Raw genomic sequence first — 283,744 nt, 5'->3', positions numbered from 1 at the left:
GGAGTAGTTGATGGCCAAGAGGTGAATATTCCTGTACTATTTAACTTGGATAAATTCCTTTGTTTGACTTAAAACTAGATAAACATATACTTCATTTGAGTTAGATTGCATTAGAACAAACGACGTATTAGCTCAATTAACTAATCAAGTGCTATATTAATCTCGAGTAATATAGGTAAATTATAATCATTTATGAGTACATACAATTTACTACTCACATCATAGATAAAATGTAGGTACTCGAAGGGGATATATACACAAAATGTTAAAATGTTGGTGAGTTCTAGAACAAACTCGAATTCGATTAGATGGCAAGTAAAAATCAACATGCACAAGTATGTTTAAATCAGATATGAATCCACTCCCTCAAAATGTCAAATTTGAATTAGGTGTTTTTGCAAATTATACACACTTGCAATAATTTTATTAAACCCTCAAGTTCAACCCCTTTCAATTTGTGTGTGTAATATATTTCATGGTCAAGATAATGTATTATAGAGAGCATCTCAGCAGATTCAACGCTGTTATGGCATTAAAGCTGCTTTGAACCGTTTGACCTTATTGGGATTTAGTTTGACCATAAAATCTATCAGCGGGGTCAAAGGGTTGTTTGGTTTTGACTTGCTAGCCTAATTATTCAATAAACTAGTTGGAAATATTTTATGTGAGATGATTATATAGGGATTATTCAAAGCGAGTTGCTAGCTAGTCTACTCAGTCTATGGACTATGATAGTCTAGCTCCCCCATTATAGATTTTAATATGCTTCCATTATGGGGTGAAGAATATATTTGTTTTATGATTCATCTACAATGTCACGTTATCTATATATTCGAATTTTTTTGTCAAGCTAAATACATTTTAAAACGGTCCAAAATAGATATAATTAATGATCAACTTTCCGTTTAAATATAGAATTCGAAATATAATTGTAAGTTATTACAGAAATAAAAATTCGGAACTAATCAGTTGACATGCTCATTCAAGATTTATCGGAGGTTTATCGAGAAATTCTTCGACGATTTTTAGTCAAATCGGAGTGTAGTAGATAAATCAGTGAAATATTTTAAAAAAATTAATCAGAAATAATCAAGAATTTTTAAAATAAATCAGAATTTTTAAATTACTATTTATGTAACTAAATTGTGTCAATATATTATCTTAATTGTTGTAAACTTATATACTTACGTTATTTTAAATGAATATAGTTGTGTCTGTATTTCAAACACTACCTAATGATAAGCTTGAATTGTTGACCAGTGATAAGCACACGGATGGGATGGTCAATGATGAAGTACGTGTTTCAGAATTTAATTTTCAGAGGGCCTCGCTAATGGATGCGTACAAAGTTGAAAGCTAATCAAGTCGCTGCAAAGCGAAGCAAATGACTTAAGTTCTAGTGGATTGTTTTGGTTTATACCAGGGGGAAAGAACAATTATGACTTAATTACTTTGATTAATTAACTAATCACAAGATATTTATCAGCATTAGTGGCTTCAGACCAATAACACGTACTAAACATTTCATCAAATGTGAACGACATTGATAGAGTATATATTATATCATCACACACTAGCTAGTGTGGTGTGTGGATGTAGCAAAACAAAAAATAATTAAGGGGATAATAGAATAATGAGTTAATAAAAGACATGTTGACATGCTAGGGCTTTTACCGACCTTATGTCTTTGCTAGTACAAAAAGGGTGTTATAAACTAGTCTGCATGTTTTCTTTTTTTGTGATGCATTGTTGAGTTCATACTTGACAATCTTGTTTCTCTTTCTATTACATGTCTTTAATTTTCAGTATTTTATCGGAATATTGTCTCAGACATCTTTTATGATTAGTCCAGATTAATGATACAGTATATATAATCAGTGAATGGCTATTTAAGTGAAATTATATTAGTAAACGGAAATGGTGTGCTTCAATTCATAACATGTTAGAGTTGGATAATGTGTATATTAGATTGTCCATCGTCAACAACATAGTTGTTTCTTATTTAGGACCACAAACGAATTAAAATTTATATAGAACCGTGAAAAGAGTTTATTCGGAATTTATCAGAGTTATATCAAATTTAAATTGTTTTAATTAAGAACGAGTCAAGTCGATTCGGATTTTTACTAGACGTGAAGTGATTTTTAAGACTAACTTGATGGTAAACGAGCTGAAAACAAGATTGCTAAAAAAAAATGATTCAAATTCCAGCAGAACTAAGTTGTCAACCGTCCTACTTCATAAAATATATTCTTCCCGTCCCATCAGATTGTATACCATCAGGCTGTATATACTGAGATATGAGAATTCGGTAGGCTCCGTTAGATTATAATTTCATAAATTATTTTTAACATTTCTTTTATTTAACTAAAAATTCAATATTTAAATTTTAATGCAAAAAAAGAAAAAAATTGTAAATATATATTTTATATTCATCTTAAAATACGTGTCAAATACTGAAAAAAAATTGCAGTACCATTGAATTGGAGAGGAGGAATAACTTTAGTATTTCATGTCAATTTTAAATCATATATATGTAAATTGGGGTTTATAAGTGAGTGAGCTCGAAGTTGGTAATCGAATTCAAAATGATCTCAAATCGGTGTTACAAGTATCTCTAAATATAAGTTAGAGGAGTAACAATATTATTTAGAAAGGTTTGCATGCCATAAGGTTATAACTTTTAGTATTAATGATATTATATTTAGATTTATCAAGTTTATTTATTGTTTATTTTTAATTTAAACAAAAAACTATATAATAAAAATTATTCATTTATCAAGTTTATTTATTAATTATGATAACATATCTAGATTTTATCAAGTTTAATGAATTAACAAATTAATTAAATCACTAACTTCGTATTATTAAATGTTAATATTGTTATACATATTATTTTTATTTTTTAGTAACTTGTGAATTACAAACCTAATCATAAAAGTACAGATTTTATCAAGTTTAAAGAATTAACAAATTAATTAAATCACTAACTTCGTATTATTAAATGTTAATATTTTTATACATATTATTTTTATTTTTTAATAACTTGTGAATTACAAACCTATTCATAAAAGTACAGATTTTATCAAGTTTAAAAAATTAACAAATTAATTAAATCACTAACCTCGGGCACATGTATAATTTATTAAATGTTAATATTATTATACATATTATGTTTATTTTTTAATAACTTGTGAATTACAAACCTATTCATATATAAAAGTACAGATTCTAAATTCATATTAACTTATAGGTGAATTTACTCTAACCCACGGGTCTACACCTGGATATCGAGCCCGTATGACTAAGATTAAAATTGTGATTGATAATTTAATTTTATGATTTAATATGATAATTTAAACTTATAAATTACGTTTAAATTATTGAAAATTTGATAATAAAATAAAAGTGATTTATGGATACGTTTCATCAAAAAAATTTAAAAAAATTGCATCTCTCATAAAATACTTCAAACTAACTTGTAACTTATTTTTGATTTTAGGTCTCAACTTGTTATATATACAAACAAACATTGTCCACATTAAACAGTGTCATTATCATCATCATAATCAAAATTAGTTGCAGAACAGTACAAAGTAACTAATAAGAAGTAACACTTGTTAGATTATAATTCCATAACAAATCAAAAACAAGAAACTCCAAATCACAAGTCGCTGTAGATATACATTTAAGGCGTGGACTCGAGTAATCTGGAAAGTTTGCAATGAATCTAGACCGGTGGTTCATTTTCAGGAACTATACAAAGTCATGATAGTTATGTTATCTTCCCAATCCATCACTAGTCGCTCTCTTTAATCTCCTTCTTTTAGTTGATGTAATTAAATTCGATATAATCCACCCTTAGTTACGTTATAATCACTAGCGTTATTTTCCAAATGTGGCTGCGTGTAAGATTCTGATGAAACATGCACACCACAATTACATTATACAGAAGCTATTTCAGGAGAGGTGTGCTGTATATTTGTTGTTTATTTGACTAGTGGGATAGGGATTTATCGAACATGATCTTTGTATTCGATCTTGTAAAACAACCTGATGTTTATGTTTATGCATGTGTGTGTGATTTTATATTTTATCGTTGGAAAATCTGAGTGCATCAATGGTCCCCTCCTCCCTGAGGAGTACAAATGTCATTGATCTTATCCCTGGAAAATTTACATTCTTGTATTGTATGCTGTTTTTGGCAACATGGATACGTAACTAGGTGTGGACGGCTGATTTTACTTATATTTATGCTTCATCTACCTAATAATCTCGCATGACTGGTTGACCCTAGGTTTTACTGTTTCCTTGTGAATGTAGGTAATTAATTCAACAAAATGTCACTATACAATGTGGTTTGGAAGGGAATTTGAGAAGGATTTTGTTGAAATGCAATTTACATGTGTATACAAGAATTAAGTTATATGGAGTCTACTATTGCATAGCAAAAGAACAATTGGAGTCTACATGTGTTTTGTAGCTGAAATATCGCTTAAACTATTAGAGGAAAATTTTATGGAGACCGTTATTTCATCGGAGACCTCGAACACCACGTATGTTCTGCAATCAAAACATTATAAAATACATTATTTTGTAACATATGTTCTACAAATATCATGTATTCATTAAAATTGTTGAAAATCATCTATATTTAATAAGTAGATGATATATGTTTTGCAAGTTGAACTGTTCCGCAAACTAAACATATTTCATAGAACAAAATATTTTCTAATGTTCCACATGTAAGATTTATATGATATTCAAGATTTTAAATGAAATAATGATTTCGTAGAACATGATTTGCAAAACTATACGTTTTGCAATGTTTTTGTGAAATATTTTACTTGCAGAACATAGGTGATCTCCGGGTCTCCAGAAAAAATGTGTTCTCCATTGAACTTAACTCTTTATATTATAAAACATATTATTTTTCGCATAATTAAACATAACCGTTAGGTTTTTTGTACCCAATTTTGTGAAAAATTTTATATTCGAATTCTGGGAAATGCTCCGCACAAAATTAGGAACGACATCATGTCATTTTGTGAAAGATTTTATACTCAATTTTGCGCATGAAGCATTTCTCAATTTTAATTTGTTTCATTCCTAACGTCGACAATGCAATAAGAAATATTATAAAATTCATAATGAAATCTATAATAGAATCATATATATACATATATTTTGCACGACTAGTATTACATAGAATCATGTTAGGTTTAATCCATACGTATTGTTAAACATATATGGTAAAAAAATTTATTATTATTCATAATAAAGATTAATTAGATTAAAATTAGATTTTAATTCAAGTTTTAGATGACAAACTTACAAACTTTTTTATTTGATTTTTTTTATTCTCCCAGCCTATTAATCCTTAGTTATGGAAAGCCTCAATGTTGAAAATTATTGAAAAAAAATCACAATTTTTAAAAATAACGCATAAATAAATCGTGAATTCAACACATTTGTAATTGGGGTTCAACATCGGGGTAGAACACTAATTATCATTGTGTTGAATATATTTACAGCATATAGTTAAACTATACATCTGGGATTTGGTTAGGGTCTAGAAAGAAAAATATTGGTTATATAATACGCTTAACTTAGTTCATGTAAAATTAGTTTATGTATTTCCCCAACACTATTTTAATCGATGTTCAACAAAATATATTAAAAAATGTTTAACTCTAGTTATATATGTGTTGAACACATAGTTTATTTATATGTTTTTTAATGTAGTAGCGATGTATTTTTAATTATTTTTAACATGGATACCTTATATAACTAATAATTAACACATACAAAAAATAAAAAAAATAAAGAAGAAATTTGTAAGTTTGTAAGTTTAATTGTACCAGAACCCTCCCCTATATATTTATATCAAAAACGCTTAGTGTTTTATTAAAGTTATAATCCTAACTATAATTAGATATTAATCTTTAGAGACTTATTGTTTTATTTTATTTATAAATCCTAACCATGATTTAATATTAATCTTTTTTGTACGTTATTATTACCAATTCATAACTAATGTTATTTTAAAAACTACGTGGCATAAAAGATGAACCAACATGAGCACGATTGCATAGGCCAAACTGAGTTTGTTTGTCCGGGGATATAGGGTTTGACTCGGTCTCATCCCTTGAAGTATTAAAACATAAGTCATTTGTAAGAAATATAAGTCTAAATTGTAAAAAATAAAAATGAACTAACCTGCACCGGATTTAAGATGATTTGATATAAGTCGAACGTCTAAATTTGACCAATTTATATTGCACAACCATGTTCTTAGTAATTCGGTGTAATTATACTCTACTATATTACTCAATTGTAATAATTCACCCGATTACAATAATACTATTATCTAGAAGATACTATTTGGAATGGATGCTCCTAATTTTCTAACATAAATATGGTGAAATGCACATGGCGGTGATTGTTGTTACGAAATTGTATTAAAGCACCAAGCAGCCTCTTGCAACCTTAATTCGTAAAACCTCAGCTTCTGGTATATGTCTCTAGCTCTCCCTCTTTTCACACATACATGCATGATGGATCTCCAGTGTGAAATCGAGTTAGGGATGCTAATGATTAATGATTATAGAAGTCAGGATCGGAACTACTCCTTCTGTCCCATTTTAACCGATGTTTGACTTTTTAACACGTATGTTGAGGTGTAAAAAGACAATGTCCACGCTTAATTAAAAAGTTCAATTCTTATATCAAATAAAGTTTAGATTCTAAACTTTTATTTGATATAAATTTTATAAAGTATAATTATATTTAGATGTGATTTTTTTAACATCTTAAAATACGTGTAAAAAAGTCAAAAGCAGTTAAAATGGGACGGAGGGAGTACTTAATTAACCTATCAAGTATCAGTTCAGAATTTTTTCCAGATATTTTCCAAAATCGAAAGTTTTTAAATTAAAATATAATTGATAACTTGATAAATTATTTTTAAAATTATTAGAGAATTTTTCGGAGGCAGAATAATACATGATCTCGTGCAAACATAACAGAAAATGCGTTTACATTTATAGCTAGCTAGGTAGCTAGGGTAGTTTCAGGTATGTACACAACAATCAAATCAAATCATATCATACACGAAGTAAACCCTATTTGGAATGCGCCTATAGCTGGTGGCGTATCAATGAAATATTAATTATTTAACTTAAATAAAAAATCTAAACATATTGTAGCTGATTACTAAATTAAAATATGAAGCACCATGTATTGTGAATCAGAAAATAAATCCAGTGAGAAAAGGATTACGGTTTCGCATAAAATATGTGTATATATTAAATGGTCATGAATGGAGGGAACACGAAAACCTAGTTTAATCATAATAATGGATTATAAAGCTAATTAAGTAGGCTTTTAACTGGGAAGCGTGCGTGCGAGAGATGAGACAATTGCAATTGGTGTGGTCATTTCTTTCTTTTTTGCCGATTTGTTTTACCTTTGGCGGCTCTAACTCATTTGTTTAATTTAAATATATGCTCATTTTTAAAACCAAAAGCTAATTGTTGTCAAATACACTGCATACACAGAAATGCCACGATATTCACGTGAGCAATGCAACATCTCTGTGTATTTTTACAATTATAGTTTACTTAATTAATGTAAAAATAATGATGTCATGTACTTTTTTGTTCGGTCCTAGTGGATTTATACAAAAAAAAAAAAGTGAATATTATAATTTATATAAGACACTAGGGATGAAAAACAGGTTGCGTGTTACAAAGATACTACATGGGAGCTAACACAATTAAGGAAATTCGAGATTGTGGAGGGTAGGAGTCGGTCATTTTCAGGATGAAATTCCCACCGAAGAGTTATATATATATTACGAGTAGATTCGTTATAGGTATGACCAGACCAAGTCAATGAAGCAAAGCCTGCGAGTCTCATTCTGTTGTCAAATCAACGAGCTAGCGAATTTAAACACCTTCTTCTTCTTCTTCTTCCGGAGTCATCATTGCTCAAATCTTGTACATTGCATTTATGGAGATGAGGTTATTTCTCCACGATTTGCTATTCATACTAGCTAGACTCCCTGCATGGGATGGGGTGTGTGCATGCGTAATACTCCCCACGTCTGTTTAACGTCAAGTTCGATGCATAACTATCATACTACTATTCCGTTTAATTAATTATCTTGACCCCGAGATCGAAACGTATTCTAAAACTCGTATAAAATATAATCTCAATCTCTACAACAAATTAAAATTAAAACAACGGTACCATATCGATGCTTCATGTTTCAACTAGAGTAATTTAGAGTGGGTCAAAATTAAACTATAATTTTTCTTTATTCGGCATTTTTCTCCGCTGATTATATTCATCCAGCTATTTTTTCGTTAAAAGAGTAACACTTTTTTTCTCCATCAAGCTAAAAGAACAGCTATACATTAAAAAGTTTTGATCAGTTTAGTGATTTTCTGCTTAACATAGTAATGACATTTTAATAATATTTTTGACAATTTAAAAAAGATTACTCATTCAGCTAAAAAATATACTAGCAGAATACCAATATTTAACTGTAAAAATCCCAGACGTGATGGAAAATTGTTTTAATCTTGCTCGTCCAATTTCTTGTCAAACGAGTAAAAAAGAGTAGGTTGTTTAAGAGGTCTATGACCTTAGGGCCCTTTAAATGTTTACTAATGCCTTTTTTTCTAATCATTTATGCTAGTGCATGATTAAGCACAACTGATCATGCATTACGGGAATCACGACGGGTCTGAATCGGCTCCTGTCTCCACCGACTTGCAATCAAATTCAAATTTGTATATATTGCTAACCAAATGGATCGAAATAATTAAGTGTTAGATCTGGTTGATTAATATATATATATAGCGACGGATGGAATGAAAAAGTACGTAATGTTACTGTGTAGATGACGGAAGAGAGACTTGCAACATAGTGACACAGTCTTGGGAAGGAGATGCATGATCATTAACACTCTCCATCAACTTTAATCTCAATTAGACGCCCTTAATTTCCGGGTTATCATTTGACAAATGACCAGAGTTCACCATTAATTACTAGGCTAAAATCTATGGATTTGGAAGCTTTTGATCCTCTAATAATGGTGGACCCCCCTGCATTTACAACAACCACATCAATGAAACATCTCCAAATCCATAGATTTTAGGACTTAGCATGTGCCCATAGGCACACACTAGACAAATCATTTTATAAATAGGAGTACAATTTACAATTTATGTCATACTGCACAATCTTAATCATCTACGTCGGGTTATATTCAAACGAACAGTATTATACGTATAATATTGATTATATTTATATAAAATGATATGATAATTGAGATTAAATATTTTTAGTTTATATTAGCTAAAATTTAACATATATCATTTTATGAGAGGCCTTGCAGCCAATTTTGTGCATAAACATTAAGTATATTCAACAGCAACACTTAAAAAAATCTTAAACAAGATAACATATTAAAAAGATTTTAGAAAAAATCATTAGACTTATTTATTCAATTCCTTGCAAATCAATAAACATTCTGCTAAAAAGGCTAATCAAAAATCTATTTTCAAGAAGTTAGAGTACTTAAAATTTTACTACAAAGCGTCAGCACAATTATAATATAATTTTCATATGTTTAAGATTGATAATGAATGATTAGCTACCCAGATTAAATTATAGCTCTGGATACATACAGCAAGTCGCAATATAAGCACAGAGGCCTCCAAAGACGTGGCCTAAGAAGAAGCAATTGGTCACTGTTTTCTTCAGTCTTCACAAGAGTTTTGGTCAGGCAAGAAAGAGTTTGATTGGAGAACACGTGTCAGCCACAGGAAGCTTGTAAACTTTGACAATTGCTTTCCTTTTCCCCGCGTGCAGTCTCCTTTTGGGGAGTAGAAAAACCATTTACACTTTAATAATAATAATAATATTCATCGAATAAACCTTTCTTTCTTTTCTCATTTGATCAGTATCTTCTGGTTCACTAGTTCTTTATGCTCACGCGTTCAGACAAAAGGGATTTTATTGGAGTGATATTTGATATTATTTCTCTCTTTTTTATAGTTTCGAAGTTCAACTTATACAAAAACACTGTATAAATTAATTTTATATAATTTATAAACATGTGGTTGTAGTCTTAAAAATATATAATAAATAGAATGGTTATTTTTGTGGAACATAAAGAAAAGATAATTCACTTCAATTACGGAAAAATGAGAGATGAAGTATATTCTTCCGACTGACTAATGACATGAAGCGCTGCACAACCTTAAAAAAGGTAACGAATCAATACCTACACGTTTGCAGAATAATGTAACATGTCAGTAGAAGTGAGTGTAAGGTTAATTATTGCGAATATTTTATTTTCTAACCATACAAACCTGGAAGTTTCTACAAAGAAAGTTAAGCACAATGCGCACTGCTGTTCCGCACCAATTGTCCAACGTCAAGTTCTTGATCTCTTTAATGGAAAAGGGCCTCTGGACGGTCGATTTCGAAGCAATCATAGTTTCCTCTTTAAATATATTTAGTATCTGTATTTCGATATATAATAACGGTTTTTCATTAATCTTCGAGAAAGGATCTTTATCCATTTGATTATAATTTGGTTTGTTTATTTACATCATCGGAGTTTCTCGTTTATCTTTTTCTTCGATTCGAGCATAACTTATCGAATTCGTAAGCTTATCTTTTGATTTTCACTATCAGATTTAAGTTTTTTATTTTTATTTGTTTTTAGTTTGTTTCTATTTCGGTTTTTGACTTATATTTTCAGATTACTTTCTCTTCTTGATGAGAGATTTGTTTTCACTTGCTTCTTCATTGTAAGCGGGGATATTGATTTAATGATGTAATTTTGTATGATATTCCAGTTCTAGTCGATAACTCAAACAATAGCTTCATCGGGACATTATGAAGATGATATTTGTAACTTAACAAGAATGCATGAAGTGGGTATTTATATTTGTATATAAATTATTTTCAAAATATCGTTTAACTGTATCTTCATAATTAGAACAAGAACAGGCGATTACAATTAATTATATTCGACTCAATCATTGATGTATATACTTTATGGTTTTTATTATTAGATTAACACCTTTTTAAAAAAAAAATATTTCATTCAAACAAAAAATAATTATTAATGTTCATCCATGAATACACACCCATAAAATCCTTCTTTTTAACGCTGCATGTGAACAAATTCTAGTCGAATTATATTGCAAATATTGTAGCCAAGAGAGTATATCACTGGTCTCAAATTTCCATAATATTTTAAAATTTGTGAATGAGGTTTACTAGTACCGTTATCATTAAAGTAATTTTAATCCACAGACTGATAAGTGGAATCAATCCATATTAACCAGAAGAGATATTCTTGTTTTAACATAACATAAGCAAGTTGTCGCAGACCTGCCTCGTGTCTCTTTCAATGGCGTTTTATAAGGTCAGACAAAGAGGTAATTGTAAATTATTTCCGGAGTGGATAAATAAAACTTCAAATAGCATACTGAAACGGCAGGCCATATAAAATACAATATACGCCAATACATTATCAGGCTTGCTGAAGCTCGTGATTTATTTTTCTGCAAGAATAACTAGTGTGACCATCTAGAAGAATTTCTTGTATGTTTGAACACACTCATATATTTTTGAATATATGTATAGTGTAGATCATCATAAAACGGCCTAAAATTATACGAGTCTTTACATGGGCAGAACGAGAAACCGGAATAAGTAGGCATTATTTATTTTTATTTTTAATAATTAATTTATTAATTACCTTTTCAAAATTATACCTCAGGTTATACAAATTTTTAATATCATAAATTTTTGTTTATATATATATATATATATATATATATATATATAAATTTAAGATATTATAATTAATATATTTTTTGTAATCAAAATAATTTAATTCTAATAAATTTTGTGTTAAAACAGGTCATTCAGGTTAATCGGGTCTAAACAGGTTGGGGTCGGGTTAAAATTTTAAAACCTATTTTAAGTTCGAGTTGACCTAGAAAATGAACCGGATATGATCACGTGACCCGAATCCAACCCAACCCACGAAATTATCACAGTTTTGTTTTATTCTTACATTTACGAAGCAACTTAATTAATTACTAAAAGAAATTGAAAATGAGATCAAAAGAGTGGAATTTATGGACTCATTTTGGGGCCACTAGTTGATTCTGCATGCAGCAGCCGCGCGTAGATATATGAAAAGGTAGCTTCGGAGTTGAGGTTCGGATAAGCTCAACTTTTTCTAATAAAATGAACATATCACATGGATCATACATTTCAATACATTTTAAATCAAAGCATTAGACTTCAATCCAATTATTTTATATTCAGGATCCAAATTTCACTTGAATAAAAAATCAAATTTCGCCTTCAAGATTTGTTGGATTCACATGAGTTATGCATTATGCATTAGGACTTTAAAAACATTACTCTAGAATACAACCAATTATTAGCACAAAATATTGAAAATCTTGAAGGGGAAATTAACTGAAATGGAATTTTACAAAAACATGAGGAGCATTTGTTCACTTAAAGCCTCCTGGTTTGAATGCGCATGTTTAAGGTCATACATATACTTCTCTAAACGGTAGCTGTCGCCGCAATACAACTCAGGACTTTAACTTGTCTGACTACATATCCCTCGTAGTGTTTTAAGCATGGAGTGTCCTAGGTTTTCTACATCTTTTTTGTTTTGGTTTGTTTGTCCAAACACAAAATATTATGTGAATTCTCAAATCCCAAGGACTTGACTTTAAGTTCGGTGCTCTGTTCCTTCCTGACCTGCTTCCGATCAGTGCTCATCCCCTTTGAGTGTGTGGTTGAGGTGTTTTTGTTCACATGACTTAGCTAGTGCCAGTGGCGTTCTTTTAATTTTATTTGGTCATTTCTCAAAACAATTATGCTGCATATTCCAAATATTTTTCCAGTTATATAATTCTCTGTCCTGTTTGAAGAATTAATTAATATAGATTACTCCCTCGTTTTGAAATATAACTTGTTTGATTTTTTGTCGTAAATTTCTAAATTTTCGATCACATAACTGAAGTTATTAATTTTACCCTTCTCCCTCAGATGCTGCTGCATCCATGCATAATTTTGATAAAAGCAGAGGGTTACATAAAAGATTTAAAAATTGAACCGATAAATTACAGGTAATCATCATATTTGTCCGGAATTGTTGCATACACAGGTAAAGCTGGGCGACACCAAAAGAGAGCATAAATTTAGATCATGACAAAGTTTATATGTGCATGCATGTGTGTGGCCGTGTGGGCGTGCGTGGGGGAGTTAGATTTTGATTTTTCACAGCCGTGTACCCTACTTTTGCAGACACACATTGTAGTTTAGGGGAGAATGTGGTGATCAATGAAGATTTAGAGCAATGAGAGTGTTCTGTATAGGCCAATTTAGCTAGCTACTCATGATGATAACTAGAATTTCAGATTTTACCTACCTTCTACCAAGGGTACAGACAAACTGCACTGTTAATGTTTGTGCTTTACCAGACATATATGTATATTATAATATTATTATAATGTAGTATTCATATCTCCTTACCAAAATACTCCATCCGTTTTGAAAATTTTGAAATACAGGTCGTTTGACTTTTTAGCACACATTTCTAAATCATTTTACCGCATAATTAAAATTATTATTTTTAACATTTTTTTTCTGAATTATAATATTAATCATATATTTTTTATTTTAAAAAAAATTCAAAAATAATAATTTTACCTATGCGGTCAAAAGATTTAAAATTGTGTGCCAAAAAATTAAACGACTTATATTTCAAAATATTGTGAGTATAAGTGTCCGTTCTTCTTAAATTTAAAAACGTGAGATTATACAGTAAATTATAAATGACCATTTTGGAATACAAGAAGTTGATCTCGGAGTTTTTTATCTGGTTAGTTATAATATCAGGTCAAGTAATCAAAATTTCAAGAATCTCAATTAGAGATAGATTTTTAACTAATATTCTGACATGAGGTACTTATTTATAGTGCTAATGTAATTGAGCCAAATTATTTCTCACACTGAACTAATTCAAATTCTTAGCTCATGATAGGTAGGCTTTTCATTTAAAATATGCAAAATATAAGAGAAATATATCTAGGTGCGAGGAAAAATAGATGAAACTAGATACTAGTAGTAAATTATGAAGTTTAGAAGGAAGAAAAAGATGACATATAATATATAATAGTCGAGAAAAAATTCAAGAAATAGGTGGAAAAGATGACTAGTGTGTTAGCCCAGTAGTCTTGTCAAATGACACGAAAGCTTTGCAATTGGCATGCATCAAAAAGTAGAAAAGGAAAAACAACAGTGTCTTCTTGGTGCCACATTGCAGATTAGGAATAACATACGGAGAATAAATAAGAAAAATGGTTCACACGAATATGACCATAGGGCAAACTACTAATTTAATATTTATGTCAACTTTGATGTAATTAAAAAAATATTTATTATTTATAAATAGAAATTTAATTATAAATGAAAAATAGTTTTTATTTTGTATATTTAGATTAAAAAAATTATGTTTATAAATTATTGGATATAAAATTATTAATATAATAACAAATTATTATAAATTATCTTTTAAGATGGTACTCTGCATATTTGTAAACTCAGATTTCAAAAATAAAAACAAGTTACTAAAAAATTAGAATTTTCTAATTATCAGATTCTGAAATTGATGACTTATAAATTGGTTATACAATATGAATAACATTGATTTTGACTTGTAAGTGGCTTATAAATCCGATCAAACACCTCAGATTGTTTATATTGATGATAGATGAATATCATATTAATCTTTTTATAATAATATGGCGGCATATATGCTCAAGCGGAGGTATCATATTTAAATTTAAATCTATTATGTTTTAGTATAAGTATATGCTCTGACAATTTAATCAATTCTAACAAGAATTTATATTCTAAAAATTTAAAACGGCAACATCAGATAATTTTTTAAATAATCCTGTTTGATTTATCTTCCTTTTTTTGAAATAAGCTATTTTTTTTAATAAAAAGTATAAGTATGTACTTTCAGGAAATATAAAAAAATTCAATCGGTCAAACATTCTCGATACATGTTTAGTGTTCCAATTCTGATACTATATCAAACATACCGTGGCCGGTTCATCATTCAAAACATGTAAACTTTTGAAGAGGAATCCCACCAAAATAAAAATTATATAATTAATTAATTTCCGGTAAGTATTATGTTCGAACTACCTTAGATGGAGGAGAGGTTACGATAATGAAGAAACACGGTGATGTCTCTATATTAAAATTTGTGCAGAGAGATGCGGGAGGAGAAAGATAAGAAACTATAGAGAGGCCATAAAGTCAAAAGTGTCAAACTTGAAAGCCACTTGGTGACTAAAATTACAAACAAGTGTTTAAGAAGTGATTAATAAATTAATTAATCCATTGAATAAAACCAACTCGTTACTATTGCGGCTTGTTTCTACTTCTCGCACATGCTCTTCCACCTGTTTTTTTCATTACCAATCCTTCTATATAAACCCCACCATTTCCCTGTCCTTTTGCATTAATCCAACTCTCCAAATATTTTCTTACCCTCTCTCTCTCTATACATTTCTCTCTGTAAATTAGAAATTAAAATAAATATTGCATCAATCTCTCGTCAATCAAGAACTGTTCTTGTCAAATCAATCAATCGGAGAGACTTGGAAATGGATGTTAAAGGTGAGAGGAACTCGGAGGAAATAGTTCCGATGATGATGAATAATAGCAGTGATGATCAAGAAGATGAAATGATGATGGAAGAAGATCTTCGAAGAGGCCCCTGGACTATCGAAGAAGACTTCGCTCTCATGAATTACATCTCTCAAAATGGTGAAGGCCGCTGGAATTCTCTTGCTCGCTCTGCAGGTAATTCACACAATCTCTCTCCCTCTCCCTCCCTCCCTCCCTCCCTCCCTCCCTCCCTCTCCGTCTCTCTCTCAATCTCTCTTTCTCTCTCTCTCTCAACATAAAAATTGATTTGAAAATGTAAACAAGCTTCAGCGAGCCAAAATCGAAGAAAAGTGATCAGGTTTCGATTTAAAGATTTCGTAAAAATAAAAGAAGCATACATATTTTTTAAAACAACTATTTGTTGAGCATATAATTTTCGGTTTGAGTAATTTATATGTAAGAAGAAACCCATGTACTGTATATGATATATTAGTAAAATATGATTTGCAACCTCGTGGCAGTGCCACCATCACAAAAGGTTGTGAATTAGAATAACTAAAGTTGTTTTAAGAAAAGGAATTTTCTGCATATATCCGAGAAAATATGATCATTTTAGTATTTTACTATTGCGTACACGTATAGTACTGTGTGTTATTGTATAGGATTTATTGTGAACTTTACCAAACGTGGATTTATGAAACTACAGGATTGAAGAGAACCGGAAAGAGCTGCAGATTAAGGTGGCTCAATTATTTACGTCCGGATGTCCGACGTGGAAACATCACTCTTGAAGAGCAACTCTTGATTCTCGAACTTCATTCTCGTTGGGGCAACCGGTACGTGTCTTTATAGTTCGATCTTTATTTATTCGATTTTTAATTCTTTCACTTATTTTTCTAATTTTCGCGTGCTTTATATGATAGATGGTCGAAAATTGCTCAACACTTGCCGGGGAGAACAGATAATGAGATCAAGAATTACTGGAGGACGAGAGTTCAGAAACATGCGAAACAGCTCAAATGTGACGTGAATAGCAAGCAATTTAAAGATACCATGCGTTATCTTTGGATGCCTAGATTAGTTGAAAGAATTCAAGCTGCTGGTGGCAATACCGGTGCTTGTAGTGCTGCTGCTCCCGGTGAATCGTCCTTAGCCATTGCCACCGGAGATTCTTCATTCACGACAGCCAACCCGACTTGCTACAATACCAACAACATTAGTAATTCTGGTTTTTCTAGCCAAGTGATGGTGCCACAGACTAATGGTATGATGTACAACAGTTATGAGGGGATGATCCAGTCGTCAATGAATAATTCGAGTAGCTTCACACCGGCAAATTCAGGCACCACTGGCTCGTCGGACTCGTTTGGGAGATCACAAGTATCTCCGGTCTCGGACATGACTGATTGCTACAATTATCCTCCGGTTAATCCTAAACCTAATCAAGATTATTACTTTCAAGATCAGCTTGGCTTCACAGATACCCTAGTCAGCCCTATGGGTTATTACAACTCCAATGCCGGATTTCAATGCATGGAGCCAAATACTAGTAATCCATGGATGGACGGTGGGGATTTATCGGATAACTTGTGGAGTGTTGAGGATATGTGCTTACTGAGCCAGCAATTCAACAACAACAACATCTAAATGATGAATATGAGCCTTCAATATGTACGAGGGTATATATATTTCATCAATCTCTAGTTGTAAAATTTTCCCTTTCACTTTCTTGTGTTCTTTTTCTATTTTGATTGCTGGGGGACTAATTAATTGCAAAATTGAGATTATATAATCTCATTCTTTGAGAACTATAACATAGACAAATTATGTTAATGTTTGTTTGTAGATGAATTGAAGTATTGAAAATATTGCAGAGATTTGCTTAATTGGTTCCACCATCTTTACTTACAAGTCATTATAGTGATACATCTTTTTTATATGATATACTCATGGAATTTTCTAAACCTAGTCTATGGGGCCTGAACCAAGGAGCTATAGTCTACATGCCTGTATAGAATATAATTATATGTAGATTATAATTATTTATGGACTCTTGTCCTTGGTTCTAGATTAAGTTAAATAAAGAAAAGTGGTGTGCCTTGGTGATGACTTGGACACGTGTCCTATTCACACTATTATGAAACAATATATAACATAGCCTTATTGGAGAAGTGATATATATAATTGGTACTCTCTCTTTCACTGCTTTTTTTATTAGTAAAAATGGCATGATTTTATTCTTATCATGTTCCATATCGAACGGCACGTGAGTGGCTTGTGATGTCATGTGTGAATGTGATCCAATTATATTAACCTCATCATTTTATTCTACTAAAATACATTAGAGTACATAGATTAATCAAGTTGATTGATTCCCACTGTACGGACGAGTGAGTTGGATGCCATTTTGGAAGACAAAGTGGATATGTATGCCGACATTCTAGTATTTCCTACGATTCATTTTATTATATATTCTCAAAGTTATTAGACATTACTCCCTCCGTCCCAGTCATTTGTATACAAATGGCTGGGACACGGAGACCAATAAATTGTGTAAGAAATGAGTAAAATTAGATGAAAAGTGGGTAGAGTGGTGGGATCCATTAATATTTAATGATAGATTTGAGAGAGAGGAGGAAAGTAGTGGGTGTAATAGTGTTTATATTATTATAGAATAGAGATAGTGGAGGAAAGTAGTTGGTGTAATGATATTTTATATTATAAAAGTTTACTACTTTTGAAATGTATACAATTGATGGGACGTCCCAAAAAGGAAACTGTATACAATTCACTGGGACGGAGGGAGTAATTATTAAGCATTTTGTATTAATCATCGAATCAAATCAATGTTCGTATGGTTAAGTCACATTCATGTTTACATTAGAAGTTACGATCATGCTTTTGTTGTTAATTGATGATCAATCTTTTTATCGTTTAAAGGATTCATAGCTCCCGGGGCTAATAGTTCTCTAACTAAATAATTTTCATGTCCTCAAACTTGGAATTTGGAAATATGACCCGGAGAAATGGACACCCATATTACCCCACATCAACAAAGGAGTACAAGACTCGGGTACAAAGGAAAATTACACATATTCTTTTAATAATATAAAAAAATATGAACTACTGACATAATAATATTGATTGATATCAAATATATATTATTAGTATATATCCAACAAGAAAAAGTGCTGTGAAATCGTTGGATGAGTATTTGTTGCACGATTCTACACTAGTTTTCCCGCATAATTATTAAAAATTTAAGACTAAAATCATTTAACGGAAATTGATGATAATATGCTCTAACCTCATCCGACATCTGTTTGTATGGACTAAATTATATCTTTCGTATGTTTCTTCCTGGTTATAACCCTATGCCCCGGGAAACCCCATTCGTCACAGTGTGGTTATTAAATGGAAATCGTGTTGACGAGGGGAAAGACGAAAAGAGTAGGGGAACGTAGGCGATGGAAATAGCTTAGGGATAGAGATGAATAAAGATGTTACGGCGGCGTAATTCTCAACATTACAATTAGAATAGAAAAGGTGGGTAACGCGTGCAAAGAAAGTACAGTAAATCGCTATATATCTTTTCAAATAAGAGATGCAAAGGAAAAAATTGTGTTTCGAGAGAAACCCTACCAATGAGAGTCGGCCTTTATTTATAATCTTTTTTTATCCGTCACGGTCTCATCTTTCTATCAACTCACGTCCGCCTCAACCATTCTCTCATCGTATTTCCTCAGTTTCTGAATCTTTATATTTTATCTATTAGTTTTTTAATAAAATCGAGATCTAATTCTTTCAGAGAGTGATCTTGTTGCCGTACCCATCATTTTGGGTTGTTGATTGTCCTCAATTTTTGGGTGTATGTTTGCTTTAAATTTGGAATGGTGGTGATTATTGCGAGAGGTCACCCCGCACAACAAAAGATTGTTCAACATATGAGACATCTGTATCCCCACCTCGCTTAGTGTAACTGATGGGCATGAACAATTGGGCTATCACCGGCTTCCTGTGTGCGCATGTCAATTGTGATTCAACTATTTTCAAGGATGTTGGTGTCGATCGGATTGTTCGAGAAACTATTGTAATTATTTTTATTATCAAGAATATTTATAATCCATCTATTAAGCAATCTGAAAACAAAACGGCTATTTGCTTAACTCGTTGTTTTGTTTCACAATCAGGTTGTAGTTGTCAGTTTGGGGATTTGTCTCTGATGTATTTCAGTATTTTATTTTCAATAAAATCTTATTGTTCGTCAAAAAAAAAAAGATGTGAGGCAACGTGAAACGGAGTTAAATAGATTCGGAAAGCGGTGTTGTCTGAACTTGGTTTAATTTATAAATTACTTAATTTTTGAACTTGGTTTAATTTTATAAATTACTTAATTTTTTTTAAATTGGGACTAAAATTATATAAATATATTCAAATTCATCTCAAATTTGAATATTGATATTCATATATGATTCGGCTCGATATCAACAGATATCAAATTACTCATTTTTATGTATTTGTATTCGAACTTATTCCAGATAATTAAAAAATTATGAATATCTTGTAGGTATAATTTTTTTTAATATTAAATTTGTTAATTAGTACTCCCTCCGTCCCGTTAGTAAGCTTACGTGCACTGTTTGCACGCATTTTGAGACTCTCATAAAATATAATTCTATAATGTATTTTAATTATTTTTTTAAAAAAAATAAAAGTTTAAATTTCAAACTTTTTTTCAGGATTTTTAAAAAAAAAATATATATAATGTAAGTATACAATAAATTCACAGTTATGACTGTCCAATTAACAAAACTATTTCAAAAACCAGCTCGCTTGTTTTTGGAGTGATAAATCAATATGTGTGTGTGGGAGAGATTATATCGATATTAGAATAATATTTTATGTGTATTTTACAATAAATTTTATGATGAAATTATGAGCATATAATATAATAAGACTCAAATTAGAACTAATTTTCTAAGAAACAAGATGTTATGTAGTCCGTTTCTCACAGTTAAATTTTATTGATGAATAATGTCATGAGTTTTATAGATTACAGATTACCGAATTTAGAATTTCTTATTCTCACCAGGTTCTTTACATAACATTTCGGTCAAACTTTTTAAAAAAATTTGAAAAAAATATTATGAAACTATATTTTATATAAGCCTCAAAATGCGTGCAATTAAACAGTAAACATAAACAATTTATTGGGACGGAGGGAGTACATGATATGTATGTGTTCAATAAATTATTGTTAATAAACATTATTATAAATACATGTGTTTTTCCACCTTTTTGAGTTTTTAATTTGCTGAATACATATATTATTTTGAATAAAAAATGTAATAAATTTTATGAAATTATAAGTTTTCTTCGGAAAAGTAGTCCCCCCCCAGAGAGAGAGCAAAGACATACAGTTTTTTTTATATAATTTTGATATTTTATTAATTTTGAAAACTTTTGATTTTGAATTGAGATATAATAATAATAAGGGAAATTCTCAATGGTACACTTATAGTTTTGACTTTTCCAAATGGTACGCAAAAAGTTTTTGGCTTCTCAATGGTACACGTACACTATTCAAACGTTCCGCGCCATACTCCTCCCGTTAACAGCTGTTAATAAAACGTTAACTTCTCCTCAATTAACCCTTAATTAAAATTAAAAAAAAAACTTAAAAACATAAGAAATTACAGCAGAGGCGGGTTAAAGTCGGGTTAGGTAAAAAAGAGGGCTTAGGTAAAAAAGAGGGCTTAACGATCGAGTGCAGCAGCAAGGGTTTGTACGAGAGAGAGCACACTCATTTCGTTTTCTTCTCAATCAGGAGTGCACACTCGATTCTCCATCTGTTCAATCTGCAATTCATCTTCAACTGAGGTATATTTCGTTTTCTCCGCCTTCTGCTTCACTTGTGTTTCGTTGTTCTTGTGTTTGTTGTTTATTGTGTGTATAAATATGTTGTGCCCATGCATATTCCACTGTATGTATACATTGTTGTACGTGTATAGCTGTTTGTGCTGCTATTTCTTTAAGTAATATATTGTTATGTGTAGTCTGGTATGTATGTTCTTGTTGAATGTTTGGGTTTGTTTTGTACTGTAGAATGGGGAGTTAAGTTCCATGTAGTCCACATATTTACTGTAGTACCGTAGACCACGTATGTTCTGCAATTATAGAATGACATAAAAACATTGCAAAATATATGAAACTTGTTATTTTGTGAAATACATTCTATAAATATCACTATTTCATGAAAAATATTGAAAATCGTTTATGTTCGACAAGTAGAACACCTATGTTCTGTAATATGTAAATATGTTCTGCAAATTTAACATGTTTTGCAGAATAATGTGTTTTTCACTATTTAATTTGTAGAATGTTTAGGATTGTCAAAATTTTTAACAAAATAATAATGTTTATAGAACATGATTTGCAAAATAACACATTTTGCAATGTTTTTATGCCATTCTATAGTCGTAGAACATATGTGGTCTACGGTACTACAGTAAATATGTGGACTACATAGAACTTTGTTCGTAGAATGGGTGATCATAAGGTTTTGACGTTTAATTAGAGGGATAGCAATATAGATATTAAGGTCGAAATAGATAAAATGTTTGGCCAACTACTAAAAGAAGGTACTGCTGTAGGCATTTAAGTAGGAACTACAAAAAGCAGTTCTCAGGCCCACTTATGTATATTCTATTCTGGAGGGCTTGCAATGCTACATCCCAATTTACTTTCAAAAAAGCTATGGAAAGACTCCAAAAAGCAGGGGGAGATGCAGTTATGACATGGTTTGCAAACTTAGGAGATGCATCCACTTGGAGCAAACATAAGTTTGATCCAAATGTCTGCAATGACTCAAACACAAGCAATTTTGTTGAGAGTTTTAACTCCACTTTAGGAGTCGATAGATGCAGACCAGTATTGACCTTGCTTGAAGGTACATTTATACTTGTTTTTTCATTCAGACTTGGTTTTCATTGCCTGCAAACATGTTCTAACTTTGTCTCTTTTTTTTGTTTAGGGATTAGGAGAGTTTGCATGGTGAGAATGGCAACTAGACAGCAAGCTACAAGTTCTTGGCATGATGATGACCTCTGTCCAAAGATTGTCAAGATTTTGAAAGTTATAAGCAAGGAGACAATCAGTTGCAAAGCTTACATGTCAAAACCTGGAGAATATGAGATCCATGAGGGTACATCTCAATTTCCTTTATCTTTGAACTCAAAAATTTGTTCTTGTGGTGCTTGGCAGTTGTCTGGAATACCATGTAGGCATGCCATTAGAGCAATGTTGCATGCTAAAATCGATCCCCACAAGGTAGTAAGCACATGGTATTCAGTGAAGACATATAAGCAGGCCTACAGTTTTGGCATCAATCCAATTCCTGACAGAGATCAGTGGCCATCATTTGAAGACATTCCTACTATTAAACCACCAACACTCAAAAGAGGTGTTGGCAGACCTTGCAGAAATAGAAAAAGAGAGGAAGGGGAAGATCAAAAAGGCAAGAGAGCCAAAACAGTAAAGTGCACTAAATGTGACTGTTATGGTCACAATTCAAGGATCTGTAGAGGAGGCCTTACTGCTAAACAAAGGAAGGAAGCACAAGAAAAGGGTGAACCTGTGGTGATAAGAAATCCAAGAGTGAGAGACCAATCCAATGCAGCAAAGGCAGCAGCTAAGGCAGCAAAGGAAGCATCTAAATCATCACAGGCTACTGAGATTAACATTTCTCAGCCTGCTTCATCTAATATTTAAGAACATTAATGCATTCTGTTTTTTGGTTGGTGTGTTTAGAAAGTTTATTATGATGTTGAGACATGAACTTCTGTTGCTTCTACTTGGATCATGTTGGAATTTTTAAATTAGTGTCTATGAATCTTTTTGGATCATTTTTACTGTTTTGTTGGCTGGTTTTTACATTTCTTATCATGTTTATACTGTTTTTATGGAAAAATTAACGTTTGGTTAACAGCTGTTGACGGGAGGTGTATAGCAAAGAAAGGTAGAATAATATGAGTGTACCATTGAGAAGCCAAAAACTTTTTGCGTACCATTTGGAAAAGCCAAAATTATAAGTGTACCATTGAGAAATTCTCTAATAATAATAATAATAATAATAATAATAATAATAATAATAATAATGAGTGTTTGTTAAATATATTATAATAAATATGATTTTGATGAACTTAATTATTGTAATAGTACTATTTCGCCCTTATGTTTTGATTGTTTTACTCATGATTAAGAAAAAGTGGTCCCAAAGAAAGACTTCGTTTAGAGGCACCACTTGGAGCTCTAGCTAACCTGTCACATTATTAATAAATCGAATTATTACTTTAAACGGAAGCACTAAAGGGCCTCAGCCATTGTCACTTTTCTATTTGTTTTCATTGATAACTGGTTATTATTCGGATTCCACCCTTTTCTATGTTTGTATTTTCCAAAGGAAATGGGAAGACGATATCTTTACGCATTCGAAAGTCCTGATATTCAATATATATAATATATCTCACAGCATTCCCACTAAAACTCGAAGTTTGAAAAACTAACAAGCATATCAAAAATTATAAAATATAAATAATTTATTCAAAATCTCATACTCCAACTATATTATAAATAAGTTCTGCCAAACTCTTGTGAGTACATTATCGAAGGGCCACATATATCTGACAAACGAATACCATGTCATCGATTTTTATAATAAAATAATGTATTTTATATAATAATAATTTAAAATAATAATAACTCAAATCAATATAATCAATATCTCCGAAAGCAAAATGTGTTACAAGTTCTAGTAAATTTTACATAATGTATTACACGTCTAATTTAGTCATAATTTTAGAGACCGTTTGGATAAACTTAAAAAAATGCTTCTTACTTAGAGATTTTAATTGGACCAGAAATGAAAAGTAAATTAAAATTTATAAGTGATTAAATTGTTTAGAAGAAAAGTGGATGTCTTGAAAGAAAAACTAGACTTCTCAATTTTTTATAACTGCTTCTGACTTGGTAAAGAAAAGTAGAAATCGGTTTGTTAAAAGAAAAAGCTAGAAGTCTCGACAAACAAACAGACACTTAATCAATCTCATTAAAAATGTTCTTAATATTGATTATTTTTAAACTTTAGTTAGAATCATAGACAGATTTCTAAGTCTTGCATGTATTCGTACTTGTGGGACGTGTGATTATACAAGATTATACAAATCTAATTACCAGGGCAGCATGAATTGTCGACATTAGAACTAGTGATTAGCCGATAATCCCCGCATTGATCACTTAAGCCTTGTGCACGAGCAGTTCTTTTGGCGAAAAGAGAACTTTTTCGCACCATGTTCTTTTAACTTTCATGGTAAGAAAATGAAAATTGTACTAGGTACGGTAGTGGTGTCCAATTTTTACTAAATATGGCAGACAAGTTTATTGTCATCACCTTTATTGCTGCATAAATCACAATCACCAACACAATAATGTTTGAATTTACTTTATTACATACTATTATTTTATGTTTTTCACATGATTTATTGTTGCGGCAAATTTTTAAGCATTTTACTAGCAGTAACCTAATAAAATAATAAAATAATGAATATATATAATCCCTTATATTACAAAAATATGGAATAACGAAATATACTAGAAAAAGTCATTACCATTTCGACTATTTCAACTATCCAGTTGGGGTTGGCGAATATATAATTTGCGACTATATACGCATATCCTTTACAATAAAAAATGGCTTTAAAATTATAATGTTGGAATCAAATAAAAATATTATTTTATATTGAAATTGAAAAAATATTATTTCAATCGAGGTTAATTGTATATAGCTCCTGAATAGTGTGGGTGAACTGAATGTCGTGCAGAATAGGATGCCACGAAAAATAAATTATTAATTCGAAAGAAACTTAGAACAAGAATGGTGAAAAGAAAAAGAAAGTGGTATTATAAAAAGAGAGAATGATGTTAGAGGGGCCAATTAAATACAATCAATCAATCGACTATCACATCATGAGTCCACATGGAGGACTCGAATTGCATTTAAACAAGATACTTCCTCCGTCCAATGAATAATATACATTGGGATCGTACACGGAGACCAAGAAAAAGTGTAAGAAATGAGTAAAGTTAGATGGAAAGTGGGTAAAGTGGTGGGACCCACATATTTTTTAATAATAGATTTGAAGTAGTGGAGTAAAGTAGTGGGTGTAATAGTGTTTTTATTATTATAGAATAGAGATAGTGGGAGAATGTAGTGGGTGGAGTAGTGTTTTATATTATAAAAAGTTGCTATTTTGGAAATGTATAGAAATGATGAGACATCCCAAAAAGGAAACGGTATAGAATTGATTGGGACAGAGGAGTACAGATTCACAACATTACAACTAAGATGGATCCATCACTCACATCACTCATATTTGGACGGTTTTGAACAGTAACGGCTAGGACAAGCTATCTGTAGTTTAGTCAGCGTGCATGTTTAAACTACTTCAATTATTTACACGTCAGTGTCTTGTTATTTTAATTATATAATTTTATATTTTTTAGCACATATTCGTGGAATTTTTTTGTGGCCACCAAATATTATTATAAAATGTTAATTATGTGAGTCCGTGTGTAATAAGCATAAAAATTTGTTATAAAAAGTTGAGCTTAGTCTTAGCAGGGATGTGTTTGGGAGTTAAATTTAACTTGTCATACAAAATTTTGATGGAATAAGTTCCATAATTCATTACTTCTAGTGACTATAAATTTAAATGAAATTCAATCAGAAAAAGACATTTTTTTGATTGGAAGTGAGAGAATTTGCGTTTTTATTACCTTTGAATAAATAAAAATAATCATAATTTTAGAAATGTAAGATACTTATTGAAAATCGAATATTTTTTCAAACAGTTTTCCTTCGTCTTTTATGAAAATTGTATTTACGTAAGTAAATAAATTATACGATTTGGCTCCATGTCGAAAATATAAGATGGATATGTGAATATAATTAATAAAAATAATTATTTAACAGAGATAGAATTACCTTCCATCCTTATCATTAAATAATTAGTTTCTGCTAATTAATAACTTAATAAGTACTCTCTCCGTTCTTTACGTTACATTTTGACACGCATTTTAAGAATCCTATAAAACATACTTACATTATATATTTATTTTTAAAAAAAATCCTGAAAAAAAGTTTGACGTTTAAACTTTTATTTAAAAAAAAATTTAAAAAAATATTGTTGAACTATATTTTACAAGAGCATGAAAATGCGTGAAAAAGTGAAGGTAAATAGAGCAGGAGGGAGTATAACCTAACTGCAATCATGAGCCAGCCGTAAGAAATTATTAATTAATTTCGCTCCTAACGTTATGTTGTATATCTACACATATTAATTCAGTAAACAAAAAGCTGGTTGTGAGTGAAGGCGGCATCTGCTTAGTCGTTTCGTGTCACCACTCACCACCATAATTCGGTGATTAAGCTCATTCAAAAGCTTAATAACAAGTGAAATTAAGATCAACATCTTGTCAAATGTCAATTACTTAGTAGTAATCACGAGCTACAATGGCGTGGTCCTTTCTAAAATCTTTGCGGTTGGGGAATATCTTCTACCCATATATGGTAATCGCAAGCCAAGGGAATATATGTATTAATATATGAGTGTTTTATACACACATATTGAAGAATAAATTGTCATTATTACTAGTATCATTAATTTACTTTCCGCCTTGCTGAGAGCATTAGCATTTGTATTGCATAATTAGCTAAACCTCTTCTTCATCAAATTAATTTGTGGCTACAAGAATCTGAAAAAACCACAACATGTGCCCGGATGGAAGGAGCCAAAAATTTAGTGGAGCTGTGATATGTCAAATTAATTAGCAGAACCGTTGCAATATTTAATAACTTTTAGTTATAGAAATTTAAGTATACCTACATACGGAGATATGTAGGTATATATTCGTATAAATGTATAGAATTTTCTGAAAATTTGAGAAAATTATATATTTGCAAGAATATTCTTTTTACTTTGCTACTAATTATATACAACGTTATGCAAGTATAACAGGGTTCTCGACTTGTAGAAATTGTTAAAAAAAAATTGGAGTTTTGGAGGATATAATTTATTATATTCTTCATGTAAATTTCAAAATCTAATGATTGGAAGTAGTTCCTTAATATGGGAACTTAAACTTTTATGTATGGAGTTAAGAATTTTTTTTAATAAAATCCATAAAGAATAGAGTTGAAATTAGTATCTTTAAAAAATTTGAAATTGAGAATGGATTATTTGTCCCACATAAAAGAGAACAAGATGGGTTGGTGGCTTGATGTAGTATTTCACACAAGGGTAGTGTACAACTACTAAGGTGTGAAATGGTGCATGGTGTTGATATGTGCTTTACGCGCGCACACATTCGCGCGCCGCCGCTTCGTCTCGCCACGCACCGGACCGTGACCGGGAACCAGGTCGAAGGGCGATTTCGGCGAATGTCTCGGCGTCTAGGTGACAGTGATATTCAAGGATGAACGTTTTGATTCTTTATTAATTAAAATTTGTCAGTTATTATTCTCTGTGTGTTTAATGTTGTGGCATCAGTTACAACTTGGATTCACTATAAATAGTGAGCCTGGCAGTAAAGTTGATACACTGAACACACAGAAAACACCTTTCTCTCTATACTCTCGGTCAACCCACATTATTTATATAGCCAGTTTGTTTTCTCCGGCGACTGAGGTACCGGTCGAAATTGAGTTTGTTGTTGCTGTGAACACCAAGTTCGGAGCTGTTTTATCGTGAAAGGGAAATTGCAGGCATCCCAACACAGTGTAAGTGGGGGCAATTATTTCTTCAAGAACAGTTAGGAATTCTAGCAAGGCCTGACGACTCAGCTGATTTATTCTTTTGTTCAGTACATGATTATAGCTATGGTGACAAGTATGTCTCTTCTGTCTTATCTTTGTCATTTAAATTACTGACATGCAAGCTATATACCTTCATGTTTTATTTCATTAATTTTGGGTTTGGCCTTGGCTTGTTAAATGTTCTATATAACTGCCTCATTGTTGTTGTAATAGTGATTATATCCAACAGAAATGAGGGCTCAAAAAAATTGAATATTGGTTTAATTCGATCAGTTCCCCCAACAGAATAGATGAGTACAAGAACTAAATTGGGGACCAGTCGATTCAAGAAATTTTAAATAAGTCGATTTAATAGAAGGAATAATTAACTCATCGTATTCATGAAACTTGAGACAGCCAAGCCGAATTAATGGGCATGTTGAAAGCAGCTTTTGTGAAGAAGTGATAGTTTTGTGAAGGAAGGATAGCTCATGAGATGTCAACCTTATATAGAAATTCAGCACAATCAAATATTAGTATAAAACTGGAAATTTGAAATGACACTTCAAAACATGTCATTTGATATCCAAAATTTGAAATTATCATCTTGCCAAATGCAATCTAATATTATTTGTTTCAAAAGAAAATTTATAATATTATCATGTCTCTTCCATTACTGTGATTGGCTCCTCAGAAATGAAAATGCATTCCTTCGACAAACAAAAATAAGAAGAGCTGGATAGATGGTATTTGAAAATGTATTTTTAATAATTTTGTAAAATCAATCGAATGAATGAAAACTTATTTAAAATTTAATAAGTATGTTGTTAAATAAAAAAATTATTTTAATTTTTTATATATCGTCGTGTGTGTTCAGTAATAATTTCAAAATATAATACATAAATTTTGAGGGATCACATGGGGTAAAGTGACTGTTAAAAAACTAAGACAACATAGTTACCTCTCAAACAATCAAACAATTAAAGTTAACGGCTGTTTTTAGCGGAGTGGTAGGCCAGGATTACAAATTGAAAGCTAATAAAAATTCGGAGGTACGAATTGTCACGTTTCAAAGCGTGGGTACTGATTTGCTAATGACCCAGAGTTTAGGAGTACAAAGTGCAATAATCTCTACTTTAGATTGTAAATAACATGTTTTAAATTTAGCTAAACGATCTCTTTATATATCAACTTAGTTTTACCTAATATTTCTTTCATTTGTATGTAAAAATATTGATAAGAAAATGATCTTAATGTATATTAGAAATTTTGTTTATTAGTTAAATTATGTATCTATTAAATATATTGAACGCTCCGGACAAAAATAGATATTAAATATTACATGTTGCAGTCATAAATAATATAATATTATATTATATTATATAATACATTTTTTTAATCATGATTCTATTCAAGCCGAGACCAATTAACTTAGAATTGTGTATGTTGAGAAATACTGATCACAAATTTTAATATGTTTGTGTAATAACAGAATTTCATTTTTCTTTAACCAAATTGTCAGGACACAAAATGTTGGACTTGATTACCGAAACGAAATCCAATCAACTCAATTATTTTTAGGAATATTTATTCCCAATAAGTCAATTTATCATTTGTACATCTATTTCAAAAGTTGAAAGTACTTTTCAGAATATTTTCTTTGTCAGGATATTTTTCAGAATATGATATAAATTCCAGCATAATTGGGCTATGAAAGAGTAACATCAACATAGAAGGCCCAGTTTACTACTCCACTACCACATGTCCACATTCTTCATGTAGGGACTAGGGTCATGTCCCATGAGTCCATGACCCTGACCGAAAGAGTTAAAAAAGAACAAACTAGATAAGGTGATATGAGTTCGATTTTCTTTTGGACTCCCGAACTTCTTTGAAATGTTCTATGTTAAGTAATTACTTAGATAGAAATCTTGGAAGCTAGGTAAAAATTTTGTTATTTTTAACTCCTAAACTTTCCTAAAAATGTTGTGTTCCAGAAAAATTCTTAAGTAAACAAACAAATACCTGATGTTTTATTAAATAAATTAAACAAAATTATTATGAAATCAAAAGAATTACTATATATTAGTTAAAGACTTATTGAATATATCTCTTTTAAATTTGTGAATACAATGTGGCATTAGAGCTGTAATTCGAGTCGAGCGGCTCGTGAGCTCGCCCGGCTCGAACTCGTTTAAATGGTCTCGACTCGACTCGTTAAACAAGCCGAGTTCAGGCAAAAGTTTCAGCTCGTTTAATTAAACGAGCCGAGTTCGGTTAGAATTTTGGGTTCGATAAAACTAGACGAGCCGGCTCGACTCGACTCGTGAAATTAACCGAGTCGAGTTCGGGCAAAGATTTAGGCTCGATTAATTAATCGAGCTGACTCGGCTCGACTCGATTCGATTAAACTTGGCTCGAATTAGATTCGGTTTGAAACTCGCCCGGCTCGGCTCGGCTCGAATTACAACTCTATGTGGCATTAATTATAAAATCAAGAATTTTTTGAAAGAAATTTATAATAAAAAAGTTTTTTATGTTACAAACTATCCTTATATTATTCCACATTAACTCGTTAATAATTTAAAACAAAAAAAATGCGAGTAAAATCAAAAGAAGACAACAATTTAATATGTACGGAGCATGTCATTTTCGGTGTTAATATGATTAGATTCAATTTGCACTGTCACTCCGTTGAACTAAACAGTTATTCGATCAAATGGTAATAAAATTCAACGGCCTAGTCTATAGCCTAGTGTTTTGACTAATATTCTGGTTTAAATATTAAATAACTAATAAACTATTGAACCTAGTACTAGCTTATTCAAATTCAAGCCGTAATTATTAAGTATCCAAGTGACTGCTTAACAGCTTAAGTAGTAGTATCAGTGATATTAGGTGAGGAAGATGTTGTATAAATGGAATCATTGCTTACGTCTCGTAGTTAGATGAACAATGTGTGTTCTAACTTATTCGTAAATTACTTCTAGAATTGTTACTGTTTGATATGTGGTTGACTCGATGAATAACCCATTAATTTGTCACTGGTTTGGGGAGATTATTAATAAGATTATCATCATTATCATTACAGCAAAACAGATGATCAAATATGAGAGGAGGATCAAAGAAAAGCACCATGTCTGTTTATAGGGTGTACGAGAATAATAAAATTTACCGCTTCTTGTTTTGAACAGAGAAAGTAGAGAGACAGATATATAGAAGCCTAGGATGAAGAATTGAAATCGTTAAACTAATGACATGCGTCTAACAGGAGATAAACCCTTAACTACTTGAGCTATTAATTATGTTTGAAATCGTTATTACTTGATTGCAAATTTAGAATAATATAAATTTGTTAGTCGGCTCAAGTACTGATTGATCCATCAGAATTTTTAATATTTTATCTTTACGATTTAGCATGAAATATCTTAAATAACTATTTAACATCTCTATTAAAATTATTATATTTTTTAAGAAAATCTCTATTAAAATTATTAAAATTATATTTAAAGGATATATCAGTTCTATGTTTGATTAAAATTGATCCAATTAAAGCAAATGTTAAGAAGGTAAATTCTCTCAAATTAACTTTATCCAACATCGTCGTTAGTTCCAAATCACTGTGCCAGCCCATTTTTTATTCAGGCCCAATTTTCAGCTCAATTCTTAAATAAAACATAAGCTGCCAAATCACAGATTATAACTGGTTAGTGGTTTTGGGCCGCTTTGTTACATATGGATTTTAGTAAAACGTGGAGGAGAGTATTTTCCTCCTAATGGGCTTTAAAGATTTTATTGGCAAGGGGTGTGCTCCCTCCCGATTCTTATGGAATGGGTGAGCTGCGTCCGTCCTTTTTATACGTAAGTTTTGATTTTTAAGGAGTTAAATTGAATCTTGTTTGACTTATAAATTTTTTTTTATTATTTTTAAAATTTTAAAATTGCATATTAAAATAGACCAAATATATTTTTTAATGATATAATTTATATTACTTTTTTCAATAATATGATACATGTAAATTTTAGTCAAAGCCACAGAGTGAGTACAAGGTAGTTGAAAAAAGATAAAAAGGTTGATGAATGATGAAATCCATTGATTTTTAATGTATAAAAAGAATATAATGAAATAAAAATACTGTGAAAATAAAAGAAAGCTAAAGCTGCGGGATCCGTTAATTATTTTTGATAAGTTTGAAATGTAAGAAATTAGATAAGAGACTTAAAAAAGAAACTGGTAAAGGAATGACAGGGACAAAAGAATATTTATTATATCTGTGGCGCTCGTATTAATTTGAAATAAAATATGAAAGATACTCCTTAGATATGTGCTTTTTCGATTTCCGCACCTTTTTTTTCAATTTTCTATCCATCGTGTCCGAAACCGACACCTATCTTATCCATTTAATATGAGGCCCGAAACTGATTTACCACTTTACCCTTCATTCTTCAATATAGTCAAACACACGTCTCCTGCTTGAAAGGGTGATAAAATATGAGACATTGGTTATGACAAAAAGAAAAATTGAGGCATTGGCACACATTTTTAATAATTCCATTCACATTTTGTTTGTGTTTTTTAATAAATAACAATATTGATTATGAAATCAAAATTCAAAACACCGAAAATGTGTGTCACTCGATTCTCCTCTGTATCAATTATTTTCACAACTTTATCATTACATAACATTAACACTATCATATTACTCATTTGTATTTTCTTAATTTACTTTATTTTCTAAAAATTAAAAACGGATGATAAAAGAAAAGAACCGAGACAAAAAAAATATAATTTAGTAGAATGTGATAATGATTTAGTTTATAAAAACCATTTACTTTAAACCGATTGAGTTCAACCTAAACTTTTAAGTTTACGGTTTCAAATAATTTTAAGATTATTTAATGTGGTTTAATTGAATCAATATAGGTAATACAAGTATTTTCTTATCGAATTCTAAAGATGATACAATTCTTTTCTTTTTTATTTAGTATTTTTTATTGAATTCTAAAGATGATACAATTTTTTTCCTTTTTATTTAGTATTTTTTATTGAATTCTTAAGATGATACAATTCTTTTCTTATTTAGTAATCCTAAAAAAAATAGGAGTATATTTGAAAAATCAGGCTCAAGGATTCCAAAAGTTAATACAATTCTTTTGTCTTTGAAAAGTTAATACAATTCTTTTGTCTTTGGATTCTAAAAAAGTTAATACAATTCTTTTGTCTTTGGATTGTAAAAGTAATACAATTCTTCACTTATTTAGAAATTCTGAAAGGAGTAGGATTATATTTATTTAAATAATCATAGATAAAATACAATTTATATTTAAGATTTGAAAGGTAATACGTACAATTTTTATTTTCGGTTTAGTCTTATAATTTTTTTTTAAATTTCGTATAGAAAATAAAAGATTGTAAAGTTAATAATCATTAAAGAAACTAATAGCAAAAAAATTAAAATTAGTTACCATCTTGAACGATCAGATAGTGATTATTACCAACTTAATGTATTGCTTGCAACAAAAAAAATAAGATGTGTTTTATTTTTTCAAAATAATAATTATTGAACAAATATAATTTAAGAATACAATTCTTATTATAAAAAATTGTAAAATTTATAATCTTATTATTTTAATTCTTTTTCAAATTATATATCTAAAAAATAAACACTAGCATCTTCCACAATCTCAAATTGTCTAAAGAGATTTGTAGCGCTAAACTCACGTCAATGATCAAGAAGATGGTATCCCTGTCATGAAAACATTTTTGAGATCTTTGCAACCTAATTCAAATAGTATGCATGAATTTAAAACCAATCTCGATAATAGTTCAATTTAGTCTTATAATTTTTTTGAATTTCGAATAGAAAATAAAATTATAATTTAAAAAATCAAGTTCAAGAATCTTAAAGGTAATGCAATTCTTTTTTTATTGGATTCTAATAATAATAAAATTCTTTTTCTTATAATTTTCTTAAACTTCAGATTGAAAATATAATTTAAAAAAATCAAGTTCAAGGATTCCAAAAGTTAATACAATTGTTTTTTTTTTGGATTCTAAAGGAAATACAATTTTTTTCTTATTTAGGAATCCTAAAAGTAATAGGATTATATTTATTTAAATTAACATCATAAACAAAATACAATTTATATTTAAGATTTGTAAGGTAATACATACAATTTTATTTTCGATTTAGTCTTATAATTTTTTAAAATTTGGAATAGAGAATAAAAGATTGTAAAGATAATAATCATTAAAAAAAACTAGGGAAATCTACAAAACTACCTACCTTTTCTTTTATTGTTTTCAAAAATACTACCTTCCAGAATTATTTTTAAAAATACCTTTTCATAAATATTTTTTTTCAAAAATACTGTTTGCAACCTCATTTGCAACTACAGGCGGCGCCAGCCGTGTTGCAACCTGATTTCAAGTTCCAGTTTTCAAATGTCATTTTCGACCTCATTTTCGGAATCGATATATATAGATTTGTAATTGCATATATGGTTGCATACGGTTGTATTCAGTTGCATATGGTTGCATTCAGTTGATTCTATTGTAATCTAATGGCCCCGCCAGGGGCACACCATACATCTGTTGTTACTTACAGTTTTCAGTTGCATTTAGTTGCAACTGAGGTTGCAAAAGTTGCAACTGCAGTTGCAACCTCATTTGCAACTTTTGCAACCTCATTTGCAACTATATATAGTTTTCAGTTGCATTTAGTTGCAACTGAGGTTGCAAATGAAGTTGCAACTGCAGTTGCAAAAGTTGCAACTTCATTTGCAACCTCATTTGCAACTTTTGCAACCTCATTTGCAACTTACAGTTTTCAGTTGAACTAGTTGCAATTGCAGTTGCAACAGTTGCAACTTTCCATTTTTATTTGCAACTTTTGCAACCTCATTTGCAACTTTTGCAAACTCATTTACAACTTTTGCAACCTCATTTGCAACTTTTACGGCTGCGCCGCCCAAGGTTGCAACAGTTGCAACAGTTGCAACTTTCCATTTTTATTTGCAACTTTTGCAACCTCATTTGCAACTTTTACGGCTGCGCCGCCCAAGGTTGCAAAGGTTGCAAATCGTATTTTTGAAAAAAAAATTTTATGAAAAGGTATTTTTAAAAACAATGAAAAAGATGGTAGCATTTTTAAAAAACTAATTTTACAGATGGGTATTTTTAAAAAGATCCCAAAAAACTAATGGCAAAAAAATTAGAACCATAAAATAATAATAATTTTTAACTAATAAATAGGAATCATAAAATAAAAATAATTAACAAATAAAATAGGAATCATATATTGATTTTATGATAATGTAAATTATTTAGTATTGTGTTTGACGGGCACGGGAGGCGGCCCAAAATAATTTTTATCTAAATAATAATAATTTTTCAATTAGTATTATATTTGATGGGAAAGTGGCTAAAATAATTTTTTTTATCTATGTTATAATATATTTTTTTGTTAAAATGGGACCACGGTTCAAATTTTTTTTTATCCAATTATAATCTTTAATTTTATCACAATTAGAATAATTTTTATTAGTATTGCGTTTGACAGTAAGACGACTCAAACTAATATCTAAATTATAGTGTTTTGTTATTAGTATTGTGTTTGACAAAAGAGCGGCTCAAACTAATATTGATCTGGATTATAATATTTAATTTTATCATAAAAATAATAATTATGGATTAATATTGTCTTTGACGGGTGGCGGTTCGAACTAATTTTATTATGAGAATTTGTCACCTGTACCCATTTTCAACAAACTAGTTGCATTAGTACGATTTTATTATAATAATTGCAGATATACGTTTTCGTCATAAAAATATATCAAAAATTTGCTATTTTACCGTTTCTCCCCAGCCTCTATCTATCTCCTCTCGCGCACCCTTCTTTCTCTCTTCCTCTCCTTTTCAAATTACAACATCTCCTTCTCATCTCGATCTACATCTTTTATCTTCTATACACATGTACCTACATAATCATAAGATATTTTGAGTGTGATTAGACTTGTGAATAAAATGGGAAATAGATCTGCGTAAGATGTTGGATCGACGCTTTGAGTGTGGTTGTTGGTTGGAGAAACAGGTTTGGGTGTTGAATCAGAGGTGTTGGTGATGTCTTTGTCGGAAGTGCGAGTGTGATGGCGTGGGTTGAAATAGGATGTGTAACGGAGTTTCGATGAAGATGAATTGCCGGAGTTTATGGTGGTTGAAGCTAGGTGGATTGGATTTTGTAGTGATTTTTGATTTGCTTTTAGTTGATTTGATGGTTGCTTTTGTGATATTAGTTTTAACCCCGTAGGGGCACTCATTTGTCTTCATTTGCAACATGTTATGTAACTGAATATAATTTTTAAAAGATTTTTTCAAAATTGCATTTGTGGTTGCATATGTGGTTGCTAGCGACTGCAGATATGGTTGCATATGCAACCACCGTATTTTTGCAAATAATTTTTGAACTATAGTATTTTTGCAATTTATTTAAAAAAATGATAGTATTTTTGTAAAAATTCTTTTAGACTTGGGTATTTATGAAAAAAGCCCTTTTATTATTAGTATTGTGTTTGACTGGATGACCACTTAAACTAATTTTTATACTAATTATAATATTTGTTTTATTAGTGATATGTTTAACAGAAAAATGACTCAAAATAATTTTATGCAATTATAATAATAATTCGTATCGGAATTTATAACGCCGCCGCGAAGCGCGGCTTTATTCACTAGTTTTACGATAAATTAGAAGCTAACATGTTATCAATCGTTATCTTAATTCTTAATCACAAAAATATAAACTACCTGTAATACTCTTTAATCATATTTTTGTGCCACTGATAAGAAGTAAATACTCCCTCCGTTTGAGATTAAATGTTCACTTTCAAAAAAATCACACAGTTTAAGAAAGTGAATATTCACAAATTAATCATATTAAATGACCATAATATATAGAATGAGATTGATCTAAGAAATATAAATAAGAGATATGTGGGATAGAATTAATTTTGAAAATATAATTTTACATTAAAAGTTGAAATAAAAAATTAATTTAAAATAATTTTTTAAAATGAAAATATAAATTGAAACGGAAAAAGTACATATTTACACCGTTACACGTGCAGTTCTCATCAATTTTCTTCACGTGAGATCGTGGGTGTTTGGGAATCGAAGAAGCCCAGCTTCTTGACTTGAGAAGTACTTCTAAAATTTTGCATACTGTTTGGGTAAATAAGTCAACCCACTTATTTGATGAGATTTTGTTCAGAAGTTGGAAGCCAAGAGTTGTAGCTTTTTTTTTCTTCTCAGCTTTTTTACTCTCCCTTCTGTTTACAACAGCAGAATAACTTATAAATGAGGTTAGCCAAACACTCCTATTAAATTATAAATTCAAACCAACTTCTCACTTATAATCCACTTCTTTATTTTAATCAATAAGTTACTTCTTTTAATCTTAGCCAAACGGTCTCATCATATGTTTTAACAAACAAAATGTAAACACCTGCCTAAATATATACTGTAAAAGAGAGTGACGTGTTCATCTTCAACAGCACAAACCATACGACTGTATGACTGAGAGGTCATCCAAATGTAACGCGGTGGTTCTTTCCATGTTTTATGAATTTGTACCACTCATATTCTCCGGCCAAACATCTGGCAGCTACAAAATGTAAGAGCAGTTCATTACAGGTTTGTTTACATCATTATTTTAGAATTATTCCATATATAGAGATGGAAAGAGTATAATTTATTTTTTGACATAAATAGCCCAAAAATAAAATTTATAACTCATTATAGTATGAAGCAATATCAAATAAGAAGCATTATTTCCTGGTAAAACTACTCAAAAAAGAGGAGTGCATAAATAAAATACTACAAAATCAAAATAAACAAGAGTCACATAAATTAAAAATCAAGCCAAAATATCCGGATGAAAAATTGAAAAGCACATGCAAGGACAAAATAGTCAATTCACTTCTAAAGCACGTTACACACACCCGGGGTCGAATTTGGAAATTTCACTTTTTGAAATGCCTATATATACCCACCCCTCTTACAGAACTCCTTCCTGTGTTTTTCTGTTCAAACTCATCAACGCTTTCTCTTCAACTGTAAGTTCAACTACATTCTCAATTCTCGGTCTTATATTTATTTTTATTTTCTTCACATATATAATTCCAATATACATACACAAACATATCTAATTTCATCTGTACATATATATCTAATATCATTTCAGTTAATTCATTTTTCAGAATTAACAGATCTGATCTTAATTTGAAGAATTTTTCTTCATTTTTAATATACACATATAGGTCTTAATTGATTTATCAGATTGTTATAGATATGAATACTACTTGTATTGCTGTATCGAATATGAGGCCCTGTTGTAGAATGTTACTTAGCTGTAAGAATTCATCGATTTTCGGATACTCGTTTCGAAAATGTGATCATAGAATCGGGACTAATTTGTCGAAAAAGCAATTTAAGGTGTACGGTTTGCGAGGGTATGTTAGTTGTAGGGGTGGTAAAGGTTTAGGTTATAGGTGTGGGATTGATCCGAATCGGAAGGGTTTTTTTGGTTCCGGTTCTGATTGGGGACAGCCTAGGGTTTTAACGGGTGGTTGTCGTCGTGTTGATAGTTGTGGTAGGAGTGTAGTTGTTAATGTGGCATCGGATTATAGGAATCATTCAACGTCGGTTGAAGGTCATGTTAATGATAAGAGTTTCGAGAGGATTTATGTTCGTGGAGGGTTGAATGTGAAGCCTTTGGTGATTGAAAGGGTGGAGAAAGAGGAGAAATTAAGGGAAGAGGAGGGTAGGGTAGGAGTTAATGGTTTGAATGTAAATATTGGTGATTCGAAAGGTTTGAATGGGAGTAAGGTTTTGTCTCCGAAGAGAGAGGTGTCTGAGGTCGAAAAAGAGGCTTGGGAATTACTTCGAGGTGCTGTTGTTGATTATTGTGGAAACCCTGTTGGGACTGTTGCAGCTAGTGATCCAGCTGATTCCACACCACTCAACTATGACCAGGTGTTTATTCGTGATTTTGTCCCCTCTGCTCTTGCATTCTTGCTTAATGGAGAAGGGGAGATTGTTAAGAATTTTCTGCTACATACACTGCAATTACAGGTGCTTGCCTTTCAAACTTCCTTGACTAAATGAAAATGCCTTTTCTTTTTCTTTCTTTTTTGTATCTTTATGCATCTTATGCTGTCATTTGTGCTTTCAATAACTTAGTCTACACAAATCTACAATTGATATTACTGATTCCGAGTCACGAAAACTTTCAAGTAATGTTACAATGTCAGTGGTGTGTATATTTTTATATGTCTAACGTTATGGGGCTGTAGCATCATGTGATGTCTAGCAGACTGAGAGCCCAATTATTGGTTTAAACAAGGTGCAAGTAGTGATATACTGGTCATAGATTGGGTACTATGTGCTGAAGTAGCTGCCCTGAAAAATTACTTGTAACTTAAAAGGAATAACATATTAACATTCACGATTGATAAGATGTGTTTGATATGCAGCACTTTTGGGAATATGTATGAGATGTGACAAGACTGTCAAATTTGCATCACCAAGGCCCAAGGGTGCTGGAGTAGCCCCTGTTGAAATGTAGCTAGCAAGAAACTTTGTTTTTTCTCAATCACCAATATTGTGCTCTTTTTTGTTTCTGTTGGATAGTTATATTAAGGCAGTGTAAGCGTATAATGGTTCACTTAGAATGGGATGCGTTTAATTGATCATTTTATCTGCAATTTGAGTTGTTTATTATCATTCCTTCTCAGAGTTGGGAAAAAACTGTAGACTGCCATAGCCCTGGGCAAGGGTTGATGCCCGCAAGTTTCAAAGTTAAAAATGTGGCTATTGATGGGAAAATTGGAGAATCAGAGGATATTTTAGATCCAGATTTTGGTGAATCAGCCATAGGTCGTGTTGCACCTGTTGATTCTGGTAAGCTAGGCCACTTTTAGATTCTAAGCACTTTTTGTGGTCTTGTATGCAACATGCATATTAAGCAGGATTTTTTTTTTCCATGGTTGTTCAGCTGATTAATAGTTGGTTATTACTGTGTTTCATTATGAATTTGTTTTCTCTTATTAATTTTGGGAATTCGGTTGCGTTAACTATTTTGTCATCACTTGTGTATTCTACAAAGATAGGCCGCATACTAAAAATCTATATTACTTGGTTGCTTTAATGGAAAATGAGTTCTAGACCTCATTACATTTTCGGTGTTCCATTCCTATTTTCTCCGCTACAAATATAACTTGCTAACTTTTACAGGGTTATGGTGGATCATTCTGTTAAGAGCTTATACTAAGCTCACAGGAGATTATGGGCTGCAAGCACGAGTGGATGTGCAGACAGGAATAAGGCTGATACTTAATCTTTGTTTAACAGATGGATTCGACATGTTTCCTACACTGTTAGTCACTGATGGTTCCTGTATGATTGACAGAAGGATGGGCATTCATGGTCACCCTCTCGAAATTCAAGTGAGGCTTTATTGAATTTGATATTTTGGTTTAAGCTGAGAATGTCTCTTTTTCTGCTTAGGTGCAACTTTTAAATGGTTTTGTATTTTTAAGGACATACTGGTAAACAAGTGGCCAAACTAAGGTTTCTTTCCTCATGGTTTAAGATGTATCTAATACAAACCCAGGGCAAAGCCATAGTTTATTATTAAGTGCGGTTAAAATTTGACTAATGTTTTGAAGTTTGCTTTTTCTAGATAAGAAGCTTTGTAATGCACCACACTTAGATTAGCTGGTGAAAATAAGTTAAATTGGTAGCACTGATTCTCCCCCCTTTTCTATCATTTATAAAGTCATTGACCCCTTTCAATTCTGACTGACCATATTTTAGCTTGTGATATCGTGTGTCTATGTTTTATATGCTCTAGGTTTATGAGAATATTAAGAATGCAATCTCTCTAAGATCAAGCAATGCACGTTGCCTAGAGAATATGCCTTGGAAAATGTTTATCATGAAAACCCAGAGGATCCAACTGAACTCCAGTAGGTTATTGTTGCTAAAGAAGATTAAACTTCTTGTTTTAAATTATTGTCTGACGAATGCAATAATCATTAAACTAAGACATGCATGATTTAGTAAAAATCATAGGTTTTAAGCACTTCTTTTTGTGCTTTACCAATAACACATCCCATATAAGCAGAGTCACTAGCTGTCAGTACCATGTATAGTTCACATATCAAAATTCATCAGATACTTAACATCTGATGTATTCCTGTAAAGCAAAACTAATCCTTAATTTCTTTAAGGAATATTGATATGTTTGATGCTTGCTGGTAATGCATAATTAGCGAGCTTGTGAGGGAAAACCTTTTATTCTTACAGATGGTTCTGTGAGGATATAAAGCAGCTGCCTTTGTTTAGAAGTAAACGGAAGAATATATAACAGCAACACTTTGGCGTTATATTTGGGACAAAACTAATCTTTTTATGAGTACAAATCTGCACAAGAAAGTCTGTAGAACAGTTGGAGTGTGTCCAGTAGGGACATAATATAGCTGTGATTTCCTTAACATCTTTAACCAAGTGCGTGTTTGAAGCAGAGAATAGTTTTAACCAATCGGATAAGGACACCATAACAGAGGATTGGCATATTAATTGCATAGGGACACCATATCAAACGGTTGGTATACTAATCAAGGACACCACATCAAACCGTTGGTATAATAATCGAGTAAGGACACCATAACAGAGTACCAGTATTAATTTAAAATGAAAAATGTTTACTCATAATACCCCTAAAATTTATAGGATTTTGACCTAGCTTGTGGCAGTGTGCTTTTCTTAATGGGGTTTATCTTTTTAACTGATGGATTCATTGTATTTCAGGCATTGTTTTATTCAGCTTTGCGTTGTTCTCGAGAGATGCTCATTGTCAATGATTCCACAAAGAATTTGGTTGCTGCTGTCAACAACCGGCTTAGTGCACTGTCCTTCCACATTAGGGAGTATTATTGGGTGGACATGAAGAAGATCAATGAAATATACCGATACAAAACTGAAGAATACTCAACGGATGCCATCAACAAGTTCAACATCTATCCGGATCAAATACCCTCTTGGCTGGTAGACTGGATACCTGAGTCGGGAGGATATCTCATTGGCAATCTGCAGCCAGCTCATATGGACTTTAGATTCTTTACCCTTGGAAATCTTTGGTCTATTGTCTCATCACTGGGTACACCAAAACAAAATGAGAGCATTTTAAATTTGATCGAAGATAAATGGGACGATCTTGTGGCACATATGCCCTTAAAAATATGTTACCCTGCTCTGGAGTATGAGGAATGGCGTGTCATAACAGGCAGTGACCCCAAGAATACGTAAGCGCTTAATATATTTCTGAAACGTTCTTTCATTTCTACTCTTATTGGTAGTATGTTAGTTCATGCAGGAAGCAGTCAGTTTTTAATGAAATGATTTACATGCTTATTCTCTCTGCAGGCCATGGTCATATCATAATGGAGGATCCTGGCCAACACTTCTCTGGCAGGTATGCTTGTTAGTACCTTAAAGATTAGTAATATATAATATGTTAAGCATTTTAGATTATAGGCCTCTAAATGAATTTTATTAGCTAATTAGAGTTCAAAATTGTAGAGGATGTGCACTCAAATATATTGTACTCTGTGTTTCAGTTTACACTAGCTTGCATGAAGATGAAGAAACCAGAGCTTGCAAGAAAGGCGGTGGCGTTGGCCGAGAAGAAGCTTTCGGAGGATCATTGGCCTGAATATTATGACACGCGGCGTGGAAGATTTATCGGGAAACAGTCCAGACTTTATCAGACATGGACAATTGCTGGCTTCTTAACATCTAAGTTGTTATTGGAAAATCCAGAGATGGCATCAAAGTTGTTTTGGGAGGAAGATTATGAACTGCTCGAGAGCTGTGTGTGTGCAATTGGCAAACCTGGTAGAAAGAAGTGCTCCCGGTATGCTGCCAAATCACAAGTGGTCTGATGGAGGCTCGGTTTAAGGACAAGTATCAATAACAGATGAGGCGTTCTTTCTAATCCACTACTCTTTAGATAGAGCTTCACAGTTTTAGACTGACAGTGATTGATTAAGAGGCTGCTGTGAATAGCCACATCTGGATTTAAAACTTCTAAGAATAAGTATCTAGCTGACTTGATTAGATTTACGAGTCTGAAGACAATAGCAGAGCAGTGTTGAACTTATTATAGTTTTCTTCTTGCTCTGTTTATGGTTAGAATCCGCATTTCCTTTCTAACCATAACAGCATGATTCTTTGTTTCTTTGGTGAGCGAACACTTTAGAACCTGGTTTGAGGAATGAAACAGGGTGACATTTTCTTACATTAGTATACATAAACTGCCTTCTTTGCTTTTCTCTTCAATTTTATCTTGTCTTTTCACCTTTACCAGATTTCTTTTATTTTTTTACCAGAATCAAAATACATCAAGTTCTATCTTCTACTTCAAAATTGAGGTTAATTTTTCAATGTGCACAGCTATGTTACCCTGACTCTTCATTTGTCGGACATGGATATGGACACTCCGACACTTAATTTAGACAAAAACATGTAAAATTTTCACAATATTGCAGAGTCCAACACTTGGACACGTGTTCAGTTTAGACACTTTCAGCTGAGTCCGGGTAACATAGCTTCACAGGTCGCAATTTAAAAAAACATTAAAATGAAACCAGAGTTTTTCATTACAACAAAAGAAACTCCGTACTGATGATGTTCAACACGCAAATCATACTCCTCCATAGCAGGGCCGTAAATATAACCAAAATTGCCCATCTCGTCTTACTTAAAAACATAGTTAACATCCTAAAAACTAGCTTACCCTTGCCCTAATCCCTGGTTTCATCATCGGACTGCAATTTAAAAAGCTTAAGACGGCTGTCTCCGAGGCGCAGAGAGTACACAACTTTCTTATATTCAGCCCAAGTGAAAGGCTTGTAGAGATTAGGCCTCTCCAGTGTGACCAGTTCTTTCGGACAAGCGATCTTTGCATGGAAGGGAGGAGCACAAAAATAGGCCATCGACATTCTTGCCTTGTCTGAATTGGCCATGGCTCTGTGTATCACACTAACAAACCTTCCATTTGTCATGGCCTTCATAAAAATTACAGAAACCTCATTATATTTTTGTTAGATACTTATTAAGCATATAAATATGAAACGTCTAAGTCACTTTTTCCTGGAACATGCAAGGAAATGTGTATTTTTTTTCATGAAAATAAGTACTTATTTCTATAAATCAAAATTGTTAATTTACTCCAAAAATTAGCATGCACTCATGCATTCAGAAATAGATGAATTAGTTGATTTTGAACCTGCAGTTTAAAATAAATTGATCGTCTATTTAATAATTATCTTTATAAATAGAAATTTAAGTATAAAATTTCTATTTAAAAGAAATAAGAGTCTAGAAATATATTATATAATTATATGATCATTTTAAATTTTATGTTCAAAGTCTAACAAATCGATTTAAGTTTGAGATGAAGGAGTACTTGTGAAACTTTTTCTGCATAAATGCGTTTAGCAGCATTATTAGTACCTTGCATGTGTAAATTGTACTCTTAAGTCTTAACATGCATGCATTCAGATTTAACATGTAAAATACCAGAAATTTACGAATGCAGAGATATAACCATGGTTATTTAGAAAACGAGTTACCTGCAAGACATCACCCACATTAACACAGAGCGCAGTGGGGTCAGGGGATATGGGGACCCACACCCCGTCACCTAGGGAGATTTGGAGGCCAGCCACGCCGTTGGATCTCAAGATGGTCAAGATCTGAGGGTCCGTATGCTCTCCAAACCCAATCCTATTGTTCTTACCGGCGTTGAGTTGTTGAGGAAATGAGGGGGCAGATGACGTGTCATAATGGGTGAGATTATTGGTATGAAAATGATGAGGAGGGAGAAGAGGGGGATAGTGATTGAGCCTGAGAAGAGAGTCGTTGTCAACGTGTGTGATTAGGCTGCTGAAAACTGAGGTGTCTGGGACCCCCAATCCTTCTGCCATCATTTCCAATACTTCACACCCCACCCTCCTAACAGCTTCCACATATACTCTTACAGCACAGCTGTCACAAATACACAATTATTACTGTATTCTTCCTCACATTCCAATAAACTTTATTTATACAAAAAGAATCCCGACCCTCCGATTCCCGACGGATAATTTGTATACAATGATATATTCTCTCGGTCCCATTTAACTGCTTGTTTAGAGAGATGTACACAAACTAATTTTTATATTAATTCATATGTTTGTTTGAATACTCTTACATAGTTACGTTTAATGAAATCAAACTAAACTACTTATACTGCGTAGAAAATATAAGCTGCATTAATGAGGGGTAAAATTCAAAATTTACTTATCAAATAGTGTAAGAAAACAAGAAAAAATCACTTATATTAGAGTAACAATCAAATTCTAAAAAGGCTGTTAAAATGGGACGAAGAAAGTAATATAATTGCGACTTGTTAATTGTTGTCGACAGTAAATCCATGTAATAACAATAATCTTCTTCCCAAGAGGAGTGTGTAATTGGAGATGCATCAGGAAGAAATAAAAAGTAATGATCCACAGGATTCCATTGCTCTATTACTCTATAGTAGTTACTCCCTCTGTCTCATTTTATGTGAACCTTATTCCTTTTTGGGACGTCCCAAAAAGAATGAACCTACTATACTTACTATTTTTGAACACTACTTTTCACTATTACACCTACTACTTTCTTCCACTATCTCCATTCTATAATAATATAAACACTATTACACTCACTATCTTTCTCCACTATCTCAAATCTATTATTAAATATTGGTAGGTCCCACCACTTTACACACTTTTCAACTAAACTTACTACATTTTTCTTAATCTCCGTGAAAGTCAAACCAGCTCACTCTTTTTGGGACGGAGGGAGTATGTGTTTACAGCTTGTTGATGATGACAATTCTCATTCACTATCTTTCCTGATGTAACTACTACACATTGCATGCATTTCTCATCATCCATATTCCATCCCCATTATATATGTGGTTCTCAAATAAATAATGCTCTAGAAAAATCCTCCGAGGCACATTAAACAATGCTACATTTTTCATATCAACAGGAGATAATAGAAATTATACTTAGTGCATTGATTTTATGTTGGTGTGTGAAGAATATGTAGGTGTTTGAATAGATTGTGACAGTCAGACGTTGGCCCCTTTCCGGGTTGCATGGTCCATGCAGGCACGTGTGTTTGCCTTCTTTCACCACAATATCTGATTAATTTCACACACTCCGGTATATCCTAAGTATAATATATGAATGGAGTATACGCTTATTTAGAAATGTGAATGAACATGATATAGTCTACCTGATGTGTTTATTTTATGTTGTCCCAGATATGCGGTTCGATTCATGTTGTATTTATTTTCCATTGTCTACATGTGTCCGGGTTCGATTCATGCATATAAACTTAAATTATATTAGTTGCTACTTATTTTCATTTCCGATTTCCATACTTATCAATATTTAAACATCCTTTGACGCTTTCTACACAGTACCTTCACATCAACTCATCAAGGCTATACAGATCCCTTTAAACTAATTTTATCTCACTTGAAAAGGCCAGATGCCCTGAAGTTCTATCGTTCACACGTACGTAACATCCCGTGTATGTATAAAAGCAGCTTATCTTTGTATTAAAATTTAAAATCTATCTTTGTCTATTCGGTGATTCGGGTCCAGGTGTGGTGAATCCTGAAAATGCATGTGAATATATGATGATGGTCCAATGCATGCAAGTGCTGAAACTTGAGACCGTACCTCCTTAAAGGTGCTCCTGGTACTACACTCTACAGGCTACAGCTAGCATAGATGCATTTATATGTATACTCCCTCCGTCCCAGTGAATTGTATACAGTTTCCTTTTTGGGACGTCCCATCAATTGTATACATTCCAAAAGTAGTAAACTTTTATAATATAAAATATCATTACACCAACTACTTTCATCCACTATCTTCATTCTATAATAATATAAACACTATTACACCCATTACTTTCCCCCACTATCTCAAATCTATTATTAAATATAAATGGGTCCCACCACTATACCCACTTTTCATCTAACTTTACTCATTTCTTACACAATTTCTTGGTCTCCGTGTCCCAGCCATTTGTATACAAATGACTGGGACGGAGGGAGTAATAAATTAATAATGGTGTCTCTAGAAGAGCATTTCTCAGATCATCAAGTACTCACATAACATCAAGTACCGCATTCATGACATTAACTCTGACCCCTCTCATTCTTACTCTCTAGACTCTCTGAAAAGCATTTCATTTCCAGCGTGACATGAACACACATTTATTTGTCATCAGAAAGGAAGCCAGTTGTTTATTTCATGGACACTTCTGGTATCAACTTATGTATTAACAAATCCTTAGACGCACCAAATCTAGCATATATATGTAGAACCTTGATCTTTGGGATATCTCAATTAAGCCATTTTAAGGTTGAACCATTTTCCATTGGGTAACCAATATATTCAGACATCGTATGACTAACAACACATACGTATATTTAGGTGTCTGTCTAGACATATATTCTTAGGAAGTCTAACAATCGTTTTTTGCCTCAATTTTTTGACCATATATGTCTAGACATGTTTGCTCGAGCGATTTGGACATCCATTTTAAAATTTGTGTCTTTCCGTTAAAAAAGCGCCGATTATTTATTTATAATATCTGTTCGGCTGTGACACTATGACAACATGGGAGTCGAGTATTGACACAGTTCTGTTTCTGAGGTTGAGTGTGTGAAAATGAGATATATGTATGTTTGACTCGGGAAAGAAACTCGGATTTCGAGAAAATAATTATTCCAAAATTTTGAAGGTCGGTGCAGACTTAAAATACTCATAAAATTGGTCAGAGTATATGGGCCTGTTTGGGAACCAGAAGCAACTTCTACTTCTGACTTGTGCTTTTCTCGATCCGTTTGTGTAAAGAAGTAGAAACATTTTTAAGAAGCTGAGAATGTTAGCTTCTCTGTCACAACTTTTGCTTTTTTTCCAAACACTTTATTAACTTATTTATTTCTCACTTCTACTCCGCTTCTTTACCTTAAGCAAGAAGTCATTTTCTTTAAAGTTTGGCCAAACGGCCCCTATATCTAATGAAGTTTTCCTAGTAGAGCAAAATCTATTACAACGCACACGAGGTGCACGTCAAGGGATCGAGTTCGAGGCTGAACAAAATAGTTTTTGTTAAACCTAAGAAGACAGTAGTAGCTTATAGAAGCAGAGTGGCAAAGTTTAACATATAAAAAAAGAGCACCGACCGGGGTAAGATCTGCCACATCCATCCCCAACTTTTGGTGGGTTGACAATTAGGATAAGGAGACTTCACCCACTTCGACAAATGCTTAGGTGGTGAACAATTAAGCCACCTTGATATGAGCTGGTTAAAGCATATACATCATGTTTTTCTACCAACAAGTCTACTAATCTATCCCACCTAAACGACATCTTTAACCTACATTACCACCTGCTTTATGTTTACTCACACTCACAGTCGCGCAAACACAAACCCGAACCTGCATATGCATGTCTTTAAAACGTACAATCAAGCATTTGATTGTCTCTGAAAACAATTGCGGAGAAGTGACTAATTCTCGCAAAATCAAAATATTGGAGAAGGTCTATCAAGATCATATTATAAAGTGTTTACTAAGATATTATATTCTAATATTTCATCACTCATTTTTGAGTTGAGAAAGAGAGTGGAACTCGAGTCTCCCACGAGACTGAGCTCTGATACCATATTGAGCTCTGATACCATATTAAATGACAATTTTCTCAAATCTCGAGATATTAAGAAGGGTGCTTACTAATATCATATTATTTTTAATTATCAACCCCAATGTCACATGTTTCAACAACTATTGATATATCTTTAATCTTTACTATGAAGGCGGAGATCGTCTACTCTTTAATCTTTACTATAAAGGCGGATATCGTCTCATATTCAATCTTTACTCCTGAACTCCGATATCATGTTAAGCTAACCGTTTTCCTCACATCTTAAGATACAGAGACGATACGATATCATGTTAAGCCAAAAGTTTTCTTGAAATCTTAAAAGTCCAGACTCTAGACTTTTGCATGAAACATAGAAATAGAAGCTTTCAAAATTTAGAAGAAGAATGCAAAGATTTGGTACCTGAATCTTGTTGGCTCAGCAGAAGCAATACTTAGAGGATTTTTAGTATCCATAATAAGATATTCAACCTCTCCACTGTCTCCATTAAACCCTATATTCTTGCTCCCATAACCATACGGATTCGCAGGACCAGCTTTCTGTTTTTCCGGTGCCGTCTTCCCGAAAAACTCGAAACACTCGACTTCCAAGTTCCTTATGATATCTTCAGACACGCCATGATTAATCACCTTAAAGAAACCGAATTCTTCACTAGCCTTCACAATCATCTTGGACACGTCTGATCTTTTGTCCGAAAAATTAATTATTGGAAGCTCCATGTCTCGAATCTTTTCGGCGCTACTAGGAGCTAGGCTTGCCAGGACCATATCGTAATTTGGGCCAAAATTTTGGAGCTGGAAATGTTTTGTAGGGGTGGTAGATGAAGAAGAGGAGTGACAAAAGAAACGGGTGCTTGTGTTTATATAAGAGATGGAAGAACTGCTATTGTGTGAATATATTTAGATGGGACCTAATTAACAATAAAATTAAATTGAACTACAACCATTAAAATAAAATTGAAATTATTATAGACTTTTGTGTGAAGTACAACGAGCAAAATTTATGTCAAACAGCTTCCAGAACGAACGTTTTTTCCTCTCTTTTTTTTAAGGCTATCAAAATGAACTTTTTTAAAACTACTAAAATGAACTTTTATTAAAAAAAATTCTCATTAGTTAACTGCATGTGGTTAATTCATGTATTATAATAAACCATATCATAAAATATATATACTAATTTAATATATATATAGATATAGATATATATATATATATATATATATATATATATATATATATATATATATATATATAATATTCTATAAATATTAAATTATTTTTTTGCCCCGGTGGATTCAGTTTTGGACCCTCCTTCCTTCCGTTTGCCTCTAGGTCCGTCACTCTAGCTAGCTACTCATCTGACATCTGGTCTCAATCTTACACCAATTAAGTCCATTGATTAAAATTCGGAATATCACACTGAAAAAGCCCAAAGATTGTTCAGGACGTATGACTCACATAAATATCATCCTGTTGATTATATGTGCGTATAGATGACAAACGGATTGATGAACTAAATATGTAATTAACAAACCCAAGCAAGAAACTAATTATATATTTACAAGTACTTAAACACTAAGTTACATTCATTCCATTCTAATGATCATGTTGATATATATTACACTTATTGAAAAATAATAAATGTGATATTTTGATTCATTTTCATCATTATATATTGATTATATAAGAATATAAATAAGTTTATCCATTTACAAAAAATTTATAGTCATTTGTATGATAGTTTTTTGAAGTTGAACGCGTTAATGTTAATGATAGTTAATATTGGACTAAAAAGAGGATAAATATAATACAAATTATTAAAATGTGATGAAGAAATTGTGTGTGAAATTTATAGAAAAATATTACTAAAACAGGATGAAAGGTAATGATTATAAATCATATAATTTGTTCGCTGGGGAGTAAGGCAAATGATACTTGGCAATTTTTGCCCGTAAAACTTGCATTCAAAACGAGGGTTGAAATATTGCATCGAGGCAATAATAAGTTTACCAATGAAAAGGTTTGAAACCAACGAAAAAGAAAATCTAGTGGTTTCTAATTTGAGTGATTATTTAAATTATGGGGTATCATCTTTGAGGTACAATCATAATTTTTGCATCAAGTAGATTTACTTTCAATCACTATCTGCATACGTTATCATCCTATGTCTCACTAAGAACGCCCAATAGAATCTTACCCTTACATATCAATGCTAATCTTCTCTTTTAATTATCGGATTCATTCATGCTCATCAGTAATAATTACGACCTCCATCCCATTTTATATGATTTATTATTTTTTGAACACTACTTTTCACTATTACACTCACTAACTCTATATTTTATACTCTCTTATTATTAAATAAACACAATTACACCCACTACTTTTCTCCACTATCTCAAATATATTATTAAATATTGATAGGTCCCACCACTTTACCCACTTTTCAACTACATTTACTATCTTTTTCTTAATCTCCGTGAAAGTCAAACCCGTTCACATAAAATGGGACGGAGTGAGTATGTGTTAGCGCATGGTTGATGCCGAGCGCAAGAAAGACATATAAACGTTTTAGAACACAATCGTCAAGCAAAGTAGTTATATTTATTAGTCTACAAACCGCTCAGTTAACACAAACTTTATTCTATTTTTCTTCTTATATTTCATGTTTAATTTATATAATTGACAAGATTTTTTTCTAGTTAAACTGCAGGTGGTGCTTGCATTAGCGCTTAGTTTAAGGTTAGTTAGACTTTTGCTTCTTGGTTTATAAGTTAAAGGTACTTATTCTTATTGTTTGTGTAAAAAGTCATCAAAAAATACTTATAAAAATTGTGAATACTAGTTTTTATTCCACGACTTCTACTTATTTTCCAAATATTTTAATCACTTATAAATCTTAACTTTCTAATTTCTGCTTCACTTCTTTACTTTTAACAAGAAGAATTTATTTTAAATTCACTTGTATGGCCCTTGATTAGCCAAACAGATTCAAAAATCCAGATATTACTTGTTGATCAATCAAGTATAGTTTTAACAAGGATCGATGTGAAAGCTCAACTTGTGGCTGTGGTTGTTTGTCACATCATTATTATTGATTTATTACCTCATCAGAGTATGTTCACTTAAGATATTATACGTCTGGTGTCTACAGCAACTTGCACTTGATTTTCTAAAGTTATTTTTAACATAATAAACCGTGAGTAAAAACTGTATATCAACTCAAACTCAATAACAGCCCTACATGGCACATGCGTTGGGCTGATATATCTCGGGGGGCGAATAAGAATCTGCCGTGCATGTTTTTCTATTTTCTTCATACTTTGACTGATTATATGCTTCAATCACATGCATATTTTTCGTAGGCCTGTACGCGGTTCGGATTGGTTCGGTTGGAGGGTAATAACCGAACCAAACCGCAACTTGCGGTTTTCTAAAATCTCAAACCGCGACCAAACCGTTGGTTAAAAAAAAACCAACCAAATCCACCCACGTAATTGCGGTTGGTTGCGGTTTGAGTTGCGGTTCAACCGCTAAAATAGTTAGACAAAGAAGTTCTATCATACACTCTGATATAAGTTTCCATTTGGAGCATGAAATAAATTACAGTTATGCACACATTGACTAATTTATATTGGGTCTTGCTCAAAGAGTCCAAATTTCATTAATTTAGTAACTTTTTATTTATTTATGTGAATATCTATATGTAAATATATAAACATATATAATAAAAATATTTAAATTTATATAATGTGCGGTTGGCGGTTGCGGTTGGTTTTTTGCGGTTTTAAAAAAAATGAATCCGCAACCAAACCGCAAATTAATGGTTATTAAAAAATCCATCCGCGACCGTCCACATTGTGCGGTTATCCATAATACACGGATCGATTGCGGGTGGTTGTTGAGGTTGATGCGGTTGAGCGGATTGAATGTACAGCCCTAATTTTTCGTATGCTTATAAAGCTTCAGTACTGAACGACTTTATTGTATCTAGGGTATAGGCAAACCGCATGTCTTTTCATGCTTTAAATAAACGGGCCAGCATTTAAATTTAATATCTCCTCGTGAGTGAGTGAGGATGTCAATAAACCTAGCACCTCGATTATTCAGATGCTGATTGCTAGGACGCAGGACCAGAACTAAACAAAATTACTCCAAACGAAATATAAGTTGTTTTAAGTCTTTTGATCACATGTTAAAAATGATTATTTTTGAAATTTTTTTTTTTCAAATAAAAATATATGATTGATATTATTATTCAAAAAAAATTTTTAAAAATAATTTTAAGTATGTGATCAAAAGACTTAAAAATACATGTAAAAAAGTCAAACGACCTATATTTGAAAACGCAGGGAGTAGAAGAAAATTCGCAGTAATAGAAAATGAAGTTCACCTCGTCGCGCACACAAATGTTAGGCGCAAGTAAATTTTCGGAAAACACCTACATATTTAATTTTGTAAGGGCATATTTATAATTTTGTAAAATTTAAAACGATAAAAAAATGTAAAAGAAAAAAAAGGGGACACGTGTCCCCCTGCCTCTTCCTAAATCCGCCCCTGCCGAGTTATATATATATATATAATTTTTAATTACAAAAACTGAATTGCACATAATTTATCGTCATATTAATATAATATATATTATCTTTATTAGTTAAAAAATATATTTCATAAATAACCCATCACTATAACTTATTTCATTACAACACTAACTGCTTACCAATTTATTAGATAATCATTATTTAATATTATTTAATTGAATCAATTTAAGTAATCACTAAAGATACTTCAAATTTTCTCCTCGACAATCCATGTACCATTTTCTCACAAAATTTCCCTGATCAATATGTTATATAAATATTCTATTATAAGATTCTATAATATATCACTCTCGAGAATATTGAAACACATATATATATTTAAGCTATTTACTTAATGTATATAAAACAATTCATTTTCTCCTATTTTGAATATTTCTCATAATAAACTACTCAAATCTTAGAAATTAAGAAGTGGTTGAGAGCAATTGTTGTAGAGCTTTCGAGACCACTTCAAGTTGATTGTCTGATCAAAGGATCAAATACCAGGACAGTCCTGATAGACAATTAATAGACATGGACCAGTACCCACCCGTATACGCCTTTCATTATTCTTATAAAAATCAATCACACTCATTTGTCTACGGGAGTTTTGATGAAGCTTGCTGTTGAAACCTTGACGGTATTTCAAATTTATTTTATTGTGACAATGCTGTTATTTATTGAATTTATAAGCATTAGATTATATCATATAATCTAATGATAAAATAATATTATCTAAATATCAAATTAGAGCAAGTGTAACATTGTTCAAACTAAACTTCTAAATCAAAATTTTAAAGTATTTCAAGCAAATGTGTGTTTCAACAATGTCCGGCATGCCTTAAAATGCCAGAACATCCACAAGTGTCGTATTTTTTAAGTATCATTATGCATGTCCTAAATCATTTTATCAATAAAAAATTAACTTCTTACCATTTATCAACACATCTCCCACTTCTCTTCTTTTCATTTCCTTCCAGTAATAATACAAATATATTTTATTTCAATAATAAAGCATGATAATAAGGTATGTTGTTGGAGTTAATGCAATAAGATGATGTCCTATATCACTAAAATATTATATTTTATTATATTTATGAAGTATATACTAATTAGGACATTATTGGACTTCCTCTTAAATCTTCATAAAAAGAGTTTCTGAAAATGAGCCATGAGGTAGTTGTTTTTTATTAGTGGTGGCGAGATATTTTTTTGTTTGATTTAATTTGGGCTAAGATTTAAAAGATTTTTATCATACTACTTAAAAATATTAATATGATTGTTGCGGAAAATTAGGAAAGTTGCTTTCAGTTAATAATTATATAATATCCTTTAGCATAGGGGGTTAATATGGTATAATTTTTATCTAAAAAAATTGAATTATAAATAATTATATGCGACTAAAAAGTAAGTATAAATAATCTGAATTATGATACAATAAATAATTAATAAGTATATTTGTGCATTGCCCTGTGTAAAACTAGCAGAAAGTACCGTTAGACATCGATTTTGAGCAGATACATTAGGAATACTTTTTTGAAGTTCTGTAAATCAATTGCCCCGAGTTTCTGTCCATTAGAGCAAGTATTAGTGTATAGCTTGATTTACCAGCAATTATTTTGGGCCTCATGTGGTGAGCTGTTGGACCTTAAAGCTCAAGACTAGCTTATGAACCAGAGTCGACTTTCCCGTAGGATCGAAGTCAATTGGGCTAATCTTCGCACTGTCCAGCACTCTGCTTCGAGAATCAAATATCTTAGCGGGCTAGCCTATGTTCATTCCGTTCTCAATTTTATAATATAAAATTAATTTTTGCCGATTCCACCCTTGACCTAGTACAGAGTGTTAATAAATCTACCCATATATCCATCTGAGAGTTGGTCTGGGTTAACTTAAAATTAATTATTTTTGTCAGTAAATTCAAATATTTAGATAATATGATAATAAAAAACCAGCTGATGTGAAATTAGTATTAGGAAAATTTTTAAAAGGTGGGGAAGGTTTTTGTGTGTATATTTGAAAAAAGTTGACGTACCTTGGAAAATCTGAGACATGTTATCTAAAAGTAAGAGGTGTGGTCGGAAGAAACCAACGGAGGGAGTGAATTCACATTCACATGCAACCTACTGTTTGTTTGCTGGAATGTCTTGTAATAAAAATGAGAATGATACAAGTAGAAAGTTATGATAGGGGGCCATGTTACTCTTTACCTAAATCATGAAATCTGGTTCCAATATATGGCCCATTATGCTCCCCACTCCATCTCGATTTTGCACCGCTTTTAATGTCGCCACTTGCACTTGCCAATTACTTTGAACAGAAACAAGATTTTAAATATTTTCATAAAATTTAAATATCCGTTTCATCTCGTAATATTAATTTTATTAATCAATTTTACACACACACATATATATAAATTATAATGTGTTTTTTTTTTCAAATTTGCTTATTTCAGTATATTAAATACATAAATAATTCAACTTTGTTTTCTGGGGATATTATTTATAAATTTAACTCTAGCTCAAAATTCATCATTTTATTTAGCGTCATTCTCCGTTTCTTGATATGAGTATTGATTGATAACGTGGATGAGTGTTGTTATATTGTAATAATAAAAATATATATAAATTGTATTGATTGAAAAATAATATAAAATAATTTCTTATCAAAATAATACTAATATTTTGAGATGGAGAGATCATGTATATCGGTTGGTGTATCTCCAAAGGTGATATCTAAATTCATTACTTATAATGTTTATTTAAATATACTATACAATTTTTTTGCTAACATAATTGATATACACTCTAATGATGTTAAGTATAATTATGTTACTAAAAGTTTTTTTTGTTCAACAAATCTATTGAATGATACCTAGTTATCTATAAATATTTTTGCTAAGAGTCGATGATAGGAGTGCAATTTTCTTACATATTATTTGAAAGACCATCTAAATGACACATGAGACTACGCATAAATTTTTAACAAGAGTAGTGCTACATGCACAAAATTGAGTACAGAATTTCGCATAAAATGATGTGGCAACTGAGGTGAGAAGTTTTAATTGGTACTATTAATGTATGGAAAATGCTTGTTGCACATAATTGTGTACAAAAACATGTACATAATGACATGTGGCGGATTTTAATTGGATGCCCCCCTGCATTTACACCAACCACCCCAATTAAAACCCACCACATCACTTGCCACATCATTGGGGTCGTTTGGATTAGCTTAAAAGAAGTGATTTTTTGCTTATACTACAGAAGTGGAGTAGAAGTGAGAAGTAAAAAAGTTAATAAAGTGTTTGGAAAAGAAGCAGAAGCTGTGAGAGAGAAGTTAGCATTCTCAGCTTTTTAAAAGTGCTTCTGCTTCTTTACACAAACGGGTCAAGAAAAGCAAAAGTCGACTTCTCGGGAAAAGAAGCACTTACAGTGCATTCCCAAACAGGCACATTATGTTTACCCAATCATGTGCTTCTAGCATTTTCTTTTTAACAAACAATTTGCAAGTCTTGGAGATAGTATGAACATGAATTATGTTGAAATCTCGGTTTGTAATAAAAATTTATACATAATTTTGAATTTAATTGCATATTTATTTGGATAAGAGGTTAGCCGTTCCAATCTTGTCAAATAGACGGGAGTATAAATAGAATTCTAAGGTGATGTATCGAACTTCGTGGTTCAATCTGATTTTCGGTCTATGCAATGGCATGTGCAAATTCGAAAACTGAGGAGTATTAATATTGATTGTTGTTTGTGCATTTGCGGTCTTTGACATGACATCTGTTATAAAATCAAAAACTAACGTCCGGGATTTATTTATTCTCCCTCCCTCTCCTGCTTGATTCTGTATGTTTACTTATTTGACACGTATTTTAATGTTTTTATAAAATATGATTTTAAATTTTTTTTTAATAAAAATTTAATAACTAAATTTTTATTCAGAATTTTTTTTTCTAAAAAATAAGTTATAAAACTATACTTTAACGAAACAATAAAGTGCATTCCGCTCCTCCTGCGTATACAACGGAGGGAGGACGTTAGACCAACTCCAACCATAGATTTAAATTTGGATCACCAGATGATCCAGATTCAGGATGGGGTCCAAATCTTATTCCAACCATGTGATCTTTATTTAGATTCAGATTCATTCGTCTTTATTATATTCATATACTTTCATTTATATATATTAAAAAAAACATCAACTAATATCATCATTAAATATAATAATAATATCGACAACTAGACAAAAATCAAATGTTACAAAATATTTTGGAAACGATAAAATGGAACATAAAAATAAATTAAAAGCATTAAAATATTACATAAAATATTTTGCTCGGAGGAGCAAGACCCCGATTTAACCGATGACTAAATCGATAATTTAGTTTTTATTTAAATTTGTATTATCGTTTAATTATTTATGTTGTATTATTTTATTTCGTGTTTTTAATTTTCATGTATTTTGGATACACCTAGTTGAGATTTGAAAGAAACAGACATCTAATTATTATCTCTCCGCTTTACTCTTTAATATTATTGGAATCCTCTGATCTATGTTTAGTCATGGAGAACAAAAAACTCACTCAAACGGGCAATAAACTTTTGGTATGAACAGTGACTTTTGTAGTACATTATACATGGAAGAAAACAAAACAAATTATACAAGTCTTCGTGGCTAGCTTTTCCAAAAAAGAAAAAGAAAGAAGACATCCACAGCCTCAATAATACAGTGCAATAGTGCATACAAAGGTAAACAAAACACATAAAGACATATACTTATAAGAGCATCTTCCGGCGGTGATGCTAACTAAACTTGCTTAAAATGACAAATCATCAAAAATATTATTATTTTATTTTCTCTGTTTTTTGGCACTTTTACATAAAAATTTGTTCCAATAGTTGACTCAAAGTTACCACATATTTGTACAAATATAAGTATACCAAGATAGGAAACTATCACTCCTTCTACTCCGATGAAGGGCCAATAAGAATGGCTTGCCACATCATTACACATGGCACGTTAGCATTCTATTTGACACCTCATTGGAGTTGCTCTAACTTCTATAGCAAGCCTAGGCTCCAGCACGATTATGCGATTAATAAACAAGTAGGCGTTTAGCACACCAACTTATCATTTCTAAGCTATTTCTTTATTTTAAATAATAACTTCTTTTAAAATCAGCCAAACGGCTTCTAAGATTTGTGTGTATTATCTATAAGCATGACATGAGTAATTTAATTAAGACTTTCATATATTTATCTCAAAATCTTTCACACATATAAGATACTTAATTTGTAGTTATGATAATAAAAAATCGTTTACCCGGTAATCATTTATTCTCACCTCTCAATTTTTTTTTCAATTTTTTTTTATATTATTTAACATGTATTTTAAAATATACATCAAAAATAATTTCATAAGTTATCGGATAATGATCATATGAGGGGAGGTTGGGGAGGAGCGTGTGCACACACTACTACATAGTTGTACATGGTGCAGTCACGAGGGGTTGAGAAAAGAAAAAGCTTTTTGCTGGTAAACCTGCAAGAATATTTAGTTGTTGCACAGCCAACAACATATAAAACAACCAAGTTACTGAAACTGATAATGATGAAGATACCCCACATTTACTGCCCAATATTCATTTTGATGGATGGACCCTAACAGAAAAAGGAATATATACTACTGTACAAACTGTACATTCACCCACCATTGCTAATAATTGTTACTATTCCTGTCAATTTTTAAAAGAAATTTAATTTATTAAAAGTTATTTATTAATTTCTTATTAATTTTTATAAAATATTTTATCAATTCATTATTTATTAATTTAACTGAAAATTATCTGATTTATGAAAATTTTCTGATTATTTATTATTAAATTCTAAATTAATATATTAATAACATAATTTTTATTCACTATTTTTACGACCATACTCTTGAACAAATTAAACAGTAACTTTTCTCTCAAAGTCAAAATGTAATTTTGCTATTCATATCTTCACTACTCATTACAGTACAGAGATTGAATGGTACATACACAACTAATGAAATTTGATATATTTCTGGATCAAAATTGTATCTTACATAAATAAGATTGTTACATGACAAGCCATTGATTTTTCAGGCTTCAGATGCTACATGTATTGTATCCTACTAAGTAAGATAATCTAACAGCTCAGGAGGGATAGACAAGGAAGGAGAAGACGAGTTGAGACGAAACGAAGAAGCACAAAGAACGAAAATATACGGCGAATCCGCGGTATATTTTGTGAAACACGATGAGAAGCAAGGACAGAAGACGAGAGTCGGGGTCTTACAAGGTCAAGAAAAGGTCTTACAAGGTCAAGAAAAATGACCGGAAAACACACACAAAAGGCAACAAGTCAAAAAATGAAAAGAAAAGAAGGAGAGATGGGAGGTAGGTATGGAAGAAAAGCTCAAGTAGGATAGCACCTAAATTCTAAGATGAACCGACCACCATTGCACTCATTGAGTCACTTTCATCATCATCGATGGGAGGAACTTGTCCATGTACATGACTTTTTGCTCCAAAGTGTCCTGAAAATTTAAATTGAAATTAGATACGGTTTCGAGTGAAAGCCGTCTCCTGATATCTCGAGATTTTAGGAGAACGGGTACAGTAACTGTGTGGACATAAGTACTTGTACATGAAATGATAAGAGAAGAATTAGTTAAACATAGCTTGGCAGCTAAACTTTCCTTACCTTGTAAAAATTTATGCCTAGCTTTCTGCTTTGATCTGTTGTCCCGCTCCCCCATGGAAATCTTAGACTCTGCCTCAAGTCTTTTGAGTTTGAGAGAGAGATGGAGAACAAAGAGAAAAGTATGAAGTACTAGTGGTGACTGGTGAATGAGAAAATGTCAGGATGGATGGGTTTATTATAAGGAGTGTCAGTGGGTTTCTCAAGTTATTTTACATCGGAAAGAAAATTGTAATAATAGGTGTAATTGTTCCTCGGTCAAAAAAAAACCGTGCAAAGAAATTTACAGATTTACAGATTTGTTGTAAGTTCAGAAATTTTTATATGATGCAAAGAAATTAGAGTTGTTGATTTAAATTTAGAAAATTATGAACATAAAAGATTGACCGCGGTAAACATGTGTATAATCTGTAAAATATATCCTTACGAATAAATTTGCAATTGGGGAAGTAGGAGAAACTATTTCATCGGCATTGGCCTCATTACCTTTGTAATTTATTTGTCCTCATTACTTTTGTAGATTTATTGCAAGAGTAATTTATAACATATATTATTACTACAACAAAGATTTTTATTATTATCTTTGAAAAAATAGCATCAAATTCAAAGCAATATTCACGTGGGTGAAATTGGAGTGAGCAGGAAATGCAATAAAAGTTATAAAATAATTACAAAAAAATAGCGACCAAATATGAGTTTACTAAATTTTTTATAATAGATATTGTGAAGAAAAATAATAAAGAAGTGAATTGACTTCTTTTCAAAATAAGTAGATTAAATTTCTTGCGCAAATGGTTTGGAATTGTCGAATTGAATGATTAAATTAATGAAAAATTATAATTATTTTTTCCAATCACCTCTAATTTAGCGTATGAATTTTCATTAATTTTCTTCCATTCCATAAAGTCAGCCTTCAAAGTGTACACTGCTGGCGCAACTACGCACAATCGAAGAAATATTTTACGTCAAATATAGGATTATATTCTAAAATCAAATAACATCAAATATATTTGAGTTTTATAAATTTAAAAAAATATAAAATTTTAAAAAGCATTTATATTTTTAAAATCAATACAAATAATTAAAATGAAAGGGTATCACATTTTACAAATAATCTATCACCGAACACAATTTTTTCATAAATAAAATAAAATAAAGAGAACTAAACTATAAAAAAGTTATTCTACATTTAACGAAAATAAAAATAATTGTAACTAACATATACTAATTGATAAAAGAGAACTACTTGTCACTAATCTACAGATAATGAAAGTCCCGACAATGTTAACAAGTTTTATAACTTGACATGAGCTTGGGTTACATGCTAATGATAATTATTAGGTCGAGTCATTTGTAAGCAACGAAACAAAACAAATTTTGAATGCACCTTGTAGCCAGTCTAGTTCTATGTAAGCCGGTGTCTTAACTTTCTTTGTACACAACCTAATATCTAGAACTAGAATATCCAAACTCTTGTATTTCGTACTTATTCGTTTAATACGTATTACATACAATCAATCATATGCAACAAGAAGAAAGGGATTTAGAAATTTGCTTTTAGTCAAGGTCACTTTCCTATAGACGTATACACCTGATAATCTTTATAAGAAATATGTGTGAACCATATCCATGTTATAACATTTTACGATAAAAGTGGCCATCAAAGTTTTAAATTAAACTTATGACAAAAAATAAGTTTTAAACTAAACTCAAATAATAATTCACATCTGTAGTTAAATGATCATTTTTTTGTGTTTTTTTCTGAAACAAAAATGTTAATTTAATAATAAAAAAACCATACAACATGTGCACAAATTATCGAGTCAAACAAACAGTAAAATGTAATCGTATGAACGATAATTAAACGATATTTCGAAGATAATGTATATACAAATACAAGTACTCAGTTCATGCATTCTCGTTAAATTAGTGGTACATTCTTCATCACTCCCGATGGAACTACATTTGAAATCAAGATTCGGCTTACAATCAAGAAGGCAAACAAATCTCTTGTCAAAAAAAGAAAACAACCTAAAAATACAAGCTGAAAATAATTATAAAAACGAACTGAAAACAAATAAAAAGCAAAAAAAACTTACATCTGATAGTCGAAGTCAAAATATCTGCGATTAACTCTCGAATTCGATAAGTTCCGCTTGAATCTAAGAAGAAACTAAATCAAAAGCTCTGAAAATATAGATTATTAGATCTAGAAGAACAAGCCAAACCTAATCAAAGGGATATAATTTCTTACTTGAACAGAAAGATTATTGAAGAAAATAAATCAACTAAAATAAATAAAAGAGTTTGGAGCTTTCTAGTAATGATAAAAACTGATCAAAGATAACAGAAGTAGCTATTTCAACGACAGAGAGAATTTTAGATTTTTTGATAGATAGGTGATTTTCTTTTCCAGTTGTCCTCGAGTGTGTACTTAATTATATAGAAACAAGCAACCATTTTTTGCTATGATGAAATATTATTATTCGCTCTAATCTTATAAATAATGATTATCTCCTACATATTTAAAAATTGCTTTCAATAAAATTCATAATTTAACGAAAAAATTCATGAATTTTAACTTAACAATCATAAAAAAGAACTAATAAAGCAATAAAATAAAGTATGCAGCTTCATGTTATTAACAAAAAGCAACTGAAAAATTTTGTTGATTGTTCTTATGAAACCTTCAAAATAGAATGTATCAAGTGAATTAAAAAACAATATATAAATTGCTTGATACTTCTGGAGAAAACAAATTATAGTCTGCTTGGTTATAATAAACTATGATTTAGGGTTTTGTCTTATATTTTTAGAAAATTTTATTTTGCATGTAATAACATAATATAATATATTATAATACAATATAATATAAAATATATAATAAGCTTATCGTGAATCGGATCGGATCATTAACAAATCGGATTTGACCATATCCATATCCATTCTTTATCAGACAGAATTATTATCGGATTGGATTATTAGCAATCGGATTTTTTTAATAAGGATCCATATCCATTTATATAACCACGAATCGGATCGGATATCCGATCCATTTACAGGCCTATATCAGACAGTAAAAGAAAATTGTTAGTAAAATATATTGTACTTCTTCCGTCCCTTTTAATAAGGATCCATATCCATTTATATAACCACGAATCGGATCGGATATCCGATCCATTCACAGGCCTAATCAGACAGTAAAAGAAAATTGTTAGTAAAATATATTGTACTTCTTCCGTCCCTTTTACATTGTCTTTTTTGAGAAAAAAAATTATTCTGAAATTTTTGTCTCATTTCTCTTTTCAAAATAATTTTTTGAATGTTTTTTCAAAAATATCTTTTAATACAAGTTTTCATGTTTGACTACTACACATATATACATAAATCAATTTAATTCAATATATATATATATATATATTAGGGTTGACAAGTAAATCAAATACTCAACTAATTTTTTACTCCCTCCGTCTCAATTTATAGGTCCATTTTGGAATAAACACACATTTAAGAAAAAAGTTGGTTAGATAGAATCTTATGTCATGTATCATTAATAAGTGTATTGGTAAGTGAGAATATAGTTGAGTTTCAACAAAATCACAATAAATATAGGGATTTAGTGCATTGAGAAATGAGAATAATGTTGAGTTTCAAAAAAATCACAATTAATATGTAGATAAATTTGTATTGAAAGAAGAGAGGGACAAGTATTCTGGGATAAATTTTTTTCCCAAACTGGACCTATAAATTGAGACGGAGGGAGTAAGATAGTGTAAATTTTTGAAAGAGAACATGTAAGAGGATCGAGGGAGTAATTAAGAAATGGCCTAGGTGTGGGGAATGAAGCCATATCGGCATGCGAGAAAGGAAAGACGTGTTTAAATATGATTCTCCTAATGAACGCTGATCACGGTCTTCTAAGATGCGGTCAACTAATAATGTCACCATGAATTTTGGCCAGCACAATTTTTATTACTTTAATCATTGATAATTAATTACTTTCTTTTAATTTCACAGTTTCATTCCACGTCTGATTTCGATTTGTTTAAGTACCAAGAGTGGAATGAGTTCAGCACCGAAATTAATTGAAAGCTAGCCATATGGTATGTTCAATAATTTTGCCGGCATCATGTCTCTAAAGAATTTGTGGAAAGGGTTTAGTGTGTGTTTATATTTTAATAATCAACATAATGTTGAATTAATGAAATACGATTTTACGTCATGTTGATGTTACCAACATGTCATAATCTCTTATTAAGAGCAACTTCAAGGATCATCTTCTTAACTATAATGAGTTTATGTGGACAAAAATAAGGATTAAGTGAAAATTGTTTACTTCAACCTTCCTCTCTTTACTTAAAATTTTTAGGTGAGAGAAAACAAAACCCCTTGTTTAAAGTAAGTCTCTATTTTTTCCCTCTCTCATTTTCTTTCATTTTTTATTTCCCCTCCTTTTTTTATCTCCCTCATCATAGTAGAAGTTCTAATAAAATATTATTATTTTCAAATATAGGAATGAATATAGGGAATACCGTTGGAGTAATATAACTTTTTGCTTACCTAAATTTTAAGTAAGCATGGGGTTTGCTTTAATATAACTAATGAGTTGATCAGTCCATTTTGTATTTATCAAACATTCATAAAAAAAACTATACATCATTAATTGAATTTGAACATAATTGATAAATGTGATAAACTAATTTTTTACAGATGAATCGGAAACTTTTCGATAACTCTCTCCTTTTATTCCTGTTTTTGCCGCAACCGTTTAGGTTTGTAATATTACGTACTGAACGCATCGATGATGATGACTAGCTGTGTGCCTTTGTCATTAAGAAAACAAAACATACGTGGTTGGATAATTCAAAATGTATTCTTAAATTACCTTTCCTTGAATGAGACATCTTTATATCGTTATAGGCCAGCCTCTTAATAAGTAAGGACAAGAAATAGAAAGACAATTTTGTGAAATTCTTCCGTCTTTTTACCAGATTTAAAAAGACTACACACACTTGGATTTTATGAAGGAGTTGCTACTCTCATGTCTATCTTCTGTATATAATTATATAGGTCTATTATATTCTTTTGTCTCATGCACCCATCACATTCGAAATGTAATTGTGTTTTTTGCATTATTTTTCCTTTTGTTTCTTGAGAATATATTCATAAAAAGAATAAAAATTAAATAAAAATCCGTGCAATGTATTGATCTTTTAAGTATGCATGTCCCGTTGAAGGAGAAGATGTCGAAAACAAATATACTATCTAACAATAATTTTTGTTAGATACTAGGAACGAGTTACATGTCCAGACCTCTTCTTCATATCTAACAATAATTTTTGTTAAACAGATCAAATTATCAGCATGTGACTGTCTGCTAAGTGCTAAAGCTATCAGATTCTCACTCTTTTCTTTATGATTTTTCTTCACTCGGCGTGCACTATTATTTTAAGATGTATATAAAATTATGTAATTTAAGTTTTAATTTTTTTAATAAAAAATTAAACATCAGTTTTTATTCATACGAAGAGAATTAGAATAAAAAAATGAAACTAGTTTGAACAGTTCTCCCAAATGAGCTAAAGGTAGAAATGTCATATGGGCCTACTTTAAATAGACCATGATCTTGGGGCTTTTCATATCGAATAATATAAACATTAGGCTATTAATGGGCTGGTGAAGTTTCACTAGTTTGGGCCTTCTTACTGCTTAGTAAATGTTTTGAAGCTCCGAGTCCATTTATTAGTTAATATTTATGCTGCTATGCACTTGTTTGGTACTGCCGATTATTTTGATTAACCTTTTTCTCGCAAATGCTTATCGGGTTCCATCATATTACGTGATACGAACTCTAGATCAGAAAGTCCATACTCATTGCCTGTGATGATGTTTGTTACTTAACTCAACTGTATTGTTCCTACCGGCTAGCGTTCTAACTTCTAATTCATGCTCTCTTGGAAAACAATATGATCCTCTTAAGCTCATACTTCGTATATTCAAACTTAATATTTATACTTTGAAAATATGAGAGTGACATTTTAGAACTGTTAAAAAATAATACAATTCTGGTAAGCCCAGGCTCGCGGGAGACTGCTACTAGTTGTGGTTGAACTTAGACTCGAGCAAATATCTAATCTGCCACTTTGATGAACTCAGAACTATTTACGGAAGAAAAAAGTTATTTCAGAACAAACTGATTTGTGTTTCTATGGCCTGTGAGGTTGTAACTGTCGCTGATGCCAGATGATGTGGCCTATGATCATTATAATTTTAACTCGCGAGTTTTGTAGCTTGTTTCTTGTACTTATTTCCTTCAGCCCATCCGTTCACTTCCTACTGGTAAAGTAGTGTCAACTGTTAGACATTTGAAGAAAGAGGACTTGAGTAAAACTGATACAATTTCGATAGATTGGCAATCAAGGTTGCTATATCACATTAGATTTGTCAATCCCTCGGCAACCTCTATCGGAGATGCTCTTAGAATTATATGTCCACAGATGAACCTTATAGTTCAAGAGAAGAAATTGGACCGCCACTTTTGGACAATCTCTGGTCTCATGGACAGAGTAGTTTAGGCAGCTCAACTAGTGGATTGTGTTCGGGCCGGGGCCATACAGTTGAAAGTTTAAATGTTTAACATAAACGGCTGAAAACTTTAAGTTTGTCAATATCAAACTTCTCTGAGGAGTCCTAGAGAAGATGCCATTATTTAAGACCATAACAAAATCTGCATTATATGATCATGATAATGTTCGAATGAAGTTCAAGCATACATACATAATTGATAACCAATTTTTGTATTTCGCTTATAGATATTTCAACAACTTCAACTAATCTAGTATATATGCAGGGGCGGATCTAGGAAACATCTATGTTTCAAATTTAGACAATTCCATTGCCAGGAAATGATATGCACTATAGGATTCTACCACTTACTGTATATATCCACATTTACATTTAAAGATAATGAATTTGGTATGGAAAGCATTGAAACTGATGGCATGTAGGTAGAGTGTAGGTTTACATTATTCAGATAAGTAGAATTCGAGAAATACAAAAATAAAGCGAGTCAAAGAAGAAACATAACATGGTGTCCTAACTCCTAGTACAACAATTTTGACGATTCTAGCTGCTTAATCCCCACCATGCTCTGTTCATGCTCCGACTCAATCGCGTGCAACTATTCTATTTTGTGTCAAATACATGCATTCTTTAAAATATTATTAGGCTTATCCTGTTTGATAAGTTAATACTTCAAAGACCGAGACATAAAGATTTGGCGTGATTGAAATTGTCCAAAGGTCGGTATTGAATTATTTGGTGTATCTGTGTTATATTATCTCGTAGTGTTTTAAAATCTTTGATTTAGAAAAAAAATTCTTGATTAATTCTCAAAAAATATTTGGCTGATTCACTGATTATAGTTTCATTTGACTAGATATTTCTAACATATCGAAAAAATCTTTTTAAATCCTGAATCGGCAAGTCAACCGAATTCAGATTCCTATATAACTATATAGACACGTCAACTGAGTTCAGATTTCAAATTTCTACATAATCGTAGGTTTAATAAATCATATAATATGATATATTTTTGCATCAATGGATAGAGCGTTAAAGAGAAGAAAATTATAAATTGCTCTGGAAAAAAAAACAGGAATATAATTGCATTATTAATTTCTAAACATTTATACCTATGTTTACAGACCTCTTTTCTGGAGGTCTCTCTCCCTCTTTATGTGTCTTATGTTCTCTGTCATGTGCTTTATCTGTGCTTAGTCGTTTTGGATTTTTTTATGAAACTCGATTTTGTGTTTTTATTTCAAGATTTCAAGATTTTTGCTACAGGCTAATACAACATGACAGTAGTGACGGTCCTGAGCCACTGGTTCAACATTTTACATTGTCAATTGTATATGTAACTTTCTCATCAGTCATCAACTGCTTCATGCTTGGAGTATACAGAAAACTATAGACATTCTGGAATGGATGTTATGTAAATTAAAAGTGGTGTTTGTTTAGGACTTAAAAGCCCAGCTTCTGAGTATATAAGTTGGAACCACTTATTCGTAGCGTTTGTGCAAAAAGTTGAGAAGCACCTATAAAAAGCTAGGAATGCTAGTTTTTGTTTCACGACTTCTACTTATTTCCCAAACACTTTAATTACTTATAAGTCTTAACTTGTTTCCAACTTCTACTTCATTTTTTTATTTTAAACAAGAAGCACTTATTTTAAACTCATTCAAACGGCTCCAAAATATATGTCAAATCCAGAATCAATATCCAAGACAGAAACCCTAGTACGGAGGATATCGGTGATCGATTCTGCACTGGAAACAGTACTTGAATCATGTCGTTTGGTTGAAGAGTAACTGAGTAAGTATGGGGTTTAACTTCCTATTGAAAAAAAGGATTATTTGACTTCGAATTTCATTAAAATTGAAACTGTGTAAAAACAGCTTTAAAGTGAAGTTAAAATGTTTTGACCCCAGCGGCCAGCACATTCTATTTTCATAATCAGTTAAGATGTGATATAAATTTAACCATTTTATGTCGGTAACAAATATTCCTACTGTAGTAAGTGTCTACAACACGTGAAATGCCTTCAGGATCAGTTCACAGATATTCACATATCAACTATTCTATTGTGCTGCGAAAGACACAAAACAATAAAACATATAGGCAATTAGGCCTTCTCTCTCCTTCACAGCTGGACCAAGAAAAATACATAAATATCACATATGGTGTATAAAAATATTTGAAGAAATAGAACGTTCCAAGAGCATGATAGGAATGACAATTTCAAATAGGGGATCGAGCTATTAGATAAAATTTACCAACCCGAAATATAAAAATGTGATTTTAATATATATTTTTACGAACGGTGTGAGATTTTGTCATCCTTGTGCACTAACTAAATACTTAAAAAGGACTATTTTTAATATTTAACACACTACTTAGCACACCCCTCCTCACTCGATGATTATATATTGCATGAACATAAAACATGAGTCTCGTTCTACAATCTACATATTCTAAAAGAGGCATCATCGGGTAATACGGTCAAAGAAACGTTTGCTTACATATATCACAGCTGCATTTTCATCTGAAATATTTATTACATAATTTGGCTAGTTCTGCATAATAAAACAACGTCCAACTTCCAACGTCTAGTGAGAGATCAACACATTCATAATCACTTATCCAAAACAGCAGCACATTAGGATCGTTCTGTTATCAATGACGCGAGCTGTAACAGAGAGTATTCCGGCCCAAGACCTCATACATACACATATATGTACTCCCTCCGTCCCAGTCATTTGTATACAAATGGCTGGGACACGGAGACCAAGAAATTGTGTAAGAAATGAGTAAAGTTAGATGAAAAGTGGGTAAAGTGATGGGACTCATTTATATTTAATAATAGATTTGAGATAGTGGAGGAAATTAGTGGGTGTAATAGTGTTTATATTATTATAGAATGGAGATAGTGGAAGAAAATAGTTGGTGATATTATAAAAGTTACTACTTTTGGAATGTATACAATTGATGGGACGTCTCAAAAAGGAAACTGTATACAATTCATTGGGACGGAGGGAGTACATGACTCGTTGAAGATGCATGGATAACTCACACCTAACATAAACACGCAAATGTGTACACCAGTTGAAGATAAGGATACCATAATATTTTAAAATCTGTTAAATGACAATCAAATACATTCATATTCTAAATATAATTTATAATCCGAAAAAAATACCCTGAGATTTGTTAAAATAAAATAGTCGGGAAGCGGAATCATTCGATTAATCTGTCGCTTTAGGATTTATCGAGGATTTTTTTGGATAAATCAAATATTTTAGCCAAATTCAGAGTTCAATAGACAAAATGATGAAATATGAATTATTCGGGGATTTTCTAATAAGTTGGATGGGAGAATTAAAATTTTGATTAAATACAACCAGATTTTATAAAATAATTCAAAATTTTAATCGAATGTTTTAGGATTTTGATACGCTTTTTAAATCAAAATTGAATATTCTTGGATTTCAAAAATAAAAGTATCTTTAAAAATCACAATGGAATACATCCTTACGTAACTAATTTCATTAAATATCATCAGATTTTTAAATATAGTTTAAGATTCTGATAATTGTTACTAGATTTAGTAGCATTATTTAAAATTTTAATTAAATATTTTAAAATTTAAATTTCATACTCTCATATTTCATAAACAAATCTTTTTCTTTTTAAATACACCTTTAGCTAAATAAAACAAGGCAAAATAAAATGAATAATAGCCATGAAACTGATCCTATTCTATCTCCCGAAAGTCTTTGTCTTAACAGGTCACTGCACACGCGTCAACTCCAAATTTGACGCTACACTCTCCTCTCTCTTTCCATTTTCTCTGCACCTCCTTTCACTATATAAACACCCCTCTACACATTCACATAATTTTATCCTCACTTCTAGCTAGCCATGCCATCAATGTCTTCTTCTATGAGCTTCTTTTTATTTTTATGTTTTATCACCCTTCTCTTTGTACCTAGCTTTCATGCTTCTGATACAGATCAAGATCAAGATTCTGGAAACACCCATGCAATCCTTCCAAGATCAGATATTGATCTTTTAGAGTTCCCTCTAAACTTGGAATATTTTGAAGCTGAGTTTTTCTTGTGGGGAGCTTTGGGCTATGGTCTTGATGTTGCTGATCCGGCTCTTGCATTCGGTGGCCCAAGCCCTGTTGGGCCTAAACGTGCAAGACTTAGCCCTTTGATCAGAGATATTATAGCCCAGTTTGCTTATCAAGAAATCGGTCACTTGAGGTAAAGATAGTCATGTTGTCGAAATCATCATCATTATTATTATTTTAGACCTTTTTCAAAAATATTTAATTGGTAAAATTGTTTTCAACTTGTTTGTAACATCTATGAATCCTTGTAACTTCAACCTTATTTTTAAAAATTAGTTTGAAATACTGGTATTTTTATAAATTTCTATTTTTTTATATTACTGAAATTTTTAGTATTGTTTTTGCAGGGCTATAAAGAGCGCAGTTAGAGGATTTCCAAGGCCGTTGCTGAATCTAACTAAAGAATCATTTGCAACAGTGATGAACAGTGCATTCGGAAGGCCTCTAATACCCCCGTTCGATCCTTATGCTAATGAAATTAATTATCTCCTTGCCTCTTATGTTATTCCCTATGTTGGACTCACCGGTTATGTTGGTGCTAACGCTAAACTTCTGACTCCCCGTGCCAAAAGGGTACATTTACCTCATTCTTAACTTCTCAGCTTTCGACACATGCATAAATAAAAAAAATCACCAACCGTATATTTTTAGCTCCGTTTCAGAATTCTGGTTCAGTCACTATCTTGCATAAATTATATTAACTGTTTAGACCTCCATATTTATAGCTCCGTTATAAAATTCTGGTTCTGTCTTTAATATGCATTTAGACTTAAATACTTTTCTGGTGTTATAGACCTCCATATTTATAATTCCGTTATATAATTCTCACCGTCTTTAATATCTGTTTAGACTTTAATACTTTTCTAGTGTTACAGACCTCCATATTTATAGTTCCACTAGGTTCTGCCACCGTCTTTAATAGTATTTGATTAGACTTTTATTTTTTTCTGGTGTTATATAATTTTGGTTCCTTCGGGTATTCAGTATCCGTTTAGACTTTTATATCTTTCTAGTTGTATTTCAGAATTCTGATTCCCCGCTGTCTCGCATAATTATATCACTCTAGACGTTTATAATGTGGTTAACTTCATGCAAGCGTAAATATCTGTAAACATGAACAATCGGTCGTTCTTTTAATTAAAAAATTAATTAAGTTTTCTGCTGCAAGGTTACTAATATGTGTGTATGTATTTACCAGTTGGTGGCGGGTCTATTAGGTGTGGAATCAGGGCAAGATGCTGTTATAAGAACATTGCTCTACGAGAGGTCACTGACGAAGGTGAAGCCTTACGGTGTGACTGTGGCGGAATTCACTGACAAGATTTCGTTGCTGAGAAATAAGCTTGGAGGTGAAGGCTTGAAAGACGAAGGGCTGATTGTAGGAAAAGCTTGGGGAGCTGAGGGGATGATCAGAGGAAATGTGCTAGCTGGAAATAAGTTTTCGATATCGTACGGAAGAACTCCTGAGGAGATACTGAGGATCGTGTATGGAGGAGGAAATGAAAGGAGACCTGGTGGTTTTTACCCTAAAGGAGCTGATGGTCGCATTGCTAGATCTCATCTTATATAATTGGGATTGTGTGTGAGAGAGAGGAAAGAAGGTTTGATCAATAGAATGTGTTAATGGAAGTGTAAGTTTAGTTGGCTGGTCCAAATGTTCTGATTCTGGTTGTAGCTTTGATAGTTAAAAATAAGCAGGAATGAGGAATGCGTGTTTATCTACTCATGAGTTTTTGAGTTTTGAGGTTGGTTCATTTTCAACATTTAATTGAAATATGTTAGGCTTTGTCTGTAGTTCTTCCGATTCAAATTAGCGGTCCACTTAAAATACACATATTTAAATTAACCGTCCACTTAAAATATACACATTCGCTATCATATAATGTAGAATAAAATTGATAAATATAAATAAGAGATATATTAGCCGTCCACTTAAAATATACACATGTTCGCTATCATATTATGTAGAATAAAATTGATAAATATAAATAAGAGATATATGGAAATATGATTTTACATTGAAAGTTGGGTGGACAATTGATTCGAAACAAACATGTATATTGAGACGGAAAGAGTAACAGAGAACCTATTTAAGTTTAAAAGAAAAAAAAAAGCACGAAACTGAACCAAAATGAGGAGGTACTTTTTTGAATTTCTTTTATGTTTTAAAATAAACCAATTTCAACACTCAAAGAAATAATTTATCAAATTTATTTTTATTATATTACTTTTAATAACTTATAATATAAATATAATTTAAAATTATACATATAAATAATTTAAATTACGTAATTATCATATTAAGTCATTATAATAAGTTATTATTTTTAAAGAGTCTTTGTGATAAACTGATAATTCAATTTAATTTTCAGAAATAAGGGCTTTCGACAGCTCTATCCTTTTTTTGAAAGAACTCTTTGTATTTTTTTGTTAATAGCAAATATAAAATATATATTTAACATAAATATCCAAAAAAATATATAAAAGATAGTTTTTAAATAAAACCTAATTTTAGAAAGTGAAATTTCCCAAACAGACTGTTGATTAAATAAGTTATAAGGCGCTTTGCTTTTTCTTAAGAAAATAAGTAGATATGTATATCTTTTTCATGAGATTATCTAATAATAATTTTTGAAGTATATATCAAAATGCTTAACTAACTTTTTTCGTCAATCATTTTAAATTATAATGATTTGTTTATGATTTTAGCATTGGAAATATATTAGTGTAACTCTTTTTTTAAATATCCTATTCACGTTTATTTTTAAAACTCTTGACTTGCTTACACCATTAAATATGTATATTTTTAGCAATATTATATATGGCAAGGGAGTTAGATTTCAAGACGTTCGGTTTTTAAAAAAAAAGTTCAAATCTATATTTTTTTTTACGTGGAAGAGGGAAATGTCGACTTTCAAAAACGTGACTGATATCGAAATTTGAAAAACTTTAATATTACATAAAATTTTATTATATAATAAATTATTATTCCTTCCATCTCATTTAATTTTTTATATTGAAATTGAGCGCGCGCGCGCATATATATATACATATCTATATATTAATTTGAAACAATAAGAAAGTAATTTTTAGCTAAGGGTTCTCATGACGGGAGATCCTCTTATATAAAAATATATGGTTTCTTAATATTTTCATATTTATAAAATTTATAATAATTTTGCTGATACATTTAAAAAAGAAAGTATATAATATGTAACTTTTACTAGTTATGGTAAGTTAGACCTTGTGGAACACTTGATTAGATAGTCAGAACTAAATTTCTTGAAAAGGATTTTTGTTTTTATTTTCCTCCAAAAAGATCTGATGGACACGAGTCACCACTGCAATCCTTGGTTCAGGGCTTCAAGCTGATGCTTTGCAATGAGGAAGTGGGGAAATAGCTTGGGAACATTGGTCCCACTTCTCTGTTATCTCTTTAACTCTTTCTCTCCAATTTGGGTTAGTAGTCGATGGCGCCCACCTGCAAATCAGCCAATCAGTTAAAATACATTGTCATCAAAAGTAGCTAGCTGTAAATGTATTTATAATTCTTGAAAAATTCCCTCAGTATATAGCATAGCATACCTACTTTTCTTGCACTATTTCGGTATCTCATTTAATTTTTTCTTTCATCTTATGCAAAGTTTAGTTACTACAATTTGCTTTCATTCTCACGCGAAATACATTATCTATGGTCCCCACTGCCGAGCTCAATACGATGCTGGATTAAACTATTCACATAACATTCAACTCGCGCTGGAAAAGACAAACACCATACAGTCTCTACCCCTGCTTGACAATGTTTTGAATCACTGAGCAACATTCAAAGAACATCTACCAGACTACCGTAATACCAGATCCCCCGAAACGAAACCACCATATCATCTCATTCAGAACTTTCAAATTTAATTTACCCCACCTTGCACATCCACTGCTATTCATGTGTCATACTCCACTTTTACTCTCATTCTCCTATCCACTCTTTATGATGCCACAGATCAGTTCTCAGAAGGAAAAAAGAATTCAGCAGTCAGAAAGAAACTCAGATTAGATCAAACCAACACAATTATATGAGAGCTGGATATATTAAACTGAAATGCCACTTTCTCAACATGAAACTTGCTCAAGTAATCTGCATTATACCTAAAAGATGAAAATTAAAATGAACTTTAAAATGTCACTAGTTTCATAACTTACACAAAACCTAAATCAAGTAGTCTCCAACTGTTCTCTGGAACCATATGACTATGCAATCTACGATCAAACAACCATAAACTAAAGTAACTTAAAATTATATGAAGGAGAAACACCCAGTATAGAGCATTCCAACCTTCTACAGAGGGGTAGATGGATATTTTAAGAGAGGGTCAAAGAGAGTGACCTATGTGTTACAGTCATTCTTCAACCAAAGAAACCACATCTATCTCTTGGATGGTCTCACATCATCCTCTCCACCATCATCAGAATCATCAGAATCTTCTTTGTCTGATCTCTTCCTCTTTGCTGGAGCCTCAACCTTCCCACCAGTGTCATCATCTTCATCAAATTCATCTTCCTCACCATTTTCTTCTGGTTCAAAATCGCTAGCCTCTTCTTCCTCTTCGGCACCAACCACAGGCCTAATCAGGTACTCAGTTCCCATATCCTCCTGTGGGGTTATTTACAAGCAGAAAGATTGTTAAAACATATAAAGATGTGTCAAAAAACATTTAGTAAAAACAAAAAAAAAAATAGATATTAATTTTTCTAAATAAGTAATAGCAAAAAAGGAGGAGAATATTTGCAGACCCATAAAGCAAACATTTAAATATACAATTTTCTCAACCCCTAAATGATAGAAACACACAAAAAAAAAAAAAAACATTTACACATATATTCAAAAGCAATTAATAAATAATTCCATGCAAGTAGGCTATTCTCCTCGTCTCAAGTGAGCATCAAAAGAATTTAGCATAATAACTAAATTAGAACCAAATTCTTTTATGCAGATCCATTGAAAAAATATCTTGAAGGCTTCTGCTTTAAAGATATACATGATTGAGAAGTTACATGGTAAATAGGTATTTCTACAGTAAATGGGTCATTCATATATTCTTAATGATGATCTTGTACCTTATCCTTGCAGGCCTATTGTCCCTACTATTATTCTGTATATACAGATATATCACTATAAAGGCTAGTAATAGTGTTAGTGTAATAACCAGAAATTGTACATGATTGAGAAAAGTAATAGGTAACTAGACATTGTAAACACAGGAATAGAAATACTATGAGTACAAACTTAAGATGTTACTCTAACTCTAAGAGTCTTAGTATATAGATACTTACAATACCATTCAGTTGGTGAGAATACTTGCAAGATCAATGATAGCTGTTGAGGACAAGAATGGCAAGCAAAACACGCAAGAAGATGTGCTAAAAGAAAGACAAGTGCTACAAATTCTGTGCATAAACAGTTATATTACGATCTAATAACTACTCCCTCCGTTTCAAAATAGATGTCCACTTTTGAAAAATTACACAGTTTAAGAAAAGTGGTTGTTCATGTATTAATTGCATTAAATGATCACAACTTGTGGTGTGAGATTGATCTAGAAAATATAAATAAAAGATATGTGGAGTAGAATTGACTTTGGAAATATGATTTTGCATTGAAAGTTGAAGTGGACAAGTAAATTGAAACATAATTTTTTTTTCAAAGTGGACATCTAAATTGAAACGGAGGGAGTACTATACAGAAAACAAATAGATGATCCCGGGAAAAGTTTGACACCAGCACAAACAGTCATCATTGCGTCTAATTGCAGTTAGGCAATCCAGAGGAATTATCAGAGCTTTTAATTTCTCAAACAAGCAATTATAATAACAATTAATGACTGTTGGGACAGAACATAAGTACAGATGGATGTTAGACACCAGATCTCAAAAAGCTCAAGATATGAGTTAAAACCATGTTTACCTACAAAATACAACACATAATTTTGTTGAAGAACAAGTGCACAGAAATTCAACAATTCAAACAAAAAAAGTAATTCTGTTGAAAACAGGAGCACAGAAATTAGACAATTCGAAAAAGTTTGTTACATGACATCAGTCATATCATCTGCACACAGATTTCAAAACTATCAAATTTAAAACCAGTAACCATAAGAAAAGCTTCATAACACGGTAATCAGACCTTATTTCACCAGATCTACAGGATTTAAATACAGACTCACCACACAATTGCAAGAAAGAACACACACCTAATCATAAAAACACATTTAAGACTCACCTAAACTGAAGTCATAAAATCAACAAGCGGCCTTCAAATTGGCTTCATTCAAAACACGTAACCACAAGTACAGGTTAACTACCACAATAAACAGCCTAAATATTATCAGATCTGCAAATATTGAGTATCAACTCAACCAGAACACTAATTCACCGCACGATTCCAAAATAAAGCACACATCATTTACAAACAAGCTTAACAATTAGCAAAATTAACAGGCCTATTTTCACCAGATCTGCAAAATTTCATACCGAATCAAAAACAATAATTCACCACATAAATTAAGAAAAACACAATTTAATCGAATTCTAGAGCTTAATAAACAGAAACACATAGTTAAATTGAGAAGTGAATAACCTCTTCAGCTTCCTCATCATCGCCTTCGTCATCATCGTCATCGTCGTCGTCATCGTCATCGCCATCATCATCCTCATCATCCTCCCCCTCCTCATCTTCATCTTCATCATCTACCGACTGAACCGGCGGTCCACCAGCGGTGTGCAACACCTCCTGCTCATCCACCTCATCATCGTCATCATCATCATCCTCATCGTCATCGTCGTCATCATCATCTTCATCATCATCTCCATCTTCCTCCACTTCACTGTCGCCTTTCTCGGGATCATCAACGACGTCATCCTCGCCGTCCAATTCCACCACCTCGTTCTCCTCCACAAACTCCTTGTCAATCACAGCCATCGAAATTCGAATAGAATTTTAAATTAGAAATCGAATTGTTTTGAGATTTTTGGGGATTGAAAGTGTGAGAAAAGGGGGATTTTTTGAGACTGAGGTTCTTCGTTACGCAGAATAGGTTCGGGGGATATTTGATCTGGACCGTTGATGACGCGGATCGATGACGCGGAAGGAAAACGGACGGTTCAGATTGGACTATTTGTGTTTCTAGGTTCTTGCGGCGCCTCTGTGTTGTTTTTGCTTCTGGAGTTTACAAGTCACGAGACATGCACGTGAGGTGTTTAGGGTTTGGGGATTTGTTGGATTCTTTTCAGTTTTCTCCCCCTACTTGTCTCTCTTCAACTTTGGTCATCCAAGAAGTCAATACTCAGTCTTGCCTAGGGCTGTAAAATGATCCGGGTAATCCCGGGTACCCCTCTGCTCAAGTACCGGATCATATTATTTTTAGGTTGTCCAGATTTGGGTCCGGGATCGTTTTATTCGGGTATAAACCGATCCCGGGTATTTGAGATTCGGATCCGAACCGGATATGATCCAGTATCGTTTTTCTATTTTTTAACCGGGTAGTTTATGATCCATCGAATATGAGCCGGATATGATCCACTAACATCAAATATCATTATTATTTCAGTTGTTCAAATAATTATCATTTAGTCTAAGTAAACATAATATTATAAAGTATAATAATTTTGAATTAAAACTTATAGTTATGTGTTGGTATATGTCATTTATTAAATATATATGAAGATAATAGGCATTATCACATTAAATAAATCATATTTTATGAAGATATAAACTTAAATAAGATAGTACAATTTTATAAAATGATGACTATTTACTTGCAAATATGATGGTGTTAAAATATAATAGGTATATGAGTTTGAATCGAATATGAACCGTGGATCATATTCGGTTGTTCGGGTAGGATCATATTATGAAAAATTATATGAGACCGAATCTGAGCGGGTATCTGTGTGCTCGTATCCGGGATCATATATTATACGGGCTTAATTTTTCCGCCAGATTTGGATCGTTTTCAAAACGGATATGAGACATGTATCATATTTTCGAGCCGAATATGAGCCGAGACACCGGATAGTCCATATCGATTTACAGCCCTAGTCTTGCCCTCTAACCAATTTTCTATTTCATTTTGTCGTTATCATTTGAGTATCATTTTATCACCGAATAATTAATTCTTTGTCAATGACTTCGACACAAATTACGAATTTTTTAAGATATAATGGGGACACATGTATCTTAAATTTTAATCATTTTCAATTAAGATATACGCATCTGACATATGAAATTATGTGACTTATTCTTCAAATTAAAGTATATTAAATTAAACATACCAGATTTCTCTCTACTTAAATGAGATTTTGGGAAAGCATAAGATAAGATACATGGACAGTTTGATTAAATTTATTGTTCAGAAATAAAAGACTTATTTTTAGGAAAAAATATAAAAAAAATTATTTTTTTTTTGAACAAGTCCTTGTTTTTTTTGTCAAATAACGAATAGAATACCTATTTAACATTTTTATCCAAAAAATCACAAAAAATGTAATTTTTAGGAAAAAGAATAAATAACTTATCTTTTTGGTTAAGCGTTGTATTCTAAAAGAGTAAGAAATTATATTGGTGAAAATCTCTTACTTAATACATGACAAATATATAACTGCGCTCGCGCATCACAAACACATATAAAGATATAAATATACATAGAACGATAAATTTAGGAATATTATAAAAGTAATTTTATTTTTACTATTTTAGCTAGTATGCACATTTCTCACATGTTTAATGAAATTATTACATTGTTCAGGGAAAAAATTGTTGATGGCTTGATGCACGTTGGTGCGAGTACTCTGACGTAAAGTAAAATCACCGCTAAGCAGAAACATTTTACTTTAAAAATGATATTATTAATTTTTTGATTGAGCGAAACTATGCAATTCACCATGCTCAAGTACCCATATAATTTAATAATTTACTCATCGATGAATGAAATGAAGATTCAATTTAGAAGTAACACAAATCATGAGATGTTTAATCAAATTACCGATTTCTCATTGTTATTTTGATAATAAGTTATTTCACTTATCGTTTGTAATTATTCGTAACAAAATCATTGTCAATATAGGATCACATTTAATAAACCCTTAAAGGAATTTTAGATATATATGCGTAATTCAATTTTATTTATGATATTAATTAAGTGAGACTTAATTAATTAAATAAAATGAAAATCTATATTATTTTAGAAATTATAAACAACTCCTACAATAATTGTTTGTAACTGCAGAAACTACCCATTTATTTGCTATTAATTACTACTTTATGCATTAAAATCATCAATTTTTATTTTTCGATAATTGAGAAAATTCACTTATATTTTGCTTTTGGTGGTTAATTATTGATTGTAAGAGGTCAATGTTGATAGCTAGTGACAAGATGAGGTGCATGACCGTGGTAAATAGTCATCAACAATGGCAAGCAGCGATAGTCCAATTGTGATTGTAGATGACAACGACATCAGTTGAAGGGGTTGATAATGATTCAAGGAGGTTTATCGATGTAATATTACTGAAAATGATGATGACATGTGTTGTGTGTGTATCAGATTTTTCATAAGAAATAATAATTTATGATATACAAACAAATAATATTTGTAGTTCAAAAAAAAATGATTAAAACTGATCATGAACTAGTTTTGAGGTTAATTTAGTATTCAAGTAGAGAAAGCGCCCTCATATACATATACACACATATACTTATATATGGTCTAATTCATTTTTGAAAAATCCTAGCAATCATGAGAGATAAATGAGAGAAAAAGATGTTATTTTGGTGGCTAGTATCAAAATCCTTATCTGATGTTGGATGTTCAAGGCATTCATGTGAATAATACTATAGATTTATACAAACACGAGATATTTGGGTGATTACAGCAACCAGATCCCAATTGACATTTACTTATAATTTTTTTGAGATAAATAACACTAACTTTGAATTAAATATCACTTTTTCATCCCATAAGACATTAAACATGTAGTTATGATAAATACGAAGATAAATAGACACATTTGAAATTTTATTCGAAGTTAACTCTAGACTCAATCGCTATCACAAAATTCTACGATATGATTTTTGTTTGTGATTTGTCCGTCGATAACTTATTTTGTGTGTGAGGATTTTCGATATTGTTTTGTATGCATATAAATGAGATATTTTTGAATTCTTGGTGAAACTACTTACTGATATGATGTCATGTGCTTTTTTAGTGGGTCTAGTAGTTAAGTATATTAAATTTTCAATCAGGTACCTAAGTAGTGTAGGTACCTTGTTCAAATCATATTAGTTATATTGATCGCCCTAAAAAATATTTACGGGAATTTTTACATATTTTTATTAAGAGAAGATGTGCATCTTCGTATTTAATTTATTTTCATGTCAACAAAGAAACCTAACAGCCCCAAATTTGTAATTCTGAATTCACACATCATATATTTTTCTACAAACTACTTAGGAGGTATTATTTTATCTAAAATATTTTACTATACGGAGCATTATTAAATTTAAATATTAAAATATCAAACTACTTAGGAGATATTATTTTATCTAAATATAATTATTTGTTTTATAATGATATTATTCCTAGCCTTGGGAAAAAATTCTGCCAAGAAAACTGCTTACTAAATGTATAAAAAGGGATTAAGGGATAGCCGAGCTGAATTGGAGTCTGCAGAGTATATATAATAGAAGTAGTAGTAACAATCAACAAACAAAGCAAACCCGTTGCCGGAGATAAATTCGCGGGACAGTAATTATCAGGTAATATTAACTCTTGGCACCTATTTTCATATGGATGTATTAACTGTTGGTTTAAATTTGTGGTAATTTGAAACCCTAATATTTGAATTGGGGTTTATATGCAATGCATTTTCATCAGATCAAATTGATCGTTTGTTTTCTGTAATTTGGTAAACTTGGTTCGTTTTGTATCATATTCAGCTGCAGAGTTAACAGGAATCAGGATACATATTCGAATTGAATGATATTGGGACTTTGAGTTATCTCATTTTATTTCGGATAGATTGGGTGTGAAAACTTGCCAGGATCACTAAACAGAGTGTCTTGTCTTTCGATTGATTTTAATTGGGCTCAAATTGTTGTTTTGAGTTTTGTATTTTGAATTTAGGGGTGTAAGAGCAAGTCCAATAGGTTACTTAAATCAGTTTCTAAACTCATATTTAGGTAATGCCTCAAAGAGGCACTCCAAACACTATCAGAGTAAGTCCACTAGGTTACCTAAACTTGCTCCTAAACTCACATTTATGTTATGTAATGAACTGAAAAAAAGTAACTCTCCTAGTGGTTACTTAAATCACTAGCACAACCTCAAATCTCCTAGCCATTACCTATTTATACCTATTTATAGGTAACCCCTAGCCATTACCTATTTAATATTTATGAATAAAATAATCATCTCTCTCCTTTCTTTGTCTTTTCCCTCCTTCTCCCCTTCTCTCTCTCAAATTTATTATTAAAATAATATTAGGAGAACAGATGTAGAGATTGCTATTGGTGTTGACACTAAAAGTAGATTACCTAAATCACTAAGACTCACTAGGATTCATTATTTTATATTATTAATAGGTAATGAGATAGGTAACCTATTGGACTTGCTCTTTGTGATTACCTAAATTACTAGCACAACCTCAATTCTTCTAGCCATTACCTATTTTTAAGTAACCCTTAGCCATTAACTATTCAATATTTATGAATAAAATAATCATCTATCTCCTTTTCTTTGTCTTTTCCCTCCTTTTCCCCTTCTCTCTCAAATTTATTATTAAAATAATCTTAGGAGAACAAATATAAGAGCAAGTCCAATAAGTTACCTAAACTTGCTCCTAAACTCACATTTAGGTAATGTACTAAAAAAAATCACCCCAACACTCTCTTAGTGGTTACTTAAATCACTAGCACAACCTCAAATCTCTTAGCCATTACTTATTTATAAGTAACCCCTAGCCATTACCTATTTAATATTTATGAATAAAATAATCATCTCTCTCCTTTTTTTTCTCTTTTCCCTTCCTTTCCCCCTTCTCTCTCTCAAATTTAGTAATAATCTTAGGAGAACAAATATAAGGATTGCTATTGGAGTTGACACTAAAAATAGATTACCTAAGAGCAAGTCCAATAGGTTACTTATATGATGTCTAAAACTCATATTTAGGTAAAGTGTCAAAAAAATGCACTCCAACACTATCCTAGTGTTATCCTAAATCACTAGCACAACCTTAATTCTCCTAGCCATTACCTATTTATAAGTAACCCCTAGCCATTACCTATTTAATATTTATGAATAAAATAATCATCTCTTTCCTTCTTTCTTTGTCTATTCTCTCCTTTTTCCCTTCTCTCTCTCAAATTTATTATTAAAATAATCTTAGGAGAACAAATATAGGGAATACTATTGAAGTTGACCCTAAAAATAGATTACCTAAATCACTAAGACATGCTAGCACTCATTATTATATATTATTTATAAGTAATAGAATAGGTAACCTATTATACTTGCTCTAAATCACTAAGACTCACTAGGATTCATTATTTTATATTATTAATAAGTAATGAGATAAGTAACCTATTGGACTTGCTCTAAGGATTGCTATGGGAGTTGACACTAAAAGTAGATTACCTAAATCACTAAGACTCGCTAGCATTATTTTATATTATTAATAAGTAATGAGATAGGTAACCTATTGAACTTGCTCTAAGTATGTATGTCTGCATATTGATGACCGTCTTAATTTACACTTGTTAGCTTAGTAATATGAACAAAAATTTGACCAAATTTCTGAGTGGACTATTCTCTATGGTACCGGTCTCTCTGGTACAGTAGCTACTTGTCCACCAGTTGCTGTGCTAGTCTGAAACCAGTGCTTCTGTACTAACCTTAAACCCCTACCAAGCAGGGACAAGTATATAGCTCGAAATTTATTATTTGTAATTTAATTTTTAACGTTTTTTATTATTTGCTTAGTATTATTGGATTACATAATTTTTTTTACATGGAAAATTCTGTAATACGGAGTAATGAATTGAAGTTTGATTATCGCATTAATCTACTGATTGAGTTTTTCATACAAATGTAGCATTTACATTATATTTTTATATTGTAAATTGGCAGTATAAACATTAAACAATAAACATTTTTATTATCTATCTGTAAATATTTTTCTAATAATAATATGTGATAATGTGTTTTCTGATTAATTTTAGATCATATTTCATATTTCTTCATATGTAAGGAAAAAAGATGTTATTTATCTTGTATCTGGTATAAATATATTATTGATCTTGTATTGGTTTCCTGTTTATCTTGAAATAGAACGTTGGAGTTAAAAAGAGTTGAATAATGGTTCATGTTAGAGTTAGTTTTAAGAAGATTTACATGATTTGTGTTTGTTTTCAAGTAAAACACGTTATAACTAAAAAGAGTTAATGTTTATATAACTGTATTTTTTTAAAAAAAAAGAGTTAAAAAAAGGTAAATTAGGAATGACCAAAAATATGTGCCCAAATCTTAGTACTAGAAATTATCACTATGTCGGCTTATTATATCTATATATCTGTATCTGTGCAGCTTGAAGCCTTGAACTCTTCTCTTCTTTCGTGTTACTTCTGCCTGCTCATATAATATTAGTTCAAACTGCTTGAAGAAGTTGGAATGTTTTTTTCAGTCAGTTCTTTGTATATATTAAATCACATGGATCTGGACCATAAATACATGGGATCTGTTCATATCCGAATAAAAAATTTCCGGACCCAAGTCTGGTAAACGTAAGAATAATATGATTCGATATTTGAGCAGAGAGGTATCAGGTATCACCTCATTTTGCAGCACTAGTGAAAAGTTAGTAAGATTTGAATGTAGGTCTGATTTTAGAATTTAGAATTATGCACCGGAGCACTAATTGTATTTTAAAAAACCAATAACTACTTTTTGACCTCAAATTATAGCAATGGCTATAGCCATTTTAACTTTAGCATTGAGCTTCTCTTAGATTAATCTTTATTAAATACTAGCTTATAGTCTGCGTGATGCTTGAGGACTCGTAATATTTATTCTTTTGTTGTATATTTTTCAATATTTAATTTCATCTTGAAAATACATTATGTTAGAATAACATGCATCTTTTTAAAATAGGGTTTTGAATAATTAATAGATGTGTTTGGGTTTATTTTTTTATTAGGCATATTAAATAAATTTCTAGTAAAAGCTTCTCAAAAGATTCATAAATGAATCTCTCTGGAAGATATGTTTTAATGAGGATGTTCAAATGTGTTTTAGCCTTTAGGTATAAAAAAAACGACCCATTAAAACATGTTATAAAATAAAGAGGCTTGTAAACCGGCCCAAACACAATTGAACAAAACTTTAATGTTTCGGCTTTAATAATATAGTATAGGTATAGTTATCAAGTAGAATCAGCTTGCAATTATTTAGGATCTTACTTGATATCCAAATATTTGAATATCTTTATATATAATTGTATACCTCTATATTTATAGGAGAGATGAATTATATGAATTAAATTTGTGGATATATTGTGTGTTTTGCTGATTAGCCGTTTTCTACCCTTGTTCTACATCGTGTGCTTTAGACAACACTGGAACAGCCTATTATTATTTTCATTCTGTAATGAGGATGTTTTTGACTTAAATAGATTAAAGAAAGAAGTTGTCAAGGATAAATGAACAACTCTGCAGCCGGATCCTCCTCAAAAACGAGAGTTGGGTTGTCCCATCAGTCGGAGCCTTCATTCAAGCGTAAACGTGCTGTTTTCCAGAAGGACTGTAAGAACTCTGTTATTTGACCTGCCTTTGTTATTATATTTGCGATTACAGAATTATTTATCCTATTTCTGGTTGAATGCAACAGTGCAGCACATGATGTATGGTTTTGGAGATGATCCTAATGTAGGTGCTATCAGCTAGCCCCCTTTTTGATATATATTCAGTATACATTTCCATCTATGGAGTAAATTTCTAGTTTGTGCACACATGATTCCAAAGAACTGATCCCTATTGGGTCATGAGAGTTGTTAGTGGTCAGAAGAATAATTCGCAGTGTTCCATGTGTTAGGCTGCTAGCTGTATTTAACAAATTGTTCTGCTATCATACTCACGGCTTGCCCATAGTAAACTTGCACATATTATCTTGTTGTATTGTGTATTATGCATGTCTCATTCACTTTTAGAGGACTCACTTATGTCGCTATGATCACAGTTATTTGGTTATACATTTAATTACAGGGCTCACATGCCAAACTTCATAAATCTTAGGGTTGGTGAGAATTTTGAACTTTTGGTTGTTGGACATCTGTAACATTAGGCCATATTGTTAAGTTTGAAGGTTGGTATCGAAAATATATGTACTTGTATAGTGTGTACCTTGTGCTGCTAATGGTATAACTAGCTTGCTACAACATTGAGGCGGGGACTTGCAAATTATTTTTTTGTTTATTGGGTCTCTTCTTGCTCATGAGTTTGTTATGCTGCAATACCAGCCCCTTCCTGAATCTATGGCACTTTTGGAGGATATTGTGGTCGAGTATGTGACAGACTTGGTAAGTTTGGATAATACTTAGTTTTAGCATTGTCACCCCCCTCCCCCCTCCTCCCAAACACATAAACACATAAAAAGAGTGAAATATGCATGCACATGCTACCAGTGGTCTGTTTTGGTCAGGGTGATTGTGCTGTTGCATAATTGCAATATTCATCGATCGATGATACTGAAATTGGATTTGATGTTTACAGGTTCACAAGGCACAGGATATTGCATCTAAAAGGGGAAAGCTTTTGACCGAGGATTTTCTTTACTTGGTGCGAAAGGTAAATTTTCTTTAATATATAGTCAGCTGTCCTAATCTTTGTTCTGCTTTCTGTGTGCTCCCAAGGTCAACTATTAATCTATTATATTATTGTGTAATTTTACGATATCTTATCTCTATGAACTTGGTCGATAGCTATACCAGTAAATTAATAGAATCATCGCTACTCTACATTCAGGTTATATATGAACAATATATTGCTATAAAATCCTCTCAATTTGAATAATTGAAAGGTGTTTATAATTTGTATTTCTTATAATGTTACATGCTTTAATGATGTTTTGAACTTGAGAAACCAAGGAGTAAAGAGTTCATCTGAGGAACAAGGCTTTTATGATAGTTTGAACCTGAGAAACCAAGGAGTCGACTTAGGAGTTCATCTGAGGGACAATATTGTTCCTTTATTTGCTTAATACAGCAACAAAATGTAATTCTCAGCAACTAAAGTTCTGAATCAAATTTTAGGGTCATAACCATCCTAAAGTAATTACCAAACTCACTAAAATCCTAGAATAATCATTCTTAAACTACAGAAAGATAGTTATTAACCAAGTTAACAGTTTAATAGTGCATTTGTTATTGATAACAACCAATATTATTTACCTCTAAAAGATAATATCCATATTTGGTAATGACTAAAATGCAAAAGAAGACGGCTTAGAGGAAACCTATATAATTAGTAAAATGATTGTTGTAGGGCATATATGGATGTTGTCATCCTTCTATATGACCTAAAGACTTCAAGAATGTTTCATAAACCAATTCAGGCAAGCAATTGTGCTACAATTCTTATTCAATTTTCTGCAGGATGCCCCAAAATTTAACAGATGCACTGAACTTTTGTCCATGAACGAGGAGCTGAAACAAGCAAGGAAAGCTTTTGATGTGGATGAGGAGAAGTTGGCAACCATTGAATGAAAGTGGACGAAGATTTCATGTTTGCTTTTAAATTAAACTTAATTACCTTTGTGAAGATTTAAAATTACTTGATGTTCAAAACTAAGACAAGACAAATAAGTTTAAAATATACCTTTCGCCGCCATATCTCTAGTCTGATCTTTCAATTCATGCGTAATATTATATTGATTGCGACAAAGCTGTCCCAGTCATTATATTTTTGATCTCGTTTTATATTCTGAAACAGTTTAGTTTTCAGTATATACTTCCAGCCTCATTTGCAAATCGGCTTAACAGTGTTGTTAACATAAAAGTATGGTCCAATACACAGTAACCACTAAGCTAGGACTTTGTCCGGGTTAACCATTTAAGTATAAAATTTGTATATTCTGACCATTAATCTGGTGAAACTGGCCGGATCAAGGGAGAGGGTACCACAGTTGCTAGCAAATCAAAGTTTGAGTTGCTGAGAAATGCAGGTTTGAACCATAAAAGTTACGCTACCATTCCGCAAATCATTATATACATAACAGAAACACTTTGTATGCTCTCTCACTTAACTCTGTCTTCATACAGCTGTCCTAGCAATTTTTATACCCATATTTGTGTTGCTATGATGAGTCCATTGTTGAGAATTCCCTGGAGTCCTGGACTGATGATAATTTAGGTGGAAGATTTTGGGGTTGTGTATTCCATACTTGGTGAGATTCTGTATTTAATTAATGTATATTTTTTTGTATCTTGGTTAAACTTTGTTATGACCATTTGATGTTTGCTAGAAACTGAAAGGCGGTCGTAATTTCTGTCAATTGAAAGCACTTGCTGTTATCTCAAGACATTTTCTCCTTAATTTTAGCTTGTTGCCCCTTATCAGCTACAACCACTTACTTTTGTTCTTCTACATGTTGAAATTTTTTTGGTAGCTTAAATGGTGATACATGCCACTCAGTTAAAGTTTCAAAGCAGTATCCAGTCACCAGTTACATAAATGTGGGCAATTCATGTCGCCCTCGCTCTTGAGTTCCTCGTGTCAAAGCAGGGCCCTGATGAACAACCATCTCTGTAACACTGTAAGTCTCTGTCACTATCACTTTGTTCATTATCAGGCTGAACATGTGTATGCTCAGTAGTACTTGGGTGTTGATATCTTTTGATCCCTAGGAAGACTAATCTGTTGAATGATCAGCACATCAATTAATCAGTTATAAAAATAAATCACTCTTGCTCTTAGTACTCCCTCTAGTCCATTTTATAAGAGCGCTAAAGTGAGATCTTAATCAATGATGAGCTGGTACAACATCCAACTGATCATATTTTAGTATGTAGCAGGAGATTTACTTGACAAAGACAACCTCGATTGCTAGAGTGAAAGTTCCACACTAAATGCCCTCACAATCTCACATTCATGTCTAAAAAAATACCCTTAAATAAACCCACCTTTTATCTCTTATATGCCTTAAAGAAATCTATGTTTAAAAAGTTTTGTGCATATATGTCTAGCATATCAATATCTAGTACATTTTGTGAATATTTAGGCTATGCATGTGGGATTTAAGTTCAAGCGAGCGGAAGTTTCTCTATTACGGGTGAAAATGCATTGTAATTACTCTTTGCTATATTTTATAGTAGGGAGAAAACTCTTATGTTGTGTTTGGTTTGGTTGAATGAAAATGGAAGGAATAATATGAAATTTAGTTGAATGTTTAATAATTTCATTCGTTCCCCCATTCCATTCTTATCAAACTAAAGTATTAATTCTCTAGCTAAATTGTGTACAAACTATAAAATCTTCAACCATTTTCCCGCGTGGATCGGAGGACCCATAATGACTAATAATACAATTCATGCATACGCGGAATTCACATGATGCACATTGAATTAATGGCTTTCGATTAAAAAAAAAAAGGTGTACCCCAACTATAAAACCCCCGCATATTTATACCACATTCTGCACACTTGAACTTTTGTTTGCTTCCGTTGAGTTGAATGGGGTGTTGATGGAGATTATCATCCAACTAAAATGTTATTTCACAGAATTCATTATAATCTACAGAATATTCAACCGTTTCCCCACGTGGTTCCGAGGATCCATAACGACTAATAATACATTCCATGCACACGAAGAATTCACATGATGCACATTGAATTAATGGCTTCCGACTAAAAAAACAAGGTGCATTCCACTCCCAAATATAAGACTCCGCTATATTTTCACCACATTCTGCGCACTTGAACTTTTGTCTACATCCGTTGAGTCGAATGAGGTGTTGATGGAGATTATCATCCTTCACCATTCCCCCGTACTTGATATTTGAATACACATCTTGATCAACGCAAAGAGCATGAAATGACGTATCACAATTGACACAATAGTAAAACCAAAAGTTAGGGTTGATATCCACCGAGCAGAGTTCGCAATTAAAGGCCTGTGGATGTCCTTTAACTGGAGGATACACCAAACTTAGGTGATGCTCATCCCATCTGTGCTTAATTGTTCCTTTTTTTAGTGCACACTTTATATGAATATAGTAATCACATATTTTACATGCCCAGGAGTGATGATCAATATTACCATAACACCCTCTACATTTTTCGAACCTCGGAATTACAGTCAGATGATGAAGCGTGTGCTTATTGTTGGGCCGCGCAACACCCGTGAACTCCGCATTAGTATGATATTGTCCGCTCTGGGCCGTGGCCAAGTCCGCACGGATTTGCTTTCGGGCTCCTCCCAAAAGGCCTCATACTAATGGAGTTCTTTGGCTGCTTATATCCAAGATAAATCTTCTTTATCTTTCCGATGTGGGACTTGGGTTGAACCCACTCAACACTTATGACAATCATGTTTAATCTTACTGGGCAATGCAGCACACAAAACATCAACCCAATATTTATTTGTTTCGTCATAATACATTACTCCGTTGCAAAACCTGTCACACACACCGCATACATAAAAATCAAATGGCTTACTTGTTTCATAACATCTTGTGAATTTGGTGAGCCGGTTTTCAATCTCTCTTGGTAACTCTGTAGCGCAGAGAGTGTGGAGAAAGAAGTTACAATCTAGGCATCCGTAGAAAGGATGAGGCGGGGACAAGAGAGGCTGGACACATCCGTCGCAAATGTTTGTTTCGACAACACTTTCAGTGGTAGAATTATCGAACAGGATGAGTGAATGGCCACTGCGACACTCACTGATTATATCGGCTTTTCGTGATTCCTCGTTTGTTGAAATGCTAAACTTGTTTGCAAATTGTTGGATCAACTGGTAGAACAAGTAGGGTTCATCATCACATATCGGTAAATGCACCAAATCAGATCCTTCCACGTCTCCCATATCGTCATTTTCATTCCCATCTTTGCGAGATCTGGATTAAACAATTTAAACCAGAGTATATCAAGCAACCAGCTGCTATGACTTAAAAATTTAACAAGAAAAGAGAAACAAACATACTCTGCTGATAAAGCGCAGTGGACGTGTGCAAAATATCTGCAGTCAGCACAGTAATAAATCCAATAGCGGAACATCGTACAATCTCCTTAGAGCACAAATAACATAATACTCCGTTGTTGTCATACTCTTCGGGAAACCAATATGCAAGAAGAAGCGGATGATCATGGTCATGGTCTTGGCGAATGAGAGTAGGTGGTGCAGACGCACAACCCTTGTGTATCCAAAAAAAAACAAGTTTTACACAAGTAAGAAAAATCCATGATACCTTGCACGCCACAAGCTGTGCATCTATGCAATGTTGCTTTCATAGGCAGCAAGGTTAATGGGTGACTATGTGATGGATGATTAAGTTGACGCTCTAGAAATGCACATTTGATGCAAACGCGAACAAATTGTCCAAGGTGAACAAATTGTTCAAGGTGAACATAAAACCACCTTGCAACATATTGTTGACAAGTCCGACAAAAAAACTCTTCATCATCTGCATAAAGCATTAGCACGCCTTCTTCGTAAAGAGGGTGCTGGATGACCATAGGTAAGTCTGCACATGCCTTGTGGAGAAGAAAACGAGTACAAGGAGAATCGATGGATTGATGAATACACTGATAGAAATCTGTGTTTGATGAAATTGGATCACGGCAGGCAGAGCAGACAGCATTTGGGGGAGAATGGTTGTATTTGGATAGGATTAGCGGATGCGTATGGCTAAAGTGTTTCATGCCTTCGGTTTTTGTTGCACAAATAGACTGGGAGGGAGGGTGTGTATAAATACTAATTTCCAGCTCCAAATTAAACATCTGAAGATCCATTGCGTGCTGTTTATTGCCTAACAAAAAGCATAATTCCTTGCTTCATTTTCATCCAAAATATGCAATATGCAGATTCCTGGCTTGTATCACGATGGTTTTTTTGCTACTTTACATTTATCCATCTGTTAGCTTCTATTTTGCCTATTGTACATATTGTGAGTTGTGACTATGTCAAGCAACTTTAGATATCGAAAACTTGACTGTCTAGAATATTTTTCTCAATTATACCTGGAGAGGCTCCCTAATAACAAACACCAGACTCACACTCTCACACTGACAAAAATGACCTGTAAATCAGGTGTGTTGTGTATTTGTGTCCACCGCCAACTGTTAACTGTATATCATTTTGTATCTTTTCTGCTAAACCCTTCTTAACCGCAGTGTTATCGATTATTCAACCAGGATTACGAGATAATTAGATAATAGACATAGGGATTTTAACTAGTGTTCGTAGCGATCATGGTTCTATTCCTTTTTGAAGTTCTTGTTTTTCTTTCCATCCCTTTTTTGTCGATGTGCGTTATCCTTCATCCAACTGGCTAGTCTAGATTGGTTGATAATGAGATTAAGTTATTGAGCCTGGTGTATTGTGGTTAAGATGACATGATTTTGGGAGAGGTTGTCACGTGTCCAACTGTTTTTCAAGGTAACGAGTCGGGTTTTGGGGCGTTTTGTTGTCCATGCACAGGGGTCATTGCTTCATAGTCCCACATTACTTATATTTCGTTAAGTTCAGTGTCATTGCGCGTATATCTATTTCTTAAATGCAATGGATGAATTCTTTGTTTTGATTTTTGGAGTAAGGTAGCGTGACATTTGATGATTGAACAAGAACCACTTGCGATGCTACAGTTGTGGATTAACAGATTGGAAGTCACCATGTGTTCTAGAGATGTTCATTTTCAAGATTCATTCTTTGTGGCTTCAAGTCATCTTCAGAACCACCTATTTAGCGGTGCAACGAAACAAAATATCTGATCATTGTGTTGGACGGTAACACTAGACGAGCACTTTGTTAGACTATTTGAGTCGCTCAGTGTAAAAATATATGTGTTCCGGTACTTTTGTGAATATTATTACAGGGTATTCTGGTATATTCAAATTCAAATTCCCTATAAATTCAGTGTAATTTTGTTGCCATTTATTGGTCATTTTCATTTGTTGGCCATTTTTTATGTTGTTGAACCGGTTCATAGCTAAGCATTCATCTACTCAATTTAGGAGTGCATATTCAATCTGGATTGCAAAGATTTTCTTGGATTCTACATTTTCGAGAATATTAGATTTTGATTAACATATCAAAAACTGAGTGTATTCAACTAGGATTTTCAAAAATTATAAAATCTTGAGATATTATCAAGATCTTAATTTATACAATAAAATCTTGTGTTATTCGATCAAGATTTCATAAAATACATAAATGGTATTCAAATTCTATTATATATTTTTTTTTGAATTGTATAAAGACGTATGGAGTTTTTACACATAAAGACGATCTAATTTTTGGCTTCTTAGAGCATCTCCAACCATCTAAAACCCTTGGCTAAAAGGTGAGTTGGCTTACTTAAAATAAAAAAATTTAGCCAACAGCTCCAAAAACTCAACTCCAACCATGCTCACCTGTTGTCTATAAATTTAGCCAACCTCCTGTGGATGGCTAAATTTGTCGAACCTCTACAGGTCTGTAAGAAAATCTGTAGGAAGATTGTACATCATTTATTACCATATTGAACTGATATATTCTATTTTAACAATTTAAAATATTAATAACATACTATTTTTAAATTATAGCCAACCAATATAGCCAGTACCATTGAAGCAAAATGTCTTATAGGTTCAGCAAATTTTACATAATGTCTTACAGGTCAAATTTAGCCAACGATTATAGCCAACGCCGTTGGAGATGCTCTTACATAACTTATGTATGTACTCAATTTTAAAAGAAAATTGGGTTTCCTCTTTGTAGCCTCTTCACCATCAATCAAAATTGTTAGCTGAAGCAAGAATTTTGGCCATTCAAACCAGTCTTGTTCCCCTCTCCGTATCGAAATAAAAACGATCTCGATTTTAGGAGGAAAAACATTTTTATCGATGGTAAATTTCAAAACAAATAACAACCTTTTCTCAGAAGAAAGACAAATCTAAAAGTTCCATTCTTTTGACAAGCAACCAACCTTGTTAAAAACATCTAGTACATAGCAAAAATCTCCCACAATAATCAATCGTCGATAAAAATATTCTTGAATCATAAAAAATGATTACAAAACAGAACTTAAATGCGTATAAAAAGAAGCAAAAACATCGATCACCCCTGCAGCAGCGAAAGCATATTCCCAGCAATCAGCGTCATGTCACGAACAATATAAGCCCGTTCACCAAACGTTGGATTTCTATAATCACTCACATTCGTTCCTTCTGTAAACGACCTGAGACAATGCGTGATACTGTCCGTCGCAATTTTCACAAGCGGCTTAATGCTGTAAAAATTTCGACGAAATTTAATTTGTGCAGTGGCAGGTCTCAGGCCCCGGAACAATGCACTTTCGAAATCACCAAAGCAGAGATTGCAGTAGCTCGAAAGGACGGTATCGTTCACTTTGGTAACGATACAAGTCCCGATATCTTGTAAAACTCCAAGGCCTTTGAGGAAGGGCTGCTGGATCATTAGTTCCGCGAGACGGGGTAGATCAGCATGGGTGGTGTTGGGGAGATTGTAGAGCACGGAGACACAGAGGGAAGGATCGATTGTTTGGAGACATATATATGTGATGTAATCATCAGGGGGAGCTCCAACTTGAGAGTGGTTTACTGGGAGGTTTATGAGACAGAGCACTAGAAAAATGCAGATAATTTTTGAACAAGCCATAGTTTGTTTTGTGTTGGTTTGATGTGCTGCTGGATGGCTACCACTGAATATATAGATTTTTGGCCTTGGTTCTTGATATGGAATTTGTTTAATTTTTTGATTCTGGGCCAAGCGGGACACAGCTGGACAAAATACTATTTCATGGAATTTTTTGCATTCTTTTTCTTTTTTCAAAGAGAGGAGGGATCAAGATTTTGTAAAAATTTGTATTTGCGTTTATTACGGCATAAAGCAAAAATAAATATAACAATAATCTAAATTGAATTAATTGGACACATGTAAAATGATGACCGAATATACATTTCTTTCTTTTTTGTCTTAGACATCATACACACACATATATATAAACAGACAAAATGTTCACATTAAATTTATAAATTAAACTATATTTTGTCATTTCAGAATAAACAAAAAGAAAATGCTAGGTACACTGAAACATTTTCTAAAATTCTTTTCCCATATGAGGGGTGAAAATTTGATTGGTTGTATTTTCCATTTGTATGCCACATCATTTGATAAAAATTTTGTTATACATAACATTACTCACACAAAAAATTCATTGTCATCTTTATATTTATATTAAATAGCAGAGAAAGGATTGGCCACACGTATGATTTGACAGAATGATTTATATTCAATAAACAAGATACACAGAATGATTTGACAGAATGATTTATATTCAATAAACAAGAATAAGTATAAAAAATATTAGCGTGTGCAGAATGCAAATACACACCCTTTTTCTAGTGATCAAAATATATTCACGGATCATAAAGTCGCGCTGTATCGCATTGTATTATAAAATATAAATTGAGAATTGATAAATAATCTCCTCAGATTACTATTTAAACTCCAAATTTGATTTTTCTAATAATAAATTACATATTTGTCCAAATTTCTTGATTCATTTTTCCATTATTCAATATACATAAATAATATATGTACAAATATAGTTTAACTGAACATCTAGAATGAAACAAAATCACTTGTTAACAAAAAATAAAATTAAAAAAAATAATATTAGAACGCCTATCCAAGCTTTCTTTCTTTATTTTTGCACGAACATTATACAAAGTCTTGGAAATTGCCTCAAGACTTGAATTACTTTGCCTGAGTGATGTAAGTATTTGGCGTGGTGGAATACCTGCTCTTGTCATCACTTGAATTCTTTCAACCTCGTCTTTACTAAAACGACGACAAAAGGGATGGCCAGACATATCTGTCGAAGGTTCGTGATTATGAGACAAATTTTTTATATCCAACTTCCATACCCCATCTTTTTTTCTTTTTCCCCAAACTTCAAATGGACAATCAAATAATCTTGATCCAGTCACTTTTCTTTTTTTTCTCTTCAGGTGGTTTGGTTGCATGATATTTACCACCTCTGTCACAACAAATTACAACATAACAATTTGTCTTCGATTTTTTAATTTTTGTAACGAAACTTTTTTTAAAACAATTTCACGAACATTGTTGAGAAGCTCTTCACGATTCAAAAAATCTTTTGTTGTAATAGATAATAGTATATCCGATTCTTCTGGACTTCGATTATCGATTACAGAATCATCTATATACAAATGAAAATCACTAAATTAATAATATGTATAATGGAAGCGACTAAAGATTCTTTCTGCAATAGATATCAACATGGTAACTAAAATTCATGAATGAAAGTTTAGTCATGAAAATTACCTCTCTGAATAACCTGATTGACATGTCCTAAATCGCATGCTTTGTAGAGCTCTTCCACATTTTTTGTCCGAACGAGTTCGATCATATCATTGAGATCTGCTAAAACTTCATCTTCAATTTCTGTATGCATGCTTTACACTTGCGATGGAAACGAGTTGGAAGCCAGAGGGGAGATGAAGGGTTTATGTAAAGAAATTAGGTAAGCCTGTTTGTTTGATATTAAATCATCCGTATACTCTAGAATTGTATTTTAGAAACAGGGACAAGTATGTAATTTATTATTAGAAAAGTCAGGTTTGGAGCTTAAATAGTAAACCAAGGAGCTTATTTATCAGTTCCCTATAAATTTTAATTTTTGTGATACGATTATGGATTATATTTTTTACGAATCGTGTGTGATGTTGTGCGGGTTTCAATTTAACATTATTATTGTGATTCAAACTTACATCCGGCTTATTTCGCCTTTAAGCTGGCTTATTTATTACACAAACATACATTTTTTAGCGTAAAGCTAAAGATTGCTTAAAATCTGGGTTTAAGTTCAGACAAACACCCTCTCTCTTAATTTATACATTGAACTTATCAAATTCAAATTTTTAGTGTTGCGCAGTGAAATCGATTCTAGTTTTCGTTCAACTAATCATGACTGGGTTATTAACTCAATCTTGAGCCCGAACAATTTAACCGAAGTGTTCTGCTCCTGCTCGGATAGGCTGTTGTACGTACACCCTAGTTGCCGCCAGAGATCGCCGAATTTGTTTATTATCGACATTTCTTCTATTACAACGCAACACTCTTTGAGAAGCTTAAACTGTACGTGCACACAACTATCGCGCGTCTGATGCAAAATTAAGCCGATTAAATTTAGCTATAAAATCATCACAAGCTAACACATTCTTTGTCCCACTTGCTTAGTCCTGAACAGGTATTCGAACTGTACAGAAAATTTCAGCTAAGATCAAAAGCTAAAGAACAAGATTGGCATGAACTATGGTATGGTAATAACATAATATGCTAGCTCTATATTAGTCGGTCACTAATATAGTAATATTGCACGGGAGCTTCGTGAGATTCATAGCGAAATGCCAATGAATAATATGATGGCCTCAATTGAACTGGGTACCAATCAAGCAACTGGTTGAGAGCGAAAAATATTTGGCATCAATGAAGCAATGACTCAACTTAGCAAGTCTCTCGTACCACTACAACAAAAAACAGAAGTTGCAACCACCGTCAGAAACTGATTACGATGAAAATTGGTCATAATTTCGAGTGCAATCATACGAGCTTAATAGGTATTCGTCGTTGGATTAGCATAGCATGGTCCCCTCAAATTCACTGAACAAGTGTGTTCAAATTTTTAGTTGATCATTAATATCCGAAGCCAACATGGATCGTACATTGCACAATAAATTCATATGATGCCGACCAAATTATTGTATTTGAGCATGTACAGTATGACAAAATACTTCAATCCCTCCTATCATTTACCTTATTCTGTTACAACTCCTTCTAATCATGCCTTGTTTCCCTGTCAACACACCATAAGAAGAGAGCTTCACAAATGCCGAAGAAAATGCCCTGAAGAACTCCCCTTCATTCGCTGCAAAACGCTGCACAAACGGCAACGTTCTGGGGTCAGTCGCTAAATCAGCGTCAATTTTGAGCACCCCACGCCCTCTCAGTGTGCTCCAATAGTAGTGGTTATCAAACATAAGTGTAGTGGGATCGTTTAGTACGAAGCTAGTATTCGGAGTTAAAGAGCCGAATGGGCAGCTTAATCTCAGCGACACTTCAAAACCTGGGGACATGTTTTTGTCCACTCTGGCTAGACGATCCAAGATGTTCACACAATGCGTGACACCTAATGAATGAGCACCTGCATTTTGTACGACGTCACATGTATGCACACAAATCATCGACAGAGACAATTTACCAAGTCCCTGTAAATTTCATCAGAACTCAAACTAAAAAGTGGTTGTTAGTGTATGCTCATGACCACAGACTAGAAAATCCGTTAATTATATTATAAGAAGGGATGGTATCCAGCAATCGGGGATAATAAGTTGGTATACTGTTAAAAGGATATTCAATGTATACACAGTTCTTTCCACATTATACACAACTTGTCAGTTTGCTATTCATTTGCCAGATAAAGTCAGGAAATCGATCAGAGACAACAATAGTACTTGAACTCTTGAATCAACTTATCATAAATACTACTACCAACAATAATAAAATCTGCACCTGTTGCTTTAAAGAGCAATGACACCTCAAACTGATTAACTGTAAAACTTGTCCCTCATCTGTAAAAGTTTTTCTAATAAATCTAAAATGTGTTGATAAGCTTAAAAGCTAGAGTCCCTCTCGTACAAAATACTATTGGTAAAACTGTAAGTTAATTTAGTACAGTTTGAAGATGTACTTGGAGATCCTAAATTCAGTAAACATAAAAAGGTTTTTTTCCTGGTGTGTGTCCACACATCTTAATAACTCTACTTTTTACTTATATGAGATTTAGAGCCAATAGATATTCACCGCTTAACTAAAAAGTGATTGCACGAACATACGCTAGAAAATCCGAACATAAGATTATTCTGTTTTACTACTATTTCTTTGCAAGGAATATATTTGGAACTCCTTTGTAAAAATCACGTGCAACCCGCAGTGGTGATTTAATGTTATGCATGGATATAAACTACCAAAAGCCACCTCAGAGAAAAATAAAAGGTGCAGTACGAACGTACCCATAATGGCAACTGCTTCTTCAACTGTCATCCCTTTCCCAGCAAACAACTGCAGCATCCCATCGACATTTATACTCACCGGTGGTAATAATGTGTCCGCGGCTTTACTGCTTGGGGCGACGGCTGAATCACGCCGCCCCAAAGGAACCGGTATACGAGGGCCTAATGACAATGCCACGGCTTCTCTCGCAGCCAATACTAAAATATCAGCACATGATACTTTCAAAGGGCATGCTGCTTCTACCATTGATTTTATGTAATTTATATGCTCCAGCTTTCGTACTCCGAAATTTTTACTTGAGATAATCTCTGGAGTGCCGCCGTTGGTTGAATCAAGAAGGATGGATGCATCACAACCCTGTGAATAAAAAAAAATATTCAACAAAAATGAGACCTCTTTAAAAATGCAAAATGACCTTTTAACTCACGGGACAGCCTAGTAGTAAAGACTTATCCGTCGGAAATGAAAACTGAGGTTCGAGATGGATGAGACCTGAACTTGGCAATCATGAAAAAGGAGGCGCAACAAAGAGGGAGCTGAAGTAGGATCCATGAGATGAATGGAGCTAAGAGCAGCTCTAATAATGTTCTCCACTTGTGGGCATGAGTCTTTATAGAATCCATAAGAAAGGCTCGGTCCTTTTGCTTCAAGTAGTTCAGTGTTGAGGTTGAAACTGAAGAAAATGAAGATGAGCACTGAGAATAACATGTTTTATGAGACACTACTCCCAATTGGGTGCAATCAAATCTTTTTTGATTAATTCTTGTTCTGTATACTCAGGTCGTCCTTGCTCCTTTTTAAGTAGTACTCTAGTAGTCAATAAGCTAATTAAGAGCAGCTGCAGTTATTTATATTTAATGTCAGAATTAAATTCATATGAAAAAAATCTGGGTGGGTTAAAACAGTACTCTATGATTTATTATGAAATTACGACAAATCATTTTTGATAAATTATGAGAAATAAAGATCCAAGGGAAAACGAAAGTCATTTTCCACGTAGTTTCAAAGCCATTCAAGTGTCAGAGTATATATGAAGGTGCTCAACAGTTTATGCCGGCCTGGGCACATCAGATTTATTTCGTTTTGAATTGGGATAGATACGGATCATAGCGCATTGACGCCATTGTGTTTAATTCATATATGACATGAGTTTTCTTTATCGGCTGAACAATAATGCATTATTTTCAAATTTTTTTATCAACAAATAATCTGTAAATATCGTTGTAAGTTGTAACTTACTACGGTTATTTTTTGCGGATCAGACTCGATTAGAAAAAAGTGATACGACATATATAGTAAGGTATTTGGCGAGTGTATTGTTCAATTGAAAATGTAAGATGTGGGTCACAAATCTGGCACATGCGAGCATTTTATCGAATTTGATGAGTTTTAGTGAAGATGTGACAATCCTGTGTATCATTAATTCATCTATTAATTCTTTAACAATAATATCTAGTTTCAAAAAAATATATATATATATATCTAACTCAGAAATAGTGTTCATAAATTAGTACTTTAGTTTAAGCAGAACTAATTCTGAGCCACATAGAGTATTACTTCAATATAAACCAAATAAACTAAAAATTAAAAAGCTTTGCCACCGATCAATTTTTATCGTTATTTTTAATTATAAAAATCACTAATTTGTGCATCATAAGTCACTTTATATAAAGCATATCTCGCGAATATAAATATATACATACACACACACACACATACATACATACATACATACATACATACATACATACATATATATATATATATATATATATATATATATATATATATATATATATATATATATATAGGGATAGGATCAAATAAAAACTTTTTTAAGTTACAAACTTACAAACTTTTTTTTATTCTCCCATCGTGTTAATCCTTAGTTATATAAAGTATCCATGATGAAAATTTTTCAAAAAACATCACAATTTTTAAAAATAACGCATAAATATATCGCGTTTTCAACACATTTATAACCGGGGTTCAACATCGGGTGTTGAACAGTAATTATCATTGTGTTGAATATATCTAAAAAGATGTTTAAACTATACCTCTAGGTTTGGGTAGGGTCTAGAAACATATATATTAATTATATAACATGTTTACCTTAGTTCTTACATTTAAAAATTGGTTTATGTACTTTTCCACTACTATTTTAATCGATGTTCAACAAAATATGTTAAAAAAATGTTGAACTCAAGTTATATATATGTTGAACAAAAAAAGTTTGTAAGTTTGTAAGTTTGTACCAGAACCCTCCCCTATATATATATACAACCTATATAATCATCATAATCACTCGTATCATAATAAGTGACCTCCAGCCACAATTACCAACGCTTGTTTATGACTGTGCACCACCGGCTACCTTCACTAATAGCCACCGCCGCTTGTTATCATAATTTATCACAATTAGCGACTATTTATCACAATCACACACCTCCTCTCATCACTTACTACTATCATGATGGACTTCTTATTATCATAGTTGATCAATAATAATTTATAATTGACAACTAGTAGTTAAGATAAGTATATTTTCTTAAATATGAAAAATAAAAATTACAAATTTTACTTTATAAAACAGTGATTAATACAGTAGAAACTAGTGATTTTTGTAGTTGTAAATAATGATTTTGAAACTGGTTTTTAATTTGTATTTAAAATTTGGTTTGTGTTTTATCACTAGCCTACATGAGATATATGTTTTTCGTAATACCATTATATCCTATACACACATTACTTTTTTTAATTATATAAAACATTCTTACATTCATATATTTTCTTTACATTCATAGATGTTTTCTACTTGCCAATATTAGCATTCTGATCAAACAGAGGAAGTCAGGGTGAAACTGAACAAATACTATTTTCATATTTGAATATTGTTGCACAAATGCTGTTGGAAAAGATTCGAAATAAATGAAATATTATACAGGCATACTGTACTACATGATTACACATTGTGAGTATGATAATTGTATGTAGCATAACTGTATAAGTTTGTGGTGGTGAGTGAACATATAATTCGATCCGCACATTGCTGGCTTCATCAATGTGGAAGGAGTAGGTTATGGTTAGGAGTTTGAGCTTTAATGTCATGCACCCAAGAGCTCTTAGATTCACGTTTCCGGTTCATGCTCAACTGTTTAATGTGAAGTCAACCATATAATATCGTACCTGACAAAAAAAAAACAACCAAATAATAACGTACCAGTATTCCTTCGGGCATCGTACTCCCTGTATTCTCGTATATTCTCGTGTAATAAGTATTGACATTTTTTTTTGCGTAATTAAATATATAAAAAATTATAATATGTTGTATTTTCTTATATCTATATTTTTGTTTAGAAAAATTTTGAAAAAATAATTTGTAAAATATATTCTTTTCATCGTAAATTACATGTAAAAAATCAAAATAATTAATATTTCAGAATGCAGGGAGTATCTTTTAAAGAAAAAAGTTTGTTCGTGAATAATTGTCCTTTTCATATCCGAATATTTGATTTTATAACTGACTGTATATTTAAACAATATCATCCATTCCTTTTGTCAGGTTCATAATTATATGTTTTTTTTCATTGTTCGACACACATTTTAATGTTTTTATAAAATATTTTTGTAACTTATTTTTTATAAAAAAATTCTAACTAAAATCTTTAATATTAAATTTTAATTCAGAACAAGAAAATCTTAAATATAATTTATAAAATTATAATTTACAAGAGTATTAGAATACGTGTCGTGTACCCTCCACTATTGTATGCAATTCAGGGCGACGAAAGGAGTAATACAGTAAATTGAGACAACTATACAAATCTATTTTTGGACACCTGCTACATAACCCTATCTGTTTTTTAATATATGACGTTTGACTTTTAACACACAATTTTAAGTGTTTTGATTGTGTAGTTAAAAATATATGTTTTTAAAAAAAAATCCAAATCAAAATTTTAATTTTATAAAAAAATCAATTAAAAATAATATTTTCGGTCAACCCATCTAAAAGTAAATGTTTGGTGCACATAATTGTATACAAAAACATGTACTTAATGACATGTGGTTAATTTTAATTGGAATAACCCAGCATTTACACCAACAACCCCAATTAAAACCCACCAACTATGTCGTTATATACAAATTTTATGTACACAAATGAGCACGTAATACTACTCCATCTAAAATTATATGCCCAAGTTAAAAATGTCATAGGGAAAAAAAACAAACGTAGTATCATGTATCCCTTCCAGACTTCCACCATGAATGTGGGATAAATTCCCAACACTCCCATCCTCGACAGGAAATATGATCGTCGCCGGGATTTGGGTAATATTAGTGATAAGGCCAAAATCGTCTCCTTTTGTTGACCTTGACTTCAATGTCTTGACGCCGAGAAGTGGTGGAAAGAACCGGGAGGGAGTCTTGCAAAACAAAACTCGATCGGGGGTGGTGGCCGTCAAGCCCCTCTGATGTGATAATCAGTTGGATGTCCCTTTACCAACTTATGATAAAATGTTGTTAGTGAAGATCAACTTCCCTCGACCTCTCACCAAAGTCTCTTATTTATAGGAGATCCTTGCTGCTGGATGACGGGAACACTCGTTGTCTGTTGGCTTCTTGGCTGTCTGCGGGGAGGCCTGATTGATGACAACGGGGAGTGTAAAGCGGTGACTATCATTGCCCCCCACTCCTTGAACTTACTTTAGTGAGTTGGAGGAGTATAAGATACTGATGGAGTGTTTTAGAGGTTAATTCTGCGGAGACAGGTAAAAGACCGTGCAGAAGCGGGGTACTACCATTGCCCCCCACTCCTTAAACTTAGTATAGTGAGTTGGACGAGAATAAGATACTTAGGATGTGTTTTAGGAATTTTTTTGCCATGATCATGAATATTGTCAAAAGAGTATGTGTGACTTGATCGTTTAATTTACTCTGTTTTGTGCAAATCTTACAATAGTAAAAAGCAGATACTTATCTTGTAGTCCACAGTATTGTTTGTGTTGGTGTGTAGTGATTCATATCTATTTATAGTACATATTGATACCTGCTGTAACATAACATCCGTTGCTAATAGGCACATGCTCTCAAGCGTTCTCGTCATGTCACCGGGTGACGGGCATAGTTCTCGTGATCCATTGCTTAGATGGTCGTTAGTGGGTATTTATGGTAGCAGGTACTATCAATTAGTTTAATAATTATCAAAAAATTTATATCATTGTAGACTTGTAGTTCACCCCACGCAGATGCTCCGATGGATTCACACAACACGTAGCTCGTTAATCGGTAACATGCCGTGAAGCCCGCCGCTCTTCGCAACTTAGTAGTAGTAGAGTAGTATTTTATCAGCATTGATGTATATTCAGCGACTTGATTTATCGATCATTCCCCATGCATTGTGTATTGACAATAGTATATTCCCCATGCATACAAAATACTCCATCAGTACAACGCTGTATATCTCGGCTGATCTTGCTGCGAGTAATAACGCAGTTTTAGAAATCCGCCATGCAGGACCCATATATATACAGCTTAACCAGAGTGTTTAAAGACAATTTAAGTGGAACATGCTAACATGCGTGCATCCTGGGGAGTCTCAACATTATTACTGGATTTCCGTGTGGTCATGATGATAACACACTTAACAATCACCACACTTAACAATCATTTTTTGATTATGCGATAGATTTGTCTTAGACTTGAATTTCATTGATAATAATGACGCTTACATGTATAAAGATCCTTACCTACTGCTTAAATTTTATTATTAAAGATCCAGATTTTCTCCGATACTTTTAAATGTTGAAGTAATACCTTGTTAAGATGGATTAATTCTCTCACAATCAATGCAAATCTCTAATATTCTCAAAAGATGAATGAAAGCAAAAGTATTTCAACACTTATATATGAACAATTTTTTAGCTCTTAGACAACACGAGATGGTGCTCCTACAACTGATTCTAAGGCATATCATCAAGTGATCGGCAAATTATAGTACATTGTACATTTCTTTCATCGACTTGACATCATGCAATTTAATCTGACTATATCAGTTCATGTACGCTTCTCATCTATAAATCATTGGAAAGCTGTGAAGAATTTAGAGATTTAAAACAAGTACAATCATATGGTCTAAAAAATATACACATTACACAATGGTTCGTCGCTTCTAAACATCTATAATGACGCTAATTGCGAAACTCTTGTTTTTGCTTGAGAATTATAAAATGGAGAATGCGTTGTAACATGACGATATTAATATTTGAGAATGATAATGTTTTTTATTTTTAATAATTCAAATATTGAGTGCTACGTCTATCTTTCATATAAACTTAATTATATTAATACATTAAACATTTTATGTTTCCGCACCCATCTGACATTGCTATGAGAATGCATCCTTTTGTACTAGATTGTCGTTTATTCAAGTCAACCAACTGAACAAACTCATTATTCACAAACAAAATTTGTGGGCAGCTCAAAATGATCTTATATTAGGAGTATTAGATATTAACAACATTTCTTACGACAAGTTTACATGGCTGCATGCAACAAGACTCCTCTTTAATATGGCCAATTTTCTATCTGTTTTTAAAAAAATTAAGGAAATTTGAACCCCAACTTAGACAAAGATATAAAAAAGGAGATGACAAGTTAAAAATAAAAGTGAGACGTCATGACAACCTCACAATTATTAATGGAAGTCCTAAGTTGTCTGAAAATGCCACTCTTGCCAGAAACTCCAGCCCTAATCTTGTGCAACAACTAAAAAACAAGAACAAAACAAAAAATTCAACCTCAGTTTCATTGAATGGCCTTGTCATTCCATATTCACATGCAGCATTTTAACCAATTTCATCTTCCCCCTACAAACAAAATGTCTTCTTCTTCTTGTCTTCAAGATAAATCTTTAATTAGTAGAACATTATATTTTCTTCTTGCTATAACATTCATTTCATCATTCGATGTTGTCGCTGGCTCGCCACCTCCGAAACCAAACATTGTTGACGCTTCTGTCCTGACACAAAAGATTAACACCAATCGCACAATTAAGGTTGCTCTGGAAGGAACAGACGGGTTCAAGTCGATTCAAGCCGCAATTGATTCGGTCCCTGATGGGAATACTAATTGGGTCATAATCCATGTTAGGCAAGGTGTTTACAGGTATTGATGAAAAAAAAATTGTTTGTTGAAAATAGCCGTTTTTCGTGTAGAGGTGGTAATGTAGTTTTATGGATTAGTGATGAGAGACAATGTGTGTAATGCAGACAATGTTGATGCATTTGTTGCAGGGAAAAGGTGACAATACCAGAAAAGAAGCCTTTTATATTTTTAAGAGGAAATGGTAAAGGAAAAACAGCGATCAGGTGGTCTCAGAGCTCGGTTGACAACACGGAATCCGCTATTCTAAAAGTGAATGCTCACCATGTTGTTGTGTTTGGTCTCAGCATCAAGGTTCGATTCTCATTCTCTTGATTGATAAAACGGATTTTCTAGTGTATGTCTATCGGCTTTGTATAGACTTCAATCTCATTAATAATGATGATCCTTGCATGCACAAAAATCTCTGACAATAAAAATCATCCATCTAAGTAAAGAATGACCCTTGACAAAAACATTTGGTTATTGAATTTCGTTTTAGAATGACACTGAATGTTCTAAAACTTGCGACGTGATGGAATTTGTAGAATGATGCTCCCACTGGCGTAGCAATGACCTCCCAAAATCAATCGGTGGCAGCAATGGTGGCAGGGGACATGGTTGCTTTCTACCATTGCGCATTCCATAGCACCCATAACACACTGTTCGACTACAAAGGCAGGCATTACTACGATACCTGTTACATTCAAGGCTCTATTGATTTTATATTCGGTCGTGCTCAGTCCGTTTATCATGTGAGTACCTATAAATTCTTTTTTCATTAAACTCGGGGTTTTAAGAAAATTGGTCATTAAACAGCTTGAAACTACCCGGGCTTTTTTTCTTACTTTCTCTGCACATTTTGGATGATGATTTTAATCGACTCATGAAAAAGGCTCGCATTTTTTGGATTCAGGACTGTGAGATATTTGTGGTTGAAGACAAAAGGGTAGAGATCCATGGGTCAATAACAGCACAGAACAGGCCAGCGGCAAATGAAGACAGTGGATTTGTGTTTTTGTATGGGAAAGTATATGGAGTCGGAGAAGTATATCTGGGAAGAGCGAAAGGAGCGTTTTCCCGAGTTGTGTTCGTAAAAACTTATATTTCAAATACCATTGTTCCCGAAGGCTGGAGCCTTTGGAGATATGAGGATGGCAGCACTGAGTAAGTACTTCGACGTCATTTATTACTCTCTCCGTTTCAAAATACTAGTAGTCATGTCCGGCTTTTGTTTAATAAAAATAGTTGAAAACGTTCAAAAGTCAGGCCGGACTACTAATTTGAAACGTCTTTTCTTTTTACAAACACAATCTTGGTCTCGGGTTTTTAATGAAAATACTGTTTGTAAATATGAAAACAGAAACTTATACCAGGCAGAGTACAAGTGCTACGGACCAGGAGCACCAACAACAAAGAGAGCAAAATGGGCTAAACAACTAAACGATAAAGAAGTCGCCCCCTTTCTTTCCATAGATTTCATCAAAGGCAAGGACTGGTTGCCTGCTTGGTCTTAAATCTGCATTATCTTCTTTCACGCTTCGCTTGCCAGAAAAATAGAACTCAGAAATCACGCAGACTCGGAAGGACAAATGGATTTGATTTGCAGCTCTAAACCATATGATAATTAGTTATCCTCACGAAGATATAAGCATGTAATGTAGTAACAATACGTCGCAAGGGTTGGTAAATTTCGGTATCACAAGATGTCACGAGATACATGGACCGAAATTGATCAGCTCTCGAGCCTTCGTGCATGCAAACATATTTGGGAACAATTATTGATCCGCTTTTATAAAGTTCCAACTTTTTCCTAGAGCTAAGTTGAGCCTTAACGAGTTTAGTGTTCAAGAAATTGAATCTCTGGTCGATGAAAAGAAAAGAACTTTGATTTATATATACATTGGATACGCTTATAAGCTCAAAATAGGTTTATCGCATAGGCTCGATAAGTTTGAGTCTACTGCTCTGCCTGCAAGTAATCGCAAAATAGCATATTAATGTTGCCTAGGACAATAGGAACGCATTCTGATATAAGCTTGACTGATCCCCAAACTTCTATATACTGCGCGGAGAAAGGGAAAAAAGCTGCGGGAGGGCACGAAGTGTGTTTAAGATTAAAGTTGTCACCTTCCTATTACTTTGAAATGTATTCTGAATCACCACAAAGCTAATAATGCTGAAAAAAACAAGCAAAAACCTTTTGAGATCAATTACAACTACATATCAATAACATGTGGTGTAAAAGACATTTGTTTCTATCGCATAACATGCAAATCCAAATTAAGCCCCTCGGCATGCCTAGCAGTAGATGTTGAAGTGTAAAACGCACAAGAAGTTTCCGACCACTCTCATAAATATTGATTCTTACTTCACGAACTCTGCAAACCAACTAACTTGTTGTGATGATCCGGCAGCTCCGTTCCGGAAAAGACATGATTGTTGATGCTGGCATGAAAATTGCCCCTTGGTCATAATCAGTAATGGATTATGTGCAGCACTCTATCAGGGTGGTATGTCCTGCATTGATGTGTTCTGCTTAAATTGAATGGCGTACTGTCGCTGCAGATCTTTTAGCCTTTCCAACAACTCTTGAAATGTTGGCCGGTCTTTGGGTTCGCTGTCATGACAATTCAGGTCAGCTCAATGCACATATGAAAACAGTTATATTACATAAAATTTAATAAAAAATTCTATTAATCACATAATTATTGTCCCTTAGACCTGTGCCAAGCATGAGCAGTTCTATACGATATTAAATCACAGTTCTATACGAGATTAAATCATTATTATGCAAAGCTAGTACTATTTAAAGAATTTAAGCAAAACAGGAGGAATCTTAATCAAGTTAAGAACCTTTGGAAGCAGCTCTCAATCAGGGAAGCCCAGCGTGCATCCACATCATTTGGGATCTCCAGCCGCTGGTTCATAAACCCTACTGCTCCAATCACCTGAAAGCATAAACATTATTTGCCACGCATGCTAACCAGACAAGTTAAAACTGTTTTTACCTCGCATCTTGCTAAACGTTTCAATTATTTTGTTGCTTACCAGTACTAAGCCACTAAGGTTAATCCCGGATTCACTTTGACATGTCTTCACACTAATATATTGACCTCTTCTCTTTTTCTACAAAACTGCCAGTTTTTTGTTCGCAAGGGTCGAGCTTTTCAAGAATAAATATCTACTAATCTTTTGTCTGGAATATGTGTACCCTACATAACTTTGAATGTGTCTCAAGTCATATAGAACCACCTTAACTGGACCAATCAAGTTCTTCACTGTGACTTCAACATTCTGTACTACCTAATACTGAAGTCACCTGAGGTATTTTGCCAACAAAATTACAATATCTTCAGGTCCTTAAGTCCTTTCCACACACTGTATATATCTTTCTACTTACCCAAGATATCAGCCAAAATAAATGCCCTGCTTTTGGCCCCCACCTTATCAAATTTAGCTCATATTTCGCGATTTTTTTTGTTCTATCGTCAAAGTAAAGATATCAACAGTAAACAATACCTGCATGGAGTTAAGATGATCCCAGGGGATCTTCTCCGTGGCAAGTTCCCATAATACAACCCCATAGCTGTAAACATCGGACCTGAAATTACCAACAACACCTACTAGAATTATAAGCTTTGTCCAATAATCAATGCGAAAGCAATAATTCTGAAGACGTACTTCTCATCAGATGGTTCATTGCGAAGAACTTCTGGAGCCATCCATTGAGGCTACACAAAAAAAAAAAAAGAACCTTGTAATAAAGAACCTTTTTTTACACCTTAAAGATCAAATTATCAGCACCGATAATATACCGTTCCTTTTCCTGTTATTGTCTCCAAAAATTGACCATACTTGAGACGCGACAAACCGAAATCACCAACCTATTCAGCTTAATAAATTAGAAAAAAATTTATATTAGCCAACACAATTTATATATTTCACAAGGAAGATAAAGCAAATAAGATATTAAAATGAAATATGAAGAGAACCCAACAAGAAACAAGAAGTGACGATGAAGACCTTCACATTCCAGCTCTTGTCAACAAGAAGATTTGAGGACTTTAAATCCCGATGAACAATAGGTGGGCTGCAGTGATGAAGATAATTCATTCCTCTTGCCTATATATGGGTAAGATAAAAATAGTGCACGATAAGTTCCTATAAGATACATATCTGTAGAATAACATAGCTTTTAATCAGCAAGATATTCTTCCAATTTCAAATTATGGAAGAAGGAGAAGGGATTGAGAAGAAAGTATCAGCAACACCTGGACTTAATCCAGAGAAATAGTTGGTAGGAAGAGAAAATCAGATTAATACATGTGAATGTATATGTTCTTCTTACTACAAATATATACAAGTATACTGAATGAATCTTACTATATCCAAGGCCATATGCACACGCCGTCTCCAGTCTAATCGTGAAGCACTTTTCTGTGAAGTGCCTTTTTGTAGCAATCTAAACAAACTTCCACTGCAAAACCACAAATAGGACAGAAAGTAAAACAAAAATCTGCTATATTACTATAAAGAACTCTATATAAAGCGATTATCTTTCTCCATCACAATGTAGTGTACTTATTAGGCTTGTGAGGAGTGGTTGACCACCCTTTACATCTAATTTGTTTGTTGTTTCCATGGTTTCACCTTTTAAAGGGACAATATTAATTTTCTAGACTTGCTTATCACTATTACAATCAAAAGGACATGAGAAGACTAAGAAATATGCAAATACAGATATTACTCTACAGGCAATTAATATGGGAATTTGCTTGCAACAGTAAAGTATTCACAAGGGGTTGTAGAATGAAACCGAGGAAGGAACTCTGTCACAATGCAGAGCCGCTCAGGTGAAGACACAGCACCCATAAAAAGCAAAATGTTTGGATGTCGAAGCCTTTTCATGAGAGCAACCTTCAAGCAAACAAAGTATAAACCTCTAATATCAGAACCAAATATCAGTATAATGCAGGAATCCTTTTTCAAAGAAAATGAAATAATTACTTTGAACAATTAAATTTCGATATAAATGATCATCTATATGATAATTAAGGATATGAAAAAAATCTCAGGACATTCCTGTAGATAAATATTTAAGAGTTATAACCAGGCACCACACAGACTTCCACTCCAAGAGGAGGCTTTCACCCGTATGTAAGAACTACCAAGTTAAATCATAATATTTTCAGCTCCTTATCAACCGTTTCATTTATTATATTTTAACTTATTCTCAGATCATATTATTAGACCCAGACCAATGATGATGATGATGATGATATTAAAAATACTAAATTAATTAAAGTAACAGTAATAATAACTTATGCATGTCTACAATTTTTTTAACATTAGAAATTGGTAAGTTTTTATATTCGATGCAAACAGCTACTAGGAGACTGGGACAGAAAGAACAAAGACTACATAAGTAATGTGTGCGCTCATGCGAGTTCCTCGTGTGTCACTTACCTCATATGAATTTATTCACTTTCAATTTATCCTTTCATTTTAAAATATTACTAATATATTCCTAAATTACAGCTCAAGTGTTCATTAGTTAAACTAGGTCCAGCCATCTACTGAAAGCAAATTGCCCCGATTTTGCTCATGTCCTACCATTTAAAAATACATGTACAATTTAACATATTATGTCTACATCTTAGTGGTGGTGCATGCAAACCAATATTTGTAATCATGTCTATAAGACTGACCCAAGCATATTTGTACATTGAACGCCGCATTTTTCTGATAATAACAACAGTAAATCAAACAATAATTTAATTTGGTGCGAGGACTTAGAAGAGTCACCTCTTCTCTGAAAGCAAATATGACATCATCTGAATATTCTTGCTTAGAAAATACTTTGATGGCAACATCCTGAAAAACATAGACGCCAAGTTACACACCAACCTAGCAAGATTCCAGATTATCATGTATTTTTTTATTGCAAGCAATTGAACTGTAGCTAAAATTAGGAACTATAGAGAAGAAAATACTGTAGTATCCAATTTAAGCATGCTGATTAGTGACTATGTGATGCTTCTTTCACAACCTAGTTTGAATTTTTCAAACACATCCTTTTCTATAAATTTGTGAAGAGGCATAATGTGGACATCTATTTACTGACTTAATAGCTTAAGCTCTTCTCGCAGAAAGATGGATTACTGGTATGTCCTACTATGATGTGCGCTTATAACATGTCGTTAATAATGTAGATAACTTGTCACTAATTAAAAAAACTTGGGTCATGTACGTGCTTTTGTTCATGATTCCAGCAAGAACAATATTACAAGAAAGAGACAAGGAACATACTGATCCATACCACAGGCCATGATAAACAGTTCCACAAGAACCTGCAAGAACATAATTAAGAGTGAAGAATCAGACAAATAAATGATTAGCTAGTTTATTAGACCGGCTTCTCCAAAACCATAGGGTGTTGGGGAAAGCTACTAAATGGACCTTATACTTTAATGCCACTAAGAGCATCTCCAATAGGCTCTTCAAACAAGCTCTTAAGTTTAAATTTAAAGATGTAAAAAGTAGTGCTCCAATAGGCTTCTAGTGGCTCTATAAAATTTAAGAGCCTTCTATCTCTCCTCTCTTTGAAAGAGTATCTAGATACTCTCAACTTATTATCATAAAATATAATATTCACTTCTCTCCAATTCTATCTCCAACTTTTCCCTCAGATAATAATAAATATAAATAGAGAGCAAGTATAACGAGTAGTGTTGGAGTTGTCACATTATTCAATGTATTAACTTGCTAAGAGTCGCATATTATATTATTTATTTTACATGATTTAAGAGCCTATTGGAGATGCTCTAAATATACATTACTAATTCCACTTGCTCGAAGGCCCATTACAGGTAAAGTGTATATTTTCACCATAACAAGCCCAGCCAGGCTTACAAACTCATTCATAAGCAACAAAAAAGGTGTCTGTGCAACTGTGAGGATATTAGTAGGAGGGTTTGGACAAAAGACCATCTACTAAATAAAGGACAATGTATTCTGGAAAATGCTGGGAAATTATGACTTCAGTAATAAACAATCTGCAACTGGAATTTAGGGAGCTTCACAATCAGTAACTGAAATGGGGACCAGAATTTAAATTTTATTATAATTATACCTTGCCCAATTTGTTCTCCAATTGTCAAGTCTTCCCACAAGATTTCACAGTCCAGAGAATCAGCCTCCATGTCCACTCTATTAATGGTACTACTACTCGTGCTACCGCAGCTACTTAAACTGCCTGAGCTGTAAACATTTATTGATGGCCAGGACCCCGGAGCCTCCTTGTGTGGTGATCTGTTGTTTTCAAACTCATGATTATCTGGTCTTGCAGATGTGTTATGGGTCATTTTATGAGCTAAATTACTCTCCTGAGCAGCATTTAACTGGGGCAGGACGGTGTTAGCACTTCTTGGTTCCAACCTTTCCTGTCCATTTACTTTCCATGGCCATGTTATATTTTTCTTGCTCATCCATGCCTCTGCCTTTGAAGTAATAATCTTATGGATCCCAATTTTTCCCTCATACTCATCACCACAATCTCTCGATTCTTTGCCATTCAGATATACATCATGAGCAGTGTGAGAAAAGACTCCAAATGAAGATGGGTGAATCTCTCCCCTAGGGGTACTACCACCACTTGAAGCAGCATCTTCCTTTTGTTCAAACAAAGAAGTATCTGAAAAGCCATGATCAGAATTATGACTTCCACCACTTCCTCCTTCACGGTCCATAATGCCATCGTCTGTCTTCATCTTCGACTTGACCTTGCTGCTCACCTTGGAAGCCTGATCAGTACTTCGAAAAAATCAATGCATAGCTTAGAATAATAGAGAACATAGTAAATAGATAGGACTACATACTAACCAAATCTGATATCTTCGAGGCAATCGCAACCTGCAGAGGCTGTTGAGGATTTAGCCCAAGTTTAGCTGAAGCAATTCTCCTTGGCCGGCTAACAACACTCGAATCAGTATCAACTTTCTGTGCAGCAAGCAAAGCTGAACTCATATCTTCAAATGGTCTAGAATCATTTGATACACAAATAACCCCAATCAAATTGCCATTATCATCATAAAACGGAGAGTTAGTGGCAATAACTTCAAGTCTTGCACCTCTCTTTGTCTTAGTCGGAAACTTCCCTGTCCAAGTCTCCCTCATACTCAAAGTATGATTTAATATATTATGACCTGAAACACAGTCTTCTGGATCCAGTAGTAGGTCAATAACATTCTGTCCATGAGCTTCAGTAGCAGAATATCCATACAACCGTTGTGCTGTTGGATTCCTGAACAATCCAAAAAAAATAAATTATAAGAGTTCCAACTACAGTAGAGTCTTCAACCACCTAGCACAAATACAGATAAATTTACCAAACTCAGCTTAAAAAGTTTCTTAAATTAAGTTCTGCTCCTAATAGGCTAATACTTAGAAGTCAGGGAAAATGTTGCGAGAATCAACTGAGAAGTGTTCCATAAAAATAGTTACTGTTTATTTGAAATCAAGTTGAAACTTAAAAGCAACTTCTATACAAAAGCAGAAATAATCCACCAAACGCTACTTTTAGCTTAGAAAAACTACTTATCACAAAATCTATCAACTTCACCAAACTAGTAAAAGTAGTAAACAAAAAATCAACAAAATCAATAGATATTTTCTTTCAAATCTTAATTCCTTTTAACCCGGCTCTTTCAGAATCGTAACAAACATCAAGAATCTGTTATCTTAACAAGCATATAAAAATCACAAAATCACCAACAATCAACAATTAACTTCAGATAAAAACACTCACCAGTAAAAAATGTGAAAATTCAAATCAAATATATGAACCGACTGTCCCATAGACTCTAGTATACTCAAATACTGACTATCACTAAACTCCGCCGCCGCCGCCGCCGCCGTATTCTCCGGCTCAGCACCAGCTGCAACAACAGTACTCCTACTCTCTCTCCTCAAAGGCGAAGAATGCCTGAAAGAAGCAGAGCCTTTTCTAAATGCAGCTAAGGAGCCAGAATCTCCGGCGAATCTCCGGCGTCTCTGCGGCGAAATAGACTGAGACCGTCGGTGATGATCGCCGGAGATGATTAACTTAGACATCTCCTGCTTGAGTTGCTCATGCTCTGATTCCAACACTTGGATCTTCTTTATCAGCTCCTCTGTTTTATTCTCCATTTACAAACACTTGTATGTATAGGTGTGCAGTTGTATGTATAGGTGCGGCTGATTCTGTTATGAATCAGTTAATCATTCCATTTATAACTGTGTGTAACTGTGTGTGACCAAAAAGGGAATGTGATGAAGGCTGAGCTTGTTAGCTAAGCTTAATGGCTGCTTTTTATTTTTTATTTTCTTTTTAATATTTTCTCTCTCACACAGTCACACGGTATGGGAACAAATGAAATAATGGGGAATTTAATAAAACTAATTATGAAAAGAGTAGCAACCGTTGGGTTCTTGATGGGTCACACTTTCTTTTTCTTAACCACCACAACGGAATTTATTTTCGGTGAGAAAATTGGAGATTTATATAATAGGTTGAAATTTATATAATTTTGAGGTTGATAGAGTTGGTTTAAAAATAGTGTGGAAAATATATAAATGCATGGTGCCATCTGATAGAACCCAGCAAATTAGGTTTATATGCAAGGACAAAGATCCATTGTCTTTTTGTACAGGTTTGTTAATGTTATCCACATTCGCATTACAGCTTCATGCTTGTTCTTTGTTATATTTCCGTAAATAATCGAAGCGATTAAAATTTTGAATATTTAATTACCTATTTAATTAATTTTTATTTTATTTTTGATTAATTACTTTCGATTTGTGTTTTTCACAATACTTTTTCATGACATTGAGTGTTTATTTACTTTTAGATTATTTGTAGATGGGTTAAATATCCGAATAATTATTTGTTTTTGTATTCGGATTCGGTTAAATTCACGAATTATTCATATTTGTTTAAAGTACTCAATTAAAAAAAATGAAACTAAATAACTAAAGTGTTGGACCTTGACAAAGTTATGAATTCTAGTATTTCACTAATTTAAGCAAATTATAAAGTACAAATACTACAGTCATCCAACTCAAAGAAAATAATATTCTAATTACAACCAAAATGTTAAAGTTTTTTCAACCTCTTAAAAAAATATTATGACAAGTGATATATTATTTTATATCATATTTTTCTATATAATATAAAATAATGTATATATATATAATATATATATATAATTCTATATAGAGAGTTGGGCTCAATGGAGACCAAAAATTTTGGAGTCATTAGAGACTACAGGATCTACCGTTAAATAATATGGCAATTAATGGACATGATTAAATATTCTTTGTCCTGCATTTCTAGTTTTGTAATATTAATAATTTACACTATTCTTGTCCTGCATTTCTGGTAATGTATTATTAATATTCTTGTCCTGCATTTCTTGTTTTTAATTTTAATTCAAAACTATGTTTGTAATTTACACTATTCTTGTCATGTATTTCTAGTAATGTAATATTAATAATTTGTCCCGCATATTTATGATATATCTAAGTGTTATTTTGTCTTGCAACAAATTCAATTCGTTGCAGGACAATGACAATGAGTTCAGTGCCAATCATAGCAGTGTCCAACCACATCTTTGTTTTGTATGCAATTATTATTTTTATTTGTTAGGATTTCGGTGATTGAACACCAATATTATGGAATTATTATTTTATGTTATGCAAGATTTAGAAGTACTGCTTGTTGTTCATCGATTTAGAAGTGCAGGACATGATAGGGTGAAAAAACAATCATGCAGGACAAAATATATGCAGCCGTTGGATGTTTAATGATTGGATGGTCAGGATTAGGTCTCTACAGTCTCCAAATAATCCAGTCTCCATAGAACTTTCTATATATATATATATATATATATATATATATATATATATATATATATATATATATATATATATATATATATATATATATATATATATATATATATATATATATATATATATATAATATAATATAATTTTCGAATAATTAAGCGAATAACGAATACAAATATTTATCTATTCGAATTCGTATTTGTTAACAAACCGAATTTTTTTAAAATTTGAATTTATATTTATATTTATTAATAAACAAAGACGAATAATATTAAACGAATTCGAATACCGAATAGTTCGTTAAATATTCGTTACGTTAACGGCCCTATGAATATCTTATAGATATTTACGATCCCTTGTGGTATATAATCACATTTTGGTCAAATGTGTATTTTGGTGTAACATTCATCCAAGAATACACTTTCCTCCTTGAGTTTTTTCCCAAAGAATTTTACTCTTGAGAGGTTTTAACGAGATCCATTTTTATGGGTTATCTCTGATTTGAAAGACAATGTTATATAGACATCTGAAATATTTACTTATTTTCGGTTACATAATACACTTTCTTGAATGAAGTAAACTATGTTCATCCGGATATTATAACTTCCAATCTTGATATGATACAACCATTTTATGGAAGGGAAAAAAAAAAACCTCCCGAAAATTACTAAAATCAGTGTTTATATCAGTTATGTGATTCCAAATTATATTTCTTTTAGGTACAATAGAGTCCATCTTCAGTTTGTTGTGATTGAATTTTTTTTCATATTATTATATAGTTAGAATTTTGTTTTCATAGGACAATCTTACGTATATTTTTGTCAAAAATGTTATTTAGGTTAATGAATTTTTTATTTTAAAATATTAAATATTAAATTATAAAACTTCTAAACAATATTTAATGCATCACTGTTTACAATTTTGTAAAGGTATTATCATATAGATAATAATTATAAATTAAATTAAATTAAATTTGTTTGTTTAATTTTTATCCAAAAAATAAATAACTGTGGAAAATAATAATTATTCAAATTACGAAAATGACTCCTGAGGTTGTCACTTTCTCCCGCAGGTAGTGTACATGATAATTATAACTAACTTTCCATAAAAATGTATCACATTTTAGATCGATTGGTTGTTATTTATAGTGCGGCTCTCTTGTCACGCTTTATTCTCTAGCCAATATTTTATCGTTCATCAGTTTGTCATCCCTGCGCCCCACTTCATAGTTATCCATCCAGTCATGAATAGCCCGTTCAATGATTTTTAATTGTTTTTATCTAAGACTATGTTTCATATGACGTGTCGGGAAAGAAATAAAGCTTTTTTTTTTAAAGAAAAAAATGTAGTTCTTAAAAAGCTTTTGTTCCAAAAATATAATAATTTAATTAATAATTTTGATGTATATACAATATACATTAAAATTATAACTAAAGGAACAACATCTTCTATTTACAAAAAAAGTTTATTAATGAGATTTAAATATTTTTGGATATGAAAATACAAGTTGACTTCTCCCCCGTACACCTAGATATCTTAACATGATTATAAAAGTTGCACGCACTTGCAGAAATCTTAAAATATAAGTACGTCAAAATCAATAAAGCTTTAGATAAAAGAAAAATAGCTACCGCTCTTAAATTATCAACCTAACACAATCACGTAACCGCACCTTAAATTTGTCTCATAGGATGATTGGTGTGATTTGCAAGCATTCAAAACTGAACTCCCACCAGATTGACATTGGTTAAAATCGATGTCATGGATCAAAAACAAACCGCAAAAGCCCGAAGGATTTTCAGTGAAGTATATTTTTGTTCCTACTTTGGCAGTACAATTAAAGTTTAAACCAAATAATTCCAGTACATAATATATATAATGTATACTAATGAATAGAAAAATATTAAATCTTTTATTATCTTTAAAACTAACAACAAAAGTATCCATACTCTTGCTAACTATGCCAGGTTTTTGGCTCAGAGGTTTCCTTTCCTTTGGTCAAAGCTTCTCGAATATAGCAGGACAAGATACACTTCTAATAACTAAACAAACAACTCACAAATTATGCAGGAACTTCTGACAAGATACAATTCTAATAATAACTAAACAAACATCTCGCAATTATGCAGGAACTTCTGAAAGGTAACTCGAATGGAATAGGCTGTTACCGTCAAAGAAACCCCTCATTTTGTATAAAGAACATCTTCCCATGGGTGACGATATAGTGGCTGCTTCAGTCTCTTTTGGTCAAAGGTATGCCTGCAAATTCAAGAAAGAGGTTAAGATATATTATTGGATTAACCACTTTAACCACATTTTTAAGAAAGAAGCTCACTCAGCAAGCAGATAGCCAAGGACATTAATAAATATTACACAACCAAATCTAACTCACCCAATGAGACCAATGGAGCGGGCAAGGACAAAAAGCCCATTCAGATAACCAATACCAACAATCTCATCAATTTCTGGTTTGGTGAACATTCCACTCCCAGCTAAGAGATCCAAGAACAGAGATCCAATGGCACCATCAACATTAAGTACCAGGTTATTTGCCTTTGAGAGAGTGTAGTTTTCAACTTGAACTGCATACTCCATGTACTTTACAGAAGGAAAATGAGTACGTGCAAAGAGCTGTAGAAGCTCTACTCGCTTATCTCTGTTGTCACCTCTCTTTATCCTATTATTTTATTGTATTCCACATATAGAATAAAGAAACTCCAGTTAAGCTTCTATTTAACAAAGAATACACATTAAGCCAATTTGCAAACCTTTAACAGATTTAATCTAAAGATCAAAAAGGAACCCACTCTACCTATGTCCGATTCCTGGAACACGAATTCCTTTCTTTTTCATACTTTCAACAAATTCATAAGGTGTAAGATTCTGGACATAAAAGGTGCAAAAGTTAGTATTTTTACATAGTTAGAACTGCCAAAAAACCATAACTCCCTGTTTTCAAAGTGAACCGCTGTTTCTGGGACCACTGTGGAGTTTAGGGAGTTATTGTAATACCGCCAAATCAACCTCAGACTCACCCTGTCATAAGCATCCTTAAAGTATCTAGCGGCATCATCAATAGCCCCACCAAAACGTGGACCAATTGTTAACAAACCTGTTGCATGTATTAATTTATTCAATATTCTATTACAGGCAGGTTGTATGAATGAACACTCAATTAAAGAGGCCATAGTATGCAAGGTATCTATAAGTTACCTGAAACAAGACTAGACACAAGGTCTTTTCCAGCCCTTGCTGTTACTATTGTGTTGTGAGCACCAGATACACAAGGACCATGGTCGGCACATAACATAATGCAAATCTGACCAAGTTTAGGTACATTAATCAGAAAAGAGCAAGATATTGATGCTGCAGCATTTAGATGAAGCTAGAAGGCGTGGAAAGTAGAAAGCAAGTATTCAGCAAACTGAACAACAGGTTTTAAATACAGATTTATGATTTGCAAGAGGAACTAACATAATACACCACATCATGCAAGGCTGACCTCAATAAATTGTGTACAGTAACGAGGAAGGCTGCGCTTGAACCACAATAGGGAGATAACGTCACCAACACCATATCCTTGTTCAACAATGGAGGACATGGGAACACCAGCATAACATGGCTCTTCACCTGCAGTTTAAAGTGACATACAGTTTCAGAGAAAGAAATAAAATGGTTGCCGTGCTGCAAGCAAAATGTCAACTTCTTACCTCTATCATCAGAGATGGTAGATATAATATGAGTTGGAGCTCGTACTTTTCCACTCTTGATCGCAGAACTAAGATCCTCAGGGATTTGCGGAGGTTGAACTTCCTTTATCGGTGAAATCTCCCCTCCTTCAGCCTAACCAAAGAGCTCAAATTTGGTAATCAAGATATAACAGTACAGTGTTGCTGAATGTGATGAAAATCAATTGCATGAGGTTTATACCAATTTCTCAAATGTTTCCTTGATTGAAGTTTCGAAGGCTTCGTATGAAGTTGGAACAACGGCCCCAGCATCCTTAAGTGCCTGATTCTTGGCCTGTGCAGACTCCATTTCTCCACCACTCTTCGCCCCCTGCATGGACAACACAGCAAAATATTAAACCATTCCTAATCAGCAAAATTAAATTAACTTTAACAAAGATCTTATAGTAGAAGCTCACCGCATGACCAAATTGTACTTCTGATTTGAAAAGTCTTGCACAAGTTCCACTGACCCAGGCAACTACTGGTTTGTTAATTTTTCCCTCTTTTAGGGCTTCAACTAAGGAATATTCATCTCGCCCACCAAGCTCCCCAAGTACAACTATCATTTTGACCTGAGCCATACCAATATCAAGCAAAACAAGAATTACATGCAGGGCCAGCAACTTATCAAATTTAGAACTGAAATGTCAAAATTTAAGCCTTGTATCACATGCATGACATCATTGGTGGCAACATAAACCAGGCATTCTGACAATGAACTGTGATGAAACTTCTAAAGCTAAATTTATAGGCATAACCTGATTTCTCCCTTGAAAAAAAGACTTAATTTTGTAAATATTTAGTGTTTATTATTCTTCCGTAGCCCCTTTCCACCAAGAATTAGGGTTTTTTTTACATTTTGCAGCCGTTACGTAATTTTGACAGGTACTGGCATGCAGTGCTCTTATTATGGAACATAGTGAGAAAAAGAACTTAGTACTGTTAAGAATTTTAGCTTTTGACAGGTATTTTCTGATGGGGCCACATTACATAGTATTGTTTAAAGTATTTGCTAATGAGGAGTTAAGGACTTGTGTGACTACACTTAAAGAATATTTAGGGATATATAACTGTTACCTACACTCACCGCAATAGACATCATAGTGATAGACTACACCTATAACAGTTCTTAGATCAATTTATTACTATGCACTTCTGAATAAACATAATGTAATATTTTGGTTCCCATATGCAGTCTAAAGCCTCTATCCGACAGGGATTTTGATATTTGCAAGGTAACTTTTTGCCATGACCTCTTGGAAGACGGTTCAAGAGAAACAGTGCTATACCTGAGGAATGTTGTTAAAGCGCAAAACATGATCAGACAGGGTTGAACCTGGAAACACATCTCCTCCAATGGCAATACCTGCAGAACTAATAAATTAGCGCCTGCATTTTGTGCAGTTTAATATTATATATTAAATCATTAAAATAGCAGAACACCGTATTATATACCCACGATGTACGGATACCTTCATAAATTCCATCAGTCACACGAGCAATTGTATTGTACATTTCATTGGACATACCACCCTGTAGTTCATACCAACTGTAAGTGCATCTCATGATTATCAATTAGCCCTATTGATACATGACAATTCAAGACTATACATTTTTCTGGAAGGGAAAGGCCAAAGGAAATTCTACACTATCCGTAGAACATCTTGTACGATAAATGTGCTATTAATGTCTAGAATTTACAGCATCTAATAGTTTAAGTCATAATCCTATCAATAACATTTTTTATTATTACAACAGATAAAGGGTTCATAGAAATATGGAGCATCAAGAAAGTCTTTATCGCAGATAAAAGGCTCATAGGCAAACCATGTATAAAAATACACAAAATAATATACAAAATGTGAAGCTCTTTTAAAAAAAAAAATACTTACAGATTTTGAGACGAATCCTACAGATCCAGGCCTATAAAGCTTGCATTGAATGATGTTATCTATTGTTCCAGCAGTGTCACCAATCTTAAAAGCCCCAGCCTGAATACCCCCAACAGTAGCAGGGCCAATAACAACCTGAACAGAACATCAAGGTTCAATCTTAAACTAAAATTTATATTACTCCGCTATAACTTTAGAAGGCATACATGAAGTACACATGCAAGACTTGATTCAAGTTAACATGGGTAAGGTGTACTCTAACTATATATCTGAAAAACAAGTCATAAGAAAACCTTGTCCAAATCTACCTTATTGTTTGCTCTTGCAAATGCAATCAATTCCTTGGTGTCAGACTCTGGAACACCTTCAGCTATTATAGCCACAACCCTAATAGTTGGCTGTTTTAGAGCCGATTTAGATGAATCAGCAGCACTGGAAAAAATGTAGAGCTAATGTGTTCATATCCAGCTAAAATAATGTGATGCTTCGTAGTATCTTTAACTCTAAAGAAACTCAGAAGTTCATGGACAGACCTTCTGAATGATGCGAAGTTAATAAATACATCAGCAGTAGGGTGCGCAGCACAGGCAGCTTCAATGCTGATAAACAGTGTAAATCACAATTAAGGTAAGTAATTCAACCCCAACCACACAACACTGAATGAGGTAGATCTTCTATAAATCTCTACTAAAGAGAGTACATTTCACAGAGTCTAATTGCAGGACAAGTTGTCACTAGAAGACCATACTTTTCTTCATTAAGATATATTGCATCATGGACCGAATTATGACTATTTTTATTTGCTCCATTCATAATCCAGTTCCAATCTTAAAATATATTAGAATCCATAACAAAAGTATCTTGCAAGGATCCTGATACAAAACTGTACAGTGGACCGTATTAGTTATTATTAATACTAGTGTGTGTTCATTCCCCTATGCTCAACAGTAATTATGGGGAAAATTATAATCATAAAAAATATAAGTGAATCAATATGACCATATAAGCAAAAGGTGGACTATAATAAGTTGTCATATAAAATAAGTTTAACTACATTACAGAAAAATTAACTAGTTAAGCTCAGAGAATCACAAAGTAAAATGTGAGTAGTTGTTATTGTGCAATATGTCTTTTCCGAGTTCATAGCTACAATGAATTGCATTAAGTTCAAAAAGGAGCAAAGTGGTTACAAACTAACGTTGAGTGTACTGGTATGGCGATTTCTTCCTGGCCAAAAAAGAGTTTCTGAAATCCTTCTGAACCAGGATTTATTATTCCAGCAACTGACGGTGTATCCCTACCTGTAGATATAATATAACATTACTTGAGCACGAAAAAAACAATTGACAATTTTGCATTAAGACAAATTCTTCAAAAAACATCATAATATTAAGACATCAGATCACAAGGGGAAGGTGGACACACCACAAAGAAAGTCAAAATCAAGCATCCGTTGGATAGGTAGTTGTTTATAGTTGTAGAACAATGCTTGTGTAGTCCTTGAAAATATTTGTCCAGTAGCCATGTTTGATCACTCAAAGGAACCTGCAAGGAATATAAACATATATACATAACTGTCTAATACCCAGACAAATGGTCAATTGCAATGTGGACTTCACCTAAAATGAAATAAAGAAATTGTTTGCCGGAGAAGACACTTTTAACATGTTTTATGATGAGACACATGACAGATCATCCTATTATATACATGTGTTTGTGTGTGTGTGTTATTTCATCTTGTTAGTGTGAATCTTTATGACGATAGAGGCAGCCTCAAACTGATCTTGTATTTAGTCACTTACTTCCTACAACTAAACAACAATGAAATACTCAAATACATGTAAAACTGTCAGTAAACAAATTTAATCATTAAAAAATTAATTTCCAAGCTTCACACGAAATACTTTATATAATAGAAACACCCTGATCTCATATATGCCAATGTAATACCATCAATGCTAATATGTTATCAGTTATTTTCAATCAAATTTAGTATAAGGAAAACTTCAAAAGCTTCATACATTTTTTTGATATCAATAACATTCTTAAGTTTACAACTCCTTGTTCTAGTTACGAAGTGATCTGATCCTTAATGCCGGAAATAGGATCTACATATGAGCATATACACTTCAATCAAATGGTAGTGCACCGAAAAACTGTAAATAACTCGCTGAAAGTTCTATAATTGTATGATCTCCTCAACATTTTAAGTACAAATACAGGCAGTCTAAATGCAGACTCGAAATATAAATCAAGGACTAAGAAAGTGTGATGAATCAAATCAAAATCAGAACTAGAATAAATTTCTCCTGCAAATCATGATGAATGGCAACAATGTGCAACTAATTAATCCCAACTCATCAACAGACGTAATCAGATCTAATCATCAAAGCTTACCAGAATTTCAAATTCCGCAGCTACTTGACTAATACAACACATATCACAAACAATTACAAACAGATACAGAAATTCACGAAAATCAAGCTCAAATTAACAGAAAAACGCGGGAAAATAGATCTAAATTAACGTAAAAACAAAATAAAAAATGCGGAGGAACTAATTACCTGAGAGAGACGAGAATGAGAGAGAGAAATGCGTAGACGCAGGAGTGAAGAAGAGAGATGTGTGTATAAATACACAGAGAAATGGAGTATAGATACACGTAAGGGGTAAGTATATGTGTGGAGAGAGAGAGAGAGAGAGAGAGAGAGAGAGAGAGAGAGAGGAGGGAAGGAGGGAGAGGATTAATATTCAAGTTAAGAGAGACAGACGAGCTACCCAGCGTCCCACCCCCAGTGACAACGATCACGTGGCCGTGAGTTGTTCATCCCTCTCCGAATACAATTAAATATTCTGCGTAAAATTACTCAGAGTTTATATATATTTAAGTTGCATTTATAAATATATTTCAAGTTTATAATATTTAATTTAAAATCGAGGATTTTAAATAAATTGTGAATCTTAATAATATTCAGTGTTCTAAAAATCGCCGAGTCGGCCGAGTACTCATTCCGAGTACTCGTTTTTTACCCCTCGTCCGATCCGAGTTCCGAGTAATCGGGTTCAAAACCGATTTATTAAAAAATCGGTCAAAACTCGGTTTGACTCCGAGTACTCGAGGTCAAATCCGAGTTTGACTTATCATTTTTTTTATTGTTTTATTTGAAAATTATTTCAAAAGAGACTAAACGTAAATTTATATATGTTTTGTCCTTTTTTTTTGCAAAGTATTGACATTAATTAGACACTTTATGTGTTTTATCATTAAAACTTGTGAATGATTATTATGTCAAAAACTATCAAACAAGTAATTTTTATTTGAACTTCATTATTCCAGGTGTGTTATTAAAATATTAATATTATTAGATAATTTTATTATTAATTAGTATATAACTATATATGAGAGAAAAAATTAATTAAAAAATACCCGATTAGTTATCCGATAACTCATTCCGAGTACTCTCCCGAGTTCCGAGTACTCATTTTTCCGGAACCAAACCGAGTTGGACCGAGTTCCGATTTTTACAACCTTGATAATATTATGTGATATTATTCAGGGCAATTTTTTTGAATTTTATAAAATGATAAATACAAATTAACTAATACTATAATTTATACTTTGCAAAACATTTACCAAGTATATTTCCAGTCAAAAATAAAAATGTTGGTGCTAGTCAAAAATAAAAATCATTAATAATTTATAAAAATTAATATAAATCCAGAATTCAATATATAATATACAATATATATTAAACATTTTTATATAATATTTCACTTATTATTTTATTATTTTATTCATAGTGAGAAAAAGAAAAAGTGGGTGATGTTCAACCCCAAAGAACAAATGAGAACATCAATTTGCAAGATTCAAAGCAGTTGCATCATTCATAATAAACAGTTTGACAGTTTGGTATGGGACTAGTAGAGTATTGTTGAAAGTTGGGTGGATCATTGATACTCAATTTTATTGGCACAACTTTGAGTAGAAGCATGTCAAACCAGTTCTTTATTTTACTACCATTCACTTCACACTTGTATAATAATCTGCTATTATAGATACCATCAATATTTCAAATAATTTATTAAAATCTGGGATCAGAAAGCTGGCCAACCATCTAAATATATTTATTCAGATCTTGTGCATTCTGCCTTTGTCAATAACATAATTTATATGCTGCGAATGTGACTGTTTGCAGCAGACTTTGTGATTCCTAAGCAATAAGAATGATGTCAAACCTTAACATTCCAGGCTGGTTTGAGATTTCGCAATCAAAAATTAAGGTGATGATGACATTTACTCAATATATTTCAAGACTAAGAAGCAAGCAGTACTAGAGAAAAGCTTATTCTGTATTTTTCTAATCTTCTGTATCCTATTTTATATTGAGTCTGCAAGAAAATATGTTTATCTCGAGTACAGGTTGAACTGTTAAAATATACCTAAGACCTTTTTCACTGTGAAGGTGGTGATCAAGTATCTGAACTTGCCCATTTACTTTTTAATGCCAGGAACTATGAGGTAAGCACTCTCATATATCTGATTGGGCAAGTCGGTAGCTATGTCAATTCCAGTAGGGCAGAATGTAGGCATGCTGTTAAGAACTTGGATAACATTTGATCGGTCCAACCAATGCAAGGGCATCGGTGAGTGCCATCACAAGATGCTCAGGGTGATCTTCAATGCAGGCATGTCCGTGCAGAGCCTGCATGGAATTCAGAGTTCTTCCAACAATCTGGTGCAGAAGATGGTAATGCAATTCATTAGTAGTTTGCAGAATACTAATAAGTTTATTAGTTTGCAGGAAAAACGCGGAACCTTATAGATTTGTAGACTCTGCAAGTGCAGATATTCAGTCCAACCTAATCAATAATAGTGCTCCTTAGAGCAATTAAGATTAGTGTATGCTGAACCTATGGGCGGATATTTTTTTAGTTGCTTGGCGAAGCATGATGTCTGGACTATATTCAAGTGCCAAAGACCATAACTAACTTTTATAATATCATTCATATTTCTGATATGCTTAATCTATCAAATAACTAGGAAATAATATTCCAAGTTGAGCAAAAGTTCACTTTAGTTCAGAGCAACTTATGACAACTAATGAAACAGGACAGAAAATAATTTAGTAACAAACCTTTCTTGCATACCCTCCATACGCTACCCCTCCAATTAATGCATTAGAGCTCGGTGAACTTGAATGCACGTTCTTGTCCTCTGAGTTGCATAAAGGACAAGAAAGTTGGTAGAAGAACTTCACGTACATTATAAGATAACAAATTTGGGGATAAACTAATCTTATAAACTGATGGTAAATATGAGTACTTGATGTGGTAGTTGTCTGAAAGAGTCTATGTTTCTTCAACCCATCTACTGTGTGAGCATTAGTACCACCAGCCAGTTGAAGGAAACCTACCACACAGATCTTTTTTGTTAAAATTGCAGATGCGCTGGCAGATTCATGTACATCAAGTAAACAAAATGGGCACAGTAGGTCGTATTATCTATGTGAACAAACCTGGAGGCTTGTCTTTAGCAGCAGCTATACGTACTGCAAAAGCTATTGCTTCCCTGGTGGCACCTCGCCCGATATCTCCACTCATGGGGCGACCGTCCAACTTCAGATATCATCGTATATATTACTTCTTAGAAATATCACATCATAATTTTTAAGTGCTTCCAGCAATGTCAGGCAATTTTGTGAGGATTAACAATAAAACAAGCTTACCTGCCATAAGTTAAAGAAAGACATATTGCCTTCCATAACTGAGTACATCATATTTATCGCAGGTATGGTTGAATCACCTATGTCAGGCAAGCTAACCTGGAAGTTAAAACAGAATAAATTTAAAATGTGACGGAGACTATTTTGGGAGTCATGGCTACTGATACTTGTTGTTGGGTCATAGGACGAGTCGAACACCTGATGAAGGTTTCTTTACTTACAGCAACAAGTTTCAGACAATCAACAGAATCTCCCAATCCATCCCAAAGTTCTTTAAAGAATGATATATGCCTATATGAGCAACGCCAAATTAGTTTTCGCTGAGTATAATCTGTGACTTGTGAGTACTAATCAATGAGATAACACTACCTCAAGGGAATATATGCTACTAAGTAAATCGGTTTCTATATTTTTATATGCAATAAGCAAATAACTGAACAGTATACCTTCCACTTGTATGTATCTCCACAGCATCAACATCACCCCTCTTCAGAAGCTCAGCTGTTGCAGCAGCATCCCTTATATATGTAATTTCCACTACATTAATTATATAATTGATTCAGAAAAGAGAAGAATATCATGGATGTCGTCGACTTAAACGAGTTCGAGCCGGGCGAGCTCGCAAGCCGCCCGACTCGAATTACAGACATCATGTCGAATTTTCAAATTCTAAACATGTTTTTTTTTTTTTTAGGACATTAGCACTTTTTGTTGAAATTACATATAGACAAGTGGATAAATCAGGTTTAAATGATATAAATGAAACTTTACAGTATATTATGGCTTAAGCAAAACGTGAAATCCTGTTTGAACACCCTGAGGACGGAGGGGGCAGTAAAAATAGGGAAATTTATGTACCAAAAGTACTAAAGTATCATAAGAGCCCAACTTGGAAATCAAATTAGAATATTACAAGAAACCAAGGGAGCGACTCACTTATTTTATCATATGGGCAAACAGGGAAGCATCTTCCACAGCCATAGCACCGTTCTGTCAGTACTCCATGCTGCAGATCAGTTCCATATACATAACAAAAAGTTATTCCCAAAAATCACAGAGAAAACAAAAATAAAATTGCATGAATTGCAGTAGCACCTGCAATGTGCCAACTGTATCATTCATAGATATAGCATTGGCAGGACAAACATTCTCACATGGTCTTGAGCAGTCTAGTGGACACTCATTTGGATCAAATTCTGTAAGAAGTTAAAAGTTCAGAAGATGTGGAAAAAAAATAAGACCTGCCAAATAAGTGAGAAACAAAATCCATACTATGCTCAGTTCCAAAATATGGGCGACATATTTGATCGGTTTGGGGAACTGAAAGTATCATGTGTAAGAACCTATAAATTTCGCATATTGGAGAACTGGAATTGTTTTATGGTCCTCTACTTAACGTTGGCACTGACACTATACGGGGCAACTAGCAGCAAATACACAAAGGTAATATTACTACTACACTCCTCTCCGTGGTGTATGATAATACTAAAAGTTTAACATCTGAAAGGATATGTGAAATAAAAAGAGCATCTATTTTGCAATACATTTTGCATAAAAAGTTACAACATCATGAAAAAGTGCCTTAAATAATTAATTGTACATACTATGTATTCAGAAAGGTACTCATTTCCAATAGTAATCCACAATTAATCAAAATCTTCTTACACAAGAACTTCACAACTCAAACCGCACTCTTTAAAATCTTCATACTTACTACCTTAAATTTTCAAACTTCGTTTAACTAGATTATCAGCATAAAAAATAGACAAGTGGTGAAAATTACGTGCTTTGCGGAAATGAAGATCCTCATGATCATTGACACTGATCATTACCCAAGGCCTTCGAACAGGTGTGATAGCTCTTGCAGCCTCTATACCTTCATTTACCGCATTTATCACTGCCCCATCAGCCGCACAATCGATGCAATCAACTGCAAAGAATCCAAAAACATATGAAGATAACACACGCACACACTTATGCATAAAATGCAAAATTCATTACCACAAGCAATGCAATTAACTGCAAACCATTCAAGAATACATAAAATAACACACACGAAAATATCATCTATAAATATGCAAAGGTTCAATACCTCCAGCTAATGTGTAAACTAGAGACAGATTTCTAATATCAACAACATCCTGGACAAATAAAAAAAGATAAAATTTTCAAATTTAATTCCTAAAAATAAGAATTATAAAAAAAAAAAAAAAAAAAGTGAAACTGTGTGAAATTAGATAAGACCTCAAAGCTAGCACCACAAATGAGCTTGACCCAATTGCCCTTTTGTAAAGATTCGTGTGGGGAGCTTGTGTTTAAACAAACCCCATTTGCTCTTACGAGATTTTTCACTTTCTCAAGACATTTCTTGTTGCTCTGAGTTATTGGCTTATCTGCACCTGCCAAACCATGAAAAAATATTATAACTTGAAACATAAGTGTGCAGCTCAGCTCTTTATACATATAAGGAGTTTGAGGTAGAGCAGATGGTACGTTGAAGCTGTGGGTTGAGAGAAGCATAGCAAGAGAAGCTTAGCGCCATAACAAAGTGAGCAAATGAAATAGAGAAACTACAAAGTAGAAAGTGATAAATGACTGAGCCTGCAAACTTTGAACATTTAATATATGGGCCGGACAGTGAGTCGCCCCGTTCTAAAAATCTGATGTGCACTGAGAAATGCCCTGTTAATTAATAATTTAATAACTGATTAAATTTTAAAAGATACTTTATAATTTTATGAATTATATTTTGATTTAAAAATTTTGATTTATTAAAAAGATCTTTAATAAATTCTAAATTGCTATCAATTAATTAATTTTGATTCCTAATCTATTATATCTTCATCTATTATTACTGGTGTAAAAATTGTTGGAACATTACACAAGAAAAATTAGTGGTTGAATTCATGATTATTACACCAACATGAAGTACACAGTAAATTCAGATGAATGCGGATATAAATTTTTGTTTTATATATACGAAAATATATGAATATACATGCTATAAATATATGTTCATATAGTATATATAAAAAAATTATACATAATTGTATGTAAATATAATGATTGATATATATTTTATGAAAAATATATTTCTGAAAAATATATATATTAATTATATGTCATTATATTTATACTAAGACAGCTGGTACTGAAGATACCAATGTAATGTACTAGTATATATTTGTCGAGAAAAAAATGTTGAACATAAAAATCTTAATACGAGATAATTCTGCTACTATAAAAACTAGAACTCTGTATATTTATACTCCCTCCGTTTCAAAATACATGTCCACTTTAGAAAAAATATTTTGTTTCAAAATACTTGTCTACTTCAACTTTCAATGTAAAGTTATATTTCCAAAATCAACTCTCCTCCACATATTTCAAATTTATATTTCCAAGATCAACCATACACCACACATTAAGTTCAATTAATGATTTATTACACCTCTTTTTTCTCAAAATCCATATTTCTTAAACTATGTGATTTTTTTAAAGTGGACATGTAATTTGAAACGGAGGGAGTACTATCTATACTATACTATAATAAGGTAGTCGTACAAATTTTTGGTTTGGTCTGTTCTTTTTGGTTTAGCACTCTCTTTATACAACTAAAAGTCACAGAGGTTTATTACTCTTTATTTATTAAACAATTTCAAATACTAAAAACACTCGTCATTTATTACAAGACAAAAATTTAATTATTATTATCCTCTTAAATATTATTTATAATTAGTTGAAACTACTATTAATAACATATATTAATACTAAAAACACTTAGTAATAGATGTTTCAATTCATTAGTACTAAAATTAATTTTAAAATTTAAATTATAAACAAATAAATTACGAATTATATACTCGTCCGTGCTTGGCACGGGTTAAAGACTATATTGATAAAAGAAAAACAATATTAAACAAGAAAACCCATTCATGAGTATTGAAAAAAGGAAATTAAGAGGTTGTGAGATTCTAGAAGTGATCAGCTCCTTATTCCACGTATTGCCACTTACTCCCATTGAAAATAGCAAGGAGGGGAACGTGAGCAACTTTGTAAAAGTCCTGTCCCCGTTTGCCATTTACCGTGCGGAGTTTGTGTATGAAATCTTTAGGCATACGGTATAAAAATAAATTCCGAAGGGAAGTGAGAAATATCAGGCCTTCCGGAAGCTCCTCTAACATCGAACAATCAAAAATCTCTAACTTGGTGAGAACGGACATGCTACCTTCCTCTATATTCCATTTCACCAAGTTGGGGAGGTAGTCTAGTACAAGACTGGTGAGCTGCGGGAAACCCATGGACGAGCAGACCATCTCCTTCCCCACAAATGAGTTGTAGGATAAATCGAGATTACGCAGCGTAGGAATCTTCTCCAGTACTGGCATTGGGTCATCTACCAGGAGCGATGACTTTAATGTCAAGGAAGTGATACGAATTAAAGATTCTTTAACATGATTATTTAAAATATTCCGCGGTGGGTTCTCAAATAATTGAGCCAATTCTGCAAGCCGACCAGTTATGCTTAATTTCTCAAGGATGGAATTATAATCCCAAAACAACTCTCTCACGTTCTCTCCTGGTTGATCATGTAAAATAAGAGAAATTCCCAAGTACCCGAGATTTGAAGATGATGACAGATTTTTCAAGGTCTGTCTCACATCATCACAACCACTATCTACTTCTAATGTTAGTTTTTGAAGATTGATTAGTTGCGGAATATCCTTGGCCTCACACCACACATTACTGAAGTTTTCCAGTGTCTCTAACTTGCCCAATCCCTCAAACCTTAATTTTTGTTTCTTTGGAGTTGTCGAATCACTAAGAGGTAAACACAAATGCCGCAAATGTCCCAGCTTGCCCAGAATATTTCCTGAAAGCCATGATGGAATAGATATAGGTCTGAATAGATCTAATTTGAGAGTCTGGAGTAGCACCATGTTCTGTATAGATGGAATCAATGACAAGGAAACATTCCTTACACTAAGATATCTCAAGTACACAAGGCTTCCTAACGCTCTCACAAAACTTCTAGGATAAAGTATACCATCTACTTCAGCATTTTCCATGCAAAAAACTCTTAAGAACCTGAAATTGGCAACATGTGACCCCACTACTTTCGGCAAACAAGTGAATACACCGTCATTGAACAGTAACATTGAACGATATTGTTGTTCATTGGACCTCTTGACAAAATAGGATTTACTTTGTTTGCTTATATGTTCCTCATCATAATAAACTACAAGTTGCCGACTGTCAATGGACCTTAAATCTGCTGAAGGATTGAACTGAAAATCATTTCCTTCTCGAAGATCAATAACTTCAGAAAAATCTTCTACTTTTGCTTGGAAGAGAGATAGGTCTCTCATAAGGTCATGAAGTGAGGAAGATTTTATCTTTGTACGCGAGTTTTCCATATCTTCAAATGTCACTTGAACCATACTCCTATGGATCAGTTCCCCCATATATGATTCAGCTACTTGCATCATTGTTTCTCCTTCCCTTTTATCAGTCGACAGTACCAACCCTTCGGCAATCCATAACTGATATAGAGTCTCTACTTCTATCTGTTCATCTTCACCAAATTTACCCAAATACAGAAAACATGGCTTTAATTGTGGGGGTAAATCATTGTAACTCCAGACTAGAACATGAAATAATTCTCTTTGCTGATCTTCTCCCAATCCTTTTCCCTTCTCCAGGGACCCTAAACTATCAGCATATACCTTCTCCCACTCCATCAGTGAAGGTTTTGTTACAAGAATTCCGCCTAAAATGACTATAGCTAGTGGAAGGCCGGCACATTTTTTAACCATTTCTCTTCCTAATTTTTCCATCACAGTAAAAATATCTCTGGAATCTGTAACACGCAAAAACAAAGAATCACAAACGCACACATATTATTTATTACAAACAAATGCATATAGACTAAAATAATTTCTCGCTATGCTCTTTTTGTAGCTAAACCACTAATGAAATAGGTTGAATGTCAATGATATTTTACCCTCTTATCTTTGTTATAAATTACTTACTGTCAATAGGTTTTCGAACAGCTTTTGCAATTGCAAGTTTGAAATCATGAAACAAGTTATACGTACTAGACTAAATCTTGAATTTCCAAGTCTATGCTATTAACTTTACATATGTCATCTGACTTGAGACAGATATTGATTTAGACATTTTCAATAATGTTCTTGAACTTTATTCTTTGGAGTGAATGTGTGCACTATAGTGAATGAAACATAATAAATGTACCTAGATGATCTCCTCTGGGAACTGCTTTCAACTTAAGTAGCTCCCAACTTTGTTCTTCATTTAGGCATTCTGGTTGGTATATGAATCCTTCTCGATTTACATGCACAGCAACCTCCACATTACGGCTGGTAAGCATTAATTTGCTTACAGATGTTTGAGCTGTGAAGGCCGATTTTATAGAATCCCAAGCATCAGTAGTCCATATGTCATCAAGGACTATTAAGCATTTTTTCCTCTGCTGGATTTCTAGCAGATTCTCCACTAACTTGTCATCGTCCCAAGTAAGAATTTCCTCTTTCTTTTCATGGATGAGACATATCAGTATTCGTTGCAACACAAGTTTCGTTTGCCACTTCTGCGAAATGGAAACCCAGGCTAAACCAGCAAAGGATGCTTTAATGGTTGGATGATTGTATATTTTTTGAGCGAGAGTTGTCTTACCTAGACCGCCCATTCCACAAATAGAGATAAGCGGATAACAATCATCACTTTTCTTCACCAAATGTCCCACCAGTCGATCAACGGCTCCATGAAATCCCACAAATATCTCTGGCTCGACGGTTGTGAAAGAGTGAAATCGCTTTAGCTTTCCAGGTGCTTCCGACAATGAATTTGATGATTCTGATGTTGATTTAATATTATTATCACGGATGCGATCAGAGAGGAGAGACATCTTGCTTTCTATATCTTTGATCTTGATTGCTTGTTTCCTTCTGTTTCTTGCAGAGGATGAAGCTTTAACAATAAAGCTTTCTACAACATGTTCAGCATCATAAGCAAGTGCTCGTATGTCAGCAACCAAAGTCCGGACTTGACACTCACTTATCCTCGAATCAGCATCTCGTAAGAATGTCTTGATCAACTGGAGCTTGGTCACCACTTGTTGAATTTCATCCTTGAGTCCATGAAGAGCCAGGGGTTCTTGAATCAATAAATCAGTGACCCTTGCCACAACAATCGACACTACTGCTTCAGCCATTTCGAATTCTTTGTCAGATCTAGTGCCAAATTTATGGTAGTTGACTGTAGTATAGATCTGAAACAACCATGGTCTGGATACCGTGTCTATCACGTGATAGGCACAACCAAGTCGTTAAAAATTATATTAATAATTCAATATTAATATTTGTAAAATAAAATATTTTTGTGGTTGTCTATAAAAAATAATATTTCAAAATTAATATTTGTAGGATAAAATAAATTTTATATTATAAAATTCTTGATGTAATACCAATACTAATATATAAATTTGCAAAATTGAACTATAATTCATGGTGAAAAAAATGAAAATAAATTTATACACGTAATTGATAATTTAAAGCACAACGAATTTTAATTTTATTTGTTTTTTTTTTTGAAAAGTAGTCATTTTTTTACATTGTCACCTTCCTCCAATTTTTTTTGCATTGATTGTGCACAAAAACATGTAACTCAAATCCGTGATATAGCGCGGTCTATAACTAACCTTACTTGTAACAACTTTTATTTTTTAATACTGTATATACAGTATTCACTTAAAAGTTGCTTCAACGGAGCAAACAGATAATGCACGAATAATTTTTTTTCTTGTAGACAAAGTAAATCATATAAAAAATAACAACAAACATGTCCGATAAACAAAACAAATATTATAAAAGAATAACCAACAAACATACATCACTAATAGTGAATTTATTGATATCATCTATCAATATTACGTCAAGATTATATTCTTTTCCCGTGTTTGGATTTTTCGACTCCAACATAGCGGTCTATAACTACCTTTGCTTGCAACAACCTTTATTTTTTTAATACTGAACAGCCTTCACTTATCGTTGTAGAAGAACGGCACCACCGAGTTAGAAATCGAGCAAAAAACTATCGCCAGAGAGAGGTAGGATTGTGGTATTGAGAGAGAGGAGGTTGTATTTAGATGATCCAAAACCGTACAATCTATAAAGTTATTTATAGGTGCAGAGAGACTTGTGTGCTACTTTTTCCCATAATTAAATAATCTGAAACAAAATCAGATTATAACTTTCGAGCTAACGGTGAATTTATTGATATCATCCATCAATATTACGTCAAGATTATATTCTCTTCCCGTGTTTGGATTTGTCGACTCCAACATAGCGGTCTATAACTACCTTTGCTTGCAACAACCTTTATTTTTTTAATTCATTTATCGTTGTAGAAGAACGGCACCACCGAGTTAGAAATCGAGCAAAATAACTATCACCAGATAGAGGTAGGATTGTGGTATTGAGAGAGAGGAGGTTGTATTTAGATGATCCAAAACCGTACAATTTATAAGGTTATTTATAGGTGTAGAGAGACTTGTGTGCCCATAATTAAATAATCCGAAACAAAATCAGATTATAACTTTCGAGCTACTATATTCCATAAATAATCTGAAACAAAATCAGATTCTGAAACTTGTTTCTAATATACTCAAAACTAAAAAACATAGTTCTGATTTTTCCTATTTTTAATCCAAAAATTCCAGAAAATTAGAAATTTCATAAATAATCTGAAACAAAATCAGATTCCAAAACTTGCTTTTAATATACCCGAAACACGCCCCTCGCTTCTCCTTTATATAAGTATATTGATTTATAATTAATTAAAAAAAATAAAAAAAGTATCTCATATTAATATTATAAAAATAAATTAAAAATAGATGATAACAATATTTATAGTTTATACCACCGATCTACAATATAAAAACAATATTCATAAGAGCTAAATTTTTAATTGAAAATCTATAGTTGGTTAATATAATTTAATCGAACTTCAATTCATTAATACTAAACTATTAATAAAATAATATTAAAATTGAAATTATAAATGATAAACTTTGAATTATATATATGAGCGTTCACACGGGTTCAAGGCTAGTATTATTAAAAACCGAGAGTTTAGCTTTTTTATCAGTGTCCCCCTCGGACAAAAGTAACGGGTGTGTTTTTTAACTGGCGACTGAGGGTTCAAGTCTCTGGGAGGCAAAGTTTGTATCCAGTTCAAGATGGCAAAGCTTCGCACGGGTTCAAGGTTATTAAAAACCGAGAGTTTAGCTTTTTTATCAGTGTCCCCCTCGGACAAAAGTAACGGGTGTGTTTTTTAACTGGCGTCTGAGGGTTCAAGTCTCTGGGAGGCAAAGTTTGTATCCAGTTCAAGATGGCAAATTGGCAATTACTGAAGCAATGAGTAAACAAAATAAAATTACCATTAAGATTCGATGTGCATTAAAACAAACTTGTTTATGACGTTTCCATAGTCACAAGATACCAAAAGTACTTCAAATATTAAGTGTCTTCGTCTCATCAATACTCTGATGCTACAGCAATCAACACAATGAAACTGCAAAAGAATTTTGTAAAACCAGACTATTCTTTCATGCCATTTTCTTCTGAACGCCGGGTAACCTTGACCAATGTAAGGGATGGATCTTTTTGAAGGGCACCAGGAGCTTTGACCATGTGAATGCTCTGTTCAAGCTCCTTTGCATCCCGTTTGCGCTCCGCAGATTTGTTGCCTTTCATTCTAAAAGAAAGTTCAGGATATAAATACAAGATTTAAAGAATAGGTAAGATAGTAATTATGATGAAACAATAATTCATAAGAGTGAAACCTATTCAAAATGTGCTTGCTCTGCCTATCAGCTCTAACTTTCACAATCTTCTTAATGGCCTTGAGGGTATTCTCAGCGAGATTCCTGTCGTATCTCTCTGGCCTGTTACGCTTCCTTTCAAATTCAAATGTTGAATCCTAAACAATAATTCATATCAAAATGTTAGTAACAGTGAGATTTAACCATAAAGACTACAGAATGGTAAGTTCATCAAATTACACGATGGCAAGTTTCTTCACCTGAGTCATGTCCTTCCCGTGTAACCGCCTGTATGCCTTGGTCCATTTAACTTTACGGGGATTTCTCTTCATCTTAAAATTCTTGTGGCATTTGGACCTACAAAATCGGAATATCTGCAGATGGGAAAGCAAGTCAGATTAACGTGTATTATAATCAAAAAACTTCTGGAGGACTATATTCAGAATGGAAAATTCACCACAATCCAGCCTTCCACATTTTCTCATCATACAAATAAAATCTGATTTACAGATTTGCAACTTTTCGGTGCTACATTTTAGGTTGGGACTCGAGTAAGTAGTAACAATTCTAATCATATACTATTTTATATTTAATAAGGCATGCCCTGACAACTGTGAGAGTGGCAGCTGGTGTTTCCCCAGTAGAAAAATCCAAATACTATTCCACAATACTCAATAACTATAACATCTCTCACTCGAGGTCATTTATAATAATGTCAATTTTATGTGTACTGACATAATAATTGTTTTTGTTATACGAAACTTCTGAGCGGAAAGAGTTGGGACAGGAAAGAACCCACACAAGCATAAAATATACAGCACATGGCCTAACTTAAAATTAAGATAAAATCATCATATAATAACTAAGCAGCTAGAATTAGCAAGCGAACAAACAAGACAAAAGCCACAGATCGGCATTACACAAACAAACAATCGGTCTTGCTTTAGTTTTAATTTTTTTTAATTCCCAGAAGCTTTAAATTGTGGCTAAAAACTACTCAGCAAAAGTGAAAAACATCTGTTCAACTGCTGCTATCTTGGAAAAAGCAGAACTACACACCTGGAGACCTGTAGCTAAAATCCCATTTGAACCTAAGAGCAAGTCCAAGGATATGCAAATGAATACAGCCCTTGCTATAATATGGCAGCAAAATAGTGCACTATGGTGCTAAAAGACTTCCACTCCAATGCTAGTTGCAAACCGCATTTATTTAATTCCAAACTAAAAGAACACTATGTCCAACTCTTACGTCTTTCATTTAAATCAAACCAACTTGCACCCCATTCCTAGTTACTTAATACTCCCTCCATCCCATTTTAAGTGTCCTGTTTTGACTTGACTAGTTTTTGACCAAGCATAATAAAAAAATTTGTTATTAAAATTACATATTATAGTATATTGTACGTACTTTATAATGACATAATTTTTTTATTTTTAAAATTTATATTATGTGTAAATCTCAGTCAAAATTTGGTCAATTTGACCATTCAAAAGTCAAACAGGACACTTAAAATGGGATGGAGGGAGTAATGCGAAGTATGATTTAGGCATTTCTCATTCTGTATCTAGAACAATCGTCCATTTATGCCAATTATCATTCAACTATGGCTACACAGCAACAAAGTGGTGTTTTTGTAGCTTCGGTCAATATTATTGGCTTATCACTTTAAAAACCAAATATAGATATGTGTTGCTAGCAACTAAGAAAACATAAATATTTACATTTCCCCCCGAGTCCAGAGAATAAGCAATACTTTCACCCACTAATCAAACATTAACAATTTTCAACTTCTCGCATAAATTCAATAAAATACTACCCGGACATCGATAAACCGAAAACATACGTGTTTTTATATAACCAGTAGATATGAAATCGAAAGCACGTAGAATTATTCACACAACAAAATACAAACAAGATATATGATATACCTTGGCATCGTTACGCACAAACTGAATACCGTGACCAGGATACACGGTTGAAGAACAAAACCAGCACTTCTCCAATCTCATCTTGACTCGGCCGATATAAACCCTAATTCAATCAAACAAACAAGTTATAAAAGACTCGATATAGAGATACAAGTGATATATGTATACATCAAAGTGATTGAAGCTGTGATGTTTGCAAGGGTTGTTTTGGTTATAGAGAAAGAGGCTTACCAGAAAGAAGCTTCAAGAACCTGCCGTTGATAGGTCGGGGTTAAAGAGGCGAAGTGATTCAGGGTTTAGCAATAAGGGGGTTGAATTGTGTTAACGACGTCGTTTTAGGTCTGGGTTGTGGGCTTTGTGGTTTCAGCTTTAGAGCCAGGAGAGATTTGGCCCAGATATATGATCTAACAACTTATGTTAAAAGCCCAAAGCCTGTTTGGCATCCATTTGCCCCCTTTAAATTACTCGGATTTTCCAGTACGCACGTAATAATTAACATATATTAATAATTATTTTTTATTTAGATAACTGATTTTAATAATTACGATAATAATAGTTCTTGCACAAAAAATTTTACGTAGGAAAAAAAAAGCATGTGTAACATTTTGATAATTTCTTAATTTATTTTATTATTCTCAATTTATTCTAGGTAATTTTCTTATAAGTAATTTATTCTAATCAGTAGAAATTTAGTGTAAATCAAAATTACTGACGCTGGAGTAATTTGAAGTATATTATTTTTGGGGTGTATTCGATTGGATTTTAATGGATTAGTTTTAATTTATAGATTTTAGTAGATTGATGTGATTATAATTTTGTGCAAATTTTTGATAAAATGTTGTAGAGTTCATGGAGACTCTTTAAAATTTAAACACAATACTTGAAAATTTCATTAATTTAAAATACGCCTAGGAATGTTATGAACTTCATAACTTTATGAAATCATTTATTTACAGAATATGTAACATAGACATTTGGGGGTATTTACGGCTTCTTATCCTTGAAGTATGGAAGTACACTACACCTCGCATTGCTAGAGCACTAAACAATGAGTTTTAATTAAGATTCTATTAACCATTGAGAGTGGAGAGTCTGGGGACATTCCCAAACTGATCCTCATGACATCCCTTCCCCTTCCCCACACCGTGAAATGATGCAGTTACCAATAATTCCCAGCTAGCAAGATCATTACAGATGTTCTTGTCTTTTTCATCATTCTTGTTTTTAGTACAAGAACTAAGAAGTTCTCAGTTTTTACATTTCCTTGTCAATGAGATGACAATATTGAAACTCTCAATTTTTGTCCTGGAAAGTTGCTCACTAGCGTGCACTGCATACCTCTCAAATAACTTGTCCACACAATTGTTTCCAAAATGACTAGCAAGCACAGGCTCCATTACAGCTCTAAGTATTTTGGCAATATACTTGCCACTTCTTTCCCCTGACTTTATTATCTCATCTTCAGTGCGCATGTCCAAGTTCATTTTGAAGGTCTCGAGTCTATCAATGCTAAAGGAACTCTCAGATTTAATTAGTGCTTCCAATTCGTTAGTACAAGGATGATACAACGGTAGATTGAAGGAATTAATGTCATCCTCTAGAAGTAAACCCTTGCAAAGAAAACATCAATATGGTTAACTTCGATTTTATATCAACTTGTTAAATTATGAACAATTCATGTATCTTGAGTTATACCTCAACCAACATGTCTTGGAGCGACTTGGCCAGTAAGTCATAAACACAATAGTCTTCGACAGGATTTTTGCCAATGAGTGTTAACACCATCCGGCCATCAGGAATCATTTCTACCGATCTCATGCGCAGAAATGTTGTGAAATCTTTCTTGAATTGATGAAAGTATGCTCCATAAACACCAGGCGGACTCTCTTTCGCCAAATAGACATTCCCTTTGTTACTATCCAGCAGTTTCTCAGGAACCTAAGAGCTAGACTTTGTTAGTCCATTGTAATATAATAGCATAGATTCTGATTTCGATTATATAAACATACTACCTGAGATAGCCAGTGAACACCATATGAAGAATGGACCAAGTGAAGGCTTTTACTCGGAAAGAGTCTTGTATAGAAAGAACCTGCCACTCCGTATATATAATAGTTAAAAGGTTTTTTACAACCATTCTCATTTTCAGGCTTTAAAACGTATGTTGGTGCCGTTTTAAAAAGTGCATTGAAATCATTATTTGGAAGATCGTTTAGAAAAACTTGAAATTCATTAGGTGCTTTCAGATTTTTTTCTTGGCATACTGCATGAACACTGTTGATTATATTTGTAACAGACAAGAAGGCCGTAGGTCCACATGAGCAACCCAAATCAGCTACGTTCAAGCATTCCGAGAATCCTTCTGTCCCATAATTCTTGATGGTGTCGTCTAAAACATTTTTAGACCCTAGTATCACATTTTTCTGGAGATAACAAAAATGTTTTTAAGTCTTCTATACAATGAAAACGGTATGAAACATAATTATTTATATCGCACATAATAACATCTTTAATATTTCACCTTCTTGTGAATGGATAGATCATTGTGAGTGTGAGTGTGTAGTACGTGCCAGAGAGAGAGAGAAGGGGAGACAGAGAGAGGGGGAGAGAGAGAGAGAGGGAGGGAGGGAGAGGGAGGGGGGAACCTGAAGGCTGGAGTTGTGGGCATAACTACATTCCTGGTTGCCTGCAGTCATGGATAAAACGTTTACTAGTTCCATGTTTTTCAGTTCTTTCTTTTTAACACACTCCCTGTCTCCCAAGTATCACCCACTGGCTCGATCTTGAGTTGTTTCCACAGGGAGAAATGCTACTTAAATAGAGTATATGGCGGCCACATTAACAAGCTGGTTTAGTTTATAGTTTAGTTAAGAGTTAAATGCACACTCATGTTGTGGATTTAAATTTTCATTTCGTGTACTTTATTTATGTTTGTTTTGATATTTTGGCATTTTTCAAGCTGAAGGGAGGGTTGTAGGAAATAGCCATATTTGTTCCATAATTAAAGGAACAGAATATTTCTTTAGGCTGAATTTGTGTAATTAGCTCCTGATTTCTCTAGATTGTTTGTGTATAAATAGGAGCCTCCCTTCAATAGATTGATATATGAAAAAGCTATTCTATACCAACAACATGATTCTGCATATTTTCTACATGGCATCAGAGCCCTAAAGTTCGATTGGGATTCAGGATTGTTTTCTGGTTCTCATCATCTACTATATTCTTACCCACAATGTCTGATCAATCAGAAAACACAACCCAATCACCCGAAACACAATTAGTCTCTATGGAACAAATGTTCCAATTATTTCAGAAACTACACAAAACTTCAAACCTCCCAGAAACCGGAATACCACAAACGGTACGTGTTGCCGAGAAACTGAATTTCACTAATTACACCAAATGGTGCAAATTAATGCATATTGCTATTGGTGGTCGAGGAAGGCTCAACCATATCACAGCCAATCCCGTTCCACAAAATGACCCCGAGTACCAACAGTGGGCTCAAAAGGACTCAACCGTCTTGTCTTGGATCATTGAAAACACTGATGGAGATCTTGTGAACCAATTTCTGGATTACAAGACTGCCCGAGAACTATGGAAGGGAATTGAAACTCTCCTTAGCAGTGGGAGAGACAAACTCCAGATCTATGATCTAAGCTCAAAGGCAGCAACTATAAGACAAGGAAATGACACTATAGAAGTTTATTTCAGTAAACTAAACACTCTGTGGAAGGAAATAGACAGGAGAATGCCCAACCCCATGAAATGTGCAGAGGACATTACTTCATTTAATTCCTTCATACAAAGACAAAGATTGTACCAATTTCTGGCCGGAGTGAGTGATACTCTAGACAAAGAAAAGAGGGATATATTGTATTAAGATCCACTACCCACCCTAGACGCAGCCTACGCGTCTATACGACGGGAGATTGCACGTCGCGGCATAATGGCCAGCGACTCGTCATTGGGATGAGAACCATCAGAGATTGGTAGTGGGCTCCTCATAAAACGCAGGTCAGAATCCTCGTCATTCCGACGAGAGGATAAAACCCAGCTCAAGTGCAGCCATTGTGGTGGTACGAAACACACCAAGGAGGGATGTTTCAAAATCATTGGGTATCCAGAATGGTGGGACGACCTGAAGCAGAAGAAGAAGACCGACGGCAAGGCCAACCTAGCTGTAGGTGGCCCAGATGGTAACAACAACATTCCCCTCACAACAGCGCTACATTCAGATCAAGCAACAGGTACAGTCCGTGAAAGTAAAGTCATCGGCAATCAAATTTCTGTGGGCCTCTTGTGCAACCAAATATCCAATCCATGGATTTTTGATTGTGGGGCCACCGACACAATGACATATGATTCTTCTGATATTGTGTCTTCCAGCAACACTCATCGAACCCAAATCCAAACTGCAAACGGAGAATATATACCCATTACCCAGGTCGGAATTGTGGATGTTACCTCTAATATCCATTTACAGAACTGCCTCTTAATTCCTAATCTTACTCATAAGCTTTTATCTGTTAGCCAGTTAACTAGAGAACTTAACTGTACTGTTCTCATGACATCTTCTAGTTGTGTTGTGCAGGATGCTCAGACGGGAAGGATCATTGGGAATGGTACTGACCGAGGAGGATTATTCTATGTGAATGAAGTGACTCAAAACGGTATCGCTTTGCTTGTTCATGGATCACCAGAACATCAACTCTGGATGTGGCACCGTCGGCTAGGTCACCCCTCCATAGGTTATCTCAAACGATTATTTCCCTCTTTAAAGAATATTGCCGTAGATTTGAATTGTGAAGCATGTGCTTTAGCTAAAAGCCATAAGCACTCATATTATCCTAGTGTGACTCATAGTACTCAACCATTTGCCTTGATTCATTCGGATGTATGGGGACCAGCTCCAGATTTTACCTTTCATAATTTTTCATATTTTGTTTTATTTGTGGATGATTGTACTCGTATGAGTTGGGTGTATTTTTTAAAACACAAGTCTGAAATGTTTGATGTCTTTGTTAAATTCTACCACATGATTTGCACTCAGTTTAGAGCTCAACCAAAAATTTTACGATCTGACAATGGGGGGAATACGTTACCTTGAACATGAAACAATTTATTACTGACCATGGTCTCCTCCACCAAACTACCTGCCCTTACACACCTTAACAGAATGGTATAGCTGAGCGAAAAAACAGAACTCTTCTCGAAATCACCCGAGCCCTTATGATCGAATCTCATGTTCCTGTCCACTTCTGGCCCGAAGCTATTGCTACTGCTACCTATCTCACTAACCGCCTTCCCACAAAACCCCTCAATTACGATACACCTCTCGATATTCTTGAGATACATATCTCAATTCCATCCTCACATTCCTTACCTCCTCGAGTCTTTGGATGTATTGTCTATGTTCATCTTCAAAAAAGAGAACGCACCAAACTAGAACCCAGAGCTGTTAAATGTGTCTTTCTTGGGTATGGGGTTAATCAAAAGGGGTATCGATGTTATGACCCTATCCAGGACAAAATCTACACTACTTTAGACTGTGAGTTCTTTGAACAGTCTTACTACTATACCCAGCTTAGTCCTCAGGGGGAGAGTTTGAGTGATGACCTTAGCTGGCTAACATATCCGGAAGTGATGAATCCAGATCCTACAACACAAGTAGGCAATACCACCGATGTTGCTCCTGAAACATCAGTATCTCCTCTACTATCCACTCCAGTTCCGACCATTCCAGTTCCGTCTGATGAGCATCCTTCTGATGATCTCTCCTCAGCAGAGGTCGGCTCTGAGAACCCTGAAACTAATACTATTATTGAAACTAATACTATTCCTAGTGGTAGTGTTCCAAACAGGTATCAGTTACCTCCGAGAAGTACAAGAGGAGTTCCACCGAGAAGGTATGATCCAGAGTATGAGGCCCAACGGTCTAAATATCCTGTAGAGAGAATCAGCGATGAGAACTTGTCCAGCACAGCCACGACTTTTACCGCTTCTTTATACTCCACTGACATTCCCAAAACAGTGGAGGAAGCCCTTGGAGATGAAAAGTGGAAACAAGCTATGGAGGATGAGTATTCAGCTCTACAGAAAAACAAAACATGGGAAAAATGCATCCTACCAAAAGGGAAGAAAAAGGTGGGTTGCAGATGGGTATTCTCTATCAAATACCGAGCAGATGGAACTATTGAGAGATACAAGGCACGACTAGTGGCTAAAGGATATACCCAGACATATGGAATAGACTACTCTGAGACTTTCTCTCCTGTAGCCAAGATTGATACAATACGGGTCTTACTCTCAATAGCAGCAAACAAGGAGTGGCCTATATATCAATTTGATGTAAAAAATGCCTTTCTTCACGGAAGTATTGAGGAAGAAATATATATGGAGGCACCACCAGGGTATTCTCAGGAATTTGGAGATGGAGAAGGGTGCAAACTGATAAAAGCACTTTATGGCCTAAAACAGTCTCCTAAGGCATGGTTCGGAAGATTCACAAAAGCTATGAAGAAGTTTGGGTACAAGCAAAGCAACTCAGATCACACTCTGTTCTTGAAGAGGGTTAGAGATAAAATCACTTGCTTGATAATTTATGTGGATGATATGATTATCACCGGAAATGACGAGAAAGAGATCACTGACTTAAAGGCAAAACTGTTTCAAGAATTTGAGATGAAAGATTTGGGGATTCTCAAGTACTTTCTTGGCATAGAAGTTCTGAGGTCAAAACAAGGAATCTTCATTCACCAGGATAAATATATCCTTGATCTTTTAACAGAAACAGGAATGCTAGACTGTAAACCAGCTGAGCACCGATCGTTGCTAATCATGGTCATCAAATTCATGAAGGAGCAAAACTGGCTAAAAGAGAGCAATATCAGAAGATTGTGGGAAAACTCATTTACTTAGCTCACACAAGACCTGACATAGCTTACGCTGTAGGAGTGGTGAGCAGGTTCATGCGTCTCCCACAAATACAACACATGACAGCATTAATGAGAATTTTGAGGTACTTAAAGGGTACAAGTAGCACGGGAATTTACTTCGCCAAAAATGATCATCTGGATCTAATTGCCTACACAGATGTAGACTGGGCAGGAGATCGTGACGGCAGGAAATCTACTTCTGGGTACTTTACTCTAGTAGGTGGTAACTTGGTCACCTGGAGAAGTAAAAAACAAAAGGTTGTGGCCTTGTCAAGTGCAAAGGCAGAATTCAGAGGAATAGCAAAAGGAATAACTGAAATCCTATGGATTCAGAAACTCATGAATGAGCTTGGTTTTCCACAGAAAACAGCATGTAAGTTGTTTTGTGACAATAAGGCAGCTATAAAAATCTCAGAAAATCCGGTCCAGCATGACAGAACGAAGCATGTTGAGATAGACCGACATTTCATCAAGGATAGATTGGAAGATAAGACAATTAAACTTCCGTTTGTTCGATCAAAGGATCAATTAGCTGATATCCTGACAAAAGCGGTCAATACTAAAGCCTTCGAAGAGACTTTACGCAAGTTGGGCATTGGAGCACCGACTGCTCAACTTGAGGGGGAGTGTAGGAAATAGCCATATTTGTTCCATAATTAAAGGAACAGAATATTTCTTTAAGCTGAATTTGTGTAATTAGCTCCTGATTTTTCTAGATTGTTTGTGTATAAATAGGAGCCTCCCTTCGATAGATTGATATATGAAAAAGCTATTCTATACCAACAACATGATTCTGCATATTTTCTACAAGGGTTAGTCTTATATTTCCAGCCTCTTTGTCTCACTACATTGGTGACAAAATAGAAGACACACACGATTATAAATAACCCTAGTAATTATAAATCTCTTTTGTTAGTCTCTTAAATATTAGTCTGTTAAATATCTAAAATATTTGTCCTAATGACGTCGAGTTTGAAAGATGCTAGTAAAGAAGATGATGATGATTTAATTTTTAAAGTAAGTAATCCTCACTCCGTTTTTTATTGTTTGAATGAAATAATTTTGGTGTAGATGAAATAAAATTTGATTTGTGATATCTGTTGCTTATTTATTCATCTCTATATGAACTTATTTTAATTGTAGGGTTTTGATATTTCCATGAATCTATTTGATATTTTTGTGTATTATTTACCTGGACCGATTTGTTTCACGATCAGAACACATGGTGGAGGTCATCTGATGGAGTCTCTGGTACCTATATTGGTGGTGACTTCAAGTGTGTGGATAATTGCGAGTTTTCACCAACAACTGAGCTTAGTTTTCAACTATTTTCACACCCACAGTTATTTTTCAGTTGTATTTTAAAAATGTTAGCTGCTATCTAAGAGAAGTACACACCTTACGAGAATCTTGTTAGTATAAGTGAGCCAAAAAAAATATCTAAAACAGAAATACAGAAAGAGCAAGAAGTGGAAACTTGAGATATAGGGTGTACATTTAACTCTTTAGTTAATTTGTGAACAAATGTAATCTTTTTGGTATTACTGCAGAGGGCTCTTGATATAGTGGGCGTGTTTTGTTTAGAAAATAAATCCTTATTTTTATAAAAGAAAATACATCTTTTTATAAATTTTTTGAATATAAATATTAAAGAGGTATTTCATATTTGTTATTTGATAAAAAAATATAATAACAAACTTGGTAAAAAAACAAAATTGTCTATATCTTTTTTCATATAGACGCCTTTAATTCTGAAAAGTAAATTTATCCAAACGACACTGACATTAGTTGCGAAAAATCTGGAAGAGTTCAGTAATGGATTGTAACTTGCACTGACTTGATATTATTCTTCCGTCACATCGATCTGCAGAAGTTCGGTAGTCGGTACACATGAAAGTGCCACATGAAAGTGCATGTTGCAAGATCTTAGGACACGGTAGTGCAGTAGAACAAGCTAATTTGATGTAGATAGTTAGTCCCTCCGTCTAGGCTGTCAATGGAGTGAAAATCCGATCCGACCCGATCCGATTCGGGATTATTTTAGCGGATATGGATTTAACAAAAAAAAAATCCGATCCGAAATGCGATCCGATAAGAAAAATCCGATAATAAATGGGTTGGATATGGATTTAGTGTGATCCGATCCGTTTATAACCCGATCCAATTAATAATTATATATATATATATATATATATATATATATATATATATATATATATATATATATATTTTAGAGAAAAGTGCACTATGTGTACCTATACTATGGCCTATACAGCACTTGCAATACTAAAGTTTCAAATCCTACACCCGATGTACTGTACTTTCTAATTTTATGCAGTTAGTGTACAACCGTCAAATAAACACTGATGCCGTGAGATTAAATAGTTTAAGCCATGGTTATTTCAGTCATTTAAATATCAAGCACCCAAAGCAGACAAAAAGACGCAGCAGTTAAGGCGATCGTTACATCTTCAAGCGCGTGAACTCATTTCCACAGCATCATCATTAATGGATCATAGATCGAGAAACATAGATCGAGATCACGAATCTCACGGGAGGGGCCGAAATCACTCGATTTTGTCTCACTACCGTTGTTTGCGGCCATTTTAGAAGAAAATGATTTAGGTCACTGATTGGGATTAGGGTTTATGTTGGGAGATGAGTGCACAAATGTTCTGGGTAGAGGAGAGCCTTTAAAGATGATTAAAGAGCCGTCGAAATAATAATTTCCATAAGTACTCAAACGACGTCGGTGTTTATTTGACAGATATACACTAACTACATAAAATTAGAAAGTACAGTACATCGGGTGTAGGATTTGAAACTTCAGTATTGCAAGTGCTGTATAGGCCATAGTATAGGTACACATAGTGCACTTTTCTCTATATTTTATTCCCGATAGTTTTACAGAATGAGAGTTATTAGTTAGTTATATTTAATTCATTTACTACTGATTAACATAAATACTTACAAAGGGGCTAATATGCAGCAATGCAGTGGTAAAGATTCATGTGTAAGCTTGATGGTCCATAATATAGTCTCTTACGTCTCCTGCCAGTCACCACTCACCGGTGTCTTCTTTATTTATTTTTGATGTTTACATTCTTTATTTATTTTTTCAGGCATATATCTTCCCATTTTGGTATTGTTTTTTAAGATTGGACAACTAGACTTGGCCTTTCATTTTTCCTTATTTTGTTTAATGCATTCTTTAATCTTATATATAATACATTCGTTTTTATATGATTTAATGTGGAAATAAATTCATTTCCACATGATAAATTCATTTTTAGCATTCATTTCTATATAAAGTAAATGGATCGGATATCATAACCGAGATTCGTGATCCTAATGGATATGGATATGGATCGGCTTAAAAAAAATTCGGTCCCGATCCGATCCGAATCCGATAAAATAAACGGATATGGATATAGATTTAGGTCGATCCGATCCGAACCCTATCCATTGGCAGACCTACCTCCGTCTCTTTTTAATTTTCACATTTCTATTTTTATTGGTCAAATTGACTAATTTTTCAAAAATTATAAGTCACTTTTTAATTATTTTAAAAAACAGAAAATTACATTTTAATAAAGATTAAAAGTTATTTCCGATGACATAATTTTTTTTATTTTTTCACTTGTTAAAATATTAATAAATTTTAGTCAAACTTTGGCCAATTTGACCGGCACAAACCCAAAGGCGGCAACTAAAAAGGGACGGAGGGAGTACCCCCTTAGAGCATTTCCAAGGGACTAGAACCATTAGCTAAATTATCTACATGGCATTTAGTGGCACTGTTTAGATATTATGTAAAAAGTTAAGCACTCCCACCATTACCTCTTAGCAAAAAAATTTAGATAACTAAAATTGGGGTAGCTACATTTGTAAAACCTCTAAACTTATTATGTATAATTTTAGATTGTATAATTATACATAACACCATTGGAGTGAATCTAGGATCTCTTAGCTATAATTTTAGATAATTATCTATATATCATATTATAACTAATAAATATGCATAACACCTTTGGAGATGCTTTTACCCGTCTCAATCTTATTTCAAATTTAATTTAAGTTTTTGAATCATACAGTCTTATATATAAATTCAATGTTTCAATTCAGAACACGGATTTTATATATGGTGACAATCACAATTTCATCTAATTTTTATTTAAAAATTAACTTATTTTTCAAATACTTCATTCTTTTAAACACAGATTTCAACTAATATCATTGTTTGATTTTAAGAAAATACCAGTAACATGAATTTATATTTTCTATTTTACAATATAAATATAAATATAATATAAAATGTATCACGTTATTGAATTTAGTTTTAACATAGGGATGACTAACATGCAAGCACACAACATATGTATGCTAACACAATTATTTCGAATTTCCCCGTGAACTTAGTTTGACATAGTAGTTTGACACAAAGATGACTAACTTGCAAGCAAGCACACAACATATGTATGCTAGCACAATTTTTTCGAATTCCCCTGTAAAGCATGATCATTTTTTTACAATTTATTTAAAAAATCAAAATCTTAGATGATATAATATATAAGTGTAAACTTAAATGCACATGTATAACCCCGGTTAACAGGGGCGGAACCAGCCTTTTTGGGTGGGCTGTAGCTTGGTCAAAAAAAGTTTTTATAATATATATATATAGCAAAGTTCTATGGAGATTAATTTTTGTGGAGGTTTTAGAGACTCAATCACAGTCATTCATTTCTAACACATTCAAAGACTGCAGATATTTGTCGTGCACATTCGTTTTCTCTTCCTATCATGTCCTGCATTTCTAAATCGGTGAACAATAATCACAACTTCTAAATCCCGCATAACATAAAATAATAATTCCATAATATTGGTGTTCAATCATCGAAATCCTAACAAATAAAATAATAATTGCATACAAAACAAAGATGTAGTTGGACATTGCTATGATTGGCTGAACTCATTTGTCATTGTCCTGCAACGAATTGAATATGTTACAAGACTAAATAACACTTGGATATATCACAAATATGCGAGACAAATTATTAATATTATATTACTAGAAATGCAGGACAAGAATAACGTAAATTATAAATATAGTTTTGAATTAAAACTAAAACAAGAAATGAAGTACAAGAATATTAATAATACATTATTAGAATTGTAGGATAAGAATAGTGTAAATTATTAATATTACAATACTAGGAATGCATGAAAAGAAATGCAGGACAAAAAATATTTAATCATGTTCATTAATTGCCAGATTATTTTAACGGTATATCTTATAGTCTCTAAAGACTCCAGAGTTTTTAGTCTACATTGAGTCCAACTCATACATACATACATACATACATACATATATATGTATGTATGCTGCCTCAATATAGTTTCAGCCCCAGATAGCCCAAAAATTTAAACAACTATGTTTCTCCCGTCTCCACCAAACTAAACATACACACACGGTGTTGTCTTTGTTTTTTACACTTTACAACCCACATTGCACAATTAAAATTGCCGCTATCCCGCCGACCTCCGCCGCTCCGTCCAACCCAGGTGAATTCTAAATCCTGTTTCCCCCCGCCGGTTAAGGTTAACAATAAAAGTCATCCAAAAGCATACATCAAGATCAATACTAAAAATATATAAAATCAAGATCTAAATACTATATTTAGGTGAATAAGATCAGGCGTTAGTTATGTAAAACTAATTATATGCTTAGTACCGCATGTTTTCACAATTTTAAATGATAAAAAAAACTGGAACTTTTTAAAAAATATTCTGATTGTTAATAATATTTGCAAAACCTATTATTTTCTAAAAATTGGTGAAATTATTATCTTTTAATTATTTTGAAAATTTATCTGGTTACAACTAAATACGATAAAAATCAACATACAATACGATCCAAAATAATTTTGATATTTTCAGAACTAAAATTATTTTAAATATTATTTGGTTGCCAATCGTATAATTTATTTTTTCAGTTGCAAATAATGTATTCACAACAAAATCCAAAAACAATAAAATTCAAATATATAATATTTTTGTTCATTCCAAATTCATATCTTGGATTTTGATAAATAAAAATTCTTTATTAACCTCATTTCTCAAATCGAGAACGTATAAGGTCTTCATATCGTTGGGTATGAAACATGGATTTCAATAATTAAAATTTTCTTTTATTTTATCTATTTTTATATCATTCTATGTAAATTATCAAAACAAAATAAAATTAATGACTCAAATATATATATATATATATATATATATATATATATATATTAACTGAATAATTTTTAAAATTAAATATAATTAATAATTCATAGATATTTTAAGTCAATTATATTCATTCTACCACTCGACAATGATATCTCAACTCGTGTACCATCTTTGCCTGTGTTCACAAATCCAACCCCATACTGCCTCTACAGCCATATGCCCCGTACTATTATATAAATTTTTTTAGGAATAGAGAAATGTTACATCATGTAGCGTTTTGTACGATCCCATAAAAAAATGCCTACAATCATAGAAATATAATATTAAATAATTTAACACTAATTTATTTATCAGGGGATGTCCAAGCAAAACTATACTTACAAAAAAAATATTTTAAATATTATATCTTATATCATGTGCGTCCGATTGTTATAAATCTTAACGCCACACGACATTGCGATTCAGTATTTTAATGTGGTATCTGCGCCATATTTTAGGACATGATATCGAGGATGAGTTATATTTATTTTTTCCTAAAACAAAAGTTTAAATATTAAAATTTTATTAAAATCTTAAATAATTTATAAAATCATATTATATAATAACTGTAAAATACGCGTTCTTATGATTTTTTTTTGCCAAACGTTCTTAAGATTATTAACAATGAAACAGTGAGTCGGATATGTAGGCCTCTGAGCCTCTCTGCTCGATGATATTCTGTACCTTCAGTTTGATGATATTTTCTTACAATTTGATACAAATAATTTGAAAATTATATTTTTTTTTCATTAAAAGTATATCCGAGAGAGGCTACTTATCAAAAATTAAAAGTCCCGCCAGATTGATTCATCCCCACTTGCACACTACTACTACACTAGGGTTTAAACTTCAATCCACAGCCCACAAACCCTCTTCATTTCAATGAAAAAGCCTCACTTCAATCCCCAACTTCACACAATCGCTGACGCCGAAATTTCCGCCATGGAAATAGATCCAACAGAACAAGAAAACGTTCAAGAAGAAGAAGCAGACCCGTTTCTCAAGTTCATCGATTACGCAAAATCTGTTCTATCTCCTGATTACGATATCGAACAAACCGAAGAACAATCTAACGTTCCTGGTTGGAGCTGGATCGTATCTCGCATTCTTAAAATATGTATTGCTTATTCTAGTGGCGTTACCACTGCTATTCTTCTCTCTGATCTCTCTCAGGTCCGTGTATATGTTGAATTTTTAGGAATTTATTGTTTTTTTTGTGTTAATTGTTTCGGTTTGTTAAATTTTTAGGAATTTATTGTTTTATGTGTTAATTGTTTCGGTTATATGTGTTTAGGCTTGGAGTGAGCAGAATAGGAGTGGCGCTCAGAAGAAGCGTCCTGAATGTATTAATCAGCTTGCGAAGATGCACAAGAGAGTGAAACTTCCTAACACGGTTACAATTGATGCTATATACGAGAAGAATTTCTTGTCATTGAGTAGTGTTATCGAGGCTGTTATTGTTGATGCTTTTGTTCTTCCAGGTATGACTACGTTGTGTAGTCTGTGTTCAACTTTATGGTTGAAAAAATTTGTGATGTGATTTCGATACGTTGCAATTACTTATTATACTGAATTCATAACAGTATGGCTACAAATTTTTATCAGTTGCACATCTAATTGTGTGTGTGTTGTTCTAGGTCGATTTGGATATGAAAACTATGGATTGATAATGATTCTTATTACAGTTATCAAAGTATATGTGTTGCTCGTGATTTTTAGACATTAAAGTCTTGATTATAATGTGTGTTTGTTAATGTTTAGATATATTTTTTTTTCTCAGGGACTAACATATACATTCTTACTTTGGGGGATTTCTGGAGCTCTAATACCATTGATCTATACTTACATCGCAGGTACATGGTTCCTCGAATAATAAGATTAAAAGCAATCTTTCAAGCTTACATTATATATTGATGTTTAAACTGTACATGCTCAAAAAAGGGCCAATTTCGTTAGTAGGCTATGCAATTACTTCTAGGAAGGAGATTAGAAATATATTTGATTCTAACCTGCTGAGATGTTGCTTTATACCTTCTTGGCATCTAGTTGTAATCTATACTTATAATTAACTTACACCCAAGTATATAATATAGAGTATTATACCAAGACCTTTTGTTCATCAACTATTGCCCTGTCTCTATAATGATCTTCTTAAATGGTCCTTCTATGTAACCAGTTCGATGACTGTTTGGGAGTAGCCTTTAAATGCAATGACAATATAGAGTGACCCTTGAAGGCTTTTCCATAGAAGTATAATGGGCCAACAGAAATGCAGTTGCTACTCGCTAGTTAAGGCAGAATTAAGAGAGTTTCTTCATTTTCTTTTAGGAGGGCAAATTTGAGGAGATTAAGACCATCCAAATTGATACAGTTATGAGATTGGTTATTGAAATGATACTGTTGATCATATCTGAGTAATAGAATGGGAAGTCAAACTTACCAGATTTTTGTCCGTATGAGTTAGAAACACTAAGATTTGCTATAGATATAAAAAAGGGGAAAGAATATAGGCTATAATACCACCATCTATTTGTAGAAGATATCTTGAGGGTTGACAACAGTGAGCATATTGACTGCAGTGCACAGACAACTCTCAGTTTTATCATAAGTCGAAATGCAAAATCCCACATTGTCCATAGATGAAATCCATGAACTAGAAGCTGTTAAAAAAGGGACACTGGGAAATGGATATTATGATTTGCCTTTAAACAAGATTCTGCCATTATGCATCACATATCTAATATCCAATCCATAGCAGATATTACAGTTTGGCAGATCCTAATTGTGGCATTTTGAAGAAAGGAAGAGAGATCTTCCTAACAGGATGTTATCTTCGAACCTCCACTGCCGGATCTGTTCATTCACGTCTATTACCAACTGAATATATTGTAACATTACTTAATGAGGTACTGATTTTCTCTACATGTTTAATACTTTATTGGGTATTTCTGAAACATGCATAATTCAATTATTAACGAGGCATGTTCTTAATTAGTTTGCATGATTAACATTCATTTTTAATTTTCAAATATTTTGGGTGAATGATGGAAAACAATCTCTTGCATGGTAGATTTAATAATGTTTTAGCAGTTATCCTCTCCACATTTGGGTTACACATGGTTGCATGAGGAGAGGAGTAGGGGTGGTAATATCAGACCGACCTGATAGTATGAATTCTGGTTGGAGTTTTTCAGGGTTGGGTCGAATTCGGGTTGACCCAAAATCAACCCGAAAAAAGCGGGTCAAATTCGAGTTACCCGAAGTTACCCGAAGTTATGTATATATGATATCAAAATGTTATGCGCGCGCGCACACACACACATATATATTATTTTTGTATTATCAATTATTTAAATTCAATAAATATTTTATTTTGATCTAATGAAAACTAATATATTAAAATTAAAATTATTTATAATTAAAAATATATATTTATTAATAATTATTACGTGTCAGGTCAAGTTCGGGATACATGTGGGCTGTGGGTAGTGCGGGTCAGGTTTGGGTTGAGTATCCTGACCCATTACAATTTCGGGTTGGGTCAAAATTTTGACCCGCGTCTATCAACCCGACCCAATACCCGAAAGTGCCAGCTCTAGAGAGGCGGGGAAGGTGTAAAAATGGATATGGTGACTTTGATCTTTTTAAATATTAAGCTAAAATGAAAAGAATCATGGGCGTAGGTGGAGGGTAAGTCATTCCTTAAGAACAGGTTAAGAGGCGTAGAGTGAGCAGGGCTTTGACATACATTACCTCAAGTGGAAGTGGAAGTAAACGGTGTAATTCCAAAAGGTGCCCTGCCTTCCCAATTCTTTTCTTATCCTTCTTAGGGTCGATCGGCAGCCTCCTACTGATGGAGCTGCTGGTGGGGGTCTTAGTCAAGTAACTTTCTGTTCCTCACCAAGATCAATCTAAATAAGATCATTGCTCATTCCCTAAATGAACCCATTGGGGCCTTAGAATTGCTGATTCACTAAGAGTCAGGGGACTGCAGAGCAGTTCTAAGGATTTTTATTATAAAAGTGAGTACTAGAGGTCCAATAATGAGCCCACTAATGGTGCCTGTTTTTATATTAAATTTAAAGCTTAGTTCTTCACTTTTTTTATTGGTTTGCATGTGTTTACAGTAGCATGAAAGACTGAAAAATTAGGTTAATTGTCATGTTATGATTATGAGCATATATAATAAAAAGATTGCATGGAAGTTGGAGCATATGACTGCTATCACTTGTGTGAATTTGTGCTTAAACAAAAGACCTGCTGTTGGCTTATTATCGTTAATGGTTTGTGAATACCCTTCCTATATGGTTGTTAAATTTGCAGCTTCATGCAGGACCTTGATGATGATGCAATGCTTATAGGAGCACAGTTTTGTTCAGATTCGTTCTCTTCCATTTCGCTTGATGCCTTTAATAAAGGTGTATCCTATTCATTATATGCAAGGTTAGTTAGATCAGTTAAAGCAACTTGGTTTCCTAGATCTACAATTGGTCAGTATTGACTCTGGAATGCATATCTTGATTCGGCTTAAAAACATTCTTGTTGTGTGGAAATTTTATTTTCTTGGAAGTATGTACCATAACCTGTCATTTGTCAAAGCAGCATTTTTGGAAGACTTTCAAGTGTTTTTTTTCTTTTTACAGGATTGAGTCTATTGGTTCTCTAGAAATCCAGGACAGTATACAGAGGAAACAAATCATTCTTGTTGACGATGATGGTATCAGGTTGAAATTTCTGTTGTGGGGTGACCAGGTTCTACTAGCCAATTGTTTAAGGTAGATCAGTATTATCGACTCTTTCTTTTTTACTACGAACAGATTACCTATATTTCCACATGATCACGATGCAAAACCTTTCAGTGTAGGAAGTATGCTTGCTCTGGATAGACCCTTTATTGCAAGCCTGGAATCATTTAATGAGTTTTCTCTTGAATATGGTAGTGAAACACAACTTTATATGGTGCCTTTACTGCACCATGAAGAACAGGTCAGTCATAAATCTGTAGAACACAGAGCAATCTTGATTGGGATTTGGGAGTATGACTTTTGACACTCTCAGGTTTCTGTGGCACTGACACAAAGTCGATATCAAGGATCAAAATTGTTGAAAGCATCAGAAGCAAGCCAGGGTCCTCAATTTTCTCAAGTGACCTTGCCATGTAATTCTCTAGGTTCCATTGACTTCAGTAACTATCCTTTTCGAGTAAGTTTTTTTGATTTCCAAGTTTCTACTTTTGGCAGAGCACATACTTATATTCCTAGTTTCTTTAACAAACAAGTGTGGATTTGTTACAGTGGGTAGCTAGGACAGTTACTTGTATAGTTGAAACATTCATAATGCATTCTAAAAAGTTGCAAGCTTTTAAGATCTATCATCTATTCAATTGTTTATGCACCCTCAATAGGATAATTTAGCCACTGCCAAGTTTTGACCAACCTTGAAATATAACAATTGAAGTGCCACACGGAAAAAGTTCAGCATACTCGTTACAGGTTATGTTTTTAACTTGTATAATGTAACATGCGTGCGCACACACATACACATAACTAAGTGGGTAATAAATCCAGTTTTAGATCTCATTCTCTTGCAAGTTGCAACTTCTGCAATGTACTATCTGATATCGACGTGTATCACGATGTTTTCTTCTTCGAATACCTTGTATATAGTAAATTGTCAATTTATGCACGCATCTTTACCCTTTAAATTCTTGCAGCCACTTGTGACCGACCTCCGTGACAAGATGACAGGAATCAGCCTCTACGGTACAATTACAGACATAAAAAGAGAACAAAGTTCTTCACAGACCATTTTTTCTATGAGGGTGAAAGAGACTACTGGATCTATTTGGGCAAAACTACATTTTGTTAGTTCTTGGTACTACTGCTTTTATTTATCTTCGTATAAAGTATTTTACAGTCATTCAAAAGAATGTCTTGTGTCCTAAATTATTCAGGCTTTTCAGGTCGTTTGGAAGATTAGGCCTTGGTCACACCGTGTATATTTCCGGCTTGACTTGCACCAAGAAAAAAAATAATCGGTGAGTATACTTTTATGGCTTTTACACTACTTAAAATATTGTCTTTGTCACTTGTGCAATAATACCAAAACTTTTAAGACCTTGCTATTTCACCAAAGAAACATAATGAAGGGTTGGGAAACTGAAAGCTTTCTCATTCACATATCACACATTAATTTACGTCGCTTTTCAACGATATTCTTAAACTTTAGGTAAAACATCTCATTGTGTGGTCGCTTAATTCTTAGCAGACTTGAAGTTTTATGGTTCGAGGACTCTACTGGATCCTTGTTTGTCAATCTTAGTTGTTTGCCAGCACTGCTAAATTCATATTGTCTCCAAAAGTTATCACGCCTTTCTGAACTATCAGATGCAATGTGCAGTACATATGTATGTTTTCTTTTATTTATTGAATTGCTTCCTTCTACAAAATTACGTCAATTCTTGGTTATTTTCTACTTTCTTAGTCCCAAAAAAAGAGGATCAATTGCACTGCCAGAGTACAAACCTTCAGAAATCAGTAGTACATGAGTACCTAGGATGCCTACAATATATAGAAGTTACATAATTGTGCAAGAACAGTTAGGGGCCATTTGGTTCGCTCCGGGGAAACGGAAAGGAGCATAGAAAGGGAAATGAGAGGAGAAAGGGAAGGAATGAAAAATTTATATGATTATATCCTTATACGTGACTTTTTCGGTATTATATAATTTCAAGAGTCAAATATATTTATGTTTGTACAATATAGTTTATTTCTTTTTTTATAAATTAATATTGTTTAATATTAAAAAATGTCATTAATTTTCTTATTACATTGACATAAAATCATATCAATTTTTTAATTTATAAAAAACTAAAATAATATTGTTTTTATTTTTTTAAAAATGTTTTACATATAATTTTTTTTAATGATTTTAGGCATAAATTATAAATAAAAAGAAAATTAATTAGGAAAGGGAAAACAAATACCATGTGGGTTGTGGGGGATAAGAAGGGATATTGGTAAACCTAAAACTAAAAAGAGTCAAAGGGTATGACAATTTTAATGAAACAAACAACAACAAAGGCAATGGGTTTAAATCTTTCTCTTTCCCTTAAACGGCACCTTCCAGTATTCATTATTCTCTTTAGAAGGCCCAAAATTTAATAAGTAATATGACTTAAAAATAATAGCTCGAATATTATCTTCATTTGATTTTTGTTGCCTCTTTTCATCATGCAAGATAAAAACATTGGTCTATATTAATCACTGGTTTCAAACGGAACTACTATTTTTTTTTTCTCCATGGATATTGAAAAGGCAGATTCAGCGGTGTTTTATAGCCCAGGCCAGTGTTGTCGAAAGCGTCATGCACGCAAAACATATTAATCCACGCTAGTAAAATTCCAAGATAATTTACTTAAGTTTTAATATGAAATTACCTGGACTTATAACATTAGTTATAGGAGTACTTCATAACATATTAATCCACACTTCTGGGGCAAAAATAGCAGAATTTATAATTTGTACTTCATGATATCACACTTCTGGGGCTATGATCCTAAAACCCAACATCAATATCTGAAATTGAAAGTTCATAGAAGTTCCAGCTTCCGACATTGTAACTGGTAAAATTCTAATGTATCATCTTCGTAAAAATCAACATCTTGAAGTGTTTTCCATTTCTCTTTTTCTCCCTTTTCTTTGTCTCTGTCTATTGAACGCCTATAACCTGAATTTTGAGGCATAAGATTGATTATGACACCGGTTAGACTGATTTTGATTGTGACTCGGAGTTTTGCAAAGGCTCTCCAGCACCAGAACTTTTGCAGCATTTGTCCATCCTCATCCATGGACCATCATCACTGCAGAAGACAAGATCATTAGATGCATCTGACTACCCAACTGTCTTCCAACCAACCGCTCGTTGTTAAACGATCTTAAATTAGGGTTCTTTTTTAAGTTTATTTGGTTTTGATGTTCTATTTTCTTCTTGGGTTATACAAGTTTGGTGGCCTTTAACAGATCTAGTAACATCGATCTTTATATTTACTCCCTCCGTCCCATAATACATGTCTCTTTTGGGGAAAAATTTGTCCCATAATACTTGTCCACTTTTAGTTTCCAATGCAAATATATTGACATTATTCCAAATTTACCCTTCTTGAAAGTTGTATAACAGTTAATAAGGGTTGAATAAGAGTCTAAATTCATGCATTTATTAGGGGTACAAGTGAGAAAATATTATCTAATTAACGTTTCCTTAATATGCTTAATTTTTTCAAAAGAGACTTGTATTGTGGGACGGAGGGAGTATTTGCAGCTTCACGAAAGTGCACTTTTTCTGTGTTTCACACCTCTGTGCACCTCGTGCTTTGAGACCCCAAGCACATGCTTGTTTAAAGTTGCTGGGCTTTACCTATGTCAAGGCGCTTTGCGCGTAGGCACTCTTTCGACAACACTGGTTCGGAATTTGATATTCATTTGTTTAGCGAGCAGGTCAGTATTCGTCATTTTGAGTATTCTATATACTGGAGTAAATCAAACCAAACGTCCCTAGTGGCTAGTATATACCATTTGCAAATATGGTTTGAGCAAAAATGCATAACAAATCCCTGTAGTACACTCTATATTCTAGCATATTACGGTTTACACCAGAAGGCTATAGTTTATATGAATAATATTCTGATTATCTAAGGGTGGCTGGACCCCACCCCTTGGGTGCCACTGCTGCCACCCCTAATCTCAGGGGTTCAAAGGTATACAAACCCTCAGCTTTTAAGAATCTGCATATAATGTAGTTGACTAGTTGCATATTAAAATTGCGAATGATACTTTGGTCTTCAGTAATACAAGTAGCAATGCCATGACAGTGAACATGCATTGTTAAATGTAATGTGGCTCTATATGATACTTTCTATGATGAAGAAGATTCTTTAACAGATGATATCAAAGTTTTCTTGTGACAAACCATAACCACTTTACTTTTTTGTATACCTGTCACTTCTCAATGTGTTGATGGAATGCAAAATATGATTCCAAACTTGTAAACACTTGATCCACGTAATCATGGAAATAACAAATATATAAGTTGATTGCATAATAAAATATTTTAAAGCTGTATATAAGTTCTTCATGTGAAAATCAGTTGTAGGAGTATCTGATACACCCTTGTGGTTACTGATTAACATGACCTCTCTGACAAACCTAACCTTTTTAATTTATTTAACTGAAATTCATAGACATCCATTTTGTACTCTTCTTTTAATCAAGGTAGTAACATCAAAGCAACTAAATATTCTAATCTGGCTGGTTTCTAATGCCTGGATATCATTTTTAGATATGTCAGATTTGGCTGGAACAGATTCCTTTTGTAACCACGAGATACTCGCACGTCCTTTGCGGTCATTATGTAAACAAGACATCCAGTGGGGCTTATGAATGCAACTTCTGTTGTTGTAGTTGTGATTCTGAAGTAGCGCGTGCTTTCCACCTTAAGGTAAATGTGGCAGATGAAAGTGCTAACATTTCTGCATGGTGTACGGGCCATGCTGCTACTGAATTACTGCAGATATCACCAGATGAATTTGATGAGCTACCTGAGGTGTTCTCTCCCTCTCCCTCTATATACTATATATGTGTTGGTGTGTGCTCAGGGGCGTGCATGCAAAAATCATTTTTGTTGATTGATACCTGTGCAAGTTGGTCCCAATATATTTTTTTTTGGCCAGAGCAAGATAGACATTAGACATACTTATAGCCGCAAAAAACTAAAATTAAGAATTCTACCAAATTTTGAATTTCTGTGATTAATATTATAAATAAATCAAGATGAACCCAGAAAACATGACCAAAAAAAGGGTATATAGCAGAAGCTTGTCCCAGTGCAAAATGTATAGCATCCTTTATTACCAACTCTATACAGACTATACTTATAGTATTTACACATTAAACAGTGTATCCGGTCAGTCGGTGTATCTTAAAACTAGAAATACAAGTGTCAATTTTTGGTTCTTACCTTTTCTTTTTCATGTTTTCCACTTGTCAAATCTTAATAAGCCTTGGTAATTATTGGGACAATCTATTGACTTTAGATACTGATAGCAATTTGTTTATTGTAACATTTTTGTTTTGATTATCAGGAAGAACAATATATGTATCCTATGTCTATCCAGCATGAACATGAGAGGTTCACAGTTGCTTTAGTCAACTGTAAAAGGCAGAGTAATGTATCTGATGACACTTTAGCGCAGGAGACTGACTCCATGAATTGGGAAATAACTAGAGCACTAAAGTGCGAGTGAATTATGATGTTTCGGATGATATTATAACATCAAGTCATGTTGTCATGAGAAGCGTTGCAGTGTTTAAGATGACATTTTGACATTGAAGTTCGTTCTCATGGGAGTTGTGGACAGTCAAAGGATCGTACAAATGAAACTAGTTGTCCAAGGTTAAAGGTCATTGTCAACACCATATTTTCCACCAGTACAAAGGTATCATATACCAAGTTTCTCTCTTCAGGGTAGAACTGGCTTTGGCATGCCAGAAGTTTAGTTAGTAGATAAACTGTATGAAGAGTAGTAATATGTGATTGTAACGACCGGACAATTTGTCCGCAAGTTGTAGCTTTTTACGAGTCACCAGCTTGCTTTCAGGCACATGGATACCTGATACCTGATTTTCATTGATATATAAACTGTACAAATTTGTGTAGCAAAATTTATCTGTTAAATCCTTAAACTTTGCTAGAATACCAAATTATATAAAGCGAAATTATTTTTAAATTGTCTTTTTAAGTTAAACGACCTGAGCCTTCAGGAATGTACACATTGTGAGGAAGTGTGTCGGTCACTATCAAGTATCAATGTGTCACCTAAGTGCAACCAAAGAATGTTGGCCCCTCCAGTAGAGATTGTGCACCCAATGTTCTGAATGTGCTTTGTATTTTTTTTATTTGACACTTTAATTTTTGACATATTTTTAAGTAATTTCACCGGATTGTTGAAATTATCATTTTTTATTTTTTTTTCTTCTGAAAAAGATATATAATCAAATTTTAATTATTAAAAAAAGTTTAACAAAAAATAATATTTTTTACTATCAGATCAACTCATCAAAAGATGTTTTTTTGTCATTAAAAGATGTTTGTTAAAATCAAAATGTCATATATAAAAAACAAGAAGGAATAGTATAAACGTCAACATTTACCTGGAAAATAAAAAGGTACAATCCCCAAATAAATAAATTGAACTTGTAACATATCCTAGTACAAACAAACAAAGAACACAAAGAACTTGATCAAATAGACGCTCTCTTTTTTAAAAGAAAAAACTTCGAGGCAAGTGAAGTAGCCTCTATTAGAGATGCACAAAAGGCCTGTGGGGCCGGATTTTATCCGGATCTTAAAAAGCCCGGATTTTTTGAAAACAGATCGGGCTGGGTTTTTATAAAAATCAGGTTGGATCGGGTCGGGCTTCCTCAAAAATATTAGATCCATTTAAAGCCCTCAAGCCAGGTCAGATCGGACCGGATCAGATTTTATTCGGGCTTTTCTTATAGATTATATTAGAATAGGAATCGAGTATATGCATCATTCCCTCAGTGGCCTGAATACATAAACCAGCTTCGACAACCAAAATAAAAAAAAAGGGGCTAACTTTTAGTTTAGTATATCAACAGTACTGAAAACACAAACTTACAAAACAAAGATGAGACTTAGCTCTAACGATTATTATATGGTGTAATAATTTGATAATCAACCAAATACATATTCTTATGTTCCTAATAATATTTATAATTTTAAAAAAAATTATTAAAAAATTCTATATTTTGAAGTTATATCTATAAAAAATTGAAATTTTATCAGAATTTTACGAAAAAATCCTGACTTTTATCCGGGTCGAACCGGGCTTTTTTTAAAACCGGGTTTTTTTATCCGGGCTTTTCTAAATCCGGATTTTTATCCGGGCTTTTCGGGTTTCGGGCCGGATTTTCAAGAAAAAAAGGAGGCATGTTCATGGTCTGCGGGCCAGGTCGAACCGGACCAGGTTTTTCGGACTTTTTTCCAGATCGGTTGGGATCAAATTTCGGATTTTTTGAACATCTCTACTCTGGATATAGCTTTTGTTAAGATAACTTGACAACTTTCATAACGGTAACAAGGTACGTCAAGTAATTAGTTGCAAATACGAAACCCTTGACACAATATGTTACAAATAATTAATTGCAAATAGGAAACCCTTAACACTAATTTTAACAACAAATCTGCACTGAAGTTTATTTCACAACCCTGTTTTCAATAATACTTTCTCCCAGCACCGATGAAAGATTTTTACTAAAACTTTGATGTGTCTGTTGTATATTATGTAGTACAATCTATCTTAATATATTAGACATCCATATATTAGAATTTAACAAATATATCAAAATAACAGTCTTTCTTTTTTTAAATATTACTGCAGATCTGCAACATTAGCACAAGTTTTTCAAAATGTACAAGTGTCCTATGCAAAACGATGGAGACAAAGTATGTGCTTGTTGAGACACTGATCAATTTTGTCCATGAATAGAACTTCTCTAAGGAAAAAGATGCATATTACCAAATCTATTTTACCAAATCTACGATACAAAACATCAGTCATTTCTTCTCTTTTTGTTGGAAGGTGACGGCTGATTTTGATCAGTTAAGATCTTCAATACCTTTACCACTGCACGTAGACGATCCCAAACATCCAAACCGTACAAAGCTTCAACAAGTGACTCTTGAAACTCAAAACCATTTGCTGCAACAGGATACTAGAGATACAAAGGACTGTCAGATTATGAACAGGTAATTGACTTACAATTAAAGTCAAAAAAGTACCTGAATAGGCTTAGGTATCTTTGTTTTGATCAGTGGCCACCATCTATCTTCCACAACTGATTTCACAAGACAGCAGGCTCTGAGCCCTTCAATACCAGCAAACCTCCCAAATCCACTATCTTTAACACCACCAAATGGCAGAGACTGGAAAAAAAAGAGAGTCTTCAGTGGAGTAGCATTTATCAGTTTAAACTTTGAGAGATCTACCCATAATCTGAATGCTGAAGTATGTCGTCGCAAAATAGAGATAATTAGAAAAAAAAAATATCAAGCACCCCCAATCAAGTTACAATTGTCCTTTGGCAGATAACTCCCACTTTCATTCTTGAATAAAGTAAAACCTTTTCAGCTAATTATTCACCAATGGAGTAGATATAACTATTCTATTAAACTAATCTATTGAACCATTTTTACAGTCAGATGCTAAATTAACAGTCTCACCACCAAACCTAAACTTTTACCTGACACATGTAATTTGAAGCGAAATCATTGATCGCAACAACCCCACATTCCAGCTGTGAACCTATTTGCTTTGCACGGTGCTTGCTGCCAGAGAAGACAGCACAGCCAAGGCCATATCTTGAGTCATTTGCGAGCCTGACAACTTCTTCATCGGTGCTGAATTTCATTATTGGCATAATTGGTCCAAAGGCCTACATGTAGAATTAAATGAAGACAGTATTAAGTCATCTATTTGTTCAAGAACTCTTACCCACATTACATAGATGTATAAACACTTCTGAGCCTGTCAGTGTGACAAGATCTAGAAATCTTATACGCAACCAGGAAAAGAATAAACATAATTATAGTGCAGATCATCTAAATGAGGTTTGCTGGTTTGCTGGCAATGTAAAGCAGAAACAAAAGTTCACATTTTCATTTCAACAAATGATTAAGCTCAATCAATTTGTCTGATTATTGACTATTTGAATTACCTCTTCCTGCATCAGCTTCATTTTATGGTTTACATTCACAATGACAGTAGGAGGAAAGTACTGATCAACAGCTCCTTCACCTATATTGCCAACAGTTCCGCGACAAACAACCTCAGCTCCTTTGTCTATGGCGTCATTCACAAGACTTTGAAGCCTTTCAGAATGCTCTTGCATACATATGGCTCCCATGTCATACTTTCCAGCTAGTGGAGGGCCCTGCATAAGTTATTAGATGACTCATATCATGAAGTACAAGCAACTATTATGAACTACGGGTAAAAAATACAGTTCCAGATTACTAGACATATGATTATTGTCATGTCAAGAATAAGCATATCAAAATTTTAGCGTTGCATCACTATCTGAAGAAGTTCAGGACCGTCAGAAATCACATTTGATGACAATAAGATAACTGGACAGACAACTACTTATGTACTCATAACTTATACTTCTTATACTCTTTTCTGAGTTGTGCCTTCATATTACTGAGACGAGCAAAACAATTCTAAGTACGAAAGGAAACTGCACACACAAGCGGATTACTTTTTCAGTTTTCCTAATAAAAGTCAGTGTCAGCATGTAATGAGTTTCTACAAAAGGGTCTTATTTTGGGTACTTATCCCCACAACTATTCTTGAACGAGAATCTATTATTATATATGCATATTTGATCTAAGCATTGCAAAAAAAGCAATAACAAAAGACATGGATATTTTATTTAAAAAAATAAGATTACAAAGAATACTTACAGCTCTAACAGATTTTACGATCTTAACTACTTCCGCAATAAAGGAAGAATAAACGTCCTTGTGAACATAAAATCTTTCTGCTCCAGCACAGTTTTGGCCACTAGACTGGAGAACAGCTCTAACAGCAATTTGCGCAACCTGTGAATCACACATGTATTCACAATCAACTACACTTGACACCCTCTAATGGCAGACATCCTCTATTTAACTTTTAGTAAAAATCAACAAATACATGTAAATTTAATTGACAGAAATAAAGCTTACATGTGGCACATCCACATCTTCACACACAATAAATGGATCTTTTCCACCAAGCTCAAGTGTGACCGGAATCAGCGTCTCTGAAGCAGTTCTCATTATCTGTATTAAGATAAGTTTGTAACCAAGTGATAAATATGACTACAAAAATTCACAAGTTCCCCCAAAAAAACTTATGGACATTCTTTCCGCAATACAAACAGAAATAACGATTCTAAGATTCAGAGTGTTTCCATGTTTTATAAATTTAAGTGAGGAACTCCTTTAAGGATAGAGAGGCCAGCAGGAAGAAGAAAACCAAAATAACCCCAGAGAAATTTCTAGTTGCCAAGAAAGACAATTCCTGGCAGCAGTAGTTAATTAAAACGAATATATATATATATACACACACACACATATATATAGAAATGAGTAACTTTCTTGGGCATGAAGAAAGTGTGAGTTTTGTTATTATATGCAGTTGTAAATTGACAAGTAATTGCAGATATAGCAAAGAAAAGCTAAAATGGAAAAACTAGGCAGTTCTAAACATGCTTCCAGGAAAACAAAGAACATACCATTTTACCCACTCCAGGGGACCCAACAAATATAATTTTGTCAACAGAGGACACAAGTGCTTCTCCAGTCTCAGCAAAGCTGGCAACGGAGTTAAATTAGAAATTTGATAAGAGATATGCAAATATTTACACAAAGTATAAGCATACCCAGTTATCACTTCAACCAGATTCTCAGGGGCTCCTACAGCTGCAAGAGCTGTTTGAATAATGCGCACATAGAAACACCCGGACCAACTAGCATGCTCTGAAACCTACACCAACAAAACGCATAGCTCAATTGAAACCACTCAGTAGTCATTTGGTGCATACATATTATAGTACAGTTCATCCTTTTACGATGATGTTATTTTTTAGAACTGATAATGATTAAATTGTGAAGCTTCTTAGAATTGAAGCCAAAAACTTTGAATGCAAAGATTTTGGAAAAAGTAGTTAGCTGTTGATTTCACTCGAGCAACAACGATTTATGTTTCTGTGAAGTAAGAGTAAGAGGAACAATTTCACACGTGTTTTCTTAGCAATATAATAGCAGAACATAAGTTGTGAAAAGTCAGCATCTGTATAGTAAGCTTTTAATTGCTGTCAGCCAAGGTGGTCTGATTCATAAATAGCTAATATTAGGACACAAAAAGTAAGCATTAATTAACCTTCCATAGAATCTAGCATTTTATTGCTAATGCATTCAAAATTTGAAAGATAAGCAAAACAGAACTGTAGTCCAGATCTGTAGTCATGTGTGTGATGATAAGGTCAAGATGAGACCCCATTGACTATTTTTGGAAGGTTTTGAAATGTAAAGAATTGGATGGGACACCCCAAAAAGGAAACTGCAAAGGAATGGTTGGGACAGAGGGAATATTTTAAGGGCTCATATATGTTGTGCCTTTCTCCCTTTGCGCCTCATTGTCGCCTCACATGAGATGCACCTCTCACGTTAGTAGATGAGTCACACGCCTCACTGAAGGATGCGCTTCAAAGGGTTCGAGGCAAGTTAGTTGCGCTTTCGCCGCAATTTTAACAGCACGGTGCCCGTCTAGATGACATAGCTAAATTGCAAAAACAATAATAAAGTAGGAAGGTCCAGGAATCTAAGGTAATTCCCAAGCATACCTCTTAATTCTAACAAGTTCACAGATCACAAGCACACAATTCACTAATCATCACAGACTCAACAATTAAACAATTTGGCCTGTGTAAATTTTAAAAACTCTGCTTAGCAGAGGGAAAAAGAAGAAATCAGTGTGGAAAGTAGATCTCAGAGAGAGCAAGGCACCTTGATAACAATGCTATTCCCAGAAAAGACAGCAGCTAGCATTGGATTAAATATATTATGGAATGGGTAGTTCCATGATACAATAGCGCCAACAACACCCAGGGGATGAAATTCAACCTTGGATGTCTTATGGAACATGGATCTTCCCGAAGATCTGAAATAAAAATCATATTTAATGTTACTAGGATTACACCGCACACACAAGCTTACACATACCACAGAACATAAAAATCTGTGCAGCTAAGTTATACTAATACTCCCTCCGTCCCAGCCAATTCTTTACGTTTGGTTTGGGCACGGAGGTTAAGAAATATGTATAAAGTAGTGGAAAAGAGAAAGAAAAGTGGGTGAAGTGGCGGGACCCATCAATTTTTAATGTATAAAAGAGAGATAGTGGAGTAAAAGTAGTGTGAAAAGGGAGTAAAAGTAGTGTGAAAAGGAAGGAAAAATTGGGAAGTGGTGGGACCCATTTACTATTTTTGGTAAGTTTTGAAATGTAAAGAATTGGATGGGACATCCCAAAAAGGAAACTGTAAAGAATCTGGTGGGACGGAGGGAGTATTATTTATTTTCACAGAACCTTTAAAAAAGTTTTTCTACTGAGGACAAAAAAGGTGAAAATAACATCTCAATGCAACTTTAAGTGACAACAACTAAGAATTGGTTGATTTAGACTTCCATTCGGTAAAGTAAAGAGTCGCCACACACATTTTGAAATACTGAAAACATAGTTTTATGGGCACAGAAGAGATAAGAGGTAACAGATGTAATTATATGCATAATCAAACACCAGTACAAAGGTTGTGTAGATGACGATTGGTAGAAGTATATACCGATAAACTTGTAATCAATATCCTTTCAGTAAAAGGTTGAATAGGAAACTAGGAATTACAATTATTTATCAAATTTATCTCATGCGTCCTAAGATAAACTTAAAAAAAGGGTAAAATATTGTGGTATACCGGTATTCAGGCCTTAGCCATCGCTCACCCTCTGCAAGTAGCCAAGTAATCTTTTCACATGTTGTCATTATCTCTCCCAAAGAAGCATCTACCAGTGTCTTTCCAGTATCACGTGAAGAGACTCTGATCAAAATGAGCAACAATTAGAGAAGTGTTATTCCTTATTCGGGCATGCAACATGTAAACAGTAAAACTCATGAAAGAGGTGAAAAAGGACCAACACACTAGAATATATTAATAAAATGGCTTGTGATGGTTTGGAACTCATTTATGTAAGTACATCTTTATATAATGAATCTATTTCAGGTGCGACATGAGTTGGAACATATTCTATAGCCAAACAGAAGTAACAAGAACAATTTTGAGGAAACATTCAAGCATTAATGAAACTAAGCACAATGTTTGTTCGCGATCCTTACCCATGACTGTTGACTTGGATGCAGCAATTGTATATTGTAATGATCACAAGTTATACTTTTTATTTTGCACACATATTATCACAATAGTTAACTAGAGATTATAATGTTATACAACAGAATAATAAACACAAGCCAGTAAAAAATGATAAATACGAAAAATCACTCAGGAGAGGGCTTTACTCGCATATAAGCTCTTGATGTTCAATAATATACTTCAAAAGTATCCGAAGAAACTGACGTCTTTGCTTAAACGAACTCTTTGCCCATATCTTCTGCGCCTTCCTAGATTGAGATACCCTCTCCTTGACCTAAAAAAGGTTAGAGCTAATCAGTTTGAATCAATTATGAACAAAAGTATTCATGTGCATGTGAAGATCCTTGACAATGATACATGAATAAACAACTTAAAGGAACAAGTAAGCAAATTTGAGAATAGTACAGAGAGTACTAGTGAAAATAAGTCCTAGCAACGAAACCACATATATCCTTGTAGCTTGTGTGAATATGCATATCACTAGAGCACTAACCTCGTCAGCTTTCAGTGCAGGGAAGTAACCAAGGTACTTCATTGTTGCAGGTTCATAGCACTGAACTTTATCAGTTTGCCGTCTAGAAGGTATCTGCATTGGAAAAAAACATAAATGAAAATATAAGTGACGGTAGATGCCATAAATCTAATCCGACGTTATTACGACATGAGGGCTGAAAGGGTGCTTCTATAAGAATCCTTCACTGACAAGGAATCAGCAACCATAATAGCAGTATCTGATGTCATGAACTATCAAGCATTATAAACGAGCTTTGCATGTCAAATTAGATTGATATTACTAAATTGTGTAGAGAGAAATACTTAACATACAACACTTAAATGATGCTTGTACAGAGAACCTTTGCTCGATATTAACAAAAAATGCATGTTCGACTTCTGTCTTGACTCTTAATATGCGACTGCCTGCAGTTTTACAACAGAGGTTCACAACTTCTCACCGTTGACGAATGGAGGGAACCAGTACCAAAATTTTATAAGAACGCTAGGACTCTGCTAGTAACACCATGTACAAATGCAATGTAGAAGGTCTCACTAAGCCAATTCAGTGCAGCAGTAAAAATAACAGCTAACTAATCCACTCAAAATCATCTCACTAAGTGAGGATAACTCCTAATGACTCCTTGGTACCCCAATAAGAAAAATGTGAACTCTCCTAGCATTTAGTATTATATTGCATAAACAATCAAGTAAGTAGATCCACTTGATTTATAACTACTAACTTAAACACATTGCACTGGGCCACTGGCTAAACCCTGGTGACTACTTTGTTTCAGCCGATTAATAAATTCCAGATTATAGGAACATATCACCTAAACTTGAACTGTATGGCTGGATTGTAAAATTCCATATAAACTGAAGTGATCGAGAATAGTTCATGCGATTATATCAAAGGATCTAGTATGATTAAATGAATGTGAATTCTAAGTAAAGAAAAATTACAACGCAAATAAACATAGCCAATAAGTCCGAACAAATTCCAATATTCCAAACACCCTACTAAGTAAAACCTGATCTCCATCATAACATACCCCCAATGGTCATAACACTAGAAAAACAGACAAAAATTAGCAAATGTATTTAGTACAGTAACTCATTTCACTTCAAAACACATACAATTAATACAGATAAACTACACTATCAGCCAGTTAATGAATTTCAGTATATAAAGAGTACTTACATAAATGAAACTGTTTTCCTTGGTTTGATTTCCTTCGTCTAACACTGCAACAGTTCAAATCAAAGTATACACCATCAGATTACATGAGAGAGGGAGAGAGGGAGAGAGAGAGGGGGCGAGAGAGAGAGAGAGAGAGAGAGAGAGAGAGAGAGAGAGAGAGAAAGAGACCATCGGAGGCGTCGACATCAATGGAAGGGACATTAGAGGGAATGAACATAAAAAGGAGTTTACAAAGAAGGCAAGCAAGAGCAATTACGATCAAAGGCCACCAGAAGGCCATTTCTTAGATCAAAACCCTAACTGTTGTATTCACTCCACAGCAGATTCAATCTCGTTTGAGATGATGACTCACTCCTGTTAGTTCTGTATATTTCCGGTGTGTTTTTTTTTTTTTTTTTTTTTATATAATCGGGTATTGGGGCCGTTTTTGGCGAATCTAAACTAATCTCGACTCTCGAGAACATGGTTTTTTTTAGAGCTCTAGTTCGAGTCCGGTGGCTCGCGAGCTCGCCCGGCTCGAACTCGTTTAACTAGACTCGATTTGTTTAAAGGTTTCGGCTTGTTTAATGCTTAACTCGACTCATGAAATTAAACGAACCAAGTTCGGGTAGAGGTTTAGGCTAGATTAAGTGTAAAATTAAACGAGCTGCTTGTCTGACTCGTTAAAACCGGCTCATTTAGCTAAACGAGTCGGCTCGACTCAACTCGTGAAATTAAATGAGTCGAGTTCGGGCAGGGATTTAGCCTCGATTAGTTAATTAACTTCGGCTCGAATTACGTCCGGCTCGAAACTCAGTTGGCTCAGCCCGAATTATACCACTACTTTTTTTCGATATTATGTGCCTGTTTGTCAAACATATTTTTTTTTGGCAAGAGTTCTGCTTTTCTTGATAAGGAGATTTATTTATCTCACTTTTTTAATTTAAACAAGAAATAATATTTTTTAAGTTTATCTAGACAACCTTGTACTATGGATCATTCTGGTCAAAATTTATATAATTCATTATATTGCCATAATCACCGTATATATTATTATAAACAATATTGTTATTTATTATAATTCCTTTTTTAATTTTTATAATATTTGTCTTAATTATTTTTATAAACCACGTGCCTGACAAATTATCTGATCAGGATTTTTAACCTTTTTAATAATTTTTCAAATTTTAAAATAACAATTATATACTTATATATTATAAGCATGAGGAAGATAATTTGGCTGTATGGTTGCATGGTCTCTTTACTATCAGAATCTTATTATCATCCGTTGAATCGTATACAGATCAAACAAGCATCGTTAGATTATAATAAAACTGTGTATTATTATATAAGGTAACTAATATCTACTTGCACACTTATGATTCCTTTTGTTAATCCAAACCAAATTCTACTTCTAACATATAGTATTTATGTTTTTATAATCTTAAATATATATTTTTTATCAGTTTTAATTGCAGAAGCATATAAATTGTATCGCCACAAAATTATTTTTCTCTAATATATTTTTCTTAAACAACATATCAACAAAAATAATATTATGCACAATATTAAAATTAATAAGCCGAATTTATGTGAAGAACGAAAACAAAAATCGTTTCTTGATCTAAAATAATCTCTACTTTCTTCTTGCATGTTTATGACTTTTTTTCTTAATTCAAAACAAATTATGTTTATCAATTCTAATTCTAGAACCATATGAATTTTTAGAAAAATAAATAAATCACATTAGATATTATAATTCTAAAATAAAATACATTTATAAATATAATCTAAACAGAAGTTGGCATCACATGTATTGATATTACATACAAAATTATCGCATACAAATACAAATTAACCAAAAATAGTATACATAGCATAATCTTTAAGATCCCGACAACACCAAAATCTTTCAAATTTAAAACTGGCCAAGATCTTGAACATAAATCACTCTACATCAAGTTTACTAATTTCTCCTCTCATCTTTGTAAAAATCATTTTGTAAAATTTTGTTGATATCAAAATATAAATATATTAGAGGGATAAAAATGATCATACGAGTTCATGAAATAATTTCAAAAAGACATAAAAGAGCAATAAAGAGTTGATCATAATAAATTATGTTGCGAACAATATAACAATGCTACTAAACAAGTGCGATGACAAAGACGTGACCAAAAGGACGAGACAAGAGGTTAGTACGATACAAACAGTTCTGCCTTGAAAAATAATATAACTTCTTAATTTATTTTTATGCAATTTAAAATTATGATTTATTATTGATGAATAATTTCTTTTATCGTTTAAATATATTAAGAATAAAAGTTTATAAAATAATTAAAAAGATCCCGTGCGTTGCACAGGCCATGAGCTAGTATACATAATAGTTCTGAGAGCATCTCCGGCCATCACCATCTATCAACTAAAAAATCTATATGACACACTGAAGTGCATATTAGCTATAATCATTTTAAGAAAATATTGTGAAAACAAGTTATTACCTTTTTAGCTCAAGTAGCTCTCAATTTTAGATATACTTTATAATTTTATTGTTTATATTTTAAATTTAATTGAAATACAAACTAATGATAATTTTATAGTTTGGGAAAAGAGGGAAAACATGAAGGAGGAAGGAGGGAAATAATTTTTGTATTTATATATTTATAGATGTCTTTTTTTTGGTTACAAAATAAAAACATTTTTATCAAGCAGAGCAATATAGTGGAGACAAACCCCTAACGGCAGATACAACCAGGTAAGAAAACAAATAACATACTAAAAACAATTAGCTGATATGTTTCCTGATCGTTTAACACATAGAATTTAAAAATTCTTAAAACTAAAAATGAAATCAAAGATATTCCAAGCAATCCAAATTGAACCAACATCGCAATTGACCTTATCACATAAAAGCTATTGTTAGACCAGTATTCAGAAAACCCAACCTCATAGATTGAGATTGGAGGAGCGACACCTAAGCTTATCTACACACCGGATACTAGCTATAAACTGTAAACCCCTAACGAATCAACAATCTTTGATTGTGAGAGGCGAACTCTTGACATAATTATCACAGACCGATATTTGACGCGGACTTTCCACATCTCTAAAAATATCAATGGAATTATTCTCAACATAACCCACATGAAATAAATCCAAATATAACGAAACAAATATATAACCAAACACTTCAAAAGGAGAGACAAACAAACACACTCCAAAAGCACAAAATATCCAAAACAATTGAGTTTTATTGAAGAAAATCAACGAAGATGAAAAAAACAAAGGGGCTGGGGCTTTCCATCGGAGAAAAACAGTGGAAACCCCTCGGACTACCTCGAAAATGGACAAAAACATTTATAAATTTCTTTATTAGTGCATAGATCAATATAAAAATAATTATGTTTTTAGTATTAAATTACGCTAGTTTTAAATTAATTGATGCGAATGATTTTGTAAAATAAGACTGAATACTGAAAAATCATATATACTTATTTTTGGATGAACAAATACCATTAAATATAATATAATTACGATTAAATAATATTCAATTTAGAAAACAATAAACTTAAATGTAATAATAGATAACAAAACACATGCAATATATAATTTTAGTACATTCATGCTACCAGTACTCCTTAAAAAATAGTACAATTTATAATTTAAATTAATATAATCTTTTTATTACTATTAAGACAAATCAAATAAAAATTTCAAATATAAAATTTTAGATTCTCTTTTATATTACCTAGTACGTGTCATACTTAATCTTTTAAAACTTATTAGTTTTATATATACATATATCAATATGAACATGTATTAATAAAATTTTAGAGGATACATAAACATGAGATATTTAAATCTAAAATAAGTCTGAATAAAATTATTTTTGTTAAAATAATATAAGAATATTGTAACATCTATAGATAACTATTTTTTAAATTCACAAATAAATATTTATAAATATAAACAAAAATTTAAATAATACTTATATATCGGATAATTAAACTTCAAATATGTTTTAATATAATATATTTTATTAAAATAATCTTAATTTGTCAAATTAATCTTATAATCGTATTTTGAATTCATAAATATAAAAATATTAATATATATATTTCCTATCAGCGGACATCTAGGGTTACAAATATTTATGACGAATGCTATAATTTATTCGAATCAAAGTAACTGTTCTCATAAATAAACTCTGCTGACAATTTTACCGTTAATTAGTTATGATTTTCAGTTAGAGCATCTCCAATCAGCCCACATCTGTTAGCAATATCCTACATGGCAGACTCATTTAGCAATTGAGATAGCAAAGCAGCAGCTCCAACGCAAGTCTGTAGCTAATAATTTTTTTACATAACACCCTCCGCTTATCTATATCTGTCAAACATGTACAGATCTGTAAGCCACTCCACCTCATCTCCTTCCATCTCCAGCTAATCAAATGAATGGCAGACTATGTTTACTTTGAGATAAAATATTGTTTTTTGAATATAGATAACTATTATAGCTAATATGGTTGGAGCAAATCACCTTTTTGATTATGTATAATTTAGCTAATTATTATTTTATTATATTTTAGCTAATGGTTATTGCTAAGATGGTTGGAGATGCTCTTAGGTCATTTACAAAGATTCGGGATACTTATATACGATAACCTAAGTTGAAAAGTGCACTTCATGTCCCACGTCAAGTACAAACTATCTGTGCAGGCTCCAATAAACGTCTAGAACTTTACGAAAAAATTAAATTAATAATAAAAATGAAAAGAAAAGCAGTGACATAGACTTGTGAAAATGGTGAAACTGAGTACATACTACACCAAACTCCACAATTTCCATTTTATTCAATTTTTTTAATTAATTTAGTGTTGATATATATCCTTCTTATTGTTCACGCATATAAATACAAAGAGTGGGCATAAAGATTGTAAACTCTCTCTCGTGCTATCTCTCTCTATCTCGTCTCTCTCCGTCTCATCTCGGGTCTCTTTTCTCTCTCAACACACACAACTCTATTCAACAAACCCACAGGCCACACATATACATACACCTATACATACAACACAGCGAGCTCCCTTCAGCACATCTCAATTCCGGAGAATTGCATCTCCATTGTCCAATTCATCACTGTTACATACAAATCCTCGCCCATTTGTTTGATAAATTCGCGGAATCTTCGCGGCTGGATCTTTGATTTCACTATTACGTCCAGCTGTGGTGGCAATTACATGATTTCGGGTATAGATTAAAGTTTTGTACTGTTTTTAATGAGTAAAATTGGCAGGGTTTATTTGCATGTTGTTTGTATGATTTTAAATGTGTTTGTTTTAGTTGATATGCGTGTTTTTATGATTATTGCATTTATTGATCACTCTATTGGTGTGAGCTATGTTAGCAGGATGATTTTCGGAGCATTTGTTGATTAAGTTGATCAATTAATAGAGATTTGTCTGTTTATAGTCTCAGGGCTGTCATTGTTTAGGTTTCTTGATTAGTATAGAATTTATTTGTATGTGTTTAATTATTTATTGGCAGTTGGAACTGTTATAAATCATGAAACTTGTCGGTGGTTTGAGTTTTGCAGGTTAATTAAGCAACTGTATGGGTGTGTCGTGGAACCCTGGGACTCGATTTTTGTTAACTTGGTGATTGTTTATCTGCTTAACCTTTCTCGAGCATAAGTGTAAGCTCTTACACTCAAGTCTTGTTGTTTTTCGACTTATCGTGTGTAGAGCTATTTTTTTTTATTTGGCTTGTTGATTTGATGCATTAGTAGCTTCGATCTAAGGTAGATGTTTTCTTTCCTTAGCATGGCATCAAGGTAGTGTGGAATGTGTGCTTTGTAGAAACAAATCTAGAAGAATGAGCAGGGCATTCATCTATATAAAGATACTTTTTCCTTCGATGCCATGACAAAGAATTATGGTTGCATCAAGCGAACTAGTAGTTGCCTCTCATGAAAATTAATGACAACTTTACATCAAGATTCAAGGGTTCCTTACATTAGACAAAAGCTTAGACTTGTATGTGTGTGTATGCACTAGTGTATCTAATTAAAATAGTACTTGTTTATTTGAATATTTATAATTTGGCAAATGTAAGCATAAAAAGTAGCATGTCTTTTTTAAAAAAAAAGTAAGTATTAGAATTAGTTGATGGTCCAAGAGCTTGTCCTGCTAAACAGGTGGCTAGTGTTATAATTTAGTCACTTTTTGGTGCTAAAATAGCACAGTGTCTCCAATTGTTGGTTCTATATATTGTTTTAAATTTAATTTAATACCAAATGCATCACACATTTTAATATGAATCGAACTAACTTCCAAGTATGTCCACTTTTCAAGTACCTCTTGTTTCAATTTCTCTCTCCGTTTTTACTTTTTGATGAAGTGACAGTTATAACTACATCTATTTTTTTTTCAAAATATAGCTTAATTTATAGCATTGTAATTTTAGCACAAGATATAGAACACCATTGAAGTGGTGAATTTTAGTTGTTATTTAATATGGATATAGAACAAGATATAGCACATCATTGGACTTGCCTGAAGGGGATGATATACCAATGTGGAATCTTGTAATATATAATTATTTATAAATGGGGAATCTGGGAATATTTAATTAATAATTAAAATAAAATGATATTTAAAAATACTAATAATTTAATTAATTACCAATGTAGAATATTATTTGACATTACTTTTACTTGTCACAATTTTATCCATATTTTACTATCAATAACATGAATATATTAATAAATTATTACATAATATGTATACTATATAATTATATAGTACATATTATTTGATTATATAAGCATTGAGCAATTAATACTATATTATTAAAATCTATATATTAATGAGGTTGTTAACATATGCCAAACTAGTTGAGGTCAGTCATATTTTTATGTTAGAATTTACTCGATCTGCATCCTTTTTTTTACTTAAACTCTGTTTCTGCTGACCAGAACTCAATTCCGTATTGTAATATTGGATTTCCCTCTGTCCATTGTTGGGATATTGTCATGAAAAGTTGCACTTGATGTGAACCACCATATCCTCTATAATGCTCACATAATATGTTTTGCTTTCTCATCAACATCCCTGCCTTATGGAATACTGTTTATTAAATTTGAGGTCCATCTTTCCTTTTGTCTTCTCTACCTATGTATTTATAATATGTGCATCAGATATGTGAAAGTGATATTTTTAGAGAGCTACTTGCATTATTCTGCAATTCCAGCGGCCACTTGAAAGTATTATTTGTACATCTTTTGTGTTTTCATGTAACTGAGTGATTGAACTCCTGCATTGCAGCATGTCCATCAAGTCAGTTCATTGTTAGCTGGAGTTGTATTACGTTTCTATTTACATGCAAGCTCTAGTATGACTGGGGTTTTGAGTGTGCGTGTCTGCATAGATCTCTATTTTCTGCATGTTTTTTCAAGATTAAATCACAAACTGTATCTTGTTTTGCTAATTTTGCAGAGAAATGGCTCTGCAGAAGTGTTCCCCTTCTGCTGATGCACCCTCAGCGAATATGAAATCTTTGAAGTTATCCCGTAAATCAAACGAGAAAAGTCAGCTTGTAGTTACAGAAGGAAGCCAGATGGAGGGTGATAAGGATATTGATCTTAGGGAGGTCTATTTCCTTATCATGCATTTTTTATCTGCTGGCCCCTGCCAAAGAACATACGGGCAGTTCTGGAATGAATTGCTTGAGCATCAACTTTTACCTAGACGATATCATGCTTGGTATTCAAGGACAGGGGTAGTCAGTGGGGATGAAAATGATGATGGTTCTTCTTTCCCGTTAAGTTACAACAAGTTGGTGGAGAGGTATATAATCTTATCAGTGTCATCCTCTTCACCTTTATTTTTCTTAAAATTTCCTTTTTTCGATTAATAAATTGAGGTAAGGTTGTTATGTACTACACTACTACTTACAATTTAAAATTCAGTACTAGTTGCACGCGTTGCCACATTTTCCGGGACTGAATATTTACCATTCATAAGACACTTTGTAGCAAATTACCAATTCCCAAGTATCTCCACATATGTGGCAAAGAATGAAATAGGTTTAAGATGACTTGGTTTGTTGCATTAACAAGTTTTTAATTGAAGTAAGTTTGTATATGAATTCTAGTAATATTACTCACTATAATGATGTTTGTGAATGGTGGGACCACAAGTATATTATACAGGTAAGTGAAAGGGCCATCAAAAAGTAAATGTGTTATTATTGAAGAGATAAATGATGCAAATGGAATGTGACCTTTTTGCTACTTGGCTATATCTTATGTATATGCCGAAGTTGGTATATATAAAAATAAACTCCAGTGTGTAAGATGCCTCATGCCCAGGTATGAACATTAATAGTTATAAATCATGCACCCTGGATATATTAACATAGACAACTGGATGCTTAGCAATAAAAATTTATGTATCTGCTTCTGCAACTTGGCATCCCTTTTGTTTATGTAGAAGTATATACTAAACTAAACTGTGGTGTGGACAATATAAGTTATACAATTACAGACACAAATAAGTACGGGTCATGCTCCCGGGAAATACAGATAAATAATATAACTCTTATAAGAAAGGACTAAATGTAGCTTCTCCATAAGCACCTATCTTTGTTTTGGACCCAACGAGTATCCATGTTTAGTATTTTCCTATATATATATATATATATATATATTTTTGTTTAGGTACCCTCACATTGAAAAGGATCACTTGGTAAAGCTTCTAAAGCAACTTGTTCATGGAGCAACTGTGCCACAGGGTTTGGTCAATGGAAATGCCTTAAATGCAGCTGCTGTGCCTACTCTTTTGGGAACTGGTTCCTTTTCACTTCTTAGCAGTATGTGAACTGTTTTGGGTTTCAATTTATGAAAATGTGTCATATTTCTGTTGTTAGATTGGTCCAAGCATATTACAGATAATTCTGTTGACTTTCCAATTTCGTTTAAGTTATACCTTATTTTTGTTATTGTTATATAGTAGTAGAATGTTATGTCCTATTCCTATGTTAAAAAAGGAGTTAAAATTTGTCTCATTAATATGATCTCCACATTTCTCTCTAAAAAACGCACAGATGAGCAATCTAGAAGCAGTGGCAAACCTCCCCCCAAATACATGCGTTGGCCTCATATACAAGCTGATCAGGTGCACGGACTTGGTCTGAGAGAAATTGGTGGTGGCTTTTCAAGACACAACCGTGCACCTTCAGTTCGTGGTGCATGTCATGCCATTGCAAAACCTTCTACCATGGTACAGAAGATGCAGAATCTAAAAAAACTTAGGGGACATCGGAATGCTGTTTATTGTGGTAAGGACCTCATTCTCCTTTTGTATATTTCACCCGACTATAACTGTCTTTCAGGTGTTTTACTGAATTTCTCCAAGTATACTTTATAATCTTACTGCAGAAGTTATATAATAAGTTGTTCATGCATATGTCCTGGCTTATGTGTTCTTTGCTAGAAATATAATGTGCTGTGTATAATGGTTTTTAAATCTCCCTTATACTACACTATTCTGGGGACATACATAGGGCTGAGCAGAACCGAACCAGAACCGAAGAACCGAACCGAACTGTGAAAATTTGGTCCGGTTCGGTTCTATTTTTTTCAGAATTTCGATTTTTTCGGTTTTTCGGTCCGGACCGAATTAAATTTCGGTTCGGTCCGGTTCTTTTTAAAAAATTCGGTTCTGGGCCGAATTATTTATATTAATTATTTAATATACTAAATATAATATATGTCAGTAGTATTTAACAAAATCCCGCACAGCCGCGCCGCCTTCAGACTTCCCCCTTCCGGTCCCAGAAACGTGATTCAACTGTCTAAACTGATAAACACTAACCATATTCAGATATTATACTGCTAATCACTATCTCCAGTTATTACAATCGAAGGAGCATACATTCTGGGTAATTGATGTTTCCATCTGTATTGTGATTTGAATTTTATACTGCTAGGTTTTGAAGTTATTCTTCCTCTCTCTCTTTACTCTATTGAATGGATTGTTTCCATCTTAAATACCATTTCACATGACCTGCTTTGTTTTCCGGTGAGGCTCATTAAAATTTCTTTCCTTCATATTTTAAAATTTTTCATGTTTTCTGTTTAAAATTTCGGTTCTGGATGAAAAAACCGAACCGAACCGAATTATTTCAGTTCGGTTCCGGTTCGGTCCATATGATAATTTCGGTCCGGGAAAAAAACGTAATTCGGTTTTCGGTTCTTTTGGTTCGGTTCGGTTCTGGACCGAACCGACCGAATTCTCAGCCCTAGACATACATGTTATTGTGCTTACAACTTCATTGGAGAAACTAAACTTTTATTTTATCTGGATCTCGAACATGTTTCTAAGTTTCATTACTATATTGTTTCATTCTGCACAATTACAAAATATTCGTATTAAAGATATTATGGTATGAATAAGAATTTTGAACTCAACTTAATGACCAACCTCTGGCTGACTGCAATTTTCAAAAAAAATTATCTTCTGTTGATCATCTGCATGTTCAAACTTCATAGCAGCTTGGGATGCACCGTAATTAACTATTTGTTATGGATCAAAGTTTAATTATTTTTTATTGTATGCAGCTATATTTGATCGTTCAGGGAGGTATGTCATTACGGGGTCAGATGACCGTCTTGTTAAGATATGGTCGATGGAGACGGCTTACTGCTTAGCAAGCTGTCGCGGACATGAAGTGAGTTCAATTAATCCATTATATGCACATATATCTGACAGCCTGGCACTGACACCAGCATTTAAAAATAATTTAAGTGTTTTGTTTGCGACATCTGATGTGCATTTTTTTAAGGGTGATATTACTGACCTGGCTGTGAGCTTCAATAACACCTTGGTAGCTTCTGCTTCAAATGACTTCATCATCCGAATTGTAAGATTCCATTCTAATTAACAATTAATATTTTATTATTTGAGTGCCTTTTACCTGACTTCAAATATGTTCTACTAACAGTGGCGTTTACCTGATGGGCTGCCAATATCTGTTTTGCGTGGTCATAATGGAGTAGTTACGGCCATTGCTTTTAGTCCTAGACTAAACTCTCCGTTCCAACTATTATCGTAAGTTAATTTCTTGAGTCTTGGGTTCCTTCAAGTTGTATGGGCAAAGCCTATCGGAACAAGGCCACCATTATTGCCAATTGCTGACTATGTTCCTGTTGAAAATTATCATTCTCTATATTTGTTTTTGTAGTATTCTTCACATCAAGTCACAAGTCAAAATTCTGCAACATTTAGATGTACTTGCAATTTGTGTTTTAGTGTCATGGTTTCAGTAAAACACGACCATGATATAATTGTTTCATCCAAATGTTGAAAGTTTAAGTACTAATTTTGGACAAGTGTTTTCTTATTCCGTTATTTGATGTAACACATGATTGTCCACAAATTGTATTATTATTTGTTTTCATACTTTACCTGGAATGCAGTAGTTTTCTTATAGATTTGTAATGTTGCAATTAAAATGTAAAGCAGTCATACATGTTGAACTTGGTTAATTTGATCAGTCTAATCCATACATCCCTGTAACTTTTCTTTTGAGACGTTCTTCTGTTGTTCGTCAATTTTTTTAAAAAATATGCTGCACTCAGAAGAGAAGTAGAATTATTAAAAATACTAGGACTATTGAAAGAAAAGAGAAGTAGAATCACTGAAATACCAGTAAAAATAATAATTCATATAGGATGTACTTAAAATATAAAGAGACTTAGCTACTCGAGGAGCATTTTTAATTGTAGATGCTTTTGGATCATCTATAATAATACTTTTTATAAGATTATTAACATTATTTAGATCTGATTACATTGAAGGCATTTACCACTGCTAATAAAACAAAATGCTCCCTCCATCCCAAATTACATGACCTTTTTGAGAAAAAAATTTATCCCAAAATAGTTGAGCCTCTCTCTTTTCAATGCACATTTATCAGCAATCTTCCATTCTTACCCTTTTCTGTTTATCATTTCCAATGTAACATCTAGCTAATACTATAGAAAGTCAACACAATATATATGGGCAGAGATGGAAAAAGAACAATCATTTAATACTCCTTAATATGTGTTAAATGAGCAAACGGCTCATCTAAATTGGGATGGAGGGAGTAATAATTTATTCTTCATATATTATAATGTCTTAGGACATTATTATAATGTCTTAATACATTATAATAGTAATTTTATTTTCATTACTACTGTTTGGTTAATTCAAGTGTGTTCTTATATATTTATATTTAATGAATAAATATGAAGCCTAACTATTATTCCTTATCAGGATTATATTAACAATCGGTTAATAACAGGAGGGTTGGTACTAGTTTTTTTGGATTCTGATCGTAAATATTGAACTATGTAATTATATTTGCAAATTCTTAAGGATTAGAATATAAAAAATATAAAGAAAAGAGCAATAGATTGTAGCTGAAGTAGAATTTCAATGTATGTATTAGAGAGAAATTAGCGGATTTCAATTAGGATCTAATAAAATAGAATGTCAATTAGGATTCATATGATACTTCAAAATCTGGTGGTATTCAAACACATGCAGATTGTTTTGTATTTTAAAATGGCGGATTCTCAAGGATTTGTTAGTGTTTGTTGGTGTTTCTTATGCTCTTAGAAATCTTTCCTAAATCTAGAGATTAAGGATTTGTGCTTAAATCCGACAGACTCTGCATCAACTCTACTTGCACATCAACTCTGCCAGACTCTGCGTGGAAACAAAATTAGCTATATTCTATTATAATTCAGAGATTAATATTGATCCAATAATTTTTTTTAAAATCTGATTCAGGTACACTTAACAGGAGAGGTTCTTAATTCACTCCTTGAAAACTTCATAGCTTGCTCCATACCTACTTGTGGTGTATTTATGTTTCCTCTCTTTTTGTAGGCATGCTTAATAAAGTGGCCTTCCCCTAAGAGGGCATTCTTGATTAGTATCACTTGATATAATATATAAGTTAGTAAATGCCCATATGACTGCATCTATAATACTTTGCAGATGAATTTTTTACCATCATCCGTTGAATATTACTTAAAATACTTTCATGCTGTCTTATACATTTGCTTTTACTGTAGGTCATCTGATGATGGAACTTGTAGGATTTGGGATGCCAGGCACTCCAATTTCAGTCCAAGGATTTATGTCCCAAGACCTCCAGATCATGTTGCTGGTTAGTTTTATTTGGTGTACTTACTTCTGATATATGGCATTGTTTACTTGAGGAATTTTTGTGTTTATTAGGGAAAAATGGTGGGCCATCATCAAGTACCATTCAACAGAATCACCAGATTTCCTGTTGTGCATTCAATTCGACTGGGACGGTTTTTGTAACTGGCAGCTCAGACACGTTTGCAAGGGTACATCTGATTATGCATATTCACCTAGAGTTGTGCTTTAAACGTATCTGTTATTTGTTTATAGTCTTTAGTTGATCTTAAATTCTTTCAGTGCTTCATATTTTTGTACCAGTTTGATAAGATTTAGAGAAAATAACAGATGATAAAACTTCATTACCCGCAGGTCTGGAATGCTTGTAAACCAAACACAGATGACCCAGAACAACCAAATTATGAAATGGATATATTAGCTGGGCATGAGAATGATGTCAATTATGTACAGTTCAGGTTAGTATATATCTATTTTCAAATTCTATTTATAACTTTTTCTTTCTGTTCAATGTTGTTTCCCTGCAATACAGTGGTTGTACAGTGACGTCCAAGTTGTCTATGTCTGATGGGCAGAAGGAAGACAATATTCCGAAGTTCAAGAACACATGGTTTATATCTCATTCTCACACATCACTATCTCTATTCATTTCACTCTTTATCCTCCCAATTGCAGTCTCAAAATATTTATGTACTATCGATTTGTTAATCTTCTTCTAGGTTTACACATGACAACATTGTTACCTGTTCAAGGGATGGGAGTGCAATAATATGGATTCCGAGATCACGCAGATCACATGTATGCTAAATTTTTTTTGCTACCTTGCAATATTGCACTGAGTTCAATTTAGCTGTCCCAGTATGATTGCATCTTGATTGTTTATAATTTGTAACCTCATTTTAGGGGAAGGCAGGACGTTGGACAAGGGCATATCATTTAAAAGTTCCTCCACCTCCTATGCCGCCTCAACCTCCTCGAGGAGGTCCACGTCAAAGACTTCTTCCAACTCCACGTGGTGTTAATATGATTGCGTGGAGCCTAGACAATCGATTTGTTCTGGCAGCAATCATGGGTAAATTGCTTTTTTAGACAAGGGAAAAATGATAAAATTTCTTACTCAAAACTATGAAAAGATTTAGACAATCATCTGCATTAACACTCTAAGGTTTTATAATAAACTATAGAATCGATCATATATATCTTCAGCACTCGCCTCATATCAAGCCCATTATGGGCTGGTATGCCTCTCCACAACCTACTTATTGGCAACAATAGTTAATGTCTCTATAAATTGTGAGAATTTTGAGGGTGCCAAAGACTTGAAGTTGAGACCTTTGTGTAGATTTAGCTCCGGTACCATGGTAGAAGACCATCTCTCCAATAATCATGTGATGTTGGGATATGACACCAAGAGGCTTATAGTTTATTAACTTTTTATTGAACGGGGTTTTGAATAATTTGTAGTGTCTCTAGGCCCTAGGGATGGCAAACGGGTTTGGCTAAATCCAAACCTGAACCTGATTTTTTTTGCCAAAACCCGAACCCGAAAGTCAAAAAAAGCTCACGAATATTTAGTAAAAAATAAAATTATAAACCTCGTAAAGACATGAATCAATGAAACATTTTGTATATTTTGGACTTGTAAAGTGAGTTGTAAATTATATGAATCAATCGATGCTTTAGGTCATTCTCAGTTTTATTAGTCACATGTACGGTCTAGCTGTCTATCCTCTATCGATAAAAGTAAAACCCTTTCACAGAAGTTAGTATGAGGGTATAAAGTCACAAAATGATAAAACTCTAAGTTTTAGTGTAGCAATCATGGTAAAATACTAAAATTGTAATTATATCTCGTTATGTGTTCATAAAATAATATGAAGGCCTCACTTTAATGTTCACCTACTAGTCATTATATTACAATATTTATAATTGGTAATTTATTACACAATATAAAATAGATAGATCATGTGTATAATGAATTATTATATAAAAGCATATAATATAATATACTAGCAAAATGGGGTTCGGGTTTGGTCAGTTTCAGAACAGGTATTGGTTTTCAGGTTGGGTTTGAAACGGCATGGCCTAAATCAACCTGACCCAAACATACTTCGGGTTTAAAAAAAAATACTAAACCCTAATCTGAAAATTCAGGTCAAGTAAGATCTAATCACGTCAGTACCAATCGGTTTGGTAAAATTTGTCATCCCAAATTGGCCCTTTCAGTCTGTTGATTAATGATTGATATTGTTATTAACTTATTACAATTTTGTTGCTGCCTCTTGTTCATCTTTTTCCATGTTTTCTTTGGATTTTATATGAGTTACATGACACCTGTGATACTCAATATTTTGCTGAAGGAATTGTTTTCTAATTTTGTAGATTGCAGAATATGTGTCTGGAATGCCGTTGATGGTAGCTTGGTACATTCTTTGACAGGCCATACAGACTCTGTAAGCCACTATTCTTTTAAGTATATTTTAACTATATTCTTGGTTATTGTAGGAATTTTAGTATCTAAATTCTAATAATTTAATAATTGCTCTCTTGTCACAATTATCATTTGGATTTGAACCTACTTCTACACTATCTCAACTGATAAAGTAGTTACTGCTGTGCTAGCTCTTCTTGCCAATTTGTTACGAGTCTGGCCTTTGCAGAACTGGCGTATTAAACTCGTCTGATCGAGTTTGATGATGTGCTAATATTAACTGGAAAAGACCCTATCCACAACTTTTTTGTGTGTATGTGTTAGATATTTGCTTAATTTCTACTACAAAAGAAATCTATGATGTTTACTAACTATTTACAGAAGGATATTATATGCACAAATTCCTAGGGAATACTTTTTGAAAATATTATCAAACATTTGGTCCAATATTATCGAACATTATTTGGCTTGTGAAAAAATTCCTTGAGTTTTATTACAAAAAGTTTGGTCCTGTTACAACTCTAATGAATTGATTACTGCTGCTTATATATATGTAAATTGATTTGAGTATTTGACTACTAGTGTTTAATGACATTATTTTAAGTTTGATATGTTTGTACTATGTGCCGAATTTCTGTATAGTGCTAATATATCAGGTTTTTATCAAATTTCTTCTTAGTTGAGTTTCTTTATTCTTTATATGAATATGATTAAATTGTCTTTGTTCTCTGTGAATTACGTGTTAGGACCTGTTCCGACCTACTATATATATATATATATATATATATATATATATATATATATTTATGTATGTATGTATGTATATCTATAAATATGTATGTATGTATATCTATAAATATGTATGTATGTATATATAAATAATGTATGGTAGTATATATATAAGCTGCCACGAAACTTTTTATAAACAAGAAGAGTTCTTATACGGATATATACACGCACACACCAGGTGATATTCTAGAGTTCACCTACTCTCCACACATACATTGATACTAATTCATGCCTACCTCAACCTGCAAATCTTGTTTCTATTTATACTCGTACTAAGATATTAGTTGTCCCAACAAATCCTCTCTTTCAGATTTGTAACTGACACAATGCACAATTAACTCCACCAGATCCTCCAGAAATTCAAATTCAGCACATCCTTTATTTCAAATCTTTAATAAAGAGCATTGATTATGTTTGACTCAAATGAAGGGCCTAACATCATGCTCAAGGTCGTGAAAGTTCAAAACTTTTAGACCCTTCCCTCGTATGTAGCCATCACATTGTATACAACCCTGGAGTTGTATTTATTAATTATATTAATATAATCCCGTATAGGTCTACGATTTGCACTAATGCTATTGAATTTGATAAGATGGTCGAGCAAACTGCTGGGATAAGGTGTTTACTTGTCTTCGTTTTGGAAAAATAAAGGACGAAGAACTAATATTTATGCTTATGCTATACTAGAGAGAGTTTGGGCTTGATCTAAGTATTATGTTTTACATTGAAGTAAATAATAAGCTGATATCTATCTGGTTCGCCAATCGACTTCTAAGTGCGCTTAAAGTAAAAAGCAAGAGAAAAGAGAAAAGTAACCATGAGCTATTTCTTTGGATTGGTTATTCCAACTGTATCTTGAAAGCATGTGTTTATAATTTCATGTTAATTCTGAAGTTAATTTGTCCAAACGCTTTCAATATTCTGCAAGTAAAGAAGTTGCTTTTACTTGATATTAAAGGAATGTAACTTCAGTTATAAGTAACATTATTTTAGAAAAGGGCCAAAGATGCTCTAAAAGTTAAGGATGTAATTATTTAAGTTGAGGGCAATTGCTAGTGTTTCTTGTTTGCCTGATGGGTAGATCATGTCTCACCTTCCTTTCCTCTGGTATTCCTCTTGTAGCCTGTAGTTGGTTTGTGTTTTGAAATATAAAAACTTTATATATCAAATAAAAAAAAAGTCGAAACCAAGTTTTTTTTATGAATTTACAACCTATTATGTGTGTAAAATAATGATGCATGTAATAGTTTCCCGATTCCTGAGTTAAAATATATGACCAGGTACCCGGGTTCTATAGCGAAATTGGATGAACAGCTACTAAGTTGCTTTTATTCAAATTATTATGTACACCATGTATTGTTCTTTGCAAGCCAAAAGACTTACAATTCTTGTTCCCACTTAAAGTATAATCCAATCACAGCTTATCTGAATTGCAAACAAAGCTTATATATTTCAAGCGAAATATGCTGAAAATAGTATGTTAATTTTGAAATATAATAGCCAACCCAATAACCATGATAAACAGACTAGCTCTACGGCTTAATTACGTAGTGTTGCTACAAAATCTGGTTTACAAACTTTCTTAAGCATAAAATCATTTGCTTTCAAGCTGCAAAGTATTTGCACGTATTTCTGGTTAATCCGACTAGTAGTTAACTCACACACACACACACACACACACACACACAGTTTAAACTACATTGCCCCTCAATGCAAATATTATGCTACTTAAATCGCCTTGCTTTGTCATGACATTAAAGCAAACATGCCATTATACTGCGTTTATGTTGCACTTTTTTTTTAGGCTAGGTTACTTAATTTTCCTTCCTCTTTATGTAAGGTACAAACTGACACGTTATTTGACAAGGCCACTGACAGTTTTTGGTCTATTTGTAGACTTATGTTCTTGATGTCCATCCTTTCAATCCTCGAATAGCGATGAGCGCCGGTTATGACGGAAAAACAATCGTCTGGGATGTAAGTTTTAAGCTTTGCAGGTGTTCATGGTTACGGTTTTTGTTGAACTCTTTTTCACAAATCCTCTTTCTTTAAATTTATGTTTTCTCTCTACATGTGCAGATATGGGAAGGACTGCCTATTCAGATATATGAATTGGGACGCTGGAAGCTAGTTGATGGAAAATTTTCATCGTAAGTTGATATAGCACATTTCACAACATTGTTGCAGACTATGCTGTGGAATCAAATTAATTTTAAATTTTTTCAATGTTACAACCTAAATAAAAATTCTGCAACTGCACTGGCTCTGATTGTTATATATAAACTGATGTAACTATGCCGGTGTCCAGGCATTCTTGAATGATACACTTTGAACTGAAAATTGATTTAGAAGCATTGTGGCTTATTTCTATGTGAAAACAGTTCTTGTCTAGCTAAAGCTATCTTAAATTAATATTTATTAGGAAAAAGGTAAGAGCTTATAGTCAGATTGACTAGCAACATTTTACCTAGTTAAGAAACCTTCAACACTTCGGTCAGCAGGTTCACTTGGTACTCACTTATCATATAAAGTTTATGTTGTATTGCATCAAATTTTAAAGGTATGTATATTGGTTTGACATTTTTTATATTCACGGACCTGATCCTTAATTCCGTAGAAAAAATGGCATGTCTGATATTATATCAAGTCAGTTCTTAAAAAATAAGAGTGATGAAAATAAATGCGCTCGCGATTCATCTTTAGTCGCCAACTGATCCAGACACGATGTTTGTGACCTTTGTACCTTAGGTGATTATTTATGTAGGAGGAGGACATATTCTAAAAGCTTGACTGGATCAGTATTACTGATTTAGGAATACTGTGCCAATATTTAATAAGAAAGTATCCTCGATTAAATTTTATCATCGTTTTAAGTATATCAGGAATCATTGTCTTCTGAGGAACGATTAGAATCTGCCTTCGGTTAGGAGTCGAAGCTTTATGATACATTTATAAAAAATATATTGATTTTGTCTCGCAACTGAACTCCTACTGGAACTATTTCTCTCTTTCACATAGTCTATTCTTCTCCTTCCCTGATACCCGTCAGAACTTAATGTAGTTGGGAAATGAATAAAATGCCAACACGTAGGTAGTATAGGTCTGTCGTAATTGGAGGTTATGAGTTAGGTTATTACGGTCTTGATCTCCTATTTCTAACGTCTATACATGATAAACATTGTTTGCACCATACTTTACTGCATCATGTATTTTCTGCAAACTCCTTTCTTTCTCATAAACTTGCCCGAAAAAGTAAAGGCTAACTTTCTTCATATATTATTAGTTGAAAATAAAGAAGTTGGACCTTTCCTCTTGTTCTCGCTTCTTATGGTAATTTCATATTGTTTGTTTGCATCATTAATTTTTTATTTTCTTTTTAGAGATGGGACCTCGATTATACTTTCAGATGATGTAGGTCAACTGTATATATTGAACACTGGTCAAGGGGAATCCCAGAAAGATGCAAAATATGATCAGGTAATTGGTAAATCGTTAGTAAATTTAGTTTTTAGGTTTGAATTTGGATCTCCTCTGGACTCACATGCATGCGTGAAACAGTTTTTTCTTGGGGATTATCGACCTCTTGTTCAAGATGCAAATGGAAATGTCCTTGACCAGGTTCATGACTTTTCCTTATTACCTGTCGTTTGACTTTCTATTCATGTACTTTATAGTATGTAAAAGTGTAAATACTAGTATACACTATACTCTTCCGAATGATTTAAAGTTAAGATACATAACAAACATGCAAAAATACCGTGATTAGTATGTGTGTCAATACCCGAATTGCTTGAGAAAAGTAAATCAACCACATGAGAATCAAACTGAAGGAGTAGATATCTCATATCTTAATATGAGGGAGGCTTTAATTTGTGTTATATATTAAAAACCACGATTAGTCTTGGACATAACTGAAATAGGTCACTAGAGCCGGCTATTAACATGTGCAAGTGGAGCATTTGCACAGGACGTCAGGACCTCAGATTTTAAGGGCCCCAAATTTGATAATACACTATGCATATTATATATAGTACTTAATTTGATTAAATAAATTGTTTGTTTATTTATTTATCTTCAAATCTTCAACTTTTGCATAAAAAATTATGTAAATATCTAATAAGAATTTAATGTTCAAAGCCTTTGAAATTTAACTTATCTAGTTTTCTTTTACAATTGATATTTTAATATTTGTTTGTAAATTAATTTTATAATTAAATAACGTAAACAAACACATATACAATATAATATTACTTATTTGTGAAAATAGATTATTCAATATAACATTGCTTTTATCGGTTTTTATATTAATATAAATAACACTAATTTTATATAATTTTTATTTATGATCTATAACAAAATAAATTTATATAAAAATACAATTTTACATTTTCCGGGGCCCTCACTTATATCTTTGAACAGGGCATCCCGGAATGATTAGCCGGACATCAATCAAGCAAGTCAACAAACTAAAAGCTTTAATATTATTTAGTATGTTATTGTGACCTTGAATTCTATCATCTCTTCATCACTCCCTACAGAAGTTAATAAATCTCCATGAGTTGCGTGTAAGGTGGAAAAGTCTAAGGTTTAATTTTTTTCGTCTATTTAATACTCCCTCCGTCCCTCCCATTGCTTAACAGTTTTTTCCCATTGCTTGACACACATTTTAAGACGTACATAAAATATAGCTCCATAACTTATTTTTGAAATTTTCTTTTTCTAGAATAAATATTTGATCATTAAACTTTTATCTAGAAGGAAAAAAAATTAAAATAATTTAGAAACTATACTATATAGGAGCCTTAAAATGCGTGTTGGACCCTCTATCCCAAATGTTAACAACCTAAAGAGACTGAGGGAGTACAATATATTAAGGGCTTTTTAATTTTTAATTTTGAAATTGCAAGTTACTTGCACTATTGTTAATTTATTACTCATGAAAAATTGCTTCATCTCAACTAGCAAATTTGAGACACCTTTTTCTGTTAACTGTCTATATAATCCCAAGCCCCCAACTGAATGCATACCGGACCCAACAACCCACCACAGGTTGGCCCAAAAATGCCAGCAACTTGGTATATAGTAGTTATTTGCAGTTTATAAAGGCCCCAAATATTATTTATCTAACCGATATGAGATGTTACAGTCTAAACCAGCAAAAAAATTTGTTGGTTGGTATATATATATGAATTATTTTCACTAGATCTTTTCTTTTGGCTTCTAGTTACACTGCAGCCTTTTAGTTGACTATTTTTCTTTTTTCGTAAGTTTGTGTTTTTGAATACACTGTGTGCAAGGCAATGAAAGTAGCTATATCATGCAATAGTGTATGATCCTTAAATATTCCTTGTCTCTCTGCATATTTGTAAATTTTGTAATCTTATTTTATACTACTGTTCTTTTGTTTATAGAACAGAATTTGATATTCGTTGAACATTTACATTGTTTTTACTACAAATAGTTCTACAATACTAAAAAATGTTGTTAACACTTCATCCCTTTGTCCATCTGGACGCATGGACCCTTCAAGTAAACATTCGTACCTCCTTGCACTTTATGTTTGTGCTTTGTAAAATATTAACTTTTTATAAAATTATACCCAGTGTACCCTTGTAAAAATTAGAAATCCTGGTTAAATTTATACCCATCGTTCATCATCCTTCTCCTTTGTATTCAAAGCAGCCTAGAAAGAGAGCTTAAAACGTAAGAACTGGACTGAATTTCCTTGGCTGAAATTCAACCAGAATATATAATCCTGATGAGGGTATAATTGGAATACAGACTTGAGGGGGATGCTGGTTTAAAAATTAATAACCGTGCCGAAATACAAAGCACATTCCTAATGTGACTTTTTTTTTTTAATTTAAAACATGTATGTTGTAAACCCATCGATGATGAACTTCTTTTAGAAAAGGTTTGTTAAGAAATTCTTTATATAAGGTTATTGTAAAGTTAGATTCTTAATTCATTTGCGATCTACATGCAAAGTTGGTAATTAGTGCAAGAAGAGCAATGATATATAGGCTTATTCTCTTGTATGCATAAAGAATCTGCATGATTCTCGAACACCTTAAGGTCTCTGGGTAGGTTGCTTCTAAAATGTGTATTAATGCGAGGACTCCGATTCCCACACTATTAAATATGCTCCTCTGTTTCATTAAGTATCCCAAATATTGCTTCAAGTTTATGAATAGTTTAAGCTGGATGAGTTATAAGAACGCCACACTGACAGTTGTTAGTTACAACTTCGTCCAGAGATATTATATTGTAAAAGCAATGTTAAACTAGTATAACTTATTAAAAAGGTTCTTTTAGTTGAAGTAAATTGTCAGTTATTACCGCCTTGCTGTTTCAGTGTTGTTTACTTTTAAGATTATGGATTTGTATGGTTTAGCAATGCATGTTGAACAAAATCTGAAGTTATAATTATATGCAGGATATGATAAATTGTGCCTATGTCAGACTCTAATTTTTTAACATAATTAAATAGTTTTGTTAATTTGTTCTAATTTATAAATTTAAAACCAAGGGCAAGCATTATATTTTCTTATAATTTTAAATGCAGGAAACTCAACTGCCTCCATATAGAAGAAATAAACAAGATCTTCTTTGCGATTCAGGTTTCTATCAGTTCTTTTTTTTTTTTTTTTTGAAATTTGGCCAGTATATTCTACTGCTCCTATAATCTAATTATTTAATGTTGGAATTTCTAGCCATGATTCCATACCCAGAGCCTTATCAGAGCATGTATCAAGCACGGCGACTAGGAGCTTTAGGTATTGAATGGCGCCCATCTTCTGTGAGATTTGCTGTTGGTGAGGATATTAGTCTTGACCAAGAGTACCAGATGCTCCCGATAGCAGATCTGGATATGATTGATCCACTTCCAGTATTATTATTAGATGCCATGGATTGGGAACCAGAGAATGAAGTACAAAGTGATGATAATGATTCAGAATATAATGTACCGGATGGGAATTTTTCTGGTGGGGAGCAAGGAAGTCTTAGTTCTCACTCTTCTGGTGGCCAAGAATGCAGTACAGAAGACAGTGAAGCTGAGAACACATATGAAGATGAGCTTAGGAGATCAAAAAGGAAAAAGCAGAAGACAGAGGTTAATAATGTTCTATTCTTTAATATCGCACCCTGTGTTTTTTAATATTAACATGCTTTAGTATTGTGTTGCTCTGCAGATTGAGGTAATGACATTCTCTGGGAGACGTGTTAAGAGGAAGAATCTGGACGAGTATGATGATAATTCAATTAAAAACCACCGAAGTAGAAGAACAAGGCATGATCGTAAAGCATCAAGGAAGAAATCCTCGTCTACAAAACTTTTAAGACCACAGAGAGCTGCTGCACTCAATGCTCTAAATTTCCTTTCACAAATCACTGGAACGTCCACAGCGAGGGAGGTTGGGGAGGGCTCAATAGGTGATTTATCTGACAGTGAATCCATGCTGCCAAATTCAAGCAATGCGAGTGAAGCATCTGATGATTCTCAGAAAAGTGAAAGAAATCCACAAACTAAAGGAAAAGAAGTGGTATCTGCGGATGAGTCTGAAAATTTGGAAAGGGCCCGTACATGTCATGAATCTGCCGGAAGCAGGAAAAAACTTGTACTCAAGTTGCCAAATCGTAATACAAATAAAACTTGCTCAGAAAACATAGGTCTAAAATGTGTGGAGCGACCTGATATAGCAGGCTCATCAACTCCAGCTCCTTGTGAAGAAGATAGTTTGGGCAGAAGCCGCTCTTTGAAGCTGCAGTGCCCTTCTAATAACATAGATTTTATTAATGTTGAAGCAAATGAAAATGATCAGCATTCAAAGCATAAAAACCCTTTTAATCTCTTTGAAGGATGCAATGGGAATGTTCGATGGGGAGTGGTCAAGAGTCGTACATCCAAACGTGCGAAGATGGGGGATCTGTTGCCACCAGGCACATCTGAAGGAATCGCTTCCTGCCGCGACGGTCACAACAAAACTGAGAATATCATTGAAGGGAATTTCATACCAGATAATTTGGGAGCCACGACAGCCAAGTCAGACACCCATATCAAGGGTAGGAATATGGTTATGTCAGAGTTGCATCACACAGAGTCCAATATTACCAACGGATTGGACAATGTTATAAGTAACAAGGATCAACTTGATGTGGATTGTTGCAACAATCATGACGAATCACAGAAATTTCAGGAGGTTGATGATCAAGCTACATCATCTGTTGCTTGTGATATTTGGACTGGTAAGGCACCTGAGCAGAAAGAAGACCTCACACCAACTCCAAGAAAGCTATCAATAGTATCCAGAACCCTACCACATGAAGATCAAAGTTCGTCTAAGATGAAAATGAAATATCTGGTGAAAGATCCTTGCGACAATGCAGATAATTTGTTAGAAAGCTCATCAGACCCTGAACAGAAGGCAAAAGATAATGCTACTGATAGATGCCAAAGGCTAAGTTCAGAGTGGGGATGCCTTAATGGTGTATCAGAAGATTCTCTAATTGGTGCTAGTTCAGGGTCTGTGTTGCCGGATTCCCCAAAATTGTCACAAGACAAGAGGTATGCTGCTGTTTATAGAAGGTCAAAGTCATCGAGATCTAGAAGCAATCTCGAAGGAGCAATGGAAGCAAGTACTTCTAATGTAGGCAAGCCTGGTCAGGATGAAGCTGTAGCTGCATCAGAAGGAACGCGTAGAACACGATCCATGGGACCTACTTCGACTGCAAGTGATCTAAATAATGTTAGCGGAAATGGCCATTATAGGGAAGCTCGTAATGTGTCTTCTGACACATTAATTACAAATGGTTGTGACCAGCTCTCTGTTCAAGATTGGAAGTTGACTTCAAATGTCACAGTTGGATTGAGGTCAACCAGAAACAAGAGAACCACTTACTATCATCGTGAGACGAGTTCTCCAGATAGAAAGAAACAACAGCAATTAGCAAAAGGTTCATGGCTGATGTTGACGAATCATGAAGAGGGATCACGATATATTCCTCAAATGGGTGATGAAGTTGTCTATCTTAGACAGGTACCAAGTGTTCCTCTTATGTTCCTAGTGTGTTACATATGATGTTACAATGACTATTACTAAACTGAGCTCATAATATTTGTAGGGTCATGAGGAGTATATAAGTCAAAGTCGTTCCAGAGAGAAGGCCCCTTGGAAGGTTCTCAAAGGCGAAATCAGAGCTGTGGAATTTTGCAAGGTTGAAGATCTTGAGTATTCTGTCCTTACTGGTTCTGGAGAAAGCTGCTGTAAAATGACTCTTCAGTTTGTAGACCCCACCTCCATTGTACTTGGTAAATCTTTCAAACTTACTCTTCCAGAGGTGACTGGTTTTCCAGACTTTCTTGTTGAAAGATCAAGATATGATGCTGCTATAGAGCGAAAGTGGGCATGTCGTGATAAGTGCCAGGTCTGGTGGAAGAATGAAGGCGAGGAAGACGGGAGTTGGTGGGAAGGCAGGATTCAGGCCATAAAACCTAAATCTTCTGAATATCCAGATAGTCCATGGGAAAGGTATGTGGTGCAGTATAAGAGTGAACCCACTGAAACACTTGGGCATAGTCCTTGGGAACTTTATGATGCCAATACCCAATGGGAACAGCCTTGTATAGACGATTTGATCAGACATAAAATGCTACGTGCTTTTGCCAAGCTGGAACGATTAGGAAACCAGGGCCAGGTGACCTTTATAGTGTATACGCATCTTCTTATCTGCACTGTAGACTAATACAACAGAACAATATTTAACTTCTAATCTTCTTTTCTGTTCTACAGGATTCTTTTGGTGTTCATAAACTGAGGGAAGTTTCTCAGAAGTTGACATTTGTTAACAGGTAAATTTTGACAATGCATGATACATCATAATATTAACACTTCCGACGGTGTTAGATATACTTGGAAATATATCTAGCTAAAAGGTGTTGGAATTTGGATATGATATAATTTTACACTTGACATGCTTTTATTACTGGTCTTAGACAAATATAGCTTCTTGTATCTTGATCAATCAAAACCATGCAGGTTTCCTGTGCCGCTTTCTCTTGAAGTGATCCAATCAAGATTAGAGAACAACTACTATAGAAGCGAGGAGGCTGTAAGGCATGACATTGGAGTAATGCTGTCAAATGCTGAATCGTACTTTGGAAAGAATGCTGATCTTTTGGCCAAAATGAAACGTTTATCAGAATGGTTCACCAAGGCACTGTCATCTTTGTAGTAGAGTGTATAATTTTGTACAAATTTGAAGCGGTAGATCTGGGCTAGTTCTTTTACCCTGTAAAAGTTTGAAGTTCTTTTTTACTACCTTTGCGTCTTTATTTTAAATATAGGAACTTTGATTTAGTCAGCAAGACTAGTTGAAAATTTTGAGCCCTTTTTAGAACACACAGGATTGTTATATGAAAGGTAGTTGGTAGGCAGGTTTGTCATTTGACTTTAAGCCAATAGAGTATGACCATGGGAATTTGAAAGCAGTAGTACTGTATAGACGCTAATTACAGTTATTGTAGTCTGGATCTTGTCTTAGAATTTTGGACTGAGCCCGTCTTTTCTTTCCATACTTTTATAAAGAGAATTAGGCTCCTTCCAATTTCTAGGCACCTTGAACATCATCTTTACAAATATAACCATCTTTTTTTTCACTTCACAAAACTGACCACCTTAAATTTCGGGCGAACATGCTGTGAAAATGCTGTTATGTTCGCCCCTGGCAAGGGCGAACATAACGAAGGAGGTTTTATATGTTCGCCCCCGACAGGGGCGAACACTCGATTAAACTCATCTCCTCTGCCACCTCGAAATCAGCTAGGTATGTTTCTTCGACACTCATCTTTTACTTTTTATTTAAAGCCACAGGGCACTCAATAATACATCACAGCAGCACATTATTTGGTTATGACATTTGTTATTATATTTGTAATCTTGTAAATCCTTATTCCTTATATAATGTTATATATGTGTTAGCCTTGTAACTTTAAATACTGTATCTTATAATACAATATATAATTATATAACCAATACATTATGTAGTAGTGACGCTGTGACGGTGATAACAGAAACAATATATTTATTTTCCAGCTAGAGTTCTATCAGTAAATACATTTCTGATTCCAAATCCAAGTCTTCCATTTGCACGGTATATTAATGATTGTAGTACATTATGTAGTTTCGTCGTGATTGTTTTCTGCTTTTCAATTTAAGTTGTGTTATCGTTGTTTTAATATCTTCTATGAATAAAATTGCTGTGTTTGATCAAATGCATCCGGGACAAGATATTACATGACGTTTTCGGATTAATAAAAATAAAACAAGAATAATATTATTTATCTTTTATGAGCTTAAATATGACCTTAAATATTAAAATACTACAATATACAATAATATTATATTTTAATATAAAATAATTTTGTAATATATAATATAATATTATAAAATATAATAATATAAATAATATATCACAATTTCCCCTTTTTTTGAATTTTTATAAATTAAATTTTATTAGCCGTTCACCATATCTAAAAACCTATCCTAAACTCGCCTCTTGGAGAAACTAAACTTATTATAATTTAAGCTTTCCTATGTCTTACTTCTGTTTTTTTTCTATAAATTATTTGATTACTTAATGTTATACATCTTACTGTAATTTCTGTAATTTGAAAATGCAGGTAGACAGATGGAATGAGCAACGGGAGAATGGCACCTTTCCAGGTCCTCTATAGGCGATCACTTCTCCTCTAATAGCTGAGTTTATTTTGCTAGATGCATCATGTCATTGCATGTGCCTCCAGGATCTTCTGTTGACTTGATCACCTTTTCCCCTTCTATGTTCGCCCGTGTGGGGGGCGAACATATAAGGTTTCTTCTTTGTTGTTCGCCCCTGTGGGGGGCGTTCAGCAAATTCCAGTTGTGTGGTGTTCGCCCGTGGTGATTGTGAATTAGGGTGGTCAGTTTTGTGAACTGAAAAAAAAGGTGGTTAGTTTTGTAAAGAATGTTTTCAGGGTGGTTAGAAATGTGAAGGAGCCAAGAGAATTAGGCTATGTTTGGGTAAGCTTCTGTTATCCGCTATGTTTGGGTAAGCTTCTGTTATCCGACTTCTGGTTTAGAAGTCAAAGTGCCCGTTTGTTTCACGGAAGCGGAAGCAGAAGCTGTTTCTGGCTTTTCTTGACCCGATTGTATAAATAAGTAAAAGCACTTTTAAGAAGCTGAGAGTGCTAGCTTCTCTTTAAGAGCTTCTGATTCTTTTCCAAACAATTTATTAACTTATTTACTTCTCACTTCTAATCAACTTCTTCACTTTAGGTAAGAAGTCACTTTTTTAAGTTTGTTCAAACGGTCCCAAAATCTTCTCATAATTTTGTGTAATGAATTTATAGGTCTTTCTAGTTTGTGTTCATGAGCATACTAACTACGAACACTGTTTTTTTTAGGTCAAAGATTTTGATTAGGGATCATTGTTAGGTGTTCTCATGGACATATGGCATAAACTAAAAAGTGTGATTTAAGTCAACTTCTACTTTTTATTTAGGTCAAAGATTTTGATTAATGAAGATTTTTGGGCATGCCAGCTCGGGCCATGAAAATATCTAAATATTTATGGAAACATATAACTAAAAGTTACTTTTCACTTATAAGTAAGCAATAAGCATACACAATTCTTTGGGTGTTGCTCTTAAAATATCGTTTTACCACTTTTTTTAGCACAAGCCCATAGGAAAAAAAAAATCATAAACGCTAAGCCACATCATGTACCATTTACCATTGAGATCTTTTTTTTAGCACAAGCCCATGGAAAAACACCTAATTTGTGTCGGATAATGTAAAGTTACGAGATAATGTTCCTTTATTTAATGTTTAAAGTCCAAACTCATATAACATATAACTTAAACGCTATATAATGTAGCGTTTTATTATTACAAACCAAAAACTTTACATAATGTAGTGTCTTAACCTCATATCCAGAATCATATTTTCACAATGCGATATCGAGGGATTTCAACTCGAATTTGTGATATTGGGGGCTTCTCTCCAATCCCTCGGGGTTGCTGCAATTCAGTGTTCATACTCCGGTTCAAAGAAAAAAAATCTCATGGTGGTTCTATCAAGAATTGTTCTCTTTAATTTGTCTAATTAACTACTATCTCACGGTTGTGTGAGTATTTCGATCCTTGCAATTGGTTTCTTTTTAAAGAAGAATATTGAATTACGGGTATGCTGTTACAATTGACAACTGAGACGAAATTACCTATAACCTCTTAAAACTTTAAATCAAGTGGCTCTATATCAAGGAGGTGACAAAATTGACATCTGCCAAAAAAAAAAAAAAAAGGGTCACAAAAAAGTATACAGGATTCAGTAAACAGTAAACATTTCCCGGGCACGGCTGAAATGGAAGCGAGGCTGAAATCCAGAAAATTTTAAAGTTTAAAAAATAATATAGCAGTAACGGAGATTGGCAAAGTGTTTGCACCGAAAATTTATGGATATTACAAGCAACAAATATACCCAAGTACACTTGGGTAGTTCAATTCTCAAGTCCTCTGAAGTTCCACCGAAAACATCTCACATAACTTATCTGAGTTCTCTTCTATTCCAGAGAAGTAGAACAGCAAAAGGTCACATTGCAAAGTATAATTTGTAGGCTGTTTCCTTACCACCAATGTCCCCACTAAACAAGGTTCCCCCACTAGGCCACTACAGATTACTAATAGCACCAATAAGAATACCAAAAGCAAATAAACATCTTAATCCAGGAAATTTGCCCAAAGCAAATTCCTGTAACTGGTATCCTTTTTTAATGCTTTTTGCTACTTCTCTTCTTTCGACGACTCCGATCCTCAGAATCTGAGTCTGATTCAGAATCAGAATCCGAATCAGATGACTCAGAAGTTGAACTATGCTTTCTGTGTCTCCTTTTCCTCTGCTGCTGTTGCTTCTTCTTCTTGTTTTTCTTGCTTCTCCTCCTCCTCTCTTCCTCTGAATCACTGGATGAACTGTAGCTCGATTCACTCTCTTCAGAAGACCTATCAGACCCAGCATCCGATGATGACCCAGATTCAAACACCGAAGCATCGCTATCTGTACCCGATTCAGTATCTGACTTATGCTTCCTTTTACTCTTTCTTACGGTTTTGGTTTTGGTTTTCTTAGAATTCTTTTCAGGTTCTACCTCATTCACAATATCTGGGTTATCCAGATCGTAAGAGACAGGCTTCATTCGCAATTTTGGATTTTTAAGTTGTTGGGTTCGGGAAGGTCGTGAGATGTAAACTCTTTCATTTTTGCACTCATAAGTCCAATGACCAATTTCGAAACACTTCTGACATGAACCAGCCCCAGAGACGGTAGACATTGAATTCTTAACGTCCTTCCTTTCACCTAATCTAACTTGCTTCTCAGTACTCATGAGATACATCTGCCTCTTTGCCTCTTTCCTTTCCTGCCATCTACTAGGCCCCTCTTCCTTCTGTCCATAAGCATTTACATTCCGAGCTGCAGCCTCTGCAGCACGCTCAGCCTGAGCACGACTTAGCCCTTTCGCAGCTGACAAAGCCGCAGCCTTGATTCTTTCAGCAGCATCCTGACCACCTGCTTCTTCTTTCTTACTTGATGACATGCTTGCCACCAAAACACACAATGATATCCTCTAACAAAGAGAGTCTAGAGTTCACTTTGATTCCTTCTAAACCCTATATATTTTCAAAAACACAACAGCAGCATATTCAAATACTAAACAAAATCAGCAACAGATTCAAAATAGTAAGATAAAACTTTAAAGAGCCAGACATTAATCCAGGTGACGTGCACGTTTTACCGGTGTTTTAAACAGGAAGGAAAGGCACCTAAAAACAGAGTAAAACAAATAACTTCTCTCCGCACTATCAATTATTAACCGGGAAGGACAGCACACGTAAACGAAGTATATTCATAATTTCCATTTCACTCTGAAACCGAGATAAAAGGTCTGTAAATCAACTGAAATCCTTTCAATATACAATTAAAATCGAAATCTAGCCTTACATTCATCATGACACATCTCCCAGATTCAAAGGAGTATATCAATCTAACTAGTTAAAAAAAGCTTAACGTATTAATACGTAAACCGCAATTCACAATTATCGCACTCTCTGACGCTACAAACAAATACAGCCATCGAGATCTTAACTTCCACAGCTAAATTAAACTTAAAACAATTATCAATTTATCATTAGATGCAGAAAATCAATTTATCTTCGGTCCAGTTATAACATAAAGCAATTAAACATAATAGATCAGATCGAATTGACGCGATTAAATCTGAAAGAATCGAACGAGAGCGCAGAAAGATTGAAGAAATAAAAGAAAAGTTACCGAGATCGGAGAAGAATGGAGGCGGGCATGGTTGAATAAAGCAGATCTATAAACCCTAACGTACTCTAATTTCTATGCTTTTATCACACAAGAGTTATTTATAATTTTATATTTATATACCACACGTTTCAAAATTAAAATTTAACGAGGATAATAAAACTATATTAAATTATTAAGTATTAATTTATGAGTTTGTCTAGTGTGTGCCCATGCTAAACGTAGAATTTTATAAATTTGAGATATTTTTATTTGTGGTGGTTGTATATGCAGACAGTCCACTATTATCAATCAATCAATCATCAATCAATATATATATGTATGCGGACGTCTCTAGAATTGTTCGATTCAGTCTTCTGATTTTTCTTAAATTTCGGATAGAAACAATAATTATAATTCAAAAAATCAGGTTCCAGAATTCTAAAAATAATACAATTCTCTTTTTATTGAATTCTAAAGATGATAGAATTCTTTTCTTATTCAATATTTCTTATTGAATCCTAAAGATGATACAATTCTTTTCTTATTTAGTAATTCTAAAAGAAATAGAATTATATTTATTCAAACTAATAATAATAGATAAAATACAATTTATATTTAAGATTTGTAAAGTAATATGTACAATTCTTATTTTCGATAAGATATATTGAAGATGTAGTTGAATTTTATATATATAATTCGATAAGATATTATTACAATTCTTTTACTTATTTAGGAATCATAAAAGAGTAGGATTCTATTTATTTAAAATAACAATTATAGAACAAATATAATTAAAAAATACAATTCTTATTTTCAAAAGTTATAAAAAAATTCTTTCAGAAAAAAGTTATAAAAATTATAATCTATTTTTATTAATTTTTTTCAAATTATATATTTTAAAAAATAAAAACCAGCATCCTCCAGAATCTCACATTGTCTGAACAGGTTCGTACCTAAACTCACGTCGTTCCATAATGATCAAGAAGAAAATAACATCTCTATCGTGAAAACATCTTTGACATCTTCGCATTCTCATTCACATTCAGATAGTATGCATGGACTTACGACCAATCTTGACAATAGTTCGGTTTAGTTTTATAATTTTCTTAAATTTCGAATAGAAAATAGAATTTTAATTCAAAAAATCAAATTCAAGGATCTTCTTATTTAGGAATCCTAAAAGAAATAGGATTATATTTATTTAAACCAACAATCATAGATAAAAGACAATTTATATTTAACATTTGTAAGGTAATACATACAATTTTTATTTTCAATTTAGTCTTATAATTTTCTTAAATTTCGAGTAGAGAATTAAGGATTGTAAAGATAATAATCATTAAAAAAAACTAATAGCACAAAAATTAGAATAATATTTTTTAACTAATAAATAGAAATCATCAAATAAAAATAATTAATAAAATAAATAGGATATATAAAATAGGAATCATATATTGATTTTATGATAATTAAAATGATTCTTGATTAGTATTGTGTTTGACGGGCACGGGAGGCGGCCCAAACTAATTTTTATCCAAATAATAATAATTTTTTATCTATGTTATAATATATATTTTTTAAAACAGGACCATGATTCAAAATAATTTTTATCCAATTATAATCTTTAATTCTATCATAATTAGAATAATTTTTATATTTATTTAAACTAACAATCAAAGATAAAATATAATTTATATTAAAGATTTGTAAGGTAATACGTACAATTTTTATATTCGATTTAGTCTTATATTTTTCTTAAATTTTGAATAGAAAATAAAGGATTGTAAAGATAATAATCATTAAAAAAACCAACAGCAAAAAAAAATTAGAACCATAAAATAATAATAATTTTTAAATAATAAATAGGAATCATAAAATAAAAATAATTAATAAAATAAAATAGGATATATAAAATAGGAATCATATTTTGATTTTATGATAATGTAAATGATTCTTGTTTACTATTGTGTTTGACGGGCACGGGAGGCGGACCAAACTAATTTTTATCTAAATAATAATAATTTTTTTATGAGTATTATGTTGAACGGGAAAGTGACTAAAATAATTTTTTATCTATGTTATAATATATATTTTTCAAAATGGGACCATGGTTCAAAATAATTTTTATCCAATCATAATCTTTAATTTTATCATAATTAGAATAATTTTTATTAGTATTGTGTTTGACAATAAAGAGACTCAAACTAATATCTAAATTATAATGTTTTGTTATCAGCATTGTGTTTGATAAGGGACCGGCTCCAACTAATTTTGATCTAAATTATAATATTTAATTTTATCATAAAAATAATAATTATGGATCAATATTGTCTTTGACGGGAGGCGGTTCGAACTAATTTTATTATTAGTATTGTGTTTTAAAGGATGACCAATTAAAAAAATTATACTAATTATAATATTTTTTATTAGTGATATGTTTAACTGGAAGATGACTCAAAATAATTTTTATGCCATTATAATATTAATTCATATCAAAATTTATAACGCCGCCGTGAAGCGCGGCTTTTTTCACTAGTTAATATATAAGAGCCAATAAAAATGAGTACTTATAAAATTCCGCGCTTAGCATGTGCTTATGATCACACACTAGAAAAACCGTTAATTTATACATACACATTACACATCTAACTATACAATTAAAGAACAAACGTGGTACTTGGACCTGAATTATACGGCTGCTTATATAATTAATTATTTATTTTAAAATTTTATCAAAAAAATTATACTTTTAAACTAAAATTATTATATATATATATATTAACTAAAAAAACTCAATTTTCTAAAAATAACATTGGACAATATAATAACTATCCTTTTTAACTAAAACACATTATATTTTTCGAAAATCTAACTAAAAAATTATTTTTCTCAAAATAACACATGCAACATACATATAAAAAATATAAAAACGAATATTATATATATATATATATGTGTGTGTGTGTGTATATGTATATGTATATACTAATATACAATCGATGATATATTTCAACTAAATACATTAACGTTATTTTTAGTTACTCCATGTTATCACTTTAAAAGTAATTTCATATATCTATACTGTTTATTTATAATATATATTGTTATTATTGTTCCATTGCAACTAAAATATTAATAATTTTATTGATCGGTCGAGTTTTATCAGCCGATCAGTATTATTCAACGAGTCTACTTAATATATATCGTAGTCTAATAAAACTTTTTTTATTATCAATTAAGTCAAAATATTTAAAAACCCGGTCAGCATGATCGGATTGTACTTTCAACTAAATTTAAAATATAAACAATAAAATTATATATATTATAAATTTGGCCATGCATTGCCCTGTGTTATAAGCTAGTTTATAAAGATAACGGGCAATCCAGCACAGATAAACCGTGAGAGTTAAAACAGAGAAGATTTTAGGATTCATAAGAAAGGAGGATTCATAATGAAATAATTACTAACATATTCAAAATAGAGAAGATTTTTGAAACTTTATAAAGGAGAATTCAAAATAGATGTCAACTTTCTTCTCGATGTCCTAATTTTTAAAGATTCTTGATTCGTCCAAATATATTTAAAAAACAACTAATAATACATTTATAATTGAAAAGAATTTCTATTTTATAATTAGGAGAACGAAATTTTTAACAACATAACAGAAAAGTTTTTTGAATTTAAATAGGAGAACTTGAAAAGAAATATTTAATAACATATTCCAAATAGAAAAGACTCAAATATAAGGGAGGAGTAGTCGAGAGTAAATAGTTTTTTAAATATACAAAATACAAATGGTTTTGATATTTATAGGGAATAAGAATTCAAATTAATTTTTAACTTTTTTGTAATATACAAGTTTTTAAGGATAAAATGATGTATTCTACTCGATAAGAAAAATGTTAAAGATTTTTAAAAAAGTATTATTTTTCTTAAATAATTATGGCGTCACAACCAATAAGACAGACCATCTATACTAAATTACATATACCTCTTTTTTTAACTAAGATATGATATACCTCAGGTAGTCAGGTGTAACCACAATTACCAGAAAACAAATTCCATGCAGAAACCGCACAGATCAAAAAAACTATATGCAGCAGAAATGCACTTGCACCCTCTAGTAAAAATGATTTCTCAGAACCATCTATAGAAAAAGAATTTTACTGAGGACTACAGAGCTATGAAAGCTAATAATATAGATATCTTGAACCTGCGGCTGCACCCCTTTCAGTGGCTCTATACATTTTCATCCCCCTTTATGCTGCAAAATCGTGCATTAGTAGCACAGCCTCCCTAGAAATGACATCATTAATTAAAGCAGACAAACTCACAATTTTTGTTCATAGAATCCATTAACAGTCATTTCAGGAGAGGAATTTGGGGATACCAAAGGGAAGTCGTCTTCACTGCTCTCTTTTTTTGCTGGAAGGCAGAGCAGGCTATCAGGACAGCTTTTAGGGGAAGGGAGTGGCTCCTTATCTGCATGATTTTCCACATCTGAACTCTTTGGAGAACAGCAGATGGATCCCTCTTCGTTATTCAATTCACTAAAAATCTTAATTGAGGCTGAACGTGGAACTGTATGCACAGAACTTGCTATTTTCTTGCTGGGTAAGACTACTTGACTTAATGTTGAGCACAAAGCAGCGAATACACTATCTTTTGACTTCGGATTTATGCATAAACGTTGTCGTTTAAAATGCCTTGGCTCCTCCATGGATGAAAACTTTCGCTTTAATCTAACGGGTTCTGCAGCATTTTCTTCAGACTCTTCTGAGCGTTTCCTAGGAGGTGGTTTGTATTTCTCGACATCGCCATTGTCAGCATGGTTAACAGGTCTACAACTTCTTGAACTACATAGCATATCAAACATTGAAAAACATTACAAATTTTCAATCGCTAAAATTGAAAGTTTGAAGAAAAACACGATACCTTACTGAAGGCTGGCTTAAAGCAGATCCATTTGAGACAAAAATTGATCTCTCGCCTCGAGACAGTGATCCAGATGCTGAGTCTTCTTCATCACTATTAAAAATTGTTAAAATAACTATTAGCCAAATGATAGTATGGAAGGATACAGTTGCAGCAGAAAAATGAGCAGACCTGTCCCCATTAAAGTAATCCTCCTCTTCTTTATCCAATGCAATTTCATCTGTTCGTCTTCTTGAGTATAATACATTAGTTGGACCATGTTCTTCTCGAATCTCAAGGGACTGCAAAGCCTCTTAGTAATTACCATCAAATTCCTTAATGTTGACAAAGATAGACAAGTATAGACATTACCTGCTCATATCTAACCTTCAAAGAATGAATTGAAGGTAAGTTAAATACGACCAACTGAAACCAAAAGGACTCAACTAGATACTTGAGTAGTACCTTCGAATCGTTCTGCAGGAAACAATGACTTTAGCACCAGGCAATTACATCGGGCTGTTTCAATCCAAATACAGAGAAAGTGTGGAAATAACATGTACCTTCCGGATATGCTCAAATAACTCCAGAACAGCGGAATGCAACAGGTTGTAACGTCTTCCATTTTGGACAAAAGCGTCAATTATAGGTTTCAAAAGGTTGTTCCTCACGATATGATTCATTACACGATCATCCTGCAAAATATCGCACAAGTCCATAGAGTTAAATGCAGTGCAGCCTTCAAGAACTGCTAATACACAACAAGCACTTCATTAAGGAAAATGTTCTTAAACAAGAAATTGAAATAATATAGCAGATGGTCCAACTCTAGTACACATCTAAAAAACTCCAAGGCTACTAACGTCCCATCAGGAAAAAAAAGCAACAGAATTAAAAAAATTTAAAAGCTTCCATCCAAGTGTGGATAAGATATTTTTGCAACTATCCAAGTTCCACAAGCCACATAGCTTTCATTTTAAAAACACTGGTTCTAAATGGTCAAATCAAGGGCTCGAATTTACAGATATTCCATATATGAGGCTCATATCTATAGACATTTCATTTCAACAGAAAAGCTAAATTATCAAGACAATAATAAGTATTTCCAGGCACCATGTGACTAAATTTTTTGCTTTCCTAAAGTTAACCAACTTAAAGTAACTCTGAGCATTGTATTAAACATGGAAACCTTGATGGATTTATTGATTCAGTTAAAACTTTCTTTTACTTTAATATATTAAGATGCACATGCTATCTAGGTAATTGTGTAGAAAGCTCTGAATCTGTATCCCAAGGACAACAGAAACCCCACTTCAAAAACGTATTTTGTTTGGACAGGGGAAGTCAATATTTTACTAAATCAAATACCAGTTACAATGACGGACAGTTATATTTCTTGTATTCTCATGCCATCAACTCGGTAACAGATTTTGCATCTTCTTTTCCGACCATGAATAACATAATTCAATTATTAGTAAAGTGGCATTGTGGCATGTTTCATAATATGTAACTTTGTCCCCAATCACAGTGCTTGGAACTAGCCTTGAATCCTAAAGTCCTATGATGTTTTATAATAGGAAAATTTGTCCCCAATCATATAGCATAGATCCAGACTTGAATCCTATAGTCCTTAGCACTCTTCTTTGTAGTCATGACTTATGTGATTTGAGAAACAATATATCTATAATCAGATACGCTGGTCCTGATCCATGATTCCTCACTTGATTCAGAATTCAGAAGAACCAACAACATGAATCCCTAAGATTCTCCAGAGCCCCAATGTATTTCATTTATGTACTAGTGCTAGTTCTCATCTTCAGACACGCATGCACTAACACAGAAACTATTTATAGATTCACAAACCAGCTTCACACTAGAAATATTGGTAAACACTTACATTCCATGATACAAGAATTCGGAAAAACCGAACAGCAGCAACTACAAGGTATTTCTCCCTTCTTCGAGTAAGAATTAGAACTTTATCAATGATATTGTTAGTAAGGAAGTTGCACCTGTGACCAAAATGTAGAAAACAAAGTTTATTCACTCCATAAACAAAGAGCTGCATAAAACTATCAAGTAACTCGATGATTACTTTATTCTATTAAAATGGTGTGATACGCAGAAGCACAAGAGATCACAGATGATTAGAAGTATCTCTGGTTTCACCCTACTTTCCCTCGGCATACACTGAGAGCTAGCAACTTTGCGGGCACCATTCGAAGGAATAGATGATGTTATGACATCTATCAATTGATTCAAGTGCTTCTCATAGAAAATATCAATGATCGTATCTCTCTGCAAAAGGATATTTAATATGATCGAAAACAAATTTAAGATACTTAATTACACAACACAAACCATGTAAAAAAGTGCATCATTTCCAGGTAATAAAGAGCATTATTTTTACAGTTTTTCTGTGGTGTGTCCATGGGCACATACTAAGCACCAAATTCTATGCATTTAACTCATTTTGATTGGCTCCTACTTCTTAATAATGGTGGAGCTCCCTGCATATACAACCACACCAATAAAATGGAGCTAAATGCATAGAATTTAGTTCTTAGCATGGGCCCATGGGCACACACTAGAAAACCGTTATTTTTATTATCTACTATAACATTTTTCATCCCAATGTATGTTACACAACACGTATTTTATGAGTGTAAACATTCAGAACTCAAATAACTTGACTACACTAAAAAACTTTGAATAGTCAACGCAAACTAACGACACCAATGTTACAGTCCACTTCTCCACTCAGTCGCAAGTATAGACAAAATCAGACAAAGTAAGCAAAGCTTTTAAGTATTACACTTATTCATCTTCAGAACTGTCACCGAATATTACATTTAAGTATTTATTAGTAAAGATATAATTATATATCTAAGGTCGTTTAGGGAAGGCAAGTCTCGATTTCATGCATGCATAGAGAAGGAAAAAGAAAAAACCTAAGTTTCAAAGGCATGATGAAAGCTGTAATACATCATTCAGATATGAGATCAGATGCACACAGCAATCAAGAAAATAATAGAACTGGATGCTGTGGTCAGCTAATATACACTATTCAATCAATATTACTTTTTACAATATTGGCAATATATTGAGCTCAATTTACGATGAAAGCACAAAAAATGCCATACTCGATGCATCTAACTTGCACATTGTAGCGGTTTTTGCAGTCAACTATAACATATATTCTAAAAGTGCTCCGCATACTTTATAGTCACAGGTGTTTTCCAAATTCACCTGAAAGCGGCAATTCACTCATAGGATTTTAGCTTAAAGAAAGATTAAGCAATGCACCTGTGATCCTGAAGCAGAGCCATCCAAAAGATTACGGAGAATTTCAACAAACTGGTTGTGCATATCATCTCCAAAATCTGTAAGCATGCCTTTGACCTGCAAAATAGCATTTAAAAGTATGATCTACCTGCTTCGTGACAGGATGTAACTGGGGTCCACATACACATGCTGATCTATGCTCGTCTCAGTTATTTAAATTAAAGCATGCTTGAACATACTAAATGAATTGATGAATATAAACAATTGAACTAGCATAGGCGCATTAGTATATTAACTAGTGATTATTAATAATCATTTTTTCCTTCTACATCAGCTCCAGGCAGAAAAGTTTATCATGCAAGTTCTAGGCAGAATAGAATAGAATTTTCACTCAAAACTATCTACTTCAGAAACTTGCACAATTAAGAAGTGAAAACCATTTTCAATAACATCATATAAGTAGACACTTGTTTTTGGACCAAGTGACTGCATGAATAGAAGACTTGATGGTAATGCGACGATGTAAATTTAATACACATTGCAGGATGCTTTAATATTAATAAATACTTTAAATTCTTGTGAATGAATATCCATACCAGAAGCCCAACAAGAGGAACACCTTTTTGCCGAGTGAGAGAACAGATTGTAAGGTTTGGATCTTGATTCAGAAAAAGAATAAGGATGTCTGCGCTGCATGCATCAGAACTACTTACAATATGTACCAAATATAAGGCTGCAAAAGAATATATCACATGTATAACAGCCATAAAGACAACCAGATTACTACCCTGTTAATCTAAGCCTTTTGTCTTCACTCTGCAGAATGCCGGCAATGACGTCAATGATGCCTTCATTTATGAGATCCCTACAAGTATCAGAATTTTTACTAGTGATATTTAATATATACAGATTTACAAGTCATAAAATAAAACAAAAACTGCAAATGGAATGGGATAACTAAAGATCTCAAAGACAATACTTACGTACTATTGAAATATAATCCAAGTTCAATTCAAGAAAAATAGCTTTAAGGCAGAGCAAGTTACAACAATATAGGCATACAACATACCTTAGAAATCTGAACTGATGTACTGTTTGCAAGCTCTTGATTAGACAACAAAACTCATGCAGGAAAAGCACCTATTTTCATCAGATACAAAAATAGCATTATGCATGGCCTATTCCACTGTTAACCGTCATAGAACAGAACACTATTTTAATGCTTCAAGTAATACTAGTATGCAGAGGCAAACTATTAAACTTGTATAAGATATACATACACACAGATATATGTAACAGACTAAGGGGCCATTTGTTTTAAGCTTATAGGAGAGGAATGACCTGATTATGACTCGATCATCTGGTTCAGTTTAATTGAAAGTTACCTTTTATCATACAGAATGAATCATAAACTTCTGAACCACCCGGTTTCAAAATCTCATCTGAGCGAATCAAGTAGGCTTGTAACTGTAATATCACCTGCATCTTGTTTTAATTTTTCACGCACTCTTGTAATTTAAAAAATAATTTATACAAAATAGAATATAGATGAATAATTTCTAATAGTAAAAACATTCATCTAAACAAAAATTGAATTTTTAATTCTGAAAATAGCATAAAAAACTCCAAAATTAAATATAAAATAAAATTAACCGACAAAAATTTAATCTACTTTATTAAAATATAAACTAAGTTAATATTAAATCATTATGTTGAAATGTTTTCACAAAATTAATTTAACATAGTATATTATTTATTCAAATATAATATATAGAATTTTTTTCACAACATTTGAAAATATAAAAGATAGTTCTAAATATTGTCCAAAATCCTTAATAATTATAAAATGAGTATATCATGTGACTAAATGAAATAATATAGATCCTAAAAAGAATATAAGATAGTAATTTTAGAGCTTTATTTACATATTTATTATTGTAATTATTTTTTATATAAAACATGTAAAATTGTATGTCGAGAAAATATCAATAAGATAATTTAGATTTAGAAACTTAACAAAGAATATAATCGACACAACATTCAGACTGCTTATTGATTTGATTCATTCAGATATATTAATGATTCAGTTCAGATTTGCCAATACTTCAGGATTTTACGCTCCAAAATTTCCAGGAAAGCAAGTCATTTAATAAGATTCTCGAAGGTATATTCTTCCCTCCAGAACTTCAAAGATATATACATCAAACAGAGAAACCTGTATATGACAATGACAAGAGGTTTAAAGCATGGGATGAATACACGCTGCACTTCTAATGGCAATGGGAGACAAGTTTAAGATCAATAATGCCAAAACAGATGCAATTTTTGGAACTACAGAACATATTATCACAATGGACTTTTGGCTGTGTTGCGATCATAAAACTGATGTATTAGCAATATAGTAAAGGGTGTTGAAATAGTGAAGAGTGCCGAAAAATCACTGATACTGCATTCGCAGAAGAAGCTACGGTTGCAGCAAAAATAAGAAGATATTCTAACAAACCAACAAGACAGTTTGTGGCAAGACATAATAATGAACATGTGTCTTTCCAAAGAGACGACTTAAAAGGGAAATCACTAGTCTAGGACCAAGACCACTTCACCTATGCAAGAGGTGGGAGTAGTAAGAATATTATACAGTGGATCAGAAGAACCTAGAGCTGTGTTGCTACAAGAGCCAGTAACAAAATTTTAAATTAGTATTCTTCGCCTGATTCTAATCGAAACAAGAAAAAAGAACACCAAACATCGGTTAATTTATGACGGCAATTAAAAATTTAAGCATATGGTCAAAAAATAAATTTCTTAAAGTAGCATATGGCACCGCAAGTGTAGAGAAGCACAATTGAAGAAAACATAGAAGAATTGACATTCACCATATTTTTCTTCGACTCTGCAGAGTTGACGGGGGCATTTAAGCGTGCAAATAATTCCTTAATGAAGGTAGAATCATCTTTAAGCATAGTAATAATCTGCAAAAGCAATCTTTGAGCTTAAATAAAAAATTACCTAGAACAGAAGAACTGCTAACAAGAACTACAAAGATACTTACAAATGCATTATTTGAGTGTAACATTGAATTTAAACTTCCAATTGTGGCATCATCCAAAACTCTAGGCAGAACAACATCCTAGAAGAGCATATGCAAGGTGAAAACTTTAACCTTGTCAACGGGCAAATTACTTAAAAAAATTAAATGAATGTCTTCACCTTAAGATAACGAATTCTGTATGTTTGGTGGATCTTCGACAAAACTCGGGGATCTTTTATAGGTATGGCCTATAAACAAGACAAAAACAAGGCCCCCCCAAAAAAAAATAATTAGGACACAATCCAGATACTTGTCCATGTATATTATCACATATTCCATTTACCACTAGAGAACTATACGCCTACTTACGCAGCCAACAAACCATCCCTAAGACTAGTAAAATATTACAATAAGATAAGAAAGAAAAGATGCTACCTCCTTAAATACAACATGATCTCTTAGAAATTTGCGATGATGGGTATGAAGTATCTCAGGATCATCTGCATACCAATATCTAAAGGTTACTTCGCTGAGAAGATTTAATGGTAAGATTCACCAAGATACTGGAACAACTCATGATATGTAACATCTGATAGTGTAGATAATTCCATATATTTAAAAAGTAAAGCTCATTACATAATCACATTCATAATTTCTAGCAGAGCTTATTACATAATCGCATTGATAATTTCTAGCAAATAGCCAAAGTAAGATGGCAACCACACCAAATATTCCAAGTCATTATGATATTCAAAAGCATTTAATTATTCAAAAATTATATTACAGAAAAATAATTAATCACTATATGTGGATTAATAATTCAAATATCCAACAATTACTTATGATACATCTATACCATCTATAATATACTAATAAGTCTGAAACATTAAAAGTTTGGCTGGTCGGTAATTTTTTTGTTTTCAGTCCTTCAATTTTTATTTAACAACAAATTACATATTTTAATACCCAACTTATTACTAAAGTTCTAAGGTTTGAAACCCGTCAAGAAAGAAATAGCAAAATGCTAAGTTGTTGATAGGTTGGCCTGATATACTAAATGGTCAGGTTGTGCCCTGATAAACCTATGCGACACAAGTTTTACAATAACGAATCATCTAAAGGCATACACCATCTGTGGCGCCGTAACATGAATGTTCCACATCGGATCAGTATTTTTACCACATTTTTTAAGGTAAGTAACCTGGGCCAAGTATCTTTATTTTTTGAGTTAGATAGGGCCTTCACCCTCCTGTCAACAACATATTAAAAATAAACTTTATTTTATTAGTTCTAAATAATATCCTATTATAATTGCAACCTGTATACTATTCTAATATTAGCACATCTCTTACAAAAATATATTTAAATATTACCAATAAGATAACAACTTTTAAAATTAACCCGTGCTAGAAGATAAAAGGCTAAAAAATACAAACAAATACCCACAGTGTCAATATACCATATAATCAAAGTACGTGTAAGGCTATACCTATGGATACAGATAATCCAGATGAATCGTGCATATATAAGATATCTCTAGGCCAACTAAACAATATTACTCCTTTCTGGAAAAATACAAGTTGAAGCATTATGTAGAATGTGTTTACATTCAAAATAACATATGAAGACAAAACTTAGCTTCTGCAGTATATATTTCTAAGACCCTACAGCTTATTGAAGCATGCATCAACTTCATGTGATAAATATGCAATAGAACGGACTCTATAATCAGCCACCATTAAAATAAAATTATTTTGTGCACAAGGAAATGAATACATATCAAAATGTTCCAGGATGTCAAGTAACTTCCAGTTAACATTGTACTGCCTGAAGAACAAAGGTACATCATAGAATTTTTAAGAAAGAGTCTATTATAGGTTCACTTTTCCTTACAGGCATCATGGTAAACCCAGAGAGTTTTAGCAATTAACAAGAAAGAAAACACAATTATCTTAATTTAAAAATGCATATGCTTTACAAGATGGGTCATGAAAAGTTGAGACTCACATGGACCTTCAACTAACTCGGCTAAATTAAAATATTAAAGAGAATGCCAAAAGCAAAAACTTACATTCAAGGCATCCAGTGAGATCCATGATCAATTCATCCCCAAGTACTCTCTCTAAGATTTGCAGACTATTAAACAGAACTGCATATAACAACCATATACTGGTCAATTTATAGAGATTCTACCCACACACTTAAATAAATACATACTCATGCTCCAATGAGAACCACAAGAACTAAAGCAAATCACCAGAACAATTTGAAAAAATCACCCAAATATTAAAATAGTATACTAAAATCTGGTAATTTGTCGGGGTTCTCACGGTTCTCATTTGAGCTCTAGCCTGCATATATATAATTCGGCGGTACTGTAAGATTAAGTGCAATAAGAAGAAGAGAATAGATACTAACTGATCCCTTTGACTATTCTATATAACATGTGAAGACTATCAATATCTTCCAAATCTTCACAAACTCTAAATAAGTCCATCAGCTTCCGTAAAAAACCTTGCTGCATAGACAATAATTTTAACAAAAAACTTTAACAACAGTAAAAGGAAATTATAAAAAACGGATGAGAACTATTAACTTGTTAAAAAACTATATACAGGATCTAATTTAGGGACTTAAAATAGACGAATACAGGCGAATACAGAAGTGATGCTAGCAAAATTTGCCAGAATACAATTTATATAGCTAAATGGTCCAGGCCATAAAAAGGTATGTACCATTCTCAAGGAGTTATTCCATAAGAAATGAAAACGATACAACGCCAAACTAAACTGCACATATGTAAACTTACATCATGTACTATGAGTTCTGTCACCCGACATTGATCGGTGATGCTACCCTCAACTACGGTCTGTAACAAATAATGATAACATGTCAATATATTATCATGCATTGCCATTACAACTAAGCACAAAATAGTACAACAAAACATGCCAAAATAGCATCAGACATAGCATAATGAGAATACCACAATAAACTAATAACAGTACAAAAAACTTGTGTTTGATTTTTTCATTATAAATTTATCTGTGCCACCATGCACACACAGCTTATAATCCCCCCCCCCCCCCCCCCCCCCCCCACCCCACGGGTCTCATGTTCCCCAAAACAAAACCCATAATTTAGTTCAATTAAAACAAGAAACTCAATAATCCCTCTCCAATCTCTTATTCTCTCCATTATCCTCTTCTCTGTCAGAACCGATTCTTTCTTCTTCTTTTTTCTATTCATTCAAAAAGAATTTTAAAACTCAAGGCAACATCTACTCTTTGATACTTGTAGTCTTGTAGAAAGAACATTTCCTTTTTGATGGACCGTGTTCTTTCTTCTGAAAATGGTAAGACTATACCTTTTTTGCCTTTCTAAATCAACATGCGTGTGGCACAAAAAAGAAATCTGACCAGGTATGTGCGTTACAACTAATTAAAGGTACAAACAAGATCTCTTTTTAGGCACCACTCCTTTTCTTCCGTCACTATTTCTGTTCGATACGTCCATTCTATTCCGTCATCTTGTCTTATCAGATTTAGTTTGATATATAAGTTTATCGATTTTTCTGATTCTAATAATATGAGATTAACTTGGTAGAAAGTTCAAAATTATGTAGATTTGGTGTTGTGAATTAGAATTAGTCTTTTGATTTATCATTTAGATGTGTTTTACGTTTTGATCTATGTGCTTTTTTATGTATCATTTTGATTTAGAGACACGATCCAATTCTTATAAATCATAATCTGTAAGAATTTTTTGACATCTGTGTCGGTGGTTATCATGGATGTAATGATGGTTGAATCCGTTACATTTTTCAATCCATAATTTATTATGATTGTTTGATTTTTAGGCAATAATTTAATTTTAAATTGGATTGGCTTTAATTACGGGATCTCTTTTATTGACTATTCATTATTAGCTTTAATTATAATGGTTACGTTTTAAGTTGTGATTGTGATTGGATAAATATTCTTTATGAATAGTTTAGTACCACTTATGGGGGTCATTATTGATGACTTTATTGTGCCTTTAATGGCTTTTAGTTCCTGTTTGGATGTCATTTTATGACTTGTGTTATCATTTTGATGGTCATTATATAATATATTTAATTATGGTTTAAAATTTCCCTTTGGTTAGAGATTAATTAATACTTCTACAGTATTTTATTTTCTTTCTATTTTTTATATATATACTCTTTCGTTTTTTCTTTTTATTAGATTTACTATCATTTTTACATTAATTAGATTTATACACACACACATAGTACTACTCCAATACAAACCAAATTAGCCTACAAACTAAAAACCCAATTCTTAATCACTACTTTTAACTACAGTAATCATTTTTTTGTACATCACATATCACTATTTTGTATATAACATATCTCTCAAACATAAATATATACATGCACATATATATGCAACATATATGACCATCATCCTCACCCGAACGGTAATAACGGACATCTTATGATCATTACCAGCCGTTTCCATCACTTGCCACCATCGCCTACCATCACCAATAGTCACGGACACTTGCCATCATAACTTACCAAAACTAACGACTACTTACCACCATCATACACCTCTCTTACGGCTTGTTACCGTCAAGAACCTTCTTAAGATTGAAATTGATCATCTATAATCAATCATCAATAGTTTAGGTGAGTAGAATTTCTCAATTTTGAATAAAAAAAAGTCTTCGTTTATATACTGTAATAAAACAGTGATCAGTGCGTTATAAATTAGTGATACCCGTACTTATAAATAGTGGTAGGGAAACTGGTTTTTAGTTTGTATTTAAGAGTTGATTTGTATTTAATCACTTGCCTATATGTGTGTGTGTGTGTGTGATTTTCTTGTATATTGATTTATGTTTTGTTTGGTTTGTTTCTTTTTTCAGGTTACTTTGGAAGCGAGCTGTTATGTGACTTCCGTTATGGGTATCCTATTCTCATTCATTTAAGCTTTATTGTCTAAACGTCCAGGGTTATGCTTGCATGACTTTCGGTTAGATGATAAACTTCCTTGAAAGTAAGAAATCCCGGATGCAGTTTATTGTATTTCGATACAATTCATCTACGAGTAAGTAGACCTTACAAAAAAAAACAAGAAACTCAATTAACCTCACCAATCCCAAATTCTAGTCGCCCAACCAAGTTTAAAACTGCAATTAAGAACACTAACACAATATTCTTCAGGAAAAAGATAATTAAATAGTAATAAGACGAAGACAGAATGGGTTGCCCATAGAGAATTGACAGCTAATAGCAGGCCGGTTCTCAGCTAGTAACTTGCACTAAGCTGCCTACATAAGGACCTCCGCGGACTCTAACCTGCTGCTGTGGGACCTTTTTTTATTGAATAAGATTTAGTTTAGAGCATAAAGAACAAGGCATGTCGCTGACAACAGAAAAAATTATAAGAAAAGAGAAGACTTATAAGTATAATTATTTTAGCTTCTACACTAAATACCTACATCATTAATATACCAGCCAATACATTCAGATGTTAAACTAACTTGATAGAATTTAAACTTAACCTGCACACATCTGTAAATACAAAACAAGGGACCACAAGACTTAATCAAGGACCGGTAATACAGAATAAGAATTCCCCGGATTAAAATTAATCTAGGTCCAGTAATTATTGTGCTGAAACCAAAAAAATGGGAGCTGCATCCGTAAAAAAAAGCTAATCAGCTTCATCATGACACTGATCATTCTCAAATATAAATCTGAACATATTTATATAATACACTCCAAAAACAAAAGAATTAAGTTTGAACCTTATGTATTAGAGCTAGTGTTGATAGCTCAACTGGAGGCAACTCTCTTAGATCATTGTTCATGGCATGATGTGCATCGTCTGAAGAAATAGTAAAGAAAATCAAACTTACAAGGTGTTCTATAAAAGGAATATAAATTTATAAATTCCTAAACTACTTGGGTTTTCTGATTCAAGTCCTCAACAAAAACCCCAGTCTTTTATGTCACTGAACTTTTAAGTTCCATTAATTTAGTAAACGAAAAAAAAAAGTCCTTCCGTTAAAATCCGACTGACAAATATCAGTCTTTGCAGACATGGTTGATGATTTATTGTTGTTGCGGGTGTGGTGTTGGTTACCCGGACTTTCCATTTTCATTTTCATAACCATGTCCACCAGACATGACTTGGGTGTGCTAATGGGATATAACTCAAATCTTTTTTGCTTAAAATGGACACTTCACCCTGCGGGATCCTGATTCAAAGATGAAATAAAAGGTATCCACAGAACTTGTTTATAGATAGCAAGTTCCACGATAACCTGTTTTTATCATTTATGTGTAAATACTATTTTTATAAAAATGGAATAAATCCGTCAATAAAGAGTTATACTTGTCTTAGGCTTTCAGGCTGAGTCCTCGTGCACCCGTGTCCAATTCGAGATCCATATCCGAGGACACTGAATATTTTAAAATTAAAAATCTGAATCTTGGATGTGCACCCAAGTCCGACACATATATCCGAGTCCGGACATAATATAAATCAGCTGATATGGATTATTACTAGGCAATAATAAATTATAATGTAAACAAGCATATATAAATGTACTTATACATACTTATACACAAATATATACACACCGACACATATCACATTTTGGTTTGTCATAATGCTTTCACTCTCTAAGCCCAAAGATAAGGGGATGGCGAGCTTGTCAAAAATAAAGATTGAAAAGATGTGTGATTAATCGGAATCGAAGAAAGTAGAACAGAATTCTTCTTTTATCAAGAAGACCAAACTTAGTTTTGGTGTCAATTTGCAATTTCCTGCTTAATATATCTAAATATACGTAATTTCTTCTTTATGGAGTTTTCTTATTAGTCATCGAGTCATTATGCAAGAATATATAAGTATATCTAGTTATTGTACTGATTTTGATGTTAGTAATACAGATGATCTCATATCACATCAACATGGTATCATAGCTCAGTTTGGAGTTCGAACCCTCTCACCCTTTATATTTAAATTTATATTACATATATTAAGATATCTTAATTTCGTGCTTCATAAATTTTCCTGATTAATCATTATGTAAGGCTACTTAATCATTATGTAAGGCTACTTAAGGATCTCTGGTCATTGTATTGGAAACCTCTATTGCATTCTGACAAAATTCAATAAAAATTCTAAATGTTCATTTCTATGTCTAAAAATGCAATTATCTGTGTTTTTCATAACCGTGTTTATGCATGTGCATAAAGAAAATTAACTGGAGTTCCTGAACTACTTATCACTTTAGTATAGGTCCCTCAACTGACATGCCAGCCACGTTTGTTTTGTCATATAGGCATGTCAGCTAAAATTAATGTACTTCAGTCGAATCATGAATCTTAGTGTAAGACTGTAAGGACAAAATTTAAATAAATTCAGAACTTCAGTGACGTAAAACCGCATATTTTTTGTTAAGGATAGAATACTAAAATCAGGAAACTTAATTAGTTTAGAGACTTCCTTCCCTGCAATACAGATCTATATATATGACTGGGTGAAATTTTAAGGGGGGCCAAGATAACATACAAGCGATCTAAACCTACAAAAATGATTCAAGATAACATACGAACAATTCGGACCTTTAAAAGACTAAAAAACAAAGGCTATATTAAAAAATCCACACTTATCATTGGACCTAACACTTTTGCTTTTATATTTCAGTCCACCTGTATGTATATTCAAATAAAATGTCATATATTTAATAAGAGAAATTAAGGGTTCAGGTCAGTATACAAGGTTGAAAAATGTATTAAAAAATATTCTTAACATGTATTTAAAAAATTATAAGGTGAGGATATCACCATACATAACTTTATCCTACCAAAAACTTACCTGCTCAAATGTGGTGACAGCCATGAGTTCAAGTCATGACACCCATGACTTAAATTCATGTATGTCTAACATTACCCATGTATTTCCCTAGTTAATGGTTTAGATTGGTTGGCTCGTATATATCACTACCCTTATAAACCAATACCCAAAACAAGGGCCTCACCGAACAAGTTCGTGTCCGACAAAAAAGTGGCAAATTCAAAATTTGTAATTTACATGAAACAGTAAAGGCTAGACATATCCATCTTCCAAACTAACCTCAACTATTCAGAACAAGCATTACAGTTGAAGGATCAGTGCTCTCTAGCAAATGTGTGATAAGCTAATGGCGCTACAATTTCAAAGTCTTTCGCCTTCACACAAATTTTGACCAAATATTTTGTAATATGGTTATATTGTATAGGCATCGGTGGGTTATTTATGTAACAAGCTGGTAACATATATATTAGGGGGAAAAAACCATAAATAACAAATAGGCTACACATTAAAATAAAACTGTAATATTTTATTATGCATATATCAGTTAAAAGCATCAATTGCACGCAAAAAACAAGTTCTTCAGCTTATCACAAAATTAAATATATTAAGGGCCTTTAGTCTCACAAAAATTTAATGGATGAAAACAGATTCAAACATGTGTTACTGGATAAAAGAGATAGCTAAGATACTTACTGTTAATAGTACTAAACTGCAGACTCCTTTGAGCACAACATATTTGATCCCTGCATAGATACATGTACCATTTGTTAATTCATAACAAGCTAGCAAAACAAGAGTAAAATAAGAAAATAGGAAGTAAAAGCTGCAGAAAACAAACGCATCCTAGTTACCATATGTAGGAGCAGCCGGTTTTTTCTTGAAAGCTAAGAGCTATCTCAGATGAACGCTCCCGACTTCTCCAAGAAATTATTGTTTCTGGGATAATTATGTAAGAAATAAGATGACATTTTTCATGCTCGCAAAGCATGGCACCTTACAAAGCTCATATACCAATCTTTAATAGTAAGACTGAAAGAACAACCTCCTTGCTTTCTGTATATGTCTTCTGAACTAATACGTTGCAAGAGTAATGTTTCATTCTTCTCTTCATCAACAAGAAACAAGCCAAGTTCTCCTGATCTCTATTTCATAAAGTTCATTGATGTAAATTTAAAAAATAATTGAATCAATCACATAAGACACACTCTCATGCATGAAGAGAATGCAGCTGAACAGTAGTAGAATAATACAAATTGGAAGTAACAGGAAGACAGACCTCCAGATAATCAACAGTAACATGCCCAGTTCCTTGGTCATCCCACTTCTCATCAGTATTTAAGTGGTACACCTTAACAAGCTGAATTATAAACAAGTATATACGGTCAACTAACAGCTATTTTTGAAACAGATACTCATTTATACGGCATATAAGCATAAATATTCAAAAAAAAAAACAAACTATATTTAGAAGGGGGCATTCTACTTCCATCTCAAATTTGACTTTAAAAAAAATTAACTTATAAGAAAATATAACTTCTCCTAGGCTTTTCCATGTACTGTTTATTCTCAACACTGAAGAATTTTACTTCTATTGACAAAGGAGACGCTGAGACTACACATTATGTTGTGTGCCTTATCTGATATGCTAAGCATATAAAATTCATGATTCAACTTCCCTTACTTGTAATTAGAACATTATCGTTCGACATTATATCATACCCTTTTTCAGTTTTCAACAGGTATATAAAACCATTATCACTCTGGAGGTTATAGGAGGTTAACGAAATAATGCAAAATGATATTTAATACACGAAACAAATGTCTTATCATTTACTACTTTTTATTATTTTTCATGTGAAATGAGAAATAAATTTAAGATTTCCTCTTCACAAGCTAGAAGTCATCGAGTATAGTATCTTGAACAAACACATACTAGGAGCCCGTTTGACTAAGCTTATGGCTAATGACTTAACGTGACTCATGGCTTATGTGATAAGCTGGGACCTAGGAGCTTAAAATATCTGTTTGGGTAATTTTGACTTATTAATGACTTATGAGTTATTAAAAATACAATAATAAAAATAAAAGTGATTTATAGGTAATTTATATCTTATGAGTAATTTTTATCAAAAAAAAGTTTTGAAAAATTAATCCACCGAAAAAAAGTACCTCAAACTAACTTCTGGCTTTAAGTTAGTTTCCCGCTTATTTCTGACCTTAAGTCGGCTTCTGACTTATTACATAAACAGACATTTTTCAGCTTAAAGTTGCAAACAGCTTTAAGCCCCGGCTTAAAGCCGGGACAAACAGGCTCTAGAGCTACAAATATATGGTGATCCTTCTTCAATAAATGTAAGTAGACCTTTTCACATACAGGTCCATCCTATATGAAAAAGACATAAGAGATCTTAAAGTAAGTCTCGATCAACACATAACCTTTCACACGAAGGGATCACCATATTATCCTTGTTTAGTCATTCTCGTTTTAAACTTAATGCAATACCTCTCCTGATCACAATCTTACAGCAACACAGTTGAGCAATACTGAAGCAAGCATCATTTCCGACTTTTTTGCAGTTAGTAGAATGTCAGTCTTGCTTAAAACCAGTTCCAAGTCGTAAAATTAGTTTCGCATTAGCCTCGCAAGTAATTAGCCATCAGCTATCAGTCTATCACTCTTATTGCTGAGAATTACATTAAATAACAAAGTCGGAGCTTCTTGACAAAATTAAATGTGACTGACAAACGAGCAGGTTTCTCACTACTAAATCAAGATTAAATTAACGTATGGTAAACTAGGCATATATACGAGTTGTATGGATAGGAGTTGCAAAGAGAGAATTAATTGAACTGACCTGCAAAGGAGAATGATCAACCATCAGAGCTCTAAAAGTGATGGGGAGATTGAGAATTAAGTTAGAGTGGTGGATCAGCGGGAAACCCTAACTGCCGCGTCTGTCACAGTACGTCTCCTCTCGCTCTCTCAGTCTCTCGGGTTTATATATCCATTTATTTATGTAAATTCATTAATACCCTGTTTGGAAACTAAGGTTTTATTTGAATATCTAGGATCAAATAACTTGTTTGAAAATTTGAATTTGAATTTTATTTGACATCCACACATTAAAATGTTAGTATAAATTTTAAAATTTAAAATGATAATTCAAATTCTATTATTTGAAATTCATCATTTGAAATAAAATGTATATTTTCAAACGGCTCCTAAACGAAAATGTGATACTCATGAATTTATTTATCATTATTTACTAATATACAATATACAATATTTTAGAAACGTTCATTGTTCAGTTATATATAAGGATACTGTTTGGATGAGTTTAAAATAAGTGATTCGTGAAGCAGTAGTTAGAATAAGACTTAGAAGTGACTAAAGTGTTGGCAAAAGAAGTGGAAACCCTAAGAGAAGATATATGCATTTGTAATTTTTAAAAAATGCTTAGAAGGATACTGTTTGGATGAGTTTAAAATAAGTGATTCGTGAAGCAGTAGTTAGAATAAGACTTAGAAGTGACTAAAGTGTTGGCAAAAGAAGTGGAAACCCTAAGAGAAGAGATATGCATTTGTAATTTTTAAAAAATGCTTCTGTTTTTTTCACAGAAACAGGTTAAGGAAAGTAAAAGTCAACTTCTTCGGAAAATAAGCACTTCTTCGCCCCCCATAGAGGACCAATGTTCTGCCCCCCCCAGAGGACCAATGTTCTGAAAATGTATTAGGAACCGTCCACGATGAATCAGAACTAAATCGCTTTGATTTTATATTAAAAAGGTGATTAATTTTTTTAAAAATTAAACAGATTATTAGATGTATTAATTGGTCACTAAATGATGTTGACTTTTTAAATTTCTAATAATAAAAAAAATATTGTGAAATTATACTTTATAAAAATTTTAAAGAGAGTATATATTATTATCCATATAATTTAAACCGATTTTCGTAAAATATATTTATAACTTGAAAACACACCACATTTCAATATAAATACATCTAAAATTAAATAAATATTAAATGGACCACATATAGTATTTAACTTATATTTATGAACCAGCTCTTAACTAAAATATTTATACAAAACAATTTGCTCCTAACTACCATATTTATTTAACATAGATTCAAGCTAATCAATTTCATTTTGTTATAAATTTATTTATCAGACTAATATTTCTCTTATATCTAATTCGACACGTATTTTTTATATAATTTTACACAATATAACTATGACTAATAGGGGCTGGTATTGTATCATGATTTTTAATGACTTTTATTGACTTTTAAAATCTTGGTGTATTCAATTAAGACTTTTAAATACTCTTTAAAAGTAAAGAGGTATTGTATCAGGATTTTTAAAAAGTCTTTCGAAGTTTGAGGTATTGAATTACAACTTTTAAAGAGTTATTAAAAATCAGTTGTTATTCAATATATCAATGACTTCGGTGGAAAAATATAATTGATAGATTTTTAATGACTTTTTATGGAAAATTGCATATATTTTTTCAGAAAATTGTCAGGCCATTCTTGAAAAGATTTAACATGACTTTATTTTCCCTCAATTAACTAGTCGCTCCAACCTAGGGTTCAACCTCTTCCTTGACCACGTAGATTTGTGAAAATAATTCCAAATAAATAACATGCTACGAAAACTCCTGATGCCTTGACACAGAAACTGTTTGTGAAATGCTGATGGCTTATCGACAGAAGCTTCAAGTTCAGATAGATACAAGTACGAGATACCACGTATTTTTTGGTGTAATGTGGCCAAGGAAGAGGTTGGGGAATGACATGGCATTGCACGCAAAGTTTATCATTTTTTCATCAGAACTTTTATCAGTTACAGAATGAATGAGGACTGATATCAGCTACTTAGCTATATTATCACTTTATGTAACAATCACTTCTGGCTTAAATATAATCATCACAAACTAGTATTCTATTTCAGTTTATTTTTCTAGTCTTCGCAATCTTAGAATTTTTTATAGACAAGTGCACAATAATTTTACACGAATAGCTAATAATTTATACTTCTTGATGTTGCTAATAATTAAATTGATATCTCCACACATTCACTTGAGTTCAAAATTGCCAAACTCCACTAAAGCTTCTGTGATCACAAAAACAGGAACTCGACCAAACATGCAGGAACTAATAAAAATACCAGTGACCACTGCACGCGTCCAAGTCCAGAACACAAAAATTTATGTTCACAATTAATGGTATCAAAAGTGAATACAAAAATCTGATACAAGATCACAATTAATATTATGTTTATAAATATGATTCAGTAAACAGTATTATAGTATATATAATACAGCAATAATACCTTGTACTCGATTTTGTAGTCGCCAGATTTGTGAACATACACCCAACTTGGGTATAGCAGAAGATCGAGAGGGTATAACAAAAGGTCTAGACGGTTTCAGATAGGCTATTAATGATTTTAATAAAAGTCTATTAAAATATTTCAAAGTCATGAATTTGTAAAAAAAAAAGTTTGTTAAAGTTTTTAAAAGTCATTGTCTCAGGAGTCATGAATTGTTTTTGAAATCTTAAGAAGTCAACGAGAGTCATTAAAAGTTTATAAAATCCATTAAAGTCATCCTCCCGAAATTTGTCATTAAAAATCATGATACAATACCAGCCCCTTAGTGGAGCATACAATTTAATTTTTTTTAATAATTTAGTGCTTTAAATAGTCCTGTCAAGCAGATCAATAAAGCTAGCCTTCCCGAGCGGAATTTACATGCTGAACGCAAATAATCTTAAATATTCAAATTTGACATTACTGCACATTATTTATTACCTATTAAACCAAATCAAAGATTTTTTCAGTGATCAAACTGAATATATGAAACCAATTTCGTCGGCATCAATTAAAAATATTTTTTAATACTCGAAATCCAGTTATATTAAATTCGGATTTTAAAAAATGTATGAGAATTTCGGAGTATCCAAATGATTTTAAATTATCCTACAAAATATGATGTATTCTGTCAATATTTTAAATTATGCAATTATATAATTGTAATTATTTGAAATTTATTAAAAATTAATATTCAAATGATAAAATGATTGATTTTATGAGATTGTTGATTGCATTTTATATTTTTAAAATCCGATCATGCATAAAATCAAAATCACCTGCAATCTGTTAAAAATCATGTCCCAATAGGTTTCTTATGTTAATGGCTCTAGTCTAGCCTGTCTGGCTGAGTATATAACTTACTTCCCTTGTCTCAACAGGTTCCTTACGTTAATTTTGGCATGTCTCAACAGGTTCCTTACGTTAATTTTGGCATGCATTTTGAGCATTGTGGTGCATATTGACTCTCCTATGACCTAGGGAGTAATATTTTTCTTCTGTTTTGACTAAAGCATATTGACATTTTCATATGCAAACATGCGGCGCTTCAAATGATAAAAGACAGAGCAACATTCTGTACTGCAGGGACTACAGGAAAGATAAATGCATATTAGGACCTTCGACTGGTATCTCGTTTGTGCAAAGAGGAAAGGTAGGGGCATCACTCATCAGTGTCACGCTAAAGAACTAGACATGCTACTAACAGTTTCACTTCTGGAAAAATCTGATTTCGGATTTCTGTTTTAACTCATAATTCAACTTAGTACCCTAACTAGGTTCGCCTAATAATTTAAGTTCATGCCATAGCGTTAACGATCTGATTTGTTCCTTGCTTAATATAGCAAACAGAGGCTGCCAATTGCTTGAGAGGTGATCCTTTGGATGAGGTCACAGTAGTGGTCTTAACAATATCAGGCAAAGTTAATTGCCTAAGCACTTCAACTTTAGGGCCATCAGTCGATCATTTAGAAAACTTCAGTCCTTTAAGACAGTCCATTGCTACAATTCCAGTCTGAGCAGGCGCGTGATGGTTAGTCATCTGACATACAACATATTTCTAATGCATGTAAGGCCGTGATAGATATCATCATCACTGATACAAACAATTTTTTAGGATCTGCTGAAATTACTAGCTCGGAATGGTGTCTGCTAAACATAGTATGACTAAGCCATTGTCACTGAAGTTTGCCCTCCTTCCAGTGTAATATACTAATACATGTAGGAATATACACTGTGACATAAGATTGTTATCAGGAACATCTTTTAATTTCTCTCTATTAGGATTAGGTATCAATCTCTTTCTTCTATTCTCGATCCTATCTTCAAAAAGGAGTGTGACCAAGAGACATACATAACAAAACCAGTTAGATTCAGTTAACTCTATAATGTTTGCTTCCTTTTACAACTATGATCATAATATGGGCTGGAAACAAGCGAATGGATACAGAATATTAAGAAAACATATGCGCACCCTCTTCGTCACAAAAATCTATGGGCAACTTCCTTGTCAAAGACTAATAGTATCAAAAGTATTCAACTATTCAAGGGAAGAGAAGAGAGCATAGGGCCACTTGGTCTGGCAACGGCAATTTAGCAAATAACACAACCAATATACATGATCTTATATTCAATTAGAAATTAAAAGCAGCTATCTGCCTATCTCCATCTTAGAAATCAATTCAAAAGGCAAAGATATCATAGTGAAGCCCTTTCTTTAACTTATATACCATTATTTACCTCTCCACACTAGATACCTACACCATCCATACCCGACAATACATTCAAATTCCAAACTAACCTGATAGTATATGCCCTTTATCTTAAATATTAAGGACCGATATGAAAAAGTATCAGGACACGATAGATTAGGATTAACAAAGGTCGGGTAATTATTCTGCTGTAACATAAGATTAAGGAACTGCATCTGTGAAAAAACCTGATCTCTTCATCGTGACACTGGTAATTCTTCAATAAAAATCCTAACATATTTACATAATTCATTCCAAAGCCAAAAGTATTTAGTTTGAACCTTATGTATTAAAGAAAGTGTCTACAGACTACAGCTCAACTAGAGGCAACATCACTGTTCAGCATGATGTGCCTTGTCTGTAGTCACAATCAGGAAAATTAAGCTTATAAGGTAATTTTCAGTAAAATATTAATTTATCCGATAATGTGAAAATTAAGTGGAGGAATAAGGATTTCAGACAAGATGTAAGCAATTCAGACCTTTAGAAAAATTAATAGACCTGGTTAGAACACCATACTACATTAAGCACAAGCTATAGCCAATACGCAAGGGGCCAACTGCCAAGACCCAGGTTTCCTATATAAAATATAACGGCATGTTTAAATTTACCAAGAACAAGGGCCTAACGGAATAAGTTTGTATCAGACAAAAAAGCAATAAATCTGAAATCAATATTCAATGGGTAATGTGTGATAAGGCAGCTGATGATGGCACATTTTCGAAGTCTTTAAACTTCACTCCGAATTTGATAGTCTGGAGATAATTTTTAAGCCTGCTTTAAATTGTACTGGCATCTTGGGGTTATTAAGTACTCAGAAAAACCAGTTATTACCAGTATTATTGAAAGTCATAATAATTATATTAATTATTAATTATAGTAGTAATACGCAAGAGGTAATGGAAGTATGTTGAGGGTTAGAAGAGCACTATCTACTGTTATGAAATTTATTCATTCCCACTAATCATCCAAACTTTCCAAGAGCGAACTTGTAAGATAGACTAATCTGCCCAGGCCCGTTGCTTGCCCATACGCCGAAGTCTAAACCGTTAGTAATGCATTAAAGTCACTTCAATCTAACAGTTGAATTCATTTGCCCACTAGGTTTCATCCCTAACTGAACAGTTTGTTGTTGATATTAATGTCTCTGCGCCAGACTATTAACCTTAAATTTTTTGAACTATAATCTTCAACTTCCCAGTATTATAAATTTAATAATGTAGACGTGTCTTGTTGTGCAATCGAAGTATGTCAGTGAAAACCGCTCTATATATTGAGCAATCTAGTTTTTTTAATGACTTATTTTTATTTTGAAATTTGATTTTACAAAAATATAAAAGAATACTTAAATAATGATATATAATATTTTTTATTATATTAATAATCTTTATATTCAATAAATTGTAAGTATCAAAAAATTTATTCAGCCATATAAATAAAATTTATTCAGCTTATACATGATTGCTCAATTGTAAGTATAAACGTTTATACTTTTTAAATTAAGTGTGACTTGCCCGTAATCTTCTCTAGCTTGGGCCTGAAAATACCGGAACTGAAAGGAAGGTTTCAGGTTTCAACGTTGCTGAGCGATATCGAATGGAGGGCATGCTCAAGTTGCATCAAACTCCAAAGCAACTGGAAGCCACATTTAAGAAGAATAGTGGGATTAAAACGTAAAACCCACACGGCTCTATTTTTTGCATATTCAGAGTGGCCATGAAAGCCCATATGGATTGGACCCACAATATCCAATAGGCCACTATAAATCTGCAAAACAACTTTTCTCTTCGTTTTTCTGAATTTGTCGTCACCTCTGCAAATGTCAGCCAGTTTAGAGTTTTATTTTGTATATGGGTCTTTCTAGTGTGCGTCCATGAACACACACTGACAACTATCTTTTGGTGAGGTGGAGCCTTGTTGGATCTATTTGTATATTTATCGATTATAGTTCCCGCTTTTATGATTTAGATTTTAGAGCAATAATTATTAACAATAAATTTTTATCATCAAAGTAGTCATTTTCTTAAAACTTTTGAACCTTTTTTCTGCTGCGAAATTTGAAATTATGAACTTTTGTTGCAAGCAAAAGAAGCATATATCACACGGTCATTAATAAGTTTGACAATTATTACGAGACATTTTTAGTCCCCTTTGGTTTCGTAAGAGACTATTGTCTGGATTAACTTAAGTGAACCGTGAAACGTAATTACGCTTTTGTTCCTTAACCTCGACGCAATAGTCACTACTATACCTGATTATGCCAAATTAATGTTCCACGTGAAAATTATTTATTTTTCCTATTAAACACATCATTGAATACGTACATTAATATTATGGAAAAATCGAAGGTAAATGTCAAATTAAATAAGTTCCCTATTAATGCAGATAATATATGATAATATTTTTCACCACCGTAATTATATTAAATTTTACATCAAAAGTATTGAGTATGACATTCACATGTATAAGCTGTCAATTTTTTGATATTGTAGATTTTTTAATAGTTTATAAATTATAAATAATTAAAATCACCTGAATAAATATCATTTTTAAATGCTTACTTTTAAATTTCATTTTAGGTTTACCCTCACATACTCTACTTGACGCGGAGACTCCAGCAAACTAAAATTTCCTATCCAAAAATGATAAATAAAAATAGACTAAAATAAGCCATGGGTCTAATTAGCTAAGAAAAGAAAACCCATCCGTGATGACTTCTGTCGTTCTCTGAGTTCACTGTTTTGGTCGCACATGGATACCAATTTACTTTAAATTCCTCTCTTTTGGGCATACGGTCAATTATAGATTTTTAAAGTTCTTACTTTACCCTTCAAAATTATAATATACTTTTCCGATACAAAAAATATTTTGTGCGGGATATTTAATTTTTTTTTACAAGCAATAAATTGTTGAAACTTCCGATTTTTGAAAGAAACTAATTTAGAACCAACATGTTCTTTACGAACAGATATACTTGCATGTAATAAAACGGATTTTTTGATGTATATAAGATCACATATTAACAACTACTAGTTTTTAGTTAAGTAATAAATTTCTATTGATTCAAATCTAATTAAGAGCGATGATTTTATTAATGATAATGATGTATATAAAAATTAATGAATAAATTTTTTAATAAAAATAATTACGATATATACACATGAAAAATAAATCAAAATGGCACATCCCACGAGTCACTGTTGTAAAAAGCGGGAATCAGACTTAATCGCTAAAGTCACGGAACAAAGATTAATCGGAGATTAATGGAATTGTTCGGGGATTAATCGGATTGATCGGTGATTAATCGGCTATTTAATCAGTTCAACGAGCCACCAAACAAAGATTAATCGGGATTAATCACCGATTTTTAGAATACAGCCATAAGAGAAGCCAAAACCGTAAATTTCATAACAATCTGTATGGAGTTTGCTTGACTCTACTATCATCAGTCAAAAACAAAATTTTCAACAGGAGGATTCAACTAAACTTCTTGTTTATGTCCAAGCATCAAAAAATACCATTTTTCTGCGAATAGAGGTGAGAGTTACGTACCTTTACAAGTAGAGTACTCGCTCTTTTTGAAAAAAATAAAGAAAAGCAAGTACTCAATTATTCAATTTTCATTAATCTCGAAATGCGTGTTGTAATAAGCAACTCAGAAAACAACTTGTCGCCCCTCTCATTTTCTTAGCTTCTGTTTCTGTGTATATCAGTTCATGGATGACACAAAAGAGAGCAAGATTTCACAGCATTATAACAACTACGTGGAAATCCAATCCTCCAAATTCATTACACCCATTAGCCATACGTCCATGTCATGAATACACAGCCATTTCACTAACGCAACCTCCCTCTATAAATTCCCGAATATTTCCTCACTCGTTTCACATCCTTCGTATTTACGAACACCTCTAATATGGCTCAAACCTCGGTATTATCCTTCCTTGTCATTGCAATTGTGTTTGTTATATGTGTCCAGACCGGAGAATCTCGAAGACCGTTTGCTTGTGACCCAAGCAATGCCATGACCAAGAGCCTCCCATTTTGTACCGTGTCACTTCACATACGTGACAGGGTCAGGGACTTGATTGGGCGCTTGACGTTACAGGAAAAAATCGGTCTGCTAGTGAACAATGCAGCTCCGGTGCCTCGGTTGGGGATCTTAGGCTACGAGTGGTGGTCCGAGGCGTTGCATGGGGTGTCTGATGTTGGTCCTGGTACAAAATTTGGCGGTGATTTCCCCGGTGCCACCAGCTTTCCGCAAGTCATCACCACCGCGGCTTCCTTCAACGACTCGTTGTGGGAACGGATCGGACAGGTACTTTAACATTTTTCAACTTATAAGTCACTTAAAGCTACCGAGACGTCTTCACGTTCACAAGTCTTGTTGTATAACTCTTGTCAAAGTCACAAGATCATTTCAGATTTTGGACTTATCTGCTACTGAAATTAGGCTCAGAAGACTAACATATAGTGTGTCGTGATGGCAAAATATGCTAGTAAATAAACATTTGACAGAGAACTAGCTAATTTGCATGTGATGAGTAATATTTTATGGTCCTTATGTTAGTTTGAGACGGTTGTCCAAATCAAGGTTGGAAACCGTAACGGTCCCAAACTTATGAAACTAATCATAGTAGTTATAAGTAGAAAAAATCAATCACTGCTTTATGTAGATAATTTTTTATTTTTGATAAGTGCTTTATATATATCTGGTCCGTTGCGTGTGGTTAACTTGATTAGAATTTCAATACTTTGATGCGGATCCTTCTGAAAGCAGTTGACTAGCCTTTTCTGATTATGGGCTATAACGACTAGTGTTACATGCATAAAATTATATATATTTTCTCAAAATAATATGACAAATTGAGATGATATATTTTAGTTGATTCATTCCGATCAAAACTTAACACATGTCATTTCGTAAAAGATTTTATAACCAATTTTTTGCTTGAAGAATATTCCGGCTCAAACAAATAACCGAACTTCATAAGAATATATCTTGAAAAATAAGTGTAATGTATATTCACCAGACACTTGAATAATATATGCCTTGGACAACAACAGGTGGTGTCGGATGAAGGAAGAGCAATGTATAATGGAGGAAAGGCTGGACTGACATTTTGGAGTCCGAATGTGAACATATTCAGAGATCCTAGATGGGGCAGAGGCCAAGAAACACCTGGTGAAGACCCTGTTGTGGCAGCTCGCTATGGCGCTAGATATGTCAAGGGACTCCAGAGTCCACAAGGGAACCGATTGAAGGTTGCCGCCTGTTGTAAACATTACACTGCCTATGATCTTGACAACTGGAATCATGTCGATCGCTTCCATTTCAATGCTCAGGTAACACGTTTTTCTTGTTGGGCATATTATTAGCAAAAGTAATGCTACGTCCACAGAAACAGTTACAGAAATATGCACAGAATGATGTGGATTCTACTATCATTCTTTTTTAATGATTCTTTATAATAATCTGTACCCTGGTGATGAATTTGGCAGGTTAGTAAGCAGGATTTAGAGGACACATACAATGTACCGTTCAAGGCTTGTGTCCAAGAAGGCCAGGTTGCGAGTGTAATGTGTTCGTATAATCAAGTCAATGGCATCCCTACTTGTGCTGATCCGAATCTCTTAAAAAACACTATTCGTGGTGCATGGCGCCTTAACGGGTGAGAATCACATATTTGTCAATGAGATGAGTCATTTTTTATAATCATGATCATTGAAGGATTGGATTTTGATCCACATATGTGCCAAATTGTAGATATATTGTCTCTGATTGCGACTCAGTTGGAGTTCTTTTTGAGAAACAACATTACACAGCCACGCCAGAAGATGCAGCTGCTGCCACTATTAAAGCAGGTTCGATTTTTTATCAATTTGGATTTTCAGATACTTCCCTCATCTTGTTTCCAACACTACTTTAGGCGGGTTTTGGTTGCGTTATTGATGAATGTCTGTTGTGCAGGTTTGGATTTGGATTGTGGACCTTACTTAGCAGTCTTCACGGAAGGGGCCATCAAGCAAGGAAAGCTTAGTGAGGCAGATGTTAATACTGCTCTGCTCAACACCCTCACAGTACAAATGCGTTTAGGGATGTTTGATGGTCCTAGGCAACCTTATGCTAACTTGGGGCCCCGGGACGTATGCACCCCAGACCATCAACAACTTGCTCTTGAAGCTGCACGCCAAGGCATTGTTTTGCTTAAAAATCAAAAAACTTCACCACCGCTTTCGACAAGATTACACCCTACTGTTGCAGTCATTGGACCAAATTCAGATGTCACTGTGACTATGATAGGCAACTATGCTGGTATACACGAATTTAATTAACTATATTGATTGATTGAAATCGAGTTCCCACTCATAATTATTTTCCTTCAGGAGTTGCGTGTGATTATACCACTCCAGTGCAAGGTATAGCGCGATATGTTCACACAATTCATGAGGCAGGATGTACCGATGTTGCTTGCAACTCGAATCAGCAGTTTGGGGCTGCTGAGGAAGCTGCTAGACGAGCGGATGCAACAGTTCTAGTAATGGGACTTGATCAATCAGTTGAAGCAGAGGCTAGGGACAGAGTTAGTTTATTATTGCCTGGACACCAACAAGAGCTCATTTCTAGAGTTGCCTTGGCTTCTAAAGGCCCTACTATCTTAGTCATAATGTCTGGTGGACCAGTTGATATTGATTTTGCTAAGGCTGATCCTCGAATTTCTGCTATTATATGGGCTGGTTATCCGGGTCAAGAAGGCGGGACTGCAATTGCTGATGTTCTGTTTGGCATGACCAATCCAGGTAAAACAAATCCAACTGATAACTAATCCTCATTTTGTCCCGAAGACCTGTTGTTCTGATACGTCCTTACGCTAGATAGATAATTCATTTTCTAATTAGTACAACTTCTCGCAGGTGGAAAACTACCAATGACATGGTATCCAGAAAGCTACCTTGCTCAGGTGCCAATGACAAACATGGACATGAGAGCCAACCCCGCGAAAGGATATCCAGGCCGAACATACAGATTTTACAAAGGCCCTGTGATCTATCCATTTGGACATGGCTTAAGTTACACTACATTTGTGCACAAATTAGCCAATAGCCCCCCAACTTCAATTTCTGTACCATTTGCAGCTAACAAAATGATGAAAAACTCAACCATGTTAACCACTGGACTAAAAGTCACACATACAAACTGCAATGCCCTGGCCTTAGGCATCCACATTGATGTCCACAACACTGGGACAATGGACGGAACACACACGGTTCTTGCATTTGCATCTCCTCCAGCCGGAAAATGGACTAATGACAAACAACTAGTTGGATTTGAGAAAGTTCATGTGGTTGCCGGAGCTCGAGAGAGGGTAAAAGTGCATATTGATGTGTGCAAACATCTCAGCGTTGCTGACGAATTCGGAGTTCGAAGAATTCCAATGGGAGACCATACTCTTCATGTTGGTGATCTTAAGCATTCAGTTTCTCTCCAACTTGCATTTTAAGTATTGAAAGAAAATTGTTTGAGTCTAGTGCTACAATTGGCACTTGTGTTAGTTTTATTACGCATTCACATAACATTCCGGCAAATGCAACGGAATCAAATTTTTATGTCTTAAAGTTGAAATCTATACAAACGAAAGGCTAGTTATGTTAAAATGTTACCGTCTGTGTTTTATTATTTGTTTTTTTTTGTTGGATATTCCGCTATGTTCTTTGCAAGTCAAATTCCTGTATTGGTAACGTGATAATCCGGATCAAATTCAGAATTTCAAATCCTGGAATAAGATAAAATAAACTCGTCCATGTGCAATAAATTGGTGATCCCCATTATCCTAAAAAAAAAAAAAAATCATCATTTGTTGGTGTAATTGGTAAAACGGGTCAAATTCAGAATTTCAAATCCTGGAATAAGATAAAATAAACTCGTCCATGTGCAATAAATTGGTGATCCCCACTATCCTAAAAAAAAAAATCATCATTTGTTGGTGTAATTGGTAAAACTACTCGTGCTTATATAAATTAAAATCTTCAACTGCTCGATGTGAGACGTGGTATTACAAGTAAAAAATATCGAGGATTGACACCTTGTTTGTTTACGTCTCTGGCAACTTTGAGTCTGTAGTCTGGTACCAAATCCGAACGAGTCAATACTCTTCATAATATCAATACCCCTTATTAATAAGCGAAACCACGTTTCGGTGGAACATCGGTACCAAAGTACCAAAATTCGGTCACTTTTATGTTGATTAGGATTTTATAATCATTATTATATTATTATCAAAAGACTTCTATATTGAATAAAATTTTATTATTAAAGACCTCAATATTCGTTAGGACAGTGAAAGACTTCTCTATTGATTAAAATTTTATTATTAAAAACTTCAATATTGATTAGGACAATGTTATATAAATTTTTTATTTAATAACAATAACCTTTATAGAATTATGAAAAGATTTTCATATTGTTAGGATTTTATACTTATTATTATACATTTTTTAGGATTTTATAATTATTGTTATACAATTATGAAAAGAATTCTATATTAATTCACATTTTATTATTAAAAATTTCAATATTGGTTAAGATTATTATCCTACTATAAAAAGACTTCCATGGTGTTTAGGATTTTGTAATATAACATTTATCCTATCCACACACTTAAATCGCTAACAATTTAACTTATGAAACAGTTCTATAAAATTCATATCAAAATTTGGCTATCATCATATTATTTTTTATTTAACAATTATTACTATTATCAAAAAACTTCTATATTTGACAGGATTTTGTATTATAACAATTATCTCACTAATAAAAATATATTACCAACAAAATTATTTGTTTTAATTTTTTAAAACTCAAATAATTTAATATACGGAACAAGTTTATAAATCTTTTATCATGCTTCAGAGTTCAAATAATTAAGTTCATATTGATATTAATATAATATCTTATCAATAGAATAATAATGTCAACGAAATTATTCGTTTTAATTTTTAAAACTCATACAATTTAATTTACGAAATAAATTTATAAAACTTCTATCATATTTCAGAATTAAAATAAACAAGATTTAATATTGATACCAAAGTACCAAAAAACTTGATCATATATTTTTTAATAATAATTATTATTATCATTTAGTGTTTTTCAGAAAATTACGATAAAGACTTATAAGGCGGTGATAACACTGACTTGACAAATGGAAACTCAAAAAAAATAATTTGGTTATTATCATGTAATTTACCGTTGTCCTACTCTTCACAATATTATAATGTTACTAAAATAACGGAAGGGGGTGGTAGCACTACCATGACAAACGCGAATTCCAATGAGAATAAAATTACTGCGAATTCTCTGATTATAGTCATAAAAAGAGGTTTACAAAACTTTATCAAAAAAATTTATAAATGAATTAATTTTAAATTCATTTAATATATAATCTCGGTTATAGTTTTATATTAATTTGACAAATCTCCATCAATATTAAATTTACAAGAATTTCAATTAGCGTTACACTTAATAATATTTACTAGACGTCTAAAATAATTATGAACTAAAAAAATTAAGTGTTATTAAAGATTGAATACACTTTCAGCCATTGGTGTTGAATTTTTTTTCATCTATCTACAATCAAATACAACATAATGATTTTATTAAAATAAAACGTACCATTTTTAAATAAATTCATATAATAACATGTATCTTGAGAATATTTATTTTGAAAAATAAAACTTAAACATAATTAAATATTAATATATTAATGCATAATAAGTTTTGTATCTCAATAATAATAATTTAAATAACCATATCAAAAATATTATATTCCCAATAGGTAATAAACTTAAAAAATTCATATAATCCCGTGCTTGGCACGGGTTATAAACTAGTATCAATTATTAGGAGGAGTCCGGCCTGCTCATAGATACAGTGATATCTTACCAGCATCTCATTGATAATATTGGTGGGGATTTATAGACATTTAAAACGTTGGTGTATTGTAATTGTATATAGGTGCCCTATCGTACCCATAATACCATACATATGTAGACAGTAGACACGCAACGTATCGTCGTTATATTGGTATTGTATTCCATGTGCATAATTCTTATATAAATAATTCCTTTTACTGGATCATCCATTCATCTCATCTTTCTATCCGTTCTCATTTGCTTTTCTCTATATATTTTCACTTAAGAGTATAATCTCTTTGCTTGCTGGCCTCACTTCCTCCATTTCAGAGGTAAAGCCAGATTCTCTCTCTCTCTCTCTCCCTCCCTTCCTCCCTCCCTCTCCCTCCCTCTCCCTCTCTCTCTCTCTCTCTCTCTCTCTCATTGTATGAATGCTGTAAGTTATATTTCTGCCCCCTTCTAGCATTAATTCATCTAGCCAGTAACCCTGCATGTTGTATCGGTTTCAAACTGTAGGCGTTACCTTTGTAAACATAAAACTCTCACAAGTATTGAATAAACACACACACACACACTGACAAACAGCAAGCATAATAAACAGAGTGTGTATGGATTACAGGAAGAAGGAGATGGCCACTGCTTGCAACAGGAACGGAGACAACAACAGCATTGCTGCTCAGGACCACGAGGTACTATATTGTTACTGACCACTTGTTAACGATCAGCCTAGATTGATATGTTTATCAGAATAAAGTTACTTTTTTTTTTATTTTACTCGTGACTCATATTTAAACCTTAAATTAAATCACATCTAGACACTTATTTTGGACGCACAAGACACTATCCTTATCTATCCTCTTGGCAAAATTACAAAACTACAGATTTGTCCTGCAGTGATCCCCATTGAATTTCTTTTTTCTTTATACTGTAAGATATTTAATGGGAAAAAACTTCTAGGAATATAACATGAAAATAATAAATAAGATAAATCTTCACTTTTCTATTGTGAAATACAGTTTTATATTGCTTTTTTTTTTTAACTTATAAGCCGGAAATCAGTAATATAAGCATTTCCCAAACAGGCACCAAGACTTCAACTTTTAAACTCTGCTTTGTTTACCATGTGAATGATAATGTATGCCGCGAGAGTTAAATATAGCCCTGTTTCATGATTAATGAGCTCGATTATCAAAAATTGATACCTTAAACTCATGTGTTAGAGCAAGTCCAAGAGAAGCCCTATAACTTGTCCTAAGTTATAATTTAAGGCACTTGATGAAAAATGTTGATCCAACAGTGTCCTAGTGATGCCTTATATCACTATGACAACCTTTTCAAGCCCTATTAATAGGGCACCTCTCTCCTTGCCCTATCCAATATTTTAATATAAAATTTTATATCCATCCTCTTTCTCTCTCAACTTTATATTGTGTTTTAATGATGAAAGGAAGTCTTTAATAATAAAATATTAAACATATATTGAAAATAAGGCACATTGTTGGAGTGGAACTTACATAATCATGTCCTAAATCACTAGGACATCATATTTTATATTATATTTGGGGCTCTAACTAGGACATTGTTGGACTTGCTCTTAGTGCTTGATTATCTATTTCGTGACATGGAAAGTTAATTTATTTTCATTTTATAGATAAATCATTACTTCTACACCCTGAAATACTTATTCACATACTCTTCATTCTTATACTCATATTATCATTCATATCCACCATCCAAACGCTCCCTAAATGTGTATAATTAATTAATCATTTGGACTATTATATGTATCACAAAATTGTTTATAGGAGCATTTGGATGACAGATAAGAATGAGAATCATGAATGAAAATGAGGGGTATGAAAATGGGCAGTCCTAAGAAGTGCAAAATGAATATTACATTATTACCTACCAATTTGATTCCGCACACTAAAATTGCTAATAATTTAAAATTGCAATTCCCGCTAAACAGGCTCGTTAATCATGAAACAAAGTCATTAATCATTAATCATGAATCAAAATATTTCTCCTAACACACAATTGTTCCACGTACTACGAAGGATAAACTATATATGTACGTACACATGTGGTGCTGTTCTGGTGAAAATTACTCATAAAATTGTTACGAGGTGGTTAGTTAATAGGCCACCATGTCTAATAGAGTTGGTCCATCTCCTCACAAAATCACCGTGTTAGTCCATTAAATTAAAGTGATGAAGTGGTCCAATAAATCTGAGGCCGATATAGAATCTTAGACAGATCAACGCTAACCACTCGACACACCTGCGATGCCCTGCACTATGTTTGTTAAGCTTAGATGATTGTCGGCAAAGCGTAATTACTGCTTATAACTAGTTAAGCTCTAAATACCGTGCGAATGGAATTTAATTTCATTGCATTACTTATCTGGCGTGTAAATGAGCCAAACAGTTCGTGAGCTGCTCGAGCTCAGTTCGTAAAATATTCGAATTCGACTCGAAAATAATCAAGCCGAACTCGAGCTCGAGCGAGTTCGAGCCTCATATTACTCGGTTGGTGAGACTCGTGAGCCTAATCGAGACTGTATTATTATAATTATTTTTATATTATTATTATATAAAATATTTAATTTTTATATATCTAATCGAATCGAACTCGAGACAAATCGATCATGTTTTGAGTATTTATTAATATTTGGTGAAATCATTTGAGTTTTCGAGCCGAACTCGAGCCTATTGAACTTTCACGAGCCGAGCTTAAAATTAAAGGTTCGGTCGAACTCGAGCTCGAGCTCAAATCTTGAACTTTTTAATCGAGTTCGTGCCGAGCCTGGCCATGTTCGGCTCGGCTCGATCAGACCTTATCTGACAAGGCTGAGTGGGACCCATGTCTCTAGGTCTTAGTATTTTAAAACTCAATGCATTTTTCTAATATGTTGCAGTCGAGCTCAGTGAATAAATATGGAGGAATAGTGCCAAAGAGGAAGCCTCTGATCTCGAAGGCAAGTGGTACATTTCAACTGGGCTTGGGATTCCAAATATGGACCGGTATGGTCGTATCTGATATTTTGTTAATGTATACAGGATCATGAACGGGCCTTCTTTGATTCTGCAGATTGGGCTCTATGCAAGGTATTATCCAACCTGACAACATGACCCATTACTGTCATTATCATTATATACTCTCTTTTTATCTGAGGATTCTTTTGTTAAATAAATATAATATTTTATCACAAGAGATAAAAAATAATTGCAGAAGAATGAGCATTTATGTAGATTTCTCTTTTGTCTTCGTATAACAGCAAGGTGCAGGAGAGACCCCAAAAACAACAGGAGCAATAGAAACTTTACAGCCAAAAATGCAGGTAATAACTTTTCTTCTGCTAAATTAATATATTAGAAAACCTTATTTTTATTTGTTTTATATTAAAATCTAAAAGTGACTGTCTAATAGGAAAAATTTATGAGTTCCTGAAAAGAGGAAGGAGAAAAGGAACAGAAAATTTCAAAGATAATTATATAAAAGAATTTCATCATATTTTTAAATTTCTTTCCATTTCTTTCAAGAGAAAAAAACCTTTAAGTTTGGTTCAGAATTTTTTTAATATGTGGTATATAGGTTTCGTTTATTACAAATCCGGTCTTTGGGTTTTTTTGTTAAAACCCATATCTCAGATAAAAAAAAAAAAAAAAAGGAGATTTTCGTAAAGAGGATGAGGTAAGATAGATATAACATGATTTGAGAATTCAATTTTTTTATTTACACGATTATTTATACCATTCCATTACATGTAAATTATTAACAAAAAATGAAATTAATGACTCAAAAAATATATGAAAATGTTAATTAAAAAATATTTTAAATTAACTATAATTAATCAAAAAAATATAATTTAAATCAACTATCTTCATTTCACCCTCACCCAAACACCTATTCCTAATTCCAACCATTTAACCTTATCATACCAAATATTTTCTTTTTTTTTCTTGTTTTTTAAACTTTTTTGAAACATATATTGTTAAAAGCTGTATGAATTATTCTTTTTAGAGCTTACTGCACTTTGCAACCCTCTACTTTGCTCAAAAAACACTTTGGTACATAGACTTCTAAACGTGTCAGTTCGCCTCATCAACTTTGAAACCGTTAGCAGTTTGCCTCTGACCGTTACATTGGTTAGTTAACGTTAGTTTTTCAAAAAGCCTAACGGCTCTTTTGGCAGCTCTTTTTCATATATATATAATTCTCATAATTTTTTATTGAAATTAATATGAAAATTGTCGAACGAAGTTCACTAGTGTTATAGAATACCTAGTTTACCGATGGAAATATGAATGACGAATAAATGAGATATAAGATAATTAAGTAGTTCAAACGATGCGGATCGAATTAAATTATATTTATAAATGTATTTTATATTAGAATTATTATAATATGATTTAATTTTAAAATATATTAGATAGAAATAATTTTGTGACGGTGCGATTTATATGATTCTACAATTAAAACTGGTAGGAAAATTTTTTTTTGAATTAAAATATCTGGCTTATTAATTTTAAAATATATCAGATAAAAATAATTTTGTGACGGTGCGATTTATATGATTCTACAATTAAAGCTTGTAGAAATATTTATTTTGGATTAAAAAAATCATAAACATGTGAAAGACAGAATTTATCTTGGATTTAGATAGGAATTATAAACATACAAATAGATATCAGTTGTCTTATAGAATTAGAAGTTAATTTTGTTCAAATTTAACTGGGCTTATTTGTTCAATATACGATCCAACAATGGATGAAAAACTTTTGAACCATGCGGTCATGCGACCAAATTATCTCCTTTACGCTGATTATATATAAGTATATAATTATAAATTGAATATATTATTTAGATATGACAATAAATGTATAATGTGAAAATTTTGTAAAAGTGTTCGATGAATATTACCAATATCACGAGATTGCTTAAACAAAGAAACTAATTTTACATATTTACTATAATTTAATTTATAATATTTTATAACCATTTTTAGTTAAGCAAAAACAAAGAAAATAAATTTTTATATACTTATTATAATTTAATTTATAATATTTTACAAATTAAAATGCACGATTGTTTCACAGCAACATTTTGATATGCACGATTGTTTTTTTTTTCCTTTTAATCTAAAATGTGAAATTACAGTTTTATCTTCCAATTTAACGTTGACAGTTTGACTACAAACGGAAAACGATCAATGGGTGCAAACTGCAGAATAATTATAAGTTAATGAGGCGAACTGACACGTTTGAAAGTCTATGTACCAAAGTGTTTTTCGAGCAAAATAGAAGGTTGCAAAGTGCAATAAGCTCTTCTTTTTACATATCAATCAACATATAAATTTTATACCAAAAAAATTGCTGTGTGCAGAGAACTCCGCACCAACAACTCCCACCTAGGAGACCAGCGTTTACATCTGGAACCGGAAGAGAAAATCTTGTATGCTTATATATTTGCCAAAAATTCAAGTCTCGTTTCGATAAATATGTTTTAAAATTATGCTTATATGCATATTTATGAATATTGCAGGCCGAGTAAAGACCCATGCTCAGGGTTTCACTGGTCTCTTCTCAGTTTCTTATACGTTTCATTGAACATTTTGATCCACTGTCCTCAATATGTATATGACACAACATTTAGTGCAGCAATATCAATCTGCAGCACATTCATGTTTGTATATTTGAAATCCCCAAAAAATTATCCAAAATAATGAATGCAAATCCAAAACATATGTTACTGGTATATAATTTGCTAATTACGATTTCAATGTTATATCTAAATTACAAACTGCCACGAAATGAATGCTTCTAATCACAGAGCTAATAAACAAGTTGATACAAGATTAGAAAGGAATAGCTTCGGAAGACAAGTAGACAAGCAGTTGAAGATCTGAGACTAACTTACAGAAGTTAAAATGAATATTGTTGATATCAACGTACCAGAATATCAGAGATGAGTTCGTTGAGCAAAGAATTCAGTATCTTGCGCTCCATCTCTACTCCTAGTTCAAATGTTTCGACGCCAAAGTTAAGCCAGCTTCCACATTGGCTGCTCATATCCTTGTCTACGAGCTCATCCACCATGCAATCCCCCATGGCTTCCCAGCTAGAAATCTCTCTGTGAACTTCTCCTGCTAACCATTTCGTTCTTCTAGCCATTGACAGCCCTTTTTCCCATGCTTTGTAACCTCCCCCGGCATAATGTCTAAATCTCAAATCCATGCATTCACCCACACAATCAAATAACACTTTTCGTTGTAGCTTAAGCTCATCTTCACAACTTTCTAGCTGATCAAAAAGACGGGGGTCTACTATCTGAGATGCCTGGCCAGTTGAAACATCCTTGAACATCATCTCACTGTTGCATAAAATCTTTTTCACATATTCCAGTTCCCATTTTGCTGAACCAACAGGATCGGTCATAGCTAACGTCACATGCTTGGTAGTCACAAATCTGGTGGATGATGAAGAAGCTGAGTCGGATAACTCTGCATCAGATTCCACTACACGGAACTTATATGAACCCCTCATATTAGAAACATCCTGGCCTTGGACGGATGTAGAGCACTGCTTGCTGATAACTAGACCTAGAATACAATCAGATGATGAAATTCATGCCCGACTTAAAAATTTATTAACATGTAATGCATCAACAATTAACAAAGCTGCACTCCCCATACCTTCTGTACTAGTACTATCTCCAGTATCTGAAGAGTTAGAACTTTCTGCAAAGATGGAATGTTCAAGTATAGAAACTGGACTAGGATGCCGACAGCCAAGAAGATTTTTTACTTCACTACTGTTGCTACCACAGTCGAACATATCTTCCACCTCCTGAACAGGGCACAAAAAATCATGTTAACAAATTTAGTGCAACTTGACCAGTATTTACACCAGCAAAACCTACTGAAACTCTGAAAGATGAATTCAACACTTACACAAAGAATGCCTCAAAAAGAAATGATATCTGGTAAATAAAATTGATACGAGCTAACATTGTTAGGCTTCTCGGTAACTCAATAATCTAACATTGATAAAGTAACATCTAAGAGAGGGTGCGTGTATTTCGAAAGAGGCAGCAACTCCGTAAAAAGAAAAGAGTCTCGTCTTGTTTGTAACTTTATAATCACTCGATAGCAAGTAAAATAGGTGTCTGTGTGTGTGTGTGTTAAGACTCAAATTAGATCTGACAACCTACACAAAATAATTTATAAATTGTCTGAGATAGACACACGAACTTACTTTTAACTTGAGAAACTAGTATGATAACAAATCATGCTGATTTTTAAATATTTCGTTTCACAAACTTTTGTCATGCAGACTCATTTTTCACTGTATTTATGTGACATGTAAATAAATACCTATATTAACATAAATAATTTTCTAACCCTGTCTAATACAGAAAAGAATCTCATCTTGTTTGTAACTTTATAATCACCCGATAGCAAGTATAATCAGTTTCCGTGTGTGCGTGTTAAGACTCAAATTAGGTCTGGCAACCTGAACAATATAAATAAAAAATTGTGTGAGATAGACACACAGACTTAGTATTTACTAGAGAAAGAAAATACTAGTATGATAACAAATCATGCCGATTTTATATATTTCGTTTCAAAAACTTTTGTCATGCAGACCCATTTTTCACTCTGTTCATATGGTGACATGTAAATAAATATACTATATCAACATAGAACAATTTTAAGCATATAAGGTGCACCTGAAGCTTATGTTTGCTCATGTGTCCTTCTGTATAAGTATTTGAAGAGAACACAGGATTCCATCGCCCATCCAAGCACTCTGTCTGCGACCCCATCTGGTTTCCTTCAATATGTAATTTTGATGATTTCACAACTGCCTTTAGTGGTGTCTGATCCTGACTTGAAGTAGTACTACCAACTTCCTCTGCTTTACGGGAAAAAGAATCCACCCCAAGAGTATATTCTCTAAGCTTTTGTTCTAAGAGATTACTCAAAGCATCACCTTCTATCATGTTATGTCCTACTGATGATGGCCTTAATCGATTGGTACCACTTGAGTTAAAAAATACCTCTTTACCTTGAAATTCTGCAGAGAAGGCATTATTTTTCTCTAATTTTTCTCTAGAAGTTTCGGGAACAGGAATCGATCGTCCCATCGGAGCCGTAAATGTAAAAGAAACAACATCCATTCCATTGCTTCTGCTATCTTCGGCCCAACTGAATTTACTCTCCCTCACTCCATTATGTTGATCTGCCTTTCCCTTTTTTTCACTTTTAACAGCCTGGTCTTTCTGAAAGTTAAAATCTCCATCTATACATCTTTTTTTCCTAGTGACACTTGTACTAGAATACGGAACTTCTCTACCATCGTCATTTCCCTCGCGCTCAATCTTTCTGGAACCATTTTTGTTACTCCCAGAATTTTTACTTGAGTTTCTCTGTCTTCCAAGTGAAGAATCTCCAGATGTAACTTTTTTAACTTGTGAATTGTTAGAATTTAAGGATTTCACAGCTACCTTTTCTCTTTCAGCTATGCAATTTTGTTTTTGATTATTTTGCCTGAGTACAGAGGAGGAATTGTTTGTAGAAGATTTCTTATGTGAACTCCTCTGCAAACTTGGTTGACTTCTAAAGATCTGGTTCGTCGTCATTTCACCCTGCTCTTTCTGGCCAGCTGATGTTCGGCTGTGATTTGGGGACAGTCCCCTTTTCTGAACGTTGGCCTTTGCTTGGACAGCAAGAGACACGGATTTTCCCTTATTCTTTGAACCAACTGAACCTTCTTCTGAATTTGAAGATGCTCTAAATGTCTTTGAATCTAGTGATCCATTCCAACTCTTGGTCATGGATTGTCCCTTGATATTTTTAGCAGCAATAGATTCCAATGGCTTTTGAGAAGATTCAACAAGATTTGATGGTTTTTTAGCAGCTTCCACCCTCTCTTTCAAATCCCTAACTTTTAAGGGTACTGAAGACCCAACCGAAGGCAACTTTGCTTTGGTAGTAACCTGGCTTCCAGAATCAAAAATCCTAGCAGCAGCTTCCATTATGTGCACCGCATTCTTCGATGGAAGGAATCCACCGCTTTTGATAGGAGACAAAAGCTTATGGTGAGTTAGTGGAATGGATTTAGCTGATCTGGGAGGCAAAACCTCACTCTGAAACTTCTCAAATGGCTTGCTTATAGATTTATGAATCTTTGAATCTAAATTATTCCTTAAAGTGTTTTGTGACCTGTCAAAAACATTACCAGAGCGCATGATTTGTTGGTCTTCATGAAACTCTTCACTTTTTCTATAGTAGTAAGCATCTTTCAAAGAACGAGAGTCTAAAAATGGGGTGGAGTAGGCCTCTGAAAAGTTAGATGTTGGCAAGGACTCTAATCCCATTAGCTTTGCTACAACACTGGGTGCCTTGCTCCCACCAACATCATCATCTGTTACTGAGGAAGCACAACTATACTCACTACTTCCTTTGAAACTGGATCGGGCTAGACTATCATCTTGATCCATCTGAAGAAGCAAAGGAAGCAAAATATTACTGTAAAGTTATAGGAACTAATCAACTTCGTAGAGAAGGTATACGGAAATATAAAGAGTGAATATTTACAAGTGATAGTTTTCGTACCAAATATAACTGTGTTGTTGGATGATTATGATCATTTATAGTTTTCTGCTTCAATTGCTCCACTGAAATGACGGAGATAAACAAAATGTCTATTAGAAACCAGAAAATAAAAGACACAGAAAATTGCTAACCACGCACCTTACAAACGATAACATTAGTAATTAGCTTTACCTTGTGCATTGGACTTGTTTGAGAACAAATTTTTTCGAGATTTTGTATTCCAATCAAAAAGGTGGAGGAACCCACCAACATAGCCACCTCCACTCTTGGATCTTTCTCTCTCAACCCCCATAGATGTGTTCACAAAATATATACCAAGCAACTTTAAAATCCCTGGATAAAGGATAAGATAGCCAAGACAGATACAATCCGGTAACAAAAATCCATCCGCAACTTTGTCAATGCAGCCTTTATCAGTGCTTCTAATATATCACAAGATTTATAAAGCAACATTTTAATTGCATATACAAGAGGATCTAAAATGAAATATATATACAAATAAACTGATCGGAAAAAAAATGATGGAGCTGGGATCCATTAAAATTCTTTTCGCACACAACTTATCTTAAATAACTAAAATGGTGTAAATCATGATGCATAGTATTCTCACTCTATTTTGTAAGGATTACAAACCACCTAAGTCGCATTAATATACTTGACACCTCAAGTACTAAATCTAGTGGCCGTTAGCATCGTGTATCTCTGATCTAAGTTCGAAACAAGTGATTAGCACACTCATATAGCAGATCACATGATGGAGATAATATGGCATGCTTATCTTAGCAGACATTCCACAAACTTGGTTCTCTATGCATACACAGGTCATCGTCTCATCAGTAATTCCATTTCTTGACAAAAGTAAACTACCGGTTTCTCATTTATTTACCCTCAATTACAGTCACGAAGTCCAAATTTACTAGACCCAAACCAATACAGGCCAAATCCCACATTTAGACACAAATGCCTTAAAATCCTTACATGATCGTGCACTACCAAATTAACTACAAACATTCTGAAACTCCCAGATTTGTCAGAATCAACGACATCTCTATTTCATCATTGTAGTACTAACAACTCATCAAAACCTAACCCTCCTGCATTTGTATCAAATTCTCATCAAATAAATCAAAGATCATCCTCAAAATAACACTCACATACATAATCAATCAAGAACAACATACATTTGACTCTACACAATGACTTACTTTAACAACTATAAGTACTAAACCCAAGTGATAAAAATACTTACTTTAACAATGTCTAACCAAGATCTGCAAAAAGGTCACTTTTTTCTTGCTTCCAAGCAAAACCAAGCTTCTGGGCTGTCTTAGAATAGACACATATACACATACAGAACGCAGAATTGAAGAGGGTTTGTAAGAGAAAAATACAGATAAGCAGAAAGGTGTGTTTGGGTCAGAGAGGTTGAGTGATAGCCTAGTTCAAGCATTAAATGGTAACCCAAAAAACAGATTGAAAACAGTAAAATATAATAGTTTATTCCGTGTGTGTAAATATAATTCAAAATCTTTTTATAAAAGTATATTTGTGAACAAAATAATCACAAAAGGTTACTCCCTCCGTCCCCCTCAATTGTTTACATTGGAGGGGGACACGGAGACCAAGACAATGTATGAAAAATAAGTAAAGTTAGATGAAAAGTGAGTAAATTGGTGGGACCCATCAATATTTAATAATAGATTTGAGATAGTGGAGGAAAGTAGTGGGTGTAATAGTAGTTTTTATTGTTAAATATGAGATAGTGGGAGGAAAATAGTGGGTGTAATGATGAAAAAACTTACTATTTATAGTAACGTAAAAAAATGAGAGGGACATCCCAAAATAGTAACTGTAAAGAAATGAGAGGGACAGAGGGAGTAAAACTTTATAACGTCTCTTTGCACAAGGAAAGATTTGAAATAGGGGGTGTGTTTAGTGTAATATAGGTGATCAACGGCTATGATTGCTTCATCTTTAGGTTGTCAAACGGCAACTAAAATGACTTGGAACGTATGAATGTATGGTGTGGACACTGTGGGGTCCACCGCCACATTTGAAATTATGGAATACATCTGAATAACATATAACATGAGGTGGAGTAATAAGCAGCGAAGATCTATCTGATGCCAGAAAAATTCTTAACAATATGGTATGTTGGTGTTCTAATAAATATGGATGAGCAGAAACCGAACCGTAAACCGAAACCGAACCAAAAACCGTAAAAACCGCATGAAACCGCACTAAATAAAACCGCACCGAAGAGAAACCGCACCGATACTTTGGTTGTGGTTTTGGTTTTGAAAATTTTAAAACCGAAGACAAACCGAACCGAACGGTAATAAAATTTATAATTATTTATTTATTGTATATATTTGAATATAATATATAAATTGTATATATTACAAAACATATAATTACGTATATACACAGTTGATCTAATAAGTGAAGTCCAATGCATGTTTGTAAGTTATTTATCATGTTTGAATATATAGATCTTAATCTGAGAGCATGTGGTTATCATTATTTTTTTTTCGAAATCAAAGGAATTCATTCATTAGGCTAAGTGTGCTGCAACATAATACAGGATATCAGCAGGAACATTTTGTTCCGAGAAAATGCAATCAGCATATACCTTCTTAACAGCTATACCTTCTGCAATTGGTATATGATAGATGTATGAGTTACTTCCATGTTAAGGGGAAAGCACTGTGTATTATAAAACTGGCCTGTAGCTTGCATGGATGTTAAACTCTTCCGTTATTTAATTATATTATTACTTTTCGCCAACTTATTGTGAACTTGCTATTAGAAGTTTTTCTCGAACTCTTCACGGTTTTAAAACCGAACCGCACCATAAAAAATCGAAACCGATTATTTTATAAACCGAACCGCACCAATGGTATTTGGTGCGGTTTCGATTTCAAATTTTAGAAACCGCACCTTATGGTTCCGGTTGCGGTTTTAGGTGCAAACCGCACCATGCACATCTCTACTAATAAATACCTTTTGAGTTAAATTACTGATATAAAACGACAGGGTTAATTATCTAGTTGGTCACTGAAGTGGGTTTTATTATCAAGTTGGTCACTGAAGTAAAAACGGTATTAAAATGATCACTCAAATCACCATACATATCAAACAAGTCCCTCGAAATATAAGTTCAAATAATAAAAATATTATTTAAAAAATTTTACACATTATTCTTGAATGTTACCATAACCAAGTAAAAGTTTATAACTTTTAGTATTTATGATAATATATTTAAATTTTATCAAGTTTATTAATTATTTATTTTTAATTAAAACAAATAAAATAACTATATAATAAAAGATAAATAAAAAATAAACTTGATAAAATCTAAATATATTATCATAAATACTAAAAGTCATAACCTTTTTGTTGGTTGTGTAATATTTAAATGTCTAAAACTCTATAAATAATATTTTTATTACTTGAACTCATATTTCGGGAACTGATTTGATATTTATGGTGACTTCAGTGACCATCTTGATACCGTTTTCAGTTCAGTGACCAATTTGATACATTAAGCCCACTTAGTGACCAACAAGATAACTAACCCTAAAGCGATATGCCCATAACGAAATAAATAAAAATATTGATAAACACATGATATGTAATAAAGTTGCAAGCAAACGGAATCGAGTCAAGTTTTGTCTGAACCGATTGGAGTTTAACTTTTTCAACGAAACACGAGTTTGCTCACGAATAATTCGAGTCGAATTGAACTTGAGCGAGCTTGACACAAACAATTTGTATATAATTTTTACTCTAATCAGTTCTCATTTAAAAGATATAGGGGCCGTGTGGGTGATTTTAAAATAAGTGCTTCTTACTTAAAGTAAATAAGTGAAGTAGAAATTAGAATCTAGTTAAGACTTATAAGCGATTAAAATGTTTGGGGAAAAAATAGAAGTCATGAAACAAAAGCTAGGAATGCTAGCTTTTTATAAGTGCTTCTCGACTTTTTATATAAACGGTACGAATAAGTGCTTATAACTTAAAAGTCTAGAAGCGGGGCTTTTAAGCCCGCCCCAAACACCCACATAATTTATAGTTTAAAAAAGTTACATCCATATCAATGTCACACTATTGTAATGTTCATATACTCACACCTACATTCGACTCTAGGGATGGCAGAAAAAATCGATCCGAATGGATACCCGACCGTTTCGACCCGAATGGATCTTACCGAACCCGATATTTTGGATTTGGATTTGGATTTGGATTTGATTTTTAGACCCGAACGAGTTTGGATTTGCATTTGGATACTAGGTATTCCGTATCGAAACCCGACCCGAAATCCGAACCCGATCCAAACCCGATCCAAACCCGAAACCCGAAAAAAATCCAAATATATATATATATATATATATATATATATATATATATATATATATATATATATATATATATATATATATATATATATATATATATATATATATATATATATAGAGGGTTACTCCAGTGAGAACTTCTTAAAATGAGAACCGTGAGAACTTCCTTAATTTATCATATTTTGGCTAATCTAAACATCAAACTAGTGGATACCCAATATAAAAAATGTATATAAAACTAGTCTCTTCCTAGCTAGTCAAAAAAAAAATTCAAAAAAAAAGTCCACTGCCACGTCATCAGTGATTTTTTATTTTTTTATTTATTATTTTTTTTCGGCTAGCTAGGTGGAGACCTTAATGATATACATTTTTTGTGAAGGTGCCCCTGGCGGGGCCCTTCAAATTAATGAGATTTTGATAAATTACAAAAGTTCTCACGGTTCTCATTTTAAGAAAGTTCTCATTTGAGCAAGTGCCTATATATATATATATATGTATACTAATATACTTTTTTTCAATTTTAAATCTACTAAATTTTGTTTATATATATGTATAGGTAGAGTGTGAATATGTATATTCTTGGGTTATAGTGACTTTTTTTGTCTAACTAATGAGTTACTTTAAAATTTCATACTCCATATAGTGAAGATTTGTGTTTAAAAATTATTAAATATGGTTCAAGATTTTATTAATGTGTAATACTTTATTATTAAAGTAGTTTAGTTTTAAATATAATGAAATTTAAGGGCGAAAAAATCAAAAATAATATTTTTACAATATCATATAAATTTCAGGATTCAGGTTTTGGATAAACCCGAACTCGATCCGAAACCCGTGGATTTGGATTTGGATTTGATATGTGAAACCCGATTGGATTTGGATTTGGATTTGGATTTTAAAAATAATTTGGATTTGAATTTGGATATCTCAAATATCCGAACCGATCCAACCGTTTGCCATCTGTCGACTCAGGAATAACTATCACATGTTTTTTTACTCGATCAAGCACAATTCCTAATATATATAATTTATAATTTTACAAGTTATATCTAAATTAGTATTCTAACTATCATAATGATGATCATACACTTACTCTCGACTCACAAGTAACTTTGATAATTTTTTTTAATCTTATGTCTCATTCCATCTTTTTTGTCAAATATCTAGTGATGATGATTTAAAATTTTCATTTTAAATATTGCAAAAATATATACAAATTATATCCGAGTCGAGTTGGACAATTCTGAGCCGATCTTCAACTAAATGGCCTGGGATAGAGTCAAACATGCAAAAAAACTCGAACTCCAGTTTGTTTACAAACAAATGGATTTTTATATTCAAAATTGGATTCTTTTAGTAAACGAAAGGAACCATATAGGCCACACTCGAGCCTCACATATAAAATAATAATTCACAATTACAGATTTTGGTATTTCTTTTTATATAAACATATTTATTTGATTGATTGTCACACATTATTCGATTAATCGTCTAAATAGTTAAGTGTTTTCCGTAAAATTTAAAAATATATAAGATTTTAAAGTTTGTAAGTTTGTAACTATAGTACTGGATAATCCTAATATGACATTTTATATGTTTGTTGTGTCATAAGTATTATCACAATGATAATAATGTAATGAACGTTAGACTTGAATTCAATTTTTTTAATAAAATCCAATAATTTTTTCACTCAAACCGGTGTTACAGAATTCGGGAATCGGACCTATTCGATTAAGCTACTGATTTAGGATTAATCAAATGATAAATCGGAGTGAAAATCGGATATATTTTAATATTAAAATATTATTTAATATTTAATTATTATTATATAAGTTATTTATTAACAAATATATATTAAATACAACATAAATTCTACAATTGTTCATAATCAAAGCAATATAGTATTTTAATTTTAACAAATTATTATATATACTTTGATTTAAATTTTTTTAATGATTACTCGAATTTTAAAAATCGAATCGGTCATCCACGTTGCATGGGATTAATCGGTTAAATCAGGATGTTAGAACACTGACTCCAATAAATAAATTATTAAATTTATTTTTATTATCCCATTTTAACAACTCTCCCAAATAATATAAAATTATCAAACAGATAATTTAAATTGTGCACTATTCACCTGATGAGTCGTAATTTTGTCTTCATCTAAGCAGGCTTTAATTGACACTGAATTTGATGTAAATTTTTAGAATTTTCTGAAAATATATTTATTCTCAAAGATGATGTAAAATTTTATACTTGTTACACAAATGAATGAATTTAAAAGATAATAATTATCGTAACACATCAATTATAAGTGAGCACATGGTAATAAACCAAAAACAAGTTAATAATTTATTCGAGTCGCTGTTCCAATTATTTGGTATGGATGAGTTGCGGTCATATTATTCTTTCGCAAATATAGGTATGTACTAGTGTGACATGGATGATATACAGATCAGATAATTCGTATATATGTTTGGGCATACACGGCTAACACAGAATTAAACGGAGACTTGACGTGATATTTACTGACTCATCAGCATCACAGATTTGTCATTTGCGCTTTTTTATCCCTTCCGGATAATTATTTCTCTAATTTCAAGCTGGCTATTTGTTTTTTCTTAAAAAAGAGTTTGAAATATTAGAGATAACGTGACAATTTTGACTTATTAGAATATGTGTAAATGGTCTCATCTAATTATATACTTATATATAATAAGCGTAAGGGAGATAATTTGGTCGCATGGTTCTATGGTCCAAAAGCTTATCTTGAATCGTATATTGAACAAATTATAACAAAATTAAATTGTGTTCTATAGTTTTATAAGGAAACTGACATCTACTTACATGTTTATTATTCCTTTTCTGAATCCAAAACAAATTCTGTGTTTCATGTGTTTTTGGTTTTTTTAATCCAAAATAAATATTTCCTACAAAATTTAATTGTAGAATCGTATAAATCGCACCGTCACAAAATTATTTTTATCCATCGGATCGTATATTGAACAAATAAACACCGTTAGATTAGATTAGAACAAAAATAACATCTTTTTCATAAGACAACTGATATCTACTTGCATGTTTATAATTCATTTCCTGAATTCAAAACAAATTCTGTATTTCATGTGTTTATGATTTTTTTAATCCAAAATAAATATTTTCTACCAATTTTATTTGTAGAATCATATAAATCGCACCGTCACAAAATTATTTTTATCTAATATATTTTTAAATTAATAAGCCCGATTTATGTGAGGAACGAATACAAAAACTTTTTCTTAATCCAAAACAAATTCTACCATGTTATTGCATGTTTATGATTCATCTTCTTAATTCAAAACAAATTGTGTTTATCAATTTTAATCTCGAACCATAAAATTTTTTGGAAAAATATTTAAATCACATTATATAATCTAATAGGAGTTGGCGTCACATATTTTACTTAAAATAATTTAAAATTTGATAGAAAGAATTTAATACTTTGGCATGATACATATAATTTTAATTTATTATTATAAAATAATTTTTTTCACACCATTTAAAATAGATTTAAAAAATTTATAAATAATTAAAAAGCTCCCGTGCCTTGCACGGGCTATAAGCTAGTATGCTTAAAGTAAATATAAATTTTATTATATTATTAATTGTGATATTCAATATTATATTAAAGTACTATAAAATTGAGCGATAATAAAATCAATAATTTTTTGAATAACAGTGTATATTAAAATAATTTTTATTATACTTTATATGATTAAAACCAGTAGTTGAAATTACTATATCAATTAATTAAATTTTAATCGAAATTTACATATATTTTGTAATTAGAAATAATACAAAAGTTTTATCTATAAAAGGAATATATAATATTTTTAATAATAAGAGTTACGAAAAAATAGTTTAGATAGAAGCAAGCTATTTTGATCATAGAAAATAAAAAATTGACTACTAAGAATGATGTCAGATACCCAAAATTCTTCCTAAATGATTATGATAATAGGGTCCAGGTCAGTGGTTGTCAGGGAACAGTTTATTTAACAGGGCTGTCGGATCTATATTTCAAGAGTTCTAAATTAAAACTTTGTTTTTTTCCACGGAAACAGAAAGTCTCTATCTGCGCAAAATTATACCGGATACTTAAAAAATCAGATTTCAATTCCAGCCTTGAAATACAAATCTGATATAATGGAGCTGTGTGTTAGATAAGAGCACCATGACAATCAGTCGTCGTGGACCAAAATGCATGATAATAATATTGGTGATATATATATTAATTAGTGAAATCATTATTAAAATTTATTAAGTTCTATTAAGTTATAACGACTTAGAACATGACACATGGTATTTTTCAATTGGACAATTCGAAAATGAATTTAGTGCTCAAGATTTCATATAAGATATCTCTGGATTTCAATAATATTTAGTAATTATTCTAATATCCTTAAATGCTGAGTAAGATATTAATAAATTCAGGAGATTTTTTGAAATCTGATTCTAATTATACATATTTCAACGTATCTTAATCTTAATGCGTGTATTTGAATATTTTTATGATATTAAAATAAATATAGAAATCTTTAAAAAATCTTGAACGGATACATCAATTTGAACATATTTTAGTAAAATTCAAATCTTTGTTTCAAAATCTTAAAATCTTGACTGAATCTATTAATTTCAAAATCTTCTTAAAAAATTTTTAATATCCAAATTTGCAAACTATTAAAGTCCCGCTGCTTAAATATGAGACAAGTTGCAGAGCATAGAACAAGTCAGTCGGAACTATGTGAGCACCACATACGGGGTCCTAACTCCTAATAATTAACTTTTTCTTATCATCATCATCAATCCTGCCTTTTATCACAAAAACAGTGTTAAAAAAGACTTTTAGCTCTAATTAATCTACTCAACTCACTCAAAACAAAAGATCAGAACATTGCCTTTATAAACTTGTGTGAAATCTTGCATGTAAAGCTCAAACCAAAAAGAATATTTAAAGTTTAAGCAACCTTTGTTCCAAGCAATACTAATCCCCCTTCCTTTCTCTCTTTCTCCTTGCAGAATATTATTCATTTAATTTCATTCTTTCATCTAGAATTTCTTAATCAATCAAAAGTCTTTGTTCTTGACAGACCAGACCTTCAAGACATGGCAGTTACTCATGCTGATCTGGCTCCGAGTCGTCGAGGTACAGTCTTAGGCAGCAAAACAGGTGCACTTGTCATGGTCTTATCAGTCCTACTTGGCCTAAGTTGCTTCATTTTCTCCCTCATTGCTGAGACCACTCGCTCGCAGGTACTAATGGCAGATTAAATTTTTTGGACATAGCATCTATCTGTGCTTGCGCGAAATTTATGTTGCTGATTGATAATTTTGCAGGTGACATGGTTCAGCACAAGCATTGAAGGGAAATATGAGTGCACGTATAACAGCAGTGGAAAAAAGCCTCTCGTATATGCTTGTGCTGCATTTGGAGTCCTGGCAATTGCCATGATTATGGAACATGCTTCCATGCTTATTGCAATTAGTAATTCTGCAGATTTAGTCACTTGGGAACCTCACTCTCCGCGTGCCAAAGTCCTTACATGGCAAGCTGCATTTTTCTTTCTCACATCATGGTAAAAAAGAAAACAAATGTTTCTAAAAATCCACTACTTTATCTGCAACAAGTGAAAATTTATGGTTTTGTTGAATGCAGGATTTGTTTTGCTGTGGGAGAAATATTGCTATTAATAGGAATAAGTGTGGAATCAGGACATCTGCAAAAGTGGTCAGCTTCAAGGCCTAACTGCCTTGTTCTAAACCAAGGTCTGTTTTTGGCTGCTGGAGTTTTCGGGTTAACAACAGTGTTTCTTGCTTCTGGGCTGTACATAACAGCTTTACGGGCACAAAAACTGGCACATGAAGAAGAAAGCATGCGGCGCCAAGCTTTAGAGGCTGCTATGCTTTATGCATCTCCTCCAGGGTCGCCCGGGCATAGCCTTCAAACACTTGGAAATGAGAGTCCTGTGATTCGACACCAGAATGAGCATGAATTGTCTATGTACATCACTGCTATGAGCAAACTCAATTAAAAAGGACTGATTTTTTGATTTTCTACAGAGTATCACAAATATTTTAAAATGTCAGCTTGCCAATATTGAATAAAAAACATTCTCATATTCTCAATCATTGGTAAAATTCGTTTAATTTTATAACCAATACCTTCTAGGCCAGGTAGTTCACTTTACTTTGTGGATGTTTAGTTGTGTTTTTCCTCAATCATTGGTGTCTTGACATGATTTTATTAACGGTTTATGTCTGAATTCACTCGGATGTCAATATGCGTGAAGAGCTTTTGGAGGCGAAAAATTGTTTTGCTGACTAGGAGCGGCTGGCCTCAGAAAAGGTCGCTGCATTGCAGGTCCAGAGTGCTAAAAGGGACCCTAAAAAGGCCACTCTCACGGTCGCCTTAAATGAGAAAATAAGTGAGATGTGGAAGTTGCGAGCTGCCTTGTCCTTTATGAACCGAGATGCTACTAAGCTGATGAAGGATCATGATGTCGTTGTTGCGCTAGCTGTTTGCAGAGGAGAAAGTTGCACTTACAGTAGAACTCACTTACAATACAAGGAAACCAGTGAGTGTGAAGAACGAGTTGTGCGTAATCAGGACTTAATAAAGGATATGAGATGGGTTGGGACAGTGCTTGGAATGCGGAATATGGAGCATTTTGCAAAGGACCCGAAAAATTATTCTCAAAAGTTTCCCAAATTATACGTGCTATCTTCTTATTGAATATGCTAATAATAAATAAAAACGGACATGAATTCACATTAAGCTCACCAATCAAATTATCCTATATCTCATTTTACGTCATTTGGGAACTTTTTGGGGAAAATAATTTGGGGTACCTAACACAGCTCTTTTACAAAGTATTGTCAAGGTCTCGTGGAGCCGCCGCATGTATCGTGTTATTTCTGCGGAATGCCTAAAAGGCTTTTGTTCAATTCTTTTCCCGCATTTACCATATCTGCAATGTTTTTAATTACATGGATATGGTTTCTTTAAACAATTCCGTTGAATGTATGCTCCTCTTTATCTCTTTCCCCTAATGCTTTTCCTTCAACTTCTGGTTTGAATGGTTGTGTTAAATTTAAGGAGGCTAACTAGCCAATTAGGTGATCAGTTGTTCAATGTGCGCCTTCTGTAATTCTATAATTCTTCAACTTAACGGACTTCCCGGCCACAGAGACGGATCTTTCCTTGTCGCTGACCAAATAACTAGCCAATTAGGTGATCAGTTGTTGAATATTTGAATAAATTTGATTATTTGAATATTTGATTTGCGTGTATTTATTATAAATACATGCAAATCAAATATTTAAATAATCAAATTTATTCAAATATCTAACAGAGTCTTCCACAGTCTTCAGAAGTCTTATACTGAGGTGGTTTCGATATGTTCGAAGGTAGAGCCCATTCCATCAAGGCCTAGCCGTGAGACCCAGTACCGCACTCTAAATTTAGGTATGTCACGGATCCGGCATTATCCCTAATTATTGGAGGAAACACTAATCACTACTTTTTGTATCATGCATGGAAGCAGACGCATGATATAGTTATGGCCATCCTTAATGTTTATGGATGAGTCTTTACGACCACCCCCCCCCCCCCCCCCCCCGCGTGAGGATAACCACCGAAGTATAGGGCAAGGTCTCCCCCTAAACTATCTACATACGAACATTTCAATTCCATGATGGAGATAACCCACCAGATTGCAAGATTAAGATATGTGATCATTCTTCATACTACTCCGAGCCTTCAATAAGAATCGTGATATCCTCAAGCTCCCGCATGAGGATAACCCGTTAGAATACATGATTGAGGGTTTTAGATCACGCCAGATGGGCTCCAGGTGCCAATGTCTTCGTATCTCCCAGAAGAATGAGTTTTCGACATTATCCCCCGGAAGGGTGGTCTTCAACATTATCCCCTAGAGGGGTGAATCATCATGATATCACCTGAAGGCCTAAGTCTTCAGTATTATCCCTCGGAGGGGTGAATCTTCATGATATCCTTCGAAGGGGTGAATCTTCATGATTATCCCCTAGAAGGGTATTCATGTTATCCCCCAGAGGGGTCTGGAGGGGTCTTCATTCATAGCTAAGCATTTTAATATTGATTCTCAAGGAACACGCCCTCTGTTGATGCCCATCACCACATCACACCTCGGCCAAGCAACAAAGGTTACCCTCTTTTAATCATAGACCCCCTTTTAATCATATATCGATCCCTCTCAAGGCCATCGAATGAGAAGCGCCCTTTTAATAAGGGCTTTTTCATCAGAGGATGCGCCCTTAAAGGACACACCCTCTCCATGCATGTGACTCTTTCTTACCAGATTATGCACAACAGATACGCCCATTGGAGGGTAGCACCCTTTTTTATAGACTGATCCCTTTGAGGGACGAGCCCTTCCATACATGCTGAGACAGTTAATGTAAGTGCTAGCCTCTTGAAGGCATGAACCCTTCAACATAAGGGCTAGCCACTACTATGATCTTATTTTACGGAAAGTTCTGGCCCTTCGGAAATGAGCATATTCTTTCTCATAATATTACATCCATATAGATCCATTAATAGTGACCATTTTATATATATATTCATAGTCAAATTTCGGATATAACATAATCTGTATTTTAAGATGAAATTATTATAAGAACTTTGACGACGACGCCTATAAACACCATTATATATTATCTCAGTGCGCCATTAATAAGATAAAAATACTACTATATTTATTAGAAGTATTCATATTTGTTACCTCGCAGCCATATTAGTTTGGACAATTAAGTTGAGTAGAATATAATTTTTTGAAGAATTTGACAACCCTGTATAATAAATATCAACACATAGACGTTGGGTTGGCATATCAACAATTGAAGCGCACTTCACATCTTTTCAGTTAAAATCATTCTTAGACTCGCTTCCATCAATTAAAACATTAATTTGGTTAAACTGATTTATTATTTGGCAAGGAAGAAAAATAAAGAAAATATTTGTATTTAACATCATATAACTAACTGTGAGCCATCTTTATAACTACTTTATCACTAGTGTGTATCTTCCATCGGTTCTTTCTTTGTAATCAAAGGAGCATACTTGATCTTCAATGGTCAGGTAATCAAAAAAAAAATTCTACATCTATATATCAGTGATTGCTTCTTTTTCCTCCCGCTTAAGTTGCCGATCAATTTCTATAATAGAAAAATATTTTGTGATGTTATATTATTTATGACAAATATGTAGGGTAATTCAGATTTTTATATCATATAGAGATATAATGGTAATATTATAGTCATTTTCAAGTTAACTTTCTCATTTGTTGACATATAATACATTGATATAGATGAAATGAATCTACTCAATATTTGAATATAATATACATATTCACATTCAAATGTGGAATTAGTCAAAATCAAAAAACACATCAAATCGAGTCAATAGTTGATTCTTTAGTAATACAATCTAACCTGATTTTATCACTAAGAAACAATCATTAATGATCATAATATTAAAATTCCGTAGAAAGGATACATTAATTATACATATTATATATTCTTGTGATATAACACCTGACCTTTCATGAGTGGAATTACTGTAGAAATTGTATTTAATCCAATCTTATGTAAAAAAAATTTGAATCAGAATGAATGTAGTGGAAAAGACAAAATTCGTAATTACGCAGGTTGATTCTTTATATTTACTAGCCCTAAATGAGATAATAAAGCTTCATTGAAGGGAAAAAACAAGATCTATAACTACCCGAGCAAATTTTTTATTCTTGTTAACCCTAAATGAGATAGTAAAAGCAACAGCAGCGCCTACGTAAGTAAAGGAGTCTCTGAACAAGAACTGCTCAAACGACTCCAACCCCGCGACCTGTTTCACTCTTTTCAATGTGTATAAAAAAGAAACTTCATAGAGTACACATGTTTCATCATCCTTCACATTTAAATAATGAGAATAGACGTGGGATGAGACCAGGAAAGAAGGACTACCCATTTTCCTCCATTGCCAACTGATCGCCTCTTTTCCACAATATTACCATTTCATGCAGCCCGATGCACGAAATAGGACTTCGTTGCGGTTACTCTCAGGTCTCCTTCAATGAGGTACTAATGTGCTTTTATCGTGAACATTAAATAAATATGATATTTATTCAATAACTTATAAAAAAAATTCATTTTATGAGATAAATTAAAATTTATTTTATACTTGCATTTACTTAAGTGAAAAGATTACTAGTACAATTTGTTCATATAAAATTAGCAACATGTGTATGTATATATGCACACACATTATCAGATGAAAATGTACTGTTTACCATACACTCGATCATTATTGATAACTATAAAAAACTCGTTCGATTCTGACAATATGTCATATATAGTCATTTACAGATGTAAAACCATATACATGTATTTGTATATAAGTATAGATGTATTCATGATTTATCAATCGTTAAAGTTATCATAAACAAATAATTTATGAAAAATGAAACCAATAATTTTTGGTAATATGTAAAACAAAAGTATATTATAATATAATAATTCATATCTAAAGATTTGATATGTTGGCTAATTTATTTTGTGAAGTAAAATGCTATACGTGTTTATAAAAAAATCAAATTTCATAAAATATAAATCCCGCCAAAGGGTTTTGTTAAGTGTTGGTCAAAGTATTTTGGCGGGGTAATTAAAAAATTTTGGGTGGAGGTCAAATGCGTAATTTAACATTGAAGAGGTGGTCTAGGGTTTTACTCGATTCAACCCATATATTTATTTAATTTTGCCGCGTCCATCCTACAAACTACGGTCCTTTCTTCTCTCTCTATATATTTCTCTCTCCTCATCACTCTCTCTGCTCAACTCTCTTCGTCACTTTTGCACCGCATATCTCTCTCTCTCGTAAGTTTCTGTAGTTGATATACTATGTTTTTCAACCTTTAAATTTTTCCAAAAGAAAACCGCGTCATTTTTTTAAAAATAAGCTTACACCATTTTTTAGGTTTTTCTGTAGCATGCCTTTAGTCTTTTTCCGATCTCTTCTTTGTTGGATCGCTTGATTTTAGTGAGATCACTTTGCATAGATGCTTTAATTTTTCTTTTTATTTGTGATTTCAGTTATTAAAGGTGATCTCTTGATTTGATACGCAGATCTTTCTCAAAATGGTGGATCGTAATGAGAGATAAGTGATCACACTCTTTTTCGGTATTTATTATGTGATCACCATTTGATTTTGATTTATAATTATATATATGAACTTATTCGAATTTCAGCAAGTTTGATTTGTACTTAACATTAGGTGTTTTCATTATATAGCAAAATTTAATATTTTTGTAATGGACGAGAGGGAGTATGTTTTTATTTATTAAATTATTATAATTGATGATTAATATTTGTGTTTTTTTTTATAATTATTAAAATGTGATTTGAGTTTATTTGGTTTTATTTTATTTATACACTCGTTGTGTAATGCTTTCGGGATCAGGAGTTGTAAGAGGAGAAAGGAACTTGAACTTCTTAGACTAATAAGCCCCAAAGTAGTGAGGAAGAGAAAGCCCAAGAAAAGCTCCAGCTCGAATGTGAGCACGGTGACTAGCGATGGATCGTCGAGCAACAACAATGAGGGCGAGGCAATCCAGCGGACTCAGGGGGTTCGGGAAGTGGAGAGCTCGAGTTCGAAAATCCTAGATCAAGGTTGTTCGAGGCAACAAGTGTTGTGCGAGAAGAAGTGGAGCAAGCTGCTCTGTTTTTGATGGCCATGTCATATGATTCAACTAGTTTGTTTTAAAACAGATGTGGATGTATTTTTCAGGTGGATTATCATCTTTTAATTCTAGTTTTATATACTTACTATTATAGTTGTTGTCTTGTTTGTTATGGTTTTGACTTTGATCGTTATGGATAAAAAAGGTTTCAAATATTTTTGGTTTTTGATCGTTTATTATATTTCATGTCTGGATTTTGTTTTGATTTATCATTTTTTGTATTTTATTTGATGTGGATCGTGTTTCATATTTTGTTTGATCTGGATATTTTTGTTTATATATCTTATATCTAAATTTTATTTTGATATATGGTTTTTGCATATGTAATGGGCTGGTCTCTAGTAGTCGTGTCTGATATTTCCGACTTTTGTTTATGGATGCGTTTACTTCGCATGTACAGTTGGTATGGTTATCCAAAAATGTAGAGGACGGAAATTTATCTGAAGAGTCATGATGATTAGATTCTGTTTATTCATCACTTTCAAAGGTCACTTTCATGGAGTAGATTTTGTTAAAAATGGTAGTTTAAATTACGAAGTGATATTAATATGTTTTGTTTGAGTTGTTGGTCCAAATCTTGGTTGGTAAAAGGTTCACTCTGTATATTATTTTTCTACTACTTTAGTGGTTATTTTCTGTGAAAGAATTAGAATATGACTTAAGTTAGCATCTTAATATATTATTATAATCTTTAATATCTACTTTTTGTTGGCATATTTCCCTAAAAAAATAATGAGAAAAGAGAGCCTGTAGACAGACGATAGAACGGTACAGTGTGTTCTCATGAGAATAGTAAAAATTGCTAAGAAATTTGTATATACCTCCCTTTTCTATAGTACTACTTTTTAAAAATTGGAATATGTCATTTCATGCGGATTAAGAGATTCAAGTGAATTTCATATTCTTGAATATACAAGCTAATGTGATATAGCTTTTTCGTACTATTGATGATATATCATAATATCTTGTGAATTACTAGCAAAAGATATAGAATAAGATATTCTGAATAAAGAATTTGAGGTATCGTATTTTTTGTTGATGAGAGATGAAATGAATGTATGTTCGTATATCTATGTTACCGTTACATATGCATATTCTTCACATATATTATTTAAAAATTTTGTAGATGGAAAATGAAATGAATGAATCTTCTTATATCTATATGAAAAATCTTTTTTAATATGATATAATAATTCATATGTAAAGATTTGATTTGAAATGCTATACATATTAGAATAAATAAAAAGTCATACGCAAATGATTGCGAATCTAGACAAAATCCATGATATATACGTCGCACCAACTGGTTTTGTTAAGTTTTGGACAAAGTGTTTTCGCGCGGCAAATAGACAATTTTGAGTGAAGGCCAATTAAGTAAATTAACATTGAAGAGGCGGTCCAAAGTATTTCTTGATTCAGCCTAAATTTTTATTTTTTCTGCTGCTTCTATTTCACAGACTACGGTCCTTTCTTCTCTATATATATATTTCTCTCTCCACATCACTCTCTGCTGCTTTTGCACCCCCGATATCTCTCTATCGTAAGTCTTTTTAGTTGATATGCTTTGCTCTTCAGCCTTTAAGTTTTTTTATACGATAACCCATTCATTTTTATGTTTTAAAAACAAGCTTGCATCATTTTTCAGTTTTTTCTCCCGTCTTTTATCTTTTTTCGATCTGATCTTTGTTGGATCGCATGATTTTAATGTGATCACTTTGTATAGATGCTTTAATGTTTTTTATTTGTTTGTGATTTCAGTTATTAAGGGTGATCTCTTGATTTGATACGTGGATTTTCCTTAAAATGGTGGATCGCAATGAGAGAGTAAGTGATCACGCTCTTTTTCGGTATTTATTATGTGATCACCGTTCGATTTTGATTTATAATTATAAATCTAAATTTTGTTCGGGTTTTAGCAAGTTTTAATATGCTTATATGTGATATGTGCCTAATTAAATTAAATTTGATCAATTTATACAGGGATCAAATTCTGATGAAATCAGCAGCCGAACCCCTGTCAGGATTCCGACCACTGGAACCTTAATTCTGCCAGCGAAAACTTGTTGGGATTGTGAAACCACAAGAACCCCTTTGTGGCGAACTGGCCCCTCTGGACCTAAGGTATACATGTGTTTAAGATGTATATTTATTATAATTGATGATTCATATGTTTTTATTTATTTAATTTATTATATATTTATAATTAATGATTAATATTTGTGTTTTTTTATTATTAAAATTGTGATATGGGTTTGTTTTGTTTTGTTTTGTTTACACAGTCACTGTGTAACGCTTGCGGGATCAGGTTCGGTAAGTTGAGAAAAGAACTTGAACTTCTTGGACTGGTAAGCCCCAAAGTGGTGAGGAAGAGGAATTCAACGAAGAGCTCCAGCTTGAATATGAGCACCGTGACTAGCGACAGATCGTCGGGCAACAACAACGTCGGCGAGGCGTTCAACAAGCCGGCTGATTTGGGGGGTTCGGGAAATGGAGAGCTCGTGTCCGAGAACCTGAGATCAAGGTTGTTCGAGGCAGCGAGTGTTGTGCAAGGAGAAATGGAGCAAGCTGCTCTGATTTTGATGGCTATGTCATGTGATTGAACTAGTTTGTTTTAAAACAGACGTGGACGTAGTTTTTCGTTGGATTATGATCTTTTGGTTCTAGATTTATAGACTTATTATTATAGTTGTTGCCTTGTTTGTCATGGTTGTGACTTTGATTATTGTGGAGAAAACATGTTTTTGGGATATTTTTTTGCTTTTGATGGTTTATTATTCATACCCGAATTTTGTTTTGATGTATCGAATTTTGAATTTTACTTGATTTGGATCGTGTTAAAGGGCGTGTCTGATATTGCCATCTTTATTTGATGAATGCATTTACTTTGCATGTATAATTGGTATGGTGAAATATTTGATGGATGCGTTTATGTTGCATGTATTGTTGGTATGGTTATCCGAAAATGTAGAGGACAAGAATTTGTCTAAAGAGTCATGATTATAGATTCTGTATGTTCATTATTTTCAAAGATCTCTTTCATCGAGTAGTATTTTGTTTAAAATGGTAGTTTAAATTACGAGTATTAATATGTTTTGCCTGAGCAATTGGTCCAAATCTTGGTTGGTAAAAGGTCCATTCTGGTATTGTTTTTCTAAATTTAAGTGGCTATTTTCTTTGAAAGAATTAGATGATCGCTGAATCTATTATCTTAATATATTATTATAATCTTTAATATTTACTTTTCGTTGGCGTAGTTCCTCAAAATAGTATTGAGAAAAGAGAGTTCGTAGAGAGATGATGGAACTTCAACATTACAGTGTGTTCTCATGAAAATAGTTAAAAATAGCCTAGAAATTTGTATATACCTCCATTTTCTACAATACTAGTTAAATATTAGAATAAGTCATTTCATACGGATTAAGAGATTCGAGCGAATTTCATATTCTTGAAAATACGCTAACGTGATATAGCTTTTTTGTACTATTCGCGATCTATTAGTAATATCTTATAAATTACTAGCAAAAGAAATCGAATAAGATATTCTGAATAAAGAATATGAGGTATCGTATTTTTCGTAGATGAGAAATGAAATGAACGTATGTTCGTATATCCATATTACCGTTACGTATACATAATCTTTTCAGATATTATTTAATATATCGTAGATAGAAAATGAAACGAATGTATCTTCGTATAATTATATGCACAATCTTTTCGGATAATAAGTTAATATGTATCGTTATATATGCATCATCTTTTCAAATATTATTTAATATGTACAAAAATTTATCTCTAACCGCGCAAAAGTCTATATTCGTATTGGACTGGACTAGATCGGACTAAAATTCAATTTTTATAAACTCATAGATCGGACCAAATGTTTTTAAACCGGATCTGAAACATATCATCATGCACTTATATTAATTAATACATAATTATATAAATTTTGTTTATAAAATTTTGTCTTAGTATCACTTGAATTTTTCAAAAATTACTTTTTGATTAATATAAATTAGAATTTTTTACGTATCTTTAATTTTATATTATAAGCATATATTTCTATTTAAAAATACCTGCTGTACAAATTCTTTTCAAATATTAGTCTCTCTTTTATTGGCTAAATACTATTCTCTTTTACTTACAAAGATTTAATTATGATAAATTCAGTTTTCAACTATAAAATAAATAAATAACGAAACAAATTTATGAATATAGTACGATTCAATCCTATTTTCTTTTAATATTTATACTTGACCCAAATAAACACCTTTTCTTTTGAATTTAGATAACAATCCGATCTCATTTATATACCCGTTGCAAAAATTACGAGATATGCCTCAACGATTAGCACAATGTAATTAAGAGGGGTGTATTGCATTGAGATTTTAAAGCATTTTTTTGCATTAATGAAATCCGGGAGTATTCGATTGGGATTGTTTGAAATCCATTAAAATCTCTAGGCATTCAATTGAGATTTTAAATTATGCTACAAAATCTGTTGGTATTCAATTGGGATTTTAAATTATACTCCCTCCATTCCAAAATAATAGTCGCTTTGACTTTGTGCACGTATTTTGAGGTGTAAAAAAAACATACTTGTACACATTATTTTTGAAATTTTCTTTTTCTGAATAAAAGTTTAGCATCTCTATTTTTATTCGGAAAAAGAAAATTTCAAAAATAACATGTAGAAATATATTTTTTTTGCACCTCAAAATACGTGCATAAAGTCAAAGCGACTATTATTTTGGAATGGAGGGAGTACTTTAAAATCTGATGGTATTCAATTGGGATTGTTTAAAATCCATTAAAATCTGATGATATTCAAATGCTGATAGATTTTTTTGGATTTCATAAATTTATGGATTTTGTGGCATTTTTCAGTGTATTTTAAATTTTTTGAAATCCTACCAAAATCAATGGGATTTTGAAGCATTATGCTTAAATCCTATCAACTCTATAACATTTTATCAAAAATCCGCACAAAATCAAAATCACATACAATCTATTAAAATCTATAAGCTAAAAGCAATCCATTAAAATCTCAATCAAATACACCTCACTAAGTAATTGAATCCTGCGTACGTGGATTATTATAGGCGGTAAGAGAAAGAGTAAAATAGTCCTAGTGAGGTGGACCGAACTAGGACAAGAAGTGTGCAGAGAAATCAAACTAATGATGATCCGATCCTTAGGCGGACTCTGGTGACTACTCCATCACCGTTGCGTTTAGGGTGAGCATAACCGGACCAAACCGAATAGACCGAAAATTGAAGTTTTAATTTTTTTCGGACTGAACTTTTATAATGGATCGAACTGGACCGAACCGAAATAATGCGGTTCGGTCCGGACGGAAAGAACCGAAATTATTTTAAAAATAAAAAATTATATTATAAATAAAACTAGAATTCATCTTTTATTTTAAAATTTTCATATTAATTAATCACCCCCAATTCATTAAAGATAGATATAATTAAATTTACAAATTAGATATTATAATTATAACATATAAGATATATATAATATAAATATTAATTAAAATAATATATATTTCGGTCTATTCGGTCCGGACCGAAATATTTTTTTACGGACCGGACCGAACCGAACTTTATTTCGGTCTATTCTGTCCGGACCGAATGAACCGAATTTTCAGAAAATTAGGACCGGACCGAATTTACACGGTTCGGTCCGGTTTTTCGGTTCCGGTTCGGTTTTGCTCATCCCTAATTACCAGTATACGTGATCAGTCACTAATCCAGGCTTCGCATAGTGATAATCCTAAAGATAATTCTTATTACACATTTAGGGATACCACGTGAACAGAAGCCTTCCCAAGATCTTCCTTAAAATTAAACTGTTATTAAGAATTCACATTACATTTATTATATTCAGAGGTCGCTTGGTTCATGGGTATTTGGAATCAGGTATGAGGTTTGTGTATTCCAAACTCATGCCTGGTGTTTGGTTGGGAAAATGAAATCTGAAACGCAGACCTTAAACCCCCAAGTGGATATGAGATTGAGGTACAAGATGTTTTTATTTTTTATATTTTTTGTCTCTATTTAAGTAATAAATATTTAATGTTTGATACAAAATCAAATCAATGATACAAAAATATATAACAATAATAATTTTATTAATATTTCTAATTAATATAAATTAATAACTTATTTTTTTTACAAAAATTATATATATTAATTCCAGCATCAACCAAACACATGATATCATATATGATACCTCAAACACATACCAGTTCAACCTAATTTCTTGTTACAATCTCATACCACTTCTCGAACCAAACGACCTCTCATCCCCATCATGCATGGTTCATTTTGATCAATTAAACATATCTAGAAAAACTTTTACAAATAAAACTACTCACGTGCGTAGACATATCTCGAAAAACGCTTACAAATAGAACTACTCGCGTGCGTAAATATTGTCGGCTCAAAATACGATTCAGAATGAATTGATGATGTTATATATATATGATATATAAAATTAATTACATAATTATTTGATTTTATAAGTTATTGAGATCATAAAAATTGATTTTATAAATATATTATCATTATTAAATATTTATAGTAGTTTGCGTGATTTATATATTGTATACAAGATGCAATTATATCTTACCAAATCGCATGTACGGTTTTCACAGTTTTGAAAAAAACTGCATCACCGCTACCCCAATATTTGATCATGTTACAACTTAATATCTGTATTTTGTATTTAGATTGAAATAGTGATTTAAACTCAAAAGACTAGTTTTTAAAAAGTTAATTGGAGAAAATTTTGATTACAAAATTAGTATGTGTTCAATTAATATACAAAATGATAATATGCTTTGCTTTCATCCAAAATAGCATAATAGCTAATTTATTATGCCCATCAAAAATAAATTAAGCGAGCCAAAACAACTACTATAATCAAAACATCTAACTCCTCACATCCATTTTAAAATTTTCTCATATTATTTTTTTTAAAGAAAAAAAATTTTAAAAAATTTTCTCATATTATTAAAGTTCCTTTAAAATTTTAAATAATTCTAACCTTCCAAACTATAACCATAGTTATAATATTTAAAAATCTACATAAGCCTCCCTCCTGTTATTGATGTGACTCGAACACAAGCCCTCTTCATTACAATTACACCACTCAAACCACTTGAACTACACAAGCAATTAATTTTTTTTATTCAAAAGCATTAAACTCATACATTAAAACTGTTGTATTTATATTCTTTTCAATATCTTATTTATTTGAGACAAGTTATTATTTCAAGTAAGTCTCATATGTTTTTTACATGATAGATTACTATCCATAAATAATTACTTACGTAATAAATTTAAATTTGAAAAAGAATTTGAACAATTGGGCTCGAGCCATGTTTTAGACTTCAAAATATGGATATAATTCATATTTTAATAAAATTGGACGAATTAAAATCTAACTTAATACTTTAAACGAGTACCGATACAATATTAGAGAAATTTAAGTCATGAATGTGAGAAATAAGCACAAAAACTAAGATTTCGGTGAGCATCTTTGAAAGGAAAAATTGATGGATTTCAACATAGACTATGTCATTTTTTTTTAATTATAAAAGGTGACTTATAAATAGATTACAATATTTTGAAGAACATGAAATAAGACTGAAAAAATATTTTTATTTAGATTACTTTTTATTTTAAACTTATGAATTCAGAATTCGACGTGTAACCAAATCTTTTCAAAAAAAAATTATAGATATAAGAATAGTGATAAAGACATCAAATTTGATGTTAGAAAATATGTCTAAATGATATGATTTTGGTGATATATGAATTTGAAATATTATAACTTGTGATATAAATGTGAATTTAGAGAACTTCTATGTTGTTAATCAAAAGTCAACCAAATAATAATAAAACGTGTTTACGAGACCTACTAAAAAGAATTGAGTTATAAATTTTACTTGCTTAAAATAAAATAACACTGAGAAATAAGTTTTATATATATTAAAGTCTTAAAACTATAATTTTAATATGCCATCCATCAATGTATAACATACGAGTTAAATAAAATGATTCAAACTATAATTAAATTAATTAATCATTTACAAATTAAACTAATAAAATATAACTAATTCTGAAATGGATAATCCGACGCGATAAGGTGAAAACTAATATCTGATTAAACGGGAATAGAACAAGAATAGTTTTCCATAATCCAGAATATCGAACACCTGATTTGATCTTTAACAATTGAACATGACATGCTACATTGCTCACCCCTAAGAGATAAGAGTATCAAAATATTTAAAAATGTGAGTTTGCACAAAGCAAAAAAATAAATATACGACTAATTAAACTAAATATTTCTTATTTTTATGAACTTCATGGTACCTAATTGACATCTACTCTATTTTTACTATTTGAGATCTGGTTTATAACAATTACATGAAAAATCATTAAAAGTCTTAATCAGCAAGCTCAGAAAACTAATGATAAAAAATTAATATTTTATAACAAGACAATATTATAACACGCGGCATCAAAGTAATAATCAGCTAATATTTTAAATTAACAAAAAAATATAAGACATTGAAGTATTATATAATTGATATGAAAATTAAAAGGGTAAGCCACATCAAACGTATCGGAATTTTTCGGGTACAATTATAAGATTAGTAGTTCAATTAATACTTTTATAATAAAGTAAGGTAGGGTCTTTTACATACAATATATGTTTCAATTAATATTTATACAAGGTTTGTGCAACATATGATAAAAAAGAATGTGTTCATAGTCTGTCCATCATATATCACTTAACTATTACACAAACGTACGCTAAAAAAAAGAGAAATAAATATAAAACAACGCGGACCACACATATTCATCTAATCATGATTTAGGATATCGTAATTCACATATCAAGAATAAGTTTTCATATTGGATGAAATAGTTTAATAATTTTCAACAACAAATTACAGATCTTTTTAATGAGGTATAATATATTTAAATTCTAAAAGTTTCAGTATTAATTTCGAATATAATTTTGAACATGTAGATTAAATGGTAGTGGCCTCTATATCCTAACGAATTTGAATATAGAAAAATCAGTTCAAATGTTGTTTTTGATCTATAATTTTTTTTTAAATATAGTACATATTATTACTATCAATGCTATTATATTGCAAATGTTACATTTCATATTTACATATTCTGTTAAAAAATAAGACGTAATAGTTATGCTCGAAATAATATGATTACACACGAATATTATTTAAAACACAACAAAAACTAGAGTCCCGTGCCTCGCACGGGCTTTTATGCTAGTTGATAATTAAGCAAGAGCATCTCCAACCATTGAAAGCCTTTAGCTAAAAGGTGAGTTGGATTACTGAAAATAAAATATTTTAGCCAATAGCTCGAAAAATTCAACTGCAACCATACTCAGCTGTTATCTATAAATTTAGCCAACCTCCTATGGATGACTAAATTTGTCGAAACTCTACAAGTCTATAAAAAATATGTAGGAAGATTCCACATTATTTATTACCATATTGAACTGATATATTATATTTTAACAATCTAAAATATTAATAACATACTAACCAACCAATATAGCCAATGCCACTGAAACAAAATGTCTTACAGGTTCAACAAATTTTACATAATATCTTACAGATTTCATTTAGCTAACGCCATTAGAAATGCTCTAAGAGCATCTCCAACGGAGTTGGCTATAATCGTTGGCTAAATTGGACCTGTAAGACATTATGTAAAATTTGCTGAACCTGTAAGATATTTTGCTTCAATGGTATTGACTATATTGGTTGGTTATAATTTAAAAATAGTATGTTATTAATATTTTAAATTGTTAAAATAGAATATATCAGTTCAATATGGTAATAAATGATGTACAATCTTCCTACAGATTTTCTTACAGACCTGTAGAGGTTCGACAAATTTAGCCATCCATAGGAGGTTGGCTAAATTTATAGACAACAGGTGAGCATGGTTGGAGTTGAGTTTTTAGAGCTGTTGACTAAATTTTTTTATTTTAAGCATGCCAACTTACCTTTTAGCCAAGGGTTTTAGATGGTTGGAGATGCTCTAAGTAAAGATATTTTATGATCTGAAGTATTTAAGGTTTAGCCCCTTGCTTTCCTCTTTGTTCCCGTTTTTGTTATACTTGCATTCATATTTGTTCGTCTTCGTTCCTATTAAAAATAAGCAGCACAGGTATAAACAAAAACTATGCTCCTATTTTACTCTCTCCACGTTGAAAACACTTTTGAAAAGCAAAAGCAAATAGCATGTGAATTGTGATTTGATTGCCTCCAATCTCCACAATTGACATTTCCTCTAAACTGTTCCCTACCAAAATTTGCAACGCCGAACAGAATTCAACAAGGTTGAAAGAAATACAGCATACTAGGCCACTATTCACTAGTAAGATTAAACTTAACATCGAAGGACCTCGTCTATGTATCATACAGTACATCATAGTTAAATTACACAAGTGAACATGCATGATCAGGATCAGCTTTAATGTTGATAGCAAACTACAAGGACTGAAGGAGACTATAAATTTACCTTATTACCCTTCTTTATCCGATGAAAAACCCATAATCGATTTTGATCGTATAAGCACCGAAAGGGTAGTTTTGGAAACTACAAAATTCAGAGCTCCAACTTCCAGCTACACCTCCTGAGACGCCTGCAAGTTCTGTGGATCTGTGGGCATGACACGTGCACTTTATTCTATCCTATTATTCATCATTGTTTAATTTAATTTACTAATATGAATAACAAAATACAAAAATATAGATTACAGCGAGAAAAAATGAGTTTATTGAGAGGCGAATAGCTGAAGAAGGTGGCGGTGGGCTGTGATAATAAAACGGGAAGTACGGCACGATCGGGTTGGGCGGCGGCGGCCGTACATAGTTCCCGTCCGGCGGCGGATAATACCCGCCAGTTGTTTGCGGCGGCGAGTTGCCGTACGTGGGCTGAGCTGGCGGCGGCGGAGAGTAATAGTAGTTATTGTTGTTGTTATTGTTTCCGGACTTCGGCGGCGGAGGGCAGTTGGGAGCGGTGGGAGACGGCGGCGGAGGAGACGGGGAGGGTGGCGGTGGTGGTGGGGTTGCAGCGGGGGTGTTGCATGGGTTGTCACAGGCGGCGCACATTGTGCATTGGATCTCGTATTTGGAGCCTGCCCAAGTAGAAGTAGCCGCTGAATTAGAAGAAGAAGCAACGTGTGTTGAAAGAGAGAGTGTGATTGAGAGGAATGTGAGGAGGGGGAGTTTGAGTTTTGTGGTGATTCTCATGGTTTTGGTGTGGGATCGAGTAAATGGGTGTTGTGTTGTGGGTGATTGTGTGTATATATATATGCAGTTTGGAAGTGAGAGGGATCTGAATGGATGTTACTCACTTTGTTTAATGGTCAATTTTGGGCATAAAGAGGGGAGCGGTGGTAAAGTGGGTATTTTCTTTGGTGAACGTTATAGAAAGATTGACACACGAAAACGCGCTCATGTTAATACATCATGGTGCTGTTCCGTCCCGACGAACTGGCATATATATATTTAGTGAAGAAAATGTTCTTATAGAATTAGTAAATTTTTCGTCTGATGATTGGTTTGTTTAGACAAGTTTAAAAAAAGTGATTTCATGTGAAGAAGAAGTGGATTAGAAATGATAAGTAAATAAGTTGATAAAAATTTTCGAAAAGAAATAAAAGCTTGGAGAGAAACTAGCATTTTCAGTTTCGTAAAAGCGCTTCTGCTTATTTACACAAACGATTAAAAAAAGAGAAGTTAGAAACAACTGACTTAAGTCAGATACTAAATCGCTTTGGATTACTTAAGTTAAATTTCTTGAAAATGATCCCATTTTTTCAACTCAATTTTAAGTCAAATCAAAACCAACCAAACACTAATTCTAACACTAATTCATATATCTTGTAGAATTTCTGGATAAGCCAAATGTACTTAAATTACTGTGTGGTCACATTTTCGTTCATGTAGTTAAAATAAAAGTTTTTTGCTTTTCGTAAATGATTGGAACTTATTGATTGCAAAATACAAAATATACAATGTACAAAAACCAAATTCCTTGACAGTATCATGTTTGTAGGAACTAGGATCTAGGAATGGGTTTGAACTGTTTGTTCTAACATTTTATCCACCATCAACTGTGAATCTGTGATGTTTTGTCTGAGGCCATCATCATTCATATCCGACTCAACTCACTCAACTGAAATGTACAGACTAAAGCTTCCTCAGTGTGCTCCACACACGAAACTCAATTGATTGGAATCCCACAAGTCTCCACCTGGATGGAATGCAGCTTTCTTAATGTACTAGTTTAATATGCAAGTCAAGTTTAATGATTATACAGCTTATAATCACTTTGTTGAACTGTAAAAATTCGCTTTATTACCTTCATGCAGGCCATATCCACACTTTTGAAAATTTAACCTTTCCTTTTGCTTTATGTATTTGACATAGTAGCAGGCATCACAACTTTTCTATGCCACACTGTAACACTAACCACCGTCCACTCACATGTTGTAGCATCCAGTAAGCAAGTGAGACACTTTTCTTCCTCTTTCTTTCAATTTTTTGCTATAGGATTGTTGAAATATTACTAGCTCCGGACCTCCTCTAACACCTTAATGTGTTAGAGGGAATGATTCTCTACATGGTATCAGAGCTGTGGTATGCAAAAAATGAGATTTCAAGTGAGGGGAGTGTTGAAATATAAGAATAAGATCCTCCTCTAACACCTTAAGACATCTTTTAACACTTTAAGATTTTAGATGGAATTGTTTTATACAAAGATCGGCCAAGTTATTTTCTAAGTGCGGTAATCTTCCGGTCTTCCCTCCACTTTGTCGTTTGTACATCTCTCTTTGAAGAAGATTCTCATTCTTTCCTGGAGATGATGTTTTTAAATATATCAAATAAGTTTTCATTTATTTTTCAGAAAAATATGTTGTTATTGTCTGGAACAGAAATATCAAACAGTACCTAAAGTTCCGATGGTTGCATGTGTGCGGTAGATGAAACGAGGGCAACAAATATTATGAATTTATTATTACATAGTACTGAAAAATATAAGTTTACTTTAAAATTAAAACGGAAGAAATATACACAACAGCCAGCGGGAAATGTTCCTGCTTTAAAGGGGCGGTGTCGGAAATTTTTCTCCGAGTCCATTAATATAAGCTATCGCACGCATGTATGTTTTACTATAATAATATCTGTTGCAACTGATCTTCAAATTTTCAAATAAATTTCTATTTTTAAAGTTTATTGAACAGACGGGGAGCATAGATTCCACGTTTTACTTAGTGGTGCATGTGTATTATCATGCACCATAGTTGTCAGTTTCCAGTTTCTTGATAGTTCGTTTAAAAATAGTTTCCATATAAACCATCAAATGTCCATGCTGGATCTATGCTACTGAAGATGAGATACGATTTTACTTGCATACTTTCAGGTTGGTGGCAATATTACGACACTTCGATGTTTATTTATTTTTTATATTCGTTTTATCAACAAGAGACTTTCGATATTTTCTTCTTTTTTTTGTCTAAGACCTTCGATTTGGATAAGTTACAGTTTACCTTATAACAATCACCTTCAAACTCAAAAAAGACTTGAATACTTAGATACATGAAAAGATTGTCATAGAAATTGTTGGCCAATCGACCGTTTAAATATGATTAAGACATATGATTAAGACACGTACAACGTACTGTATTTAATTTTTCCTGGGCTGTTAAACCCAGCGGGAATACGCACGCTCTTGTTTTCGGACCGTTGCAAGCAAATTTCCAAGTATCTACGTGCCAACCAATTTTTTAATCATTTTCTTTTTGATGTCCCATCCGATTTTTTACCTTTTAAAACTTATCAAATACTTCTTCAAAAAAAAAAAACTTATCAAATATAATAATATTTTATAAAATAAAAAATAATAATTCCCATTATTTTTCTCTACCATACTTACTTTTTTTTTTTGGCTTATAACCTTACAAATGAGTATCTGTTCTCAGATAAACTCTTGGGGTGAGCCAGGGTCGAACCCAGAACCTGGGACGACAGAGGATAAACTCTTAACCACTGAGCTATCATACTTACTTAATATATTGGGGCCGTTTGGGTGGTTTTAAAATAAGTGATTCTTGCTTAAAATAAATAAGTGGAGTAGAAGTTAGAAGCAAGATAAGACTTATAAGTGATTAAAGTGTTTGGGAAATAAGCAGAAGTTCTGAAATAAAAGCTAGCATTCCTAGCTTTTTATAAGTGCTTCTTGACTTATTACACAAACGGTACGAATAAGTGCTCATAACTTATAATCCAGAAGCTGGACTTATAAGTCCAACCCAAACACCCACATTAATTATCAACTCATCCCACCTCTATCATCACTTTTTCATATTTTTTCGCTCTTTACTTTATTTTATTTTTTTTTACTTCTGCGCAACCCAAATGGGAGGAGTGAGTATATTTTTAGATTTGAAAATAATATTTACTTCTTATTTTAAATTAAAACAAAGAAAATAATTATAATATTAATAATAAAAGGTAAATAATTTATTAAAATATAAATATATTGTCCAAAATATTAGATTTCAAAACTTTTATTCAGTAGTAAAATTATTTTTTAAAAATGTGTAAAATTTACAACTATTTTATTTCCAAAGCATGGGTATAAATTATTTTAGTGATATTGTTAAGATACATGATCTCTGATATTTAACCCGTTTATCACCTGACTGAATTCAAAGTATTACTCTATCTACAGCCCGTTTGGCTGGATTTATGGTTTATGACTTAACGTGACTGTGACTTATGTGATAAGCTGAGAGTTCAAAATATCTGTTTGGATAATTTTAACTTATTAATAACTTAAAAGTTATTAAAAATATAGAACTAAAAATAAAATTGATTTAGGTGTAATTTATGAGTTAGGAGTAATTTTTATCAAAAAAAATTCACAAAAATTAAGTCACGAAAAAAAGTACCTCAAACTAACTTCTGGCTTTAAGTCAGCTTCCGGCTTATTTCTGACTTTAAGCCGGCTTCTGACTTATTACACAAACAGACAATTTTCAGCTTAAAGCTGCAGACAGCTTTTAATTCCCGGCTTTAAGCCGGGACAAACAGGCTCTTAAAGTATAAGTCATTTGACTTTTTGGCACACATTTTTAAGTCCTTTGACCGCATAGATAAAATCATTATTGTTAAAAAAATTGAAAAAAAAATATATGACTAATATTATAATTTGGAAAAAGAAAATAATAAAAATAACAATTTTGACTAAGCGAACAAAAAACTTAGAAGTGTGTGTCAAAAAGTCAAGCGACTTATATTTCAAAACGAGAGTATAATATTCCCTCCGTCCCCTTTTGTATGTCCATTTTAATTTTCGAGAAATCAAATTGACCGATTTTTGATCAAACTTTTGGCTTTTCCAAGAAAGGTCATGAGTTCGAATCAAAGGGTGAGTAGTTAGATCCATATTTTGTGAGAAATGTTCATTTTTCTAATTGTGATTTCATATCGATTCAAATTCATAATTTTGGTTTGGTTTAATAGTTTTGCGACCGTATCTAATTACTAGCTGTTTCCAAGACACGAGCTATGAGATTCAGTTACAATTATAAGATGTCAAGTGATGAGCAA

At 32.8% G+C, this 283,744-nt stretch overlaps 24 protein-coding genes and 1 long non-coding RNA gene across 49 annotated transcripts; 11 read left to right on the top strand and 14 right to left on the bottom strand.

Annotated features, from left to right (window-relative positions):
- The first annotated feature begins 15,599 nt into the window (after positions 1–15,599).
- On the top strand, positions 15,600–17,630 carry LOC108208217 (transcription factor MYB108). Its single transcript, XM_017378727.2, has 3 exons — positions 15,600–15,939; positions 16,451–16,580; positions 16,668–17,630. Exons 1-3 carry the CDS (start codon positions 15,741–15,743, stop codon positions 17,389–17,391), a joined length of 1,053 nt encoding a protein of 350 aa, XP_017234216.1. The 5' UTR covers positions 15,600–15,740; the 3' UTR covers positions 17,392–17,630.
- Positions 17,631–38,663: 21,033 nt separating this feature from the next.
- On the top strand, positions 38,664–43,994 carry LOC108204816 (alkaline/neutral invertase A, mitochondrial). The gene is made up of 6 exons (XM_017374442.2): positions 38,664–39,725; positions 40,388–40,553; positions 40,887–41,098; positions 42,465–42,958; positions 43,080–43,128; positions 43,274–43,994. Exons 1-6 carry the CDS (start codon positions 38,943–38,945, stop codon positions 43,595–43,597), a joined length of 2,028 nt encoding a protein of 675 aa, XP_017229931.1. The 5' UTR covers positions 38,664–38,942; the 3' UTR covers positions 43,598–43,994.
- Positions 43,995–44,270: 276 nt separating this feature from the next.
- Positions 44,271–50,337, bottom strand: LOC108215417 (gibberellin 2-beta-dioxygenase 4). The gene is made up of 3 exons (XM_017387921.2): positions 49,836–50,337; positions 45,290–45,704; positions 44,271–44,722 (listed from the first exon to the last, which is right to left on the bottom strand). The coding sequence occupies exons 1-3, from the start codon at positions 50,198–50,200 to the stop codon at positions 44,459–44,461; spliced, it is 1,044 nt and encodes a 347-aa protein (XP_017243410.1). The 5' UTR covers positions 50,201–50,337; the 3' UTR covers positions 44,271–44,458.
- Positions 50,338–60,066: 9,729 nt separating this feature from the next.
- Positions 60,067–60,897, bottom strand: LOC108213883 (uncharacterized). The gene is made up of 2 exons (XR_001805397.2): positions 60,750–60,897; positions 60,067–60,582 (listed from the first exon to the last, which is right to left on the bottom strand). It is a non-coding gene; the product is annotated as an uncharacterized LOC108213883 (long non-coding RNA).
- A 10,303-nt stretch (positions 60,898–71,200) lies between these two features.
- LOC108214247 (desiccation-related protein PCC13-62) lies at positions 71,201–73,164 on the top strand. Its single transcript, XM_017386156.2, has 3 exons — positions 71,201–71,575; positions 71,790–72,015; positions 72,641–73,164. Exons 1-3 carry the CDS (start codon positions 71,229–71,231, stop codon positions 73,010–73,012), a joined length of 945 nt encoding a protein of 314 aa, XP_017241645.1. The 5' UTR covers positions 71,201–71,228; the 3' UTR covers positions 73,013–73,164.
- Positions 73,165–74,649: 1,485 nt separating this feature from the next.
- LOC108205131 (uncharacterized) lies at positions 74,650–78,715 on the bottom strand. 2 transcript variants are annotated; one of them, XM_017374940.2, is made up of 3 exons: positions 78,074–78,715; positions 75,824–76,090; positions 74,650–74,923 (listed from the first exon to the last, which is right to left on the bottom strand). In XM_017374940.2, the coding sequence occupies exons 1-2, from the start codon at positions 78,413–78,415 to the stop codon at positions 75,863–75,865; spliced, it is 570 nt and encodes a 189-aa protein (XP_017230429.1). In that variant the 5' UTR covers positions 78,416–78,715; the 3' UTR covers positions 74,650–74,923; positions 75,824–75,862. The 2 variants fall into 2 exon arrangements, with proteins under 2 accessions (XP_017230429.1, XP_017230427.1); XM_017374938.2 differs by lacking the exon at positions 74,650–74,923 and having other exon boundaries at positions 75,546–76,090; positions 78,074–78,714.
- Positions 78,716–82,090: 3,375 nt separating this feature from the next.
- On the top strand, positions 82,091–88,369 carry LOC108205171 (transcription initiation factor TFIID subunit 13). The gene is made up of 6 exons (XM_017374991.2): positions 82,091–82,249; positions 86,158–86,287; positions 86,373–86,410; positions 87,001–87,060; positions 87,254–87,328; positions 88,135–88,369. Exons 2-6 carry the CDS (start codon positions 86,185–86,187, stop codon positions 88,243–88,245), a joined length of 387 nt encoding a protein of 128 aa, XP_017230480.1. The 5' UTR covers positions 82,091–82,249; positions 86,158–86,184; the 3' UTR covers positions 88,246–88,369.
- A 10,073-nt stretch (positions 88,370–98,442) lies between these two features.
- On the bottom strand, positions 98,443–100,595 carry LOC108194950 (peroxidase 29). Its single transcript, XM_017361888.2, has 3 exons — positions 100,286–100,595; positions 99,793–100,150; positions 98,443–98,924 (listed from the first exon to the last, which is right to left on the bottom strand). Exons 1-3 carry the CDS (start codon positions 100,499–100,501, stop codon positions 98,533–98,535), a joined length of 966 nt encoding a protein of 321 aa, XP_017217377.2. The 5' UTR covers positions 100,502–100,595; the 3' UTR covers positions 98,443–98,532.
- A 6,016-nt stretch (positions 100,596–106,611) lies between these two features.
- On the top strand, positions 106,612–108,753 carry LOC108199947 (probable pectinesterase 67). The gene is made up of 5 exons (XM_017367982.2): positions 106,612–106,960; positions 107,089–107,251; positions 107,485–107,691; positions 107,853–108,103; positions 108,300–108,753. Exons 1-5 carry the CDS (start codon positions 106,632–106,634, stop codon positions 108,451–108,453), a joined length of 1,104 nt encoding a protein of 367 aa, XP_017223471.1. The 5' UTR covers positions 106,612–106,631; the 3' UTR covers positions 108,454–108,753.
- A 293-nt stretch (positions 108,754–109,046) lies between these two features.
- On the bottom strand, positions 109,047–116,273 carry LOC108204654 (uncharacterized). 11 transcript variants are annotated; one of them, XM_017374197.2, is made up of 13 exons: positions 115,746–116,273; positions 114,821–115,241; positions 114,072–114,741; positions 113,249–113,289; positions 112,745–112,813; positions 111,756–111,856; positions 111,323–111,416; positions 110,963–111,061; positions 110,755–110,823; positions 110,621–110,670; positions 110,459–110,540; positions 109,793–109,887; positions 109,047–109,556 (listed from the first exon to the last, which is right to left on the bottom strand). In XM_017374197.2, the coding sequence occupies exons 1-13, from the start codon at positions 116,123–116,125 to the stop codon at positions 109,442–109,444; spliced, it is 2,286 nt and encodes a 761-aa protein (XP_017229686.1). In that variant the 5' UTR covers positions 116,126–116,273; the 3' UTR covers positions 109,047–109,441. The 11 variants fall into 11 exon arrangements, 3 of the variants coding, with proteins under 3 accessions (XP_017229686.1, XP_063937879.1, XP_063937883.1); XM_064081809.1 differs by having other exon boundaries at positions 109,302–109,556; positions 110,621–110,664; XR_010285756.1 differs by lacking the exon at positions 109,047–109,556 and having other exon boundaries at positions 109,860–109,887; positions 110,459–110,555; positions 110,620–110,670.
- A 3,442-nt stretch (positions 116,274–119,715) lies between these two features.
- LOC108212018 (ATP-citrate synthase beta chain protein 2) lies at positions 119,716–126,311 on the bottom strand. The gene is made up of 17 exons (XM_017383781.2): positions 126,014–126,311; positions 124,875–124,994; positions 124,648–124,750; positions 123,983–124,048; positions 123,758–123,881; positions 123,450–123,584; positions 123,030–123,090; positions 122,847–122,923; positions 121,974–122,129; positions 121,757–121,885; positions 121,537–121,669; positions 121,329–121,456; positions 121,040–121,145; positions 120,862–120,938; positions 120,639–120,709; positions 120,219–120,503; positions 119,716–120,085 (listed from the first exon to the last, which is right to left on the bottom strand). The coding sequence occupies exons 2-17, from the start codon at positions 124,972–124,974 to the stop codon at positions 120,010–120,012; spliced, it is 1,827 nt and encodes a 608-aa protein (XP_017239270.1). The 5' UTR covers positions 124,975–124,994; positions 126,014–126,311; the 3' UTR covers positions 119,716–120,009.
- Positions 126,312–127,718: 1,407 nt separating this feature from the next.
- LOC108214029 (uncharacterized) lies at positions 127,719–131,819 on the bottom strand. The gene is made up of 13 exons (XM_017385808.2): positions 131,666–131,819; positions 131,417–131,571; positions 131,265–131,313; positions 130,956–131,102; positions 130,268–130,368; positions 130,109–130,178; positions 129,619–129,709; positions 129,394–129,463; positions 129,176–129,271; positions 128,966–129,065; positions 128,773–128,859; positions 128,585–128,664; positions 127,719–128,182 (listed from the first exon to the last, which is right to left on the bottom strand). The coding sequence occupies exons 1-13, from the start codon at positions 131,712–131,714 to the stop codon at positions 128,045–128,047; spliced, it is 1,233 nt and encodes a 410-aa protein (XP_017241297.1). The 5' UTR covers positions 131,715–131,819; the 3' UTR covers positions 127,719–128,044.
- A 1,248-nt stretch (positions 131,820–133,067) lies between these two features.
- Positions 133,068–136,476, bottom strand: LOC108206384 (probable disease resistance protein RXW24L). Its single transcript, XM_017376666.2, has 2 exons — positions 135,428–136,476; positions 133,068–135,032 (listed from the first exon to the last, which is right to left on the bottom strand). Exons 1-2 carry the CDS (start codon positions 136,404–136,406, stop codon positions 133,165–133,167), a joined length of 2,847 nt encoding a protein of 948 aa, XP_017232155.1. The 5' UTR covers positions 136,407–136,476; the 3' UTR covers positions 133,068–133,164.
- Positions 136,477–138,614: 2,138 nt separating this feature from the next.
- Positions 138,615–141,313, bottom strand: LOC108208727 (probable ribosome biogenesis protein RLP24). Its single transcript, XM_017379251.2, has 5 exons — positions 141,177–141,313; positions 140,946–141,048; positions 139,277–139,390; positions 139,038–139,174; positions 138,615–138,949 (listed from the first exon to the last, which is right to left on the bottom strand). The coding sequence occupies exons 2-5, from the start codon at positions 141,024–141,026 to the stop codon at positions 138,793–138,795; spliced, it is 489 nt and encodes a 162-aa protein (XP_017234740.1). The 5' UTR covers positions 141,027–141,048; positions 141,177–141,313; the 3' UTR covers positions 138,615–138,792.
- Positions 141,314–154,801: 13,488 nt separating this feature from the next.
- Positions 154,802–164,868, top strand: LOC108212448 (uncharacterized). Of its 5 annotated transcripts, none has more exons than XR_010285747.1 (13): positions 154,802–155,323; positions 155,445–155,631; positions 155,931–156,003; positions 156,909–157,056; positions 158,484–158,593; positions 158,794–158,925; positions 159,010–159,136; positions 159,209–159,352; positions 159,864–160,024; positions 160,113–160,187; positions 160,415–160,556; positions 162,435–162,645; positions 163,487–163,621. XR_010285747.1 is itself a non-coding variant. In XM_064081785.1 (13 exons), exons 1-13 carry the CDS (start codon positions 155,033–155,035, stop codon positions 164,448–164,450), a joined length of 2,007 nt encoding a protein of 668 aa, XP_063937855.1. In that variant the 5' UTR covers positions 154,803–155,032; the 3' UTR covers positions 164,451–164,868. The 5 variants fall into 5 exon arrangements, 4 of the variants coding, with proteins under 4 accessions (XP_063937859.1, XP_063937855.1, XP_063937840.1 ...); XM_064081785.1 differs by lacking the exon at positions 162,435–162,645 and adding an exon at positions 164,289–164,868 and having other exon boundaries at positions 154,803–155,323; positions 163,496–163,750; XM_064081770.1 differs by lacking the exon at positions 162,435–162,645 and adding an exon at positions 164,289–164,868 and having other exon boundaries at positions 154,805–155,323; positions 163,487–163,750.
- Positions 164,869–166,569: 1,701 nt separating this feature from the next.
- On the bottom strand, positions 166,570–174,333 carry LOC108205467 (aldehyde dehydrogenase 22A1). The gene is made up of 14 exons (XM_017375435.2): positions 174,059–174,333; positions 173,891–173,934; positions 172,691–172,783; positions 172,344–172,471; positions 171,745–171,867; positions 170,783–170,936; positions 169,657–169,760; positions 169,510–169,588; positions 168,959–169,054; positions 168,695–168,832; positions 167,947–168,162; positions 167,473–167,664; positions 167,012–167,155; positions 166,570–166,944 (listed from the first exon to the last, which is right to left on the bottom strand). The coding sequence occupies exons 1-14, from the start codon at positions 174,168–174,170 to the stop codon at positions 166,783–166,785; spliced, it is 1,785 nt and encodes a 594-aa protein (XP_017230924.1). The 5' UTR covers positions 174,171–174,333; the 3' UTR covers positions 166,570–166,782.
- A 4,451-nt stretch (positions 174,334–178,784) lies between these two features.
- LOC108204369 (uncharacterized) lies at positions 178,785–200,962 on the top strand. The gene is made up of 25 exons (XM_017373763.2): positions 178,785–179,118; positions 179,465–179,563; positions 181,365–181,715; positions 182,588–182,739; positions 182,974–183,207; positions 184,490–184,599; positions 184,714–184,791; positions 184,873–184,979; positions 186,995–187,089; positions 187,161–187,276; positions 187,440–187,543; positions 187,618–187,695; positions 187,805–187,883; positions 187,989–188,157; positions 189,468–189,538; positions 192,202–192,282; positions 192,385–192,455; positions 193,686–193,782; positions 193,864–193,923; positions 196,871–196,925; positions 197,019–197,419; positions 197,499–199,343; positions 199,429–200,001; positions 200,097–200,155; positions 200,343–200,962. The coding sequence occupies exons 3-25, from the start codon at positions 181,369–181,371 to the stop codon at positions 200,536–200,538; spliced, it is 5,178 nt and encodes a 1,725-aa protein (XP_017229252.1). The 5' UTR covers positions 178,785–179,118; positions 179,465–179,563; positions 181,365–181,368; the 3' UTR covers positions 200,539–200,962.
- A 2,756-nt stretch (positions 200,963–203,718) lies between these two features.
- LOC108205035 (uncharacterized) lies at positions 203,719–205,807 on the bottom strand. Its single transcript, XM_017374828.2, has 2 exons — positions 205,668–205,807; positions 203,719–205,006 (listed from the first exon to the last, which is right to left on the bottom strand). Exon 2 carries the CDS (start codon positions 204,931–204,933, stop codon positions 204,112–204,114), a length of 822 nt encoding a protein of 273 aa, XP_017230317.1. The 5' UTR covers positions 204,934–205,006; positions 205,668–205,807; the 3' UTR covers positions 203,719–204,111.
- Positions 205,808–209,612: 3,805 nt separating this feature from the next.
- LOC108204449 (uncharacterized) lies at positions 209,613–227,760 on the bottom strand. Of its 6 annotated transcripts, none has more exons than XM_064081753.1 (25): positions 227,589–227,760; positions 226,010–226,090; positions 225,776–225,875; positions 225,585–225,669; positions 225,427–225,476; positions 222,674–222,753; positions 219,687–219,746; positions 219,296–219,395; positions 218,949–219,026; positions 217,313–217,377; positions 217,057–217,125; positions 216,899–216,976; positions 216,723–216,818; positions 214,916–214,986; positions 214,634–214,711; positions 214,443–214,536; positions 213,868–213,963; positions 212,657–212,859; positions 212,459–212,573; positions 211,125–211,256; positions 211,027–211,038; positions 210,934–210,948; positions 210,754–210,863; positions 210,583–210,675; positions 209,613–210,503 (listed from the first exon to the last, which is right to left on the bottom strand). In XM_064081753.1, the coding sequence occupies exons 1-25, from the start codon at positions 227,610–227,612 to the stop codon at positions 209,978–209,980; spliced, it is 2,511 nt and encodes an 836-aa protein (XP_063937823.1). In that variant the 5' UTR covers positions 227,613–227,760; the 3' UTR covers positions 209,613–209,977. The 6 variants fall into 6 exon arrangements, with proteins under 6 accessions (XP_063937823.1, XP_017229376.1, XP_017229375.1 ...); XM_017373887.2 differs by having other exon boundaries at positions 209,613–209,943; positions 210,038–210,503; positions 210,934–211,038; positions 227,589–227,758; XM_017373886.2 differs by having other exon boundaries at positions 210,934–211,038; positions 227,589–227,759.
- An 8,309-nt stretch (positions 227,761–236,069) lies between these two features.
- On the top strand, positions 236,070–240,017 carry LOC108209254 (beta-D-xylosidase 1). Its single transcript, XM_017380065.2, has 7 exons — positions 236,070–236,674; positions 237,424–237,702; positions 237,859–238,028; positions 238,124–238,221; positions 238,328–238,672; positions 238,744–239,157; positions 239,272–240,017. Exons 1-7 carry the CDS (start codon positions 236,273–236,275, stop codon positions 239,856–239,858), a joined length of 2,295 nt encoding a protein of 764 aa, XP_017235554.1. The 5' UTR covers positions 236,070–236,272; the 3' UTR covers positions 239,859–240,017.
- Positions 240,018–242,428: 2,411 nt separating this feature from the next.
- LOC108205205 (uncharacterized) lies at positions 242,429–247,960 on the top strand. Of its 4 annotated transcripts, none has more exons than XM_017375051.2 (7): positions 242,446–242,600; positions 242,888–242,957; positions 245,186–245,245; positions 245,328–245,375; positions 245,546–245,608; positions 247,654–247,722; positions 247,813–247,960. In XM_017375051.2, the coding sequence occupies exons 2-7, from the start codon at positions 242,898–242,900 to the stop codon at positions 247,819–247,821; spliced, it is 309 nt and encodes a 102-aa protein (XP_017230540.1). In that variant the 5' UTR covers positions 242,446–242,600; positions 242,888–242,897; the 3' UTR covers positions 247,822–247,960. The 4 variants fall into 4 exon arrangements, with proteins under 4 accessions (XP_017230539.1, XP_017230540.1, XP_063937806.1 ...); XM_064081743.1 differs by lacking the exon at positions 242,446–242,600 and adding an exon at positions 242,673–242,704; XM_017375050.2 differs by lacking the exons at positions 247,654–247,722; positions 247,813–247,960 and adding an exon at positions 247,456–247,646 and having other exon boundaries at positions 242,429–242,600.
- A 33-nt stretch (positions 247,961–247,993) lies between these two features.
- Positions 247,994–253,377, bottom strand: LOC108205204 (uncharacterized). 2 transcript variants are annotated; one of them, XM_017375048.2, is made up of 6 exons: positions 253,137–253,377; positions 252,059–252,309; positions 251,888–251,949; positions 250,000–251,772; positions 248,963–249,116; positions 247,994–248,869 (listed from the first exon to the last, which is right to left on the bottom strand). In XM_017375048.2, exons 2-6 carry the CDS (start codon positions 252,177–252,179, stop codon positions 248,214–248,216), a joined length of 2,766 nt encoding a protein of 921 aa, XP_017230537.1. In that variant the 5' UTR covers positions 252,180–252,309; positions 253,137–253,377; the 3' UTR covers positions 247,994–248,213. The 2 variants fall into 2 exon arrangements, with proteins under 2 accessions (XP_017230537.1, XP_063937800.1); XM_064081730.1 differs by having other exon boundaries at positions 252,059–252,274.
- Positions 253,378–261,171: 7,794 nt separating this feature from the next.
- On the top strand, positions 261,172–262,413 carry LOC108199048 (uncharacterized). Its single transcript, XM_017366809.2, has 3 exons — positions 261,172–261,540; positions 261,625–261,863; positions 261,944–262,413. The coding sequence occupies exons 1-3, from the start codon at positions 261,394–261,396 to the stop codon at positions 262,317–262,319; spliced, it is 762 nt and encodes a 253-aa protein (XP_017222298.1). The 5' UTR covers positions 261,172–261,393; the 3' UTR covers positions 262,320–262,413.
- A 7,449-nt stretch (positions 262,414–269,862) lies between these two features.
- On the top strand, positions 269,863–270,659 carry LOC108221738 (GATA transcription factor 16). The gene is made up of 3 exons (XM_017395597.2): positions 269,863–269,883; positions 270,040–270,180; positions 270,339–270,659. The coding sequence occupies exons 1-3, from the start codon at positions 269,863–269,865 to the stop codon at positions 270,657–270,659; spliced, it is 483 nt and encodes a 160-aa protein (XP_017251086.1).
- Positions 270,660–278,488: 7,829 nt separating this feature from the next.
- LOC108221729 (leucine-rich repeat extensin-like protein 1) lies at positions 278,489–279,376 on the bottom strand. Its single transcript, XM_017395589.1, has 2 exons — positions 278,882–279,376; positions 278,489–278,530 (listed from the first exon to the last, which is right to left on the bottom strand). Exons 1-2 carry the CDS (start codon positions 279,374–279,376, stop codon positions 278,489–278,491), a joined length of 537 nt encoding a protein of 178 aa, XP_017251078.1.
- Positions 279,377–283,744: the final 4,368 nt, after the last annotated feature.

This window comes from Daucus carota, chromosome 1, assembly GCF_001625215.2.
Source record: "Daucus carota subsp. sativus chromosome 1, DH1 v3.0, whole genome shotgun sequence".
Lineage (NCBI taxonomy): Eukaryota > Viridiplantae > Streptophyta > Magnoliopsida > Apiales > Apiaceae > Daucus > Daucus carota.
Note: the sequence above shows the minus strand (reverse complement) of the source record. Positions and strands in the feature narration are given on the sequence as shown.

Bases quoted from the DNA above. Each gene is read 5' to 3' on its own strand.
- LOC108212018 (XM_017383781.2), bottom strand. From the start codon at position 124,974: ATGGCTACTGGACAAATATTTTCAAGGACTACACAAGCATTGTTCTAC. The intron at 122,924-123,029 runs GTATCCGTACAT...TTAGTTCTGCAG, and splicing joins GACTGATGGAATTTATGAAG to GTATTGCCATTGGAGGAGAT. The intron at 122,130-122,846 runs GTATAGCACTGT...GGTATGGCTCAG, and splicing joins GCTTTAACAACATTCCTCAG to GTCAAAATGATAGTTGTACT.
- LOC108199947 (XM_017367982.2), top strand. From the start codon at position 106,632: ATGCAGCATTTTAACCAATTTCATCTTCCCCCTACAAACAAAATGTCT. The intron at 107,692-107,852 runs GTGAGTACCTAT...TTTTGGATTCAG, and splicing joins GTGCTCAGTCCGTTTATCAT to GACTGTGAGATATTTGTGGT. The intron at 108,104-108,299 runs GTAAGTACTTCG...ATATGAAAACAG, and splicing joins TATGAGGATGGCAGCACTGA to AAACTTATACCAGGCAGAGT.
- LOC108214029 (XM_017385808.2), bottom strand. From the start codon at position 131,714: ATGGCGCTAAGCTTCTCTTGCTATGCTTCTCTCAACCCACAGCTTCAA. The intron at 129,464-129,618 runs GTATACTGTTCA...TTGCTCATATAG, and splicing joins GAGATACATACAAGTGGAAG to GCATATATCATTCTTTAAAG. The intron at 129,066-129,175 runs GTAAGCTTGTTT...TGATATCTGAAG, and splicing joins CTTTCTTTAACTTATGGCAG to TTGGACGGTCGCCCCATGAG.
- LOC108205171 (XM_017374991.2), top strand. From the start codon at position 86,185: ATGAACAACTCTGCAGCCGGATCCTCCTCAAAAACGAGAGTTGGGTTG. The intron at 87,061-87,253 runs GTAAGTTTGGAT...TGATGTTTACAG, and splicing joins TCGAGTATGTGACAGACTTG to GTTCACAAGGCACAGGATAT. The intron at 87,329-88,134 runs GTAAATTTTCTT...AATTTTCTGCAG, and splicing joins TTCTTTACTTGGTGCGAAAG to GATGCCCCAAAATTTAACAG.
- LOC108205205 (XM_064081736.1), top strand. The intron at 242,958-245,185 runs GTACTATATTGT...AATATGTTGCAG, and splicing joins TTGCTGCTCAGGACCACGAG to TCGAGCTCAGTGAATAAATA. The intron at 245,376-245,545 runs GTATTATCCAAC...TTCGTATAACAG, and splicing joins CAGATTGGGCTCTATGCAAG to CAAGGTGCAGGAGAGACCCC.
- LOC108205467 (XM_017375435.2), bottom strand. From the start codon at position 174,170: ATGGCCTTCTGGTGGCCTTTGATCGTAATTGCTCTTGCTTGCCTTCTT. The intron at 173,935-174,058 runs GTCTCTTTCTCT...GAACTGTTGCAG, and splicing joins TGATGTCGACGCCTCCGATG to TGTTAGACGAAGGAAATCAA. The intron at 170,937-171,744 runs GTATACCACAAT...TTTTTATTTCAG, and splicing joins TGGCTAAGGCCTGAATACCG to ATCTTCGGGAAGATCCATGT.
- LOC108204449 (XM_017373886.2), bottom strand. From the start codon at position 227,612: ATGGTTGATCATTCTCCTTTGCAG. The intron at 225,876-226,009 runs GTCTGTCTTCCT...TTTATGAAATAG, and splicing joins TTACTGTTGATTATCTGGAG to AGATCAGGAGAACTTGGCTT. The intron at 214,537-214,633 runs GTAGTAATCTGG...TGATGCATGCAG, and splicing joins AAAAGGCTTAGATTAACAGG to CGCAGACATCCTTATTCTTT.
- LOC108209254 (XM_017380065.2), top strand. From the start codon at position 236,273: ATGGCTCAAACCTCGGTATTATCCTTCCTTGTCATTGCAATTGTGTTT. The intron at 236,675-237,423 runs GTACTTTAACAT...GGACAACAACAG, and splicing joins TGTGGGAACGGATCGGACAG to GTGGTGTCGGATGAAGGAAG. The intron at 237,703-237,858 runs GTAACACGTTTT...TGAATTTGGCAG, and splicing joins GCTTCCATTTCAATGCTCAG to GTTAGTAAGCAGGATTTAGA.
- LOC108205131 (XM_017374940.2), bottom strand. From the start codon at position 78,415: ATGGCTGTGATTGACAAGGAGTTTGTGGAGGAGAACGAGGTGGTGGAA. The intron at 76,091-78,073 runs GTTATTCACTTC...ATAACCCCACAG, and splicing joins ATGATGAGGAAGCTGAAGAG to GAGGATATGGGAACTGAGTA.
- LOC108221729 (XM_017395589.1), bottom strand. From the start codon at position 279,376: ATGAGAATCACCACAAAACTCAAACTCCCCCTCCTCACATTCCTCTCA. The intron at 278,531-278,881 runs GTAATCTATATT...TATGATACATAG, and splicing joins TAAACTCATTTTTTCTCGCT to ACGAGGTCCTTCGATGTTAA.
- LOC108208217 (XM_017378727.2), top strand. From the start codon at position 15,741: ATGGATGTTAAAGGTGAGAGGAACTCGGAGGAAATAGTTCCGATGATG. The intron at 15,940-16,450 runs GTAATTCACACA...ATGAAACTACAG, and splicing joins TTCTCTTGCTCGCTCTGCAG to GATTGAAGAGAACCGGAAAG. The intron at 16,581-16,667 runs GTACGTGTCTTT...TTTATATGATAG, and splicing joins CATTCTCGTTGGGGCAACCG to ATGGTCGAAAATTGCTCAAC.
- LOC108215417 (XM_017387921.2), bottom strand. From the start codon at position 50,200: ATGGTCCTGGCAAGCCTAGCTCCTAGTAGCGCCGAAAAGATTCGAGAC. The intron at 45,705-49,835 runs GTACCAAATCTT...TATTTGTGACAG, and splicing joins GCTGAGCCAACAAGATTCAG to CTGTGCTGTAAGAGTATATG. The intron at 44,723-45,289 runs GTAACTCGTTTT...ATTTTTATGAAG, and splicing joins ATGTGGGTGATGTCTTGCAG to GCCATGACAAATGGAAGGTT.
- LOC108194950 (XM_017361888.2), bottom strand. From the start codon at position 100,501: ATGTTATTCTCAGTGCTCATCTTCATTTTCTTCAGTTTCAACCTCAAC. The intron at 100,151-100,285 runs GTCTCATCCATC...TTTTATTCACAG, and splicing joins TTCATGATTGCCAAGTTCAG to GGTTGTGATGCATCCATCCT. The intron at 98,925-99,792 runs GTACGTTCGTAC...TACAAAATGCAG, and splicing joins AGAAGCAGTTGCCATTATGG to GTGCTCATTCATTAGGTGTC.
- LOC108204369 (XM_017373763.2), top strand. From the start codon at position 181,369: ATGGCTCTGCAGAAGTGTTCCCCTTCTGCTGATGCACCCTCAGCGAAT. The intron at 192,456-193,685 runs GTAAGTTGATAT...TTTTCTTTTTAG, and splicing joins GTTGATGGAAAATTTTCATC to AGATGGGACCTCGATTATAC. The intron at 196,926-197,018 runs GTTTCTATCAGT...TGGAATTTCTAG, and splicing joins AGATCTTCTTTGCGATTCAG to CCATGATTCCATACCCAGAG.
- LOC108214247 (XM_017386156.2), top strand. From the start codon at position 71,229: ATGCCATCAATGTCTTCTTCTATGAGCTTCTTTTTATTTTTATGTTTT. The intron at 71,576-71,789 runs GTAAAGATAGTC...TTGTTTTTGCAG, and splicing joins CAAGAAATCGGTCACTTGAG to GGCTATAAAGAGCGCAGTTA. The intron at 72,016-72,640 runs GTACATTTACCT...TGTATTTACCAG, and splicing joins TGACTCCCCGTGCCAAAAGG to TTGGTGGCGGGTCTATTAGG.
- LOC108221738 (XM_017395597.2), top strand. From the start codon at position 269,863: ATGGTGGATCGCAATGAGAGA. The intron at 269,884-270,039 runs GTAAGTGATCAC...CAATTTATACAG, and splicing joins TGGTGGATCGCAATGAGAGA to GGATCAAATTCTGATGAAAT. The intron at 270,181-270,338 runs GTATACATGTGT...TTGTTTACACAG, and splicing joins CTGGCCCCTCTGGACCTAAG to TCACTGTGTAACGCTTGCGG.
- LOC108204816 (XM_017374442.2), top strand. From the start codon at position 38,943: ATGAATACTACTTGTATTGCTGTATCGAATATGAGGCCCTGTTGTAGA. The intron at 40,554-40,886 runs GTAAGCTAGGCC...TAACTTTTACAG, and splicing joins TGTTGCACCTGTTGATTCTG to GGTTATGGTGGATCATTCTG. The intron at 43,129-43,273 runs GTATGCTTGTTA...TCTGTGTTTCAG, and splicing joins GGCCAACACTTCTCTGGCAG to TTTACACTAGCTTGCATGAA.
- LOC108206384 (XM_017376666.2), bottom strand. From the start codon at position 136,406: ATGGCTGAAGCAGTAGTGTCGATTGTTGTGGCAAGGGTCACTGATTTA. The intron at 135,033-135,427 runs GTACATTTATTA...TGCGTGTTACAG, and splicing joins TCCCAGAGGAGATCATCTAG to ATTCCAGAGATATTTTTACT.
- LOC108205204 (XM_017375048.2), bottom strand. From the start codon at position 252,179: ATGGGGGTTGAGAGAGAAAGATCCAAGAGTGGAGGTGGCTATGTTGGT. The intron at 249,117-249,999 runs GTGCACCTTATA...TGCCCTGTTCAG, and splicing joins TGAGCAAACATAAGCTTCAG to GAGGTGGAAGATATGTTCGA. The intron at 248,870-248,962 runs GTATGGGGAGTG...ATTGTATTCTAG, and splicing joins AGATAGTACTAGTACAGAAG to GTCTAGTTATCAGCAAGCAG.
- LOC108205035 (XM_017374828.2), bottom strand. From the start codon at position 204,933: ATGTCATCAAGTAAGAAAGAAGAAGCAGGTGGTCAGGATGCTGCTGAA.
- LOC108208727 (XM_017379251.2), bottom strand. From the start codon at position 141,026: ATGAGATTGGAGAAGTGCTGGTTTTGTTCTTCAACCGTGTATCCTGGT. The intron at 139,175-139,276 runs GTGAAGAAACTT...ATTATTGTTTAG, and splicing joins ACGGGAAGGACATGACTCAG to GATTCAACATTTGAATTTGA. The intron at 138,950-139,037 runs GTTTCACTCTTA...ACTTTCTTTTAG, and splicing joins AGCAAGCACATTTTGAATAG to AATGAAAGGCAACAAATCTG.
- LOC108212448 (XM_064081770.1), top strand. From the start codon at position 155,033: ATGAAAAAGCCTCACTTCAATCCCCAACTTCACACAATCGCTGACGCC. The intron at 157,057-158,483 runs GTACTGATTTTC...AGCTTCATGCAG, and splicing joins TTGTAACATTACTTAATGAG to GACCTTGATGATGATGCAAT. The intron at 158,926-159,009 runs GTAGATCAGTAT...AAAACCTTTCAG, and splicing joins CTACTAGCCAATTGTTTAAG to TGTAGGAAGTATGCTTGCTC.
- LOC108199048 (XM_017366809.2), top strand. From the start codon at position 261,394: ATGGCAGTTACTCATGCTGATCTGGCTCCGAGTCGTCGAGGTACAGTC. The intron at 261,541-261,624 runs GTACTAATGGCA...ATAATTTTGCAG, and splicing joins CTGAGACCACTCGCTCGCAG to GTGACATGGTTCAGCACAAG. The intron at 261,864-261,943 runs GTAAAAAAGAAA...TGTTGAATGCAG, and splicing joins TTTTTCTTTCTCACATCATG to GATTTGTTTTGCTGTGGGAG.
- LOC108204654 (XM_017374197.2), bottom strand. From the start codon at position 116,125: ATGGAGAATAAAACAGAGGAGCTGATAAAGAAGATCCAAGTGTTGGAA. The intron at 111,857-112,744 runs GTGACTCTTCTA...GTTTGCTTGAAG, and splicing joins TATTTGCTTTCAGAGAAGAG to GTTGCTCTCATGAAAAGGCT. The intron at 111,062-111,322 runs GTAAGATTCATT...ACCCATATATAG, and splicing joins TGCATATGGCCTTGGATATA to GCAAGAGGAATGAATTATCT.